This window comes from Urocitellus parryii, chromosome 1, assembly GCF_045843805.1.
Source record: "Urocitellus parryii isolate mUroPar1 chromosome 1, mUroPar1.hap1, whole genome shotgun sequence".
Taxonomy (NCBI): domain Eukaryota; kingdom Metazoa; phylum Chordata; class Mammalia; order Rodentia; family Sciuridae; genus Urocitellus; species Urocitellus parryii.
In genome coordinates, this window is record NC_135531.1 from 83,970,902 (window position 1) to 84,259,259 (window position 288,358).

The 288,358-nt window shown below is 35.3% G+C and overlaps 2 protein-coding genes across 5 annotated transcripts; both read right to left on the reverse strand.

Annotated features, from left to right (window-relative positions):
- Positions 1-57,089: 57,089 nt before the first annotated feature.
- LOC113187287 (uncharacterized) lies at positions 57,090-175,225 on the reverse strand. Its single transcript, XM_026395030.2, has 12 exons — positions 175,204-175,225; positions 171,501-173,840; positions 164,979-165,170; positions 152,175-152,342; positions 146,109-146,210; positions 135,682-135,792; positions 123,447-123,625; positions 71,165-71,322; positions 69,583-69,625; positions 67,522-67,708; positions 59,076-59,211; positions 57,090-57,189 (listed from the first exon to the last, which is right to left on the reverse strand). Exons 1-12 carry the CDS (start codon positions 175,223-175,225, stop codon positions 57,090-57,092), a joined length of 3,738 nt encoding a protein of 1,245 aa, XP_026250815.2.
- A 27,845-nt stretch (positions 175,226-203,070) lies between these two features.
- On the reverse strand, positions 203,071-217,424 carry Nudt12 (nudix hydrolase 12). 4 transcript variants are annotated; one of them, XM_026395040.2, is made up of 8 exons: positions 217,330-217,424; positions 216,693-216,786; positions 214,528-214,739; positions 213,288-213,877; positions 210,407-210,574; positions 208,507-208,620; positions 206,234-206,433; positions 203,071-205,122 (listed from the first exon to the last, which is right to left on the reverse strand). In XM_026395040.2, the coding sequence occupies exons 2-8, from the start codon at positions 216,762-216,764 to the stop codon at positions 205,012-205,014; spliced, it is 1,467 nt and encodes a 488-aa protein (XP_026250825.2). In that variant the 5' UTR covers positions 216,765-216,786; positions 217,330-217,424; the 3' UTR covers positions 203,071-205,011. The 4 variants fall into 4 exon arrangements, with proteins under 4 accessions (XP_026250825.2, XP_026250827.2, XP_026250826.2 ...); XM_026395042.2 differs by lacking the exon at positions 216,693-216,786 and having other exon boundaries at positions 214,528-214,735; XM_026395041.2 differs by lacking the exon at positions 216,693-216,786.
- Positions 217,425-288,358: the final 70,934 nt, after the last annotated feature.

Genomic DNA, 288,358 nt, shown 5'->3' on the forward strand with positions numbered 1-288,358 from the left:
AAAAATATTTGCTATTTTGAAACAGGGTCTCCTTAAGTTACTGAGGCTGTCCTCAAAACTACAGTCCTCCAACCTCAGCCACATGAGTAACTGGGATTACAGGTATGTACTACTGTACCTGGCTAAATGGTTCCTTTTTGTGAAATAATTTACTATAGTTTCACTAAGTAGCAGGTCAGTCATGCCTGAAGTTGGTTGTCCTCAGACTGGATGTGAATTGAAGCCAGTTGTTATCTAATTCATGCCTAAAGTTAACTGTATATTTTGGATCCCATGAGGTCTGACTGTCCACAACTGAGATAGTCCTTCTAGTCCCAGCCCATACGCTCATTGTCAAGCCAGGCCTGATAATTCTGACTTCCCAAGTAGATCCATATTGCTATGAATGTTTTCCAATGTCTTAAGCACGTTGGCAGAAATTATGATGGGAAGTGATGTCAGTAGAGGTAAGAAAGTAAACTGTCCAGCATCAGCCCTTGTCATGTGGAATCACACCTTTCAAGGGTGAATTGACTTCATGTTACAGGGTGCACACATTTCCTTGAGCTCACTTTTAAGGAACTGTACAGAATTTTCCATTCTTTGGATTCAATTTGGTTGTGCTAAACACCCCTTGTTCGGGGACAGTTGCTCAAGATTGAAATTCTCCTAGAAAGGAAAACATTGCCTTAAAACCTTTGTGTGTTCAGGTATGTTTTTGGTGGAGCCTGTAGGTCATGGGTATTCACAGCCCTTCAAGAAGTTCATAGTCTAGTAGGGGAAGCAGAGAAGTAATCAGCAGTTATAATGTCATGAGACAGTGTGGCAGCAGTGAGAAATCACAGGCTGCCTGTTTCAGCCACCACCCCCTCATGCTGGTATCCAGAAAGCAGTGCTGAGATTCCACAGCGCGGGATGGGAAGGTGGCAGTGTGAGATCCCTGAATTCTTGGTTCTCTTCAAAGCTGAGAAGTGAGAAGCAAATTGACAGTATATAGGAATGTGCCCAGGCAACTTTTTTCTTTCTCTGCTTTTCTAATTACCGTAGGAAAAAGCCAGAGTTTTCTATCATCATGGGGGGTGGGAGGTGGGGGTTGAGGGGTGGGGATAGGCTACTGGTGGTGTGACAGTGGCTGTGATCTAGCCAGGATGAGTCTCTATTCCAGGAAGACCTTTTCTTTAGCAAAGTTCAGTTTAGTAGCTGAGAGCTTTGGTACAGGAAATTATGTCTCTCCCTTGCTCAGAGCATCCAATGGGTCTCCAGTGTCAGTAGAATAAAGATCCTCAGCACAGGACATAAAGCCTTCCTTGTCCTGCCCTCTCCCTGGCTCCCTCCTGGTCAGTCGCTACTCCTGCCATGCACACATTTTATGTTCTAACCATAAAAGCTGCATGCACACAGCATTCTCCTTTCATGTTCCTTTATCTTTGCTATATTTTTTATTTTGCTTGAAATGCTCTTCTCTTTTTCTCCCTTTTCTTCTAGGCCTCACTTCCTAAGGAAGTCTTCTCAGCCATTGCAGACTAAGTTAGGTGCTCTTCCTCTAAAGATCCTGTCCACATCTCTAATCTTGCCCTTGCCGTAGTATTCTACATGTATACTTTTGCTGTGAGCTCCTCCAGGCTCTGCCTTATCTATATTTGTATCAACCATGGCGGAGCATAATGCCTGGGACCTAGTTGGTACTCCAAGAGTATTTTGCTGTGTAAATGAATCAAATGGTCCTTAACTGTCTCCTGAATGATTAATATGCTGCAGCATCTGTTTACTTTCCCACTAAAGTCTGGAAGCAATAGGTGCCTTCATTTAACCATTGAACCTAGAAATGTAGCAACCCGTAGCCTGCCAGGCTGAATGCACCTGAAAGCCTCAGGAAATCTTGTCACTGTGCATTTTATTATGTAGCTACAACTTGAGCTGAATAGGGAGATATGAATCCTAGCCAGCACTGAGCATCATGCCAGGAATAGAACAGTGGGGCCATTGCTGTCAGTGAAACAAAAGGTTACCATGGTGTCATCAGGGAGTGTTCTTGAACTGTGGCTGGACCATACACTCCATTTCACCCCAGATACCTCTCCATACCACTGATGGAGAAGCCTCTGGCTTTCTGAATCCGGGGAGGAATTTATCATACCCTGCTAAACCTGCCTCTGCAGAAAGCTGCTTGCCCTTGGAGTCTCTACACAGAAGTAAAGGTGATCCCAGTCCTTCCTGGCTGCTCAGTAAATGTCATATGATATACAGTGCCCCAACCAGGTGACACAAGGAGAGCTGCAAACCTCTCTGATGGTCTTTACCACAGCACTCCTTATGCACAGTGCATTCTAGTTGTCCAGCATCTTTAGTTATGACTCCATTTCCTTTCTCTAAACTTAGGCTATGCTGACCTTACATAGTAGTTCACTGAGTGGCAGGTCAAAAGTGTCAGCTAAGAGTATCATCTGAATAATAAACTTTCTTGTACGAGTATGGGATGTTAGGATTTTTGCTTTGGGGGACAATGAGAGACTGCAATAGAGGAAAGAGAAATGCAGTGTACTTCCAAGATGTTAGTGAGAAAGTCTGTCATTTCCTTTGAAGTGCAGAGTGATATTTTTTTTAACCTTCATACAAATGAGTTCTTGAATACTGTGTAATTTTAAGAAGCACAAAAAGAAAACCTTTGTTTTGATTATAAGCCCATGGGAATGAGGATGATCTCACAGTATGCAATAAAAAAGGTCATCTCTTGATCTTGGATGTTTCCAGCTAAGCACATTAAGGGTGTCATTGCTGGCAGTGGAAAGCCCAGGGCTCCAGCAGCCTCCACACTGTGATTTAGTGCAGGGAGTGACTGAGAGTATTTTTGTCAGAGGAACTGGTTCTCTGCTTAGCCTCAATATTTCATAAAAAGCTCATTGCAGCAAATTTTTCATTTGGCAGCATCTGCTGTGCTATCATCTTGATATCTTCACATTAAGTAACACTGACACTTCAAGGTCAAATGGAAGTCAAACTGACATGATGACTATTCAATTGTCAGCTACTGTTAGTCCTATACATTTTGAAAAAAAGATGTAATTTTTATTTTTTTGTGATGATGTAGGCAAAGCATTTCGTCAGCAGTGTTCATAGAGAAAAGGAAAAGCTATAGGAATCCTGGAGTCATAGGGCAAACTAAAAAGGTCAATTTGAAGATATGAGTGGTACGGTGGGGAAACCACTAGAATAGATCCCACATTCAATTCTGACACTGCTGATCTTGTAAAATCATTTAATTGTAGGACTCAGTTTCTCCAGTGTAAAATCAGGAGAACGAGGTACATAGTTGTCATAGTATTTACTGTTATTCATATGTTAAGTGATAACCTTTCTAGATGCCATTTGAAGGGATATCCCAAGTGTTGCAAGACAATAAAATATACTACAGAAAAAAGGATGGGTGTTTTGTTTTCCTCCTAAGCACTAAATAATAGAATAGGCAGTATTGCTTAAGTGAATGGATTGAATGGAATGAAGATCACAACGAGATTTATAAGGTTCGGAAAGGAGCCTGCCTTGTGCAGTCGAGATTAAGAAAAAACAAAACCTGTTTACAGGACTGTTTACATTTCCAGTGGAAACACTGGATGCTATAGCAATACAGGACCTTTACTGTTTGAGATATTATGAGATTACCTGTGTAACCTAGTGTGCAGAGGGCAGCATGTCATATGGCCTGTGCTTTTATCAATGGTCAACCTTAAAATGACTGAGAAACATCTACTTCTGAGCAGTTTTGAAATGCTTTCTCCTTGAGGATAATGTGTTTGATTCTGGAATTTTGCCCATAACTCAAAGCACACACCAGGGTCTTAGGGTAATTTGATCAGTGCTCTGTAAAGGAACACCAAAGCCACAGATTCTGTTACGGGCAAGACAGAAAATGCATTACAAGGGAGGACAACATGTTTCATGGGATGATGGCTTGTCCTGAAGGGGGCTTGGAAGAGGAAACTGACAGCAATTAGGAACAATGATTAATGCTAGACTAACTTCCAGGAACCCAGCTGGAACATGTTCCTCGGAGTGTATTGGTATTTTCAGGACTGCCTTTCATTTTGCCTCTGGAATCACTCAGAGTTTTGCTACAGGTCTTTTTAAATTTATTGTCTATTAGCTTGGTTTTGAGCACTAATACAAAAGGATATCTTCAGAAGTGCTTTTTCCCCTCACTTGATCATCTTCCACAGTATTTGCCCTTGCATTCTTTTTGTTGGCTTATTTTCTTTTGTCTTTGTTTGAGATGGGCTCTGGCTATGTTGCCCAGACTGTCTTGAATAATCCTCCTGCATCAGCCTCTTGAGTTCTGGAATTACAGGTGTGTGCCACCACATCCAGCTTCACAGTGTCATCCTTAGAGGTATATTTACTTTCTGGCATTACTGCTTGAGATGTGTACAGAAGTTTGCAGTCATAATCCGTCCTCCATAGCTGATCTCTTAGCTTCTTGGATTTGATCCTGGCAGCCATTGTGAAAATGATAGGCCCGTACCTGTGTGTTCATGGACCTTGCCTTCTGTGGCCTTGGGATAGGGAGGAATGGGAAATCTGGGGAAATTGGAAGCACGTTCTGGATCCTTTCTGTGAGTTCCTTTGTTAAAGGTTTTATTTGCATTGCTCATATTGGGCAACTTTCATGGGGAAAGGAGAAGTGGGGAACTCTTTCCTGATATCTATTGAGCTACATTTTATTACAGGCTTGTCTTTCAGTTCTCAGTTCAGTGAATTAGCAGACAGACTAACCAGGGCTTCTCTGAGTTCCAATTTCTCAGGCTAAACTGGGTTAGTGAGGTTGAGTGGGTAATGAGGGCCTGGGGGAGGGAATAGGCTATACTTCCTTTACCTTAGGTCTAAACTTTATTATTATTATTATTATTTTTGCTAAGGTTGTTTTTGCTGAGAAGTCAGGGGTCATTTTCTAGTTCATAGGTTAGCAAACTATGACTCATTAGCAAAATCTGTCTTTTTAAAAATATTTATTTGTTCTTTTTATATATACATGACAGTAGAATGTACCTGATATATTTTACATATAAGGAGTACAACTTTTTCTAATTAAGATCCCATTCTTGTGGTTAAACATGATGTGAAATTACACTGGTCATGAATTCATATAGGAACATAGGAAAGTTATGTCCAATTCATTCTACTATCTTTCTTATTCCCATCCCCCAAACTTTCCCTTCATTCCCCTTTAACTAATACAATGAACTTCTATACTTCCTCCTCCCCTTATTGTGTGTTAACATCCACATATAAGAGAGAACATTTGTTTTTTGCTTTGGGGGATTGGCTTATTTCACTTAGTCTGATCCTCTCCAGTTCCATTCGTTTACCAGTAAATGCCATAATTTCATTCTTCTTTAAGGCTGAGTAATATTCCACTGTGTATATATACCACGTTTTCTTTATCCATTCATCTGTTGAAAGACACCTAGGTTGGTTATGTAGCCTAGATGTTGTGAATTGAGCTGCTATAAACATTGATGTGGCTGTGTCACTGTAGTACACTGATTTTAAATCCTTTGAGTATGTGTGGAGGATTAGGATAAGGACAACTGGCTCAAATGGTGTTTCCATTTCCAATTTTTGAGGAATCTCCATACTGCTTTCCAGAGTGGTTGCACCAATTTGCAGTCCCACCAGCTATGTATGAGTGTACCTTTTTCCTCAAACCCTCACCAACATTTATTGTTACTTGTATTCTTGATAATTGCCATTTTGACTGGAGTGAGATGGAATCTCATTGTAGTTTTACTTTGCATTTCTCTAATTACTAGTGAAGTTGAACATTTTTCATGTATTTGTTGACCATTAGTATTGCTTCTATTTTTTATTTGTTCTAATTAATTATACATGATAGCAGAATGCATTTTGACTCATTGTACACAAATGGAGTACAACTTTTCATTTCTCTGGTTGTACATGATGCAGAGTCACACCATTCATGCTATCATACATACATAGGGTAATAATGCCATCTCATTCCACCATCTTCCCCCTCTTCTCCCCCCACTCCTCTCTGCCCAATGCAAAGTTCCTCCATTCTTCCCTTGCCCCCTCTCCCATTATGAATCAGCATTCACTTATCAGAGAAAACATTTGGCCTTTGGTTTTTTTTGGGATTGGCTTACACTTAGTGTGATATTCTCCAACTCCATCCATTTATCTGCAAATGTCATAATTTCATTCTTCTTTAAGGGTGAGTAATATTCCATTGTATACATATAATACAGTTTCTTTATCCATTCATCTATTGAAGGGCATCTAGGTTGGTTCCACAGTTTAGCTATTAAGAATTGAGCTGCTATAAACATTGATGTGGCTGTGTCCCTATAGTATGCTGATTTTAAGTCCTTTGGGTATAGACTGAGGAGTGAGATAGGTGGGTCAAATGGTAGCTCCATTCCAAGTTTTCTAAGGAATCTCCATTCTGCTTTCCAGAGTGATTGCACCAATTTGCAGTTCTACCAGCAATGTATGAGTGTGCCATTTCCCCCATGTCTTTGCTTATACTTTTGATAATTGCCATTCTGACTGATATGAGATGAAATCTTAGAGTAGTTTTGATTTTCATTTCTCTAATTGCTAATTGTTCAAGATGTTGAACATTTTTTTGATCGATTGTATTTCTTCTTCTATGAAGTGTCTGCCCATTTGTTGATTGGGTTATTTGTGTTTTTGGTGTTAGGTTTTTTGAGTTCTTTATATATCCTGGAGATTAGTGCTCTATCTTCTTAGTGCTCTATCTGCTGTGTGTGTGGTAAAGATTTTCTCCCATTCTGAAGGCTCTCTCTTCATATTATTGCTGAGAAGAAGCTTTTTTAGTTTGAATCCATCCCATTTATTGATTATTGATTTTATTTCTTGGCTTTTAAGAGTCTTGTTGAGGAAGTCAGGTGCTAAGCTGACACAATGAAGATTTGGGCCTAATTTTTCTTCTATTAGGGCTCAGGGTCTCTGGTCTAATTCCTAGGTCCTTGATCCACTTTGAGTTGAATTTTGTTCATGGTAAGAGACAGGGATTTAAGTATGGATTTCTAGTTTTCCCAGCACCATTTGTTGAAGAGGATATTACAAACAAATGGAAACCAAAAGAATGCAGGGGTATCAATATATCAGAAAAAAATAGACTCTAAGTAAGATAAGTAAATTTTAAAAAGAGTAAAAAAGTCATTGTATAATAATAATAATAAAGAAATCAAATCAATTAGGGAATTTAAAATTATAAATGTACATGCACCTATATTGGAGCACCTGAATATCTAAAGCAAATATTAATATATTTGAAAGAGAAGTAGACAGTAATACAGTAATAGGGGAAGACTGCTAGACTTCTGATCTATTTTCTGGTTCACTAATTCCACACTTGTGTCTAATCAGCTGTTAAATATATCATTGAGTTTTAAATTTTAATTATTACATGTTTTCCACAACTAGAAGTTCTATCTGGCTCTTTAAAAAAAATGCTCCTAGTAATGTTACTCATATTTTCACATCTCTTTTTTATTTCCTTAAAGACATCAAGCATGTTTAATTCTATGCTGCCAATTCTAACATATGAAGCAATCACACGTCTGATTCTATTGTTTTATCTTCACTGAATCAGAAGATCCCTCTTATGAATTTTGTATTGTTTCTAATAGTGATCTCGGCTTACTTGGGTGTTTTCTGTGGAAATTCCTTGAACATGTTTATTTGGTGTTCAGGGTATACAGCATATATACCACCAGAGAGTTGTTCTAAACCATGTTCTCCCTACAAGATTTACTAGAGACCCCTAAACACTGGAGAATATTGAAGACTTACCCAGAAAATTGTTAGAACTAGCCCTTTCATGTTAAATTGTTTATCCTTTCCTAGAATCCCTACTTGCTTTTGACTTGAACCTTACAGAGGAGAAGGTGAGTCTCATGTCCTCATTGGGACCCATAGATACGACAAAAGCAGAGAACCATTTCCTATATAGAAGTCTAGGGCTGTTTTTCAAATTTTCTTCACCACAATTTCCCTCCATTCAACATTTCTCAGAATTTCATGTAAAATATGCATCATATTAGTTTTTAAAATTATTTCTGATGATTATTCTTTCCCTTGCATGCAAATTTTCCTGCTCTTTTGAGGAAAATGACATCTGGCATGAATCCTTATATTCCAACTCATTCCAGAAATCTACTCCTGTAATAATCATTCCCATTTACTCACTAAAGACTCCTGAGTTTGCCTCACAGCTTTTTCTTCCACTCTAGATCTGACCTCATATTGTCTGACTTCAAAGTCTTCTCAGAATTTTTACTTCCTCATTTTCAAAATAACCACTGTGGTACAGCTTCCCACATACCTAGTTACAAGAAACTTTCCATTTTGGAAATCATACAACTAAATATTCCTCTTTTTTATTACAACTTCCTGCCCCTTTATGTCATTCACTGAGCCATTCTTGATATTAGTTCTTTCACCACATTGAGCCCTCTGTCCTATTTACCCTCTACTTACAATGTTTAAAACATTGCTTTTCTTTTTAATTCTCTCTTTATTTTATGTTTTATAATTCAAGACTTCAAATACCACATTACTTTTACCCTCAGTTGACTTGACTGTATTTATTAATCTTGCTTGGCAAAACCCTAGTCCTGGTTGAAACAAAAAGTTTGGTTTCTCTGCTTCCATACCTGGTCCAGTGAATGTTCCTGAAAAAACATATCATGATTTCCACTTTCGTAATGGTTGAATAGATTGTCTGGATACATTTTATATGATGAAAACCACTAAAAGTGCTGGATATAATATTGGATAGAATGCTAAAAATATTTCCTAAAACATTGAAGAATTGGGGCTGGCGTTGTAGCTCAGTGGGAGAGCACTTGCCTAGCACTAGGATTGATCCTCAGCACCACATAAAAAATAAAGGTATTATATCAAAAAACACATTGTATCATTTAAAAAAATTGAATGATTAAAATTATATTAGGGAATTACCAGACGGAAATTTACCAAAAAGTAGAAACCGTACAAAGTATCCTAAGAACTTAAGCCACTTGCCCCTAAAGGCATTTTCTAAGGTGGAAAAATTTATACTTTGATTTTGATGTGCTCATTGGGTAAAGGATGATAATTTAAGGGTCAGGGACAATTCAAATGGAAAATCTAACAAGAGACTGGCCCTTTCTCAAGCCATAAACCCAAATTGCTGTGCTGTCAAGGAAAAAGGTGAATCAGGAAAAAAATTACTGGAAAGATTGACTTGGAGTTAGACAGAAAAAGGGAAATAAGGGAATGAAAATTTTCTATGGCTATTAACTAAACTTTGGGTAGATTTGCAGATTAAGTTCACTTATTTGGAGGGGAACTAGGGAAACTGTTGTACATGAATTTACTTTTACTTTTTTTTCTAGACTGGCAGTGCTCTAGATTTCTAGGCAGAGAAATAAATTCAGATCCTTTTGGAGGGTGATAACTTTATTCTAGGGCTTAAGGAATCCTTGCTGATATACTTCAGGAAGAGTACAAAGAACACTGTAAAAAATAAAATCAAGTACAGAGGCAAAAGAAAATCATGAGGAGAAAACATTAGTAATAACAGATAGAAGAAATAGGTCTCTAAAGATTTCACATATTTAAAAAAATCATTGGATGGAAATTATAGCTAGTTATCCTTACCCAAAGAACACAGAAAACTAAAACTTGATCTAACAGACTTGAGAAATAGCCAAGTAAAACTCCAATACATGAAAAAAAAAACAATAACCCAAATTAAACTCAGTGTCTGGATATAATACCAACTTATCCATAGAAATAATGTTAAGGTAAATGGAAATACTGATGAGAAGAAAATATCCAGAATGAATCACAGAGAGACAAAAAGGAGAAAAGTACAAAAAGAAAGACTAAAAGTCATGAAAGAATAAGAAAGTTATAAGATGGGGGAAAGAGAAAGAACGAGGACAAAGGCAATATTTTAAAAAATGAGAATTTTCCAGAACTTTTGATACATTCTATTTAGTTTGGATATGAGGTGTCCCCAAAAGGCTCATGTGTGGAACAACACAAGAAGATTTAGAAGAGAAATGATTGGGTTATGAGAGTTGTAACCCTTTGGGGTATATATTTTGTATCTGGCAAGTGGAGTCTCTCTCTGCTCTCTGATCATCATGTGATCATATATAACTCCCCTCTTTTGGTGTACCCTTATCCTTAGATGGTATTTAAACTTGAGCATATATAAATACTATCTTGATACACACACACATATTCTTCTGCCATGATATTCTTCCTCCTCTTGAGCCCTAAGGAATGCAGTCAGCTCCCCGAGGACTGAGATCTCTGAAAATGTGAGCCCTCAAACAAACCTTTCCTCCTCTAAAATTGTTCTTCTCAGGTCTTTCAGTCATAGCAAGAAAAAAGGTGACTAAAACATATACCAATTTAAAGATTCAAAATCCAGTAAAATCATAAGTGGAATAAATATGAACTCCATTCTTGGATATTTTACAGCAAAGCTGCACAACACCACAGAAAAAAGAAAAAATTTAAAGCAGCCAGAGTAAGTTGTCAAAATACTTTCCAAGAGCAAGTTAAGCTGATTGCTATCTTCTTTTCCACCAACAATGAAAGCCAAAAGTCATTGGAATGTTATCTTCAAATTTTAAACAAAAATAATGGCCAAGTTAGATTTCAGTACCTAGAGAAAAAATCTTTTTAAAATATAATTTTCAGACAAGTGAAAATAGGGGATGCTTGCTACCAGAATACCATTATTAAAGGAAATTCAAAAAGAAGTGATCCCAAGTGGGAAGCCAAAAAGAAGGAAGGAATGGAGAGCAAAGAAAGTGATGAATATATGAGTTAAATAAAAATGAATACTCACCAGATAAAATAATAATAATAATAATAATAATAATAATAAGCAGTAGAGTTTAAAAAGTATTGAGATACATGATAATAACAATTTGTTGAATGAATAAATTCAGTGAATGCATCCTGTGGTCCTTTATTATCTGGTATAAAGTTAAGATATTAAAAAATCTTAGAAATATTTGTATGATCACAAATGTACATTTTGTATATATCACTATATGTATATTTCATAATGAACTAAAAAAAAATCCTTAGTGATTTTGTCCACCACAAATTTATTGACTTCAACTTAAATCAGTAGGACTTTCAATGCTTCCTAGCAATTCTACCTGGTTTCTCACATTTCCCATAGGAACTCATTAACATATTCTCCAAATCTCTCCAATCACCTACTTTTCCCCTGTGCCCAACCTCTACTCTCATGCTCAACACAGAACCTTATTTCCTAATTCAAGTGAATATAGCAGCCATATAATGAGAGTTTCCTCAACTTCCTGCCACAAAACTAAAATATTATCAACATCATAATCTATCTCCTTCTAATTTTCTGCTATAATAATGATGGAGTTGTGGCTTCTCCAAATTAAAACTAATCTTTCTATTTCTTCTAAGGGAATTTATTTGCTCTATTCTCTCCCATCCTCCTACCTATATGACTCCTCTCTTTTTGTGTACCCTTATCCTTAGATGGTATTTAAACTTGAGCATGTATAAATACTATCTTGATACTATCTTGATACACACACACACACACACACACACACACACACACACACAGTCTTGACCCCAAAGTTTCCTTCTAACAATATTAGTCCTATTTATTTTTCAGAGCCAAGTTTCTTGAAAGCATTTTCTCTATTCTCTGTATTACTTTCCTAACTTTGTATTTAATGTGCTAAACAGCAGTTTTCAAACATTTTGATCAGATCCTCTTTTAGACTATTGAAATTATTGGTAACCTAAAATAACTCATTTACATGGATATTTACAAGGTATTTCCTATTCTGAGGTGTTCAGCTTCTCTTTCCAGATATAATAATATTCAGTCCTACTTATTTTACCTAACAGGGAATATCACAAGATCAGAATGAGCCACATCCCCAGTCCTATCTTGTATTTTATTTAAAGACAGGGTCTTGCTGAGTTGCTTAGCACCTTGCTTTTGTTGAGGCTGGCTTAGATTATGTGATCCTCCTGCTGCAGCCTCCTGAGCCACTGGGATTACAGGTGTGTGCCACCACACCCAGCAGAATGTGTATGTTCTTAATCTTGATCACCATGGTACCCTACTCAGAACTTGATATTCTTTGTTATCGTTGTGTTTGTTACCTTAATGTTACCAAAACAAAATATCTGAGATAATTAACTTATAAAAAGAAAATATTTTTATTTTGCTCAGAGTTTTGAAGTGTTCAGTCCAATATTGGCAGAGTCATTGGGCCTCTGGTGAGTATGCTGGATAACAATGTGGGGAGCTCATGGAAGAGCCAACTGCCCACCTTATGGTCAGGAAGCAAAAGACAGAAAGAGGAAGAAGCCAGTCTCTCTCAATCCCCTTTGAAGGACCTCTCACAAGTCCCCTCTTCCTAAAGGTCCATGCCAACTCCCAAGAGCAACACCCTGGGGACCAAGCCTTTATGACATAGGACTTTGGGGGACATTCAAAATCCAAACTCTGTCATCATTAATTCTATATAAATTTTTCCTTATCTTCCTAGTTCTTATGGCAATGTGGAAGAATTAGCTACTATTTCAACAGAGTTTAAGTTTCTTTTTAAATGTACATTGTACATATTTAGCACAAATGAAAGAATAGTTTATGTAGAGGTAGAAAACCATTTTATCTCACAGAATACATGGTCAAGGCAAAACAACAACAACAAACAAACAACAACAACAACAACAGCAGCAGCAAAACAAAGATCCAAGTTCACACTCCAACTTATGTCTGAGGAAATTGCCCCTAGGTGTCCACAATGGACTTTCCACTTGAGATTCTAATATGCTAAACATGATTTCTGGTACCTCTCTGAAAAGTGACTGAGAAAAAGCTTTGTCGAATTAAAATAAAGCTGAAGTACAGTATCATTACTGTGACCAAGTGTAGTGGTTTTATTCCATCTCCAGGAAAAAGAAAAGATCTGTAAGGATATCCAGGAGTGAAGCTCCATTGCTAAGTTACGCATACAAACTAGAAGTTTGTAATGGTTTTGTTATAAGACCATGTGGCCCATCTTTTCACAGAATGAATATTTTTTTAAAATTTAATATTACAAAGCCCTTAAAAATTAACACACACACATACACACACACAATACAAAATAGTGACAAAGTTTAGTGACACTATTAATTAATTAATTAGTTAATTTTGATGCAATTAATGCTTGTACTATTACTAGATGGATTTTTTAGATCTTTATTTATTTTTATGTGGTGCTGAGGATTGAACCCAGTGCCTCACAAGTACCAGGGAAGTGCTCTGCCACTGAGCTACAGCCCCAGCTCCTCATGCTTTATATTTCAACTTTTACTAGTAGACTGCTGCTGGCCCTAAGAGTGTGTGTGTGTGTGTGTGTGTGTGTGTGTGTGTGTGTGTGGTCTTGGGCAGGGAGGATGGGCAAAGGGCAGGGATGCAGGCTGGTGGGGGCAGGTAGATGCAAAGCTGAGAAAAAGTGTATCTGAATGGTCCTTACAGATTTAATATCTAGGCCATTCTAAAGATAATTAGCCACATTGATTTTAGTTGTTATAAATGGGATGGTATAAAATGGGATAAAATGTAGCTTATGGTAGTGTCTTGGTAAATAAAAATTTGATGCTTAATGCCATCGGAGAAGTTGATTGCTTTAAAAAGTAACATTAAATGAAAAGGATGATTTCATTCTTCATAAGTACTCCTAATGCAAACTAACAAAAAATAAAACTTGCTTCCCATCTGAGTCTAATGTCAAATCTGAAATATGGTGAGACAGGCAGCCAGAACCCGCTTCCCTGCAAAGCCTTAAGCAGGCCCTTTGTGCGAGCCAGCTTTCATTGAGTGCATGGGTTGCCCTAGTGATGAATGTCCTGCTTTGTGTGGTCTCAGCATTTTTTTCTGGAGAGGCTGTATTAATGAGAAGGTGAACAGAGGGAGCTTCTTTTGAAACCGGGATAAGAGGAGGGCCACTCCTGAAAATGCAAGCATAATGGTGCCATTCCTTCTCACAGAGATCTGACAACCCTAGTCTGCATCTCTGTCTCTCTCTCTGTTTCTCATCTTTTATTACTAGGTGGCTTCAGAAGCCTGATTTGGCTAAGTACTGTTTTGGAATGGCCTATGGTCTCAATCCCCTGGAATCTTCTTTTAGAAGTACAGAGTAACCAATCAGCTCTCATTTTGTCACTCTGGCCTCATCTTCTTTCCTCTAAAAAGGGACTATTCTTGGTCTTTCAGGGAAGGACACACTCCTGCTCCTTTCTCCTACCTATTTTAAAATAACGCACTTTTTCAGATTTACCCACGCACTGAGAATTATGCTGCAGCCTGTTTGAACACCCTTTCTCCTTCAGGATCCATTATGCTGGGCAGGAGTGGGAGGAAACCATGTAATTGCTATATTTTAGGACTCGCTTGGGGCTAGCTTTGATTGAACACACACAGTAAACTCTTGATTATCCATGCTAATGGAAGGAGTAATAATTCAGACCATACACATTGTTTCCATCTGACTTTGAAATGTATTATGCGTTTTTTTTTTTTTGAAAGCAGTAGCAGGTGGTTTACTTAGAATGATAATAGTGAAATTACTTTTGTGCTGCCAGTGCCTTTGGTAAGCGAAATTGTGAGAACACAGTTTTCCTTCCCACTCCCACCCCACAACCTCTCCTGGCATAGACTCCTATTGCCTTCACCTTACCTGTTCCTTATTTCTCTGTTCTCTTATCAAAAGGAGCACTTAGGAAAATGGCAAGTGGGTAAGGTTTATTTAACAATAAACTAAAAGAGCATAATGTCACATACTTACACTTAAATAGGAGTCAAAACCCCAAAGCTAAGAACATAAAAACTGCTAATATTTATGTAATATTCAATGTTTGCATTAAAAGGTATTGTTTCTTGATAGTAAGTATTATAGTTATTATTATAGTTTTGATGGTTCATATTTTTGTTTTGTTTTCTGATGTATCCTCAGTGTCCAGAACAGTTTCAGTTAAATAATATGCACATTATAAACTTTCATAAACCCAATTATGAAAAATATAATTTTTTAAAATATTTATTTTTAGTTTTCAGTGGACACAACATCTTTATTTTTATTTTTTATGTAGTGCTGAGGATCGAACCCAGTGCCCTGCACATGCCAGGCGAGCTCGCTACAGCTTGAGCCACATCCCCAGCCCGAAAAATATAATTTTTAAAACATTTTCTCAAATACTTTTTTTTTTTTTAAAGAGAGAGTGAGAGAGGAGAGACAGAGAGAGAGAATTTTTTTTAATATTTATTTTTTAGTTCTCGGCGGACACAACATCTTTGTTTGTATGTGGTGCTGAGGATCGAACCCGGGCCGCACGCATGCCAGGCGAGCGCGCTACCGCTTGAGCCACATCCCCAGCCCTCAAATACTTTTTTGTATTACTGAAAATATAGAATATTGAAATCAGTTATATTATTTAAAAAAATAATTCTTGGTGTACCACCCCTTTTGTTTTATATGTAATTGACTAATTTACATATAAACCTTATAAAAGTATTCCTTATAATTGTTTATAAATTCTCATATGTAATAATGGAAGAAGTTTTTCATCAACCATCTTATTGAACTTATGCTATTTTTCACTTTGCTGATTTGTCAGACAAAGTTTCCATCATCTTTATGAAGGCAGCTTTTCTTTCGAGATAAGTGACAAAGTGGTATGCTGCTCACTGGCCATTTCTATCACTGGGCCTAATCTGTCACAGTGTGTTTGTGTGTGATAAACCACTTACTGCACAGAGTAATAGGAATCTCACTCCAGTTATGCTCACTCCAGACAATTTTTTCTTAATAAATCTTTCAGATTGTGCCATGTTAGTTGAGAAGAAACCAGAAAGAAAAGGTCAAAATGGAATGGTACCCTTTTTCCTTTGTGACCCTCTCAAAGCAACACAAGATGGCTATACTTATTAAGGTGGGTGGCTTTTGATGGAGGTAGAACTAAGCTTGTAGTTAGAAATTTCTAGTGTGTGTATATTGTGCTAGGAAAGCAAATGTTTGGCTTTGGAGCCGAACCTGTTTTAAATACTAGCTCTTTTACTTACCAGTTTTAAAAATGGATGAATTTACACAGCTTTTCATGACTTCACTTAAAAGGGTGAAAGGGTGATAAAAAAGTATCTTTTTTTTAAATTTTTAAGTTTGTTTTAACTAGTTATATATGACAGAATACATTTATGCACTCTGATGTGTCATATGTAGATGGGGTATAATTTCTAATTTTTTCTGATCATACATGTTGTAGATCACATTGGTCATGCAATCATATATATATATATATATATATATATATATATATATATATATACACATAAAGTAATAATGTCTGTTTCATCTGACTGTACTTTCTATCCCCAATCCCCTCCCATCCCCTCCCTTTACTCCCCTCTACCTAATCTAAGGTAACTCGATTCATAACAGCTAAACCATGGAGCCAACCTAGGTGTCCTTCAATAGACGAATGGGAAAAGAAAATGTGATGTATATATTCAATAGAATATTACTCAACTTTAAGAAGAATGAAATTATGCCATTTGCCGGTAAATGGATGGAGTTGGAAAGTATTATGCTAAGTGAAATAAGCCAATTCCCCAAAACCAAAGGCTGAATGTTATCTCTAATGTGCAGATGCTAATTCACAATAAGGTGGTGGAGGGGCACTAGGAAGAGTATCTTATTGGGGAAACCAAATCTTAAAAAGTTTGCACAGGTATTAACTCCCTGCCACACACATTTGTTATGGCTCTGATAAACACTACTTGAGTACCTACTATGAGCCAAGAATCATGTCAGGCAACTGTCATTTGCTCTGTAATTTAATTCCTACATTGACTCATTTTTCCCTGTGAGAAAACTGAGGCTGGTAGAAGTTAAATAACATGCCCAGTGCTATATAATCATTGAGTACAGTGAATTTGAATCTCTGTCTGTCTCTTTACATTGTATAATATGGCCTCTTTGGGGTTTCAGTGGTCAAACAAGTTGAATCTGTTCCACAGCTATGTCCCCTGAAATAAATCCTTCACCTGAAGATACTGGGGAGATAAAACAGAAAATCATTGATCAAAGTGGGGTTTTATTTAACTTTCTGAATATCTTTTCTCCTTAGTGTTCTTTGAAAGGTGCTTGGCTCCACCCTGGGTCTTGGTAGGGCTCAGATGAAGACATGAGTTTCAAAGAAGCTTTCCCTGAACACCCTATCTGGGGTTGTTATCGACATCCCATGGCCACCATCACGGCCTCTACCAAAACCTGACAATATATGTATATTTGTTTGCATCTTTGCCATTGCACTGTGAGGTCTCGAAGAGGAGACTGCTTTGTTTACTGCTGTATTGTCAGCACATGGCATGAGAAGGAGGGCTCAATAAATATGCAATTGATTTACAAATGAAGATGTACAACTGTTGTGAGAAGTCTTTAGTCTTGGGAGGCAAACACTGTGCTGGAGCAATCACATTGCCAGGCTTTGGTATGTAACAGATAGAGACGTGGGGGCAGGGGAGTAAAAGTTGCCTGAATTCTCTGCCCTAGGTCTGCTTCATGCCCTTTTGATGGCAGGAGGGAGCTGTCCTGATTCTTTTGCCAGGGAATGAGGGCTTGAGGTGCAGCCTGTGGCTAAATATGTCCCAGCTCAGCGTCTGCTTCATCCTCATTAGCTCCACTTCATAGCTGGCCAGAGGGAAAGATTAATTTAGTGACCAAGCTTAATAAATAGATGCTTCTGGTCTTACATTTCATGCATTGCTCTCAGAGGCTGAGAGCTCATTGAAGTGCCAGTTTCAAGATGTCAAGGGCAAGCAGCTGGGCTTGAGGGAAGCACAGAGATATTTCTGCTGAGCCTTTGTTCCCCAGCCCAGCTTGTAATCACCAAAACTGCAGAGGCGACAGGAAAAGCCTTCAACATCCATTTCCTGTGCAACCTAAAAACCACGTTTCTGAATCAGATTGCCTTTGTGAAACGTTGCCACATACATGGCTCTCCACACACATCAAGTCACACGGACCTAAGGTGTTAGAAAATTTTGATTTTGTAACCACATAGCATCTGACATAGAAATCTGTAATATCTTCCCTCTAAAGGCCTTGGTGAAAAGTTTCCATTTTGGAAGGAGTTTGGTTTCAGGCAGCCATTTCTAGAGAAAATCAAGTCTAAGATACTTGAGAGTAAACAACATCATATCCCACAGGGTCTGAGGTGACCTAAATAAGTTCTGGAGTGAGTTTATGATAGCAGCATAATCATTACAGTCTGTGTGTTTATGTGTGTGTGAGTGTGTATGCTTGCACATGTCTATGTGCAATTGTAATGTATAATTAATACAGAACTAAAATTATACTCCTGGGTGAAAAGAGACTGGCAGGTGGAAGAGGCTGGGACCACACTACTCTTGGTTTAATATCAGTATATGTGTGTGTATGGTGTGTGTGTGTGTGTGTGTATGTGTGTGTGTGTGTGCACGCGCACGCGCCATTTTGTTGTCAATGTCTCAGCCTTGAGGAATGAGCATTTTGCAGTTTACCTACCTTCCATTCCCTCAACCCCCCCAAAGAAATGTTTGTTTCATTTAATCTTGTCCTCAGGCCACTTAATTTCTTTGTTTTTTTCCAGATAATTAATTGCTCTCAAGTGGGGTGACTCATAAGACAGGCAGAAACAGGGCATAACAGCTCTTTTGGTGCAGTTCCTTTGCTTTCTGTTGGCAATGACTTTGCAAAGAGAGGTATGTGACCTGGAAGTTCTTTTCTTGTTCATAGTGCCCCTCATACCCCTGTGACCTTGAAAGGAGGTGTTCACTAGGCACATTTGTTGTCTGTGATTATGAATGAAGTTTGACTTACGGAACAAGTGTTTCTTGAAACAATTAGAAAGGTAGCTATGATTATTTTTATTTTCAAACCAGTACATGATTTTAGCCTGTGTATTATGCATTTGGCTAAATACACATTCTTGAAGAATATAGGTAAAAGATAATTTCACTTCTCTTTTTCCCTATGGATTGTTTGGAACTCACTGAGAAGCATGAACTAAAAAAACCCTCTGACAAGATGTGGCTCCTATTGCCAACTCAACTGTTGTCCTCTCTAGGCCTGTTCTTATTGAATGCTCTACCATTCTCTACCAAAGTTTGTAGTTACACAAATTCTGCTGATCTGTTTCACCTCTCCATCTTGTCCTTTTCCCTTTGAACAATGATCTTAGTTCTTATTAGATGTAATAACCTCTGGCTCTCGTTTTCAAAGAAAGCTTTCTAATCTATTCACCAAATATCTCCTATCAAGGTGTATTATATACTAGTCACACATCTGTGGATTCTCCTTTAATTCTAGTGTGGAGAGCGAGAAGGAAAGAAGGATAAAAAAGGAGAGGAGGTGTTTTAGTCAGTTTTTTTTTTTTTCTGCTATGACTAAAGGATCTGACCAGAACAACTATAGAGGAGAAAAAGTTTATTTGAGGGCTCACAGTTTCAGGGGTCTTAGTTCATAGAAGGTCAGCTCCATTTCTTGGGGCTTGAGATGAGGCTGAACATCACATCAGAGTGTGTGGCAGAGGGAAACAGCTCACATTATGGTGATCAAGAAGCAGAGAGAGATTCCACTTTCCAGATACAAATATATACACCAAAGCCATATCCTAATTCCCACTCTCTCCAGCCACACCCTACCACTTCAGTTACCATCCAGCTAATCCCTACTAGGGGATTAAATCACTGATTGGGTTAAGACTCTTACAACCCAATTATTTCTCCTCTGAACCTTCTTGCATTGTCTCATATGTGAGCTTTTGGGGTCACCTCACATCCAAACCACAAGAGGAGGGAAAAGTGGGAGGAGCAGGAAGATGAGGGAGAAAGAGACTTCTAGTTTGATCCTGTTAGCTCTTTTTTGTGTCAGTTTTAGCAAATAATTTTCAACTTCAAGTTCTCTTCTCCATGTTCTTTCTTTGTCACTGTGGTCTTGAGAAAGCTCCAAATATCTCAGGACTTTAGGTTCTTTGATTGGAAAAGGACATACAGAAGCCAAGTTGTTTAATCCTCACTAGGTCTTGGATTTGGCAGAGCACCTAACACAAATTGAAAACCTTCCATGTATTTTTACTTTTTATGTCTTTGCTGGAATAGAAAAAAAATATGTTTTTTAAAAAAATATTTTTTAGTTGTTGATGGACCTTTATTTTACTTATTTGTATATGGTGCTGAGAATCAAACCCAGTGCCTCACACATGCTAGGCAAGCACTTTTCCACTGAGCTACAACCCCAGCCCAGTGCATTCTGGGATTGATCAGAATGTACATTTTATTGACTAGAAAGTCTACTTGACCAAAATGGTTTGAAATCTCCACCAAATCTGTTACTACTGAATTGTTAACTTTGATGATAAAATCCTTTCCATCTTTTAGTTAAAATAACTGTCCTGAAGAGGTTCAAAGAGCTTCTTGGAGAATGTCATATAAGGATGGGAAATAAAGTACTAAAAATAAAACCCACTATATTGTTGGCTAAGTATAATCATATTTCTATGATTGTTATATTTATTTGTAGTTATTTGTATCTATGGTTGTGACTATCAAGCTTATTTATATTTATTATATTTGATTATTTAGAAAGTTCAGAGAATTAAATGATTCATGCAAGTAGACCTAGGGTATCTGCAGAGTCTAAGGATAGCCATCTAGTTGGAAAGAAGAGCCAGAGTTGGTTTTGAAGTTATGTTTGCACAGCAGGCCCACTATTTTTAACCCAGATTGCATGCTTATCAGGGATGACTTTGAGTTGATGAAAATATGGGGCTTGTTTTAAAGCTGCAAATGCACAGCACACCCAATATGACTACTTAACTGATGTTTATTGGGGGCTTTGAGTGTGTTGAAGGAGACAGTGGTGGGGCTGCATTTTTTTTTTTTTTGCCACTGCAGTGGATAAATTCTGTCCAAGATATATTTAGAGTTTTTGTTTTAGGTTGAATTTGTTTAAAATATAGTGCTAAGATTAGACATGTGAAGACTTCAAATGTTGCCAGTTTCACTCACGACTAATTCCTAGACTTGGAATGATTTTTTCCTTTTGCAGAAACAAGGTGTTTGAAAAAGTAGCTGAGAATTGCAAATGTGATATCAGAGTTGTGCACGTGCTGTGATTTCTTTCCTAAGACACAATATGTTTGCAGGATCTGTGATGTTTGCTCACTTTATGTTTGGGTACTTGAATGAACCATGGATTCTCTTAACTCTGTGTTAAAGAGACAGTAAGATTATAGTTTTTTTCCCCCCACATTTTATGAAAAGCTCTGTTGACATTTCAGAGGGGTAGTGATGTTTATCAGGGAATAAGGGTAGATATTGCATTTAGATGGAATTCCTATCCGATTTGATTTAGATCACTGTGTCCCAAAACAACTTCTCCTGTTAAACATAGTGCCTAAAACCATAATATATCTCACATCTTGGATAAAATCACTACAATTAAAATGCAGTCTGGGAAAAGTTGCAATGTCTACACTAACTGTATCCTCGGATTTATAAGGCTTGGCTGTATGTAACTAATCTGAGAACTAACTACATCTACATTTAACTTTGTAGATTAAGCAACTAAATTTTGGATGAGCAAGAATGATGGACAGCACAAACTTGTCATGTAATTCTTGAGTATATTCATTCAGTAATCCAAGTAGTTAATTGATTAGTACTCTGTAAAAGTGGAAGATATAAACACCAAGACTAGACTATAATCTATTTTTTATACTAAACATCAGTCATTGCAACTTTTCCCCATAATTTTATTAGGGCATTCTAATTATACTTATTAGTGGGATCCTTGTTTCATACTCATACATGATATAACAATATAGTTGGACCAATATCAAAATCCTTCCAATAAAGAAAAACCCAGCACACAATAGATTCTCAGTCAAGTTCTACTGGACATTTAAAGAACTAATATCAATTCATCTCAAATTATTCCATGAAAAAGAAAAGGATGGAACACTGCCAAATTCATTCTATGAAGCCAATATCATCCTGATGCAAAAAGCAGATAAAGTTACACCAAAAACAAAACAAAACAAAAAAAACATCAGGCCAATATCCTTGATTAACATATATGCAAAAATTCTCAGTAAAATATTGGCAAACTGCATCCAGAAACACATTATAAAGAGTACATTGTGATCAATTGGTTTCATCCCAGGTGTGCTGGATTGGTTTAACATTCAGAAATCAATATATGTAATTTACCATATAAATAGGGTTAAGGACAAGAATTATTATATATTTTTATTAATCATGACTACTCTTGATGTCTTATCAAGAATCTTAGTTTTTAGAATAAGAATCTTCCTGGGATTCATAGAGAAGGATATCACAATTTAGCATTTGTTAAAATCTGTTAACAGGTCTCTAAAGTAATATCATAATTAATTGTTTGCCCTTTTAGTCATGTAGTTAAAATTAGGAGAACTCATTCTGTCAAATCTGAGTTCTTATACACATGCTTCCTTATGATGAGCAATGAATATAGAAAGATCTGAGATATGACTGTAATCTCCTCACAGCCATAAAACAGGTATATTAAACTACACTTGGAGAGTATCCTTTAATTGTCCTGTGTTTCCTGCCCCAATCCCTGACAACTGAATTTTGAAGTATATGAAGTATATGAAGATTTTAAGCAGTTTCCCCAACCTATTATTCATTTCATTCCTGAAGTTTTTATCTTATTTTCAAAATTCTCTTAGATCTTAAAAATAAAATAACCATTTCTTCTTTTAGGGTTTGATGAGGCTTAATAAGTAACAGTGTTTCTTTCCATCTAAGTTAGAACCCATAGACTCTAGTGGGAAAAAGGGAGAGAGGGAAAGAGAATTGGGAGTCACACAGATGAAGATTCAGAATTAGATTAGTTACAAGACACAAGGTGGATGGGGACAATAGACTCACATGGCAGCCACGTGCTTTTGCTGACACTGAACTGGGGGGATTAAGAAATGCCAATGGGGTAAACCCAGGTCTCTCTTCAGCAGTGCTTACTGCAGATTGGCTCTGAAGGAAAGAGGTTCCAAGGAGTTTGGTTTGGGCCTGCTCAGATACTTGTCCCACACTTGACAGCCATCATCTACTCCATGAGGAGAACTGAGTGAGGGGTGGGGAGATACTAGGGTAAAACTCTAGGGAAGTTTCCTATGCTTTAACTGGAGTAAAAACATGATTCTAATAATGGAATTCTGTGAGTTAACAATTTTTGTTTGTAAGAAAAAGAAAACTGAATCGGATACTGGAGGCATTGGAGGGTGAACACTCGGGGATGTGCAGGAATCAGGCAACTATGAGACCACTGGCAGCAGAGGCATGTGAGCTTCTCTTTAGCTCTGGTGTGGTTGACGAAATGATTCAAACAGCACTGGGAAGTGATATAGAATATTAAGCATGGATTAATATTATTGTAACCCTCTTGTCTAGATTGATACTTTGCAATTCACTCAGTCATTTTCAAGAGTCCTATGTGTACTCCCATTTTACCCCGTATACAGCTTGCAGAATCACATCAGTTACACTTCATTGCTTTACATATTGATATACTCATGTCTGTTGTATTCTGCTGCCTTTCCTTCATAACCCGCTTGAATCAAAATGTGAAATATGATATATCAAGAACTATGTAATGTTTTGAACAACCAACAATAAAAAAAAAGAGTCCTATGTGTAGGTTAGATTTTATTACCTTCTCCAGCTTCTCCAGGAAGTGCTTGTACTGAGCTACATCCTGATGCTTTTTATTTTTGGATGGAGTCTCACTAAATTGCCCAGGCTGACCTTGAGTTTACCATTCTCCTGCCTCATTCTTCTGCATAGCTGGGATTATTTCTTGTTTTTGAGAAATGGCATGTGCCATTTACTTCTCATTTTTGACACTTCATTTAGCCTGCAGGGGTCTTCCATCTGCCCTGTCTGAGAGGAAGTTTGTTATTGTGATTCTTAAGTGTCAATTGGACTAGATTAAGGGATATCTAGAAAGCCAGTAGGGTATTATTTTGGGGTGTATCTATAAGGGTGTTTCTAGAGGTGACGTGACATGAGTTGGTAGAGTGAATGGGGAAGATCTGCCACCAATATGGGGAGGAAGATACCAAACAATTAGCTAGGATCCCAGACAGAACAAAAGAGTAAGGGAAAGTCTCTCTTTGTCTCTGTCCCTCTTTCTTGGAACTAGGATATCATTTTTCTCCTGACCTTGAATGTTGGAACTCTAGATTCTCAGAGTTGCACCAACAGTCTCTCCCAGGTTCTCAGATCTTCAGTTTCCCCACTGAGTTACACCACTGGCTTCCTTGGTTATGAGGCTTTCAGATTTGGATTGAGCCATGCTACCAACCTCTCCGGGCCTTCAGCTGGCAGAGATCTATTATGGCACTTCTTAGCCTCCATAATCTAATAATCCAATTCCCCTATTGACTCTCCTCTCATACATCTATTAATTCATTTCCCTACCTACCTACTTATCTATTTACCTACCTACCTATTATCTTACTGGTTCTATCTTAGAGAACACTGACTGATACAATTCCAAACCTTACCCAGACTATTGCCTTCCGTTTGTATTTTCAGTTTCCTTTTCGAGTGGCAAGAAAACACTGGCTTCTTCCTAGGTAATATTATTGGATATTTACGAAAGCACCTTATTGCCCAAAAAAAGGTGGTTCATGTGGGATTTTTGAGCAGAGTGAAGTTGTGGGAGTAGTTTAGAGGTTGATGCCTTGAATTGGTTCCTACGTCACTTAGAGAGAAAGAAGTGCTGGAAGTAGTGGAGAAAGGATGAAAAGTAATCAAGAAAGAAAGAAAAAATCATTTAGCAAGCATTTACAATAATCAAGAATTATGCTCAGTGCTTTCTTTTGATTATTTTGTTCAATAATGGACCATATGTGATACGATTTGTTCTCACATATGTTTTAGGTGGCTGTCAGGCATTAGATAATTTAGGTCCTTGGACTTAAATTTTGGACATTTTTGTCAAGTTGAGAGTCTCACATTAAATTCATTATGATACTTCTTGTGTCTGTGAAAGTAAAGCCTGAGACAAGGACTCAGATGCAGACAGTGTATTTGGGAGATGATCCCAGGAGACAGGCATGCAAGAGTGAGAAGAGTGGAAGCCAGCATAAAGTGTGGGATCAGGGCATTGTTGCAGGACACTTGGCTTGATTTTGCTTAGGCATGATGGGACATGTACATGTACGGTTCTTGAGAATCATCTGCCAGAAGGGCAGAAAGCTGGAGCATCTGTTCACTGGCTCTTACCCCTCATCAGCAAGGAGTTCCCTAAGGATCTAAACTTCCCTGAGCTTTCAGACCCTGTGCAAGCCTTGGATGAATGGGCTCCTGAAACAACAGAAAGATCCTGAACAGAAAGCAGAAAGACATCCAGATCATGTCTGATGTGGGATATGGTGGGAGGGTGTAGTTTAAATTTTCATATGTCATCCACTGCAGCTCTGCTAAAATCAGGGGTTAACTGAGATTCAGCATCCGAGATATCTGCTCGTGAAATAATGAGAAATATGTATGTTGGTCTCTTCCCCAAGTCCCTGGCACAGAGCTCCTAAAACCCTTCTAATTTCCTGAGCAAAAGTGGTGCTAAGAAAATCTTTTGTTTCAGTATTTAGTCTCTGTCCCAATTCCTGACATTCAGTCCTAAGACCATTGTAATGTCCTGGGCCATAGCAGTATTATTTGTTCTAATGAGATGACCCTAGGTGGGTTTCTGGAGGGGGGATGGTTACTAGAAGACCAGGCAAGCCATGGTCATAATCCTGGAGCTTTCATCCCCACCCTCAATCTCCAGAGAGGGGAGGACTGGAAATAAAATTAATAATTGATGGCACTTGTGTAATGAGGCCTCTGTAAAAATCCCTCAACTATGGGATTTGGAGAGCTTCCAGGTGGCAAAAATGTCCGTGAGCTGGAGAGTGAATTGCCTCCTCTTGGCAGGGACAGATACTTCTGTGCTTAGCACTCTTCTAGCCCTCAACCTGTATTTCTTCATTGGGCAGTACTTCTGCATTCTTTTAAAAATCTTTTGTTAATAAACTGATAAGCTAAGAACATTGTTTCCTTAAGTACTGTGATGCTACTCTAGCAAATTAATGCAACCCAGGAGGGTGTCCTGGGAATCCCCAATTTATACCCAGTTGGTTAGAAGTACGAATCACAGCCTGGGAGTTATGACTCACATCTGGAGTTCAGGCTGTCTTGTGGGACTGAGCTATTAACCTGTGGAATCTGATGCTATTACCTGGTAGAAAGTGTCAGAACTAGATTAAATTCTAGGATACCGAGCAGGTGCCCACTAGAGATTTTCTGAGTTAATGTGTTGGGAAATACTCCCACGTTTGGTGTCAGTGGTGTTGTGTAGAGTGGTCTGGGAGTAGAGGGATACTTATACTGCTATAATACTTTCTGTGGTTTATGCCTCACTCCATTATGCATTTGTCTATATTCACCTATTTCTTCAACCTTATGAGTTTATTTAGCACCCATTCTATACCAGACCATGAGCTAAGCCCTCAAGACACATGGGAAAGCACGATATGATCCTCAAATTTTAGGAGCTTGCATTTTTATTGAGTGAAGAATGTAGTTCATAAAAAATTAGAAGGATTAATAAAAGATTCTACCAATAAAACAAAAACAAAGATTAAAAAAGATGAAAACCAAAATACCCAGGGACACATAGTTTTGGAGAGCCAGATGAGATTATTCTTTAAAGAAGAAGTAAAAGCAAGGTGGATCAGAAATTGACTGGCTTTATGGTGCTCAGTAAAAGGTGAATTAGTTGGGATGCTGACAGTTTTAACTATTGAGTTTAGCCTTTAGTGATTTCTACCAAATGTTAGGATTTTTTTTTTGCTATAGTTTGAATATCTGGTTGAGAAATTATTGGTTAGTTAAGATTATATTTCCATTCTATGACTGTCTTTGCTCAATTGCCATTTTATTTTTTTGCTATAGACATGCCTTTGCCGAAAAAACAAAAATAACAAGAATGATGTGGATGTTGCTGACTGTTGAATTTTCAGGCAAGTTTGTAGTAAGCAAATGCCAAAAAGAAAACCCTTTGAGGAGGCGGGGACTAATTAGGGGCTGCAAACTGTCTGCTATTAACAGGATCCAAGGCATTTCTTGCTGTGTTGGTGGATTTTCTGGGTTTGCCTGGGTTGGGGTTTGAACAAGACACAGTTTTGGCTGCTGATGTCATGTTCCAGAATACCCAGGTGTACTCTCCCACCATGCGGTCTCAAATGGAGCCTGTTTAGCATCACTTGCTGCTGAGAGCAGTTAAATCTTGCATATGAAGTGTCACTTTCTGCCTACTGTGGGAAATTCTTCCCAAATGGTCCTTGGCTGGCATCTTGCCCCAGCTAAAATCGATGTAGTACAGTCCGTTGAATCTGGGCATGAGGCCAACATAGCAGTAACATAATTCTCATGTGGCAGAGAAAGATGGACATGAGGGAGCTGCATAACATTATCTCTGTAGTCACTTACAAGCTCTAAAATGGCAGAATTATACTAAAGAATGGACATTAGTGTTTGATCTTCCCTCTTGCCTTCATATGGAAAGAAGATTCCCTGAGCATTTATTGGGAAATTCATTCATTACTTATTTCATCTTTTAAAAATATTCAAAAAGTCCCCACAATGTGCTAGGCACTGCTGAGACTTGGGCATATGGTAGTGAACAAGATACAGAAGGTCCATATTCTAAAGGAGAGAATATTCTCATATACTCATGTACATATAGGAGAATACTACCAAATAAATAAAATGAAATAAACAAGTAGGGAATGGTCAAATGATACGTGCTATATAGAGAAACAGAGTGATGTGACAGGGAGTGCAGGGTAGATTTTCTGAAGCCTGGCAGTGTGGAAAGTTGCATCCTGTTAATGGGGCTGTTATAGTTAGAGCTTCCTCCCAGGGTTTCATAAACTGACTTCCAGACCACTCATGTATAATCAAATCAAGCCTTTATTGAAGCACACCGGTGACGGCTGACCAGAACATAAAGCTGTTCCCCTGATCAGCCCCAAACAATTGCAAGGGCGCTCCTTATAAGCCTGAAAACCGCAAAAGGGATGTCCAGGGGGTCTAGCCAATGCAAGCAAGCCAGGTTACAGAAGCAGGACAGTGCAGTCAAGCGGAGGGAAGCCTAACCAATCACAGTTAGCCCAGTCACCCAGTTACAGAAACAGAGCCCCGTTACCCTAGTTAGAGAAACAATACCCCATTAGGTAGTTCCATGTTCTTAAAGGTTTCTACAGCAAAATGAAAAGAACATCTTGCTCCAGTCATGACTCTTCTACTTGGCATGGTTGTTTTACAGGATGAAGTCATAAAACAAAATGGAGTCACATTTGCTCGTACTATCACAGGGCTATTAGAATAGCAGGCAGTGAAAGTCTAGATGATGATGGGTGATCTACATGATGACAATGGGGTGACTCTGTGTGTGTGACAGGTGGGAGAATCAGCTCTTCGGAGAACATGAATAATTACCTTTTTCTGCATTGTAATCAACAAGGTATGAAGTGCCAAGTGGATAAGCAAATCTACCTTAGGACTGAGAGTGCCTGAGTGGCACTGAGGTTTGTGGTTTGCAATGGGGAGGGGCAGTCCCAGTGGTTGGTGGGAGGTGGGGATGCACCTTTTTTCATAAGAGGTGCAGTGTTGTGTGGGCTGGGACACACAGTGCAAGTGCTAATTCTCACTGGAGCAAGGAGGTGACAGAACTGAGAGCTTCTCCAATTTTCAGGAGAATTAACTCCCTTCACACACTCTGTCATCACCCTCTCCCCAGGGGGTCTATTCTCATAATACTTGCAGCATCTATGACTTTATCCCTTAGGGAGGATGCATGAGACAAGAGATATATGATTTTTTTCCACTCTGTGTGTATACCTGTTATAAACTGTAGACAGATAAGCAAATTTCCAATCTCCTTCCATGACATGGCAGAAAGCAAAATGCACATACTGACAATATTTTTTAAATACTAATAATTTCTCATATTTTCCTTACTCCATATTTATGTTTAAATATCATCTCCTTAGAGGGGTCATTTATTACCATCTAGTCTAAAATATGCATTCCATCCCACTCATTTATTTTCTTTTCCTTTTGTTCACTTTAACTTTATTTGGGCTTACTTTTTCAATTTTATATGGATTTCTGGAGTTGGATGCTTAGCTCATTATTTAAATTTTTTTCTAAAACATGAATTTAAGACTGTGAATCCCTTTCAAGCATGACATAAGCATCACATTAGTTCTGACACATAATATTTTAAAATAGTGCTGTTCAATTCTTTATTTTCAATTTTCTATTATTATTTCACCTTTAAACTACAGATATTTAATGCTTGTGTTTTAAGATTTTCAAATGTATGGGACTTGGACATTTTGGTGCTAATATCTATTCTGCATTCTGGTCAGAGAATGAGGTCTGGGTTATGTCAGTTCTTTGCTGTGTTTTGATGTATGTCCTGTAATAATGCTAAATATTTTATATATTTAAAATATATAAAATAAAATACATAAAAATAAATGTGTTTGAATATAAAATACATATTATATATTACATTACTCTTACTGTGTTGTTCCAATTTTCTACATCCTCACCATTTTTTATTTATTTGATTTCTCTATTCCTAGGAGAGTCACATAAAATTTTCTCATTATTATAATGTATTTTTTATTTCTCTTGGAAATTTTTCCTCATTTTTTATATATGCTTCAAGCTATGTTATTAGGTGCTTACAGGCTTGCTATCATTAAATTCACAATGAATTCCTTTTATCATAATGAAATGCTTCTCCTTTTTTCCAATAATACTTTAAAAAACTTTGTTTAAAGCTCTTTTTTCCCCATGATACTAAAGATTTAACCTTGCTTTTAGGAAAACTTTTCTTAGAATAGATTTCTATATAATTTTCTACTTTGGGGGAAAATTAAGCATTTTTCTTGTTACCACATATAGGTTGATTTTTAACAAGTTATGTAAGAGTCTCAGTTTCAATGATTATTGATTGATTGATTGATTGATTTTTGCCGTGGTAGAGACTGAACCCTCGTGCATACTAGACAAGTGCTCTGCTACTGAGTCACATTCCCAACCTGATAATTTTGTTTTGATTACTGCCATACTTAGACTTTTCTGTCATCATAAATTGTGCTTTTTATTGATCTCACCTTTTCTTTTTTGACCTTTTCTTATTTCATACTTCTACTAAATTAGTGAAGTTTTCTTCATTCCATTTGGCTCAGTTTCCAATAAGGTATTCCGTAATATTTAAGGTGTTTCTTTCCCTTAAAATTTTAGCATGTATTCTTAAGAAAATATAAATCTCATTGAACTCTCTGAGAAATTCATTGCCCTCAGACAATAAAAGAGCTATTAAATACACTATGTTGATGACTATTCAGTGCTAATGGTGCTTGGTTTTGTCAGTTTTATTTTTGTGTAAATTGGCCCCTCCTAGAAGCAGAAGTTAAGTCATAATTTGTTTGATATGCAAGACATTTATTGAAAAAAGTGCAAGGTAAAGAGGGAGGAAAGAGGAGCTGATAGGAAGAGTCTCAGGCCATCGTGCTGGATGGATACTGGCGAAAGAAGAGATGGTTGGGTAGGAAGAACTCAAAACAGCAGCATAGCTCTGAGAAGATTTTGGTCAGGATGATGGGGAGTTCCTAACCAAAAGTTACCTAATAGAAGAGTTTTATGTTGGCAGGAATACTCTGACATCAGAGTAAATGAAGTGATAGGTCCAAGCTATCAGTTAATTATTCTTTCCTCAACAGATTCTCTTGTAGGAAAATCCCAGTAGCACACCTGATGGCCTCAACGGCCTTGGACAAGTGTTCTCAGATCTGTTTTCTATTTTGCTAGTTCTCTCTATAGTTCTGTTTGACCTGCTGTTTAACTTGACCTTTGAATTTTTACTTTTTAATTTAAGTATTCATATTCAGGAGTTACATTTATTTTTCAAATCTGTATAATATTCTTTTTTCATCATCTGAGCATTTTTATAGTTTCTGTACTCATTTCTCTTAAATCATATTAATTGTTCTTATTTTATAGTTTATTCTGTCTGCCCCTTACTATTCTGGATAGTTCCTTAATGTGTGTCATGTGTCACTTTGTGAGCTCTTCTGCTGGTGTGTTTTTCTGAAGCAATCCACCACAGACTGATTTTCCGGCAATAGTCTGGGCTCAGGTCAGGACATACCTTAATGATCTACTTGGTTATTCTTATACTATAAAAGTAGAATTTGAAACTCCTGTGTGGGACAATCTGGGGTATATGGGATATTTATTTTCCTATTTATGGTAGAACCAAAGTTTTGTTGTAGTTTTCATTGGAAAATGGCTTGAGCTTTTCCAATCTTTCTTCTACTGAGGATGCAGCTGCTTTAGAGTCCTAGGTTTATGTAAAGTCCCAGGACCAAGCTCTTTCTTTAATTTAATACAAGCTTAGCCATAATTTTTAAGTTATTTTTTAATAACTTAATGTGGCTTTTTTTGCATCTCTGTAGCATGAGAATTTCATGTTCATTTTTCTGTGTTCCACCCCAGACACTGTCTCTTCTACCTGCCATGTTTTCTTATTCATATTTATTACTCTGCCACAGGGTGAGTTTTTCAGAAGCAGATGCTGTGATGGAGTTTAAAGTCCAAGTCGAATTAGGAATTAACCTACGAAAGAAAGAAGGAAGAAGAACTGGGCAGAGGAAGAAGTCAAACTGTAATATAGGCCTGACAAAACCTCAGCCAACTCTTTGAAGAGCCCTGAAGCAAATAGTGCCTGTCAGTGTGTGGCCTTGGGCCAAAAATGCTGGGTCTCTATTCTCTTTCCCTTTCAGTGGCCAGAGGCCAACTTCTGTGGGAGGGGCTTGACCTTGAGAAAGGTGGTTCAAGTGGAGCTCTGCAGCTCACATGGATCTTGAGAGAGTGGACAGCTGGAGCTCTTTGCTGACCATACTCCCTGCATCTGGACTGCAAGTTCTTTCTTGAAGAGAAGGACTTGGAAAGTACCTCTGTATCTGCCACATATTTTAAAATTTATACAACTAACATTTTTTTTTCTTCTATTCATTCTTTTCTCCAAAGAATGTCCGCTCTGTGTACAAAGCTGAACCTATCTTGACAGAAATCAAAAGCCTATGTTTGTAAGAAAAGGGAAATTAGTGGGATTAGTGTTGTTGGCCTAGACTCTGATTGCCCTTGGAGAATAGGAGAGTTTGGATTGATTAGCTGATACAGTAGTTTTCTATTGCTGTCTTAATAAATTACCCCACACTTTCATAGATTAAAACAGCACATAAAATTGTTTTTTTAGAATTTCCTTTTGATTTTTAAAAATTTGTTATAATTAGTTACACATGACAGTACAATGACCTTGACATATCATACATTTGAATCACATGGGATACAGTATCTCATTTTTCTGAGTATACAGGTTGCAGAATCAAATTGGTCATGCATTCACATATATACACACACACTAATAATAATGTCTGTTTCATTCTACTATCCTTCCTATCTCCCCAACTTTTCCCCTCCCCTCCCATCACTTCTCTCTACCTAATCTAAGGTAGCACTATTCTTTCTTTTCTTTTTTTCTCACATCTTCATACGTGTACTTTGTATAACAATGAGGGTCTCCTTCCACCATCCATGCAATTCCCTTTCTCCCTCCCTTTCCCTCCCACCCCTCTTCCCTATTGTTATTTTATAATTCTGTGGCTCAGTCCGGCACCTCTGCTTTGGGTCTCATAAAGCCTGGAATCAGGTGGTCTCTGTGATGTTAGGCTTGGTTGGTCTCCTAGTTGGACAGTTTGGGGATAAATGTGCTCCTAAACTCATTTGGGTTGTTGGAAGAATTTGGTTCCTGTGATCATAGGTCTTGGGCCTGTTTCCTTGCTAGCTGTCCACTGTGTATTGATCAGTCCCCTCAGGCCCACCAATATTTCTTTTTGTCACCTTGCCTTCCATTTCCAAACCAGTAATGGTGAGTCAAGTGCTTTCCCTTCTCCTATATTTCTTCTGCTTTCAGGTAGGGAACATTCTTGGTTTTTATGGGCTCATGTGACTAGATTGGGCCTACCAAAATATTTTAGTATAATCTCTTTATTTTAATATCTGTAGCCTTATTTATGTATATAAAGTCTCTTTTGTTACATGGTAGAACATGTCACGGATATCTCGCATGGACATCTTTGGGAATTATTATGCTGCCTACCACTGCTGGGGAGCAGAAGCCTCAGGAAAAGTCTCTGACAAGATGAAGTGACTTTTTAAAATTAATTAATTAATTAATATGCCTATGTTTAATTTTTAACTTTTTTTTTCTTGCAGTATTGAAGATTGCACTCAGGGTGTTGTGCATGCTAGGCAAGCACTCTTCCACCAACCTACACCCTCAGTCCTTCAAGTGGCATTTTAAAATTTATATATGATAGCATAATCATTACAATTGTTATTACACATGTAGAGCACAATTTTTCATATCTCTGTATAAAAATATATTCATAACAATTCATGTTTTCATACATGTACTTTGCATAATAATGTCTATCACATTCCTCATAATTTCTAACCCCATACCTCCTCCCTTCCTTTCCCACCCCCTTCTGCTGTATCTAGGGTTTATCTCTTCCTTCCATGCTTCTGCTCCCTATCCCACTATGAACCAATCTCCTTATATCAGAGAAAACATTCGCCATTTGTGTTTTGGGATTGGCTAACTTCACTTAGCATTATCTTCTCTAACCCATCCATTTACCTGCAAACACCATGATTTCATTCTCTTTTAATGCTGAGTAATATGCCATTGTGTACATATGGCACATATAGAATATTTCATCCTTCAATGAGAGAATACACTTTCTTCTCAGCAGCACATAGATCCTTCTCTAAAATAGACCATATATTATGCCACAAAGCAACTCTTAGCAAATATAAAAAACTAGATATACTACCCTGCATTCTATCAGATCATAATGGTATGAAATTAAAAGTCAATGATAAAATAATAAATAAAAGCTACTCTAACACCTGGAGACTAAATAATATGCTACTGAATGAACAATGGGTTGCAGAAGACAACAAGGAGGAGATTAAAAAAAAATTAGAGGTGAATGAGAACACAAATACAACATATCGAAATCTCTGGGACACTATGAAAGCAGTTCTAAGAGGAATGTTCATTGCATGGAGTTCATTCCTTAAAAGAAGAAAAAGTTAACATCAAGTGGCATTTTATATGGCAGATTTCTCGGCAGTCAGAGAGATTGGGCTAAGATGCAGGAGTCCTCCTAATCTAACTGAAACTGAAACCATGAGTGTCTGGATGAGGGCAATGACAGTAAAAGTTAGAAGAACATGAGCTCTCCAGAGAAAGTACTGAGGAATAGCTGCCAAATTTGCTGGAGGGTATGTGGGGGATGGGTGAGGTTTTATGTTTAAAAGGTGTTCTTGCCAGATGTAAGGCTGTATTATTCAAACATCAAAAATTTACCTCAATTTACCCTTTTAGGCACAGAGGCAGGATTACATGGAGCAAGACCTACATAAAGACATCTGTTTTCGGGGCTGGGGTTGTGGCTCAGTGGTGGAGCACTTGCCTCGCATGTGTGAGCACTGGGTTTGATCCTCAGCACCACATAAAAATAAATAAATAAAATAAAGATATTGTGTCCCTCTACAATTAAAAAAAATATTTAAAAAAAGACATCTGTTTTCATTCTTGACACTAAAAACATTCATTCCCAAAACTGAGCATGAGCTATAAGATCTGATTAGTTACCCACACAGAGAGTAATAGAGTACAGATGATTTAAAATAAGATTCAAAGACCTAAATTATGTAAGTTTAACTAGAGAATACAACCTACAATTCTAGGCTACACACATATTCTATAGCATGTTTTACTTAGGCTGATATTTAAAAAAGTTTGTATTCTCTCAGTATGAGCCACTTAGTGGCTTGGGAATTTTCTCTGGAAGCAAATTAAAGGAAAGTAAGATTAAACAACAATTTTTGCAGGAGAATAGCATACATGCAAATAATTAAGAAATGCTATATGAGATGAGTCATCTGAGGGCTTAAGGTGAATCTGTCTGGTTATTATCTCAGTTGTCACCTGTTTTCACCAACAAATTCCTGGCTGAACTGGAGAAAACACACAGAACAAGTGATGTCCCAAAACAAAAAGGTCATATTTCTTTGTTTCCATTGCTAAATTCCCCCAGAGTATCTGGAGTGAGCTGGTTTTTAGCTGCTTGCTTGATCCTCAATTCTTCTTATAACACCTGAAGGCATTGACCTTTAGGTCATTCAAGTTCATGTTGTAGAAGGATAGAGAGAACTATTTTGAAGTGAGTATCAGATGGCAAAAGAGCAGGAAAACTTTGGGGGAAAGCAGACCAACTAGACTGTCTAACTATATAGAAATGGTACACTTTTCAATAGTTGGTGAGCTTGTTCTTCTATTCACTGTGCTACTTTTTTCCCCTTCCTCATCTGAAAATGTTAATTTTGATCCTTTTGATTGCTAAAGTCAGCATAACTTTCCATTGGGTTGTACAGGACAGATTTTACAGTACCTAAAGTGATACCATTACAGCAAACTTATTTGCATTTACGGACAAAATAGCTTGTTTTGTGGCTGAGAGCATAATGGTTTGGGCAAGTGGGAGGAAAGAGAAGAAACCAACTGGGTGTGACAGGTGAGAAGTCCTAGAAACAACAGCATAAAGAAGTATTGGTTAGCAAAAGCTGGGTAAATGCAGGGAGCTGAACCTGAGGCCCAGATGGTATGTGGAGACCACCCCCACCCAACCTTCTAATACACTTTTGTTGTCCTTGCTCTGACATGTGAGCCTTTCCTGGAAACTTTCATTAACATCCCCAGGTGGAATGGTGGGATCCATGAAGAGCATTTTAAAAACCAAAACAAATAGAAATCCAAGTGTATACTCTCTGAAAACAATTCCTGGAACAATCAGTGATAGATAGGGGTAAAGGATGAAAGGTAAGAACTTCATCAAAACATCTCCCCTTTTCTGTTACTTATTGAACATCAGTGGAGTAAAAGGCTTTAGAAGAATATAAGCCTTATTTGCATATTTTCTGGAAATGTGTCAAGAAGAGTAAGTATATCTCCATATGTTAAACTTCACTCAGAATAGGACATCTGAATGAAGGAAATCTTATTAAGGGAGCTGACATGCCTATTGACATTTATTTAATTATTTTAGAATAAAATACACATTGGCAAGAGCTTTTAGGAAAAAAATGTATCTGATTCCCATCCCAAAGCCAAGGAGTATTCTTGGATTGAACTTTCATAGTGCCTTAATTTAGCCAGCTGGAGAAATGCTTTTGCAAGTATAAAATTATTTAAGTCTAAGAGAAAGAAAGCTTTTCATTATGATTTTAAATCTGGAATTTACTGTAAAGTTGTCTATTAATTTGTTAAGGTAAATTCCATTTTTTAGTGATGGTGAAAATATTTATGAAGGCGTTTATTGTGTATTAGGGTAGTGAACTTTTCCCTATATACTTATCAAAGAGTTTTATTTCTTTAACAAGTAATGAGATATTTTTGACAAAAGTATAATTTACAGTGCCTCAGATCTATATAAGTCATCAGGAACATAATTTCGAAACTTAATATTGAATAAGAAAACAAGTAGGAGAAGGACATGTACAGTGTGTTATTTTTGGATACATATATAAGTATGAAAATTTTGGAAAAAATTATGTATATTATGATACTGTTTGCCTGGTATGGGGGAGTTGCCTGTGTGGGTTGAGAATAAAGAGAATTAAGAAATGAGGTTGGTGCATAAAAGAAAACTCTGGTCTTTCCTTTTCCCTTCCACTTCACTCTCCCTCCCTCCCTTCCTTCCTTAAAAAGTGCAACTAAAAATTGCTTGGGAATTTTTATTTAAAATTACATATTCCAGGGGAAAAGATCACTAGATGAACTACATGTATGCATATGTGCAAGAATGTACATTTCTCAATGTTCACTGTACTAAAATATTATTATGACAACTACTGATCAGTTTCTCTACCAGGTATCCCTTAGAAGAAAACAGGCAAAGAAAAGAATGAGAAAACAAATCTAATCCATATTTTAGTGATCAGAGAAAGAATAAGGATATGGAAACACTTGGAACAGAGAATTAAGGTGAGAGAAAATAAAACAGGACAAATGGTATAGAATACTGAATGGAGAGAATATAAGCAAAGAAAGTAATGTGGGCTGATTAAAAATATTCGTATGTACTCTTTTAAAGAAATTCAATTACATTATAAAGTGAGCCAAGCCAGTTGGTCAGTGTCTTGTAAAACAAGTTGAAACTTATGACTTTCAAAATTTCTAATTTTAACCAAAAAAATCATAAAAATCTATTAGGCTACATTGTGGAGAAAATGGATCTGTAACATTGGGTTGACCTGAAGCATGTATTATAAATTTGACTAAAACATTCTTATGTGTGTCTGTGTTTTCTGTTAAATCAATGGCCAAAGACGACACTAGCTCTAAGAGAGTGTGGGAACATGACCTGCCAACAGAGGCTTTGATCTATGAACATAGACATCAGCAGTACAGGACAGATCCTTTCTGGTTAAAAGGCAGCTTTTGTCTGGAAAGTTCCCCTCTAGCAATACATAGACCAAAGCAAAAATATTAATAGGACTGGCGAGGACATGAGACCCAGCCTCTGTAACTGATTGTGGGTTTATTGTCTCACACTGTTCTAAGTCTTACAAATGACACCATGTAAGTAAGGCCACATAAGCCATATAAGTGGAAAGGAACAAGTATATATTGGATCTTCTTGTATTCTTTGATTTTACATTTCTATGCTTTTCTTGTCTTTACCAGGTGTTTTAGTCAGCTTTGCATTCCTGTGACCAAAAGACCTAACAAGAACAACATAGAGGAGGAGAAAATTATCTGGGGATCATGGCTTCAGCGGTCTCAGTCCATGGATGGCCGATTCCATTGCTCTGGGATCAAAATGAGTCATAACATCATGGCAAAAGGGTGGAGAAGAAAAAAGCAGTTCAGGACATGACAATCAGAAAGGAGAGACAGAGAGAGAGAGAGAGAGAGAGAGAGAGAGAGAGAGAGAGAGAGAGAGAGAGAGAGAGAGCACAAGAGCAAGCACGCTCTGCTCACCAGGGACAAAATATACACCCCAAGGGCAAGCCTCCAGTGACCTGCTTCATTGTCCAGCCACACCCTACCTGCCTACTTACCACCCAATTAATCAATAGCAGTGGATTAATCCATTGATTAGGTTAAGGCTCTCAACCCAATCATTTCACCTTTGAACTTTCTTGCATTGTCTCACTACATATTCAATCCATAACACCATGGCTATTTCCAACTAATCTCAGTGTTTCACATGAAAATAGGTTAGTGTTTGTAAATTATCTTTGAGGCCTCTCTTTATCTACTTTCCTTTTTCCTTAACTGCCCATTTACTTACAGTGAATAATAAATTTATGTTGGATGCAGAATTGTGGACATTAGGAGTGAGGAAAAAATACACTCTAAAGAAAGGGAAGAAACTAACATGTTTTAGTGAGGAAAATATTTTGGGTGTTACAATGCCTCCTGTAGAAGGCATCAACTTCAAGTGCCTGCTGCCTGGTGACTTTGAGTTCCTCCTTTGCTGTAAAAGCAGAGCAGATATTCTGCTGAACAGAGCAGGAACAGAGCACCTCATGGAGAGTAGTGACCAATGTGAATAAATCATTGTTTCAGAATCTGACCTGAATTTTTCTTTCCAGCAGAAGGTTGTGTTCCTCTAACAGAAAGGTTTTAGAATACAAAAGTATATATGATTTCCTGAAAACAGAGGCTCGATATTATAGGCACTTCTAATAATAAATATGAATTCTTTGGCAAAAACAAGTATGAGGTTTTATTGATAAGTTGATTGTTGTACAGGAACTCTGGGCCATATTGACTTTAATAAAACATTAAGTGGTTTAATTAAATCATTAATTCCACCCTCAGTTCCATTTTTCAAAAGACACTCAATGTAAAAATAAAATGGTTTCTTTTTTTAGCTGGTTCTCTTTCTTCTATAATTCATTAAGATGAGTCTATAGATCAACTTATTGCTATTCTGCTATAAAGCACTTGCTGCCATTTCAGGAATATAGCACTTTATGCAGGATGCAAGGAGATATTGATCTTAAGGTTGACATCTTCCTTCACTTTTCATAAAAGGGATTTTTTAAAGAAAAAAATCTATAAAATGTGTATGAATGCTGAGGTTTATGTCACAACATTCTTATAATATTAGTAAAATAATTATTAGCTAGTTTCTCTGTTGTGTGGAGAAAACATGAAAGGTATATATGATATCTAAATATATATGATAGAAGTTACCATATATTAACTTTTTAAATTAATTTTTAAAAGTAATCCATGACAATTATAAAAATTAGAAGGCTTATTTAGGAAACTAATAATCTTCTTTCTCATCATCATATACCCTAGTCTCATTCTCCAGAGGGAACCACTCCTTCAAGTGTGCAACTTTCTGTATTTTAAAATAATATGCTGTTTTAACTTAGATTATTAAAAACAGATCCACTAAGCATTAAAGTTTTGGTACTTTATTTGAAGGGTAAAAGCCCAGGAAGGTGAAGGTGTGGAAAAAGAGAAGAGAGACAACCCATACCAAGAAGGCAGATGCTGAGCAACCACTTTAGCATGTGGACTTCTGCAGTGGGCTGTGACGCATCACCCCATGCCCAGCACTGCATGTATGGGGGAACCTAAGAACTAACATGTTTGGATTCCTTTTGTCTCCATTTGCTCTAGGTCAGGGTTCACACCAACTCTCCTATACTTCAGAATCAGGTCATCCAGCCCCCTGGTGGTCCCACAGGAGGGACCAGCACACTCTGTGGTATTGCACTATATTAAGGTCCAGGAATAAAGGGGTGATCTGGCAGATAGATTCAGATGTAGAATGTGTGGATCATACAGGCTCTGGATTTTATCTTAGGTCCAGCCAATTGGGAAGCTTGCCAAAAAATGGAAAGAGTGTGGTGGCCTTTCAATCTGAGGTGCAGACAGCAACTTCGGAAAGGAGAGAGTAGTGGTAATTGAGGGAATGTATGAGATAAAGACTGTTTTATATCTTGAATCAACTTAAGACATTACATAACTGAATTCTTGGTACTGACCAGTGAGTGTAGTCTTTCCTTGGTATCTGTTGGAGAGTGGTTCCAGGAATCCTGTAGGATGCTAAAAACCACGGATGTTCAAGTCCCTTCTGTAAAATGGCATAGTACTTGGATATAACTTATGCTCACCCTCCTGTATGCTTTAAATCATCTCTAGATTACTCAACAATACCTAATACAATACAAAGATATGTACATAGTAATATTTTATTAAGGAATAATGAAAAGAAAAAAGTCTGTACATGTTCAGTACCAACACAACAGATTTACCAAATATTTTCCATGCACAGTTGGTTTAGTCTGTGAATGTGGAACCTATGGATTTGAAAACAATGCACATTCTTACAGCTCCTTTCTTCTCATTTCTATTCCAATATAGTTATATAACAACTTTTGTTTAAAGTAAGAGGTAGTTTGCATTGTTATGACTCAGTGAATTATGTTATTGCTAAGCTAGGTGTTCAATATAATTAGAGTTTTCTATGCAATTTTCTTTTTTAAAAAAATATGTTTAGTGATAGATGGACACATACCTTTATTATATTTACTTATTTTAATGTGGTGCTGAGGATCAAACCAAGTGCCTCGCATGTGCCAAACAATTACTTTACCACTGAGCCACAACCCCAGCCCTTCCTACATTAGTTTCATTTTTCCAACTACTGTGTTTTTATTTGCATTGTTTTCTAAGTACCTGTTCTAATATTGTCCATTATGCCTGGCAATGATCTTTTTCTCTAAATCCTTGCACATATTAAATAGTCTATAAACTTTTTAAAAAATTTTTTTTTCTGGACTCTTGGATCCTCCTACTTTAATCTGGACTGATTGCTTTCCAGTTTAATGATGTGGAATCCTTATTTTCTGAATCTCATGTTTATTTGTTTTGGTCGAATCCCTTATTTTTCTGGTTGAGTACTTCCAACAGTGTTTCCAAAGAAAAATGTAGAAGACACTTCTAGTTCCCCTTCATAATTGGTTTTCTTTTCACCCTGAACAAATGGAGAGTGACATTTCATGGCCTCCTTGCAGTTGTATAGGGTCATTGATTAGTTTTGGCCACTGGGCTGTCTGTCATAAGCCAAACCAATTTCTTTTCTTGTGTAGGAAACCTTATATTGAGAAGATCAGAAATAATCCTGGATTGCTGAATTCCCACAGAAGAGACTTGCCCTGGAAAGTCTGCTGACTGACAACTGTTTTAATACCTGTTCCTTTGTATGCAACCTCACTATTCTCTCTGAAACTTTGAGTCCTCTGCTTATCTCTTGTATTTGAAAATTTTACCATGATGTATATTGGTGTGGGTCGTGTGTGTGTGTGTGTGTGTGTGTATGTGTGTGTTGGGCACTCTGGGGGTCTTTTGGAGAATTACATCATTCTTTACCTGTGGTCAAATTGAAATTGAATCTTTGATAATTTTTGTTTTTGTAATTCTTATAAATTAGATGTTATACAACCTGGAATTTTCTTCTCTTTTCCCCTATCCTAGGTTTCTTTTGTCTGGTCATCCTAGTTTGTGGAAGAAATTCCAACTTTATCTTTCACTTCTTCTCCTGAACTTAAAAAAATTCAATCCATTTTACTTTATGAGTTCTTTCTTGTTATCTGCTTATATTTTATAAATTCTAATTTTCTTTTATTTCTCTGAGAATATAATTGATATATTTTTCAATTTATTTGTTGTTCCCTTCATTATTTCCAGTTTTTCTGTTTTTTCTTTCTTTTTTGTTTAAAAAAATCTTTCATCTTGCAGGTTTCCCTAAATAGTCTGGTAATATCTGCTGTCCATTCATTTAGATACTAAGCATCAAGACCTAAATTAACAACCGTGTGCCTAGATGGTGCATGTTTACCTAGAAACAGTACACTAGATTTTTTGGTGAGAGAGTGTCTCCGAATATCAGTATCTCTAGATCTTTCCTTTGAAGTTATTCATTTTCCCCTCAGGAGAATCCCTAAATTTCCTTCCTCAGTCAGTGAGAGCAACCCTGATTGGTAGCCTTTTTGGCAAAAGACAGAAGAAGGAACTACCACCTTTGAACACAAAGACTTTCTCCAGTTTCTAAGATGTCCACGTCTGAGACTGTGGTTAACAGAGAACAAATGTCTGGATTTTTATCATACAATGAGATGATGGTTCCTCAGTTTCAAACAATGGGAGAAGGACGTACCCATGGAAGGGTGAACTGGAATGAGCTACTGCGGCCTAAGAAGGGCAGTGCAGTACAGGGTACAGTGAGTGGGAACCTAGATGGAGCAAGGGGAGCATCCATACAGAGTATGGCCCTGTATGAGATCTCAGTCTGGGAGGAGTGAAGAGAATGACCTCTAGGAGAACTTTGTGCCACAGAACATTGGGGCCTGGAAATTGAAGAGTATATTCTCACTGGGGTGAGGAGGATGGCTGCCTCATGTGGGGCTTTAGAATCCAAGCTGGGTGAGGAAGGCTTTCATGTGGTGATGGATGTTGAATTCATTTGCTAATGCTGCTGTAACCATTTACTACAAATTTGGTGGCTAAAAACAATGGATTTTTTTTTTCTCACAGATCTACAGATCAGAGGTCCAAATCCAGTTTTACTGGACTAAAACTCATGTATCAACAATGCACATGCCAGGAAGAAATGCATTCCTATGAGTCTTCCCTCTCCTAGAGGCTGCAGCCATTGCTTTGTTCATGACCTTTTCCTAACTCTGACCTCTGTTTTCCTTGTTGCATTTCCTCTGATTTCAATTCTCCTTCTTCTTTTCCTTTATAAGGACCTCATGATGGCATTGGGCCAATCTGAAGAGTCCAAGATAATCTTCCAATCTCAAAATCCTTAACACATCTATGAAGGCTCTCCCCACCTCCTTTTTCTAAATCAAGAATTAAAGTGTGTGTAACTTTACAGGAGCATTTTTAAGGCCTCTACAGATATATGAATGTGCTTCTGCACATCCACACATTCAATAGCTCAGCCTGCCAGAAGACCTGAGAGCAACTATACCACAATATCCATGAATATAACCAGTGACTGGATCTTAGCACCAGTTGTATTTTGGGTTTTTTAGGAGGCATGTTCTAAGAGAAACTTTTATTGGGCTGCCTTAGTTGGGCTGCCCCAGGCAGGGTGTGACTTAGTGAAGGTGACCGTTGACAGTACTCTTACTTTCAACTAAAAGGAATGAGGACTTCTTGGTGATATGGTTGATTCCAAGGCTGGGCAGGGAAAGCACAGCGAGTCCAGAACAGCCTTTGGTAAAGATGATCATGTGGACATGTCAAATGGATACAGAAGTCAGTCCCACTGACCAAATGTGAGACAATTTGAGCATCAAAATAAGTAATAATGATATGGGTTATATCATTCAATAAACTCAGAAACCATGGATTCATACTTATTTTAATACATAATAAATTGAAAATTTGATTAGTAAAGGGATATTTGCATAATTTAAAGGTAGCCTTCAACAACTTCTTATTAGTTACAGGGAGACAAAGCATGAAGTTTGGCTTTGTCATGTGATCAAGTGATCAAAATGAATATTAGTAGTAATGTTGTGAATAGAGATTTAGTGTTACCTGATAGGATGCAAAGAACAGAGTACCACATCTGGATTTTTTTTTTTTTGCACCCAGGATTGAACCCAGGGGTACTACATCCTAAGCACCACCACCCCTATCTCTTTTTTTGAGACAGGGCCTCACTAAAGTTGCAGATGCTGGCATTGAACTTGTTCCTCCTGTTTCAGCCTCCCCTATTGCTGGGATAACAGATATATGCCATCACACCTAACTTATAATTTTAATCTTAAAATGAGTAAACATGAAAATAAACAAAATTATAGGGATAATACAATGAAATAATTAACCAGTAATCAGTTATTGGGTCAACTGGTGAATGGGATCTGAGGATTCCTTAGTGGTAATTGATCAATGTTGATTTCTTGGTTTAATGGTTATACCGTGGTTGTGTAGAATGCCCTTGTTTATAGGAAGTACACTTTATTGTATTTGAGTGTGATGATGCATCATGATGCCAACTTATTCTTGAATTATTCTGAAACAATTTTTGGTGCAATACTTGGAACTTTTATGTAAATTTGATATCATTTTAAAAATTGAAGTTGCTACTCTTAACTTTTGCCAAGCACCCCATACAATTGCTTCCAGATTGATTATTAGTTCTCTCTGAGAGAGAGAGTGAGAGAGAGAGAGAGAGAGAGAGAGAGAGAGAGAAGGAAAGGGACAGGGTTGAAGTAAAGCACAAAATGAGGGAATACAAATTTATGGAACCACATTTCTTTGTCTCCTACCCATACTGAGAACTGACGCTCAAGGTTTATTAATTTCCCCTCAAACTCTACTTTTCTCATTTCAATTCCGTTCAACCCTAAAAAACTAAAACTATAGGCCACTGATTTGTTTTCTAACATTTTATTTCCAGTACCCATCCCAGTTCCTGGCACATACATGGTTCAATGGTCATTTAAAGAATTGATGGTGTCCTCTGGAAATAATTCAGGCAACAAAGCCTTAGAAAATAACTTAGTTCAACCTTCATTTAACATTTTCCACTACTATTAGAACAAAACATAAAAAGAGTCTTTGTTTGTTTTGCTTTCTATGTTGTTATTTTTTAATGAGATAATTCTATTTATGGCCCCTCCATCTGCACACATTTTCCTGAACAGTTCCAGTCAATTAGCTTCCAGGAATATTGCTATGTGACGAGTTCCTCTTTTCCAGTTTTTCTTACTTTTTCCTGCCACAGTTACCACCTCTCTAGGATTTATGGAAGAAACTGGTTTCCCAACTTCTCTTCAACATGTTGACTCCAGGTAAAAGAATTTTTCTTAGGTCTTCACGAAAATAAAACGTAATCAGTAAATGCATTCTATAGTCTTGTATAACTAATTAAAACAAATAAATTTTTTTAAAAAGTAACCAGTTTTACCTGTGACCAAAATTTTATATATCTGATATGCAAATCCCCTTCATTATCAACCCTTAATTCAAATCCTAATAACTGACATTAAAATTCTAATACTAACAAATAATGATTTCCAGGTGTCAATCATTGTGCTAAGCTATTTTATGTATTAGCTTACTACTCCTTACAACAAACTCATGAGATAGGTAGCATTTTTATGTAGATATAGCTGAAGAGACAGAGATAAAACTGAGCTTCTGACAGTGATTCCCAAGTCATGGAAAAATGGATTGCCACGTAGCTACTGCTCTTGCCTCCATCTGAGAGTTGGCTGTGCAAATGATGCTCTTTCCAGCTATCAGCTTAGAATCAGTCTCACAACATGAATGCTCCTATCCTGCTATGTTTCTACTTACTCAGTTCCAAATTCAAGCTTGTATTTATTTATCTGATTCATAGTACCAAAAATCATATCTGGACCCAAGTTGACATGGAGTTTGGGAAGTGTCCTTCTCAGCTTTCTATCTCTGTGATGATATAGGAAGGAATACAAAAAAGGGCACTGACATAGATGTAAAGTAAGCTAATTCTCAACCACAGAGGAACTTCACTGTTTCATGTGGTTTAAATGGAAGTATGCTTATGGCCTGTTTGTAGATACATCCTGGAGTAACCTCTCACTTTATTTTCAACATTTGAGTTCACACAATCTTCACAGTGATTATCATTATTACATCTATATGAATAAGACCTATTTCTACAAGTCTTTGAGCCTATTTCCTCCTCCCACCCCTCTAGCCCTAGTAGTTTCCAACCCAGATAGTGCATTTCATTGCCTTCTGGTCACTGATTTCCTGGTTTCTCAAACACAGAAAAGTGCAGCTTTCCAACCCTCAGCTTCTTAGTGATGCAAGGATTGTGTAGCTGTGCTCATCTCCAGCTAAGACTTCCTGGAGGAGAAAACTTGTCTCCGCTGTGGTTTATTTTTACTTAATACCATATAGAAATTATAGCTTAGCACAGTCCAATAGAAATATGTTGTAAGCCACATATATAATTTAAAATATAAATTAAAAAACTAAGAAGAAATGGGTATAATATTTAAGCCAACACTTCCAATATTTTATCACTTTAATATATAGCCAATATAAAAAATCATTAGTGAAATACTTTTTTGGGGTACCAAGTCTTCTAAATCTAGTGTCTATTTTCTCTTCACTCACATCACTAACTACATTTCATGTGCTCAATAGCTACATATGTCTAGAGGCTATGTTACTGGATTTGGTTCAGAATGTGTTGGTCATGTGTCTTGAGGTACTTATATCACCGCAATGCAGAAGTCTATGGAAAGAGAAGGAATTTTTTTGACTTCACTTCTGTCAGTGATATGAATAAGAAGCAAGAAGCTGGTGGTACCCCCTTCCCTTTTGCTCTGCCCTGAGCACTTTTAGCCATTTTTTAACCATTAATGAATGAAATATTTTAGTTAAGGATAACTTCATGACTGATAGTGATTAAGCCTGGAATACTTAGTACCAATACACTGCTACTAAAGTACTTTATGATTTCAAAGACACCCCTAGTTGGATTATATTTCAAAATGAAAAGTCATCATTTTCCATTACTCTTGTAATGGGGAATTGTTCAAACTTTCAGGTGCTTGGTGTATTGGGTCTGGATATGCACTTTCTTCCTTGCTAACATAGTCAGTCATTTGTGATCTTTTGCTCCTCTTTCAAGGAACAGAAGGTCAGTTTTTGCTGGAGACAGACATGTATTGTTTATCACATTCTCCATTTATGCCGCTGAACTCACAATATCTCCTGTCATTCATCTTAGCAAGTACAACATGCTTGTCATTTGGGGGCAGGAGAATTGATTCTACTCAATATTTGGGAAGTTTTCTTGTTCTCACATGGTGTCATCATAATGGAGTACTCTTAATGCAATTGCCAATGTCCTTTGGATTTTTTTAAAAAAATAACATTTGAATAGTTTATCATATGAAATAATACAGACATTCCCATTGTGTAACACTTGTGTAACACTAGTCATTATTCCTTTTGGAGATACATTTTGGATACATGGAGAACTCACCACACCATCTTATGGCTAGGCTCTCAGTCTGCCAATGCTCAACCTGTGATTCTGTATTGATGCATTAACTTCAGTTCTTTGGGAAAGACTAAAAGGGAACCTAATGCTTTTCTCTAGATTCCCATTGCTTTTCTGTTTTCTTTTTTTTCCATTTTTTAAATTTTTAATTTTAATTTTTTACATATGACAACAGGATGCATTACAATTCATATGACACATGTACAGCACAGTTTTTCATATCTCTGGTTGTACACAAAGTAGGGTCACATCCTTTGTGTCTTCATACATGCACTTAGGGTAACGAAGACTATCACATTCCACTGTCTTTCCTATCCCTATACCCCCTCCTTTTCCCTCCCTCCCTCCCTCCCCTTTTCCCCTTGGCCCTATCTAGAGTTCATTTAATTCTCTTACTCCCATCACTCGTAGCGTATTATGGATCAGCATCCCTAAATCATAGAAATTACTTGGCATTTGTTTTTTTGGGATTGGCTAACTTCACTTAGCATTATGTTCTCCAGATCCATCCATTTACCTGCAAATGCCATGATTTTATTCTTTTTTAATGCTGAATAGTATTCCATATGTATACATACATACATATACACACATATACATACACACTCCACATTTTCTTTATCCATTCATCTACTGAAGGGCATCTAGGTTGGTTCCACAGTTTAGCTATTGTGAATTGTGCTGCTATAAACATTGATGTGGCTGTGTCCCTGCAGTATGCTGATTTTAAGTCCTTTGCATATAGGCCAAGGAGAGGGATAGTTGGGTCAAATGGTGGTTCCATTCCAAGTTTTCCAAGAATTCCTCATACCACTTTCCATATTGACTGCACCAATTTGTAGTCCCACCAGCAATGTATGAGTGTGCTCCTCCCCCCACACACACATCATTGCTTGTATTCTTGATTATTGCCATTCTGACTGGTGTGAGATGAAATCTTAGAGTAGTTTTGATTTGCATTTCTCTAATTGCTAGAGACGTTGAACATTTTTTCATATATTTGTTGATTTTTTAGTGGAATCTATGCCATTGGTTTCTGTAAGTAAATCTATGCTACCCAGGTCACTATTGTTATGTTATATAAGATCTGGTGTCTCTAATTCAATTATTTTCAGACAACTTGATATTTCAATTTCTGGCAGACTTCAGTTTATTTGTCTTAAAAAATGAGAGGAAAAAGATCAATTATTTCACTTTTTCTAAAAAGGAAGATGGCAATGCCCAGTGAATTAGATTTGTTACCTTAAACCTTTTACTCCTGTTCTATCACATTCACACTTGTAAATAGCCAGGCAATTTCTTTCTGGGTTATGATGATGATCTTTTAGCAGGTTTCTTTTTAAGATAATTGCTCTTTATCATTGGGAAGGGTGTTTGCTTCTCTTTTTCATCATAGTTTTTCTTTAGAATCTCAACAAGTCATTTACCTTTACTCTTTACTCTGCTTTAGCACAGAGCAAGAATTTTATAACATAACAAAAGAATATATTCAATGTTCTTTGTGTATGACAAATTTGACATATAAATTTAGGACATATACTTTTAGTTATATTTGGCAGAGACTTTTCTTCTTCTAAAAAAAGTCTGATTTTTTTTTTTTTTAGAAAACTAATAGAGTTTTAAGGGTGTAAGTTGAGGCTTTGAAAGAGAACAAAAATTACAACTGCAAAGGCATTTGACTTATTAAAAGACACATTACTACTGATCATAATTAACTGAGGCAAACAGTTGTAGAGAAAAGAAAAAATGATTTAGCATACAACACTTTACTATTCCAAAATGACTTCACGATTGTATATTTCAATGGTAAGGGTGAAAGTAGCAGCAGGGAATCAGAACCCCTTAGCACCCATTAGTGATACTCCCACTGAGTGTGGACAGTGCCACTAGATACAGGGATCTGGTAGTGTCAAAAAAATCTTATGTCAATTTTTCATATTTTGTTTCTAAACTATTATTTATAATTAGTTAAAAATTATGGAGAAATGTGTATTGTTGCAAATTTCATCAGTGTTGCTATCGTAGGTAATCATTTCATCTAGAAATGATACACACTTAGCAAAATATTTAATACCCCAATGCTAGAAAAATGTCTACCTTTATGACTCTATCACAATGACTTCAATCATGCCTCTCTTCCTAGTTTTTCCTCAGCAATGGCATTAAGCCCCTGCTTCCTAGGTATCCATTATTGCCTCATCCCCATACTAGGATCAGTTATTTGTTAGTCTGACTTAATATCCCCAGGCCTCTGGTGCCCTGAATTTCCTGATCAGTGATCAGCAAACTCCTTTGCATATTCAAACTCTTTTCTGAATGTTCACCTGTTTTTCTTGCTACAATACAAATACAGATATTCCAAAAGAGGCTTCTTCTCATCTGCTCAGTCTCAGTTTAATAAACAATATTTTCTTGTACATCCTAACATCCTATCAGACTAATGTCATTATTCTCTCTCAAAATGAACTTCTTCCTGCACTCATCAACATATGTGTATATATATATATATATATATAATTTATTATATATATATAATTTATTTATTGTATTGCTCATTTACTGTTAAGACTTCCCAATTAGAAGGTAAGATCCTTAATGAAAATGGAAAACTTATTTACAAGGTTATTATTCCTTATTGCCTGACATACTGAAAATGAATGCATGAATGAATGAATCATCACAGAGGCTAAAGAGTTGTGTATATTTTTAAAATGAATTTTATTTTTAGACTAAATACATTGATGTTGTGGTAATAATTTTTTACCTGTTTAAACTCATTATTTATCAATTGAATGATGGGCTATTGTTGCTTTTACTGTTGTGCATGAGAAAAATAATCTTACATAGTTGTGTCAGAAGACTACATTTATTTCACTTGGTTTCTGAAGCAGTTAGACCTTAAAGCAGGGCATGATAGAGCAATGATCTTATTTGATATGACATGTTTGTTCATTCTCGGTAAAAGGTACAATATTTTACCTCTCTAGATATTCACTGATTAGCACCTAGATCTTTTTTAGTTGAACTGATGTACACAGAATTCTAAGCTACTAATGCATTTGGAAGCAGGTGCAAGCAGTTCAAAGTAAAAGCAAAATAATTATAAATGGAAAAAATGGATTTTGTCGGGGAAAGGAGGAGTTTCTAATTTTTATTGATACTTTGCTGAACTGGGGTAGGGAAATTTCCTCCTTTTTTCCTCCAAAAATTTCCTCCTTTCTTTTTCTTTTTTTCTTTCTTTATTTTTATGTGGTGCTAAGGATCGAATCCAGGGCCTCACATGTGCTAGGCAAGTGCTCTACCATTTAGTCACAATCCCAGCCCGAAGAAAGATTTTTTAAAGTTCACTAAACACATACACATACATTTCTTTCAAAAGATCAGGAAGATATGAGAATAAGAAAAATAAACCTGAAAACAAACCATTAATGTAATTGGGGGAAAACCTATACTTAACTAATTCATAAAAAATATAATAATGCTGAAAGAACTAGAGCTATATGTTAATGTATTGTGCAATTAGTATGAGATTTCATATGTAATAAATACTCCAGAGGAAGGTGATAGAAACAAGAATAAAAAGTCCATGTGGGTAGAACCAAACTATCAGATCACATTACCTTATGTTACTGCGAAGAGTAGAGTAATTCCAAGAACTAAGTTCTAATTTATTTTATAGCATAAAAACATACAGCCTGGATCATTTTAAAGTAAAGTCATAATTAAGATGAATATAATTGAACAGATTCACTGAGCAAAACATTTTATTTAATCTGCAAGTTGAGAAACTGATGAAGCATGAAAGACAAATGTGCATAACCAGTTGGAAAGTCTGAGAGGGTGATTTTAGCAAAATAAAGGATTTGGTGTGGTTCAACGGAATTTGCCCAAGAGGGTTCTCATTTCAAATTCACATTCACAATGTAACTGCTGCTTGCTTTGCTGACAAATCAACACAGTAGTGGAGTTCTGTACAAGGACACATTTTCAAATCAGTGTTATAAAAACAATGTCTACCTTCTCTTGTGTTATATCAATAATTTTAAGTATAGCTAACTATATCTTTTTCATAATTTCAAACTGCATTGTAGTTTATTATAAAGCACACTAATCTTTTGAAAGTATGGGATAATGGGTTGCTCAGGAGAAACAATAATTCCTCAAGAACTATTGCTTAAATAAACTAGCTTTGAAATTTATTTTTGGGTTGGGTCTACTTAGTACAAAAATAAAGGAGAGAAAATTAAATAAATGAGTATCAAATGACTTGTTGCAGGTGATAATAGTCAGTTTGTATCAGAACAGAACCAGTATCATAAGCCACAGCTTAACAATTGTGGTCTGTAGCTGCACTTGGTTTAATAAAGTCTTTCGTCTCTAACATAGAATTTTTAATCTTCTGCAAGCATTCCTTGAATGGAGACCGGCTAACTCATTAAATTATAGACATTTTGGTGGGAATTCTTTGGCTTCTATGTCTTCTCCACACCATTAAACTCATATAAGTAGGATGAAATACCAAGAGTTGGCTTCCTAAAGACTCCTTTTTTGGGAAATATACTATTTCCCTACTACTTCACTTCAAATAAACATAGAGTTTGGGCTACAGAGTTCCCAATCTATTTTCTTATGTGACCTCATCTCCTTGATCATGAGTATTTGGTTTCTTAATTTGTTGGAACTGGAATTGAAACAGATAAGTTATTCTCTCACAGGGAACTGCACCTGAGAACATAGAAACTTGAACTGAGAACATCTAAGCTATTCCTCCATATGGGTGAGGAATCAGAGAATGGCAGTTTGTGTGTCATTCCTATGGTGACACATTTCTCCCAGGACATTCACTGTTTACACCAGTTGTCCCAGTATATTTACCAGTAGTGTCTTCTCTCAAAATGTTCCAATTTAGAAACTAAATTACATGGTCACATTAATCACTCAATATTGTGATGGAAAATAATGAAGCTCAACTTGAACAGCAACTATATAGGTATCATTCTGGGTTCCATCATACAAGTCAAGAGACTCAATTTTCATAATTTGGAAAGAGGGACAGAACTTACCCGTGTAAGAGAGCAAGTGCCTTTGAACTATGAAGGCTCCCATCTTTTATATTCTACAAAGGGGGAACCACCTTTCTGAAATTGGGTCTCCTATACTGTTGCTGAATAGGTAGGTGCTTGCTATTAATGCTGGTATGCAGAGTAGTTGTCCCTAACACACAAGTTGTAAGTATGATTGCTACGAAGGATTTGCCATCCTGTATTCTGGTCATAGAAGCATGGAAGTTTACAGTCTTCGTGTGGATGCTGATAAGCAACTGGGACTGTCACTGGGGTTTAACATTCATGGTACATTCACTAATGTTCTATATCAACAAAAGTCAACTTTCAGGAAGAAAGAAGAATGAAACAGATGCATAAAGAACAGCAGAGCAGGGCTGAGATTGTGGCTCAGGGTTAGAGTACTCACCTAGTACATGCAAGGCCCTGGGTTTGATCCTCAGCACCACATAAAAATAAACAAATAAACTAAAGGTATTGTGTCCAACTACAACTAAAAAATAAATATTAAAAAAAGAACAGCAGAGCAGAAAAAAGGGTACACTGAGTTTCTTCTTATGTTCCACACTCTTTTTGAGCTGCCCTTGATGTATGTGACACCATTTCTTCATAATTACAATGGATTTATAGTCCAGTTCTCTCCAAAAGCTTTCTGTAATTTTCAGTTCTTAAAGTCCCAATATCACTGTGAATCTAAACTGAAAATAATATTAAATTTTATCTGTGATCAGATCAGTAAATGAAATTCATTTATTTATGCTTTTATTAGATGAATATTGAATGTTTAGTGTATTTTCAACATTGTGTGGGCTTCAGGGCATACAGTAAACCAGATAAACATATTCCTACCTCCTTGAAGATATCAAACTAATAATTATAGATGTGAGATATTCCCATTCTGCTTCAAAAGATTGATCAAATAACTTACTAGAGTATTCAAAGCCTTGTTTATGTATTCAGGGTATCCATCTGCTTTGGGTTAATAGTCTGTGAAGAGTCATTGAAATGAAAACTCTCTGCCCAAGAATGGATTCTATTCTAAACAGACAGACTTGAAAACATATGAAAAGATATGTGTTACCCCAAAATATCTATGTGTAAATATGGAAATATGCTTATGTATATATGATGTAAATTTTTGTGTTAACTTTAAAAAAATTGCTCTACCATTTCATTACTTTTTGCATCCTATGATAGACATGTCACTTGATGGGGTCTTATGTGGTTGCTGGGAAATATCACATGAAAAAACAATTCTACTATGTTAGCCAAACCTCTATGGAGAAAGGGTTTTTTGTTTTTTCCTGAAAATTTAGGGGCGTAAATATTGTTCCAAGTCTAAGAGAAACTTTAAAGGTGATTTGGAGGTACGGGATTCTTGAAAAAAAATTTCTCAAGCTTTGTAAGTAAGACAAGTAAGATTTCTTTTAGTATTCCCTTAAGGCAACAAGCCATTGTGGGTTTTTTTTTTGATATGCATTAATTTATTTTCACTGAATATAATTCTGCTGGGAAACCTAAGTGCAGAACAGTCCAGCAATTTCTCTTCAGGTGTGAACACTATTAACAGATGGGGCAGAACAGGCCTGACAGGGCACCTGTGAGAACATTTTGATTTTAGGTTAGGGGTTCTAGGGATATAATGGAAAATCTCCCAAGTTTATCAAAAGTTGGGGTAGTGAAGTTTCAACAGTTGTAGGCTAGTATTTAGAGTTTTAAAAAGGCAAAAATCTGAAGACTATGACCCAGGAAGACTGAAACTACACCTCTCTCTCTCATTTCCTCTTAAGATAGAACCTGATGGGTATGTCCATTGTCCTCTCCACCTGTCGTCAGTGAGGGGAAGGGACAAGAGGCATTTTTTTCTGTACTGTCTACAGAGATGTGGAGTCTGTATATAAGCTGACAAATCCTTGCTAGTGATGTTGATAATCATGTTGAGAGAGGGCTAGGGCAGCCCACTGTTCCAGCACTTTTCATACACTGCCCATTGAATTTTCATAAGCATGAGACATGTACTATAATTATCCTTATTTATGGATGAGTAAATTAAAGCAAAGAGAGTTCACACAGTCTGTCTAAGGTCATAGGCAGAAAGTGGCATCCCTAGAGTTTGAACTAGGGCCTGCTGGCTGCAGAAAGTATGATTCAAACAAAATTTTCCTGACTTTTCTTAATGGAAGTTAATTGGTAGCAGCCGGTAAGTGTGGCCCATAGCAGGTGCTCAATGAGCCTTTATTGACTGACTGACCATTGGATTTGTGGGCAGCTCTCCTTGATTTGCCAAAAGGTTAACCCCCAAATGTGCAGTCAGATGTTGCAGAAGGCTGGCTTTGCACTTTCCCCTCCCTATTACATCTATTGGAGATGGAAACCTGGTAAATTTGGGGGTATTCTTAATCTTAGAAAGAAAAAGAAAAGTTGGGTTTTTTTTCTCTTTCTGGGTCACATATCTCTTTTTCAGAATTACATAAGAGATAAAAATCTTTTCCAAAAAAAAATACCCGCCCACAAAAAGTTTTGCATAATATCCTGGATTGTTTAAATCTTTAAAACCTTCCAGGAATAACACCAGTAGTTTTGGGGATAGTGTCTCTAAAATTTGAATGTCCAAACAGTTAATTTTCAAGCCATTTATGTGAATGCTTGATTCAGAGAAAATTGCATTCACATTTTATTGAGGTATTTGCTTTTGTTTTCCTCCTCCAGGGGAAAGCTCTGTGCCAGTGTTACAGTTGGCTGTGGTCACTAGCTGGCTGCCTGGTAACAGCACAGTTTGTGCATTCCATGGCGAGGCTCCAGAAAGGCAGAAAGCACTGCTGGGGAGCGGATGTACGAGCCCCAGGTTTCTGACATGAACATTACTAATGCTGCTGCTGAAAGACCTCATTATTATCATGGCAGATACAGGGAGAACAAAGGGACCATTTTCAGCACAGAGAGCTATCTGTTGTTGCTAATTGAATATTTTTTTTAATTATGGTTTTAAGTTGGTCAGAGTATTCTAGCATGTATTTTTTGGCATGAGTTCATTAAGGAGTTTCTCTTAATACATGGACTGAGGAGCACATCCTCACACACTCACAAGCCTCCTTTATTTGAATTATGGTGAACAACAGATGAAAGTGTAGCCATTGTTTGAGGACTTTACATTATTTTTGGCCAAGAAGAAATAGAAAGTATAGGAAAAAAATGACATGAATTTGGATATCTTCTTTTTTTTGCATTTAAGATTCTCTGGAAAAGAATATAATTTAATTAACATGAAATCCTTCCATGAGATCAGAGAAATAGAAACATGATTTATTGCTGGAAATGATGTTTTTTATTTCTCAGCTGAAGACTAGAAATATCCAACAACTTTGGGTAGTGGGTGGTTTCTTTGTCTGTAAAACTATATTTCACTTTTCTGGGCACAATGAGGAGGAGGAGGGTGACTGAGTGAAAACACTGGATGGAGATACAAAGACCCTGATTCAGTTCCTGTTCTGCCATCAACATGTGTGATCTTCAATAGGCAATTACCTTCCTGAGTTTGAGGCTTCTGTTTAAAGGAGAGAAGTTGAGCTGTCAGGTCCTTGTAAGCTCTAAAACACTATTATTTTTTTTCCTTTAATTTTTCTTTTATTTATTTTAAATATTTTATTGGTGTATTATAATTATACATATTAGTGGAATTCATTATTACATAGTTGTACATGCACACAATATAATGATTTAGGAAATGTGATTATTTTGTTTATTTTCTTCCTTCCTTTCTTTTTTTTTTTTTCCCCCTTTGGTGACTTGAGTCAAAGCACTTGAACCTCACAGCTGAACTCCTTGAAAATCTGTGATCCTTGTTCCATTAGCAAGGTCATGGGGCTTCAAATACATCACAGCATCTTGGATACAGCAAAAGGATTGTTCCACTGAAAAATGAAGCCAATGCTTAGAATTTCTTTTGACTTCCTCTTACTTTCAGCATCAAGTGCAGAGCATTCTTAATATATTTTTCGTTTGCATTGTGACAGAAGTTCAGGGAGAAACACGCAGTGTCTTTCAATCTTCTCCCTGAAACTCAGTCTAATTCCTTATTGATTTTATTTTTATTTTTTATTTTTTTTTACTATCTTTTTCATCTGGGAAGCCTTAGGAGGCACTTGGGTCTGTTAATTGTAAAATGGCCCAAGAGAGACCTTGTTTAGCTGAAATATTTACCTTCATTTGAGCCAATTCACTTCCATGATTTTGATTTTCCCAAATATCGGCTTCCTTCTCCCTGGCTGAAATCACCCTAGGAAACTTAGAGTCAAAGAACAGAACATAAAATAAAATCAGAAAATAAAAGTTTGCTGTATTTATTCTTTCAAGAGATGAGGATAGGAGGTTCTATTATATTTTGATGCTGACATAAACCACATGAAGGGGAAATATGTAATAGAAGTGGTGTCCCTGAACTTCAGAGTAGGTATTGGTGCTTTGGTTCAAAGGCAAATTTGTAATCTCATCATAAATTTTCAGTATACTGGAGAAACATTCATCTGAAAAGCTGTATAGCAATTAACATTTTGTTTCTTCCTACAGAAAGTTGGTGATGACCCTGTGGATCCTTTCTCTTAAGAACTAGGTTTCCTTTCACATTCTAGTCTCCTCTAAGGGTCGATTCATGAAGTCTTGAATAGCCTGGTGCAAAGGAATCCATTTTTTGATAGACATTTGCAGAGCTGTAATCCAGCTGCAGAAAAAAACCAAAACAGTATTAGAACAGGTCACTAAACCAATTGTTGGACTCTGGAGATATGAAGTAGTAGAATATCTTTTAATTTATTTTCTAATTGTTTTTCTTGGTTGCTTAGCTTGAAATTAATAGGATAAACCACACTCCTTAGATTCTGAAGTCAGAAGGTAAAATACCACATGTGGACTATGCAGTGATAGTGATGAAGTTTGATAATATAAACAGTAGAATCCAAAGAAAGTATAATGTTTGTAAATATTCATTAATGGATATAAAGGTTTTTAAAGATTGTGATTAATATTTTATTGTTTCTATTTAATTTAAATTTTAGTTGATTAAATGTAATCAAATATTGCCAGATGGTCAAATGTTTTTAAATTGGGAGGCCACAACAAACACTCCAGTTAAGTCTCCTTTCATCTCCCTTTTTTTAAATTTTGTTGGATGATATTTTATAAACTTGTCCATATAACATTTACTCTAAGGGCAAGTGCTAGTTTTTAAAAAATACCACCAACAATGACCGAAACAAATGAACTAGAAATCTTTCCAGCAGAATGTCTCAGAAATACTAACAGGTTAATGTGCTCTGTGATTCTCTGAGAGGAGAATATGATTTGTGTCATTTCCTGAATTTACTTTAGGGATAAGTAGAGTATCTTGTGGATCCAGAGTCCTATGCACTTTGTAACCCTATGCTGTTATGCTTTGAAATATTTCTATAATGTCTCAATATTTTTCTGATAAAATCTCCTGTGAATTTAACAGTGAAGGCCAACCATTCAACCTCCTCTCATAGAGAAGCTGGTGGACTTCATCAGATGAGCCTACACTCTGTTTTAGTGACTCTCTTTCTCTGATATGCTAGGTGAAGCCATACCCAGGTATCTGTCTTTACCTGCTGTAGGGATGGTAACACATGCCCAGGAAGGAGATCCTGGTAAAATATCTAGTAGTTCTACCCTCACGATCCTCTAGCCCAGCCTTAGGAATGAGAGATACAGGCAAAGTTTACCACATTGAAGAAGGTGTAAGAGATCTCTATATCCCTTCCTCAAATGGACATTTGGTGGAAATCTCCCTTTTAGAATTTTATTTCTTTGGGTTCAAACAATGTGTCTAGTTCTTGCAAATGTCCTTGGAAATTTTTTGCCATGTCATTTGCCACACTAAGTTACTGGGAATTTCTTTCTTAGATTCTTGTTTTCCACACAGTTGTATAAAGGGTTTGGATGAGGTAGGGGATGGTCATGAAGCAGGTGAAAGTAGGGATAGAAAATGGAGGGTACTGGATATCTTGGAGATTGAAGTCGGGTCATGGAGACTGAAGGGAGGAGAATACTTTCAGTAACAGAGAGCATTTCCGCTGTCTCAAGGTTTTGTCTCTGTTAACTTGATTCTTTTTCAGAATCATTATGAACTAAGTGGTATTTTTTGCATGTCAACATGGATACTGAATGCATCACAAATTAGGTAAATTCTATCTCCTTCAGTGGCTTATAATAAAAGGAAACCACCAACCAAATGTAGGTGGATATATTAAATACGAGTGAAATAAAATCTGTGGATTAATAAATTATAAGAGTTACAGATGATGGTGTTTGTGGATATTTTATGTTGAAGCTTGAGGTAGCAACTGCCTGGGGAAGAATTGAAGATTACTACTTTTCCATTTGAAAAAAATAAAAGAAACCTTTTAGAATAGTTATCTAAGGAGGCATTGGAGAAAAAAAAACCTATTCTATGGAATATTAACTATGAAAACTACAATGAAAGAGAGGGATTTAACTGAAGATGTGGATTTGGAAAATAAGGACAAGGGTTTGCTAAGAAGGCCTTGTCAGGACTGATAAAGAAGAAGAAATATGAAGTCCTTGGCTTACCGCTGGTTTTCTGTTTTATTTTCTGCACAGAGATAGAAAGTCTTGAACTCTTCTGATGGAGGTTTGAGTTCAATTACTGATTGTTTGAAGCTATGGGTCTGTTCACTCACCCTATATCCTTGAAGATATAGGCCACCTACAGAGCATGAAAAAAAATTAATGCATGTGAGAATAGGGAAAGAGTAAAAAGGAGAAAAGATGTCTGAAAAGGTTTCAAGAACATTTTGTGTGTGAAGAACCCTCTAATCCAGCTGTCTCATTTCACAGGTGAAGAAACCAAGACTTCAAAAGAATATGTAATTTCAGGTCATACACTATTTAATGGTTAGTAGAAAAAAATTGAATTTACTTGTTTCCATTTGTGCCTTCTTCTTAGTACATGATGAGTATTTAGCTTTGGATAACTGTGCTTAAACTGGTTTCTTTATCTGAAGAGCATATTTTGAAATAAAATTTTCAGCATCAAAGATTTTCACCTGGAATATCACATTAGAGGCAAATTAAATAGTATTTGCTGAGGCAAATCATTAAAATATCCTTCCTGAAGAATAAAGATCTCCAGCAGTTTCTACAACCAACACAGACTCTCACTCTCTTTGCAAATATGCAAAGCATATTTAAAATATGAACCCATAGGGTGACATGAAAGAGCCAACTTGAATTAAAAATGAGAAAGTGATTTATTTTATTTTATTGTACTGGGGATTGAACCTAGAGGTGCTTTACCACTGACCCACATCCCCAGCCCTTTTTAAGTTTTATTTTGAGACAGGGTCTTACCAAGTTGCTTAGGGCCTCACTAAGCTACTGAGGCTGGCTTTGAACTCGTAATCCTCCTGCCTCAGCCTCATGAGTTGCTGGTTTTACAGGTCTGCTCCACCATGCCTGGCACGTGATTGATTTTAAAAGATAATTTCTGTCCTGTGATATTCTGAGTCCATGTAAGAGGTCAGACTGTACGTAACTTGGCCTGATTTTTGTTTTCGTTATTTAGAGGCAGGGAGGATCTCAGTCTAGGAGAAGGTTCTGAAAAATCAACACCCTTGTCTGTTTTTTGTGGTGTTTGATACTTTGAGTAGCTTGACTCATGCAGATATGCCAGGCAGTGTCAGCAACAGTGATGACGGGGTGTTTAAAGCTCTCTTGCTCCTGCCCACTCCCCTAACTCCTCCCAGGAGCCACTCTGGTGCACTACACTATCAAAGAAAATGCAAAAATATCATTTAGATTTTTGCCTCTCTACCTGATAACTGTTCTGGACAAATGTATTAATAAGAAGGCTAGGAAGGGAATATGTCAGACTTTTCCTTTTGGTTGTATTCACTTCCAATATGTACTGTCAGGAAGATGCAAATTTTCTTTTTAAACACAATGAATGGACATTGGTCTTTAAAAATTAGGGGATAGGGACTGAGGTTGTAGCTCAGTATTAAATTACAGCATGTGTGAGGCACTGGGTTCAATCCTCAGCGCCACATAAAAAATAAATAAAATAAAGGTATTGTGTCCAAAAAAAAAAAAAATTTAGGAAAAAACCTTGTTTATTTTATGAGAGGGTTAGATGCGATATTAAAATCCTTTTAATTTCATTTAAAGCATCCAATTTAGAATTAACTTCTGAGAAATTATTCATTTCAGAAATGGACAGAATTTTTTTTTTCCCTCAGTAGATCTCAGTAGTAGGGTATTTACTACCAAAACTATAGGGTGATATCTTTTTCTTTCTTTCTTTAAGAGAAAGATCTAAAACAGCTTTATTGAAATATAATTTGTATACCATAAAATCCACCCACTTAAAGTGTATGGCGTCTCTGTAATCTAATTTTAGAACATTGTCAACTTAAGTAGAAACTCCACACCCATTAGCAGTCACTTTTTTTTTTTTTTTTTTTTAGCAGTCACTTTTCATCTGATGTACCCTCCCAACCATAGGCAACCTTAACCTACTTTCTGTCTCTAGAGATTTGTCTTTTCTGAAGCATTTAATAAACATCAACGCTTCATTCCTTCTGGTTGCAAAATTATATTCCACTGTATGGATATACCACATTTTATTTTATCCATTCACTAGCTGATGGACATTTGATTTTTCTTCCATTTTTGACAATTATGAATAATGTTTTGAATATTCGTGTACAAGTTTTGGTCTAGGTCTGTTTTTATTTCTTTGAGTATATACTAGAAGTAGAATAGGCAATGCATTAAATCTTTCAGGACAGTAGAGTACCTAAAGACATATCAGGGTTATTTTACTGTCTAATTTCCCTGCTCCAAATAATAGCACACAGTATTTATAGGTTGCTTCATTGGTTTGTGGCTTCTTCCTGATTGTGAGACTTCTTCTTTTTTTTTTTTTTTCCACGTTTGAGAAGACATGAATATCCTTCACTGTCTCTACCCTTTCTGAGAATGAATAGAAGGTGTTGTCCAAAAAACTGTTTCCTACAAACAGGAAAGTTTTTTTGGACCCTTTTTCTAATCAGAAGTAGGTTATAAATTATTGGCAGAAAAGACATCCAATAATAACCCCATCAACTCACTTGAGGTGACTTCACTGGGCTGATGTCTCTTTGTTATGAGACAGGTAGCAATAATTATCAAGTCTGCACAATGTTGGTTGCAAGAACTGTGCAAGCATTGCGTGTCCTATTTGTTGCAATAGTGTAAATATATCTTTCTGAGAAGTACACACAGACCTTGATGTGATTTATTCATGACCAATAGCCAAGAGTCATGATTTGTTACTTTCAGCTTTTGCTGGAGAGAGATAAAAGGAAAAAAGTCATCAAGTGCATGGTGAATGACAAAGGCCTTCAGGCTCATGTGAAGGCACTTTACTGAGGGGCTTCCAGAATAATCACACAGTGGCTTTTTAATATTAGCAGGCACATGAGAGCCAGCAATATATGTTGTTAAAATACTAGCACTTTCCTTGACAGGAAGGAAAACCTTCAGGGAACCCATGAGGCTCTTTCTCATTACAAAATAGAGGTATATTTATCCAATTGAAAGTCAAATATGGGATTAGTGTTTAATATGGTTCTTACAGGAAACTAGGGCTGTGTTCTTCCACATCCTGTTCTTTCCCCTTATAGTAATTTTATCTTTTTCCTGACTTCCCTTTGTTACCCTCTGTGTCCTCACAACATCTCAGTTAACTGTTACAAGGAATGAGGCATGCTGATGATGCTATAGAAAGCTATAAAATAGGAAATACCACATGTAGTCTTTGAGATCTCTAATGAGGAACACAAAGCAACAGATTAAAACACTAAAATTAAATTTAAAATATACAAAACAGCAAAGCAACTACGATGGTACAATCATGGAACCAGGTTTCCATGAAGTGGTGACTACAGAAGCCAGGGTCACAAGAACAAAAAAATGAGTGGCAGGTTTACTACAAAAATATTCTAAAGGAAGTAACCATCTTTAAATACCCCGTTTTTAGGATTCTGAGCATGAAGTTGACCATCTGAACAAGAATACATGTAGAGACAAAAAGTTTTTTATATCAGCATTTTTCTAACTTTTTTGGTTGTAATAAATGAAATTATGAAACATTGTGATGTGCTGTGATATTTTCTACTCAATTAAATTCCATTCAGCTGTTATTTAAAATATTCATCACAGCCTACTACATTGATTGCATGACTCACTAATAGAACCCAGTCCTGCAGTTTGAGAAGCACAGTCATAAATGATAATCAAGACTTTCTTTAAGGTTATGACATTCATAGAGCAGAAGAACAAGCAAATGGACATGTGTGGGATGTGCAAGAGTCAAGCAGAACTTGTACAGTACAAATAAAGGAAGAATTATAGATCAGACCATTTTATAGACTATTTACTCAACATCACCTAGAAGAATTAAGAATGAGCATTAGAACTTGGCATAACCTTTATGAATGTAATAATGATTCATATTCTGCCAGGTGGGTGGAGTATACCTGTAATCCCAGAAACTTGGGAGGCTGAGGCAGTAGGACAGCCAAGGTTGGGGTCAACCTTAGTAACTTAGCAAGGCCCTAAGCAGTTTAATAAGACTCTTTCTCAAAACAAAAACATAATGATTCATATTTCATGCATATAAAATGATTATGCCACACTGAATACTTTGTCTCCAGTAATGTTCAAGGTATAGTATGAGTTCTGTCATTCTCAACAAATTCTGCTACTGTTCTCACAATTTCCATGGTTCTCACGGATTGGGTGGACCCTGGCTAACTTAGTGTGCTGACACACACCATTACTAACTTAGTGCTACTGTAAGAAGAATAATTTCTGCTAGGGGGCGCTACACATAGAATTGTGGCTGAGTTTGGGCACAGGATTCAGTTAGCACTTATTCCTATTTTGAGTCTGATCACTTAATTGCTGGGTGATTATCAACATATTAGTTAAAATTTCTAAGTTTCTCACCTATTGATGGGCAATAACTGGGGGTGTTTTGTAAAGATTAGATATAGATAAGGAACATTAAGTGCTTATCCTAGTCTTTGACACGTAGGAGGTTTTCAGTAGATGCTAACTTTCCTCCTTCAGTATAATTAAGCAGTATGTCCCAGCCCTCTGATAAAATGTCTCACCTGGGCAGTGAGGGTGGAGAGAGTGAATGTATTCTGAGGAATTTCCACAGGAGGTTTGGATATACCTCCATTCTGTCTTGAGTTGCATCATGTTAAATCATTGGCTGTGAGCTCGGGTGATGAGTCAAGATTGAACTGGACTCATAGAAAAAGGATGTAAATTTCACTTTAAAATTTAAATCTAGGGCTGGGGTTGTGACTCAGTGGTAGAGCACTAGCCTAGCGTGTGTGAAGCACTGAGTTTGATTTTTTAGCACTGCATATAAATAAATTAATTAATTAAGTAAAGGTCCATTGACAACTAAACAAAAATTTTTTTAAAAATTTAAATCTAGGGAAAGGTACTTCAGAGGAGCTCCTCTACAGCCTGAAGAAAGGTTAGCATCTGGTTAGCTGAAGGGGAAATCCAGTCTGGACCTAGTAGTAGTCAGAGTGTGAGGGGGAAGAGAGATGGTGAGGAAGTTCAGCTTCTGAAATAAGCTGCATGCTCAAGGAAATAGTATTTTGTATTCAGGGAAGAGTAGAATCATGTAAAAGCAAAAACCCACAGTCCTCTATTTCAGAACAGGACCTAGACATAGATTTTCTGTTGTGATTTCAATAAGGAAAATATTCTCTAAATATTTGAGATCATCTGGGCTAGAAATTGAGAATCTGTGGAGATAGAAATATTCAAGAAGTTAAGGAGGGATAGGATGGGTAGGTTAAAATTGTATTTCTATTCACCACAAAATAACATATTTTTAGAGAGTATTATGGTTAGATATGTGGTGTCTCCCAAAATCTCATGTGTGAGACAATGCGGGGTTTAGAGGTGAAACGATTGGGTTATGAGAGCCTTAACCCAATCAGTGTGTTAATCTCCTGATAGGGAATAATTTAGTGGTGACTATGGGCAAGTAAGGTGTGGCTGGGGGAGATAGATCATTGGGGGCATGGCTTTGGGGTATATATTTTATGAGCTGAACTTAGTCTATCTGCTTCCTGATGCTACATCCTGAGCTACTTTCCTTCACCATACCCTTCAACCATGATATTCTGCCTCACCTAAGGAATGAAATCAGTCATCTATAAACTGAAAACTCTGAAACTAAGAACACCAAATAAGCTTTTCCTTCTCTAATTGTTCTTGTCAGGTCACAGCAGCGAAAAGCTGACTAAAGTAGAGGCATTTTTTAAAAAGTGATAGAAATTAGATAGTTTTTTATAGCTGTAAAAAGTGTGATAGAGCAGAAAGACCACAGATATGATGACCTGAGTTGCTATATTGTATTTGAATTACATTTTTCTCCACTAATAAATGGGGAGATGATATACTACACATACCTCATAGGACTGACGACCAGTTGAGGTCATTTGAATATCCTTTCATTCATTAATTCATTCAATGTAGATAATAGTGATTTCTAGAGGATATAATTCCTTGGAAAAGATAAGATGGCCAGCAAGAGATAAAACACAGGGTAGAAGGTGATAAGTGTTACAAGATAAATAGTTTGAAAAAGAGAGGTTTGTTTATCTAGGGTAGTCTGGGATAGCTTCATGAAAGAGATAGAGAACATTTCCTTCCATGTTTGAAGGACAGCTTGTACTGGTAATCAGTAGTAGTAGTAGAAGATTTCAGGGAAAGGAACTAGCACAAGCAAAGGTATAGGATCTGAAAATTGTCCAGGAGGTGAGGTGTGCTATAAAAATTGACTGTAACCATATTTAGGTGGAGTGCACTATGCTTTAATACAAGGAGTGGAAGATAAAGCCAGATACAGGAGTTGTAGGACAAAGATAAGGCCCTAAAGTACTTAGCAGACAACTTTGTAAGATTCTGGAAAGACATGTGCAACGATAAGTGCTGAGAAGATATAAACTTTCCAATTTTTTCTACTTATTAATATTTTTTTGGGGGGGGGGTTATGAATAACTCAGGTCACCTAGGTTCAAATTTTCTGTCTTCACTTTTTACATGGGCCAGTTATTTCACCTCACCAAGTATGACTTTCCAGATCTATAGGTGAAATGATAATCTATCTCTTTTAGAAATGAAATAAAACAATAAGCAAAAACACTTAACAGAGTGACCTGTACAAGAAGAGTTGCATTAACTAAGAGGTACATGTTGTAAATGCTACTTTTGCTGTTATTATTTTCAGGTTGTTCCATAGTAGCAGTTTGCAACTTTCTAAACAGGACTTCCTATCCAAGTAGCATCTCTTCTGACCTTTGGGAATGGAAGAAGCCACCTAGTAGTTGTCATTATTATTTTTAAACCCTTGGAATCAGAAACAGTCTTGGCTCCAAATATTTGGAAGTACTTTATTAACATTTATTTCAGAGTTTGGAATAATCTGCACATTTCATCTTAAACATTTTCTTTCTATCTTGAAAAGAGTCTCTCAAAATTAGCTTATTTGATCTATCAATTGAAAGGGCTCAGATTTTTTATTTTTTGGGCATTAGAGGTTGAATCCAGGGGCCCTTAACTCCCCAGCCCTTTTAATTTTTTATTTTGAGATAGGGTCTCACCAAGTTGCTTATGGTCTCAGTAAGCTGCCGAGGCTGAATTTGTGATCCTTCTGCCTCAGCCTTCCTAGCTGCTGCAATTACAGGCATGTGTGACTGTACCCTGCTAGGTTCAGACTTCTGTAATGGTATTTGATGAGTCCAAATCAATGACAGCTTTGTAGATTTAACTCTCTTGTTTACCTTCATCCCCATCCTGGTATCAGCGACTTAAAGTCATGCATATTGGTTTGGGTAAGAACAGCCTGTTTTGTAAGTGATTAGAGATGCTGTCTACCTCTTCAAAGTTGTGTGATAATCTGGAACATGTTTTAAAAATGGAAGGGTGATTAAGTAGAGGAGAGTCATAGCATTGTTTATCTAGAGTAATACTAGCTTTTTACCTCATGTAGACTTCCAAAAAAGTCTAAGGGGTCACCAATGCCTCCTTCTCATTTGAGATGTCTACCTAGCTTAATTAAACATAAGCAGTAGTGCTAAAACTAGAAATTAAGTTAATGAGATTCCAGGATGTTTACTACTGCTAATTATTTATGAATTATTTGTATGTCAAAAAAATAGACCACAAATGATTCGTTGGGTCAAAAATCACAAGAAAGCTTGTTTATTTTATGGAAATCAGGTACACATATTATTTAATTAAGTGTGTTATTTGTACAATCATTATATATAATATATATCTTTTAAATAGTATAATTTAATAAATATGTATATCTAATATATATCAAATGGATATAATATATACAAGAGAACTCTTTGTAGAGAAAACTTCATGTGTAGAGCTAAAATCACCTGAATAACTACAACTCACTTGATTTTCAGAATAAATTTATAAAATAGACAGCTATTATTCCTATTTTATAAATGAGGAAACTAAGTTTTAGAGGGTTAAGTAACTTTTCCACAGAATATAGGATTTTAATATTCCTTTTGTTACTCATTTGCCCAAAGTAGGGATACTACAAGAAAAGGTTGGAGACACTGCCTAAGAAAACAATTGGCATTGACTACAAATGTCATTGATGACCTAAAACATGGAGGAGTTTATTTCTCAATTTTATAAGCAGTTAAAGTGAGGAGTTAAGGGTACAAGCTCTGAGGTTAGCCTGCCTGTATTCAGAAGATTTCAACTTACTTCATTATGTACTACTTGTCAAATTATGTAGACTGCAGTCAGGTTTCTAATCCGTAAAATAGGAACAGTAATAGTGTCTCTACTCTGGAGAATGCTGAATTAATTTAGGTAGAGAACATAACACAGAGCCTGGTAAAAGCTCAATGGATCTAAGATGTCAGTACTATTACTATACTGTTATTTCAAGTGAAAGATGACTTCTTACCTGAGGCCCGGGTGGAACGAATGCTATCATAGAAATACAAGCAGCCATCCTTCAGAATGCAATAGTGCTGGACCCACAAGTCTGTGCTTCTATCCAGCTGGTGCAGGAGGCCCAGACACTCTGGGTTTTTAATGGCCAAAGGTGGAAGACTGCTGTTGTGCAGAGTAACGTCTTCCCAGACATGGTTCTGAAAATGTAGCACAAAGGGATCATCTGAATGGTCATTCTGCTATTGACCTTTGGCAAAGCCATTGATTCCCAGAGACAGTGCCATCATGACCAAGTGTGTTTGATTTTAAGGAGACCACTGCCCCCAAATGATTCTATTATCAATACAATCTGAATAATTGAGCAACTAATCCAAAAACCTAAAACCCAAATTTACCCATTGACCATAGAGAACTCTTCTCCTTTTTCAAGTCCATAGACATCCCTTCTCTTTGATTTCTATTGTATTCTAAGAAAATCAAAAGATTATCAGGCAAAGAGCAGGAGGTTGTGAATAGAAAGGAAATGGAAGTAAGCACCCCAGCAAAGATTTTTTTTAAATGCCTCTGCCTGTAATTGCTGGACCTGTTCTATTTTACTCACCGCTGGGGTTGTCCTTGTACATCTGTTCCTGGTATGTCCACAGTGACTAAAAACAGCCCCTGGTCCATGCTTTTCTTTATCTGTAACCTCCATTTGTGCAAAGGAACAAGTTAAATGCCCCAGGCTAGCTCAAGCTTTAGGCTTTCATGGCCAGTGATGTAATAGACTGTTGATAAACTGGAATCCTCTACCCTGGAGGGCAGCCCTCAGTCCACAGGCATGAGACAGGCTCTTTCTGAGAACTCTGACTGAGGCTGGGGACACTGTGCTTTATCTCTTTATCAGAACCCTTGCTTATGCTTGCCAGTTTCTCTTCTTGTTTGAGTTTATTTTTGCCCTTTAGTTTTAACAAGGCAGTGCAAAAGATTTCAGGATGCAGAGCTTGCTGTATTCTTTTCTGTGAAGTGGCAGCCTGCTGGGAGTTTGGGTGTTCAGTTTTTCACTTTGCTGCAGACACTCTGAGTGCATTAGCAGAATAGATCCCTCTTAAAAATATCGAGGCTCATTAGGATGATGCATTGGAGAGATGGATGAGTGCATCGAGTGTTGTGTTCCAGGCAAAATGAAACACATGTCCTGCTGTTTGTCATATGATGATGTTTGTGATTGTTCTGAAAGGACAGTCAGGAGGCAAGGTATATTCATACTCAATCTGAATTTTCCCAAATGCACAAGAACCAAAATATAGAGAGAACATAATTGATGCTAAATGCCTTTTGCCTGCATGTCAATTTGTGAGGGAATAAGCATATTTAAAGAAAATCTATAACCTCATTAGAAATCATATCCATAGCATAAAAATGAAGCAATTGAGTATTAAAGCAATTTTTTCTTTCTCGACAAGGTTGTATATAGTACAAGCTCAGAAAGAGAACTATTGAATGCCTTAGGGGCTGAAGTGATGACTCACTTGCTGGTGTTATGAAGTTATCTATCACTTTATAGGTAAACTCTAAATTAAAAATGATATTGCTTCAAAATTGGGAATCTTGAGTGGAAATGAATATTGAAAGTTGGCCTGATATGTCTATAGAACAACAATATGAGAATAAAGCACTGTATATCCAAATATAATGATAAAAAGTTGCTCAGCCAACAGAACCATCATGAGATACCTCTGAGATCTTATCTTTTGGGGGTGTAAAGAAAACAGCAACGTTGGTTTATTATCATGGGGAACTACTGGACTGCTCTGTGTGAAACAGAAATTCCACCCCAGTTTGTGACTCCCTATTGAGTCTTACTGGGAAGGATGTCATACAAACCCCTGAAAATAAAAAGAACAGCAGGAATGCAAGCTTCCCCACAGGATCTGAGCAGAAAACCCTATTGACTTAACATCCTCTTTCTGAGCTTTTAGAACAGATCTAAGAAGTCCCTGGGTGGACTGCATGACATTTAACTTGTTCCTTTTCCCCTCTGAAAAGAAAAGCAAAATGAAGGCAGAGATAAATATCAAGGAAACTTTACCTGGTGAATAGGATGGGCCACTTTTTCCATTGCCTCAAGCCACCTGCAAGACAGTAAAATGAAAGGAGCTATCCTTGGGGACTGGATTAGTGTCATTTAGAGGGGCTTGTTTTGCCAAATCCACCGTTCAGACAGAACAGTCCTGGGGCAAGATGTATTTTATTGCACTAAGTTCTTGGGTGAAGGGCAACATATTCTTGCAAAATTAGGTTTACTATGTGACAAAATCCCACCTCCAATAGCTATATTAAAAAATAAATTATTTCTTCCCCTCCCTAACTGTTGTTTAATTAGTATCTGAGAGAAAAATTATTCATTCTTTATTTTTCCAAGGTATGAAATTTATTAACACCAGTAGACCTGATAACAATTGGTACATTAATGGTAAGGCACTGTCTATTAAAATATGGAAAGACTGGTAAATGCTCCATCCTGTGTCCTTTCCCCAAGTGTTCCTTGGACATAGTGGTCACCTTTAGTACAGCATTAGTGTCCATTCTTTTTTTTGAGGGGGTGGGTACTGGGGATTGAACTCAGGGGTACTCAACAACTGACCCACATCCCCAGCCCTATTTTGTATTTTATTTAGGGTCTCACTGAATTGCTTAGCACCTCGCCATTACTGAGGCTGGCTTTGAACTTGCAATCCTCCTATCTCAGCCTCCCAAGCCACTGGGCTTACAGGCGTGCACCACCATGCCCAGCTTAGTGTTCATTCTTGAAGGTTGAATTTTCTTAGTCTTCCCTCCTTAGCCAGACATGATTAGAAATCATATCCACTGCATAAAAATGAAACAATCCAGTATTAAAGCGATTTTTCCCCTCAACAGTTTGCATGTAGCACAAGCTCAGGAAGAGCTATCAAATGCCGTCAATAATAAACTCTGCTGATCCACTGCCTTTCTTGTATTTACTCCCTCTCCTTAATTCTATCCATCCCTCACTCCAGATAAGCAGCATTTTCACTGCAGTTTCCAGTTGATTTACTAGATTTCCCAGTGAACTCCATTTCCTCTGGAAGACAGGGTAAGTAATAATCATGGTGGCTGAATGGTCATAGCTTACAGGACACTTTCTTAAAAATTCATGCACACTTCTTCCTTTGGGTATTGTGTTCACAAAATGTCAACTGTGTTCATACTCCTCAAAACTATACAAATTAATTAATCAAGCTCATCTCAGTGTGGTGTATTAAGCTTCAATCCTTCTACATTATTTTTATACCTAAGACTATCAATCTAATTAGCTTCAAATACATCTATCTGGCAGTTTTGGGGGATACTAGGTGTGAATTCTAGCAGTATTGAGGTTTTTTTTTTTCAGAAAATACAGAAATCTAAAGCAATTGAATTAGCAAAACATAATTATTTTCTTTAGAAATTCTCTTAGCAAAAAACCTGAAGGCATAATGAAAAAAGTAATCTTCTCACACCTAAGGGAAAAAACAACCAACTTGTTGACTCATGCTATAAATTTGTCATTCCCTTTTCTACTTCAACTGCCAAGAATCTTTTAGGCTGTCATTGAAGAAGCATTTTTCCATTCAAAATGAAACTGGTAGGGTAAAAGATTAATGAATTACCTTTTCATTTCTTGGTTTGAAGTTGCACAGAGGCAAAGACTTCTATTTCCAGGTGGAGGGACACAGTTAAACACAAATGATTTTCCCAAGCTGCTATCTATACCAACTTCTGCACCTTCTAACTTTATTACCTCTAGAGGTGGCCACTTTCCTTCATCCTGTAATTGATAAGGAAGATGTTAAGTACTGATGCTGTAATTACATAGACAAGGGAGAAAATGAGAGAGAGAAAAGGAAGACTAAAATGATTGCTTTAAATTGATTTTTTTGGTTCTGTCATGAAAATAAAAACAAAAAGTTTTTGCAGGTGGCACATCTTTCTTAATATAGTTCATGGAATTCCAAATTTTCTACCTGTGATATTTTTCACATCATTTTTGAACAACCACTATTAACATGTGTTTCATTTATGACAACTTAGGAAAGTATCAATAATTATTAATGCCCATTTTTTTCTATCAGAAATAAAGAACAGCAAAAGAATTAACATCACAAAACATACATGGCTGGTAGTGACATAACATCTCAACCTAGTACCTATAGTTATTGTATATTTTATGCTTATTGTGTGTCAGGCCTCTTCTAAATTCTTTACATCTATTAATTGATTATCCTCACAAATGCAAATGAGGAAGTTATTCTTATCATACCCACAAGCTCAGTGAAACTGAAGAACATTTTTGGGTTTTTTTTTTTTGGACTGGGGATTGAACCCGGGGCTCTTTAACACTGAGCTACATCTCCAGCCCCTTTTATGTTTTTGAGACAGAATCTTGTTGTTTGGGGACTTTTAATTGCTAAGGCTAATCTTGAACTTGCGATCCTCCTGCCTCAGTCTCCTGAGTCACTAGGATTACATGCAAGAACATTTTTCTTTAAAGGACAGTCCTTTAACATACCATAATACTCATGTAAACTGAAAATTATTTTGTAGTATTTTCTTATTTGTACTTATTTTACAATTATTTCCCAAAACATCCTGTCCACTATACATATTTGTTCTAAAAATATCTACTGTAGATATAATTTACATACCATGAAGCCATTCATTCTACAAGTACAACTCAATGGTTTAAGTTAAATTTATATTTAGGAAATTAGAATCATAATTCAATTTTAGAACTTTCCCATTAACCCTAAAATTTCCTCTGAGACTATTTGTAAATTGCAACTATCTCCTTCCTATCAAAAACAACCAAAGACATATTTTCTATGTTTATATAGTTGCAACTTCTGGACATTTAATACAAGTGGAATTACAAAATATGTAATCTTTTGCGACTGATTGCTTTCACTTAGTGTAATGTTTTCAAGTTTCTTCTATGTTGTAGCACTTATCAATAAGTCATTTCCTTTTATTGCTGAATTATATTCTGTTGCATGGATATGCCACATTTCACTTATCCATGCCCAAATTGGTGACTTTTTTTTTCAGTTTTGTGCTATTTTGAATAACACTGCTATGAATATTTGCACATATATCTTGGATATATGCTTTCATTTCTCTTTCATAGGTAACCAAGAGTGAATTTTCTGGGTCATATGGTAAGTTTATTTTTAACTTTACAAGAAATGGCCAAATATGTTCCCAAGTGACTGTACCATTCTACATTTCCCCCACCACAGAATGAATTTCCCAGATTCTCTACACCCTCATAATAATCAGCAATGTTTGTATTTTTGATAGACACCCTACTATGTGTATGGTGGTATCTCATTTTCTAAAGGCAGATGATGTGGAACACCATGTAATATGCTTATTGACTATTGAAATGTCTTCTTTGGTGAAATGTCTCTTGTTTAGTCAGTGTTTTTCAAATATTTTATGAGAGAAATATTTTCTGAGAAATCAAGTAATAAATGAAACAGAGAACTTAATCCCTAGTATAATAGCTCTGTCTTCCTATATAACATCTATCAAATTTCTGATTTCTTGAGTCACTGGAATTTGGGGACTGCTGGCTCTGGAGTCAGCACTTGATGGTTATGATATTCAACATCCAGGTGTCAGAGTTATCTCCTGATACCATTAACTTCCCTGAAATAGCACAGAGTCTAAAATTTTTATCTGCTTTGTTATATATCAGAAAGTTGGCATATCTTATAATAATAATAGTGCATGGTCAATAATATATTAGGAACTAGAAGAATATATTTTCATTTGCTTTAATGAGGATAAAGACCATGTGCCTATACAAACAGGCTAATTTTTAATCTTTTTCTTAGGAACATCTTAAATGGCAAAAATTTATATAAATGAAGCTTGGAGGTTTTAGTCTATTGGTAAGAGATTGATATGTTCATTTGCTAAAAGCAAATGCTCACTGGGTCTGCTTTCTGTGGACGCATTTTACAGATAGGATGGTGCAGTATGTTGGTCTCTGTGTCAGTGCTGTTTAGTCACACTCTACTGCCAGTGCTCTCTCACATCCTTTGCTGTAGAATACATAAAAGTTCACTTATACAGTTCATGACACACAGCCAAGAATAGTACCTCAAGTCATGAGCAGAAACAGAGACTGTTTCCCCTCTGCTCAAGTTTCTTCTGTTTTAGAAAATGGATTACCGAGTGCGCTGTATTTAAAAACGAGGGCTACTCTCTCTTCCATGTTCTCCATCATGGCCCAGATTCCACTTTTACTAATCTCAGCTGCTGCCTCATTGCCCCTGTTTATGAGCCTGCTCTGGCCCTTGGAGCAGCTGCAGTAAAACCATGGTCACAGAGCCTGGCTCACAGGGGTTGGTGCTCCTGCAGCTGCACTGACTCATCCTACTTTTTTTTCTCTCAGTTTCAACATCCCAGGCAACTTTAAATTGCACTCTTGTGGAGGTGCAGAGGTTAAGAAAAGATTGTCCATTTAGCCTAATCCTAATGCTGCCTGGATGATGGTGCCACATTCTCCAATCAGATGTTTTCTAGAGAACATCTTCACTGCAATGCCCCTGAGGCTTTTAACTCATCCCGTAAGCAAAACTCTATCCCTCAGTTTGGCAATGAATATTAAACTGGTTCTGTTTGATCTCCTCCCCACAGCTCTGCCAAAAGTCCCTCTTCTGTCAGTGCTAGAACAATGAAGATTTCTTTAAGACTCTGGTTTCCCCACAATTTTACATTTTCCTGTCCAAGGCGCAGAAATTCTTTAACTCCAATTTTCTATTCCTGAGCCAAGTCATAGATGCAGCTGCTTCATGCGTGCAGGATTGATTAAAATGGCAGAGATGCTGGAGGGATTTATCAAGGAATTGTTTCGTGATGTCCAGAAGCTATAGACTGAGAATAAGGGAATTTGGGCTGTTCATGCCAGATGGCACTGGGTGATATTGACATTGTCTATCATGGAGAGAATACTTCTGCAGAAATAATCCCAAAGGTCAGGATGTTCAGAAAAAGGGAACAGTAAGCAATAATAATGACAAAAACTCAACCTAGAGTGAATCCAATTCTAAATTAAATTATTTCTTCAGAGAAAAATACAGACAAGGACATTTGTATCTTTCTGCAATCTGGCTCTGCTAAAATAAAATTACCTACACATATTTTCGAATCATTTGCTTTGGTCAAAATTTTGGTTTAAATATGCTAGAAATTATTTGTTGATGTCAGACCTCCTAGTCTAAGAGAAGAGAAAATGTGGGGACACTGTACTGATATGTTTCATTTTATCCAGAGACACAGCCATGAAAATCCACAAACTAAGGAGGTGGGAAAGGCATCTTTAGCTATGGGAGAGATCTAATTCTCAGTGGGGAAAACAGAGCCAAGATAAATTTAGAGGGAAGAAAAAGCAATGTCCTAAAGCAAAACATCACATGAAAGGGTACATGAAATACACAGCTAGGGAGCTCTATTTAAAGCTGGAAGGTTGAATCAAATTGAGGAATGTGTGTCCCTCCGAGCCTTATTAATGATGCTGAGAGCCCTTTATCTCTAGGTGGCAGTTTAAAGTCATCCCCTCCTTGTCAGTGACTGAAACCATCACTCCTAGATAGCTATGAGATGATGGCCTCTGTCCATGTCACAGCTGATGGGATCAGGAGAGCAGCAAAACTACATGGGAAAAGGGAAAGAGACATAAAAGGGTGATTTCACTTTTGCTATCTTTGTTCTGTGAATAAATAATTCTTGGCTCTCAGAGCACTGGAGACCCTCATTATACCACTCAAAATTATTTATGTATGCAAACATTTATGTATGTATGTATGTATATATGTATATATTTATTTATGCTTTCTTACCCCACCCCCTCCAGGTAGGCAGGATAGAAAAGGATGGAAAAGATTAGAAAGCTGAAGGTAAAATAAATAGGCAAATGAGACCCTTGTTCATGGACAATACTGGGTTTCCTGTCAAAGCTTTACAGATTTGACATTTCTCTTTTACTTTGATCAAAGAATTGAGATGAATACAATTCCAGGGCTCCCAAAGTTGCAGCAATTCTGCAACATCAGAAGACAAGTACTTACATTAGATATTTAATCCTTAAGTATGATTTCCTGTTTTTAGAAAAATGCCTGACTGCATATGTGACATCAGCAGAGGTAACTGGCTGCAAACTCAGAATTTTGTGCTTTCCTTTTCAGCTTTCCTGGAGTAGGGAATCATGTTTTAGGAGTGATAAATACATGCTGGCTGCACCATGTTGTTTCCTGGCACCAAGGAGACTCCAGGCTCCAGGAAACACTGGCAGCCCTTGCAACTGAATGAGTTCATCTGTACCAGACCAGTGATGATCCTGTGCCCAGACAGACAGGCTTCCGCTGGAAAAATAGCCAAGGAGAGGGGTGCCAGTGTACCGGAGTCTGGGCTGCCAGGGCTCTACAGCTTTGAAGAGACATTTCTGGCCTCAATCACATGGCTTATTTGTCACCATTTTTCTTGGCTCCTAAACCATCCCTTAGAGTATGACAATTACCACCCAATACTTTTTTCATAGCAGAAAGACTCTGAAGGGTGACACTGAGACATAGTTATGACCTTGTTGGCAGTCAGAGTTGCAAGATCAACTGAAAAAGGCCTTCATTCTGCATCTTAAATTCAATTAAATAGTTATCCTAATAGGTTGCCTGCTTAACTTCGTGTATGGTGTAGTTCCTCTTATCTTGGGAGGGTACATTCCAAGAACCCCAGTGGATGCCTGGAAGAAACACACACACACACACACACACACACACACACACACACTTTTTTTATATGCCCTTCAGCATTACCACATCTTACTAGAGTTAATTTGTTATTCCGTGTTTAGAATGCCAGTACCTCCTTTGCATCACTACTCTTATACTTCAGACCATTATTAACCAAAATAATAATTAACCCAAGTTCTGCAATACAATAATAGGGGATCTGATGATCAAGTTGGCTACTAAGTGATTAATAGGCGGTAGCATGGGCAGTGTTGATATGCTGGACAAAGGGATGATTCACATCCTGAGTAGGATGAAACTGGACCATGTGAGATTTCATCATGTTAATCAGAATGGCATGCAATTGTAAATTTATGAATTGTTTATTTCTGGAATTTTCCATTTGGTATTTTTGGAACACAACTGACCATGCGTAACTTAAATCTTGTAGAGTGAAACTGTGGATAAGTGAAGACAGTAGATTATTCATTTTTAGATGGATTCTAAAGCTAGAAAACACGGGGCATACCATTTACTAGATCATTTATGTGACGTTAGGCAAATTACTTAATCTTTCTGTACCTCAACTTTCTGATCTTTAAAATGGGATTGTTCAAAGGATTGAGTTAATATATGCATAAAGTGTTTAGAACATTGTGTGGCTCTTCAAAAGTGATATTAGCTTCCATTATTACAGAGAAATTTGATAAGAGTGATAATCTAAAGAAACAATTACCCAAGAAGCATTAATATGGATAACAGTGTAACTTTATTTAAAATAAGCTTCTCTCTCTCTATTTTTTCCCTCTAATAATCACAGACCTCATGAACAAGGGGAAAAGCTTAATCTCTGTGAATTTCAGTATCTTCATTTTAAAATGGGGCTGAGAACATCTTTCTTTGTATGTATGTAAAGCGTTTGTCATTCAATGAAGGTTGTTTTTTTCCCCCATTTTGGGTTCCCTTTCAGTTTGTGTATAAACAAAACATCACCAAAATATTCCTAGGAGTCAGACAAGCTGTGTTTAAAATAAAAGATCTTGCTTCAGCATCAGTGATGGTCATTTCTGGGAGGAAGGCTGGGCTGGGGCCAGGGTGGGGTGAGCATGTAGTGGGAGTTGGTTGAAGAGAGATGGCAGAGAGGGGAGGGAAGCTGGGTGCTTGACTTTTCTTTCCTGCATGAGAGTTGTAATGATCAGATAGATTGGTACCTGTAATGGGATTCCTGAAATTCCAGTGGCAGAGCCTGTTAAATGCTCAACTCCACCCCAACTCAGAATTTGGAGGATTCAGTACTTGTGTCCACAGGGACTGCCAAGCTCCCACCACCCACAAACAGAGGCATATTCTCCTACACTGAGCCAGACCCTTCCTGCTGTGTTTATAGTCCTCTGTGATCACATTCTCAGGGGTTGTTGTTGGGATCTTTGCTAAACCCTGCCTGACCATGTCTGCAATAGCAAACCAGGCTTTAGTGGATCTCTCTTCGTACTTCTTAACTCCACCCTACCTCCTTTCCACCGATACTGAGTGTGTCTGCTTTCTTTACCAGACATTGTGCCAGGCTCTTCAGTCCTCCCTGGCCTTAGACTGATCCGAGATAAGGCCTCTCTTTCTCTCACTCTTTTTTTTTTTTTTTTTTAAATCAGTGCTGGGGCTAGAACCCAGGGCCTTCCAGATGCTAGGTACGCACTGAACCACCGAGCTAACCCACAGCCCTAGGCCTCTCATTTTTGACAATTCTTCAGCTTTCTTTCCTGGTCAGGTTGTTGGATACCTGGATTTTTTTCTACCCAAATCTAACTTGTGCATTATTATTTGTCTCCCTACTCTAGCCCATTCTGCCCCTTATTATGGAAGAAGTGACCTGGTTCTCCTGAGAAGGAGTGTCTGGCTCTCAGTGGATTCAGGTGTTCATCTATACACAAGCTCAGTGTTTTTGCTCAAAAGAAAAGAAAAAAAAAGTGATTGTCTTTCCCTTTCTATTTTCAGAACCTTTTTTTTTTTTTTAACTTGGGATGGTAATCTGGAAGAAAATTCTGTTTTCCTTTGAAATATCCCCATCACCCTTCTATTTAGTTCCTACTTATGGTACTTTTACACAAGGCCTTGACATTTCATTCTATATCTCAATTTACCAGAGGCAATTGATAAATCCCCCAAATCCCTGAATATTGGGGCAGGGTTGAGCACTAAACAGTTTCTGCCACCGGAACCACAGGAATCCAGGAACAGGAGCCTACCAGTCAGACTGAGGGCCAAACTTCTTTCTCCATGGTCCTGACAGCCTGAGAATGCCCACCCAAGATCTGCTTCTATTGTACTGTTCATGATGCCGGTCACCAACGTATTGCCTCCCAGCTTCAAATTCAGTCCTTGTTGTCTGATTTGTGAAAATGGATTTGGGTCTTTTAGATAATTTTTTCCTTTACCAGCTGGCATGAAGTCAAACTGTCAGTACAGAGCACTAGAGAGACAGTGCAGGACGAATGGGGTCCTCTTCCTGTTTCCAGAAGATGGTTTAAATATTGCATTTCTTCTCAATCCCCAGCCCTCGTGTACTCCAGTGCTGAGTACTTTTAGGATGTGGTTTCTCCTGGGTTTTCTCTAACTCTCAATTTGGGCACCAATGATGTTTTGGGGAGCCCTGGACTGTGTGGTCGTATTCCCTGGCCCAGGTTTCTGCTCCACATATTCTCTCCTCTGCTTTACAGAGCTAGAAATTTAGGAAACTTTCCCCTAAATCCCAGGCTAAGATGTACTCAAAAGTATCCTGTCTTTAAAGAGAGAGGCTGCTGCCATTCCAGTTCCAACAGCACGCACAGTGGCCTTCAATAGCCTCTAATGTATCTGACTCTCCCTGAGCCCACCCATCATCACCCTTGGCTCACCTAAGCCCTGGATGTGTTTCTGTGGCTAACTCCATGCAGACACCATGCTCCAGCAGCATCCTGACACTCAGTATTCCTGACTCACTGTACACCTGCCTAGCAGCCTTGGCTCACCCGAACCCCAACAGGTTGTCCTTATTTTTCCAGAGGCTGTGGACTAGATCTGGCTGGGCAGCCCAGCAAATTTCTTCATCATCCAGTAAGCTATAACTGAACTTTTCTAACTGCCACATTATACCCGCTTCTAAATTGGTCCTTTCTTGAGTATTTTTTTTTTTTGCCTTAAGAAATATTTTAGAGTTCTCTTTTTACATTTATAACTATCCTCTTCATTGGTTAATTGCTCTTTATATTAAATTTCCTCTAAGATATTTTGTGTAGTAGCTAATTTTCTATGTGCACTTGACACCCAGTTCATGGGTCAAATGCCATTCTGGATGTTGCTTTGAAAACATTTTTAAGACATAGTTAACATTTAAAGCAGTAGACTTAGAGTAAAACAGATTAGTGTCCATAGTTTGCAAGGATTTTTTTTAATGCACTTTTTTTTTAATTTATTTTTTTTATTGTTGGTCGTTCAAAACATTACATAGTTCTTAATACATCATATTTCACAGTTTGATTCAAGTGGGTTATGAACTTTTACCCCGTATACAGATTGCTGTATCAGTTGAAATTCTTTAGAGAGAAAGATTGAGGTCCTCTGGAAGAAGAAATTATGACAGCAAATTGCCTCTAATATAAATTCTTCCATGAGTCTTCAGCCTGCCAACCTGGCAGAATTCAGCCTTGTTGACTTGTCCCATAATTGCATGAGCCAATCTCTTAAACTCTCTTTGACACTCTTTTGTCTTTCTCTCTTCTCTCAATCTCTCTCTCTCTCTCTCTCTCTCTCTCTCTCTGTCTCTCTCTCTCTGTCTCTGTCTCTCTCTCTCTCTCTCTCTCTCTCTCTCTCTCTCACACACACACACACACACACACACACACCCATCTTTGTTTTTGTGTTTTCTGAAGAACACTGACAAAATTATACTCTTGTTATTTCTCCTTCTTCTTCTTCCTCCTCCTCCTTCTTTTCCCCCTACTCCCCACTCCCAACCTTGTTCACATGTTTTCTTTCTTTGGTGGTACTGGAGTACTGAATCCTAGGCCTCAGGAGTATCAAACAAAACTGTACCACTAAGCTACAACTCAGCTCACTGTGTTGTTTCTATTTCCTGAATGAATCCAGACTGATACTAATGGACACATCAAAAATATCCAATGGAAGCGCTCCAATTGATTCCGATGCCCCTTGATAATTTGGTTCCATCATATCTATCAAATTTCATTAATCAGTGGCAGAGCACTTGCCTAGCATGTGTGAGGCACTGGGTTAGATCCTCAGCACCACATAAAAATAAATAGAAATATTGGGTCTATCTACAACTAAAACAAATATTTAAAAATTTTTCATTAATCATCATCTGTCCTAGATGACATCATACTCATTCCTTCTCTGCCTGTGCTCAAGTCCCCCTCATCATTTCATTCATGCTCCTATTTCTTCTCCTTCAAGGACATCCTAACTATTCTTCAAGGTCCAGCTCAAATTTCTCTTCCTTTGTGAAATATTCTTTGCTTCTTATAGGTATCACCAACCAATTTCTCTCTTCCCACACAATATGCTCATACCACAAAATTGAGTGCCTTGTGCATATTTTCTTTGCAACATTTCAAGGACTGAACAATTATTGTGCACCACACACTATGCTATGCACTTTATAAAGTTGACTTTTGAATGGGAAACACGATGAGGATGAGTAATGATGCTGATGATAATTGGTTTCCTGAGTGTCAATTACTTTCCAGATATTTCTAAGTTATCTTATTTAATTCTTAAGATTTTTATAGGATAAATTATTCCTCACATTTTTATATATGAAAAAACTGGGGCATAGCGTTTCTTGTCCATGTGCATGCAGTAAAACAGTCTTTCGGAAAGCAGCAATTCAACTCAGGGTGAGTCTGAGACTCCTTTCTGCAAGATCATGGGTATCATTCATAGAAATGTTTGTAAGGGAAAGCTTGCTGGAAGGGACCAATTAAGGAGTGAATTTAAAATTTTAAATCTTATTTTTAATTAAAGATCATAATAAAATATATACTACATAAAATTTACCTTTTTAAAGATTTTAAAGTGTAGTCATCACCATGGCTACAGAACTTCAGAACTTTCTTTATCTTCCCAAACTTAAACCCTATATTAATCAATGGTAACTCCCCACCCTCTGCAACCTGTCCCCAGTCCCTGGAAATCGCCATTCTACTTCGTGTCTCTATGAATTTGATTACTTAGGTACCTCACATAAGTGGAATTATACTGTATTTACACTTTTGTGGTTAGCTTACTATGCTCAGTATAATGTCTTCAAGGTCATCCATATTATAGAATTTGTTGGAACTTTCTTCCTTGTTAAGACTGAATAATATGCTACTCTATGTATATGCCATACTTTGTTACTCATCTAACCATGAACGGAAACTTAGGTTGCTTCCATCTTTTGACTATTATGGATAATGCTGCTATGAACATGGGTGTACAAACAACTACCCAAGTCCCGGGTTTCATTTTTATTGGGGCATGTACCCAGAAGTAGAATTTCTTGATCATATGGCAATCCTGTTGAATTTTTTGAAGAACTGCCATATTTTATTTCATAGGGATTGCACCATTTTACATTCCCACCAGCAATGTATAAGTGCCCATTTTTTCCTCATCCTTGCCAACACTTGTTATTTCTGTTTTTTTTTTTAAATAATAGCTATTCTAATGAGAATGGAGTGATATCTCACTGTGGTCTTAATTTGCTTTTCCCTAATGATTAGTGGCATTGTTCATCTTTTCATGTGCTTGTGGGCAATTTCCACATCTTTGGAGAAATTGCTACTCAACTCTTTTGCTGATTTTTTAATCATGTTGCTTTTTAATTAATAAAATTTTAATAGACAAATAAAACTCATATATATTGTCATGTACAACAAGATGCTTTAATATATATATTCATTGAGGAATGGCTAAATTTAAATAACAGATGTGTTACCTCACATACTTCTCACTTTTTGTGGAGAGAACACTGTAAAAATCTACTCTTAGTTATTTTTACAATTTAATCATCTCTTCTGGGAGATTCTTTATCCAATACTATATGTATAGGTCAGTGCACTCCCCTAACAGCTACTATATAATTAAAAGGTTTCTTCTTTCTCTGAGAAATCAAATGAGATTAGCAAACTGGGAATATGGTTTATTGTTCTTAAGTAAGATACCATAAGATCAGGGTATCCCCTTTTTAGAAGATAGACATAGGTATAAAAACAAGGGAAGAGAAAACAATATATGCTAAATTGTGAGAAATCTCTTTGTGCATATGAAAATTAAAGCTGTCTTCTGATTTAGTATTTCTAATGAATAACAGAATCGTTCCCACTGAACCTACCTCAGCCGAGAGAACTCATCCTGTGATTCACTGTGAAAACCTACAGAGGTAATAACAAAGAATTGGAACCCTCTCTGTCCTTGTACTAGTTCCTTCATCATGCCCACAGAATTAACTGGAATTTCTAGCAAACTCCTTTCTGTCTAATCTCAAGAATTATCTTCTCAATGATTCAGATATTAGACAAAAAGGAAACTTTTATCAGCATGGAGATAAGAATACCGTAGTTGATTTACGAACACTGTTTAGCTTTGTCTTAAGTGCAGATTAAAATGGTAGCAGAATAACTCTTTATTCCTGATTCTTCTTCATATCTTGAAATTTGTCTTAATATTCCTTTATGATTTTGGCTAGTTTATAAAACACTCTACTATGGGGGTCACATTATCTGCATTCTACAAATGAGAAGATGGAGGCAAGTGAAGTTAAATAATTTTTGACTAAGGAAATACAATAAACAGGTGGTAAAGCAGGATATGAACAGAGGTTTATCTAACCACAAAATTAGACTGTCTCCACAAAATGAGATTTATTTCATAAGGGACAAATGTGCAAAATGCCACAGTCTCATTAACCCTGGAGGTCAGGGATGTCATTATCTCCATCTTACAGTGGAGGATAAAGCCTTAGAGAAGCTTCTTGAATTAACCATGTCCACTAACGTAGTCCGAAGCTGGGTAGTATCTTTATGACTTAGAGCTGGTGTTCAGTCTCTTGTTAGCTGCTATTTCATCTGGTCTTATGGACTCATGTAGATACAAGCTCCATCAGATCAGGATTAGGTGTTTTTCCCCAGATAGTAGGTAAGACATCAGAGTCCCAAGGAAATGCTCTTTTAAACACACATTGATGCAGGTGGACAACTGTTAAGGGGTCCATAATCCTAATATCCAGCATGAAGATTTCTTATGGTACCTTGCTGTGTTTCTTAGCAACAGTTTCTTTTAACGGCTATAGAAGTAAGTCCCCTTAATTCTTTTTTTTCAAGCAGTTTCTCCCTCTCCCTGGAATTGGGTAAAGAGCACTTGTCTGGGGGCTTTGGCCTTCTTTCCGCCCTCAAGGCCCCACTAAGATAGAAAACGATTCTCTTGGGACATGCTGTTCTGAACAGATGGACTGAGCCAAAAGGAGGCCTGGCTTTAGACTATCATGAAGAAGTGGAAAAGGTATTCTAATCACTGACGATATCAGGGCTTTAGGATGTTCTGTAGCTTTATTATTATGTAGCACATTTTCACAGAAGCAGAATTGACTAGGTATTAATTTTCCCTTCAGTGGAAAAACACTTTTAACCTCAAAACTAAGTGACATTCTCTCATAAAACATTTTAACTCTATGAGCACTACTTTTATTCTGCTCTCACAAAATTAAAAAAAAAAAGATGAATCTTACTAGAGTGCTGTAGCTGAGAGACAATATTCCAAGGAATAGGAGACTGTGGTTTATTGAAAATATTATTGAAAATAAGATCAATAAGGAATGAATACCTTTAATTTTCTGCCTACTTTGTTCCAAGGATTCTACTAGATGCATTAGATGTTGATACATATAGTACCAACAATATCTTCTTATGATCTGTATCATCACCTTTTATGCCAAGCTGAATTATGCAAATTTGGATTAGCATTATGTGAACATCAGGCACAAAATCAGAAATAAGCTGAATACCCTCAAATTAAATTTAAAAATTGATGAGTATTTTGAAACACCCTTGTGGGCCAAGAAAACTTAGTACACTCTATTGGCACAGATATTGCTCCTTTATCTGGCAATGAAAATACCTGTCGTTCTTTGTCAAGATTAATTTTGAATTCCATTAGCACTTGGGAATGCATTCCTTGCCAAAACTGCAATTGTCTCAAATTGTAATTCCAGAAAGTATAGGGCAGTATATTCCTTTTACGTAGTGAATAATCAATAAATAATCATTTGGTTGATTTGGACAGGATCAGACAAGCTAAAAGGGAAGTGCAATCAGACAGAAGCTGTTTAGTCCTATGCTTTTGGAATGTGAGCCTGTCCACTCTTCTTTCATTCCTTCCTAGATCATGGCCAAGGTTTGGGATTCCAGCTGAGGCTACGTGATAATATGTGATGTCCAACTGAGTACCATTTAGACCCTTTAATTTTTTTAAAAAAAAATTTAAGTTCTAATTAGTTATACATGACAGTAGAATGCATTTTAGACACTTTGATTTTATCTTCTTAGTTTCACTCTTGAATTCTTTTCCCTCTCCCTCACCCTCCCTTTCTTTTTAACTTCCTTGCTTTCTTTTCTTTCCCTCCTTCCAAAAAATATCATGGGCACGATAGCTCTTTGCACATAATCTTGTATTTTCAAATAATAGTAAGTCACAGGAATTTGAAAAAAAAAGTCATCCCTCCATATCTATGAGGGATTGGCTTCAAGATAGATCCCTTGGGGATATCAAAATCTGAGGATGGTATACTCTATGCATTTAACCTATGCACATGCTTCCATATACTTTGCATAATGTCTACATTGCTTAAAATACCTAGTGCAACATAAATTCTGTGTAAATGGTTGTACTGTGATTTTTAGGTAGTAATAACAAGAAAAATGTCTGTAAATATTCAGTACAGACACCATCTTTTCCCAAATATTTTTGATCTGTAGTTGGTTGAATCTGAGGAGATGGAAGGCCAATTGAAATACAGAGTGCACCTGTCACTCAGTTTATCCCAATGGTAACATCTTCTATAACTATAGTAACAAATGAATTTTTGAAGTGTAGGAGCAGTTCACTGAGTTTAGGGCTCGGGAAAAATGTATAACAAGATGCAGTGATCTTTTCCTCTGGTCTAAAACTAGGGAAGGTATCATGAGTGTGCATCCAGTGTCTTTGTACAAAATCCCACTAGCAGAAGGATGTACACTGCATCTTAAATTTTTAAATAATTTTATCTTTCAATCTATATTTTGCAAGAAAATTAAGGTGAAGCATGTACTGTGAGCTTTGCACCTCTGTTCATGTGTGGTTTTACCTCTCCGCCTCCCTGGCATAGTCGTGGCCTTTTGCTCCCAACTCCTGAACAGTGACCAGTGCTGACCTCCTTCCCTGGCAAGATGCTGGTTATGGGTGCAAGAAGGTTAAGGTGAGGAAAAAACTCCATAGGAGCTTGCACTTGCCTATCAGACATCCTGCCCTGGGAATCACAGTGTTAGAAAACAAATTCAAAAGCAGCATGACAGTTCAAGGCAGGGATGGCAAGTGAAACAAAAGAAAAGTTTCGAGTCAGCATTTTTAAAAAGGGGCCCAAAATTTTCATTTTGCACAGGACTGCACATGTCATATTGCCAGTCTTACTTAATACTATTTTATAGCCCAGGCTTTTACAAGAAACTTAGGCATGAAGATGAATATTTATCAGGAAATAAGAAACTTTAATAGACACTTAGAAGAATACTTGTTCATGGAAGGAGAAAACGGTTTCCACTAATGCCAGAGAAATCTTCCAACAGCATATTCTCATTAGGTCATGGACTGCTCTAACTGCAGAGCCTTTGTTTACAGAACACAGACCACAGCCAGAGCTGGCTTTTGGGAACGCTACATAAATAATAGACCCTGATCCTAACTCCTGGATTTCAGATTTCACCAGTCCTTGATTCAAATCCATGCTTGCTTCCAAATAAATGAAGTTCATGCTTTCCCAGTTCAGCACTTTTACTTATGCAATTTTTACCCATTCTTTGAGCCTAAACTATCACTTCTCTCAAGAAGTTCCCAGACTGTGCCACCCCATCACCCCATAGCCTTCACTTTTCACTTGCCTGTGCCATCTAGTTCTAGGACTTAATGACTAGACTGTGTTGCCTGTCAGAGAGAAAGCATTTACTGGCTCTCAGATAATTTCCATGTCATCCCATTCCTGGTCTATCAATTCTATTTATCCATCTTAAAGTTTAATATATATATATATATATATATATATATATATATATATATATATATATTTTAAACAGGTGTAATGAGGATCTCTTCCCATGACAATAGAACCTTGTTAATTTTCTTCACTTCTGCGTCCTTGGTGACTTAAACTGTGCCTAATATATATTTGTTGATTAAAAGAAGAAATGCTTTCTCTCTTCCAAACCCTGGAGCATACGGTATTGTACTTGGTGTACATGTTTTCTTCTCCTTTTCTATGCTATTAACTTCTTGAGGGTGAGGAATGATACATTTTCATCCTCTACAATGCCTCAGAGAGACTTAGCCTTCTCTAAGTCTCCCTTGAATAAATAGATAAAAATAAATGGTGCTGAGGTAGAACATTTCTTTTCTCTTACAGAACAACTGGGCCCAGCATTAAGCCAGAGAGATCAAAACTAATTACTAGAACGCTGGGCACATGCCACTTAGCATTCACTGCGCCTGTACTGAGGTCGGCCTTGAAAAAGTGTGTAATCAACTAATGGCACACAGCGTTCTGAGTGATCTCTGTATTCATTGTGGTGCCATTCTCTTTAGGAAATTGGTTGTCTTTGTGGCATATGGGATAAAATGTTTCCCAAAATAGAGACAAGGAATGAGGTTCAGTTATTATGAGAGATCAGAGCACGAGGGCACCTCCTTCACGAACATTGGGCATTTGTGTTATTCTTTGAGCAAAGAACTTTGCTTCTCATAATGGATAAAAATGGAAATACTCACCTGTATGTCATTTTGGGCATCTAGGGCTTGTAGCAAGGATAAGGCAAGTCATTTATCTGGAGAGCGAGTGACAGGTTTGGCACAGAGATGAGACCATTCAATCAAAATGGCGTATGAAAAAAAAATCATCTGTTCTGCTTGTTCTGAGCAAGGAGAACATGAGACCCACTGACCATCTCAGCTGGGTTGAGATGAGGCATTGTAAGCCCTAAGATAGAATCTGGAGTCAATAAAGACCCCCCAGGCAAGAGAAAAGAGAGCAATTATGCACATGGTTTAAAGTTTTGGAGGCCATGTAGAGAAAGGGAACTGAAATGTTTTGAAACTCATTTGCACAATTCTCTCTTCCCTCACCTCAGAAAAGGGGTTCTCACTGGTAACCCCAAGCCCTTGTGGCTTCCCACAGGCACTGCTATTGCTCATGCTGAACATATAGATGGCTCCTGGTGGGAAGACTCTGATGAGACTCTAGCAGTTTCTTTCTTAGGGAAAGTTAGTGGATTCAGGAGGGGTTTTGGAGGTGGGCACATGAACTACACAGAAAAAAATATAACAACTATTGAAAACTGGAAGAAATAGGAATCATGCTGCAGGACTCAAGGCAGGTTTGCTGTGGTCAGATACCTCCTCAGAAAGCCCATATGGGCTAGAGCAATGATGGAGAAAGGTGTGTAATGCTGCGTGATGCATCAGAGTTGGGAGATGTGATTTTAAAAATTCTGCAGGCAAGGGCTGGGAAGGCTTATGTGTGGTCCTCTTTTTGGGAAAAAATGCCCACTGTGTGGCACAGGAAGCACTGCTGGTGCCACACAGTGGAAAATGGTACTCAGATTGGTCTGATAAATGGTACTGGGTAAGAAAGTTATTACTTTTTCTCTCTTTTTCACTATGAAGAGTATCATTCTTGATTCATGTAAAAAGGAAATTCTGTGTAGCCTGGAATTAGCCCCCAAACACATTTTTCTCCTCAAAGGCATCCACTGTTTTCGTGCTCACTGCCATCTTTGGCCTTATTTTTCTACTCTCCAGGGAAGTAGAGAGCAAAGTTTGCCTTTAGACTGGTCCAGTGTGGGCTGTTAGCTAGGTTTTTCCATTGGCAAGATGTTCCTGGCTGTTAAATAAATAATTTATTTGTCAAATCATTCACCTAGTAAAACAGCACTTGCTTTCTAAGACTGATGTCTCCAGTTTGCCAAATAGTACCCAGGGGTCTCAGCTCCTGCCAAACCAAAGAGCAGCTTAGGAGCTAAGGGAATCTGGCAAGTCCTATTAGCTCTACCTCCAAAATTCATTTCCAGCACGTGTCCTTACCTCAGATCTATGACACAGGCCTACTGTGTGTGCACTGCTATAACGGCATCTCTACTGGCCTCCTGCTTTCATCCTTTATCCCCCTTGAAGACTTTCTCCATGGCAGCCATAGGCATTGCATCACTTTCCTAGTGCCACTATAACACATCTGGACAAATAAACTGGCTTAAAATGGCAGTAATGCATTGTCTTATTGTTTTAAAATTCTGAAATTAGTTTCAATGAGGCTAAAATCAAAATTTTGTTAGGGGTCCAATCTTTCTGGAGGCTCAAGGTGAGAATCCACTTTCTTATCTTCTCCAGCTCTCGGGCCCCCATCACTCCAAACTCTGCTTCTGTTGTTACATCTTTCTCTGAGTCTGGTGTTTCTGCCTCCCTCTTATAAGCAGGCATTAGATGATATAGGGCTTATTTGGATAATACATAATAATATTCCCTTCTCAGCAGCCTTGATTTAATCACACCCACAGAATTTCAGAGTGATGGCCATTTTCTAAGGATCTCAAGTCCTGATGAAATCTAAATCAGAAAAACTCAGTAAAACATTTCTCCACCTTGATTGTGAGTTGGTACAATCATTATGGAAACATTATGGTGCTTCCTCAAAGTAGTAGAAATGGGACCACCATACTACTAAACTATACCACATCTTGATTTTTATCCAAAAGAATTAAAATGATCAGATCAGAGAGACACACACATACACATGTTTAGAGCAACATAAATAACAATAGCCAAACCATGGAACCAGCCTAGGTGTCCATCAGTGGATGAATGGATAAGGAAAATGTTGTATATATACACAATGGAGTTTTATTCAGTCATAAAGAATAATTATATCATTTTTCAGAAAAAAAATGGACGGAACTTGAGAGCATTATGTTAAACAATATAAGCCAAACTCAGAAAGTTGAGAGTCATACATTTTCTCTCATAAGTGGAAGCTAAAGAGGATAAAGGAAAAAAAAGGGAGGGAGGGAGGAATATCATGAAAATCAAAGAGATACCAGTAGAGTAGGGAAAAGGCACTGGGGGAGGAAGGAGAGTAGAGAAAGAGGGAATTATTGGAAAACGCTATTTATTGGGCAAATTCTATTGTTATATTGTATACATGTATGCATATGTAACAACATATCCCATCACTATTTAAAACTGTCATGCACCAATAAAAAATATGGTTTCCTCTTTATTCATAGTTTTATTTTACTATCCCTAACAACTAATTTTTCAATCTTTTCAAGAACATTACTCAGTTTTATTCCTAAGTTAGAAAAATTGTGGAGAACATTTTCAATACATTTTTTTGTCTAGGGTTTATTAGTACATGACTTTGATCTGAAATGACTGAAGTTAATCTATTTAGTATCTTCTTTCAAAGTGGTGCTGGGTACTGTGCACAGCAGAGGGCACACATTGAGTTGGAGTATTAAAACATGGATATTCATCCAGTCTGGGGTACTTGAGATAAAGAGGCTTACTAAACAGTCTCTTGCATAAAAGTAGAAGAGATACTCATCTCAGCAGATGGGAAGAAATACAAACAATAGGAAAAAAGGAAGGGAACAAGCTGCCCCAAACAGCCTAAAACACTTCAAAAACGAATCCCATGATCACTATGATGGAGGAAATGTTAGGTAAAGAATTTAAAAGTTTATAATTAAAGTGTTCAATTAACTAAAAGATGCAAGGAGTGAACTAAGAGAGAAAATACAGGAAGTAAAAGAACATTTTGATAAAGGCATAGAGATTCTGAAAGAGAACCAAACAAAAATACTGGAAATGAAATAGTCAATAAATCAAATTTAAAAATTCAGCTGAAAACATCACCAATGGATTAGACCACATAGAAGACAATTTTTCAGGTTTCAAAAACAAAGTATATAACCTTGAAAATAAAATTAACAATAAAGAAAAGATACCTAGAGATGATCACCAGAATATTTAAGAAATCTGGGGTAACATTAAAAGACCAAATATTTGGATGACTGTTGTGGAAGAAGGCACTGAGATAAAAACTAAAGGAATGCATGAAACTTTCAATGAAATAATATTAGAAACATTTCCAAATCTTAGGGATGAGATGGAAATCCAAATATAAGAGGTATTTAGAATCCCCAAAAAGATCCTTATCAAGAAATATTATAAGGGCTGGGGATGTGGCTCAAGTGGTAGCGCGCTGGCCTGGAATGCGTGCGGCCCGGGTTCGATCCTCAGCACCACATACAAACAAAGATGTTGTGTCTGCCGAAAACTGAAATAAATAAATAAATTTAAAAAAAAAAGAAATATTATAATTAAGATGTTTAGTATACAGAACAAGGATAGAGTTTTTAAAACTGCAAGAGAAAACGAGCAGGTCACATTTAAGTCAATTAGAGTTAAGTCTCAGCCTAGAATCTAAAAGCCAGGAGTGCTTGGAAGAATGTTTACCAAGCCCTGAAAAATAGCGGGTACTAATCAAGATTACTATATCCTACAAAGCTATCCTTCAGAACTAAATATGAAATAAAAACATTACACGATAAACTAAAAGAATTTATAATGACTAATCTATCACTACAAAACATATTCAATGAAATATTTCACATAGAAAAAAAATAAATATTAGAGCCAACATAAGGATGAATCAATCTCACTAGAAGAATAATTAAAGGAGAATCGAGTCTGAATTAATTAGAAATAATCAAATCCACAGGAAATAAAAATCATCTTTCTATAATAACTCTGAAAGTAAAAAATCAAAACTCTCAATCAAAAGATATACGATTGGTCAGGCGTGGTGGCTCACACCTGCAATCCCAGAGGTTTGGGAGGCAGAGGCAGGAGGATCATAGGTTCAAAGCCAGCCTCAGCAATTTAGCCAGTTACTAAGCAACTCAGTAAGACCCTGTCTCTAATAAAATACAAAATAGAGCTAGGGATGTGGCTCAGTGGTTGAGTGCCCCTGAGTTCAATCCCTGGTACCCGCCCCCCCCCACCAAAGAAACTAAACAAAAAACAAAAGATATAGATTGTCAGAGTACAGTAAGACAACAAGACCTGACCATAAGCTATTTACAAGAGACACACCTAACAGGCAAGGACATCACAGACTGAGGACAAAAAGATGGAAAAAGATAACATCTAAGTAGGAGTAGCTACTCTCATATCTGTCAATGTAGACTTCAAGCCAAAATTAATGAAAAGAGACAAAGAATATAACTTCATACTGATTAAGGGCACCATCCAACAACAGAATATGATGATTATAAATATTTATGCTGCAAAAGTCAGTACACTTATATACATAAAACAAACCCTATTCAAGCTCACACCTGTAATCCCAGTGGCTGAGGCAGGAGGTTGAGTTCAAAGCCAGCCTCAGTAAAAGTGAGGTGCTAAGCAACTCAGTGAGACCCTGTCTTAAAATAGAATACAAAATAGGGCTGGGGATGTAGCTCAGTGGTTGAGTGCCCCTGAGTTCAACATCTGGTGCCAAAAAAAAAAAAATCAAACAGACCCCAAGACAACAATACTGGGTGATTTGAACACACTTCTCTAATTAATAGATAGGTCATCCAGACATAAATTAAGTAAAAACAAATGTTAATCAAATGGACCTAACAGACATCTATAGAATATTTCATCCATCAACAAATGCATTTTTATTTCAGCTGCGCATGGAAACTTCTCTAAAATATGCCATATTTTGGGATGCAAAGTAAATCTTAGCAAATACAAAAAAATCAAAATAATTCCTTGACTTCTATCAAATCATATAGAAAGAAATTGGAAATCAATAGTAAAATAAAAACAGAACCATTTTAACAGATGGGGATTGAATAATATAATTTTGAACAAGAAATGGGTCATAGAAAATTAAAGGAATAAATTTTAAAATTCTAAGAAACAAGAGCAAAATCTCTGGGACAGTATAAAGGCAGTTCTAAGAGGAAAGTTGGTAGCATTGAATGCTTACATAAAATAAGACAAAACAGAAAGAGTATAATATAGTGATACAAGCACATCAACATTTACAACAGTACAATTCATAACACCCGAGTTATGAAACTAGCCCAGGTGCCTGCCAACAGACAGATGGATTAAAAAATGTGGTGTATGTACACAATGGAGTTTTATTCAGCCACAAAGAAGAATAAAATTGTGGCATTTGCTGGTAAATGAATGGAACTGGAGAATATAATGCTAATTGAAATAAGCCAGACCCAGAAAGTCAAAGGTTGACTATTTTCTCTCATATGTGAAAGCTAGAGCAAAATATGGAGAAAGTGGGGCTATTCCCTGAAAATAAAAGGGACATCAGTAAAGAAGGGATTATGGGGAAGGGGGAGGGACTGGAAAAGGGAGGAATTATAGAATTAAATTGACCAAATTATGTCATGTACACATATGAATATACAGGCTGGAATGTACTCAGTGGCAAAGCATTTATCTGCATGTGAGTGGCCCTGGGTTCAATCCCTGGTTCCAAAAAAGAAAGACAAAAAAATAAAATAATGCCTTTTCCATATATGCACATACCACCATAGTGAATTCCACCTTTATGTACATCTATAAAATACAAATTAAAATAATAAACAAATAGACAGTAGAGTAGAGGAAAGGAAGGAATCTTATACTAACCAACTTGTGGCTGCTGGTAATTGAGGTAGGACCATTTATAACTTAATCCTCAAATGACCTGTACTCAAACATTTGGGGTGCCTTTTACCAGAAGAACAGAGGCTTATTAGACAGTGCATTAAAAATCTGAATACAAATTTTCTGACATTCAATCCAATACTGTTATTGTTGTATGTACCTGCATGTTAGAGATAACACATCCAAGTGGAAAGACCTAGAATATTGGGCCAAGACATCAGTCCTAACCATGACACTTAGTATTTGCATGACCGTGAGTAAGCACTTGAGTCTTTGCAGACCTGAATTCCCATATTTCGTAAAATTGTTTTGCAGAGGAAATGAAATAAGATATGCTGGTTGTCTAGCACAATTCCTATTGGTAAAGTAAATACTTAACACACAGTAGATCTATTTTATTAACAGAAATTCTACTACTTAAGAGAGAGGCATTTTTGCCTCTTCTCTTTCCTGTAAATTAAAAGAGGCTTCAGTGAGTAAACTTGAAATAAATGTACTTGGTCAATAGTCTGCCCTATTTTCATCATTACTTCTTCCTGTCATAAATATGCTCAAGCTTGACCTTACTGAAATAGCTTTCCTCATCGGTAGTGAATATTTTGTAACTAAACCCAAAATTTACAGGAAAGAGGCAAAATTTATCAGTGCTGAAATGCTGTTCTTTGGGGTAACTGCTCATTTGGGACACTGGAAGCTGGGGAGTCTTCCAGGTGGGTGAGAAAAAAAAATCTCTTTCTGTTCTCATAAGGTGGTTGCCCTAGGGGAGTATTTCCAGAAAGCTATACTTTTCCTATTGTACCTCGAGGGCGAGGTACAATACATCTCTTCAAATAATTTCCTTCCTAAAGAACAGTTCATACCGCCATGTTTCAATGACAAATCTTTAAAAAATGCAAATATGAGTGTACCACACCTTTGTTTGAAGCCTCCAATGAGTTCTCATAATTTTCAGTATAAAGGTCAGACTTCTTTCACTGTTTTTTAAGTCTCTTCACCACTTCATTCCAGTGGAACTTGAAAGCTCACTTTCTTGGTAACTGTTCCCCGTCCCTTGTCCCTTTACTACTGCCTCAATACACATCACTTCATGGAGATAAAAGGTGCTGTTTGCATTTGTATTTTCTCACATTGGGAATTGACTTCAAGGACATGGACACCTTTATGTTCACAAGGGCACCAGAAATGAAATTTAGACAATTCTCTTACATATCCGAAGAGAGTTCTTAATATCTAGTTCTCATTCATCCAAGCTTTGGATGGACTGAATCTATAGGTAGCAAATATCTTTACAAGGAGTTAGGATCATGTACAGAATTTCAGGAAAATCAAAGACGTTTGTAAACTGTATTTAAAGTGTCGATTTGTTGGTCAATTCCTAAATGCCCAAAGGTATTTATCCCTGTGAAAATTCAGTCATTTTTTAACAAGAGGCAGAAATGATACCTCCGTTTTCCTGTGTAGAGACCATCCTAAGATACATAATATATATTTAATCATCTGTGTTCCTGGAAGAACATATTTTCTTATTTCTTTCTGAGAAAGTACTGTAAACTCAAAAGAGTGTGTTCTTGAACAAACATAAGAAAAAAAAGATTGTGTTGTCTAAAAGGCTACATTATGCTCCCCCCCCCACACACACACATGGGATTTATAAGAATGTCAACAGAATAATTATTCATGGTTAAAATTAATAATTTAAATGGAAAGTTTATAAGCATCTGAACAAAAGATAAATTGCCTAAAAAATACAACTGAGTTTTAGCCACAAAATGATATTATGTCAATCAATTTATTTAGAAATCAGAGACTAGAATTATTTTTAGGAAAGTCACACAGCATAGAGTTACAGGGGCACTCTGACTCTGGAACCTAGATGGGGTGAGATCCTCCTCAGCTGACTAGCAACTGAATGAGCTGGGGAAATGTACTTCCCTCTCTAAGCCTTGGCTTCCTCATTTGTAAATGGGAAAGCGGTTGTTGAAATAAAAACAAACAAAACAAAAACTTATTGTTTGGCAAAGTCTTATTTTGTTTATAATAAACTCGATAGATATTTGCTACTTTTTTTACTATTATACCCTCCTCCTTTTTAAAAACAAAACTTGACAATGAAAGAAAAATCTTTTGTGTTTCACTGTTTAATTCCATTAATTTATTTATTCAAGTTTTATAAGGGAAATTTGATCCTAATTTTCCTTCTTGCTAAAATTTATTTTTAAACCCCCCAATCAATACTCAGAAATCTTTCATGGTCATTGATGGTCATGTGCATATGGAAAAAAATAATTTGACTAGTGCAATACCCTTATCCCTAGCTGAGGCTGAGGAAGACAATGCTTTGCCTTCTTGTTTCAATTTTTATACTATAAATAATTATCCTTTCCTATTTAATGTCACATTTTTTGAGGTTTTTCTTTAGCATTTTTATATTTTGTTAAAGGTGGTGATTTCACTGATTAATATGCCCCAACTTAGTGCTGAAGTGCTATCTAATAGTTTGAAGTACAAGAAAGCTGTGTGGTTCCTTGTGAAGAAAATATCTATGTTAGGCAAGCTAGATTCAGGCCTAAGTTATAGTGTGATAATCTGTGAGTTCATTACCAATGAATCAACAATATATATATATATATATATATATATATATATATATATATATATATATTTCTTTTTTTAAAAAAAAATATTTATTTACTTATTTTTTTTAGTTTTCGGCAGACACAGCATCTTTGTATGTGGTGCTGAGGATTGAACCCGGGCCGCACAGGTGAGCGTGCTACCACTTGAGCCACATCCCCAGCCCTCAACAATATATTTAAATGAGATATCTTTAAACAGAAACACTCATAAAACAAGGTTATGTATCCATTGGTTGATGGAAATGTGAATAGAGGCTTATAGGAACTTAACCCTGAATTTCCCCTAGGATCAATTGTTCACTATTCTCTAATTCAGAGTTTACTATGACTTTACAGAACATAGCTCCTGAAAATAATGAGAATAAACTGTATTTCTGAAATCTGTCTTTATAAAAATGAATGTCATAGATGATATGTTAGTTTTTTCAGAAATAAACACATATCATAAGAATATATAACTTTGCACATATGAAAACATTGTTTACAATTTCTGGTAACTACCTACTTTGGGAAATTTTATATGGCTCAATCATTCTCATTTTATTTGCTTATGCTTTTATAATTCTTTGCTGGTCCCCTAATTTTGTTCTATCAACCTCATGAAAAATCAATTAAAACAAAATGTGAAAGGCTGGTGTTTTCATTATTTTATTCCTTGGATTTTTGTTTTAGACAAATAGTAATCCTTAATTAAATTTTTTTTGTGTGTTTAACCTCAAATCCTTAATTAATTTTTTTAGTGTGTAACCTCAAATTGATAGAGTTTTGAATAATTATCACAAAATTCTGATAATGGTGGTACCAACAGTTGTCAAAAGTATCTTTTCTAGTTGTAGGAAGAACAACATTTAGAACTTTCTCAGTGAACCAAGAAAAGATATGTGTAGGTCCTTTTAGTAAAAACTCAGGGCACACAAGGCAAAGGCCTGTGTGATCTATGAATCAGCATGAAATTCTTGCTCCAAAACTGTTTTGTAATATGGATTTCCCTTCCTCTCAGGCCCGTTGGTGCATTAGAAAAGATTTCTAGAGGAGTATTTTTCAGAATTTCTTTTTGTTTTAATAATGTTCCTTAATTTTTTAAAAAATTTTAAAATATCTACAATTATTTTTCAGCTCTTCAATTTTTTTTCAGTTTTGATTTGTTCTTGGTAAAAATCAATCAATTTGTGTACACATACACACTCTGTAAAAGTCTACTGTGTTTATATAGACAATTGAAATGTTAATGAGCAAATTTTGTCACTTAAACCACTGGCCTTTGACAATCAATTAGTTTTCAAAAAGGCCCATCTTACAAACTGATAAGACCTTGGTATCTGTTGTATGCATCTCGGAGACTGAAAAGGAAGAAGAAAATAATAAAACTTCTATTTTTAGACTTCTGCCTAAAATATAACAAGTTAAAATTTATAAATGTTTTGTATGTAGCTGTTTTGTATATAGCTGAATTTTGTATTTCAAAGTGTCACAAGTTAAGAACCTGTACTTGAGGGCTCTGCCTGCTGAAGGCAACTGAGTTCCAAAACATGGAGTATAGACTGTACACTCATGGCCATGTGTTTACATTGAGCATAGTGCACTGTTAAGTTAATGTGTCCTGGGTGAATTGAGGAATTATAATACTTTATATATTTTAAAATTTTCTTATAATAATTTCTATGATGTGAGGTCAGTGAGCATAAAATCTTTTGTACAATACAGAGGTATGCTGGTTGTCTTACAGGAAGATATATCAAATTTAAAGATGAATTGCTTCCTTTTTATTAATACAAAAATCTAATAACCAAACTTTGCCTGCCAAGTTTGCTGATTTTACGTGTGTGTGTGTGTGTGTGTGTGTGTGTGTGTGTGTGTGTGTGATGCCAAGTAGCTATCAATAGTGCACTACAGAGCAGATATTTGAAAAAAAAAAATGAGCTTGATTTGCCCCTTCAAGGTAAAGGTCACATTTTAATAATAAATGAGCAAGGAATGGCTCTAGAAAGAAACTCAAGTTATGAAGAAAGCATTTTGGGAATGTTTTTATCTAATGATTTAGCTGGCATAAATAGTGGACTCCAGCTATAAAAGAGGATATCTGCACACTTAAAGAGCCTGGATTTTCACATCTCCATATGAAACGTAAAATGCACCACTGCCCAGCTAGTTTGCATGGATGATTGACTGTTATCAGGGAAGATGGAAATTTACTATCCATATTTAAAGGAAAAAATTTTGCATAATTGGTGGATGAGATTGCAATATGAGAACCAGGAATCAGAAAGTGCAGCCAATAAAGTACTTCTTCCATTCAGATGGCTGGTATCTTTGAGAAGTATTTGTTTTAGTTATGACAGCTATTAAAATTACATAGGAAAATAAGCTAAATTCTGAAGTAGGACTTTGAATTCCTGAGTCAAAGCATGACTTTTTAAAATAATGCGGTGTATTTAATCAAGTGATCTCAATTACAATGTTTTTAAGATGAAAGAGAACACAGAAATTTTTTTTAGAACTTTAATAAGTAAAATAGTTTTAGTTCTTTTCTTTATTTGCCTTTTAAAATTTTTATTTTTGTGTAAATGTCAAAATATCTACATATATTATGAGGGCAATATGAATTAAATTAATAAATAAAATATTATTCAATATTATTGGATTAATAAAGTAGGGATATATGTTAAAATTTTTCTGAAGATTTATGCCATAAATAAGTTCAAGGATCACTGGACTGGACTATCCATTATAAGAGCAGAAAACGTAAAATGGGAGATGAGACATACTGTTCAATTCTTTTAAAATTTTTTTCTCAAGGGGGAATGTTTAGGAAAATATCTACCATTATTTCTTTTTAAAAAGAAAAGACAATTTAACACCAGAAAATCAGGAAAGCTATAATTGTAGAAAAAACGCATACACTATCAAATTGAAAATGATTTACTTATGAATAACAATACATTGAATACATTATTCATAATTTTCTCCCCCATGGACTACTCTGAATACTTCAATATTATTCTCTACCCACTATCTTCACTATCTTATTTTTCAGGAATTTGATATGCCACGTTCTTTTTACTCCCCCCCCCATTAGTTTCCTAATACCATATTAATTTTCTCTTTTTCTCTGACAGTTTTCCTCCTTCTTCCTTGACACAGGGTTTGGGTAGGGCTTCTCTGGTGCTATTATTACATAAATAATAACTTCACAGTTAACAGAGAGTAAGCATTTTTACATTTATTATTTCAGTTCTGTTTTCTGGATGTTTACAGTCCACTTCAATCCCTTGGCAATTTTGGTATCACATAAATACCCATGTGGTTTCTCTTTCTGGAGTCTGTATCCTACCCACAACTTTCGAATTATAAAAGTCATTTGAGTTTAAACCTAACTTTTGTGATATTAGACATTGTTCTGTCTGTGACTCTGATCTTAATGATCAAACTTCATCTTGTTCTTTTGATTATTGCCTAAAATGATAAGTTACAGACTTTCAAGAAGAATCCCTGAAGTCTCATGGATTTATTTGCTTCCAATAATGTAACAGAATATCCATAAAAAATTTTGTACAATATTTTAGCAAATTATTTGTTCGTTATCATTTGGTAGCTATATAAAATAAAGAAATAATGTCTAATAAAAACAAAACATTGAAATTTCCACTGTTTTATAGTATGCATAGTATTTTCTATCACTAATTTCATTTCTTACTCATAGGAAATGAAGTAAGTCAAAAGGAACTGTCATAAAATTATAGTGAAACTAAAATAATTTTAGTTTCATAATGTTAATATAGAGATTATTTGTGTGCTTTTATTTGCAGTGTGTGTCCCACACCTGTGGCCTTTGGTTTACGTAACAGAGGTTATCAGTTTGTGCATATGTGCCAAGATTCTCAGCACACGGATACTCAGTGAATCTAATCAAACACAGATCAGCACAAGTTTGTTGAACTCCCTGTCCCTGAAAATATCCTCTTTACATTCTTTAATCAACAATTTCCTTCCTCTCCACATCACTGGATGGTCAAACAGGCTTGTCCAGGTGCTCTGTACAGTGAAGCATTAGCTTCCAGCAGGAAATTCCTCTCACCTCCTGCTCCCTCTTATAAGGAAGTGAATCACAGGAGACTTGGCATTCACCTTTGAAACTGGTCAGCTTCTGGTATGCAACAACAATAAAAGGACTTAGATTCAGGAAGAGTGTAGCATATTATTTGTCATAGAAAGAACTTTCTAGAAAAAAAGCAAAATGCAGATTGAGATTGTGCTCAGTTACAGATATTATGGAATTCTGAACATGTTTCTAGAATACTCATAAACTAGAAAATGTTAAAAAAAAAAAAAAAGAAGAAGTGAAACCTTCCATGAGGTAACAAGTGAGGGGATAACTCTCCTTCTCTGGGCTGCAGGTGATGGGCAAATGTAAGACTGCCCTCAAAAAGTGTGAATGTTGCAGGGCTAGGGTTGTGGTTCAGTGATAAAGTGCTTGCTTCACACATGTGCGGCACTGGGTTTGATCCTCAGCACCACATAAAAATAAACAAACAGAATACAGATATTGTATCTGTATACAACTAAAAAAATTTTAAATATATATATATTTTTAAAAAGTGTGAATGTTGGGATATTTTCTCTCAAGAATATACACCTTGGAGATGGTTAGAGAATTTTGAGTCCCACAAACTCAAATGATGACCTGGAACTTTACAAGATTTCTACAAATTCCTGATCTTTGGCAGTCTGGAGATTTCAGACTAACATTTTTAAAATGTGTAAATCAAACTACATAGGATTACAAGACAGAGAAATTATATTAAAACATCATTATCAAACTATTAAAGAAAAATTTGTGATATATTAACATCTGCTTCAGAATAGCATATAAGCTGAACTAATTCATAAAGGAATCGAAAATGAAAGTGCTTACAATGGCACAGAGGATTTAAGACTGGCAAAAGGGGTGCAGGATAGCAGCAAGAGGTTCAGATTAACAGATGCTTAAACAAGATTTTCCTAAGGTTGATTTTCTTTAATTTTCAGTGCCACCACTCAAATTCAGTCTCTTATTTCTTGTTTAAATTAAAGGTTTCCTAATTTATCCTACATCCCAAGTTTCCAGCACCACCTCAAAGTCTTCCAAAAAGCTTCCATTCAGTTTCAGTTATGCTTCTAGGGTTCAAAACCATTTAGTGGTTCTTCATCAACACGGAAGTAGGGTGAAACTTTACAGTTTGAATTCAAGGTTCTTTAGTATTTGGCTTATCTTTATAGTCCAAGTCTCCATTAGTCTTTTCCATGTACAGTACTTTATGATGCAATCCAATTGGCCTACTTATGACTACCTGGTTGAGTCTCAACACAATCCTGTCTGGCCCTTCCTCAGGATGTTGCTTCCAGATGGAATTCTGTTTCCTACATTGCATGTCCAAGTCATACCCCCATTAGAAGTTTTGGATCAGTCAGCACCTATTATGAGTATAGGAATTTTGTCTTATTCAACTTAGTTTCTAATATAATGATCATCCATGTCCCTTACATATAAAAGATGGTCAGTAAGAGTACTTAAAATTAATGAACAAGAAGATTAAGCATGGTATATTGCAAAAGTCCCTAGATTATAAATTGATGAATTGGGGATGGGATTTAAGATATCACATTTCAGAATCATGCCCCAAAGAGTGGAAGAGCAGGGCACAGTGGCACATGCCTATAAACCCAGTGACTTGAGAGGCTAAGACAGGAGAATTGCAAAGTTGAGGCCAGGCTTGACAACTTAGGAAGAGCCTATATTAAAATAAAGAACAAAAAAGGGCTAAGGATATAATTCATTTTACATAGAGGTATACATTTATGTAAGAGTGGGAAAAGGAATCCCAACATTTGAAAAGAAAAAATAGGAAATCAATCAATAATGAATTTGAAGTCTTTTCTTATTTTATTTGGATTATCCTATTTTAATTTTATTTGGTTTTCTTTCTTTACCTCGTTGTTCCTGTTACCATCATCTCCTCACCTAATATAAAAGAGGAAAGGGTGGAGGTGATATTAGGAGAAAGAGGGTTGCATATTGGCCCCAGCCAATTTCACAATGGTGGAATGTCAACATTGGGTGGGAGGACTACAGAGTTTCTTTTACAGGCAAGCTATTTTTTAAAAGGTTACTTGTGTATAATTAGTTTTAACTCAGGCTTTTCCTTTCTTAAGTATTACCTGCCTTTAACCTACATGAGATTCTCGATCGAAATTCTCATGCTAACCAACTCTAGCTTCCTAGTTCCCATAGCACCCATTATAGAACAATGAAATCTCATGGCTGCTGATGATATCAGAGTTGATGAATTCTCTGTTCCCTATAAATTATTCAAAAGGAATTTCAACTTACCAGAAATGAATTTCCCTTTCAATGAAAAGGCAAGTTTTGGTCATTTTCACCTTAAAATAATCTAATGATACTCAAGACTTAATAAATGGATACAGAATATTTCTCAAGAAATTTGTCCTTTGAAGGCTAAGCTGGCCTAAATTCATATCTCTTTGCCAGATTCAAATGCAACTTGATATCTCTTAGATGAAAGAACTAGGGGAAGAATTAATATTAAACTGACCTTGAGCTCTCTCAATTTCTGATGAAAAGTTTCAAGTTGCAAATGTTCCTTCTGTGCTCTCAGAACACATTTTTCATAGCTAGAGCAGGCACTCCATTTGCAAGCTTTGTAAGATTGCCTGAGTAGAATTTTATGCAGCTAATTCAATGTTATAATTCCTTGCAATATAACAAACACATCTGACCACCACACAAAATGGCAGTGAGTACAAAGAGACTCAGGAACCATAGCCTAGTTTGCCTTGTCATTGTGTTTGGCCAAAGCAAACAGGAGATGGCAGACTGTGCCATTATGCAATATTTAGGACAAGGATGACTCAGTTTAAATGGAAACATTATCTTAGTTCTGAAGTAAAAGGGCAGATCTGCAAGCAAATACCCTTCATGTAAACAAGGATGATAAACTTATCCCAAAGGGAAAAATGCAAAGGACATTTGTACCTCATGAATAATTTATCTTAATTGTCTATTCTGGAGCTTGTTCCCCAAGAATTTCTCATGAAGAAAAAGGACAATAACTTTAATTGGCTAATTCTTTTGCTGATCTAGCAGATAAATGGGATAAGGCCATTTCATGAAAAAAAAAATGTACTACAGAGCCATAAAATGATTTCCATTCTAATAATATTTTGGTTAAACGTCTTTGAAGAAGTATGAACAGTGGTTTAATAGTCTTTGAGCAAAGGTTGTCAGTTTCAGAAACATATTTTCCAAAGGCCCTGCTACAGAGACTACTGCTGCGAATTATCAGACACTATGCCCTACTAGAAAAACCTACGTGAGAAAGAAGTTATGTGCTTTCTCTTCAATTTTTTGGAGATTAAAAAAAAGGAAATTTATAAGAAAATTTTAAAAATACCTGGTTATATCATGCCAGGCAAGTGGATAATCATGGTCTTTTGTTTGATTATTGGAGTTAGATTAGTGGAAAGATTCTAGTACGTAATTCTAGTACCTAATTAAGATGGAAGAGAGGTTTATTGTAATTTTTTTTATTGTAGTTAATTTTATTGTAGTTTTTTGGGCATAGTTTTCTAAATCAAATGCAAAAAATTCCAATGTAAATGAGGAACATACTGATTTTCTTCATTATTCCAAATCCATTTGCTATATCATCATTGTTTTCTGCTGCGGAGCTGAAATTGCATTCTCCCAACCCACTTTTCACTAACAGAACTCCTCCTCATTGTGTCCCCAAACCAGGATGAGGTGAGGGCTCTGTGCTTTTAACATTTAGGGAGAACACATTACAGCCCACAAAATCACAGCATGCATAAGAAAAATAATATTGTGGCCTTAAAGAATGTCTAATGCTCTTTCTTTATTCAAACCCAGGAAGAAAAGTGCCTCTTTAAATATATTATAGATAAGAAATCATGAACTACAAAAATAAATCTATGGGGTTTTTTTTTAAGGGAAAAATTAAATATCTCTTAACAACTCTTTAGTGTTTTGAAGGTTTTGGCATGCATTGATCTTTTCTCTCGAAGTGTTTAACCTCTTCCTATTTAGAAGAACTGAACCTGTGCAAGGAGAAAGAAGGACATACTATTTGAAGAGCTGAAGCTCTGTGAAAATACAAATTCTACAGAGCATCAGTTCAGATTTGGTAGATCTGATGTGATGCCTGGGGTATCTGACAAGTGCCTGGGTGGTTCTAATTTGCGGTTCTCAAGTCACATTTTGAGAAACACTCAGAGAGCTAGAGATAGGCAGTTATTTTTTTTAAAGCTTTTGAAAGAGCTGCTTTTAAGTACTGATCATTTATACTTGGAATTGTCAGTTTGCCCCATCAATGGGTCTTTCTGATTTTTTATGACGTCCTTCTCTCCTTTTACTGGTGTACCCTCTATGGGTGTCACAAGGCTGTACTCATTTACCCAATCCCACACTCTAGGGGAAGGATACATACTTGACAGGTTCCAGAAAGAGCCCTTCCTCCCCTCATTTAAACTTGATTTCTTTTAGTATCTTTATACCAGGTAGCAACACTTATGAAGCAATCTGATGAATTACCCAAAGTTATATAATGATTGAGAATAGTTTTGTGCTTCTGCCTCAGGTCCTTTATTTTAGCTGTTTCTGCTGACTATTCATTCTCCCACATCTTTTGTTGTTTGTTTAATACCTTACTCATTATCTTTACAGACAAGCTTCTTTGATATTCCTTGGAAATAGCCTCTGAATCTCATCTCACCTGTCAGCCACTCTCAAATCCAAATAATTTATCACAATGTAAGATCACTTCATATATGCTGTCTTTTTTCTATAGAAAAACATCATTCCATAAAACTGTTGGCCTTTTCTATCATTTTTACACTTCTATCCCTAGCATATAAGTAAGTTATCAGTAAATATTTGGTGTATAACTGAATAAATGTGAATTTCTCCCAGGAATAAATCTCTTAACAGTGGGCATGAAGACAAAGCCTTGCTTTTTAAAATTTACTGAGGATATGGAAAGTGGGATTTTTTTGTGCAGGGAAAAGTAGATGGTAGTAGAAGAAAGTTAGAAAAGCAAAGGGGTAGGTGAATTTCTGTTCTAAAATGTCCTCTTTTGGGGCAGGCTTTTCAATAGCAGTAGGTCCAAAAAGGTTATCATCCTGAGAAACATGGTCATCCTATGATATAAAATCTCCCTCTAATATCATAACACCCTCCTAAGACAGAAGTAGCTGCTTCTGGTATTACATGGGCTTCATAAGGGAAGTTACTCAAAGTTGGAGGCAGGTAACCAGTATCAAAACAGGTATTTCAGTGGACATTAACTACTTGAATGCTAGGCCTTTTGTTGTAAACTCTATATTTAGAGTTTATTTTCTTATTTTGGAAAGTAAGAAGGTAGGTATAAATGATTTCTCATGTATTTTCCAACATTAATAAGAATTTTGATTCAAACTACCCTCTACCAGGGGATATGAAAAACTAACTGTGAGTAAGTGACTCCACCTACTGGGTGACTCTTAAATTACAAATAAGGTTCCAATGAAGTATGAAAACTTGGAGACTTCCTATGGTCTCTATTATATTGAGTTCATATCTCTCTCTCTCTCTCTCTTTCACACACACACATACACACACCCCATTCTTTTTGAATGGTGAAGGCACTTTCCATGGGTATGTCTTTGTTTTATTCCTGTGGACTCAGAATTATGATTATGGTTGCAAATTTTACTTAATAGGTCTTCCATTTGTCTCTTACCTTTTGGTAGGAATGACAGGACAGTAAAACAGGTGGGATGGGATACTAGAGATAGCTGAGATCTACATTAGAACCAGATCCACTGTGGTAGGCAAAGCACCGTGGTGTGACAGGAGCTGGGTCAGGGTCTATAGTCTGTAGGGGCAGGGAGTTTGCAAGTAGTCACAAAGATGAGAAGGAAAGCAGTAGGATGCTTGACGTAGTATAAAGAAAGAGCATGATTTGATCCTTTTAACCAAGCATACTTGATTTTGAATCTGTATTCAGTTATTAGTTACATGATCACAAGCAATTTACCAAGAATGGAGAAAGGAGATGTACTCTAGTATAGTATTTGAAATTATGTAACAGCCCTTGTAGTGATTGGTTTGCGTGTAACTTAATTTAATTCACATAAAAGCCTTATCAAATAGATATAATTTCCTATGACATTCTGGTGACCTGTTGTTTTTCTCATTTTGCACACTCTTCTTGGATAATCCAGCATGATCATTATTTAAATAACCACCTGCATTGCTCAAGCAGACACCTGACTGCAGTGGGATAGAAAAAGAAAGAGAAAGAGTGTGAGAAATCTCTTTCAAAAAGTTTGCATTAGGAAAGGAGAAGAGAAACAAAAACTAGTTGAAAGAAATGTGTTTTTAAAGGAGTTTCCCCCTTCTCCCTTGAGATGGCAAAAACAAATGTGATTTTACATTGAAAAAAAAGCAAAATTTAAAAAATCTAGATAATCCAAACAAGACCAGTCACAGCAAGACAGGTTCACTTTCTGACCAAGAGGTTCTTGTCTCATGAACAACCACTTTGTAGCAGTTTTTCATTCTACTGATCACTTCATCCTCTCAAAACACATTCCTCTGAACCCTTTGGTTTTCCTCTTGGACCACTGGCTATCTCTGGATCTATTACCAAACTCTTCTCCCTGTGCCAGACTTCTGACAGAATTTGTCTTCTACCAAAGGGCTAGGTTATCAGCTCTCTTCTTTTATAATCTACATTCTTCCTAGGTGACTTCTTAGCATACAATATCATCTAAACATGCAAATGATTTACACCACCAGTCTCTTTCCACATCTCTACCAAGTGCTCCAACACAGTCTTTGCCTGGATATCTAATAGGCATAAAACCTTTTGGGTGATAAACATAACTTCAAAGTACTCTCACAAATCAACTATATTGTTTCCTTCCACTGTCCATTCAAACCTACCCTTTGGGCCTGGTTTTCTTATGACGCTTGGATCATTTCCAGGGTAGGTCCCAACAGCTACCAACTTTTCTAGTAAGCTTTAGTTAACTAAGAGTTGTTGCATAAAATCTTTATTCTAAAACTGTGGTCTGTAGAGTCAGAATGACCTTCAGAGCCCACACTATTTACTTTCTCTACCCTGCCTCCATTTAGTTATAGAACTTTATAATTCTGTAAAATGAATTGTTAGACTCTTGAAAATTTTGAAGGGAGTATACATCACTTTCCTTTGATAAAAGGAAATGCAGATTAAGAGGTCTACTTACAAAAGAAATTCAACATACGTAACTGAAATAATTAATCCTATTTCATGCTTCCAATTTTAATCTTTGTTGAAAGTGAAGTCTTCTCTCACTGTGTGTGCCATGCCATCCACTAGACTCCTCCAACACAGCAGAGTAAATATGCAATGACAATCAGAACTCTTGAAATAGAGACAAGTATTTACAGCACAGTACACTGCTTTTTTTCTTCTAGCATCTGTAAAGCCCAGTGTGTGAAGAGCCTCCCAGTTTCCCCCCCCCCAACACACACACCCACAATTGGGTTCTTGCATATAGATTCATAGAACAGAACAAAAACTGGCTTGTTTCTCTACATTATAGAGGGAATGCCTCCTTTTATTTTTAACTTGGTTGAACATTCAGTCTTCATTTTTATAAAGTTCAACCTGCTATTGGCACTAATGGCCTGATATAGCCAACTTTTAGGATAAATAGTAAATAGGTTGGCCAGTCATTCCTCTTCTTTTGTGTCTTCAACTTTTTTCTCTGTTTCTCTATACTCCACCCGCAGCATTCACATTTAAACTGGTAACTTACATTTTAAAAACTATGACAAAAAGAGCTTTTCCCTCATACCATCTTCCTTGTCAGTTGTCACTGAGAAGGTAATGGCAAACTAGTTGATCAAGCATCATCTCTACTGCTGAGAAAATGTAAGAGTTGAAATATGTTTCTGAATATTGCACAGAGCTAGGAAGAAAATGAATATTAATGAAGGTAAAACCCAGCAGAAGAACCCAACATCAGGGTCATACCCATTTGAAGAGGCTGAGAAGTGAACAGAGCATTCAACAGTTATAGAGCTGACCATCTGTTAAGGAGGTATTCCTGATAGGTCATGATCTGAGCTAGATCTCTGAAGAATAACGCTGGAAATTAGGTGAATGAGGCAAATGCCAACCCTCACAGGCACTGAAGGTTGTCTTACAACCACTCCAGCACTGTTAAGATTGAGATGACCTTGAATTATGAGTACTTTTATCTTTATAACAGAAACAAAATTGCAGAAATGGAAGATGATAGAACAGATCTATGGGGCATCCAGATAAAAGAATCATTAGACATGGACTGTAACAGACAATGTTAGTATGTTAAAAGAAATGAAAGACAAGCTTGAGAATTTCAACATAAACAGGAAACTATAAAAATAATCCAATAGAAAGTAGAAGTGAAAATGTAAGTACTGAAGTTCAGAACTTTATGGAATTAATTTGCTATTAAATTATACAATTACAAGTATGTCAGAAGAATATATACAAAATAAAGCATAGAGAGACAAGAGTTTTTTCTTAGCTTTCTGTTGAGAAAGTAGTTGAGGATCTTATTGTCACAATGAAAGTCAAAGAAAATGTAAAGACACATTCAAAGTTCTGAAAGGAAACAACCACCAAATCCATAATTCTATAGCCAATAAAAATTCTCAAAGTATTAAGGAGAGACAAAGATATTTGCTAATACTGAAAAATTCATCACCAAAAGACCACTCACTAAACAGTGTCCTGCTAGAAGAAGAAAAATAATCTCAGGCTAAACATTTGAAGATGCAGGAAGAGGAATATTAATAGGAGGGGTAAATATGTGGGTAAATATAAAAGAATACCAATAATATGTCATAGTAGTTATGGTATATGTAGAATTAAAATACAAAACACCATGAACATATTACTAGATAATATTTAAATTAAGTGCTGTGAATTCCATAAAATAGTACAAGTATTAATTTATGTTAAACTTTTATAAGTCAATGTATGAGGTAAACTTTTAGGTAACTTAAAATTATAATAAAAGAATTTTAATAACTATGATATATATGGAATATGATATATATGGAATATTAAATCACTGAAAGGAAGAAAAATGAGGAAAAGAAAATATGGAACAGAGGGGTAAATTGAAAGAAAAATAGTGATAGCAGACAAATTCAATGATATTAGTATTTGCATTCATTGTATATGAACTAGACACTCTTAAGTTATCTGCTTATGTAGTCTCTTTTGCAGTTAAGCTTTTCAGAAGACTAGTCTCTGAATGCTGTTTTCTTTTTTTTTCTTTTTTTTTTTTATTAATTGTTCCAAACATTACAGAGCTCTTGACAAATCATCTTTCATACATTTGACTCTATTGGGTTTTGAACTCCCATTTCTACCCCAAATACAGATAGCAGAATCACATCTGTTACATACTCACATTTATACATAATGGCATATTAGTGACTGTCTTAATCTGCTACCTTTCCTAACCCCTACTATCCCCCCTCCCCTCCCCTCCCACCTTCCCTCTCTGCCTCCTCTGCTGTTGTTCAATTCTCTCCCTTTTTTCCCCCCTCCCCCTTGCCCATCATAACCTCTTATACTTTTGTGTATCATTGAAGGTCTCCTACCATTTGCAAATCCTTTCCCTTCTCTCTCCCTTTCTCTCCCCCCATTCGTCTTTGTTTACAGTGAGTCTTTTCCTCATGCTCTTCCTTCCTGTTTTGTTCTTAGTTGCTCTCTTTATATCAAAGGAGACATTTGGCATTTGTTTTTTAGGGCTTGGCTAGCTTCACTTAGCATAATCTGCTCTAATGCCATCCATTTCCCTGCAAATTCTATGATTTTGTCGTTTCTTATTGCTGCATAATACTCCATTGTATATAAATGCCACATTTTTTTAATCCATTCATCTATTGAAGGGCATCTAGGTTGGTTCCACAGTCTGGCTATTGTGAATTGTGCCGCTATAATCATTGATGTGGCCATATCCCTATAGTGCGCTCTTTTAAGGTCCTCAGGGAATAGTCTGAGAAGGGCTATAGCTGGGTCAAATGGTGGATCCATTCCCAGCTTTCCCAGGAATCTCCATACTGCTTTCCAAATTGGCCTCACCATTTTGCAGTCCCACCAGCAGTGTACAAGTGTACCCTTTTCCCCACATCCTCGCCAACACTTATTGTTGTTTGACTTCATAATGGCTGCCATTCTTACTGGAGTGAGATGGTATCTTAGGGTGGTTTTGATTTGCATTTCTCTGATTGCTAATGATGGTGAGCATTTTTTCATGTACTTGTTGATTGATTGTATGTCCTCCTCTGAGAAATGTCTGTTCAGGTCCTTGGCCCATTTGTTGATTGGATTATTTGTTATCTTATTATTTAATTTTTTGAGTTCTCTGTACATTCTGGATATTATGGGCTCTATCTGATGTGTGGGGGGTAAAAATTTGTTCCCAGGATGTAGGCTCTCTATTTACCTCTTTTATTGTTTCTCTTGCTGAGAAAAAACTTTTTAGTTTAAGTAAGTCCCATTTGTTTATTCTTGTTGTTAACTCTTGGGCTATTGGAGTCCTATTAAGGAATTTGGAGCCCGACCCCACAATATGTAGATCGTAGCCAACTTTTTCTTCTATCAGAAGCAGTGTCTCTGGTTTGATATCTAGCTCCTTGATCCATTTTGAGTTAACTTTTGTGGCTGGTGAGAGAAAGGGATTCAATTTCATTTTGTTGCATATGGATTTCCAATTTTCCCAGCACTATTTGTTGAAGATGCTATCCTTCCTCCATTGCATGTTTTTAGCCCCTTTATCAAATATAAGATAGTTGTAACTTTGTGGATTAGTCTCTGTATCCTCTATTCTGTACCATTGGTCCACCCGCCTGTTTTGGTACCAGTACCATGCTGTTTTTGTTACTATTGCTTTGTAATACAGTTTGAACTCTGGAATCGCTATACCTCCAGATTCACACTTCCTGCTTAGAATTGCTTTTGCTATTCTGGGTCTTTTGTTTTTCCATATGAATTTCATGATTGCTTTATCTATTTCTTCAAGAAATGCCGTTGGGATTTTGATTGGCATTCTGAATGCTGTTTTCAAATTTCAACTCACATTAATGAATTGGCTCTGTTTAAACCCACTCGAGACTGCTTTTGCCAAAATTACCAATGACCTCTGTGATGCATAATTGAACAGATGCTCTCCAATAGTCATTGTTACATGGTCCCTCTTCGGCATGGGGAAACAGTAATCACCTTCTTTCCTGAGACTTCAGTTTTTCTCTTGGCTGTATGTCACATGCTTTCTTAGGTTTTGTTTATCCCTCTCTGGCTACCCCCTCAATCATTTTTCCTATTTTCTCCTTCTCTGCCTACCCTCTGCTTATGTTAAGGGCTCTCTCTCTCTCTCTCTCTCTCTCTCTCTCTCTCTCTCTCTTCCTTTACATTCTCTCCCTTAGCAATGGCATCAATTTCTGTGACTTTAAACACTACACACACTCACTACATGGCATACTATAATATCTCTATATATCTTTGTATATAATCTCTCTCTCTCTCTTTCTCTCTCTCTCTCTCTCTCTCTCTCTCTCTCTCTCTCTCACACACACACACACACACACATGCACGCACTTTTCAATTTTTCTTCCTAGCTCCAGTCTTGAATATTCAAATGCCTACGTAAAAAGGGCACCCACAATGTCAACCACAATACCACGCGATTCAAACTGAACTACTAACCTTTCTTCATTCTATACTTCTGTGATCTGCTCCTGTTCCAATAGTTCCAACCACTTAACTTTTGAAAAAACTTCAGAACCATCCTTATCTATCCTTTCTCTAAGTGGTAGAAGGGATATCCCTGTCACCACACATACACATTCATGTGTTGAAACCTCGTTCCTTAATGTAGAGGCATTTGGAGGTGTGATATTTGGAAATTAGGTCACTAGGGTGAAGCCTTCATGAATGGGATTAAGACCTTTACAAAATAGACTTCTAAGATTCGCTTGTCCCTTTCACCATGTGAGACATGTGAAAAGATGGTCTCCTATGAAGCAGGAAGGGGGTTCTCAAAAGCCAGTGAAGCTGTTGGTGCTTTGAATCCAGCCTTCTCAAGCTCCAGAACTGTGCAAAATAAATTTCCATTGCTTATAAGGTGCCCAGTTTATGGTATTTTGTTATAGCCGTCCTGAAAGACTAAGATACCAAATTTAATCCATTACCCAATCTTATTAATTCTGGTTCTTAAAGATATCTGGAAATCTGTCTAGTAAAATACTCTTACCTGGGTCAAGACTGTTGCCTCTTGCCTAGAAAGCACTGACTTTCTAAGTGGAATTTTCATTCCACGCTTATCACCCTCCAATTCATTCTCAACATTAAGTCAGAATGAGCTTTTGAAAATCGCCTTACCTAAAACACTTGATGGCTTTCTATTGTGGTTAGAAGAATATGAAAAAGTCCCTCTTACTGTCTCAGGGCCTGCGTGATTGGTTTCTTGCCTACCTTCTATGCCTAACTTTCTTTTTCTGCCCTTCACCTTCCACTCTGGCTTTAGCTACACTAGACTTTTTCTAATGTCCTCAAATATGACACACCTTTTTCTAGCCTGGAGACTGCACACATGTTTTTTCTCCTGGCTGGAGAAGGCTCATCCCAACTGGGTAATTATTATTCAGCCCTCGGGTATCATCTAAAATGTTATATCCTTGAAAAGGAACTCATTACATATCCCCCATCCTAATTTATCTAGACCATTCATTTTACTTTTGTTCCAATTGTCAATTTATTGCCTCTTAGCCTCTGTTCAAATTCAACTCTTTTTTTTTTTTTTTTTTTTTTTTTTTTTATTGGTCGTTCATAACATTACATAGTTCTTAATACATCATATTACACGGTTTGATTCAAGTGGATTATGAACTCCCGCTTTTACCCCGTATACAAATTGCTGTATCACATCAGTTACCCTTCCATTGATTGACATATTGCCTTTCTAGTGTCTGATGTATTCTGATGTCTGTCCTATTGTCTACTATCCCCCCTCCCCTCCCCTCCCCTCCCCTCCCCTTTTCTCTCTCTACCCCTTCTACTGTAAATCATGTCTTCCATTTGTATTCTCTTGACTTACCCCTCCTTACCTCTTATATGACATTTTGTATAACCCTGAGGATCGCCTTCCATTTCCATGCAATTTCCCTTCTCACTCCCTTTCCCTCCCACCTCTCATCCCTGTTTACTGTAAATATTCTTCTCAAGCTCTTCGTCCCTACCCTGTCCTTGTTTACACCCCTTATATCAAAGGAGTCATTTGGTATTTGTTTTTTAAAGATTGACTAGCTTCACTTAGCATAATCTGCTCTAATGCCATCCATTTCCCTCCAAATTCTATAATTTTGTCATTTTTTAATGCAGAGTAATACTCCATAGTGTATAAATGCCACATTTTTTTTATCCATTCATCTATTGAAGGGCATCTAGGCTGGTTCCACAGTCTTGCTATCGTGAATTGAGCTGCTATGAACATCGATGTAGCAGTGTCCCTGTAGCATGCTCTTGTTAGGGCTTTAGGGAATAGACCGAGAAGGGGAATAGCTGGGTCAAATGGTGGTTCCATTCCCAGCTTTCCGAGAAATCTCCATACTGCTTTCCAAATTGGCTGCACCAATTTGCAGTCCCACCAGCAATGAACAAGAGTGCCCTTTTCCCCGCATCCTCTCCAGCACTTATTGTTGTTTGACTTCCTAATGGCTGCCAGTCTTACTGGAGTGAGATGGTATCTTAGGGTAGTTTTGATTTGCATTTCTCTGACTGCTAGCGATGGTGAGCATTTTTTCATGTACTTGTTGATTGATTGTATGTCCTCCTCTGAGAAGTGTCTGTTCAGGTCCTTGGCCCATTTATTGATTGGGTTATTTGTTATCTTATTGTCTAATTTTTTGAGTTCTTTGTATATTCTGGTTATTAGGGCTCTATCTGAAGTGTGTGGAGTAAAGATTTGTTCCCAGGATGTAGGCTCCCTATTTATCTCTCTTATTGTTTCTTTTGCTGAGAAAAAACTTTTTAGTTTGAGTAAGTCCCATTTGTTGATTCTATTTGTTAACTCTAGTGCTATGGGTGTCCTATTGAGGAATTTGGAGCCCGATCCCACAGCGTGTAGATCATAACCAACTTTTTCTTCTATCAGATGCCGTGTCTCTGATTTAATATCAAGCTCCTTGATCCATTTTGAGTTAACTTTTGTGCACGGCGAGAGATAGGGATTCAGATTCATTTTGGTGCAAATGGATTTCCAGTTTTCCCAGCACCATTTGTTGAAGATGCTATCCTTCCTCCATTGCATGCTTTTAGCCCCTTTATCAAAAATAAGATAGTTGTAGTTTTGTGGATTGGTTACTGTGTCCTCTATTCTGTACCATTGGTCCACCCGCCTGTTTTGGTACCAGTACCATGCTGTTTTTGTTACTATTGCTCTGTAGTATAGCTTGAAGTCTGGTATCGCTATACCGCCTGATTCACACTTCCTGCTTAGTATTGTTTTTGCTATTCTGGGTCTTTTATTATTCCATATGAATTTCATGATTCTTTTATCTATTTCTACAAGATATGCTGTTGGGATTTTGATTGGCATTGCATTGAACTTATAGAGAACTTTTGGTAATATCGCCATTTTGATGATGTTAGTTCTGCCTATCCATGAGCAGGGTATGTTTTTCCATCTTCTAAGGTCTTCTTCTATGTCTTTCTTTAGGGTTCTGTAATTTTCATTGTATAAATCTTTCACCTCTTTTGTTAGGTTGATTCCCAAGTATTTTATTTTTTGGGGGGATATTGTGAATGGAGTAGTTGTCCTCATTTCCGTTTCAGAGGATTTGTCGCTCATATACAGGAACGCCTTTGATTTATGCGTGTTGATCTTATATCCTGCCACTTTGCTGAATTCATTTATTAGCTCTAATAGCTTCTTTGTAGACCCTTTTGGGTCTGCTAGGTATAGAATCATATCATCTGCAAATAGTGATAATTTAAGTTCTTCTTTTCCTATTTTTATGCCTTTAATTTCTTTTGACTGTCTAATTGCTCTGGCCAGTGTTTCGAGGACTATGTTGAACAGAAGTGGTGAGAGAGGGCATCCCTGTCTTGTACCAGATCTTAGAGGGAATGCCTTCAATTTTTCTCCATTCAGAATGATGCTGGCCTGTGGCTTATCATAGATTGCTTTTACAATGTTGAGGTATGATCCTGTTATCCCTAATTTTTCTAGCGTTTTGAACATAAAGGGATGCTGTACTTTGTCGAATGCTTTTTCTGCATCTATTGAGATGATCATATGGTTCTTATTTTTAAGTCTATTGATGTGGTGAATAACATTTATTGATTTCCGTATATTAAACCAGCCTTGCATCCCATGGATGAATCCTACTTGATCATGATGTATAATTTTTTTGATATGTATTTGAATCCGATTCGCCAGAATTTTATTGAGGATTTTTGCGTCAAGGTTCATTAGAGATATTGGTCTGTAGTTTTCCTTCTTTGATGTGTCTTTGTCTGGTTTCGGAATCAGGGTGATGTTGGCCTCGTAGAATGAATTTGGAAGTTCTCCCTCTTTTTCTATTTCCTGAAATAGCTTGAAAAGTATTGGTGTTAGTTCCTCTTTAAAGGTTTTGTAAAACTCTGCTGTATACCCATCCGGTCCTGGGCTTTTCTTAGTTGGTAATCTTTTGATGGTTTCTTCTATTTCCTCTATTGTTATTGGTCTGTTTAGGTTGTCTATATCCTCCTGGCTCAATCTGGGCAGATCATAGGACTCAAGGAATTTATCTATGCCTTCACTATCTTCTATTTTATTGGAGTATAAGGATTCAAAGTAATTTCTGATTATCTTCTGTATTTCTGAAGTGTCTGTTGTGATATTGCCTTTTTCATCCCGTATGCTAGTAATTTGGGTTCTCTCTCTTCTTCTCTTCGTTAGCATGGCTAAGGGTCTGTCAATTTTATTTATTTTTTCAAAGAACCAGCTTTTAGTTTTGTCAATTTTTTCAATCGTTTCTTTTGTTTCAATTTCATTAATTTCAGCTCTGATTTTAATTATTTCTTGCCTTCTACTTCTTTTGCTGTTGTTTTGCTCTTCTTTTTCTAGGATTTTGAGATGAAGTATGAGATCATTTATTTGTTGGTTTTTTCTTTTTTTGAGGAATGAACTCCAAGCAATGAATTTTCCTCTTAGAACTGCTTTCAATGTGTCCCATAGATTCCGATATGTTGTGTCTGTGTTTTCATTTAACTCTAGGAATTTTTTAATTTCCCCCTTGATGTCTTCTAAAACCCATTGATCACTCAGCAACCTATTGTTCATTCTCCAGGTGATGCTTGCTTTTTCCTTTCTTCTTTTATCATTGATTTTCAGTTTCATTCCATTATGATCAGATAAGATGCATGGTATTATCTCTACCCCTTTGTATTGTCTAAGAGTTGCCCTGTGACATAGTATATGGTCTATTTTTGAGAAGGTTCCATGTGCTGCTGAGAAAAAAGTGTAGCTACTTGATGTTGGGTGGTATAGTCTATATATGTCAATTAAGTCTAGGTTGTTAATTGTGTTATTGAGTTCTATAGTTTCCTTATTTAACTTTTGTTTGGAAGATCTGTCCAGTGGTGAGAGAGGTGTGTTGAAGTCTCCCATGATTATTGTATGTTGGTCTATTAGACTCTTGAACTTGAGAAGAGTTTGCTTGATGAATACAGCTGCACCATTATTTGGGGCATATATATTTATGATTGTTATGTCTTGTTGGTGTATGGTTCCCTTGAGCAGTATGAAGTGTCCTTCTATATCCCTTTTGATTAGCTTTGGCTTGAAATCTATTTTATTAGATATGAGTATGGACACTCCTGCTTGTTTCCGCGGTCCATATGAGTGATATGATTTTTCCCAACCTTTCACCTTCAGTCTATGTATATCTTTTCCTATCAAATGCGTCTCCTGTAGACAGCATATTGTTGGGTCTTGTTTTTTGATCCATTCTACTAGCCTGTGTCTCTTAATTGGTGAGTTTAAGCCATTAACATTTAGGGTTATTATTGAGATATGGTTTGTTCTTCTATCCATATTTGTTTATTGATGTTACTAAACCTGATTTGTTATCCTCTTTGACTACTTACCCCCCTTTACTGTCCTACCTCCCATTGTTGGTTTTCAATGTTGTTTTCCACTTCCTCTTCCTGTAATGTTTTGCCAAGGATTTTTTGAAGAGATGGTTTTCTAGCTGCGAATTCTTTTAACTTTTGTTTATCGTGGAAGGTTTTAATTTCATCTTCTAACCTGAAGCTTAATTTCGCCGGATACACGATTCTTGGTTGGAGCCCATTGTCTTTCAGTGTTTGAAATATGTTATTCCAGGATCTTCTAGCTTTCAGAGTCTGTGTTGAGAGATCAGCTGTTATCCTGATTGGTTTACCCCTAAATGTAATCTGCTTTCTTTCTCTTGCAGCTTTTAAAATTCTCTCCTTATTCTGTATGTTGGACATCTTCATTATAATGTGTCTAGGTGTGGATCTCTTATGATTTTGCACATTCGGCGTCCTGTAGGCTTCTAGGATTTGGGATTCTGTCTCAATCTTCAATTCTGGGAAGTTTTCTCGTATTATTTCACTGAATAGACTGTTTATTCCTTTGGAATGGAGCTCTGTGCCTTCCTGTATCCCAATGACTCTTAAATTTGGTCTTTTGATATTGTCCCATAATTCTTGGATGTTCTGCTCATGGTTTCTTAGCAGACTTGCTGAGCTGTCTATGTTCTTTTCCAGTTGAAATACTTTGTCTTCATTGTCTGATGTTCTCTCTTCTAAGTGATCTACTCTGCTGGTAGTATTCTCAATTGAGTTTTTAAGTTGGTTTATTGTTTCCTGCATTTCTAGAATTTCAATTTGTTTGTTTTTTATTACCTCTATCTCCCTGTGAAATTGATCTTTGACTTCCTGGATTTGTTTGTCAATGTGATCTTTCATTGTCTGATTTTGCTGTCTCATGTCTTCCTTGAGACTCCAGATCATCTGAAGCATATATATCCTGAACTCTTTATCTGATATTCCATCTGTTGCAGCTATTACCTCTTCTAAAGTTGAGTTGACCTGCATTGCTTGTGGACCTTTCTTTCCTTGTCTTTTCATACTGCCCGCGTTTCTTTCTGCTTGGTGCAACTGTTGTGTTTTGAAATTTACCCCCTATTTATTTATGTTGCTCTTGTATACTTGAAAAGTCTCCCTTGCAGGTGCGGGCGGCGGCTGTGCCCCTACTCCAATTGGGGTGACGTGTCTACCACGCTGGCGGCTCTCTGGGCCTGTTCCGGGAGTGGAAGGCGGCTCTGCTCTGTCCCTATTCCAATTGGGGTGTCGTGACTACAATGCTGGCAGATCGCTGGGCCTCTTCCGGGCGTGGGCGGTGGGCTTGGCTGGCGGGATTCCACCTAATGGCAGTCCCTAACCTCCCTGCTTGCTAATTAATGGCTTCTCTGAGGCGCCACGCCTTCTGTAGCTGCGGGGCAGGCCGCGCGAATCAGTCGGCCTGGATCTCCGGGGTCCTGCTGCTGGCTGTTTTGATGTTACAAGCTGTTGGAGAGTGGTGGTGTATTCTTCAGCTTTCCCGGATGGTGGCCACTGACTGCCTGGATGGAGTGTCCGCTGTTTTGATGTTGCACTCTGAAGGAGAGTGGCGGTGTATCCTTCAGCTTTCCCGGATGGTGGCCGCTGACTGGCTCGGCGGAGTGTCCGCTGTGGGGGATGGGACTGTACCGCTTCCTTCCCCTTCTGAGAACCCGTGCCCGGCCCAAGGGTCCGTGTGGGCTTGGCTGGTGGGATTCCACCTAATGGCCTTCCCTAACCTCCCTGCTTGCCAATTAATGGCTTCACTGAGGCGCCACGCCTTCTGTAGCCGCAGGGCAGGCCACGCGAATCAGTTGGCCTGGCTCTCCGGGCCCTGCTGCAGGCTGCTGGGATCCCTGGCACTCTATCACTTTGATTTTTTCTGCTTGCCCCTCCCCCAGCGCTGGCTAGCCAGGTTTCCTTTTGGCTGCTACTGGGAGGAGGGGTTGGAGGTCAGGTGTCTCTGGTTTCCCCCTAGCCTGTATGGAGGCTCAGCTTGATACTCCCTCTCCCGGCAAGCCTAGGAGAGATTTTATGCGAATTCCCGCTGTCTGGGGGGTGAGCTGAATGACACCGACCTGTTTTGATGTCGCACTCTGAAGGAGAGTGGCGGTGTATCCTTCAGCTTTCCCGGATGGTGGCCGCTGACTGGCTCGGCGGAGTGTCCGCTGTGGGGGATGGGACTGTACCGCTTCCTTCCCCTTCTGAGAACCCGTGCTCGGCCCAAGGGTCCGTGTGGGCTTGGCTGGTGGGATTCCACCTAATGGCCTTCCCTAACCTCCCTGCTTGCCAATTAATGGCTTCACTGAGGCGCCACGCCTTCTGTAGCCGCAGGGCAGGCCACGCGAATCAGTTGGCCTGGCTCTCCGGGCCCTGCTGCAGGCTGCTGGGATCCCTGGCACTCTATCACTTTGATTTTTTCTGCTTGCCCCTCCCCCAGCGCTGGCTAGCCAGGTTTCCTTTTGGCTGCTACTGGGAGGAGGGGTTGGAGGTCAGGTGTCTCTGGTTTCCCCCTGGCCTGTATGGAGGCTCAGCTTGATACTCCCTCTCCCTGCAAGCCTTGGAGAGATTTTATGCGAATTCCCGCTGTCTGGGGGGTGAGCTGAATGACACCGACCTGTTTTGATGTCGCACTCTGAAGGAGAGTGGCGGTGTATCCTTCAGCTTTCCCGGATGGTGGCCGCTGACTGGCTCGGCGGAGTGTCCGCTGTGGGGGATGGGACTGTACCGCTTCCTTCCCCTTCTGAGAACCCGTGCTCGGCCCAAGGGTCCGTGTGGGCTTGGCTGGTGGGATTCCACCTAATGGCCTTCCCTAACCTCCCTGCTTGCCAAATAATGGCTTCACTGAGGCGCCACGCCTTCTGTAGCCGCAGGGCAGGCCACGCGAATCAGTTGGCCTGGCTCTCCGGGCCCTGCTGCAGGCTGCTGGGATCCCTGGCACTCTATCTCAAATTCAACTCTTAAAATATGCTACCTAGTAAAGGACTGAATTCCTTGACATTTACAGTACATTTACATTTTCCTTTACATTTAGCATAGTGCTAAGATTTCTCAGTAGAGGGTGCTAGAGGAGCATTGCAGGGGGAAGGGATGATCTTGCTCTTTCAGCTGCGGCAGGGTGGGTACACAGTGTGAATGTATGAACAACCTGGGGTTCTTTGTCTCAGCCATGCACCCAGAACACGCTGTGCTCCTGAAACCTTGCAGCTCTAGTTTGGCCTGGTGATCACCTTCCCGCAACTGTCTCCATAAGGATTTCCTTTGCTGTAGGTCTCTAGCCCATCCTGATGTCCTGATCTCCTCTGCTCATTTCCCTCTTCCCCTAGGTTTCCTGCCCCCCGCCCCCACATAGCCCTTTCCAGACCACCACTTCTTGACAAAGTCTTTCTAAAAATGCACACCTCATGCTCTAGGCCTTCTGCCACCTGAGAACTCTCATTCTCATTGCATAACTATCTAGCAACAACCAGCTGAGATTTGCCTGTCTGATCTGTGCCTGAAAGGGTTGTTTTCTGTTTGTCCTGTGATTACAGACTTAACAATGGCCTGGCAAAGTGGTCAACTCTGCCATCCTGTGAATTAAACTGATTTTCTAATGGGATATGAATCCCAAATCTTAGAGAGGGATCCCCCTTCCAAGTTAGTCATTTCTTGGATATGCTGTCTTGGTGTCACATAGAATTTTCTTATATTTTATACTTATTCTTTTATTATAGTTTAAGAACTTTTTATATTGAACTTCCCTTGTTTAAAAGCATTCTATGAGGCTGTCTTTTGGTTCCATCCAGACTGCTGCAATTTTCTTCTCCCTATAATTTTACTTATAGGACTAATCACAATTGTGTGATTATTTGTTAGTAACAGTCTCTTCCACAGAACTATAAGCACAAACAGGGCAGGCTTCGTGTCTGTTTTGATACCTTCCCAGTGCTTCCATAATGCCTGGCTAATAAAAAGCACTCAATAAATATTTGCTGCATGAATGAATACTGTGAGGCCAGGTTCATTTTCTGCTAATTTATTCTGTTATGTTCTTCTTATGCTCCATTAACTCTTCTGAGTCATTGCTATCTATTCTAAAGATCAGACAATGTATTCTGGAATTTGGAGCACTACAAGGGATCTGATTTTGGCTCTTTATAACAAAATAAAGCTGTATTCCCATCTCCATATTGATACCTATTGTGGCAATGACAGTCACAGTTGCATTTGCTCATGATAACTTTTTCTTTTGTGTACAAACTATAAAATCCACAATTTTTTTCAAAAGAAAACTAGAGGCAATTAAAACATATTTTAACAGCAGCTATTATTATCACTAAAGTTCCAACTTTTTCACATAAGTTCTACCCCAGAACTTATAACCTCAAATCCCAACAGGGCCTGGTGGGTAATTCAAATGACTGGGCTCAGGGTAAGAAAATGAGGAGTTGTGGGGATTATGGCCAATTGCACATCACATGCTTCACCTGAATTCATTTAATTAAAAAATTTATGAAAACACTATGGAAGCCAAACACAACACCTGCAAGCAACACCAGTCCTATGACCACTGCCTGGCAAACCCAGACCTAAAATATTGGCTCCAGATGCCATCTGAATTTCAAAAACCAGGAATCTTCAAACAAGGAGTGCCTGACTTAAAGTTATTTTATGTATTTATTTTGCTGAAAATAACATTGAAATCTAGCTATTAATTAATATTATTAATAATATTAATACTATTTTATAAGAGGAAACCAAATTATCCATCAAAGGCAGTAAGTACATAATCTCAGGATACCAATCTCAAGAAAGAACAATTGGCAAGCTTAGATGAGCTGTTGTGAAACTCACCTAGGCTACAAATCAAAATCAACTTGAAAGCTTAGAAAAAAATGCACAAATTCAAAGACCACTCTTGAAGATTCAGGAAGAGAGGAGACAGTTTGTGTACTTTGAAAAATTCTGGGGCTTCTGAAATAACACCTAGACTGGAAACTTCTGGTCTGTTCCACTTTAGCACTCAGACAATAGAAATCAAGGATAGATCATCATTTCTCATCCTAACTAGAGAAAATTTTTATTTCCCTGCACTGGAGGGAGACAAAGTTTTTCAGAATAGTTTATAGGGCTCACATTTCCATGAAAGTATAGCACCCCATGTTCTGTGTCACAAATAGATGGCTTATATTGTATGTACATATATATGTGTATATACAATACATATATATGTATTGTATATACATATATACACATTAAAATCTAGCTATTATTTAATACTATTAATACTAATTAATACTATACACACACACACACATATATATATATATATATATATATATATATATATGTACAACTTAAAGTTAGGAAACTAGGGTAATGTAAATTAAAGGAAGAAAAAAATAAGATTGTGTAATGAATGAGGTAAAAGATCAAAACTCCTGCTTTGAACTCACAAATAATGTCAAAGTGAAGCCTGTAGGTGGTCCTTTAACAGATGGGAGAGTGTATGCACTTCTTAGGAAAAAGAGTCCATCTAGCTCCTGTCAACACCCAGACTATTTCAAGAGAAACTGGAAATTGAGATGTCCACGTGAAACCTCTGTTTTTACCATGTTTGCATCTGATTAAAAAGTATTAGACACTGGATTTCATGGGGCTGATAAAACACTTATGCTGACAAAATGTGAACTGCACATTAGAACCACCTGAAATGCTTTCCCCATATGTATGGGCCTGGGCTCCATCCCAGACCTGCCAAATGAGAAACATCTGGGAGGAGAACTAAGCTTGCATATTTTGAGAATATTCCCTAGATGATTCCAATTTTCACCTATAGGTAGACATCACCTAAGAGATTTTGGAAAATGAAAGAAGGTATTCCAGGCCACTTTCCTGGTGCTCTGCCTCAGGAGCATTAATGACATCCGAGTCTTATCACACAGGGAACAGTGCCTGAGCTCTTCAGTCCGGACCAGCTGTGCTTTGCCTTAGGTCCACCTTGATTTCTCTAAATATTCAGTTTGGTTCTTATTTTCTTGGCTTTGATAAGAAAGTTTTCACAGAGAAGATGAAAATAGGAGCAGACAAGATAGAAACTTATGCCAGCCTTGATTTATGCAGTAGCAGAGAAAATAAATTATAATTCTCCAGGCTTTTGAAGAAAGAAAAAGTTTCTAAAAAGTCACAGAAGAGAACACTGTTTCCAGAATCCTGCAACATGGCACCAAACAAGAGAATACTTGGGACACAGAATAGTTCATAGGACTGCTTTGCCTATTGCTTCTTGTTCTTCTCCCGGGGCCAGCCCTTACCCATACCCTCAGTTACCTTTTTATGTTTGTAATAGTGGAGACAGCCATCATGTTTCAGCACAAACCACCTCTTCCTCCAACCCTTCATGAAGCCAGAGTGAGTCCTCTTATGTAGATAGCCACGGCAGGTGGGCCGGGGGGTATTGGGACAGTGGCTGATGTCAGATCCCACCACCAAAGTCAAGATGTCTGGACCTAAAGGCATGAACATAAGATGGTTCAGTGGCTAGAAATCTTAAAATCAACTGGAAGGACACTACTGTTCAGGAGTAGATGAGGAAACAGTTATAGCTTTTAGAAATGGAATTAAATAGAATTTTAGCTTAGGAATGAAACGAATTCCTTAGCAATTAAAACCCTCATGTTTTTTAGGAAAATACAAATTGGTGAGGTAAAGTGACTTCCTCCAGGACTCACATCTTACAAGGGGTTGAGTCAGATACAGGACCCAGGTGTCCTGACTTCCAGGACACAGTTCTTTCATTCAACCATAATGACCTATTGGTTCTAATTGTGGACTCAGTTCTGTTCATTTTCATTTCGGGCCTATTTGACCCAAGTAAGCAAAAGGGAAGATTTAAGTCACTGCTTGAATAAGCAAAAGGGAAGATTTAAGACACTGTTTCCAATAATGTCTCTCATCAAAATCGATTACCAACCCTTGAACTTGGAAGTAGAAGAAGATCTAGGAGGGCTAAAGTGCTTCCCCCCCACCTACATATCTGACTTAAGCTAAGACTTTAACCCTGAGCTTCCAGATTCCTATCTTCTCTTTCTTAGAAAGCCTTTGGTGCTTGGATTTAATGGCATCTTCTTCCCCATAGGACTGGATGGTGTGTAGCTTGGGGAAATTGTCCCTGTCCCTGTTAATACGAGGTCATTGTGCTTTGATGCTGCCAATGTGGACATAGACTTTTATCACACACCTATCTTATGATGTCTCAAGACAACACTCTGAATGTCACTCAGACAGACAGCAACCCTGACATGCTTTGAAGACTGCAAATGGGGTATGACTTCATTTACAATTCCTCTGAGAGAGAGGCCACATCCCTGAAGGGGGACATTTGGCCTTGGCTGCACTGACTTCATCATGATGTCTGACATTGAGATTACCGATCTGTTTAGAGCTGTCTATGGAAATGGGGGTCAGTGAGGAGACTCCTCTTCTATAAATGACAAGCTCCAACCCAGGGGATCATTCCTGGCTGAGCCACATGGCCCTGAAAATAAAGATTTGTCCCAGAAAGGCTGACACAGTCTTAACTTTAGCAGCACGCAATGCACCTTGGTAATTAAATAACTCTCTGTGTGTCAAGATAATTCTTCATTGCCATGTAAATACATTTTAATTTATTGAACTGCCCTTAAGCTCCTGTCAAAAACACATCCAAAAAAATTAGAAGAAATGCTCCGGATTGACCAGCAACCCACAAATGTCTTTGTCTTTGGACTTCAGTCCCCAAAGAACTGCACTCCTGGACTAATATGCATAGTTGACACATCTGCCAATTTATTTATGTACTGTTGCAGTGGGTGCCCCTTGAGGTCATTTTCCTCTTGCTTACATAGTCTGCATATGGGTTTCTCTGATACTGATCAGGCCAAGCTTGTATTTCAGTCTGGCCATAAACAAAACTTGGTGCACCACAAAAAATTCTCTCTGGGGTAGGGATACAGATGGCCCTGCTGCAGCATAGTGTCATCATAGTAGAAGAAAGTTTTTCACAAGCAGGTTTCGGACATGAGCCGGATGCATCGGGAGTTTCTGAGTTCCAAACAGCTGTCGGGCAGTGGTGGTTTTTATACTATTCATCCAATTCTATCAGGGCCCAGAGAACTTGGATCTGACATTCACAGAGAAGCTTAATTTAAGATTTTAGACAATTGATGTTACCTTCAAAAAAAGTTATTAGTATAGTCATTGTAATATGTGTGTGTGTATGTGTGTGTGTGTGTGTATGTGTGTGTGTGTGTATGTTAAAAGAACTAAATTGTCAAGTAGGAATGTTTAAAGCCTCCTGGTTTTGTTATCATATATTTATTAACTTACTGGGAGCTTAAAATTAGAAAGTGTCTTTAGTTCAATGCTTTAAAAATCAAATAAGAATGCAAATCAGCCAGTGGTTTGCTAAACTGCATATCCTCACTCAGTTGGTCTGCATGAGGCTTGAGATTCTGAATTTGTAACAAGCTCTCAGGTAATGTTTGACTACAATTTGAGTTGCAAGTTCTCAGGTACCTCTCAGTTTCCAAGAGGCTCTGTTATTTAGCACAGTCTTTGCCACCAACTTCCCTTTCTTCCTTTCCTTGATTATGATTTACCATTCTCTGCCTGCTTCCATTTTCAGTCCCTATATTTCTCAGCAACAAAACTAGCTCCCTCCTTTGCTTCTTTTTCTATGTATCTCTCCAACCTGAAGAATTACTTTCCTTTTCTGGACATCTTGCTTGTTTTTTGGTGGTGGGTGGGATGAAGGATGAGGGAAAGTAAATATCTGCAGCCTGAGATTAAAGAGTCAAGAGAACTTCCAGTTTCATTAGATGAAAAAAAGCTTGAAAACTAAACCTTTAGCAAATTTAGCTCTTTGGTGAGATGTTCTTCAAAACAAAAGCTACCCAGCAAGCTCTTCTTCCCTAGCACTTTGGCCCATAGCTTTGAAAGTAAGGAGTTGTGTGAGGTTATTTACAGCTACAGGAAAGAGAAAAATAATTTCTTTTTCTAATTCACACTTTCTCCTTGGCTTACCGTCTTCTTATTATGCCACCAATCTTAAACTGTGTCAGAGTCACACCTCTGCTGTCAGACAAACTCTACCACCCTCGTCAGCACAGAGGAGAAATGTGCAAGACAAGTACTGTCTCTGAGGGCTTGCTGTGTGCTTCACAGCTGAGGGCCTGGCTTCCAGAGATACCTGTGTGCTTGATTTTAGTGAAGCCTGCACTTAGTGAAGCAAGGTAGCCCAGAAGAAGGTGAAGGATTCTGGACTGATTAAGCTTTACTGTGTTCCTTTACTCTTTTTTTTATTGTTGATTAAATCTTCTATTTGAGTCTGCAAATATATATTAAATCTTCTCTTTGAGTCTGCCCTATACAAGTATAGAAAAGCCAAAAACAGAAAGTAAGGGACACCTAACTAAAACAAATATTCACACAGAGACATTGTCATCACAATGTGACACTGAGCACTTTAAAAAAATTTGTTTTGGTCTTCCTGTCAGCAAAATCAAGGTATTTTAACAGGTGTGTGTGATCAGTACTATTAAATAGTAATCCTAATTATAAAATTAGACTTTCTAATCTTCTATAAATCCCCTTTGTCACGCTAGTCTGGGGAGGTACCACTGGTGTTGGAGTCTAAGAAAACACACTTGTAATCATAGGGCCATAGCATGTCTCTGAGATGCCGTGCTCTGATGCAGGGCTGTTTGTGAAAGAATCATTAGGGAGAGTTAACTCAAATTACAAATGTGCAGACCATGACCACAAATTTCTTACCAGTGACTAATATACAGCTAGATTTAGGATTCAACATGTGGCAAAAAGTGATTTGATGTTCACAAATATAGATCAATTCCATGGTCACGTATATTCTTCTTGTAGACCCACCCTCCCCAGTAATTCTGTTTTGTTCTGCCTTCTTTCACCATTACTGCCCATATATTTTAGAATGTAGATGGGGCTAAAGTTATTTTTTGGGTTCCCCTTTCTTGAGAAAGACTATCTGCCTATATCAGGAAGCATTCCTCTGTTGCTGTTGAACTCTGGTGTTCTTGATTCTCAGATCAGCTGATTGTCACACTCAGATTCTGGCACATGGTTCTCTGTAAGACCTCTTTTTGCTTTATTTCATTTTGTTTTGTTTTACTTTATTTTCTCATCAGGCATTCTGTCCCTTACAAAACACACTGACTGTGGTATTTGTGTAAATTGTTTTATTTTTAGAAACAATATTATGCTAAGATGTAGTTCTATATCTTTCTCTCTCACCCTGCTTTGTTTCTCCCCTCCTCTCTCTTTTATTTTCAACTCAAAACCATGTTTTACAAATCTATTCATGGTCCTGGCTACCGTTGTGAAGAGAGGTGTAGAAACGCAGAGTGTGAATCTCTTGTGGTTTACTTATCCTTTCATCTAGTGATGGCCACCCAAACTGCCTGTAATTCTTTTTCTACTACATAGAACACTGCAACAAATGCCCTTGCATGGGTCCCTTTGCAAGTTTTTTTTTGGGTTGTTCACACTAAAGTGCAACTGCTAGGACATAAGATTTATAGGTACTGCCCTAGTCACTGCAAGATTGCTCTCTGAAATGCCTGCATCTTCTAAGGAGTGCACGAGGAGGCTCATTTCCTTATCCTTTCTGTCTTGTATTTCTATTATTTCAATCCTTGTTGTTTTTTCAAATCTTTTGGATTTAAACTATCATCTTGTTGATAATTTGCATTTCTTTGATTAATGACAAAGTTATTCTCCTACCAATTTCTTTTATTGACAATGCTTTTAACTTTACAATAGGAGTCTTTAATATAGCTGAAGTCCACATTTGTAAAAGGTATAAAGGTTAAGCCATAATGCTTGAATCCAGCTAACTTCTCTATAAAGGTGAGATTTTTTAGAAATTTTGTCCTCTCCTCTTTGTTTTGTGGGGTTACCTTTTCCATATATAAAGTTTTGATTAATATTTGAGTATGTTTTTGAGCCTTCTGGTCCTTTTCTTTCCACTAGTCTTTATCTGTTCTGTGGAAGAACTCCACCTTTTATTTATTGTTATGGATTTGTAATATATCTTAATATCTGGTATGAAAAGTCCTTTGCTATGGCTTGCCTTATTTACAAATGACATAGTTATTTGCAGATATTTAGTCTTCTACATATTTGAGGATAAATGTGACAAGCTGCACACAATTTATTAAAAATTTATTGGAATATTATTGAATTTTTATATTCATTTTGGGTGAATTAAGATCTTTACAAATTTTTCCACCCCATTTCCAGGTATTTAAATTTTCTTTTATGTACCTTGAGGGAATCCTAAATATTTTTTTCCATGAAGTTCTTGTACATTTTTTTTGTTAGATTAATTCTTACCTACCCTATAATTTGGTTGATAATGTTAATCATATATTATTTTCTTTTTGTTTTTTACTGATATAAGCCAATACTACTGATTTTTATAAGGTGATCTTGGTTTGGTCAGTCTTTGTCTACTTAGTTCTAGATGCTGGACTGCTTTCAGTTATACGCATATAATCTGCCAAGGATAACTTTTTTTCTCTTTCCTGCCAGGACATTTCTCTTTACTTCTCTTGCATGTGTTATTGGATTCGTCAGGCCCTTTGATATTTTGATAAATAGGGTTGTTATTATCAGCATTGTCTTTTTTCAATATAAAAAGAAATGTGTTCAGAGTTTCTCTGTTATGTTTTGATCTTGTGTGTGTACTTTTTTGATGATTAGGATTTGGGTAGTGTTACTGTATGTAGTGTTACTTAAGTCCCCCAAAGGACCATATGCTGAAGGTTTGGTAGCCAAACTGTCATGCTATTGAGAGGTGGTAAAACTTTAGGAGGTGGGGCCTAGTGGAAAGAAATGAAGTTACTGGGGTTGTGCCCTTGAAAGGACACTGAGAATCTGTTCCCTTGTTTTGTCTCTATTGCTTTCTGATTGTCTCTTTTGCCTCCCCTCCTAGGCATTCTTGCCATGATAGACTGTGCCACCACAAGCCCAAAGCAGCAAGTCCAAGCAATCATGAATTGAAATCTTTGAAGCTATGAGCCAAAATAAACTTTTTATCTTTTTAAGTTTATTTTTTTTTTCAGGTATTTTGTCATAGTAACAGGGTTATAGTAACAGAAAGCTGACTAATATAGGCAGATAGTCTTTCTCAAGTTATGAAAGAAAACTGCTATTCCTACAGTTTAGTGGACTTAAAAAGTTATTATTTTATTAATTAATTTAACTTAATTACATTATAGATAGAGAATATAATCTATATGATGTCAAATGCCTAAAATTTATTGAGGCTTCATTCTTAGCTTAATATATTGTCAATTTTTGTGAATGTTCTTTTGTATTCAGAAAAAGAGTATGTATGCTCTGTAGGATATAGAATTTATTTTCTTTAAGCCTATGAATGAAGTTCAAATTTACTAATACTTTTTTTTATTTTAAATATCAATTCTTTTTACTGATATAAGAATTAATAATAAAAATTTATGTATTTATTTAGCCTGGTGTCTACCCTGTTAACAAATTTTTAAGTGTATAACACACTATTGTTGACTACAGGTAAAATGTTCTGGATATGTCTAGAAATTATTCAGTTGCAACACTTAAATTTTATACTCGTTAGATTAACAACTCCCTCATTTTACCTTCGTCTAGCTCCTGGAAACCTCCATTATATTCTTTGCGTCTATGATTTTGACTATTTGAAATACATCACATAATGTAATCATTCAGTGTTTTTTCCTGTGACTGGATTATTTCACTTTGCATACTATCCGCAAGTTTCATCCATGTTGACATATTTTGCAGAATTACCTTCTTTTTAAAATGCTGAATGGTATTTAATTATTTATGTACCACATTTTCTTTAATCCATCTACCAATGAATCTTTAGGTTGTTTCCACATCTTATCTTTTAGGAAGAGTGCTGCAATGCACATGGGAGTGCAGATCTTTGGGATCCTGATTTCATTCCCTTTGAAAAAACACCCACAACTGAGAGTCCTAGGTCATACAGTAATTCTCTTTGGTTTTTTGAAGTCTTTTCATACTATCTTCCATAATAGCTGCACATTCTATATTCCTGTTAACAGTATGCAAGGATTTCAATTTTTCTACCTCCTTTCCAACACATGTTGTCTACAGTTTTTATTTTATTTTATTTTTGTAGTAGCCGTCCTGACAGATATGAGGTGATATCTCAAGTGTGATTTTGATTTGCATTTCTGATCTTTTTTTTTTTTTTTGTATTCTTGATGGCTCTTTGCATGTCTTCTTTGGAGAAGTATCAAATCCTTAGCTCATTTTTAAATTGGATTACTATGTTTTTTTTTTCTTTTTCTTTTTAATTTTTTTATTTTTGCTTTTGAGCTTTAGAAATTCCTTATACATTTTGGATATTAACTATAATGAGAATGTTTTTAGTTTGATGTATCCTATTGATTTATTTTTGGTTTTGTTACCTGTATTTTTGTTTTTAATTTTTTATTTTTATTTTTTTAGAGAGAGAGAGAGACAGAGAGAGAGAGAGAGAGAGAGAGAGAGAGAGAGAGATTTTTAATATTTATTTATTTATTTTTAGTTTTCGGCAGACACATCATTTTTGTTTGTATGTGTTGCTGAGGATTGAACCCAGGCCGCACGCATGCCAGACGAGCGTGCTACCACTTGAGCCACATCCCCAGCCCCTGTATTTTTGTTTTTATATAAAAAAATCACTGCTAAAATCAATATCATGAAAAAAATTTCAATTTTTTTCTTTTAGGAGTTTTAGTTCTTAAATTTTTAATTCATTTTGCATTGATTTTTGTGTATGGTGTAATATAAAGATCCAATTACATTCATTTGCATGTGGATATTCAGTTTTTTCAACACCATACATTGAAGACACCATTTCCCCCCATTTTGCATTCTTGATATGCCATCAAAGATCAATTGACCATATATGCATGGCTTTATTTCTGGGCTGTCTGTTATATTCTTCTGAACTATTTGTCTATTTGTATGTCAGTACCATATTTTTTTAAGTACCTTTATTTATTTTTTTTTATGTGGTGCTGAGGATCAAACCCAGTGCCTCACACATGTGAGATAAGCACTCTACCACTGAGCCACAACCCCAGCCCAAGTACTATACTGTCATTTTGAAATATATTTTGAAATAAAAATGTGATGTCTCTGTCCTTATTCTTTTTATCAAGATTGATTTGTATATCTGTAGTCTTTTGTGTTTCCATATGAATTCTATAATTGGTTTTTCTACTTCTGTAAAAAAAACTGCTGCTGGGTTTTTGATAGTCATTGCACTGAATGTATAGATTACTTTGGGTAGTATGGATATTTATTATCTGTTCTTAATAGTTTTCCAATCCATGAACCCAAGATACCTTTCCATTGCTTGTATCTTCTTAATTTCTTTCATCAATGTTTTGTAGTTTTTGGTGTATAAATCTTTCACTTCCTTAGGTAAATTCTTGCTAAGTAATTGATTCTTTTCAGTGCTATTATAAATGATATTGTTTTCCTAATTTCCTTCTCAGATACCTTGGTGTTAGTGTATAGAATAATAGGTAATTTTTTTATATTGATTTTTTTATCTTGCAACTTGACAGAATTCAATTCTTTGTTGTTTTGGCATCTAAGTTATCTGTATATAAGATCATGTTGCCTGCAAACAAGGACAATTTAACTTCTTTATGATCTGGACGCATCAGACCTATTGATATTCCAAGATTGGCTAAATGAATGCCAGTTCTTTTGGCAGTCATGGAGATGTTGGGAAGCTCTTGCACATATAGATCAAATCTTTCCATCCCTAGGTTTAGCTAAGAGCTAGAATTTTTTCTCCTTGTTCTTTGCTGAGCAAGGAAAGATTATGGTGCTTACCAGCTGACACTTCCATGTCTGATCTTCAAGACTAAAAGCCAGTCCTCTGGAACTCCACTGGGAAAGTTGCAGTGTTTGATGTGCATACCAACCCTTCCCTTCTTCTTAGAGAAGGTAGCAACTAGGGGTTCTTTTCCTGATCATATGGTGGGTGCAGTAGTGGGTGTAAGAATTCAGGTGAGAGAATGTCACAAATCTTCCTTCTAGCTTTAGTGAGGTTGATTTATTGTTTCTGGGATAAGGCAACTTTTTACCTAATATCCAGATTTCTCAAAATGGGAATTTGTCTGTGAATAGTTGCTAAATTGGTATGTTTGTGCAAGAAAGGATAGTCTCGCACTTCTTACACTGTCATCCTGCTTACATTATCTATTATTGATGCTTACTTTATATTTGGATATTTTAATCACTTTTTGAGTTTAGTAAATTCTGAGTTAAATAAAATTGTTTTGTCCTGGCTGGAGGCTAATATGGACAATGGGAAACTTTGAGTTATTTCTTCACTTCTATTTCCCATGATTAGCATAAAACCATTCTGGATTTATATTTCTTCTTTGTACAGTTTCATGTGGGAATATTTTAAACAATTTTTTTCTAAAGCTATAAATGCCAACATATGTGTTTATTGTGCACTTACATTTAAGTAATAGTTTAGTTGACTATTGAGTCATACTGCTAATTTCCTGTAACACTATGAAAATATTACTCCATCATATTCTAGCATTCTGGTGTTGCTATTAAAAAGTTCAATGCCAATCAAATTTCAGTTCCTTTAGTGATAATATGATTTTTTTTATCTCCTGAAAGTTAAAATTTTTCTCTTTTTCTTTGATATCTTAAATTTCACATCAATATGCCATTTTGAGGGTTTTACCCCTATCTATTGAGTAATCTGTAAGCATTTTCTCAATTCTCTCTTTCATTAATTATGGAGAAGTCTTTTACTTTTCTTAAAAATATTTTTTGTTTCATGTATTTGAGTTTTTCCTTCAAGCACTCTTGATTGAAATACTATCACATTTTTTAATATTATCTGTATTTCTTAACTGTTCTTATGTATTTAATTTTTTTTCATTTTTTGAACTCTTCTGATACTTCCTTTAAGAGTGTTTACTCTAAATAGTTTGGATGACTTAAAAATCTTTCTACTATATTTCTCATTACTCAATTCACCTACTACACCAATAATTTCAACAACTGTCTTCTTTATATCTAGTACTGACAATTACTTCTTCTTTACATTTGCTTCTCTGCTTCATATATAATATTCTATGAATGTCCTCCTTCACCATTTTTTAATATTTATTGATCTTATTTTAAATGCTTGTTTTATCAGATGTGTTCATTTATTTTGCTTTGCTTGCTATAGATTTTTTTGTATGTTATCATTCTTTTATTGTAATTGTGTTTCTCAGATGTCTTATTATTTTTACTAGACATCTCCTATTGCTCTGGAATTGTTTTAAAAATCCAAGAAAATGTGTACAGGGAGATGGTTTAAATTCCAGGCCATAGTTGGTATCCCCCCTGGTGAGTAAATGGTGGTGGTAACAAGGTATTCCTCAGGGCCATAAGCTTCTCAGATTGGTGTCTTGTCCCAGCTACTGAATTTGTGTCATTTACTTCATTACCAGATGATTCTGAATCTCAGGGAATCTCCTTGTTCTTCTGCCATAGACTCCACTGTTTCTCAACTAAAATCTTTGCTATAATCAATTAATTTTAGGAATGTGCAGATTATGCCTGAGTGAGGTTTAATCAACTCCCCAAACCAGCTGGGCTCACCTCACTGACTGCCCCCAATAGATGCTGCCATTTTTATGGCTTTAAGTGGTGTTGGAATGGAGAATTTGTCACCCAGGGCCACACCTATTTCTTATAGGAGATGCTTAGCTCTCTTTTACTATTAGTTGTAATTTCCACCTCTCTCACACAAACATTGGTGTGAAATGATCTCCCCCTACCCCCAGTCTCTTTCTGTCTTTAATTGAGCATCTCAGATCTAGAATGTTGGATTTGAAGATTGGCAAAGACACAGGTCCACAGTCCTCATTGGAGAGCAGCAGTGTGCAAACAAGAAATGGTTTATTGTAGGTTATAACAGCAGATAAATCCATCTTACCAATAGCTCCCAGGGGCAGCACAGGCCAGGGTGGTGAATTTGGCCTTTCTCCCACTACCAACATCATCACCTTGTCAGAACCCAGAAACCCCTCCATTCAAGTTGTAGAGATATTTTCCGCTTTCCATTAACTGATATATTGAGGTGAAATGGTTCAGAACTATAAAGAATATTAAACTTCTTGGGGAAAAATAGAGATATTAAGAGTAAAAATATTAGCAATGGTTTATTTAACTAAAAAATATTATATAAAGCAATTATCTCTGAGAAAGAACCTAGGAACAACTAAGTCCAGAAGCAAGGGGTAAAATTCTCTTATGGTATGGGATACTATCAATTCATTATGAAAATCATGATAATATTACTTTGACTTCTCAACTGTTCTCCATAAACCATAAATGTTTTTGGAGGACTTACATGTCGTTGCTACATAAGCTTAACTGACAGTGTACTTGGATTCCTGGTAGACCCAGTACCAGTAGTACAGAACAGCAAAACACCAAGCCAAATTCTATCTCAAAAAAAGTTCAGAACACTCCTCAGGACACAGCACTTGTTAATGATTTTCTTGTGCTCGTCTGGAGAAGTCTCTCGCTGTTGCTAACCCCTAAACATGAGAAAGGCAAGTGACACCTACTGCTTGAGAAGTGTGTCTTCTCCCAAGGGCACACATTTTAAATATCTTATTGTCTGATAATATACTTCAGGGACACTGAAGTATTTATACATCATTTAGGGAACCAGGAATGGATACTATACCAAATAGTCCCATGGTAGAACACAACACTGTCCAGCTGTGTATTTTTAGGTCTGCAGGGAGATAAGGATTCCTAACATGGTCCAAAAAAAGTAAGTTGTTTTGCAGAAAGGATGACAATATTAACCTTTTCACAAAGTTCAATGTGAGGGGATGCAAGGGTATGTGGCATGCATTAGCACTGTTCTTGTGGTCTTTTTCATCTTTGTTAGAATTGTTTTAAATGGAAGCCTCAGGTGGCCCTTGCAGAATCTCCAGAAGCTTTAGACCAGAGATTGATTGATTGGTTGATTGACTGATTTCGTTTTCTTCTTTTGCTCTTTTTTTTTTTTACATTAAAAGCCTGAGGCTCTTAACTCTATATACTGATAAAAAGAAAAAACAAAAAGGAAGAAAGGAAGGGAATAAGGGATGTAAGTAGGAAAAAAAGAAATAATAAGTGGATCCTTGTAATGAGAATATCTTTTTTGTGTGTGTGTTTGTGTGCAAGGAATTTAAAGAAATATATTGGTAATAAAGAGTGTTCCTCTTACTGCCATTTTTCTGGTTTTATTTTTCGACTGACCATCAATACTAAAAGTACATCAGTTAGACATGTGCTTTAATTCTTATGAAAAATTATGTTGATGACAAAGTTTTAAAGAGGCAACTTGGGAGTGAAGTGCATTTGTCTCCTTTGTGCAGTTGTCCCCCTCCTCACATTTGAGCTGTGCATTGCAGCTCTCTGCTCCTCTGTAACTAACTGGCCCACCTACCTTTCCTTGCAAGGTGCACAGCTTCTGCATGCTCGACACTGGTGACCTCAGTACCATTGACAGACAGCACCACATCTCCGATCAGGAGCCCAGCTTCCTCAGCAGCACTGTCTGTAAGCAGACAGACAATGGTCTCATTGAAGGAAAGTTCCCACTTGAGGGTCCTGCTGTTTGTACTCTTTAAAAAAAAAAAAAGGCTTTCTCTAAAGGGCCTTTATTTCCAACTTTAGACAATTGCCTATGTCATTAATAAGAAGGAAAATGCTCTCCTTGCCGCCTGCCTTTCATTTCCTGGACTCCCACATTCAGCCAGTTGTCTGAGTGGCCTCTTTGCAATATAATAGCAAAGCTGCTCAGAAACGCAATCTATTCATCCACCAGAAGGTTGAACTGCTAGTTCTCATTCCTCCATTGCTGCTAGGTCTCTTTGTAACCCTGAGAAAATCACTTAACCTCAATATCTTCATCTATAAAAGGAGGATGGGGGCAGGGGCAGAGCTTCTCTGCAGGATTGTTGAGGGAACAAGTAATTGAAATACTTACAAAGTTGTGCAAAAACAGATCTTGGAGTGGTCAGGAAAAAAAAGAAAGAAATAGAGCTGCTTTTACTTTCATCGAATAGGCTCCTCCCTGAGCAATTACAGAAAGGAAACAAAAATAGTTCAAGCCTTAGAACTCAGGGTATGAAACATGGGGAGGACCTTTCTAGAAGGTATTTATTTTATCCCTTGGATTGTAGCATTTGCATTTACTGCAACATACCTAACATTTTCTAGGGATAAAAAAGATGTAATAAGCCATTTCAAGGTTAATTAATTTTTAATAAGTTCTTCCATATATTTGGCCAAAATTCTTGCATCTGTTTTTTCCTTTGTGCTTCATTTTACGTTTGTTTCCTCTTTCTTAGATCTCAGTTCTTGGTGCATATGTACTGTTCATGGACATGCAGAGTACTATGCAGCAACCTCAGAATTTTATTATGTAGAATGTTATACATCTCAAAAATTTAATCTTAAAGCATAGCTCTACTGGTGTGGTAACAAGAAAGGCTATTTCCGGTAATGGCCATGATCTGTCTAAATCTGTTCATAATAGTAGGGAAGGCCTTTTCTGCTTGATAATCAGTGGCTCACCAATACAGGAGGATAGGTAAAGCACAGTATTTGATATTTTGTTCATTTACATAATATCATGCTGGTACCTAATTAAAGTCTCAAGGTATGGGTGACCATTTGAATATATTCCTCCTTAGTCTAAAAGAACTCAAAGCACTTACTCATGGCAATGCTTTCTGAACTAAATTCCAAAATGACAACATAGGTCCAGAGACAATTCCTAATTAATTTTTGTATTCCTGATGGTACTAATTATAAAGACCTATATATTATAGTCTTCCAATCAATACATGTTGAATGAATGAGTGATGCCAAAATTGTATGTCATAATTCCTACCTGCAAGGAATTTTAAATTCCATTGCAAAAGAAAAGATATGCTTAATAATATATATATATATATATATATATATATATATATATATATATTTGTAATATAGTGAGTGACAAATATAAAAAAATAAAACAAAGGCAATAGATAATGTAAAACTTCGGAACAGGACATTTTCACTCCAATTTGGGATAGTTACAAAATGCTTTTCAGAAGAATTAGAATTTGGTCTGACTGATTAATAAATAGATTCTTTTTAGTGGGGAATCATAGGGAAGATAAAGTGGCAGAGTGCTAGGTGTTCACAAATACAGTTCCTCTTGTCTTTTGACTCATGCATTCCTTTGCTGTTGGGCATGCAATATATATATGAAATCTAGCTATTGGACTGTAAACCAAAGCAAAGGTGCCACTTCCAGACTTGGCCCGTGACATCATCCCAAGAGCCAACACTTCATATTCTTTTCCTACTGCCTGCCAGATGCCAATGACTTCAATGCCATTAGGGATGACAAACTCATAAGAAAAAGAAACTTAGGTATCACAAAACATTATTTGGTATAAAACTATTCTCCAACCAAAAACATCCACAATGGAGTAACAACCTTTGTGGAGTAACAACCACAAAGGACTAACAACCTTTTTTTTTTTCTTTTTTACCTTTTTAGTTTTTGGTCTTAAGTCATAAATATATTTTTGTTTCAAAGCTAACAAAATTTTAAACAATATGAGAAGCAAGAAATTAAAAGTATTCTGAACAAACTTATGGCAACAACTTTTTAAGACATGTCAAAAAGTAAGCAACTAAGATTAGCTGGAGAGAGGCTGTGGGGAGACAGAGGGGACAAGGCAGAAAAGATGACCAAAACATGAAGGGTCTTCTTGATGGTGAAGATCTAGAATTTATACTTGATCCTTCAACAATAGAGAACCATTAAAGATTGTGAGCAGAAAATAAATAGGCAGTTGTTTATAAGAGCTTAATTTTGGGTAGGGAGAGATTATGTTAAGCAGATCAGTATGAACATTATTACTAAAATATACAAACCTGAAATATGACTCCAGAAATGAGAATTGGAAATGAGGTATAAAAATCTGTCATGGGAGCTGAAACATTTTATTCATTCATTTGTGTACCTATCTATCTAATTTTAATGGACTGTAAACACATTATGGACAAGTAAAATTTCTAATTATTTTGATATTTACCCTGCTTAGTATAATCTCTGACGCCAGGCAGGAGATTTTTAAGTGTTGGTTGAATATGTGTGTTTTTAGATACACTAAGATAAACTTGGAGGATAAAATTGAAAATATTCATTTGAGTTATTGAAAAATATGTTTCAAACCTAGAAGATAAGATAGGCCTGAGAAATAAATTCATGTTTCTTAACCAATGGGACAAATGTAAGAAGATAAATCAGAGCTTTGAAGACAAAATTTTGAAGAATAATTAACTTTAGAGAGAGGAGAAAAGAGGGAGCAAAGAGAATATAAGAAAGAAATAGATATATCTTAGCATGGACTCAAGAGTAAAAAGTCAATGAAGACAGTGGAAAATTTTAGGGTTGAAAAGAATATCAACAATCCTATCATGGCGCCATAAGAGTAACCACAGTTGTTGGGTGTGGTTGCAGTCCTGTAATCCCAGTGGCCCAGGAGGCCTAGACAGGAGGATTGTGAGTTCAAACCAACCTCAGCAACTTAATCGAGGCCTTAAGCAACTTATCAAGACCCTGTATCAAAAGAAAAAAATAAAAAGGGGCTGGGGATGTGGCTCAGTGACTGAGCGACCCTAAATTCAATTCTTAGTACCAAAAAGAAAAGAGTAACCACAGCATTTTTAATCCTTTTATGTCCAAGAAGTAAAAAAAAAAGTAATAACAGAGGAAAGGTGATAATATCCGGAAATGGGAAAGTAAATGATAAAGAACTTTAAGGATTATGGAAGTAGAAGGAAAACATTTGAGTATTTGTGCCAATCAATAGGTTAAATGATTGATTAGATAAAGTTATAAACCACTAAAATAAATGTAGGGGTCCAGTAATAGGTTGTCATTACTAAGTAAAATTTGATTTTAAATAATTTTTTTTTACTTAAAGAGTTTACTAATATGAAAATAATCCTTTTTTTTTTTTAAAAAAAAAGCACACTTATTTCACATATAATCTACTTGATCCGTGTAAACTGAACAATTCAATTGTTTTTAGTATATTGATGGAGTGGTGTAACCCTCACCACAATCTAATTTTAGCACATTTTTTTTTCACTATGGAAAGAAACTAGTCAATAATGGTTACTTTCTATCCACTGCCCCCCCCCCCACACCAACCTCCCATCCTAAGGCAACCACTAATCTGCTTTCTACTTCTCTGGATTTGTCTACTGTGACTATGCCATTTCTTATAAAATGAATCATAAAACAAATGGTCTTTTTTTATTTTGGCTCTGTTCACTCAGCCTAATGTTTTTAAGATTCATCTGTGTTATAAACTGTCATATATTCCTTTAGCTGACAAATAATATTCATTGTTAGAATATGGCATATTTTTAATCCACTCTTCAATTGATGGGCATTTGCATTATTCACATTTAAAAACAGCTATGTAAATTTGGAGACGAATTTGAAATTTGTGAACATCTGTTTTCATTTTTTTGTGAATTTATACCATAAGTGGAACTGCCCTAAGAGGGAACTCCATATCTAACATTTTGAGGAACAGTCAAGACTGTTTACCAAAGTGACTACACAATTTCATATTCCCACCAGTATTGCATGCATGTTTTGGATTTCTCTACATTCTTGTCAATGTTTATTATCTAACTTTTTTTTTATTACAGCCCTCCTAGTGAGTGTGAAGTGGTATATCTGTGGTTTTGATTTGTGGTTCCCTTATGGCTACAGATGGTGAACACTGTTCACTTGCTAATTGGTTATTTATACATCTTCTTCAGAGAAATGTCTATTCAAATCCCCTGCTCATTTGAAAATTATGCTATCTTTGTATCATTAAGTTATGAGAGTGAAAATAATTCTTGTTTGTAGAGGAATTATTTATGGAGTGTAACTCTTCTGGGTAGTTTATATAATTGCTTTTAAGTTTAGTTATCAAGGGTACTGATTGTGTTCCAGTATCATGCAATACAACTTATAAGTTTTCCTTTATCTACTAATTATGGTGGGAGTTTGAGGCATTAGGACTTCTTGGGGGAGATATTTCAAGGTAGCCTTGTGATATATACCACACAGATGTTTCCACCACTTGAGGCTGATCTTGGGGGTGGGTGGAAGAATTCAGTCTATGTTCTGGTGGAAAACAAGACCATGATTTTCTAAATTTACATTTCCCTCTAATAGGATACTTGACTGCACAGTTCCGTGTTTATTATGGAGAAATGAATGCTGAGCTACTCCATATTTTCATGCATATTTACATATAATGCAGAATCTGAAAACCTTATAATTAAAAAAGGAGCTTGTAGATTTCATTTAAGAATTGTTCTATAACAGTAGCATTTTAAATGCTAGAGCTTCCAAAAAGATGGGCCTTGTTCAAAATGTCCTCTATAGTTTGCCTTTCCTTAAATTTATAGTTTTCTTTTCAAGTTTGCTTGGTATCAAAGTTGAAACATCTGTTTCTTTTGTTTATGCCAACAGATCTCACAAGCATTTAGGCTTTCATAGAAAATGTTCATGCAAATGCCAGCCGGGTGTAGGCAATTAGTTATGTAAGCTCCAAGCAAGCTCAGTCTCTCTATACTTATGGATAATCATTTCCATCCCACCTACAGGTCTCATCGCTTTATCTTTTTATCTTCAGTGTGTAATTAAGCCTCTCTACTGCATCCAGAACAATGTTTTGTGGTATGAATAAGATTCTCAGAAGGGCTGAAAATATGTGTAATTTTAAAGTCCCTCAACCCCTCATTTAGTAGATTTGACTAGACAATGGATTTCAGAGGGTGCTCTTCAGCATTGAGGAATACATTTTTAAAAAGAGAACTAGACTCAGCAGCTACATGAAACCCTGCCAGGGCAGCACTTTCTTATGATGAATAAAATCCTAGGTTAACTATGTATTGCACCGTTTCTGGTACAGTAAAGATATCTCGGCTTTTCCTATTACCAAAACCTTGGGGCCTCCTAAATAAAAAGCCATTTGCAATACAAACATTTTTATTTGTCTCACATTTGAACAGTTAAAAAGGTCTCAGAAATTAAATAAGTCATAAAATCTTATTAAACTACATTAACTTATTTTATCTAGAAGGGCAGGCACAACAGGTATGTAAAAATTTGGGATGTTTTGAAAAAATCTACTGAATTTATGAAGTCAGACCACTTTGGTTTGTAAGAGGTAATAATTTTTATATTCCTTTACAAATTCCTTTATTTCTGTTGAAGACTAAACTGGTGAAGTCAGAGAGAGAAAAAGGAAAAGAGAGGAGGGAAATGGGAAAGAGGAGAGGAAAGAGAAAACAAGACAAGGGGGAGCAAGGGGAGAAGGGAAAGACAAAGTGGAGTGGGAATGTGTGAAACATCATTTAATATATTTCTCATGAATAAACATTGATTTTTGTTACAGCCAGATTTCTATCAAAAATATAGTAAGAAATCTGAAGCCCTCCATGCTAAAATATTGCCTGTCTTTTTATCTGTGAAACAGAAATAACAAAGCACACAATTGTTTTGTGTTCTTGCTCATATAAAGGACACGAAGGAGCCAAGTCAAGTTGACCTCAACAGCATTTGCAATTTTGGTCTTTTGTCATCTGAGCCCTGCTGCCAAGCTCTTCTTCAGCTCTGTTTCCTCACTTGTTTGTATTTCACCTTTCCACCCCAAATCTCACTGACATGAGAAAGACTCTCTCCCTTCCCTAATCAGTAAAGAAATAATTGGCTAAATAGCATACACACACACACACACACACACACACACACACACACACGCACACATGCACACACGTACATAATTTGATTAATTGACTTAACTTTAATTGAAATACATTCACATTAGAATAAGAATATATCCCTGCATTTGTATTTTAACATCTAATTATGAAATAGAAGGCTTTTCCTCTGTATTAAAAAAAAATTTAGTTTAGTAACTTAGCCCTTTGTTTTCCTGTAAATATTTTAGAATCATAATTGAGAACTTCTTACCAAAAATAAATGAATAAATAAATCTGAAGACAAAAATAACTACTAGAATTTTGAATATGATTATACATACTGATAATTTGGGGAAGAACTGAAATCTTTAAATACTAAGATTTAAAACGGATGAATGCGTTTTTCCCTGCTGTTCATTTTGTCATCCTTTGATTTCTTTCTATAGCATTTCACTTTCAAAGTAGTGATTTTTACCTTTATTAGAATTATTCCTATCAGTTTCCTTTTTTTCCTCACCAAGGCTTACTCTCCTGCACCCATTGTGGCGGTCTTACGTTAACACTGCCCAAATCTACCTGTTGCAAGGACTGGAATCAAGAACCTTTGACTGCCATTCATTTGGACCCTGATCTCTCACATCGAGGCCATGCTTTTTCCAGGCTGATTCCATGCAGTGACTGAATTTGGAGGGGGTGCTAGAGTCAAGCAGTTGCTTGACAAAGCAGGATTCCTTTAATAGTCCCTGCTCTGGGGCTCCCTATTAGCCTGTCTCAGAATTTCTCAGAACTAGTTTGAGGCTCTTTCTGCCTAGTCCTGCTTTTCTTCTTCTCTCAGGTGCCAGACAGACCTGCACTGTGCTCTGAGGCTCTTCTGCCCACCTTTGCCAGGCACAGGGATTTCCTTTAACCTCTTGTACATTCATTTTCAGTCTATTATCAGAGGACAGGAACGGAGAAAAATGAACTTCCTTTGTTACGTTAAAAAGGTTTTTATCTGTTCCTAATTTACTAATATTTGGTAAGTCATGGCAAAGTGAGAACAAAGGGGATCAAGCACACAACAGAAAGGACTGGATTTTGATAGGTGAAGGAGGCAGAAAAAAGTATAAATTCCATTCCATTTGGAGGTGTAGATGTAGGATTTCTGATAAACAGAAAGTAGAGATAGGAAATTGTAGAGAATATAACCATGCTTGCAAAGCTGAGAAGGTTCAAACTGAGGGGAAGAAAAAAAATTAGAATGGATAAGAATTCTGATATATATACCTACAGATTATATATATATACATATATATATATATATATATATATATATACAAATTCTGACATTTTGATGATTATACTAGACTGACTTGTAGTTCTCAGATTATTACGTTAGTCTAGACTTTGAATGATGAAACAAAGAGGTGGCGTCTTTATTATCTAAGAGAGACAAAAAAAAATTAGAGATCATCTTGAAACTCACCTAGATTAATTGATTAGAGAGAGTGTTGAGAAAAAATTGTTTTATTTAATATACCAACTGAATGCTGTTCATTCCATAAACAATTAAATATCAGAGGTAATGTGTAGTTAGCTAAACCATTAGCTAAGAAGAGTTGATGTGGTATTTAATGTATTTAACATTTTCAGTAGTCAGGAATAAATTTGGCCTGAATCAAGACATGAAAATTTCAAAGGCAGTTCTTTTGATAAGTTGAATCAGATTTTTAGAGAAAGGGATGAGATGTCAAGTACTATTACATCAAGAAGAGGCAAAAATCCCTCTTTTGCATTAACTAAGTGATACTTGGTGTGTTTGTGCAGCTTGTTTGTGTCTCATTGTGTGCAGGGAGCCACTGTCTTAATATGGCTTGACGCTGGGAGGTTAGAGGGTTTCTTTAGACCTTACAACCTTACCTCCTTCTGTTTTCCATCATGTAGAAGCTTGTGGAAGGTAAAGGAGTATTTCTCTGCTTCAGGTCCAGAGTAGGCCCTGGCTTTCTAGTAAGTCAGTTATAACAATCTCATTCCCCTTTGCAGTTGGCCTATGTAAACCTGCTCACAGTGGGCCCCAGGGGTGATAGCAACATAAGGGTATTTGAAGCTGGAAAACTGTCCTCTGTCTCTTTTTGACCCTATGATTTGTGATGGAAAAAGGCTAGAACTGTGGAGATTGTTTTGTATTCAACAGGAAGCATGCAATACTAAGGAAGGGAATGAAAGAAGTCATGCCTTTGATGAAATTATTGAGCCACTGAAGCAAATCAAATCCCAGCACCAGCTCAGAGCCTTCAGTTTCTGTGAGCCCATCCTTCCCCTTTATTGTTTAAACCATGTACAGTCCAATGTTCTATAAGTTCCCAAAGAGTCCTGACTGAAATAAAACATAGTGAAATAAATCATAGTTCTGGAGGTAGAAATTCTGAGACCTGAATGCTGGTGTTGCCTTGGCCATAGCTATAAAGCCTTAGGCAGGCCATTTAGCATTTAACAACTTTGACCTTAATCTATTCATCTGTTAAATGGATGTGAAAACATCAATTTCAAAGTTGTGTTAAACATGCATTATCAGGAAGAGCATGTATGCTCTCAAATATACTGCTCAAAATAGGCACCCCTAGTGAATGTGAGTTCTTTTCCTCTGTGACATAACATGGCTTTTACACTTAAAGTGAAATTAACTGATCGATACTTTGATATTATAAATAAGTAAATGTCTCTCTTTTGTAACATCAATGAATCTAAAATAGGTGTTCAGGTTACTTAGTATTTAGATAATACTTATAGGAGACTAAACTCTACATTTCATAGAATGTGTGCTATTGACCACGTGGGATGCGTGATAACCTGCAAGAAATTTCCTCAGGATGAAGTTTAATTTTCTTAATGGGCCTGAAAGATCTTACATTCTACTCTACTCTCATACCCTGAGAGTTGGATAAAAATTCCATTAAGATAAAAAAAAATTGGTGGTGGTCTGAACACTGTTTCCTGCCCAGCTATGCCTGTGTGATGGGCTGGGAGGTAACAATTTACTCTGATGCACCTGTCACCCCTGTCACTTTGACCAGAGCTGAATAGTCATTCACGTCTTTACAACAGAAGAAAGGCAGTTTCCAACAGAACTACAGAGTCTACAACAGAGGAACTCTGACAGAGAGAAATGAAATGGGACTCTAGTGATAATGAGGTCAGAAATGCGATTAGGGTGTGTGGCCAAAGCAGGAAGGGTGGGTCTTCCTGAAGTATTGGTCTCCCCTCCTCCATACTGTTCCAGCCTTCTGGTATCCAGGGCTCTCACAGTTACTCAACACTGTTATTGGAGCACCCTTCTGTTGTCCTTTGGATGCTTCCCCAGATTGAGGATAAAATGGTAGGTGAAATGCAGTTTTTGACCTTGGGGTCAAAAACTCAGAGTTCAGATGGGGAGATAGATAAACAAACAATTGATAATAAAGGAATTCAGAAACTCTCTAGAGGCCCTGAGTTTCCCTCTGTGATAATCTCATGCTTCTCCCCTAATGCACCAGGCTGAGTATGGAAACATTTATTTTATGCTTCTACCAATGATATTGTTTGGGATCTGCTTTTTATTTTTTTTTTCAAATCATCCATCTCAGGTTATTATCAAATTACAAATCAGGAAGTAGAAAAATCTAACGTAACATTATTTACTAATTCTTAATATGCTAATTAAAAATTCTGGACACTTGGGAAGCCATAGAGAAAATAATTTAGGAGTACTAGAATTCCTCCCAGAAACTATAAAATACTGACAAGAGATGTATGGTCAATATTCTTCTTACCTCCAGAATTGAGTCCTATTTCTGTAGAAACAAGAAGGGCTCTTTGGTAGGAAGACTAAGTAATGCTCTCTGTCAATCAGAAAGGTACATTCCATCAGGAATACATGTCTTTTAAAATATGCAATCATGATATGAACAGTTCTCAATCATGAATTTTTGGTAAACTGAGATTTTCAAGTTGCTTTTACTATGTATGTGGACTTTACATGACTATGATATTGAAGGCTATTTTATGTATTTTTCTAGGGTTGAGATAGTTGTTCTGAAATGAATTAAAGCTTTTTATTACAAGACCACTTACTGGTATCCACTTCAGTTACCATGATTGGTTTGGAGAACTGAATTCGGAATCCCCAAGGATAATCTCCAGTTCCCTTGAATAGTCTCACCGTTCGCTCACGAACTACAAAGAAAGCAAAAGGGGCATTGCTTTGAGTTAATTTTTAGATATTATAAATTAACTATATTATTATTAAAGTAGCTAATATTTATCATTGTTTATTACATGCCAGACCTAATAAAAGTGTTCTAACCAATACTAAATAAGTAGTATCCACTTTAATTTATACAACAGCCTATTATTCTTATTTTGGGGGAAGAGGAAACTGAGGCATGGAGAGGTTAAACAATTTGCCTGAGTCATCCAGTGAGGAAAGGGTAGAGCAGTACAATGCTCAAGCCTTCCCTGTTAACCACTGTGCGACAGCTACCTGCAAAGCACCTGAGCCTTAAAGATCCAAGTCATCTATATCTGTAAATAAGATATTTAGTGTAAGGTTATATATGTAGATAAGAAAACAGAATCTTCACCCATAGATTTAAGTCTTAGGAGAATCCAAAAAAAAAGCTGAGCTTTTCAGAATAATATAGGAATAACTGGGTCTTTCTACGAGAAACTCCTAGCTTGTGCTTCATTGAAGGTGGAGAGTCCGAAGAACTTCACCAACAGCCCATGGCTTTTTACTCTAGTCCAGCAACTTCTTCATCTGCTTTTCCTTCTGTTTGTTCTTCTCTCTGCTGACTTCATACCCTCTTTTCTGTGTACATAGATATAGATGTGTGTATGTTTCTTCCTCAGCTTCTCCTTGTGATAAGTTTGGCTTATTCATAACTTCAGCCCATTCATGGGCCCTCTTAAGTTTTCTCCACCTTGAAACATTTTAACTTCCGTGTTCACTACCAAGAGCATTTTCCAACTTTGAATTCCAGTAGGAGGGAATCTCACAGGTAAAAATCCTTTCTGATCAGAATTCTTCTGTGTTGTTAATTTTCAAAGGCAAGGATCCAGCATGATTCCAAGCCAGAAAACATGCTGCCACAAGACCGTCTCTTCCTTTTGTGGAAGGAAAGTTTCCATAGAGGGAGATGTGAACATGGTAGGCATTTTAATCTTTTAATGATACAATTAATTCATTTCTTATTTAGGAAAAAAAATATATACCTGAATCATCTCAGAGTACACGAAATAAGATACCTGAAGGGCTTGCGTAATTGCAGATGATTCATTTTTAAATGCTAACAATGGTCTCCAATAAAGAAATATAACAAAAGACTTCAAAATAATGTGTATTCTGTTTTATTTATGGTCAAGTCCACCAGAGAGAAGTACTAAAATAATACTGAGAGCATTAATCTTCCTTGAACAATTAGATTTATATATATCAATTTTTTCTATGTCAATGAATAACTAAAAATAACTGAAAGTAAATAATAATAAAGTATGATAAATCTCTGAGCTACAAAAGTGAAGTATTAATAATAGGCCTATTCTGGGGTCCTGGAGAAAGCCAGATAATTCATTATGAAATAAGAAAGGTGATTTATTAATAAGGTCAGGGTAACCTAACACCTTAAAATTTAAACTAAAATTCAAGAGTCTCCTTTCATAAAAAAATAGGAAACATTAGAATTTAAGGATAATACAGTTTGCTGCCTTATGTCAATTTTTAAAAATGTTTTTGTCACTTTTCATTTCTCAGAGAGAAATGTGCAGAATAGTCTCTTTTTTAGGTCTGTATTCAAAGACTATTACAGAAAGTAAAAATGTAGCTGAAATATGGCCAGAACTAAGAGCATTCAAGAGGCCAAAAGAACTCTTGATAATTTAAAGTGATGGACAACAATTTATTTAGAGTGGGAAGGCCCTTAGTTCAGTCTCCCAATTGGTGTGGAATCTCTTTCTTACCATCTCTGGCAGGTAGAGTTAGGTGAGCATGTCCTTGACATTGGGAGAAATATTAGTATTATAAATTTATATTACTTGGCACAGTTTATAAGATGATTTGCCATTTAACTTATTCAATTTTCTCTCAGATATTATGAGGTAAATCAATATTTTTCAAATTAAGTTTCCTATGAGAAATAACAAATATAGTAAAAGGTTAAGCAATTTGTCCATACATGCTCAGATGTGACCACTTCCTTGGTTAGATAGATAACATAAGTATCTGATAAAAACAAGGAAACATGCATCTGTTCTTCCAGATTCATCACAGTTTGGTAGCAGAAGTCATTCATTAATAAGCATTTACTGAGCACCTACTATATTTCTGGTGTTTCCCTATGTATTAGAATGTAGTGGAGAGGACAGACAAGTGGTGATTTTCTCATGGAGTTTATGCCAGACATTGGCAGCCAAAAGAGGCAAACATTCAAAGACAGAAATGATAGAGTCTTTTCATGTGAATTCCTGAAGGAAGGTTAGTTTTCACAAAATGTCCGAAGAAAATGCATTTTTGTTGTTGTTGTTTTATTTTACTATAATCAGGAAAAGCCTACCAAGGTTGCTGAGAAGATAATAATGCATTCCAGCTCTAAAATTCTGTGCTCTGCTCTGTTGGATGCTTCTAGGGAAATCTCCATTACTTGTTAATACAATTCTCTTTGGTATGACTGTTTGGACTGCCACTTACTGGATCTTGGTATAATTTAAGAAACAGAACTGGGAAATTCAAGGACTTAGGAATTAATATTTCAGCAATCTGCAACAGGTTGGTAGCTAATCAAGTAAAAAAAAAAATCAGAAATCCTATTTCTGACCCCTGTAGAAATCATTTCTAATATCTCTACTTGTCAAGACTTCTTGCTTCCTCTGGGTTACTCTCTTGATACTATCTTGTGCTTTTGACAGATTGATTACCCAACAGATATTTGTTTAATGGAGTATTTTTACTGTGTTGATTCAAATCAAATTATGTTTGTTATTTTTCTTTCGTATGGCATGAGACTGTTAAGCTAGCTATTGCTTTCAAGGTTGTGTTTCTTTCTTTTCAGTTTTTCAATCAGGCAAATTGAATGTCAACAATGTGTATGAAAAAATAAACAATTCAATAAAATCTTGAAGTGGTGAACTGTAGAGCTCTCCTGTGGGAGAAGAGACAATCAAAATGTTTTGTAACATGTTCCCCTCCCATTCAGAAGACAATTTTCTCATATTTTAAAATGAATAGTCCTGGTTTCCCTTGTCACTGTCTAGTAGAAAATCTACAAGTCCTGCACAACTGCAGAAAAGCCACAAATGAATATTATTGTTGTTTCAGAGACTGTTTGGCACATCATCAATAATTTATCCCCCCAGATAATATCTCCTTAGAATCATATTGCTAGATGTAAAAATTCAAACAAAGGGCAAATATTTCCACAAATATAGCAAAACTGGTATACTAAACACACCCTAAAATTTTCACATAGTGATATGATCTTTGTCTATTTATTCAACTCAAAAGAATTCTTTCAGGAAATTCAGGATAGGGTTATTTATTTTTAAATTATAAATTTTATTTCATGAAATTCATTTTGGTAGATATAAATTAATATTGTAATATGCTTAAAATTTTATTGGTTAATGAGGATATTTTCAGTTCAAAAATTATCTATTTGCCCTCAACTCATTTTTCTTCTTAATTTCCATCTTCTTTTATTGGTCTCTCGGTACTACATAGTTATGAACATAGGTCTCTGACACATGTAACACTTGAAGTATTAGTAATAATAAGAAAAGATAACAAGGATATTCTTGAACTGAGGTTCAGTCCAATAAATTGTATCATGAGCTCACTTGCAAAATTTAAATATATTTTTGTACATACACAGAGACACATATATACATATGTATGCATATATACATGTGTACCAATATATTTGTATGCTCACACTAAAAAATCAGTCCCATTTGTTTTCTTTTACCAAAGCAAATGATACCAAATTAAGTAAAATGCTGTTCTTTGATAGATACAAACAATAGTAGAAATTACAATAATTGTACTTTTTATATGCATTATACATCAGGTTTTAGCTAAAATACTATGAGGGTAGGAGTTATATCTTCCTCCTCTTTATGTTCTTTGGTTTCTGCCACAAACAAATATTTAATAAATATTTGATAATTTACTGAATTTGTAATACAACATAAATTATGTATATTTTACATATAAATGTATGTGAATATGCATAAACATGTATGTGAATACATATATATTTATAGTTGTCATTGAACTATACTTGTCATAAAATTAAAAGAAATTAAAGGGGGAGATGGAAATAGCTAAAATAAATAGAAAGAGCCCATTATAATTTTCACATATATAACTTTATTTTATATTTTTATAATGCTAAGCAGAAGGATAATATTTTTTCCAAGATCACATAGGTGATAATTATTCAATAGTACTTATTGTATTGTACTTATAGTATTTTTAATTATTTATTTTACAAATGCACATTGGTTTCCCATGATGAAGCAGGTACTGTTCTGGGACCTTGGCCTATACCAATGAACAAACAAATAGAGGTCCTGACCTGAAGATCTGACCTTCAGTTAGTGTTCTTTCCCTATATTTAAATCAAATAAAAGATAAAGAAAATTCACTTTTTTTTTAAGGCTACTCTTAGATCCCCATCATCCACCTTTGGTTATTATTGTGTTTGTTCTGATTTATTTAATTTTTAATAATCTTATTTTATTCAGGTAAGAACACTTAACATTAGATTTCCCCTCTCAAATTTTTAGATGTGCAATCCGTTCATCTCACTTAACTGCAACTTTATGCCTCAACCCCTCTCTTGATTTTCACAAACTCCACTCTGAATACTTTTGGATTTAGAGTCTCATGTTTACTTTTCAGTGAGTGGCTAAGCATAAATTGTTCATGATTTGATATGAATGTAAGTAAATATTCTAAATATGCAAATGACAAACCTTGTATTCTCTTAGGCATGTATATGAGAACTCATTTAGATATACAACTTTTCCTCATTAAAACTCTCCATTGCTAAATTTCATAATATTTATAAGAAGAAAACCAAGAAAGGCTCTATTTTACTCTACAGGTAAGACAAATGACATTATACATAATATATACATATGTCCATGTATTACATCTTATCTGTATAATTGGAGGTAAGATGAAACTGAGCACATTATGATGCCTGTACTGAATGAAGTATGTGCCATTTTGTAGAATTTGTCATACTCTAAAACCTGTCATTTCTCTCTATGTATCTTTGACAACTCCTCCCAGGGCCTTGACCATAGTAGGCATGATGTTTATTAAATATGTTATTGTAAAATTAATTTAAAATATTCTTTTTTGCCTGGATCTTTGCTTTTGTCCAGTTGTTTATTCATCAAGGTTATTTGTAACAACAAAATAGAAACTCACAGAAGATCTGCACCCTGAATATTGAAAATTGTAATTCAGGTGTAAGTTGTTTTTTTTTTTTAAATCACAAGCTATTATTGCAATAGATAAATATATACAGTTATTAATTTTTAATTTACTAAAATTTATCTCAAAATATCATGGAACATTAATATTAATGAAGTCTTCAAAAATTAAAATGCTTACATTATCAATTAAAGGTATAATTATTAAATACTCATTATCAAATGTAAAAAGCAGGCTGTAAGATATGTTTCAAAATAAAAATAAATACATGATAGTAGTATCAGATGTGTATTTCATGTATTTTTAAGAACAGGGCCACAAGAATGTATAATAAAAAATGTAGAAACAATAAAACAGTTATCTAGAGGAGTTGGAATAAGAAGTGACAATTTATCACTTCTTTATACTTTTTAGTAGATATTTTTAAATTAATAAGTACTTTTTAAACAAGGATAAAAATAAACTCTTTATTCTGAGTATATTGATCTTTATTCCAACTGTAGAATTACTTTCCTGTTTGAATAAGCTTTTAAGACAGTTTTAGAAAACCCAATATTAAGAAATGTGTTGTGTATGATACATTCTTTTGTTCACCAAACTCTCCCCTCAGTTTTCCAGTTTGGTGACTGCAGAGATTTACCTGGAGTCTAGCTACAGGTTCTATAAGGCTCACCCATCTTGCTATGATTATAGATTCTTACCAGCTACTGGTCGTGGTTTTTTACTAAGACATCTAGGACTGTCTTCAGGATTCCCATCGTCGCCTCGGAAAACCCACGCTGCTGAATGAAAATTCTCTGTGTAGAAACCTTTTTCTTCAGTATCCACTCGAAAGCCAAAATCCAAAGAACGTCCGTCTTCTGAGGTGACTGAGGAACAGAAAAGATAACATCAATTATACTCTGGTGAGAAAGAAGGTCCAACACACTGAGGGTCAGGATGAGAAAGTGAATACACAGAAGAAAAGTCTGTATTAATAAAGAGTGTTATCCTTGAAAATAGGTAGCTAAATTTCCTGGACAGTTCTCTTGGGAAGAATTTATATAGACAAAAATACCATAAATCAAAACAAGTATTGCTTCAGGACTTGAGGCATGGGAGTCTGTGCCTTAGAGCTAGCACTATGAATTATTTTGTCAAGGAAAAGTATGGAAGAAGATTTATTATATAATGTATATTAATATTTAGAGGTGAAGATGAAAACCCTCAAGACTTGGAATTATCTTGGAGTCCCTTTGAATAATCTTGGAGTCTATTTGAAAGTCCTTTTCAAAGTACCAAGCATAAGGAAAAGGATTATTAAGTGTACATTTTTAAAAATCTCTACTGTCTCTGTGCTTGAAGAAGGCACTGCAAAATGTCAATTCTTAGCAAAGTCATTCTGTTCTTACATGAAGAGAAAAGCATAAAAGGGAGCATAGAAAGTTCCATCTCACTGTTTTTCACAGCAATTTAGGGCTCTCTCTCTCCTCTTTCTCTCTCCTGTGTAGGAGTGTCTTGGATAGTGTGGAGGGCTGCACCATTTACAGAAATGAGAGGGTGTTCTATATTGCCTCCCAAGTACTTTCTTTTTTCTGTGACTTAACACAACTTTATTTCCTTTTGTGGGGGTATTTGTTGTTGTTTGTTTTTTTTTTTGGTACTTTTTAAAAATTATTTTATGTAGATATATATAATATTGGCTTCATTTTGACATAATTTAATGGAGCATAATATAATTTGCTCCAATTTTAGTCTCCAGTACCTCCTTTTTCCTTCCTTCCTTCCTCCTTCTGTTCCCTTTTCTCTACTCTACTGATTTGTCCTATTTATATAGTTTTTAAAATTAGTGCATTATGGATATACATAGAGGTGAAATTCAGGGCTGGGGATGTGGCTCAAGCGGTAGCGCGCTCGCCTGGCATGCGTGCGGCCCGGGTTCGATCCTCAGCACCACATACCAACAAAGATGTTGTGTCCGCCGAGAACTAAAAAATAAATATTAAAATTCTCTCTCTCTCTCTCTCTCTCTCTCTCTCTCTCTCTCTCTCTCAAAAAAAGGTGAAATTCACTGTAGTATATTCATATATACTATATATATATAAATTTGATCAGATTCATTTCACCATTCTTTCCTTTTCCTGTCCCCTCATCCCTTCTGGCCAATCCCCTTCCTCTTTTTCTCTAATCCACTGATCTCTCTTTTATTTTCATGGAATACCCCAACCCTCAATTTTTTTTTTCTTATTTCAGTTTAACTTTTATATATGAGAGAAAACACTCTTCCCTTGACTCTCTGGGTCTGGCTTATTTCACTTAGCATCATGTCCTCTGGTTCCATCCATTTACTAGAAAATACAGTAATTTCATTCTTTATGACTGAGTAAAACTCCATTGTTGATTTATACTACAATTTCTTTCACCTATTGATGGGCATCTGGGCTGGTTACATATTGGCTATTGTGAATTGTGCTCCTATAAACACTGAAGTTTTTAGGCTGTATCACAGTACTATGATGGTTTTAGTTCTTTTAGAAAAATACCAAGAAATGGAATAGCTGGGTCATATGGGGGTTCCATTTTTTTTTAAGAATATCCAAGCTGCTTTCCAGAATGGTTGTACTAATTTACAGTCCTACAAATGTTGTACAAGTGTAACTTTTCCCCACATCTTCACCAACATTTATTGTTATTTGCTTTCTTGATAATTGCTATTCTGACTGGGGTGAGATGAAATCTCAATGCAATTTTGATTTGCATTTCCCTTATTGTTAGAGATGCTGAATGTTTTTGCATATTCCATTTAGGTAAAGTCAGACCTTAAGCTGTTTCAAGTGGGAAGACTCAAGAACTACCATTTCATAACCAAAATATGACTTCAAAAAAAGCGTAAGTCATTTACTTGTATTCAAGTACATGGACAGGATGGGGTAATCATTTTTGCAATCTGTTCTTTGTAATCATTTTTAAATTGTATTATTCAAAGTCATCAACTATATTCACAAAGATGTGCTGTCCCCAGCTCTATCTTTAAAGTCAGCTCTGCAGCAGCAGAAGTGGAGAGCCCATGACAGCATAGGATAATTTATCCCCCAGAGAGCTTGCAGTTAGCTCTGCTCCTGGCCATTCCTAGTAGAATGAACTCCATATATAAGGTTCAAACCAAGTTTAATACAAAACATGTCAGCTTCTGTGAAACTTGAGCCAGCTCTATAAAAATTGCATCGAAGGGTCCATGCCAGCAAAGGGCCCATCCAGCTGGGGAGGCCAACTGGTCTTTAGCTGTGGATCAGTTATATAAAGCCTCTGGGAAGGATGCGTTATCTGCTTCCAACTGGGTTTTCCCTGGAGTTTCATTCTTAATGGTTCCTGTTCTTGCCTCTACAATTATACCTCTGCTTTCTTAGTACCTGACTGATAAAAGAATGGATTAGTCATTGTCCTGACACATAGATAAATGCACTAAGATTTTATCTCACTTTAGTTAGAATGGCAATTATCAAGAATTTCAAGCAATAATAAATTTTGGTGAAGATGTGGGGGAAAAGGTACACTCAGACATTGCTGATTGGACTGAAAATTAGTGCAACCACTATGGAAAGCAGCTTGGGGATTCCTCAGAAAACTTGGAATGGATCCACCATTTGACCCAGTTATCCCACTCCTCAGTTTATATCCAAGGAACTTAGAATCAGCATACTACAGTGATGCAGCCACATCAATGTTTATAACAGCTTAATTCACAATAGCTAAACTATAGAACAAATCTGTGCCCTTCAACAGATGAAGGAATAAAGAAACTGTAGTATATATACACAATGGAATATTAATCAGCCATAAAAAGGAATGAAATTATGGTACTTTTGCTGGTAAATGGATGGAACTGGAGAGGATCATACTAAGCAAAATAAGCCATTCCCCCCCAAATACTTTGTTTTCTCTGATATGCAGATGCTAATTTCAAAATAAGGGAGTGGGTAGGGGAGATTAGAAGTAGTTTAGATGAAGAGGAGTGAAGAGAAGGGGGAAGGGGAATAGGAAAGATAGTATAATGAATTGGACATTGCTATCCAATGTGCATATATGATTATACAACCAATAATTCTACATCATGTACAAGCAGAAGAATGAGAAGTTATACTGTCATTTTGACATGTAAAATATGTCAAAATACATTCTACTATCATGCATACAACTAATTAGAACAAATAAAAATTGCAACTAGATTCCCAACTCATACATTTGATTAACTTGTGTAGTAATTGTCAAAGGTGGTGTACTGACAAAGTATGCAAGAACAGTTTTCTGCAGACAAACAAGAAAAAATTGTTAATATCTTTTAACCCCAAATATCTTTAATGCTTGTTACTGTATTTTTAATTTTGTATTCCAAATGAGACTGCACTAGTCATTTGATAGTTTGAGTAGTTTCAGATATATTCATTCATTCATTAAATTGAACTGGTTTAAAATAAATGTTCTTCTTTCATGAGCAAGGTATAGTTTTGTGTGCAATGGGGATAGATTGATGAGCAATTCAGGCTCATGAAGTTGTAAACAAGTTAGAAGAACAAGAAAGAGATTCTGACTGAGAGGTAAAATTAAAGAAAGAATATCATTAGACTGGACCTGGTGGAGTGAGTAGACTTTCTATGGGAAGAGAGGGTGGGAGAGAGGCAGATACACATGTATGGACAAATGGCCTGCAGTGGGAGAACAGGTGGAATTTAAGCATCTGTATTTTGAAACCCAAAATACAAAATCTTGAACTTTTTGAGTACCTATATAGCACCACAAGTGGGAATTCCATATCTGATGTTTTGTGAGACGTCACAGTCAAAACACAGGTGTACTAAAAATATCATGTAAAATTGCCTTCAGACTGTATTGTATATGAAACATAAATTAAATTTTTGTTCAGATCTCATCCCAAGATCTCATTATGCATATGAAAATATTAACAAAAAACCAAATTCTGAAATAATTCTGACCCCAGGCATTTCAGTGAGGGATCCTCAACTTGTAAGATAGGTCATGTTGGTTGAAAAATTAAATTATAGTGTATGGGATAATAAAGGCAGTGACATAAAGTTGTATACTTCACTTGATGTTTGTCAAAAGGCCGAGAAGCAATGTAACAATAAAGTCAGAATGTAAATGAAATGATAAATTTATGGGGCATATTGTTTATTGGAATAAAAATTGTAAAAATTTCAGAACAGAATACTGTAAATCAGGATATAGGATGCATTCTTCCACAGATACTATTTCATAACCCTTCAATACTTTTTTTGCTTTCAATTGTTGATTAAGTTTGAGTACAACGTTTGATGTTAAAAAGTAGAGAAAGCAAACCAAAAATTATAGTAATTTATTGACTTACATTTCTCAGCTTTAAGGTTAAATCAAAGCTTTTTGCTAAAATAATACTTGCTAAAGTTACAGAAGGATTTTAAAGTGTTAAAGCATCTCTTGTTTGATTTATTTCCTATCTGCTTGGCCTTAAAAATTCAGTAACATTTTAACATTTATGAATATAACTTACAGAGATTCCTGGGCCCATTGATTTATTATTTTTTCCCTCAGCCATAGCTGTCCACAATGGATATGCAATCATCTCCCTATCATGAAAAGGGCTGAGGGTGGGTCTTTAAATTATAGTGATCTTTGTTTTTATTGGTATGCATGAGTCTGTTAAAACAGCTCACTGTTTTACAAACAGATTTGATTATGTGGATGAACAGTTCTCTATCCATTCAGTTACCAAAACACAGCTAATCAACATACTCTTACATAAACTGAGACATAAAATTTGTGTTAAAATCTAATGAAGCAGCAAGCCACACACCTGCTGCAAACTTATAGCTGCTAGATTTCTCAACATCTGCCCCTTGAGTCAAATAGAAAGCAGTTCGAATATTCCTTTGGCACAAAAATTTTGCCACTAAAATTAGGTGTGCTTGATGAGCCTTTTAATAAATGAAATTCTAAAATACAATGAATTCTTGAATATGCTTGATATTACGGAAATTATATTTGAACGCTTGTCCTCAAAAATGTAAATACTTCATTTTTAATTTTAATTTTTTGACTTCAGAATAAAAAATATAAAATGTACAATCTGGTTCTAAGTGTCTTTAAGCATTCTTATACTTCTTTCATTGTATTGCATTATTTGAAGATAATAAAAAATGTAGAAGTGAGACCCTGTTTGGACTTTTCCAGAGAGAGACCAGGATTAGATTTGGAGAGTCCAATCAGATGCAGTGGATTATGTTTAAGAACATGGATTCTGGTCTAGCTGTCCAATTTGAAGCCCAGCTGCACCACTAATAATAGCTGAGTGATCTTAGATAAGTCACTTATCCTTTCTATGACTCAGAACCTTATTTACTAAAATCTGGATGAAAATATGGTACTTAACTCATAATGCTACTGGGAGAAACATTAAGGTAAGACATAACAAACAGCTTACAATAGCTCTGTAAGCACATTTTAATTGTTAGTTTTTAGCATTAAGACTTGGAGTTCTTTTTCTTTTTTCCCTTCCTCCTATCCCTCCCTTGATTTCTTCCTCCATTCCTTCCTTCCTTTTTCCCTTTTTTCTCAATGGCAATTAATATTTGGAAAATATACTTCCATAATAATTTTAATAGCTGAGTTAAATAAAGTAGCACTATCAAGTGTCCTCACATGATTAGATCCAAATTCTTGCCACATCTGTTCATGATATTGGAGCCATTTGAGATTACAAAATTCAGAGCTCCATTTTGCAGGCCCTTCCCTCTTCCATTTATTGCCTTCCAGTTATTTACCTAGTGTGCCTTAGTCAGCATTCCCCACAGCCTAGATGGATTGATCAACTGTGTCCATACACATAAATATGTCATTCCTAATGTCTTTTCCAGCTATTATATAGGAAGTCAGAGATGAGTGAGATTAACAGAGTGAAAAACACCAGCTGTAATGATGCTCGATAAAGCTGTCAGGTTTTAAGTCATGGATTAGTAGCATATCCTGACTCTATAAACAAGATAAAATTTAAACCACACATTAAACAATGCTAGCCCTAGCAGCTCTTGGTAAATTGCAGTCTCTACTGAAAAGTTTCCAAAGAAATAACAACATGCTTTCAGTGTGTCAGTGGCTTGGATAAACTGAAAAATAGAAATGGCAGACCGATCAATTCTCTTGAGTCTAATGTGAAACAAACTGTCAATATTAAGTTTCCATTCAAAACAGAATTCATCCAAAAGAAAACACAAGCATTGTTTTAATAAATGATTATTCTAGTTTGGCACAAAATTTAAATGTGTATAAATTATACAGCTGATTGCTGTGTTATTTCAAGTGGAGTGCTGGTAAATGTTTTAAGTGTTCCAAAAGGAAAACAACTCCTAATTTGCAGTGTTTGCCAGTTTCCATTGTATAAATACTCCCACCATGACCAATTTCAAGCTACCAACCTGCTGTCGCTGAACTGCAGTGTTAGAAAAATGTGCCCAGTGGCTTTTGGGAGCCACTGAGAGCTGGCTCCAGTACACCTGATTATTCTTTTTCTCAAGAAATGCATAGGAGACTTGAATGTCTAAGAGCACTAGTGTTGAAAGATTTGTCCATAAAACAATGGCTAAACTAGTCTAGTACTGAGTCCAGATAGCTGAAGGACACACTGGACTCAAAAGTACTGCACCTATTCTTTATAATACATGAAGATCATCCATAGTTAATCAAATTAATCAAATTTTCCATTTGATTGAATTTCTTAGTTTTGTTAGATAGAAGTAAGTTCTAGTGTGCTATCACACAGAAGGATGACTATAGTTTTAGCAATAAATTGTATATATTTTAAAAATCTAGAAGAAAGGATTTTAATGTTTTGGCTATAAATAAATGACAAATGTTTAAGAAAGTAGATATGTTTAACCTGATTAAAACATTACACAGTATATACATGTATCAAAACATCACACAAATATGTACAATTTTTTATGTGTTTATGTATCCTTCCTTAAAATAAACTTAGTTAAAAAATTGTTCCAGGTAATAGTGGAAGGTACATGTAATAAATTCAAATTATTAATATAGAAATAAAATTATCATATTAATTTTGTATGATTATTTACATTAATAACTATTTACATTAATGATCAATGTAAAATTTTGTTTCTGTTTTTCATATTTATAACCACATTGTTCATCCCTCAGTTTCCTTACACTTAGTTCTTCAGATGGGTAGATGCTGATTAATGTTGGTCAAGTGCAGAACACCTCAATAATTTTGGTTATACAGGTTTCAATTAAAACTGCAGTTGAATATTTCTTCAATATAAAAGAGAGAAATTTTAAGGTCTAAAGAAAAACAGAAACCAGTGAATATAGGAATTACAAGGGAAGCCATGCTGTGAATGTGACCCCTCATATTGCTTAGGTGCCCTCGAAATAGAAATACATAAAGGAAACTTCAAATTGTTTACATAGTGTAAACCCTCTCCATGTTTCTCCTTTGATGTCTTGGGAAATCCTATATTCCTTACTTTTAATTTTGTGTGATATAGTCTTGCAGGACCTAGAAACATAGGATCAATGTCAATTAATATAGCAGTTGCATACATAATACAAGATTTGTATTCGTACATGAAGAGACATAATATGTTCAAAGATAGAAAGTCTATCAGACACAAAACCAAAAAATAAAAAATAAAAATGGCAGTTCAAGATCATTGCTCTCTAGAGATTATCATCCTAAGTGAAATAAGCCAATCCCAAAGAACCAAAGTCTGAATGTTTTCTCTGATATGTGAATGGTAATTCACAATAAGGGGCGGGGGGGTCTAGGAAAAAATAGATGTACTTTGGATTAGATTGAGGAGAGTGAAGGAGGGGAAGGGATATGGGGGTAAGAATGATGGTAGAATGAATTGCACATTATTACTCTATGTGCATATATGATTACACAACTGGTGTAACTCTACATCATGTACAAGCAGAAGAATGAGAAGTTATGCTCTTTTGTTGTATGATGTATCAAAATGCATTCTACTGTCATGTATAACTAATTACAACATTTGAAAAAAAAAGATTTTCATTGCTCTCTGGAAAATCCAGTTTGGGGCATCAGTCTTAATAAAATGTCATGTATTTATTTAGAGAAGATTAGAGTACACTGAGAACAAAACTTCTATCTCATTATTTGGACACTGAAAACATAAACCTCCCACTATCATATGTCTTCCTTTCTTAATTAGTGTGACCTTATTCCACAGGCTAAGCACAATTTTGCTCTTCCAAGAGACTGGTGACAGGCAAACACTTTATTACAGGAACTTAAAAAAAAAGTCATCAACTTTTCAGGGAAAAGGACCAACAAATAGTTTATTCTCTCAGATTCTTTGAAATCTTTAAAAGCCTTGCCTTACCATTTCCACTACTCTTAAACTGTTAATTCATGACCCTGACTCAATTCTAATGAACCTCTCATATTGAAACACCCACATTAAATCAAGTTTTTAATTCTTATTGAAATCCAACTTTGCCTATTTCACTCTGAGGCATTATCAAAGCTCTGTTGAGTGGATGACCCTTTTCTCTGTAGGCAGTAAGTGACTTATTGGTAGATGTTTTGGTGATACTTGAAGGCATGGCATTCAACAGCAACAGAGAAGAGTACTGGTGCATCATAGGGTCATGGCATGAAAAAGATGGTACACTCGAATGAATACCTGAGGTGAATTTAATAAAAACACTATTCAAAAGTGTGGACAGGATTTAAGGAAATCAAATGTCATAGTCTTGAGAATAAGAAGAGTTTGTCTAAGACAAAAATGATAGGGGAAGGAGCAGGTAGCTTTACCACAACACAGAGCCATTGAAGACAGTGTGAAGAGGGTCACTCTATGGGAGTGTGGCTTTAGAGTCAGCCAGCCTTTGGCATCTCACAGGGAGAGATCAGGAGCAATTTTTCCAAGACCTCACCCTCTTCACTCCCTCTAGGCCCCTGCTGATCTCCCTCATTAGAACTCAACAGAAAGTCAGACAGGCCTTTGATATAGGTCAAAGAGATGAGACTACTGGGCCAGAGAAAAAGGTAAGAAGGGCAGAAAAGAAATCCAGAGGGGTAAATAGAAGCAATTCTCAGAGATGATTTTTAGACAGTGGAACAAGGATAGATCACAGTGTCCTATTTTGATAGAAATGCTAGAAAAACATATGTGTGGGTAAGTCCTAATTCCTGCAGAGTCTTTTATGAATACTATAATAAGTTTGATTACACATATTTAGAAGCAAGAGTGGCAACTGAATTTTTATGCATAATAAAGGAAAGAGGTATTTCAAAATCCAGCAAGATATCAAACAGGAGATAAATGTTTTGGAGATAGAGGTTGTGTATACATGTGTGTGTGTGTGTGTGTGTGTGTGTGTGTGTGTTTTATAAGATCTATAGATGAGTTTAAAAATAAGAAGGAAATTCTCATTATGCCACAAATTGGCAATACCTGAAATCCATAATCAGAATGTGCATTTGAGGAAATAATTGATAGAACAATTAGATTAAAACTTTATATAAAATAATATTCTCAAAGGTATAAGAATTAGAACAATAAAAACTTCAGAACAGCATAGAGATTTTTTTAAATTAGAAATAAAATTGCTCAGATTTTTAAAGTTAAAAAAATAGGCTAAAGAGCAGGGAGGACTTAGGTGAGGAGTGAATTACTAAATTGAATGATAGAGCTAAGGAATTCTCTCAGTACAGAAAAAAAAAAGAAAAAAGAAAGAAAGAAAGAAAAAGATGAGGAGATGTACAAAGGAAAAATTAAGGCACATGGAGAATAATTGCAAAAGTTAATGACCAGCGGAAGGGAGTGCAAGTAGGACATATAAAAGAGGAGAAAACAAAGTGAATATTTGAAAAAAATCTCTGGGAATTTACAAGGCTTAAAGAAATATATGAAAAAAAAAGAATGAATTATGAACATGTGAGATCCCATGGAATGCCAAGCAGGAGACAGATATTTAAACTACACACACTGGGTGCATAGAAAAATTTTAGAAAACCAAGAGTAAAGAGAAACCCTTAAAAGATACTAAAAACAAAAAAAATGTGTATTAATGACAAAAGTTGTAAGAATCAGATTGGACTTAGACTTCTCATTAGCACCATAGTTAGAGGACAACAATGAGCCAGTTTCTTCCATAATTTGAACCTAGAATTCTACATCAAACTATGCCAAGCTATCCCTTATAATTAAGATGGAAGTGAATACATTTTCAGATATATAAGGATCCAGCTCATTTCCCACAGAATTTCCCTGAAAATGTTATTAGAAGAATTATTATAACAAGAAATATAAAGTAAATTTTGTTTGAAGTAATTAATACAATAAGCAATGATGAGGAAAAGTTAATGAAATATCTAATTTATTATTAAAATATTTTTAAAAATCTGTACCAAATTCTAGAATATAAATACAACAGTTGATAAGGGGCTGGTAGGCTGGTAGTAGAAAGACATGAATATTAGAACAAATGTGAAGCAGTATGGTTATTTTATTGGAAGTCTAACAAAAAAGGTATATTCTCCAGGAATGTATTTAATGGTATATGGATAATAAATGACACTAAAAGAACCTTACATTGCAGTAAATTTGAAAATAAAAATTTAGGATTTCAGATCCTGGGGAGTTCTTGCTGCCAAATAAGAAGGAACTAGGAAAAAAACAGACATTGATCAAGGGAAAAGAACATAAAGTCTCAGGGCAAAATAGAACATTCAACTTACATTCCTCATTGCTCACATGTGCTGATAATGATAGAGCACAATGTTTGGTTATTTAAAATAATTGTAATTGTTCCCCCTACATTTTCAGCTCTAGCCTGTGCCAACACTTCAACTTCATCTTGATAAGTTCTCCCACTACCTTCATGAACTATACTGGTGTCATCACATCAGCCTGTCTGTAAGTCAGGACCTAGGACACTCACTACTGCTTTTTCTTGAAGTCATTCTCTGTATCACAATGCTGTTCTGTCTTTTTTATCCCTTCCTCTTCCCTACCTCTTCCCTCCCTCCTTCCATCCCTTCCTTCCTACCTCTTTCTTGTGTAACTAAATGAACTAATCCCTCTCTATTTTTTTCAATGTGGATTTTCACTTGAGTTGAGTTTTCTCAATGATGTTCTATCTTCCATTGTCATTTACTATTGATTCAGGGACTGAAGTATCCACTGATTTTAAAAACGGACTGTCAATAGCAAGAGAAACAGTATCTCACTAAAATGCACATCCATTTAAAGATATTTCTCATTTCAGAAATGTTAACAGAAGAAAATGTGTTACTTATTTTTTTATTTGTTCTAGTTAGTTATACATGACGGTAGACTGCACTTTGATACATCATACATAAATGGAGTATAATTTCTAATTCTTCTGGTTGTACATGATGTAGAATCCCACTGGTCATGTACATAGGGTAATAATGTTTGATTCATTCTACTATCTTTTCTGTCCCCATATCCCTTCCCCTCCTTTCACTCACCTCTATCTAATTTTAAGTAATACTATTATTCCCTAAAGCAGTGCTGCCTGCCATTGTGAATCAGCATCAGCACTTAAGAGAAAACATCTGGCCTTTGTTTTTTTTTTAGGGTTGGCTTATTTTGCTTAGCATGATATTCTCCAGCTCCATCTATTTACCAGCAAAGGCCATAATTTCATTCTTCTTTAAGGCTGAGTAATATTCCATTTTGAGTGTGTGTGTGTGTGTGCTTATCTCACATTTTCTTATCCATTCATGTGTTGAAGGGCAACTAGTTTGGTTCCATAGTTTAGTTATTGTGAGTTGAGCTGCTATAAACATTGATGTGGCTGTGTCATTGTAATGTGCTGATTTTAAGTCCTTTGGGTATAAACCAAGCAATGGGGTAGCTGATGGTGGTTCTATTCCAAGTTTTCTGAGGAAATCTCCATACTGCTTTCCATAATGGTTGCATCAATTTGCATTCCCACCAGCAATGTATAAGTATACATTTCCCCCACATCCTCACCAAAATTTATTGATGCTTGTATTCTGACTGGAGTGAGATCAAGTCTTAGAGTAGTTTTGATTTGCATTACCACATGCACCTCAGATAGAACATTAAACTTGTTACTTATAATCAAATGTGTTTATCTTATCCTTTTGCAGTATACATACTTTTTAAACCAATACAAATTCCTTGAAGTAGGACACACATTTAATTTCATAAAAACCCCTATAAATGGCTTTTTTTTTCCTACAAAGAGAAAATGTACCTTAGCAGGCAGTTGTACTTTCTAAAGAAGATAATTTACAAAGGAAGGATTTCTTAATGGATAACAGAGAGTTGATTATTCCACAAATGCCATTCATATTAAAACTTATAATCACCATGTTGCCATGTTCAAACAGTAGTTTATGTTTGCAGATAAAAGCAACTGGATGGGGGAGTCTGGTTAAGATTCAGTAAACTGCTGCCTTTGCTGAGGACAAGGAGCTGACTACTCACTGGATCCTTCCGTGATGTTGCTGGTGAATGAGCTCCCTCCTGTTGAATTGCATCTTCTGCCTTCTCTGAATTGCTGCCTCCTCCTGGCCCACTGGTCTATTGCTTCTTCCTGGGAACCATCACTGGCTCTTCCACCTCTTAAAGCTGACTCCTGGGAAAACTTTCCCAGGCTACTGATTTCCAAATTCTGATCTAGATTAAACCACATAGAGTATGAAAGTTAGACAATATTTCAAGATAAAATGTGAAACACAATCACAGTAGATCAGAACTAAAACATTTAATTTCTTTATGATTCATTTACTAAACTTGTATAACATAGAGAGAGGGAGAGAGAGAGGGAAAAATGCATACTACGCAGCTTAAAAAAAAAATAGACTTACATTGGAAAAGGGCAGATCACCAAACTTTGCTTTAGGTAGATTCAATTCAAGAGAGTATCAACAATTCTATACTAATTACCATGGAGGGGCAAAGTACAATTTGTAAAATGTATATGCTAAATTCTCAATAAGAAGATATTATTACCTGAATTAGTTAAATTATAAGCCAGGACAATGAGTTAACTGCTGAACTCTAGTACTTATGGTTTGAATTCTATTAATCATGTTACTTTTCCTGCTGTGTATGTTAGTTCAAAATGATGAAAAGAAAAATTCATAAATATGTGAAGGCATTGTTAACTTTACATTTGTATAAATAACAACTTGAGATACTTTATACAGTTACAAACTATTGATATTTGTCATCACAAACAAAGATACTGTGTACTATAAGAAGGATAAAAATTCAAATAAATGACCACAATACAGTCAACTTTAAAATGAAAACTGAAAAGGCACAATAAAAAGAAAACCAAATAGGAGAACACATAATACCTAGAAAGATATTTTATATATTAGAACTTATTAAAACTTCACGTGATTTTACAACATAGATTTTAAAAGAGGCCAACTCTGGACCTTTATCTTTACTTTGTTCCTAGCAGCAAATGAGTGTTACAATTTGGTCTCTGTAAAAATGAAATTTATTAATATAAAAATTTGTTCTAAGAACTATTTAAATGATAAAAAAAAATTGTTCTAAGAACTATTTAAATGATAAATGGGATAGACATTAAATAAATAGCATTCTTTATTTATATATATGATTGTTAAGGATTTGTTTTTATTACAATTTCAATTCATTTGTCAGGGCTAAACAGGGCTAAACAGATGGGAATGGGAAAGGATCATTATTGAATTTACCTAGTTTTCCATAACTTTGTTGTTGACTCTTATCTCTTTCTTGGGAAAAGAAAGAATGACAGCAAAATTGCCTTTATTCTGTAATTTTTAGTTCTTTCTTCATTTTAATTTTTGTTGTACTGGTTATTAGGACCTTAACAATGAACAGGAAAACTTTCACCTTCTGGAATATTACAGTACTGGATCTTTTAAAAATGTTACAAAATGACCACCAGGTATTTTTTCCCAAAGTTTCTTCAAGTTATGCCATTTGTTAAGATTAAGAGCTCATGGGCTGGGGATGTGGCTCAAGCGGTAGCGCGCCTGCCTGGCATGTGTGCGGCCCGGGTTCGATCCTCAGCACCACATACAAACAAAGATGTTGTGTCCGCCAAGAACTGAAAAATAAATATTAAAAAAAAAATTCTCTCTTCTCTCTCTCCTCTCTCACTCTCTCTTAAAAAAAAAAAAAAAGATTAAGAGCTCATGATGACAATGAAGGTGTCCATGAAAGGGAGTATTTTCTAATATCAAATATTGCTGGGGAAAAAGAAGTCCTATGAGCCTAGGGAATGGTGTGTGATATAGATCTTTGCTTGTGATGACAGATATCAATAAAATACCTTATGCATTGCATATAAGGGAAATCTCCCTCTAGGACTTTCTTATACACTAAAATTAGGAGAAAGTATATGCCCTATAGTATGTTTTGAAATGTAAGTTGAGAATTTCTGAACAACTTACAAAGTATAAGCATCACTGCTGTTGTCCAGCTTGGGAATTTTAAATCTGTTTTGTACAGAACATAGATGTGATATGGTTCAACCACCCTCTACAGCTCAAAACACTTCTACAAAATTTCTACCAAGTAGTCATTCAGTCTAAGCTTAAATACTTCCTAGACTCAAACTTATTATGTGTGAGTCAGCCTAATCCTTGTATACTAAAACTTGTTAGAAAGGTTTTGCAATTTGCATTGAGTCTATACCTCAATAATTTTCATTCACTTGTGTGTCTATTCCTGATTCCATGAATACACTGTAGATATTTTTGAGCCTTGGAATCAGGCAATTTTCTGGGGCTGGAATGCAGGGACTTAAGTCTCTTGAGGGGCTCTGTTAAAATATGCACTGTCACTTTGTGTTTTTAAAAAAAACACAAAAGTTCTATTAAGTGCTATCGTTGAAGATATATGTCTCTTCAAAATTCCTACGTTGGAACCTAAGAACAAATGTGGTAGTATTAAGAGATAATGAACTCTGGGGCTTTGACCTCATGAATGGTATTGATATCCTTTGAAAGAACTAAAGGGGACTAGTTAGGCTTTTTATACCCTCTGCCTTGGGCCATGGGAGGAAAGCAACAGGGTTTCATCTTGGTAGCAGCAAGAATATTCACCAGATGCCAAATGCTGACACTGTAATCTTGAATTTGTCAGCCTCCAGAACCATAAGAAATAAATTATGTAATCACTGACATTTTGCTATAGCAGCATGAATGGACTAAATCCCAAGTATGATTGTAAGGGTGGAAGCTACTACCTTAAAAGCCAGAGGAAGGCACAGGAAGTGTGTGAGAAGACCAAGAAAAAGATGCAGATCTGGGAGGAGCCCTGCTGGAGGAAACCACAAGCACTGCAGCTGGACCAGGCACCTGTGTTTGTTCATGGACCAAGAAATGTTGAAATATGCACATGTATGGAAAGATCCCAGTTTCACCCTGACAATCTGTTGAATATTATCCCAACATTTATAGGCTTCTGCAAGGAAAAGAGTAATTTTCATTTCATCTTTTTATTCTTTTTTTATTGTAAATCTTTTTTTAAAATTTTTATTTATTTATTTTTATTTATATATGACAGCGTGGTGCAGAGCTTGAGATCCCAAACTTTTTTGATCTGTAGTCTTTTACACCTTTTTGCTTCAGTATGGGCTCTTGGAATTGCTCCTTTAAAAAAATATTTTTAGTTGTAGATGGACAGAATACCTTTATTTTATGTGGTACTGAGGATCAAACCCAGTGCCTCACCTCTGTGAAGCAAGTACTCCACCACTGAGCCACAACCCAGCCCCTGCAACTGTTCCTTTTAAGAGGTACAGGGCAATAAAATATCTTATTCATTGCATATAAGTTTTGTGTCATGTTACATATAAATGCCCATTTAGTTATGAATATGTCTTATGCCATATAAAATGTCACCTAATACTTCTAATTATCTGTCATTTTCTCATGGTTGCTTAGTTTTGGTTTCCTCATTAAAAATTTTTTATGATATAGAATTTCTAGTTCTTTGGTTTAGATCTTATATTTCAGTTCATTTAAAAATGAAAAAAAAATCAATCCTTGAGCAAGTATTTTTTTTAATGCCACAAACACACAATCAGAGGAAGAACGCAGTATTAAGATATAATAGATTCAGAAGGAAATCCTTTCCTTAACATTATGCTGGCTCTGTTGCCTCCTGCCACACCCCACACCTATCTCCTCTCATTTATCAAGTTCAGAGGTGGCATACTGTTTAACTTGCACTGTGTCTTCCAAATTTTATAGTATGGAGATTCACATGTGAAAAAATCCACATCTCCAGGTATCTTGAAAAGTCAGAAGGTCTGGATGTACTAGACTGCACTGTCATTTCCTTAGATCACTGTTTTGCCAACATTCCTCACTTTCTCACACACAGCCTGTTTTACTCATTTACGTTGCCTGTCTGACTCCTGTAGATAGTCTAGTTTGTAACTTGCGTTCTAGTTAATTCCCAAATACAATACACGTTGGAAGACACAACATAAATATTACAGTCAGCACTCATGTCAGGGATTCTTAACCTGAGTTACAACATGGATAGATTCTGAAGAGTTAGAAAGCCTGTTTGAAAAGGTAGATGTAAGTTTGTGCCTATATCAAATTTATGATTTATGGTACAATAGCCCAAAGGTGTCCAGATTCTTCAAAGCAATTCGCAGCCTGATAAGTTTATTCAGTCCTGACCTGAGGTAACAGTAGTATACTTATAATTTTGTTCAATAAGATGAAAAGATACTCATAACTCTAGGAGAATCAAATACATGCAAACATTTATAGATTTATATATTTAAACAGCTTTTCCGCAAATATTTTAATTGCTGAATTTTTATCCTGCTGAGAGTATGTGTTTGTGTGTGGGTATATGTGTTTGCACATACACACAAGCGTAGGTATGTGAACAGGGAATTGCATAAAGAAACCTGATACAACTTCTCTGCATTTGTTCTACAAAATATTCATTGAGTTTGTACACTACAGGACAGGCATTGTCTAATGCTGTGGCTATACCAATAATTAAAAGAGAAAAAATCCATGCCTTCATGAAGTTGACATTCTCATTGAAGAAAATAGAACATAAACAAAATAAACCAGTAAAATATACAGCATATTAGAAGGTGAAAGTGCTATGTATGAAAGTAAAACATGGAAGAGGGATAGAGTTTGCCTGGGCTGGAACAAATCAAACTGAAATTTTAAACTCAATGGTCTGAGAAGGGCTTACTGAAATTGTGCTATGTGAGCAGAGAGACTGAACCTGTGGACATGTGGAGAAAGACTGGTCTAGGTAGTACATGCAAAGAGCCTGAGGTGGGATATTGGTTGGAAGGTTCTAGAAACTCAGGTAGGTCAATGTGGCTGAAACAGAATTACTAAGGGGAAGAGAAGTTAAAGATCAAGGGAGAGAGCTGTAGGAACAACCTTTTGATGAACTATAGTTACACAGGGAACCAATGGCTGGAATTGTTTACCAAATGGGACAATTTCTAAGTTTTTTGAAGGGTTATCTCAGTTTTGGGTAGATTCTGGCTTGGACTACTGATTGTTTTAAGGAAATGTGTCTTGTTAGGAGAGAAAGCACAAGGATGAGCATGCCTCTGGATGAAAGAGTTGTTCAGAGATATTCATCCAGGTAAACACACAAGTACTCTTATTACATGCTTCTTTTTCAGTTCTCAATAACTAGGCACTGAAGCAAATGTTGGAATTGATGTCATTGATCCTGATATCTGGAGTTATACTGGCATTGGGAAACAGTAGCTGTGATAGATAATCTTTGCTTGAGGTTATTCATATCATGCAGGTGACTCAGAGGTTTTGCATTGTTTTAAATCATTTATTTGTTTACAAAACAAATTTCACATTTTATGCTAACATTTATGCAATTATGCTTTTTTATGTTTCTATTCTTAATAAAAATTTTAAAATTTTGATTAATCATTAACTCACAAATTTAGAAAAACAACAAAGAAAAGATAGCTTCTCCAGTAAGTGTTAACATTCCAAATCTTATTTTTGAGCATCTGCAGAGTGTAATTGGTCAGTTAGCTTCCTTATTTACTTACTTTTTTTTTATTGGTGCTGAGGATTGAACTCAGGATCTTCTGTGTACCAGACAAGCACTCTGCCTCTGAACTATATCCTTAACCCCTGTTATCTGCAGCTTGGAAGGCAATTTTTACCCATTCAAGATGTATTTTAATTTACAATATGGAATAATGATAATAATAAATATAAAATAATTAGGACTCATTGAAAAAAACAAGGGTCTTTTATAAGGTGACAAAAGGAATATTGTGATGATCCAAGATTGAAAACAGACAGAGAGTATTATGTAATTAGAAAAGAGCTTCCATCTTAGCCCTTCTTGAGGACTGGAGAGCTTCTGGGTTCTATCAATGGTTTGAGCAGGGCCAGCCAAATGCACAAGGGAGACCAGAGGTCTCCTGGAAGTCAAAGGCCTCCTGGATGTCTCAGTTTGTATTAGCCCTGATTGTTTCTGGTTTTTGTCCTTTGCTTTAATTGCTATTCCACACTTCCTCCTGAGACATCTATAATTCTGTTTGTAATGCCACAGCAAGGTTTTAAAACAGTGCTTATTATAAACATATTCTTCCCATTCTTTTAAACATGCTTAGCTTGCAAGAAGAAACAATATGGTGGATTATTTAAGAGTGGCAAGAGGCTAACATTTCCTACAAATTGATCTGGCAATACATCAACTTCTTAAAGAGAAATTGATTTTTTTTAACTTTATATTAAACTCTAGCATTGGTGATTTTTCTATGCACTATTTATGGGTGGAGTGGATTATAATGTAAAAAAGCAAGCTGATATATGATTGTTCATGTACATATAACTCTATAATACTCTATCTTGGACAAAAAAAGAAAAAAATCCCAAGCAATTAAAAAAAAAAAACCTTACCCTTAAGACTTTCCAAGATTCAATAAAAATAATGAAAGTTAAAGATTCTGTATAGCCACTGTACCTTTCAACGCCTTTTGCTTCTGGGGAGACAGCAATATGTCTATTTGATGATAGTAGTTTTCCTTTGAGTCATTTTTGTCCTTACCTCCTTCAGAATCTTGTCTTGTTAATGCAATTCTTTGGCACTCCCCTGGCTCCTGTTGAAAACTGGTTAATTCAAGGCTCTCTTTGTCTTGATTACCACATTGGTCTGCATCACTGTTTAATGTTTTCTGTATAAGAAACAGCTTATCCGTCACACACACTTTGTAGCTGGACTCAGCAGTGTTTGGTGGAAAGTCCATTTTAAAACAGTTTTCATCATGATTCTCACTGGGTAGGTCTTCAAAATCTCGGTGGCATGCATTCATTATCACTGGTATTAGTTGGCGTTTTTCTTTTTCAATATTCTCCAAAAAGCTGGGTGACTCTTTGGGGGTTCTCATTCCCAAGGGACAATTAGAATCAACTGTGTGTTCTTTATCATTTTGAGTAATTAATCTTTGCTCGAACTTATCAGTTATGAAGCTCATGACTGACACTTTTGTTCTGCTAGGGGCTACTGTCTCTGGATGATTTTTCTGGGCTTCTGTTTGATCCCATTCAACAGTGGTGTGGCCAATATTGTGAAGTGAATCCTCAACAGCTAGGCTGCTGCAGGATGCAGGGACGAGGATTGGACTCTGTGTACTCTTTGTTTCCAACAGTTGCTGTGTGTTTGCACAAGAGTCACCATGTATAATGGCTTTTTTAATGTCTGTTTCAGTCATATCACCATGCTCTTTCTCATGGTCTATCACAAATTCAGCACAGTGGTTAAAGGAAAATGTATGCCCAAGGGATTCTTTGGGTTCTAAATGTCTGGTGGCCAAGTGAGAAGGACTGAATGAGGTAGAAGACTTCAGAGCATTTTGACTGGAGGAGAAAGATTTAGAATTTGAGTTCTCACAGCTTTCTGTGGATGAAGTTTTGTTTCCTTTGCAATAGATACTAGTGGCCTTTTCTCCCAAAAGCTGAATGCTTAGAGAAGACAGAGAACAAAAGTCAGAGTCTGAGACATCTTGAATGGGAATGATGTTGGTAACGGTACTTAGCAAATGATTTGTTCCATCTGTGCTTTGCTGTGTATGTGACTCTGGTGTGATATTTTCTGGGACAGCGGAGTTGTTTTTTCTCTCTTTATCCACATCCTTAGGATCCTCAAAAGGTGTTTTACTTAAGTGTGTATTATTTAAACGTGTGGTCTCTGGAGTATCATGTGAAGTAGGAAGAATGTTTTTCTGAAGAGCATCAGCTCCAGAGAAATGTTTCTTCTTGGGGTTGTTCTGACTAATTTTAAAAGCCTTCTGCTGAAAGATGGCAGATTCTCCCTCAGAATCATCTGAGACTGAAGATAGTGTATCAGACTTATTTTTTTCTCTTTTGGGAGTTGAGGTTAAAGAAACCAGAACTGTGTCAGAATTCTCCTTCTGAATGGTGCACTCAACAGACGGAGAGGCCCCTGAACTCTGGTGCTTTTTTTCAAGCTGCTGCTTTTCAGGGTACTTAATATCAGATTGCAAAGGAGACCTGAAACTTTCTTTAGTGGTGGGATTGGAGGGAATGGTTCTGTATTTGGTTATTTTTCCCCTTCTTTTAGGATGAGTTATGTTAATTATTACATTCTGTTTCTTACTTATGTATTTAACCTTAATTTCTTTTCCTACAATGCTTACTTTCAATGAGGGGCTCTCAGTTCTGGCAAGTTTCCCCTGTTTAGATGACACCTCAGGTTTTATTTTTTCTGCCAGTGTATTATTGTGTTTAGGAAAGCATCTCCTAAATGTGTAACATCTCCTAATAAACCTGGCAGAGAACGGCTGGTGACATGTTGGACATACCTTTTTTGTTGGGAACTGTGCTCCTGTTTTACAGAAAATGCTTTTCTTGATTTCTACTTGCACATTGAAAGCCCCACATTTCACTTCTGTAATAAATTTTCCGTTTTCTGCTTCACAGTTTTTTACTGTGCTTGGGAAATCCTGTAGTGTAATTTTTCCTGATAATGATTCTTCACCATCTTTAAACATGACCACCACCGGTAATGCTTTCTTTAGCTGGTGAGAGATGGCCAAAGAAGGATCATCATTTTCTTCCCCCCTACCTATTTTGCTGTCAGATGGAGGTTGTTTCTTTTCTTCAGGGAGAAAAGAGAGATTTTGCTTTCGGTTCACAGAAGCAGATGTATGCTCGTCTCTGTTTTCCTTAGATTTCCTTAATACACCAGTCTGATGAAACGCAGCTTTTGAGGTATCTCCTTTGACTTCCTTTTCAAGTTCTTCTGTATTTTTTTGGCATGCTTGACCAGAAGACTGAGATGTACCTAAAAGAAGAAGAAGAAAAAAAAGAAAAAAAACATTTAAACAAGATGAAACATAATGCATATCTTTTTATATCCTTTATATTCTTTTGTGGTGTAATTAATATTTTTCATCCATTTCTAGTATATCAATTTATTTTCCACAAAAGTTCACTTCTAGTAAGTATTTATTTTTAATTCTCAGAATAAATAATATCACCTGTTAGTTTTAGGAGATAATAATTTAATTAAGCTTTACTCAAAAACAACTTCCCAAAGTGGGTGAAGTGAAAATTTCAAAAGAAATGTATGCAAGTAATTTTTAAATGCAACTTCTTAATAAAGAGCAAGTTGCCATTATCAGGTATTTGAACATGGCATTATGTTACAGGCTATATTGAACTCCATATAAGTTGAGATAGTGCCACTAATGAAGATGTGAGTGATGAGGATCAAAAAGAGCCAAGTATGGTTTCCAGGCAACCTTTCAAACATGTCTGACAGAATCCTTTGTCCCATGCCTTTTATGGGATATTATTTTGAACTCCAATTCCCAGGACATCAACAGGTGAAGCAGGATAGATGTACTTCCTCTGCAATTGAGTTCCAATCAACAGCGGACATGTGAGAAGGGATCCTGGTATTACTACATCTTCTCATTTCCCAGGACAGAATAAGATTCTGGTTTTATTATACTGTGCAAGTCCTCCTAATTTCTAAGAGTTGGATCAAATAAAAAAAAAAAACACCTCTTTTCAGGTGGGGACCAAAAATATGTAGAAACCAGCTTTGACTTCAGGATTGTCAGCCTGCAACTTGTGCTTCTCTGCTTTTTAAAGTTGAAATTGTGAGAAATTTGTGAAGCTGAAATCAAGGTACCTTATGTAAAACACAGCGGGGAAAAACAAAAAGATCTCACATTCTATTTTAAACATCTCAAGGAGGTTATTTATTAAGGAAAAGAAAGAAGAATGGGCAACAAGTAAATAATGATGCCATAGAAATTGATAAACTAGGTGACCAAAAGGTGGTTCTTAATAATCTGATGAAGTTTAAAAATTAGAAACGATCATTTATAAATTTTATTTAAATGTTATCAAATTAAGCATAATTTTATATATAGTTAAATATTTTGTATAAATACTTATGTAAGTATGCATACAGAGAGTAAATAAATAAATTCTCTTCAGCAGGAGAAGAAAAAAATCAAGTATAATAGAATTATTTGGAGAGTATAATCATTCCCATTTGTCTGTTTTCTAGTCTGACAGAAGGGCTTCTCTCTAGGTAAGTACCGAAACAATTTCTAGTGGGTCTGGTTATAATCTAAAAGTTGTAATGTGGAAGTCATGGGAGAAAAGACACAGAGACAATTTCTCTAAAGTACATTTATGACAGAGCATGGCCATGATAACGGTTTATAAGCTGAAGGACTGCCTTCCAGAACTGGAGATTATAGTTCATTCTTAAAATAACACCTTTATGCCAAGAACAGTTCAATATATATATATATATATATATATATATATATATATAGCCCCTTCCAATTGTATAGCCCCCTTCAATTGACTATTCTTAATATATGCAAGCAAGAAGATAGAACTGAAAAAACAATATAAAGATGCACTGATGACAAACTCTAAGGTTGGTGGTCTTAATATTCTATGTCTCAATAAGTAAATATTTTTATTTAATTTTTATTATCACAACACCTAACATTAATAATTAATGCAGAATTGTATATATGATAATAATAGACCAAACTTTAAAATCATCCTATAATATTTATAAGTACTTTTCTTCCTATTTTATATTATAGACATCCCTGTGGTAAAGAACAAAGTGCATAAGGTGGTAGTTAAACTTTTACATACTTACAAAAGCATCAAATGGAACTTACATACTGTGGTATTCAATGCTTTCTTTTTTTTATAGCCTCTTCTTCTTTTCCTTCTCATTTTGGAGAGCTGTGGATCTTCAGTTATCACTGCCCTTTGAAAACATACAATTTGAAATTATTTTTCATTCTAAATTTAGATTTAATAAATTTACTGGCCAACTCAACTCATTTGTAACTTGTTACCATAGTATTTTTCTCTTTCCTAGAGTATTCTCCTTTGAATACACTTAATTTTCATAATTATATTTTCCTTACTGTTTTGTTCTATCCCAGCTATCTAGTGTATTATCATATGCCAAGTGAATATTTTACACACACACACACACACACACACACACACACACACACAAGCACACACAGAGCACACAAATTGGTAGACATTTAGAATTCAAATTATAAAATTATATGAAAATAATAATCATATTTTAAAAATAATCATATTTTTATGTTCCATTTTTTCCTTATACTAATAGAAGCATCTAAGTTTTTGTGAAGTTAATCTAAATTCAATATCATCAAATTTTTAGCCTTCCCAAGTTAAGTGCGGTAGAAAGATGGTTTGCCTTCATTGACATATCATTACACATAGTAAATTTAAATATAAAATTGAATGCACACATTGACAGAGTTGGCAATTCTTGTAGAAGACTCAATTAATTCTTTACATTAATTGTGAAACAAAAATTTATATTCCCTGTTCATGATGTCTTAAGTAATAGAAAATGTTGGAGGAGGTATTTGGGGGAAGGCAGTCTCCTAACTTGGTAAGTAGGCATCTGCCTGTGCTTAGAACTCTGCCTGATTCTAATTGCATTAATTACTACTTTAAAATATTAAAGTACTTGCAAAGATGCAAGAGGAATGGCTTCCCATGGAAGCAGTTTATTTTATGCCTTTGTACACCTCCGCTGAGCATCTTGGCTTGTTTTATGAGTAATTTAAATGAAATGGGGCTGATTTATGGCCAGTTTTAATAAAAATTTACTTAAATCCTTAACTCATTTCTCTACTCAACCCCCACCCCATGCCATAGGATACTATGATACATCTAGGATACATAGATATATTGATTTCAAATCCTTCATACTCCAGACTTTAAAAGATTCACAACTTGCTGACAATTCTTTTTCCTTAGGTCACGTTTCTCATATAGAGCAGTTGATACTCTTTTGGCATCTTCCAATTGTCCTTTCTTCTCTCTCCTTCAAGAGGCACAAGAAAGTCCCTTAGGCTGACAAGACAGCAAATAATCCTTTCTTCTTAGAAGGTTAATGTGGGGGTTGGATTTGGAAGCAGATTACAAACACATAATTTAATCTTTTTCTTTTTATTCCTTGGGCTTTTGAATTTAAAACATTCTTTGAAAACACTTGACTAATATAAACTATTTCTCTGTGAGTCCATATTGTGGACAGAAAAGGTGACCTGCTATACTGGGTTCAGTGTAGGGCATCTGGACTTTGATCAGAAGACCTGAGTATCTTACTCAGCAGATGCTATAATCTCTGTAAGGTTGTTTTCTTCACTTCTAAGGTAGAAATGATAACAAATTCTACCTTACAGAGTTGTCTTAAAGAAACACAACTGAAATATGATGCCTGTTCTTTTCATTTCTTCTTCTCCTCTTCCTCCTTCATCTTCTGTGTTGAAGATTGGTTCCTGTTATTCTTAACCTCCTATCAGCAACAGGCAAATTACATAATTACTTCCATTGAGCATTGCCTGGCTTTGGGAGACAGGTCATCTCATCAGAGTTATAGGCGAGTACTCAGATAATGCTAACCAAAATATAAATTCTTTTTGAGCTGGACTTTCTAGAAGTTTCCAAGGACATCTCATCCAAAGCTCTCATTTTACAGGTGAGAAACAGACCCAGACCGTCCTTGCTTCCTGCATCTCACTAACAATCCTATACCTCACTAACAAACCAGAACTAGAATGCCGGTTGTTGAGAATTAGACATAGGCAAGCTCTCTGAGTAGACACACATGGTGTAGATGGCTTGGTATTGCTTCTGATCATACCAAGCAAATGTTATAGTAAGTTTTAATTTTAGTTCGGAGAGAGCACAACTTTGTTCCACAAAATTGAATGTACTCAGAATCTAGCAGAGTACCTGACACCTAGTAATTATGCATGAATATTTAAATGCATTAAATTGACAGTGCCAATCTGTACCTAATTATGTTTTTAATAAAGTGCCCTCTTGTGTTTCTAAATATATTCATTCCTTTCAATAAAATTCCATATACTTACTGTATTTTCAATTTACTGATAGTCAATTTATAGTTAATTTGTTTATAGCTGTTTTTTACAACCAAATTGTTCATATTTTCCACTACAAATTATCTCTCTTGCCTCTACTTTTGTAAGGGGCACCAAAATCAGCTGATGGCATTATCATTGGCATTAGTCTCATAATCAGCCTGTGGGGTACTATCAATTCTACTTTAACTGAATGGCCTCAAATATTTCTTCCTACTAAATGTGGCATGGCTGAAACCACATTTTCTAAAGTGACCCTAAGTAAATGATGGGTGGGAGAAGGTGTTTCTTATCATCCCTGTCTCCTGTTTTCTGTGTGTTTTTTTGTCCCATGTGACCCTCTTCTTTCAAGACAGGTGATCATTTTATGTTCTTGTCAGTTTCTCTCCCTTCTTTCAGAAAGGCATAATAAAATTAGAGAGAGAATGGTTAGAAAACAAACATAGTAGGGGCACTGAATTATGTTTTAGAACAGGAAAGAATTTAATATTTTATTTTTCAAAAAATTTCAAAGTAGTGATCATTGGAAAAATTAGAATATTCTCGGACTTCCTCAAACATGGTTTGGAATTTTTAATTTTACATGCAGACATCATAATCATTTCAGAGATTTCCTAGAACAGTTTCATAATATGAACATATTTCCTATCTCCTAAACAAATATTTACCATCTTATTTCTTCTCCAGATTCTGATGTCTCCTCCTCTTCCTATACTCTGGATGAGGAGCTTGACACGTGGGACATGGGAAATAGAAATTGACTGAAACTCTTTTTGCTTTCCAATACCCAAACTACCAATTTCTTTGAACTTGTATCAGATTTTATCAAATTCCTTTTATTTTGAGTGCACCTGGACCATTTTTCCTACAATTATTTTCTCTTCTCCTATAGTAACAATTTCCTTCTTTCATGGTTATCACTCCATGTACTGTCACATATCTCTGTTCACTTTGACAGCAGCACATCTTGAAGAATTCATCTATATTTTCTGACTCCTCTTTTCTTTCCTCACATCTTTTCTGAAGCCCACTACAAGCAGGTCAATATTCCCATACATTCCACCAGGATGTATCAGGTGGTTATCACTGACACCCAGATTATCACTGACACCCAGGTTATTACTGACACCCAGATTGCTAAAGCGAAGAGTCACTTATCTGCTATCATCTCAGAATTTGACTCACTGTTCCTCTTGCATGTGTTCCTTCCTCAATTCCTCAGAGCCACACTCCCCTGGTCATCATCCTGCTCTATTAACAGTCCCTTCTTAGATGCTGTTGCTGGATCTTCCCTTGCTCAGTCTCTAATCTTTGACATCTTCAGGTTTCTTTTGCTTCTTCATCAACTCTCGTTAGAAAATTTATGTCCATTGCTTTAAAATCTTCTATATGGAAAATTTTATGTATGTATAAAATCTTCTGTTCTAAAATTCATAATTTCATAAGCTCAGAAGTCCTGGCTTAAATACTCAACTGCCAAATAGACATATCTTCTTGGATGTCTAATTGGAATCTCAAACTTACCATGTACCCAACAGAGTTCTTTATGTCCTCTGCTTTCTCCAATTCTTTTCTCCTCTGAATCTTTCCAGTCTCAGCAGCATCACCATTTATTCAGCTCAAATCAGATACGAACATGTCATCCGTGACCCTTTAACATTCCTCATTCAAGCCATCAGGATTTGTCCAGGATTTGTACATCATTTGTACAACATCTTATCCCAAATGTATCCATTTATTTCTTTTTCCACTGTTACTACCCAAATCGAACCCACCATATTTATGTTTTTAAAATCTCAACTAATGTACCAATTTTCTAATTAGTTTTCTTATTTCCAAAAAGTTCAAGTTACAAAATATTTGGAGAATATGTATATTTATACTTATTTATATGGTTAATATTCATATCCTTTGATTATTTACATAGCATCCAGATTGATTTTTTTAATGAAAATTAAATCATACCATATCTCTCTGCTGAAAACTCTCGAAGGGCTTCTTATTTCACTTTGAAAAAGTTCTAAGCACTTAACTTTTTCTTCATAGAAGCATAAAATTTAATTTTATCCACAAACAAAGAATATCACCATTAGAGTTTGGTTATACATTACAGAGTCCATTCCATTACAGATTTTCCTGACTTTATATGTTTCATAAATATTTATTTGTTCTGTGCAAAATTGGCAATAAAGTTCAGGAAAGTCACCATGATTGCTATTTTTTTTATCAGCTGAATCCTATTATATCTGTTGCCTTTATATTGGATTTTATAGATTTTTTTCCAACTGGGCTTTGACTCATTACTATAATCATAGAAGAATGAAAAAAATCTGAACAGAAAAAACTTACAATATTTTTCTACTGCAGAATTATATGGTGGTACTGTTACTCTGAGAAAGCTGTTGAATTGTGAAGATTTTTTTTGAAAGGTATTGTTAGAAAATTTTACTGATGTCACTTTTCTGACAAATTACTTAGAAATTTCTCTATTGTATTGCTAAGCTGGAACATTTTCCTTGAAACATTGAAAGATAATGCTCTATTACCAATACAAAGAAGTTCACGAAAGAATAGATAATGATCACTATTAAAATGCTAGAAGGAGACTAAATATGAAATAAATTCAGACGGTTAAATGCTCAGCTTCCAGGGTAGCACATCATCACTCTTTGTAGTGTCTTCCATCATCTTGAGTTTTCTATAGTCTCTTTTTTAGTGTTTTTCATATGACTTCATTGTCTTGATTTTAAGACAAAGCTTATGTACTCTGTACTAAATTTTTAAGAAAATTCATACATGTGAAACAAATTCCAAAACGTTCACATTCAAAAATGTTGAAGAATATGCATATTTATAATCATTTATGTGGATAAAATATTTGAATTAATTGGATTAAACTTTTTAAGCATAAACATTCAATAAAACCAAATTTTCTTTCCTTCAAGCATGCAATGAGTAAGTTATTAAGGCACCTGAGGAATATTTCTGTCCATATGCTAAAGAGATTTTTGGTCATTACTAGAGCATAAATCTGTTAAAGTCTTGAGTTCAGAGGACTAGGTATAACAGAATTTCAATACTAAAATAATTGTTGGAGTGCTAGCACCTTATTTGGCCAACAATGAATCAAACATAACTTAATGGATGAGTCTAATCATTGAAGAGACAAGGACATACAAATTAAATGAGAATCTTTGAGAAAATGAAATGCAGATAATAGAGAATTGTGTGATGTGTGATTTATAATGTTATTAGTAATAATAATGTTTATAACTTGAAAAAAACTTACCAAACCAAAGAAAAATGAGGGCATTATTTAATGAAGTTTGATACATTAGGTAACACCAGGCCGAAAAGGATGAACTAAAAACGAAAATCCCTTACAGTTACAAAGTGTCTATTTTGCATTTGACTGAAGATTCATATGAGATCATCTACCCTACTCCCTCACTTCTCTTCAAGGAAAACTGGTAGGCAAAGCAAATTGTCCAAACATTATGCTGAGATGTTGCTTAATTTCTCTTTCCACCATGGCCAGACTCTGCATTGGAAGAATTTTCTCACTTAGGATTTTTAAAAGATTTTCATTGCTGACATGCTTCAGAATCTTTCCCTTACTCTCACTTTATTATAGAATAATTCTGGTGAAAGGAGTTCAATTATAATTGGGAAAATTTGTAGTATGCTTAATAGCCTTAGAATTTGGCAGGCTATGTTCTGGGCTAGACTTGAGGTAAAAATGTAAATACAGGTTAGTGGTAGAGTGCTTGCCTAGCATATGTTGAAGCACTGGGCTTGATTCTCAGCACCACATATAAATAAATGAATAAAATAAAATTTAAAAATGTAAATATAAAGCAAATTTCAAGTAGTTTACAGTTTAGCACAGATTCTCAAATAGAGTGTGCTTGAGAAACTTTGAGCAACAAGCTAAAAATATAGATTTTGAACCTCAGCTTAGAGATTCAGGATCTAGATATATGTATTTTTAATACGCATCTATTCTTCCACACCATTACACACACACACACACACACACACACACACACACACGCACACACTCACCAAGTGATTTTGATTCAGAAACTCCACTGAAGCAGACACAATTGAATAGATAGAGTGGAACTTTATTCAGATAATCTCTGAAAGCCTAAAATTTCAGGCTAGGGAGACCTGAGGAAACTTGCTATGAATTCAGTGTCACTTGATTCTACCTCAATTCCCTTCTCTCTCAATTGTTGCACAGTAAGTCTTGAATTTAAAAAAAATATATTCTTTTGGTTTAAGAACAGATTGTCTTTTTTATATGAACAAGCTTCTAGAAAGACAACTCAGCAAAAGATTACTTTTTATTTTTTCACAGCCAAATCAATGAAAAGGAGTTCGACCTAAACTGTTCTAACTCACTCACATGGTAGCTCCCCAATATTTATTTATCTTGAGCTAACCATATATTGTGATAAACATTGAAAAAGTCAAATTAGCAAGCCAGGAATGCTGGAACAAGAAGAAAAATAATGTTGTCTTTTGGATTGCTAGTCTCTTCCTGTGTAGACGCTCAGCTTCCCAGAGTCAAAGATTTCCTACACTTTGGGTTTGACATTGCTTTAAGAGCTGAAATGGTTGACAAGTGCAAGGGGGATTACAGTAAAATATTTGGAAGTAGGGTAGCTGGCAGGGTACTTGATCAGGTATCTAAAGCTTGATCTTCCTATTTATGATCTATCTGTCCATTCTTTAGGGCTCCATCATTTGTACAGCATGTTCTTTTGAAGCACCTCTCATAGGTGACTAGAGTTATTCCTGATGTGTGGAAGGAACATAGTAGTTAATAACTACTTGTTGGACTAATTACTGAACATGACTTGCTCCATTGGTTTTCAACTTTATTTATTTGTGTACTACCTTCATGATCCTTATTACATCCAGCATTACATCCAGCATTACACCTGTGCTGTTATTGCTCAATAATTTTTTGATTCATTATATATTCTACTTTAGATACACATTAAGTCATAATATACATGGGATCATGGATTACATCCAATAAGCATGAAAACAAAAACAAATAATTAAAAGTAAATATCTCCATGTTATAATAACTAAAACAATTTTTCATACTAGCCTTAAATGTCTCTTGATTTGGAAGATGTGGTCATATTCCATGTGCTATTATCATGACATTATTAGACTAGAAATCTCTGAAGAATTGTATTTCACTTTGCTTCATTTCCTCTCTGGCTTTGGAATGAGTATTACAGTACAAGTTTAATCTCACATGCAAAATGATGTATGAATTAAATATCACTGTACAGAGGAGGAAGCACTCTCTTCAGTTACAATTAGAACTCTAGCTACTATAAGGTGTGTGTTTGTTATTGTTGCTGTTGTTGTTTTTAATTGTTATATCTTAGAAATATGTAATTATGATTTTCCTTACTCTGACCTTGACCAGCAATGGGAACTTCCAGAATCTGACTTAATTAACCCATTTCCAAATTTCACTTAGTCCCATGTTTACATTTTATATCACTCCTTTTTGACTAATTGTATTGCCTACAATAAGAGAGCTTCATTTCAACACATATTTCAAATAAGAAAAATTTACTACATAGTGATACTTCCATTAGCATGAACAAAGAAACAATGACGTACATTTATGTACTTGAACATAACATTAGATAACTTGTAAAAGTAAAAGAACAGGCACAAAAGGCTAATTGAATATATCTCAGGGACTACTTTTTTCTTCTCAAGACTTTTCCTACCTATTAATTAAATGGAGAATTCCTTTGAGTTTTCTAAAGAGGAATCGCCCCCCAACTCTCTCTCTCTCTTTTCACTTATTGAAGTGGAGACACACTACTTCAATAACCATGGTGCAGAAGAGCTATGCTTATCTGAAGATTTAATGATTACTGAATTTTCAGCTCTTACTGGGTTTAAATGACATCCTCTTAATTTTGAAATATTCAGTCTTAAACCTCAGTTTGAAGGAGTATTTGAATATATAACAACTCTATCTTTACACAGAAACATCTGTGTGTAATTCCTACAAAACATAAAATCACTGTAACTCAGTGGGTTGTGTCTTTCCCCAGAGATGGATCTCATCAATTCTGCTGATACCAGAGAGTTTTGGATTGCTCAAAGCAGATCCCCTATAACATACTCATTCTTTTCAGCCAAGAATCAAGGAAAACCCATTTAATAATCACATTGCTAAAGAGTAAGAAAGAGTAAAAAAAGTCTCAAATAAATGGTAAAAAAAAACAACAACCAAGCATTTGACATGTTAATGTAAACCAGATATGAGGGTTCCAAAGAGATGTCAATCAAAAGCTTGAAAGGATAAACCTTCAATGATTTTAGAATCACTATTTTAGAATATTTTTTAGATTCACTTTATTTACTAAATATGTTTCTGTAGCTTAATCCAAACTACTGCATGATTCTGAAAGTAATAAAAAGGCATGTGTTTAAAAATGTTATATACTTGATATTTTCTGCTGGCCTTCCTTGTGCTACTGATTGTGCTATATTTTTTCCCATGGTCATAAAAAAGTTTGCAATCTGGCCAATGATGAAGGAATGAGAAACTATGCTTAAAATTAATTTGCCAGCTTAATTTAATCACCTTATGAATAGATTTATATTGAGCATATAATCAGTGCTAACAATATATTCCATCTCAAATTCGCTGAGGTCTAGGCAGTCTCAAGGGGTCAGAATAATAGGCTAGTACATTTTGTGTAGTATAGGTACATCTTTACAACTTAGATAATAAGTAATTGAGAACTAGTACATGAAAGAGGCATCATATTTAATGAAAGAGTTGAGCATCTGATACATCACAGTTAATTTCTTGATACATCATTTTAAAGACTTATTTGAAGATGTTGTTATTGGATAGTTTTGTCCCTGGAGAGAAGACATCAACACTATCTTATAAGCATCCTAATTGTAATTTTATCGCAGTGTTACTACAAAAAATTCTTTGAAAAGTCAATCAACTTTACATAACTTTTTTTAAAGCTAGCAACTGAAGGTATATCTCAAAAAACAGAGATTTTAAAAAAAAATTCTAAATAAAGAATTTGAGGATACTCATTTCATATTATAGTTTGACTCTAGGATAAACAAACTGATGTTTAAACTCTGAGAGGTTAAAGGAGAGTAAAAATGAATATTCATATTCTGAATGAGGAAGATGAGAATAGCTGACTGAATCTTTAATGGCAAAAGAAATCTTCCATCATAAATGTATATTGCCCTAAAAATTTTGGGGCACATTCAATCAACCAACATCAAGATTGTATAGGCTATTTTGCATAGTTTGTTTTTGGATTATTTACATAAAAGATAATATTCAGAATATTTTGCCCGTGAAATTGACCTAAATCATAAAGTAACTGCATTTGTTATAGACAAAAATTTCTTAGTTTAGATCACAATGTTTGGGTAATTAACATGATTCAAAAAGTTAAATATAAACACTTATTTAAGTAAAAGTGTAAAATTAATGTAGAAAAATTCAACTAACAAAAGTAGATAAAGAAATCACTTTGGCAATTAGTACTTTAATACTTAAATGAAAACAAAGCAAAATATAGGAATTCAAAAAAGGTCTTCTGTTTAGAAATGAAAGTGAATCTTCCTACATTCAAGATGAATTTCAATTATGCTTAAAGACTGGCTTGTCAATTGCATTTTCCTTGCTTTCCAATGTACAATTTATTTGAAATAACCAAATTAGAATATGGGTAATGGCTGTTCAACTGTGCACATGATGTCTTTCTTTAAAGAAGAAGTCTAAACATATTGAATATTTAGAATTTTGAGGATGTCTTCATGTTCTCTATTTGTAAACAAAAAGTTACAAATAGCTGCTATATAGTTTGTAGTTGGAAAGAAATTGTTGTTAATTGTGTTCATATATAACATTCAAATAATTTTCCCTTTGCCATTATTCTTTGCCAAGCAGTCAATTTACAGCAGCTAAGACTAAAATAGAGAATGCTTCACTCAAAAAGAAAAATATATATAAAATCAGCTCACCTGGTGAAGCCTTCATAAATCATTCATCTCTGAAGGAAGCATGGATAAAATGCTAATATGCATTTTGAAAGGCAAGAAAATGAAGTAGAGATGAGTACTGTGTCTTGCTCTACTCTGGATTTAACTGGGTCCTCTAAGTCCAAAATCTGATTAGCACTTTTAATCTCATGCAGTGTCAGGAATAGTCTACCATCCTTTAATCAGTCTATTATTATCTTTCTTAATCACCCCAATAGATTATTTTTAACGTACTTTTAGTGAACAATGATGCACACTGTGCTTTTATAGCTTAGGAATTTTGATAGGAATATTCATGAAATACAGGCATGATGTTCTTTTGTGGTACAGATGAAAGGGAAGAAATCCAAATAATAATGAAAACTTAACTGATCTAATTTGGCTGTTTATGTGGGTTGGGCTAACTATTAAGTAAATTCATATATCTTTGTGTGATAGGGCCAAAAGTAGTGTGGTATACATTATGATGGATGTTATAGATTTTGGTTCAAACGACTTAAATTTCAGTACCATCTCCACATCATATATTTATCTTAGGAAAGCCATTTTACTCTTAGATTCAAAATGCTGATTTGTAAAACTTGGATGAATATTACAGGACCTGATATAGAATTTTTGAATTCCCATGAATTTTGTAAATGACAATATAGTTCAGAATCTTTAAATAATTAAAATGTTGTTTCTATTTAAACTACTCGCCTATGATATTGGTTATAATTCTCCAGATTGTCTTTAGTGAATTTTATTAATGAACCATAAAAATTTAGAAGTTTTTTTCTACAGTTCCTTGAAAGAACATAAATTATGCTGTATAAATAAGGTACTGGAAGACACAGAAGTATTATGAGTTGAAATGGAGAGGTAAGTTGTTATGCCAAGGAGAAGTGACATTTTCTTTGTTAAAGGGGAGGGTTCTTTTTGAAGTTTAAAGTAAGGTAAAGATTAGATAAAATTGATCTTTAGCATGATATCCTTAGCTGCACTGTGAAAAATGGATTGGGATTAAAACCAGATATAAGGAGGCACATTCTGGAAGCTGATGTAAAAACCAGGTGAGTGAGCAAAAATAGGATAGTGGCAGTGAAAGGTGTGAAGGAAGGAGGAAGCAAGCTATGGGGAGTATGAAGTAGGAGAGGGAGATGCTAAGATTTAAGAAGCATTCATTCTCAAGAAAAATCATACGATTTAGAGATTGCTTGGCTGTAGGGTGAAATAAGGTGAGGGATATATAGATAACAATGTCCAAATTTCTGTGTCCGGCAAGACTTTGACATAGGGATATGAAAGCTGAAACATGCTCAGAAGAAAAGATAATGATAAGACATGTGGTATTTGGGAAGCTGGAGACATCCAAGTAGCTATTTCTAATGGGCAGTTGGAAACAAAAAAAAAAAAAAAAATGAGAACCAAGTAAGTAATGAAGGTCCTAAAGAAATATATAAAGTAACAAAAGTAGAATACCCAAAATGATGAAAATTTAAGGGAATAAAAGAGGAGATAGAGACTGGAAGTACTTTTGTCTATGCAGTGTTATTATGGAACATCTTTAAAATAAATGAAAAGATAAAAGGATTTGGAGTGAAATATCTCCTTCAAGCTTTGGTTTTCCTATTTATTAACAATTTGCCTTTGAGAAATGGGCCTCTTCTTTGCCAATTGTAGATTGGAATGATGATATTAGTAAACATTTGTAGTGTTATTTAAGGATAAAATTAAATAATTACCAATTTTGTTTATATAAAGTCCTGTGTAAATATTATTATTATGAGAATAAACTAATCAAAGAGTTGTTTCCTTAAGAGCTTGTTTTAAATAGGGATCCTTAAGTAAATGTTAGAAATGGATTGCAAAGATCATGCAAAAAATAACTTCTACAAAGTCTAGAAGTCTGATTTTGAAATAATATACAACTTATTAGAACTAATGACACATATACTGAACAAGGAGAATATTCATACTCTTTTCCCTGTGTAAAATAAAACTCAGGGTTTTATGTGACAAATTTATCATATTAGAATAAAATGTGTCTTTTTTTCACAAGGATGTATGAAATGACTGAAAACTGAAGAAAAAGATTGACATAGCAAACCTAGGAATTTGTACAAAGTAAATTTGACATAGCAAACCTAGGAATTTGTACAAAGTAAATTGAGGGTGTATTTTGGAAATAATAATTAGATACCTTTTGCAGCCATGAAAACTTTGAGGTACACCTAGACATGTACATATTTTCTCCTAGTATCCAAAAACACACAGATTTCCAACTGGCTTCCTATTTATGGATACACTCCAACTGAAGCCCTAACCTTGATGCAGAGGGTATAGTGGTCAGGACCAAAAAAGTCCCTGTGTTTTCAGTTTGCATGCATCATTGGAGTATTCTTTCTTCAGATTTGCAAATGAACTGGCACTAGAGTATTCATACTTGTTCCAAAAGTACAAGTAAACCTAGCATAAAAGCAAAATAATTCTGCTGTAAAGCTTTTGGATAAATGGCATTTAAAATCACTTTACCCCCACTGATAGAAATGGTTTCAGCTCACCAACACCTAAGAGCAGTAATAAATATTTATAAGGTTCTCTACTGAGGCATTCAGAACATTGTACTGCTCCAATAAACTGCAATTTCAGGCTAGTGCAAAAATAAACTTCAGACCACATCAGTTGTCCACTCACTCTGACTGAATGGGTAAGAGTATCATTTTCAGTTTCTACTCATGGGTGTAACTTCCTCATTACTAAAAATGTACCCACTTCACTAGTTAAGTATTTAGATGAAAGTCTTTAAACCTTCATGGCTGAGACAATGAATGAGTTGGTCTGGTAGAGTTCCCTTGAGCCCAGGAATGGAAAGCTAAGACATTTTTTCATTCTTTGTGCTGCTGTTTGTCTATTTCTTATCAGACTTCCCTAGTTAGAAAGAAAGAAAAAAAGTCTCCATTAGCATGAAGTCTTTTTGCTTGTTTTAAGTTTAAAATTCATGTTAAAATTTCATAGCTGTACCCACTATTCTGAAGAGTATTATTATAATGGAAATTTTTAAAGGAAAAGATTCCCATCACTTGGTGTAATGGCTATGTCTCTGCTTAGCAATAAAAAGAGAAATGTAGTATTCTGGAAGGAATAATAAAAAAATTAAAAGTGTTTCTTTTACCAATGAGTACAATTATATATGGATATCCTTTAGTGAAAATAAAATGAGGAATTTGCTTATTAGCTCAATTAACACATTCGAATGCCTATTTTATAGCTGAAAACCATGTTTCCAAACAAGTAAAAAATTCAGGTTGCTGACTACACATTTTCCCCCAAACTATTTTTATTATTTGAATGACTCTCCTTTGAATTATTTCTACTTTGAGCAAATAAAGTGAGTTATTTGAAAATGTGTCATATATAACAATCTGCACTTTCTATTTTAGAAGCTGTTTGGAATTTTATGCTGAGTGTCCTGGGAAGGAAAAGAACAAGGTGCAGTGTAAAAAAAGAAAAATCATTTTCAGTATTTATTTTTATAAGCAATTCCTCTTCAGTTAACGGCTAATCAATGAGACTTTTTTTTTTGAAGGTGCAGGTGTTTGGCAACTTTACTACCCCTGTCTCCTCAAATTACAGCCTGTTTCTATCTGCCCCTGTGGTGTCAGAACTCCCAACAATTTGATCTCTTTCCTTTCACCCTCTTTTACCTGCAGAGAATGCAAATTCCCTTGCCCTCCTTTACCAACTCCTTTTCAAGTTTCCCAACTTCTATTGGTTTGCCTCAAGACCTAGATCTTCACATTTGAAGATAAAAGCATGTAAGTTTGCACATTAGATTTACTTTGTCCTACACATTTTTCTACTAGAGAAAAGTGCCCCCTTTGAGCTCGGTAAACACATAGGTTTCACTCAGTACCCACTACTTGTCTCACATACAGATATATTCAGAACCTAAAAACTGGTTCTCAGTTCTAATAAAATTTGCACTGTGGAAATTTTATTCTAAATAATATTTAATGGGTTTGTTTTATAAAACATTTTTACCTGATATTTTGTTATACTCACATTAGCAATAAAGTTATACAACCAGCTGTCTACTATTATTTTTTATGTGGGGTTTAATCCAGTTTATTTGGCTTATTAATAGTCTTGTTTGCTCCTTCTTGTTCATGGTCCCTCCCTCCGTTTGCCATTCTTTTCTGTCTTTACCCAAATTTCTAACTGGGTCTTTGACAAGCTAACTCATTTTCCAAAATAAATTAAATATGTGGACTTTTAATTCTTCATGAGGAGTAATATCAGACAAGTAATGAAAATATTCATTATATTACATATATAACTTACAAACTGAAAAGTAAAAATTATCGACCATATATATATATATATATATATATATATATATATATATAGAGAGAGAGAGAGAGAGAGAGAGAGCTCTACATGTGTGTGTATGAATTGACTCCAAACTACAAAATACAAGATTAAAATAATTTTTTTTGCTTTTTATATTATAAATATTAACATTAATTATACAAATGGTTTTCACTGTGACATTTCCACACATGTATATATCATGTTTTAATCATATCCACTCTCCCTAAAACCCTCTTTTCCCATTTATCTCTCCTTCCTCCCCCTTTTTCTCTTTCCCTTTCCTAAAGGTTCTTCTTCTATACTCAGTTTGAATACCCCTCCTCCAAATTTTTACCTATGAGAGAAAACATAAAAACTTATTTTTCTGTATCTGGCTAATGTAGCTAACATGATGATCTCCAGTTACACTGACTTTCCTGAAAAGACTATATTTCATTCTTCTTTATGGCTAAATGTTGATATACCATGTATTTTTTTTTTGTGTGTGTGTGTATGTGTGCATGTGTGTAACACATTTTATTTGATAGGCACATATGCTAATTCCACAACTTGACTACTGTGAACTCTATAAGGATTGATTAGCAGATATCTATTTGTATGCTGACTTTGTTTCTGTTGGTTATATACCCTGGAGTAGTATAGATAAATCATATGAAGTTCTATTTTAATTTTTTTTAAGAAACACCATATTATTATAGTGGCTGTACTAATTTTAATTTCAATCAATAGTGTATAAGGGTTTCTTTTTCTCTACATCCTCACTAACATTTTGTTGTTGTTGTTGTTGTTATTTTGATAATAGCCATTCTGCCTGCTCTAAGATGAAATCTAAGGTATTTTTGGTTTGCATTTCTCTGACGACTAGAGATGTTGAATTTTTTTTCATACCAATTTATTGCCATTTGTATTTCCTCTTTTTTGAGAAGTGTCTTTTGGATCATTTGCCCCTTTTTGATTGGACTACTTATTCTTTGATGTTACGTTTTTCAAGTTCTTTATACATAGTAATTCCAGGTCATATTGAATAGATAGTGAAGATTTTTTTTCTGTTCTGTAAGTTGTGTCTTCATTCTGGTGATCACTTCCTTTTCTATGCAGGAGCTTTTTAATTTGTAATCCCATTTAAAATATAATCCCATTTGTCAATTGTTGCTTTTATTTCCTGAGCTATTGGAGTTCTATTCAGTCCTATTCTTATACTGTGCCAATATCTTGAAGTGTTTCCCTCTAGTCATTTCAAAATTTCAGGTTCTATCTCAAGGTCTTTGATACATTTTGAGTTGATTTTTGTACAGGATGAGAGAGAGAGGTCTAATTTTATCTTCTATAGGTGGATGTCCAGTTTTCCCAGAATCATTGAAGAGGCTCTTTTTTTCAACATACATTTCTGATACCCTTTAGCAAGAATCAAATGGTTATATACATATAAGTTCATTTCTGGATTCTCTATTGATTCCATTGGTATGCAGACATGTTTTTATGCCAATACCATATTTTTGTTGTTGTTACTATGGCTATATAGTACAGTCTGCAGTCAAGTATTGTGATGCCTCCAGCATTGTTCTTTTTGCTCAGAATTAGTTTGACTATCTGGGGTTTTTTGTCTTTCTAAATAAATTTTAGGATTCTTTTTTATCTACTTCTGTAAAAAGTGACTTTGGTAGTTTGATGGGGATTACATTGAGTGTGTATATGCTTTGGGTAGTATGAGCATTTGAACAATGCTAACTCTCCCAATTTCATGAACATGGGAAGTCTTTACATCTTCTAATTTCTTCTATTTCTTTTTTTTTTTTTGCCATTGTACAATTTTCATTGAAGAGGTTTTCTATCTCCTTGATAATGTTCATTCATAGACATATAATTTTTTTTGAAAGGGATTGTTTCCTGATTTCCTTATCAATGAGTTCATTATTGGTGAACAGAAAAGCTACTGATTTTTGTTGCTGTCATATATTTCATATATGTCAATATGATTTATTTTGTCTCATGTTATTTTGATTAATTTATTCATTAGTTTTTATGAGTCTTTTGGTAGTCTTTAGGGCCTTTTATATTTATAATCATATCATCTGCAAATGGGGATAATTTGACTTATTTTCTATTTTTATACTTTTTCTTTACCTTGCCTGATTTCTCTGGATAAAATTTCTCACACTGTATACAGTGAAAATGGTAAGAGTGGGCACCCATGTGATTTTAGAGGTCATGCTTTCAGTTTTTATCCACTCATTGTGAATTTGGCTATAGGTTTGTCACATACAGTTTTTATTATCTTGAGATATGACCCTCTATCCAGTCTCCTCAGGACTTTTATCATAAAGAGATGTGAAACTTTATGAAAGGCTTTTTCTGCATTTATTGAAAAAATCATGTTGTTTTTGTTTTTGATTCTATTTATATGGTGTGCACATTCTATTTATTGGTTTGCACATATCGAACTATTCTTGCATCCCTAGAATGAAACAAACTTGCCCGTGGTACAAAAACATTGTAATGTGTTAGTTAATTTGATTGCATTTTGGGGGGGGTGGGTACCAGGGATTGAACTCAGGGCCACCCTACCACTGAGCCATATCCCCAGCCCTATTTTGTATTTTATTTAGAGACAGGGTCTCACTGACTTGCTTAGTGCCTTGCTTTTGCTGACATTGGCTTTGAACTCTCAATTCTCCTGTCTCAGCCTCCCGAGTGGCTGGGATTACAGGCCTGCACCACCACACCCAGCTGATTTGCATTTACTTTTAAGGATGTTTATATCTATGTTCACAAATGATATTGGTCTATAGTATTTGTTGTTGTTGTTGCTGTGTTTTTATAGACATGTAATACCAGCTTTATGGAATGAGTTTGGAGGTCTTTCTTTTTCATGGACTATTTGGTGCAGCATTGCTATAAGTTCATTAAAAAGTTTGGTATAATTCAACTGTGAATCCATGTAGTCCAAGGCTTTTCTTTGTTTGGATACATTTTTATTACTCTTTCAATTGCAGTGCTTGTATTGATTTTCTACTAATTTTCTCTTAGTTCAATTTTGGAAGGTCATATGTGTCTAGAAATTTGTCCATTTCGTCTAGATTTTCCATTATTTTGAAATATAATTTTTCAAAATAGTTTCTAATAATCATCAGAATTTCAGTGATATCTGTTCTAACATACCTCCTTTTTTTTTTTTTTTTTTTTTTTCTGGTGCTGGGGATTGAACCCAGGGCCTTGTGAATGGAATGCTCTTTACCAACTGAGCCATATCCCTAGCCCCTCCTGCCTCATACCTCCTTTTTTGACTGTAATTTTACCAATTAGGTATTTTCCTTTTTTTTTTTTTTTTGGTTAGTTTGACTAAGAGTTTGCCAATCTTGTTTATCTATTCAAAGAACCAACTCAATTAATTCTTCATGTTATTGATCCCTTGTATTTCTTTTTCTTTTTAGTCTCTATTTCATTTATTTCAGCACTGATATTTATTACTTCTTTTCTGTTACTGCATTTGGGTTTTCTTTGTTTTTGCCTTTTTAGAATCTTGAGATGCATCATGTGGTTATTTATTTGAAATTTCTCTCATTCTTTTTTAAAGTAGGCATTTATTGCTATACTCTTCCTGCTTAGTATGGTTTTTGTTTTTGTTTTTTGTTTTGCTTTTCTGCATGGTGACTTGAGAACACCTATCATGAAAACTGTGATAATCATATGAGATTTTATTTTTTATACTTTTATTAGTGCATCATAATTATACACAATTCCCTGGTTTATTCTGACAAAATCACAAATGCATGAAATTTTATTTTCTCCATTTTAATCCTGAGTGCCTCCTCTGTCCTTTCCTCCCATCCCCCTTCTTCTGTTCTACTGGACTTCCTTTTATTTATTTATGTGTTGATTTTAATTGGTGCTTTATAGATATACATAGGCTTAACACCAAACACACACACACACACACACACACACACACACACAAAACAAACAAAAAACCCCAACCTAATTAATAAATGGCCTAAGGAGCTGAACAGGTACTTCCCAGAAGAAGATATACAATCGATCAACAAATATATGAAAAAATGTTCAACATCTCTAGTAATTAGAGAAATGCAAATCAAAACTACTTTAAGATTTTATCTCACGATAATCAGAATGGCAGTTATCAAGAATACAAACAACAATAAGTGTTGGTGAGGATGTTGGGGGCAAAGGCACACTCATACATTGCTGGTGGGACTGCAAATTGATGCAACCAATTTAGAAAGCAGTATAGAGATTCCTTAGAATACTTGGAATGGAACCTTTTGACCCAGCTATCCCACTCCTCAGTATACCCAAAGAACTTAAAACTGCATTCACATCAATATTTATAGAAGCTCAATTCACAATAGCTAAACTGTGGAACCAACCTAGATGCCCTTCAGTAGATGAATGGATGAAGAAACAGTGGCATATATACACAATGAAATATTACTCAACATTAAAGGAGAGTGAAATTATGGGATTTGCAGGTAAACTGATGGAGTTGGAAAATATCATGCTAAACAAAGTAAGCCAATCCCCAAAAAACCAAAGGCCAAATGTTCTCTCTGATACGTGGATGTTGATCCATAATGGGGGGGGAGGCATGGGAAATATGGAGGAATTTTGGGCAAAGGAGAAATAGGGGAGGGGAAGGGGCATTGAGGGCAGGAAAGATTATGGAATGAGATGGACATCATTACCCTCGGTACACATATGACTGCACATATGATGCGATGCTACATTGTGTACAACCATAGAAATGTAAAGTTGTGCTGCAGTTATGTAAGATGAATCAAAACGCATTCTGCTGTCATATATATCTAATTAAAATAAATAAATAAAATTTTTTAAAAGATGAAATTCACAGTGATATTGTTGTGGTTTGGACATGAGGTATCCTCCACAATCTCATGTTGAGAAAATGCAAGAGAATTCCAAACCACAACAATATCTCTGTGAATTTCATTGTAAGAGTTGAAACCTAGTCAGTGCATTAGTTCACTGATATAAAATAACCTGGTGGTAATTGTTAGTGGACAGTAGGATGTAGCTAGAAGAGGTGGGTCATTAGGGGTGTGCCTTTGAGGTTTATATTTTGTCCCTGGTGAGCAGAGCTCTCTCTGCTTCCTGATTGCTAGGTTTTGTGCTTTCCTCTTCCATACTTTTCTTCCATGAGGTTCTGCCTGACCTTGGATTCAGAACAATGGAGTTGGTCTTCTAAGGGCTAAGACCTCTGAAATTGAGTGTCAAATAAAATTTTCCTCAGCTAAAATTGTTCTTGTCTGGTCTTTTGACCATAGTGTCAATAAAGTTGACTAAAAGAGGTGTATTTATACATGCACATAGCGTAATTTTGCCAAATTAATTTTACATTTCCTCAAATTTCCTATCTTTCCTTCTTCCCTCCTCAATCTCTTTCTATTCCACTGATCTTTCCTCTATCTGTGTGATATTAGCTTTCCCTTTCCCCTTATTTTGCTCTAACTTCCACATATGAGAAAAAACATTTGACCCTAAAATTTCTGAGTTTGACTTGCTTCACTTAGCATGATATTCTTCAGTTTCATTTACTTACCAGCAAATATCATAATTTCATTCTTATTTATGGCTGAGTAATATTCCATTAAGTGCATATATAACATTTTTAATCCATTCATCTATTGAAGGGCACAAGAGCTGGTTCTACAACTTGGCTATTGTGAATTGTGCTGCTATAAGCATTGATGTGGGTATATCACTATAGATAGTTTGCTGAGTTTAGAATCTTTTGATTCTATACCAAGGAGTGTGATAGCTAGATCATATGGTGCTTTCATTTCTACTTTTTAAAGGAATCTTTGTACTGCTTTCCAGAGTGACTGTACTAATTTGCAGATTCACAGGCAATGTATGAGTGTACCTTTTCTTCCATATCCTTACCAGTATCTGTTATTATTTATATTCTTGATGATTACCATTTTCACCTTAATGAGATAAAATCTCAATGCAGTTTTTATTTGCATTTGCTTAATTGCTAAAGATGTTGAACACTTTCATATATTTGTTGACCACTTGTATTTCTTCTTTTGAGAAATGTCTGTTTAGTTAGTTTGTCCATTTACTAATATATGTGTGTGTGTGTTTGTGTGTGTGTTTGTGTGTGTGTGTGTGTGTGTGTGTGTGTATGTTAAGCTTTTTGAATTCTTTATATATTTTGGATATTAATCCCTGTCAAAAGAGCAGCTGGCAAAGATTTTCTCCCTTTTTATAAGTTCTCTCTTCATTCTCTGATCATTTTCCTTGCTGTGAAGAAGATTTTAAACTTAATTCCATCTTGCTTGTTGATTCTTCACTTTATTTCTTAAAATTTAGGGGTCCTGTTAAGGAATTTGGGGCCTGCACCAATATGTTGGAGTGTTAGCTTCCTGTTTTCTTCTATTAGTCACAGAGTTTCTGGTTTGATTCTTACCATTGATCAACTTTGATATGACTTTTGTACATGGTGAAAGAGAGTGATCTAGCTTCACTCTTCTACTTCTGGATATTTGGTTTTCCAACCACAGTAAAAACACCATCTTTCCTCCAACATATATTTTTGATCCTTTTGTTAAATATTAACTAACTGTAACTATGTGGGTTTGTCTCTGTGTCTTCTATTATGTTGTATTGATCTGCTTTGATGACAATACCATGCTATTTATTTTAGAGACAGGGTCTCACCAAGTTGTTCTGTGCTCGCTTTTGCTGAGCTGGCTATGAATTTAGGATCCTCCTGCCTCAGCCTCCAAACTACTGGGATTATAGATGTGAGCCACTGCACCTGGCTTGTGAGGGTAATTTTAAAAACTATGGATTTCTTAATCTGGTGGAAGAAATTTCTAGGCAGCATAGCATTCAGGCATTGGCATGAATATTGCTGGTGGCTTTTAGCCAAATTTATTGTGATAATCAGGAGTAGAAAGCAGAGCAGAAAGATTTGTGAAGCATGGATGTGAAAGGCCAGAGTAAAAGTAGGGTAAGGAAGTTGCAGTTGTTAAGACATTACCACTACTAAAGAAATGCTAAAGACTTTGCACAGAGACAATAAGAACGATGATGGCTCCAGGGCATCTCAGGCACTGGCAGGACTTCACCTATCTCAGGCTCAAGGGTATAAAAGTCAAGGTTCTTTTAAGAAGAGGATGCTGGGGAACCCTGTTTGCATAGGGAAACAGGAGGCTGTTTCACCAAGTGCAGCTGCCCAGGTGTTCAGAGGCTGCTACAGCCATGTTTCCAGGAGGCTTGGCTACTCCTTGAAATGGTAGCAGACTTCAGCATCAACCACATGGTGCTAGTTCTGCAAGAATGCAGGATGCTGGAGTTAGGAGATAACAGAGACTTCCATCAAGATTTCAAAGGAAGCCTGGGGGCCAGGCAAAATATAGCAGGCAGCCCCGGAGAGGATGATGCACAAAGATATGAGAAGCCAAAGTAGCAGTGGAGACCCCTGAGAATAAGAGATGATAATAATGTTGAACTTCTTCCAAGAAAAGCTGCAGGAATCAAGCAGAAACAGCCAAGAGAGAGGACATGAGGACTACAATCAGCAAGGCAATAGGATAGAGCTATAGAAGTCCTTTGAGAGAACTTCATAATGCCCCAGATGCTGAATATGGAGCTACAGAACTTTGCCCAGCTGGATTTTGGTCTTGCTTTTGCCCCATCCCTTTTTCCATTTTTGTGTTTCCAATTTTGTGAATGGAAATGTTTACTCAGTACCATTATATGTTGGATAATTGTAAATTGCTTTTAATTTTACAGGAGCTCACAAATACAAGATTGATTTGAGCTTCAGAGAAGACTTTGGATTTGAACTTTGAGCAGTCTTGGAACTGTTAAAACTATAACTCTTGGAAATAGCCAAAATGCATTTTGCATTGTGAGATGGTTGTGAGCTTTTGGGGACCAGGGGTGTAATGATATGGTTTGAATGTGAGGTGTCCCCCAAAAGCTCATATATGAGACAATGCAAGAAGGTTGAGAGGAGAAATAATTGGGTTGTGAGTCTTAACCCAATCAGTGAATTAATACCCTGATAAGGATTAACTGAGTAATAAACTGAAGTGGTAGCATGTGGCTAAGGAGGTGGAAATTGAGACTAAGACCTCTGGAACTGAGAGCCCCCAAACAAAATTTTTCTCCCCTAAAATTGTTCTTTTCAGATCTTTTAGTCACAGCAATGAAAAAATTAACTAAACCAATTGGAATATTGAAAAACTACAGATTTATGATTGTGAGCTTCTATCCTGCTACTTTGCTGAATTCTAGATTCAAATCATAATATGAATATAGTTACTTCTGCTTGATTTTGGATTCTACTTGTTTGAAACATTTTCTATCCTTTCACTTTCTGCCTGCATGTGTCTTTGCCAGTGGGGGTATTTTCTTGCAGGCAGCAAATTTTGGGGTTGTTTTTAATCCAATCAGCCATTTTACATTTTTTTTTTAAATTGGAGAACTGAGATAATTTACATTCTGGTTTATAATTGAAGGGTATGTACTAATTCCTGTCATTCTGCTACTTTTCTGATGGCTGTTTCAAATAAGCTCTGTTTATTTCTTTCTCTCTTATTCATCTTAAAAGAGTTGATGGTTTACTGAATTAACAATATTTGGTTCTTTTATCTCATTTCTTCATCTACTCGTCTAGTGAGATTTATTCTTTCACATGCTGACATAATTGTGTTTGTCTTGCTTCCTTCTCTGTGTGTAGTATTCCTTTAAGTATCTTTTATAATACTGGTTTAGTGGTCATGAATTATTATGTTTATCTTGAAAGGTCTTTATTTCTGAACAACAATTTTGCATGATATGGTAATTTAGGTTGGCAGATATTTTCCTCTAAGGCTTGAAAAAATCATTCCATGCCCTCTGGCCTTTAGAATTTCTGCTGAGAAACTTGTTATATTGATAGATTTGCTTTTGTAAGTGACTTGGTACTTCGGTCTTGCAACTTTCAATATTTCTTTGTTCTGTACTTTTGATAATTTACAACATGATATGGAGAGATTCCTTTCTAGTTATGTCTAATTGATGTTCTAAAGACCTCCTGTATCTGGATGCCCATATCTTTCCCAAGATTTGGACATTTTTCTGCCATCTTTTCACTGACTAGGTTTTCTGTACCATTCACCTGTACCTCTGCTTTTTGTATACATGATTCACATATTTGGTCTCTTAATCATATCCCAAAATAGGTCTTGCATGTTTTTTGACTCTTACTCATTCTGTATGACTAATTCATTAACCTTGTCTTTAAGCCCCAATATTCTTTCTTCCACTATGTACTCTCTATTGGTGAGATTCTAAACTTGTTTTTTTTTTAAATTTGACTTGTTCAGCTTTTCATTTCTAATATTTGTTTAGTTCTTTTTCAGCATCTGTATCTCTATATCAAATTTTTCTTTCATATCTTGCATGGTCTTTCTTAATTCAGTTATTTGTATCCTCTTTGAATTGATCGTTTTGGCATCATACTTTTGAGTTCCTTGTCTGACATGTCATCCACTTCAATATCTTTGGAATCAATTGAAAGAAATTTTTGAACTTTTAGAGAGATATCATATGTCTTGATTTTTCAGGTTTCTTATATTTCTTTGTTAAGATTTGTGCATCTGTTGAGATATATATCTCTTCTACTTTTATGTGAGAGCTTTCTTAGGGAATGTCTTCTCTTGATAATGTGCCCTGGGCTACCAATTTGTTGTGTAGTGTTGAATTTAATTCCAAATGGCCTTTGTGGAACAGAATCCCTGGCCTTCTTGGCTATAATAATTAGGTGTTTTTTTTTTGGGGGGGGTGTATCAGAGATTGAACTCAGGGGCACTCAACCACTGAGCCACATCTCCAGCCCTATTTTCTATTTTATTTAGAGACAGGGTTTCACTGATTTGCTTAGTGCCTAGCTTTTGCTGAGATTGGCTTTGACCTCCCCATCCTCCTGCCTTAGCCTCTGGAGCTGCTGGGATTACAGGCATTCGACAGCATGTCCAAGCAATAGTTAAGTTTTAACAGTTCGTACTTTGTCAAAGCCTAAGGAATCTTTCCTCTGAAGGTATTGATATTATGTAGTTTAGGTAGTTGTGTTGTAAACAGAAGAGTAAATAGGGTGGTTACTCCTCCAGACTTGTCGACAACATGTAGTCTGCAAGGGTACTGGAATGATCTGTTGAAGAATCTTGTAGGTGCAGTATCTAAAACAGTTACATTATTTCTCTCTCCTGTTGCTATGGGAGCATGTGCCTAGGAGTGGGAATTTGGGCACCCCCTAGATGTGTCTACTTGAGGTCAGGTCATTGGTTGGGGGACTTTGTCTTGTATATTCTTAAAGTAATCTACTAAGGTTTGATTGGGACTAGATCATGGCTGAACTGAAGTAAGTGCAATTTCTCTCAATAGTGCTGAGGGTGTAGTTCTACAGTAGAATGCCCAACGCCAATCTGCTTGAGGTGTAGGCTCAAGATCACCCTCCACTCAGGGAAGAAAACAAACAACAATAAATCAAATCAGATATAGGAAATACAGTAACAATCAATTTAAAAACTATAAGAACTATATTAACAATAGCTGTAGAAAAGAAAGGAGTAAAAATATAATAGAATAAATTAAAAAGTTAAAAATAAAAAATAAAATTACTTTATAAAAGGGGAAAATGATAAAATAGAAAAACATACTATTAAAGTATAATATAAAAAGTAAAACTAAGGAAAAATAATGAAAAATAACACAATAATATAATAGATGATAGAATCAATGGAGTAAATAGAAAAAGAATGAAAGGTAAAAGAAGTGTTGAAAATTTCTCCTGAGATGTTTGGTTTGGAGACACTTCTTTCCAAGCAGGCATACACTAGTTCCAGAAGCCCTTTGATCTGCATGCTCAGGGGTGGGTTAATCTCTAGCCACAGCAAGCCTTTCTCTCTTGCCTAACTTTGGCATTATGTGGTCATGCCAGGCTCATGCCAGACAGATCAATATTAAGGATAACAGATTTTAGTCTGGACACTGGAACACAATCAATATCTGATCTACATCAAGACCTTGTTAGGTATGTTAGCTGTGCTGGGCAGGCCTATTTTCAACTCTGTGGACTTGAGTCTATGCACTTGGGAGCATGGTCAACATCCAAGCGGAAGAAAGCCTTTCTGTTTAATTTTTGGCATTATAAGTGTGGCATAGTGAAGCCAGAATTAGGCAGATAGGCAAGGGTCAGATCCAGAGAATGGAAGGATTGAAATGTTAATTCCTTCTGAGCCCTTCCTCCACCCTTATCAAGAACCTGCCCCTGGTCCAACCTGTTGCTAAGGTAACCTGTCCCAGGAATTGCCCCTCCCTATAGGGAATTGTAAGTTGTTAGTTAATGTGTCCTGGGCTGCTCTAACCAGCCCTTTCCCTGTCCATCTGCTTCTCACCTTTTGTCCATCCCACAGAGCATCTCCTGGGCCTGGTCACCTACTCAGGAAGGAGAGAGATAAGAGGAAGAGACATGAAAACAAAGAAAGGATAGGACATATAAAAAGGCAAAACACCATCACTTATTGGGATACTATGACCCCCTTCTCCTTCCTGGGAGAAGTCTGTTACCCCTTTTCAAATAAACCGTTTTATATGTGTGCCTTGGCGAGCTTTTCTAATATTATACTTCAATATGTGAGGAAGCAGAACTCGTCACCGGTAACCCATATTATCAATAGGACAGGCATATATTCAGCCTCACAGACTTGAGCATGTGCAAGGGAGGCATGGCAAATATCCAAGCCATATTATACATTCATGATGCCTCAGTGCATATGTGGTGGGACAGTCAAAAACTGAGTTCTGCCCAAGAAGGGAGGCACACAAGCCAGAACATTTTGCTACCCTCATCCTAATGCTCTAACTTAGGTCCTTGCTACACCACCTGAGACTGGTCTTGCTCCAGTGGTGAGTATACACAAAAACTCCAAATTGTAATGTTTCCAAGTTTTCTGCTCCCCAGAACAGCCTGGTTCCTAACAATAGGAACCCTCTCAAGGTGACTTCTGGTTATAGCAATGAGAATTTGCTATGTATTAACTTTCTCCTCCTGAGCGAGCTAGCAAGTTATGCGACAGACATGCTCAGACCAAATCCCCAAATTTAGAGCTTGCATAAACCATGGATTTCGCCTGCAATTAAGAAGACTGTAGCTAGTACTGGGTCTAAATGCACTTCCACCTATCCTATGCTTGTGATGCTGACTTGCACTGTACTATTCTGTTTCCTTTCTAATTCTTCACACTGTTTAGATTTCCCATCACTCCTCTATTGGTCCTTAGACGTTTCCCTCCATTTCTCTCCTTGGTTCTTATCCCTCAGAGTCACACAAAGGGAATTTTTATTCCTCTATGTTCTTTTTTTCTCCACTGCCCTATTTTTTTTTTTTTTACCTTTTCAGTGCTGAGGAGCTTGGGATAAAACCCAGGACCTCACACATGATAGGCAAATGCTTTACCATAGTGCTATATCCCTGGCCTTCATATTAAAATTTTACATCTTCCAAATATGAAAAAGTTTTAATAAGAATTTTGTACCTTTGCTTGTCAACACATCAATACTAAATGGGATAAAATCTGAAATTTGGATTTTTTCCATGTGGCAAAACATATTAAAATTACACATCACTCAAAACAGAAAATAAATATTTTAATGTACTGTTACATTCATTTCCATTAGAATATATTTATGGAACTTACACAGATACCATTTTTAATTGGCTATTCTTTCTATTTACATGTAGTTATTTACCTCTCAGAGGTTAGCAATTTAGGAATAATTATTAAAATAATAATTTACTTACATATTGGTTTTCCCCAAGTGCAGGATTAAATATCAGATACTTAATTTATAATCACATTTGTCAACACTTTATATTTTACCTTCTTATACTACATTAGGAGGAAATCCTTGGTTTTACAATGTAATGTCAGAATGTGCAAGTATTAAAAGTTCATTAGAGTAAAATTGAACCTCAAGTCATTATATGTCATAATAACCAAGGCACATCATTTTACATAGTTTTGTAACTGCAACATTATTATAAACATAAATGTCCTATGTAGGTCTTAATTTGGCTTATGATATCAATTAGCTAAAAAATTATTCATTAGCAAAATAAAGCTTTGAGAAAGTTATCTTATTTAAGTTAAATATATTTTAGTACTGTATGTAAAGTTTTAATATTTGGTAAGGAAAATTTATTCTTATCATCCCTTCTTTTAATTTATTCTACATACATTTTTGGTAATAGCTTCTATTTCCTATTATAGGGAGAATCTTGCCCTGGGTTATACAGTACAGTGGGTTATAATTATTTATGTAACTTTTATCAATTAATTAAACTTAACTTTCATGATATCTTTTTATTTATCTATAAAATAAGGGCAATGAAATACATATATTACCCCTAAGATCTCTTCCAGTTCTAAAATATAATAGTAAAGAGCCAAATTATATAAATTTGTACATTTATAAAAATGTACCTCTTAAAATGATTTCAAAATAGCCTTGTAAAATATGAATTTCTATGTTGCAAAACTGTCAACCACAATTTACTTTCTTACTCAGTTCTAAAATATACTTACTTTATCAAGTCTCCTTAGAATATGTTGAAATAATGTCAAAACCAAGATGTTGTATTTGAGCATTATAAACATTGTTGGTAATGATTATATAATTTTTTGGTTAACACAGATACAGCCCTCATTATGAAGTGAAATAAAGTCAGTGTTTTTAACTGAATATGTAACTATACCTGGAATTTATTAAATATCTTACCTTTGAGGACAATTCTTTTTAAATATGTTTAATTTCAGTGAAAAAGCAGAGAATCTTGATTAAGAACAACTTTAGGTATAAATAATATATAAACAGGTGTATTTTAACTTTAGGTTTAAGGAAGGGTCCTAGACAATGGTATGTTCTCTTGTTAGCTCTCCTTCCATTAAGTATGGTATCCTAAGATCACCTGTAGAGTTATTTATCAAAAAATTCTTAACACTGGTCAAATTAGACTAGGAGCAACACTATAATAGCACCACTGCTAGAACAAGAGAACCAGAAGGAAAGAATAAGTGGAACTGCAATGAGAAAATGAGGGAAAATCAGATACTGGTAACTTAAAGGGCCTTTACAATAATAAAAAGACTGAAAATCAATGCAGGCTCAAAATTCACTAAAATTATTTTGTTTCAGTTTTCAAATAAGGAATTTTAATGAGCAATCTAATGCTTATAAGAGGCACTATAATTCAGGCTTACTCACATTTCTATATAACATAATTTTTCTTATTAGAAATACGGTTTTGTGAGAAAAAAATTGTGAAGCAAACTACCCGAAAATTCAAAGGTTGACCCAAATGTAACACAATCCTGAGGCAATGTTGTAATTTATAAAAATATGATTTCTGTGGTTAACTATGGAAAGAACATTTTGAAATATTTTGAAAGCCCAATATGGCATTTCATGTTATTACATTCTAAAAAGCATTGAGTATTTCTAATCTCACATAGGGAGTAAGTGGCATTAGAAATTAAATAACACTCAAACAAAGACTATTTCTTTGATTTAGAGATTGGGATTCATTCCAATCCAGTGTTTGATTAGTTGATGTGCAATAGCTCGGCTTGGTGGCACAAAGAATGCCTGTTGCTTCCCTTTGGTCAGAACATCCACAACCTAAAATAAAGCATAATAAAATGCATTAGGATTTCAACACTGTAGCAGTTAAATACTATTTCCATGTTTATATAATGCAACCAAAATGTGATGAGTTTTATAGTGACAAAAAATAGTAGAATGTGACACCTATTCTCAACATGCAAAATTTAGTATTCATGTTTAGAATAGATGTCACATTCTACTATATTAAAATTTAGTATAGCATTTTTAATTGCTTCACTGAATAGTTTTTCAATTTATAATGTTCCAGAAAGGCACAGTTCCTTATGAAAATGAAGTTATGAAAAAACAACTTGTGCTTCATACTTAATTTCAAAATAAAGTCAACCTTTGGGAAATGTTTCCCTTCCCTTTTCTAAAGTTTCAAAACAATAAGCCATTCTCTACCTTTTGGGGTTAAGTATAAAATAAAATTAATTTTATGTGGACAAAGTTAGAAAGCATTTCAGGTCTACTATTGCAGAATGCCCATTTGCTTGTTTCTTTTTTTTTTTTATTATTGCAAGTACACTACTGCTGAGCCACAACCCAGTCCTCCATTTGTTTCTTATACAAATGCTTTGTTATATGCAAAACACAGAAAAGTAACATATTTCATTATAGTATTTAGAGATGTTTTAAAAAGATTTTGGAAGTGTATATTTGTTATACATAGTTATATCCTTTTTGTCCTTCAGTATATTTCAAAATAAATAGTTTTCAAACGCTTTAAGCATTTTTACTGATATTTTTTGAGGCCTACTTATTTTATGCTATGAACTAAAATATAAAATATCTGAGAATATATTCTTGTTTCTTATCTCTGAGCTAAAGTTTATGTACATTAAGTCCAGTGAAAGGTGTTATCATTAATTAGAAGGAATCATATCTGAAATTTGAAATAACATGGAATCATCATTACTAGAAAAATCACACAGAGTAAGTTAAAATAGGATACATTAATGAAAACATACACTTCCTATATGCAATTATCAATTAGATTGTAATCCATGAATAACAAGAAAGTGTGGATTCATTCAGCTTGTTGAAAATATGCTTCTTTGCTGCATGCCCAACCAATATTGTCAGGGAACAATCAATAGGAGAAGGAAATTAAATTGAACTTTACCTGTTCTCTAGTGAACCAGCGGGCATCCTCTATTTCATTCTTGTCAACTTTAATTTCTGTAGACACTGCCACAGCTAAACAACCAATCATTAAGGAAGACGGCATTGGCCATGGTTGACAAGAGACATACTGAACATGGCCAACTTTGACTCCACTTTCCTCTTCTACTTCTCTCCGAACAGCATCTTCTATTGTCTCCCCTAATCAAATGGAGCAAAAGAACAAGTTGCTGATGAACATGCTCTGGACATTTTGTGCTCCAAATGGTGCAAACATTTGAAATGCACTTTGAGGAAAAACCCAATTGAAAGATTGCTAATACTACACTGGAAGTGCAAAATTAAAAAAAAAACAAAAAAAAACTCCATTATTTTTAAAAGTATACGCCCACGTATAGATTATCAAACTGTCAACAAAGTTGTATATTTGTTGTCAGTTACATTTTACAAATAATAATTATAAAGTCTAAACCTATACATCACCTACTGTTAGCTAAGCATTATGCAAACATATTATCTCATTTATAGATTATCACCAAATAGTTCCAAATTATCTTTTATGACTTTTACAAATAGTTCTTTCTTTATTAAAATCTTAAAACTTTAAAAAAAGTTGTCAAACAATTACTGCAGAGAACTTTTTTCATCTCATTATACAAAAGATAAAATTCAATATTTTGTTGACTTGGCTATCATAAAATAAAATGATGCCTATAAATGTCCTTTATATTTCTGGAATTTATTGAAATTGAGACGTATAACAGAAAAAAATGCTTTTATTTATTTATTTAAAATTTATCTGTAAATTTAGAAGTTTTTTGTTATATATAGTAATATTTAGCTTTCTATTTCAATACATTAATAAATCTACACAAAAATTACAAACATATTTATCAAAAGAAAATACAGTTTTGGAGTAATACAAGATATCTGTAATATCATAATCATCAGAATTTAACAAATAATACATATTTAAAGATTACTAAAATCAATAAGGAAAAAGGATAAGCAACCAAAAAAATAGGCTATAAAAATCTAAAATGAAAAAAATGGATGTATATGCATATTTGAAAAATAAAAGCTGCATTAGCAGAGAAACAGAAATGCAAACAATGGCATACTATTTCATACCCTTGAAAATGAAAATCCTAACTTGGTGAAGATGTGGAATAATGGAACATTTCATCTGCTAATGGTGGGAGTATAAATTGGCAGCAACCCTTGGAGAGTAACTTGACAAAGTCTAGAAAAGGTTAAGATGCTCATGTATAGCTAGCAATTCTGCTCCATGTATATATTCTATGTAACTCTTACAGGTATGCATTAGAAGTATAAAAAAATTCATTGTAGTCTTGTTCATAATAGTAAGAACCTTGAAATTCACAGCAGAAAGGATGAGTAAATGGTAGCATATTCATATGAATATATATATAGAATGCTACCCAGCAGTTAAAAATTGACCTAGTACTAGTGGAAGCATAGTAATTAGGAGCAAAGACTCAGAAGTCAAACTGCTTTGGTTTGAATACTTTTCCTATCACTTACTAGTGATCTGCCTTATTGCTCTCATCTGTAAAATTGCTAGTATAGTACCTACTTTATAAAGATCATATGATTTAATAAACATAAAGCCTCCAGAACAGAGTCTGGTATTACATACTATTATAGTTTGATTTACCATTATTCCTTAGCAGTGTAGATTAATATAAAAAGTTGTGAATAGACATTGATTAATTAATTTATTAATTTATTTCCAAAAATCCTTACTGAGCTCCTGAGATATAGAAAAGATTAAAATAAAGTTCCTATTCTTATGGAATTGACATTTTAGTAAGAGCAGAAAATAAATAAGTAAATATACACATATATTAGGTAATGTAAAGTGCTGTAGGGAAAAATCAAGCAGGATGTTATGGGATTATGAATGTAGGGTATGGGGCCTTACTAATACATTAGGGGAAATCACGTAAGGCTTCTCTGCAAAGGTGACAGTTAAGTATAGTACCGAAGGGAGGTGTAAACCATCTAGATAACTTGGCCAAGATCTATATAAAATAGAAAATACAGCATTTTTAATAAACAAAATTATAATATTAGCAAAAATATGAAATTTATTTCATTTAAATTATATCATTAAAGTGATTAAAATATTTTAAAATATTCCAGTTTATAACATGATAATTTATTAGAGATTATATCTCAAATGCCATCTAAAATTTTATTTGGAAATTAAAAATTAAATGAAATTATAAAAATTATTCAGAAGAGGCTTACCAGGTTCAATAAATCCGGCAAGACAAGTAAACATGCCTGGGGGAAATCTTTTCTGCCTGCCTAGAAGACATTTGGTCCCATCTGGATGAATAACTTGCATGATTACTACTGGATCTGTTAAAAAAAATAAAAAATATCAGATACATGAAGGACAGGAAAAAATAATTTAGATTCATTGTGTAAAGTTACTGTTTGGCAGGATAACATATCTCTTGTAGAAACAAGACTCATCATAATTATAAGACTGGTTTTTTCTGCTTTGATGTGGCTGATCAGAGTTTCTTAGAGAAATTTTATAGAATACTGTTGGTATGCTAAAGGAAGATCATTTTTGTCCTCCTTCCCCCAATCTTAGTAACATCTATTTTGTACTTAGGGTAGTCTAGGAATATTATTATTATTATTATTACTATATATTTTGTAGTTGTAGTTGGACATTTATTTATTTATTTTTATGCAGTGCTGAGGAACCCAGTGCCTTGCACATGCTAGACAAGCACTCTACTGCTGAGCCACAACCCCAGCCCCAGGAATATTATTTTTTAATGAGAAAGAGTAGGTAATACATAGATAGGCATGGGGAAAAATTCAAATCTTACAAATTAATACAGTAAATTTCCCTCTACTTTGCATCCTAATCCTTTACAAATGTTTTTTTTTTTTTTTTAAAGAGAGAGTGAGAGAGGAGAGAGAGAGAGAGAGAGAGAGAGAGAGAGAATTTTTAATATTTATTTTTTAGTTCTCGGCGGACACATCTTTGTTGGTATGTGGTGCTGAGGATCGAACCCGGGCCGCACGCATACGAGGCGAGCGCGCTACCACTTGAGCCACATCCCCAGCCCCTTTACAGATGTTTTTGAAAGCTAATGTGGCTGTATGATTGGGTTTAAATTATTTTTTAAAAAAGTAAATAATAGTTCCTCTCTCTAGAAGTCATTGATCTTTACTAGATGATGATTGAGAACAAGGAATTAAATTTAAAAGGCTCTTGAGCAACAAAAACAGATGTCACTAAGCCATACATTTTACTCCCTGGAGACTTCCTCAAGTGTTGCTGAGTCTATCTATTTTTCTAGGTTTTCTTTTTTGTGGGGCTGACCAGAGATTAAATTCGGGGGTACTTGGCCACTGAGCCACATCTTCAGCCTTATTTTGTACTTTATTTAGAGACAGGGTCTCAGTCAATTGCTTAGTGCCTGAGGTTGCTAAGGATGGCTTTGAACTGGCAATCCTCCTATCTCAGCCTCTTTAGCTGCTGGGATTATAGGCATACACCACTGTGCCTGGCACTATTTACTTGGTTCTTGTGGTTTTAAAGGACTAGGTTATCAGATTTCCAAACCTACAGACACAAAATAGTAATTAGAAGGAAAGAAGGTACAATGGACACTAGAATGAGATGCTAACTCCTGGCTGTACTGCTTTGGTAAGGCCTCAAACAGGCACTGAATTTTTTTTTTTTTTTCTCCATAAAGGAGTCAGACTGGCTGACTTTTGAAATTATGAATTTCACATCAAATTCAAAATGATTAACAAAATTAAATGATTAATTATATATCATGTCTTAATACTGAAAATTATGAAAGTGCTTAACCACTGAGCCACATACCCGGCCTTTTTTATATTTTTATATAGGGATTGGGTCTTGTTGCTCAGGGCCTCATTAAATTGCTGAGGCTGGCTCTGAACTTGCAATCCTCCTGTATCAGCCTCCTGAGCCACTAGGACTACAAGTGCATGCTGAAGCGCCTGGCTAATATTTATATCCTTAATGGTTAAATCAAGCATATTTTAATAAACAGGTAAATCTTTTAGCACCTCAAAGAACTTGTTTTTCAAGAATGTCTAATTCTCCATGACTCCAGGTGGTTGAAATTTCACTATAAAACAAAAGGCTTACCAACTCTTGGATATGATGTATTATGAACGCCTTGAAGACTAGGACAGTCTTCTTTTAAACATACTCTCTTGTAGCCACCTTCTTCAATTTTAGTTGCACTTCCACAAGTTGGGCAGAACTTGTATCGACTGTGCCAGGCAAGGACAGACCTTGCTTGAGCTACAACCCCTTTCAAAAAGAAGCACCAAAAAAATGTAAACAATAAAAAATTGTAAACACACACACACACACACAACATTTGTTTTTCCACATTATTTTATATGTATTATAGTTGAACATGATGGTGGGATTTGTTGTTACATATCTGTATATGCACACAATATAACAATATATTTATTTGGCCAATATTATTCTAGGTATAATGTCTTAAGCTATAATAAGCATAATTTTCTGAATATCCATGTGATATTCAGAAACAGTTTTAGTATTTTTTATTATGTTAGTATTTTTTCTGTTAATAGTTGTTTGGTATTTGTTTTTATGTTATGTTAGTACATTTTTTGTTAATAGTTTTTGTTTCTATGATGTATATTTTCTTTTGAAGTAAAAGATTTAACTTTCCAGATAACAAAAGAAAATTGCATTTAACTTTCAACCACAGCAACAAAACTACAAAGAAAGTTCCTAATGTCAGCTTGAATTATAAAGGAGATATCAGTAGAAACTTATCTCTACTCTCCTTCTTGGTGACTAAGTTAATGCTGGTCCATGACATGGTAGAACACATCCTATTTTCAACTGGAGACTCCTTATAGTATAAAACACATTATATTCACAACATTTGTGGTTAATGACGTTTATAGTATGTACATTTTGGCTGTAACCTTTACACTGGCACATCAGAAAGAATTAACATGGCCTGACTCAAATTATTACAATTGAGGCAATAAAACTAGAAACTACATTTCAAATGACTGATAAATTTTCTTTTTAAATTACCCTTAGTTTTTGGAAAAGGGAACACAAAGAAGTAACTGTGTTATACAGCAAGTTAGTAAGGTCCTGAGTTTCCTTACTTGTAAAATAATTTTAAAAAAAAGAAATTAGGTCATTTATAATTTTGAACTTAAAATTATACATATAGAAAAAAAAATTATACATATAGCTTCAAATAAGAGTTTTTTTTCCCCCCTCTCTTTTTTAAAGTCAACTTTTTCTTCAGTTTTAGATAAAGAATAAAACATACCACACCAGCCTTTAAGGAAGTATCCAAGGTCTACCATATCATGTAAGGGAATGTGAATATTAATAATTGATCCCTTTCTAACCTTTTATTAAATCTTTAGTATATCATAATTTGATTTCTGTTCCTTCCACCCAACTGATATTCCTCTGGTCAAACTCAACAATAGCTTCATAATATCAAAATCGAAGACATTTTAAAACAAATTGTCTTCATTTTACTCAAATTCTCATCAGGATTCAACATATTTGAGCTCACCCTTCTTGAAATATTCTTTCTTGGTTTCTAGGAGCATATTCTCTTGGTTTCTTCCTACCTTATAGCCACTATATCTCCTTTGATGACTCTTCTGCTTAAACCTGACCTCTAAATTTAGGGGGATTTAGGTATAATTCTGAAGCTTTTTTTCTTCCTTGATCTCAATCAGTAATCTCAGTAATTTCTTTGGACTTAAATATCATCTCTGTGTTGACAACTATCAAATTCGCCTCTCCAGTACAGCCCCCTTCTGAGTTTCAGATTCCAATATCCTTCTCTAAAATTTAACATACACAAAAGTACACTCTTGATTTATTTCCTCCAAGTCTGTCCTACCTTCCTTGCTCTACCTATCACCCATTATTATTAATCCATTTTGCTGTTGTGCATAACTAATTAGAATTTTAAAAAAGGAAAAAAAAACAGTGACATTACTATATATCAAATTACTCCAGTCTCCTAGTAGTCATTCATGTTCTTTTTCTTATTATATACTCCATACTCAATCCATCAGCAAGTAGTACTGATCTTATTTCCAAAATATGTATCTTAAATGTACCTTCTTTTCTACACCTCTACTGTTAGCTCTTCCTTCCTTGGTTCCTTGCTCTTCCTTTCTTTTTTCAGTACTGAGGGGTACTGTATCACTGAACTATTTATCCCCAATCCTTTTTTTTTTGACACAGGGTCTATTATGAGTTGTACAGAATTGTCTTCAAACTGTGATCTTCTGGTCTCAGCCTCCTAAGCCGCTACTATTAGCACTTTAATTTGTGCCTGAGTCAAGGGCACTTATAATAGTCTCAATCTACAGATAAAGCTATCAGTCCTACCTTCAGAATATCTCAAACACTCCCTTTCTCTCCATCTCTACTGCCACCATCTAATCTAAGCCATTGGTCAAATGTGTTTGTTATATTGCAAGCAATCTGTTATCTGGGCAATACTTAACACAGGACTCCTAACTTCTACAGTTTAGCTATATATCTATAATTCATGCTCTACAAACACACTAATATGAGGTTTTTCTTTTAAAAAAATAAAACACACAAAATGTCAGGTTAGAACATTTAAATGGCAATTAGAATAAAATACTACTTCTTATCATGTCATAAAAAATCCCCAGCGACAGAAAATAATACAAAAGAAAACAGTTGAGATCTGTGCCATCATGTTCAGTGTATAGCAGGGGCTGAAGAATTAAACACTAAAGAATGAGAAGCAACCATCAGGCATTAAGGTTAATTCTGAGGAAATATAACCAAGTGGTCTAGAGGGAAAACTTTGGAAGTTTCTAATGAAGATAGCTTAGTTTCATGCTTAGTAGAAAAAATGTGCCTCCTGGAAATTGCAGATACAATTTAACTCCATCTGGTAATAACCTGGTTTTTCTAAAAACCAGATTATTACCAATGCAAGCAAGCAGTATTCATTTCTTACCAGCTTCTTTTTCTTTCAACTGTAGGAGAGCTGGCATTGGAGGATGAAGAAAATAACAATTTTCATGTCTTTGCTTAAATTCTTCAGCAGCAATAGGGTCTATACCTAGTGCAAACCAGGCAATCAATCCATCTTCCTCTTCTTTTGGGACTTCTCCATCATAACTGCGTAGCTTTTTTTTCATTTCAAGTTCTACTCCAAGGAAAATCAAGGTGATCTTCTCAGGCTGAGTCAAGTAATCCTTTATATCTGTATGGTTCAGCTGACAAAGTCTTACTTCTGGCTGTTGAAAACTTTCTTTATTGCCACCTAGAGTAACCAAGGGACTTAAATCTGAGAAAAGGATATAAACTGTGGCAGGATGGCTTTCTTTAGCTAGCAGCCAGTCAGAATTATTTCTTTTTTCACTTTTCCGGTCCAGTAGTGTTCTGCTAAAATAATTTTCACATTCTTCTGCTTCATTGGTTAGAAACCAAGGCTTTTTCCCACCTTTAGCATTAGCTAATAAGTTGGCTATATGTTTATAACCCCAAAATATAGCAATATCTAGTGCAGTTTGTCTTGATTTATTGACAGTTGATCTGTCACACCTACAGATGAAAAAAAAATTGGAGAGGAAAAATAAAATAGAAAGTAAACATTTTTCTGGTAATTATTTCAATAAAATATTTCCAAATACACATTATAGCCTCTCTTTAATGATTTTATAGATTATTTCTTTCTTTTGGTACGCAGTTTTTTTATTAGTAATGTTAAAAAAATCACTTAATAATTATAAGTAATGAAATAGTAAAGATAGTGGACATTTACAATTTCTGGATAATTACTTATAAAAAAGCATTAGTTTTATGTTCAATAAGGATAACAATATTCTAAAGTCATTGGTAGTCATAATGAGATTTGCATTTTTATTTGTGAGAAAAAGATTATGCATAAATTTGCTTTACTATTAAGAAGGAAGGAATTTTATTTCAATAATAAAAGTTACAGCTGGGGATGTTTTCTCAGAGGACGAAGGCTTACTTGGCACATAAGAAGTGTGGTTTAATTCCCAGAACCAGGAAAAAAAAGAGGTTAACAGTTTTTAGTTAGAAATTATGCTCTATTCTTGAATAACAAACTGGTCAATGTATTATTTACTAGCCCAGTAACATAAGTTCAGCTACAAGAAAAGGAAATATGTAACATAGAAATTTTAAATCACAAGTCCTTTCAGGTAGTAGAAACTAAAAATGTTTACCCTTTCTCAAGCAGAAACTGAACAACATCTGGGTGACCATTCCTTGCAGCATACATTAAAGCAGTCCAGCCATTTTCAGAAGTTTCATTGAGTAGAGATGGAGAATGACTGAGTATTCCTGTTAACTTGGCAATATCTCCTTCAGCAGCTGAACTGAGAAATTCGGAAATTATTTCCTGTTTTGGACTTCTTTTTATAGAAGACATTTCTTCCTTAAAAATAAGGAAAATAGGGGGAAAATATCATTTGCAATTGGTTTTTGTAGTGATGTAGGAACATTATCTGAGTGCTAATGTTAGAATAATGTAATAGTTTTCAAAGCAATATATTCTTCAAAAGGTAATCAGTAGTCAACTGTCCTTACAGTACACAATTCAAAATTGTTATCAGTGAGAACTGTAATTCAATCCATATGTCCTCAGGAAGGTATATAAAATAATGTACGAAGAGTTTTAGTAATACAAGAGACTTGGGAGAGGGGGCCAGTAACCTCACAAACAAGAGAAGGTATCTGAGGCAGATCAGAGATTTCATTACAGTGAAGGGACAAGAAAGACAGAATAAAAGCAGACAAAAATAAAAAGAGGTTTTTAGCAGATGACAAATAGTAGTGTCTGATTCTATGGTATCAGATATAGGTCTTTGCCCTCAAAGAAATTATGATCCTATAATTGTTCAAAAGCTTTCTACATTTCACATATAAGCAATTTACTGCTTTACCTTACATGATTAATTTTGCAATCCATTTGATAATGACTTTGTTTATGCTATGAAGTAGGCTAGATTAAGGTATTTTGTATTTGAATAGATAATTTATATAAATCATTACTATTATTTTGTTGTTAATTTTTCCCAGTATTAAGGGCTAAACCCAGGGGCACTTTACCACTAGGCTACATCTGCTGCCTTTTTTATTTTTTGAGATAGGGTCTAAGTTGCTGAGGCTGGCCTTGAACTTCTGATCACCTTGTCTCAGCCTCCCAAGTAGCTAGGACTACAGGAGTGCACCAATGTGCTTAGCATCTGATAACTATTCTTGAAACTACCATCTATGTCTAATTGCACTTCAGTATTATCTTTGTCACAAATTAGATGACCACAAATTTTTGAGTCTATTATTGGACACAAGTTCTGTTAGTCACTCTGGTATTCTTGAATCCCTGAATCTTTTCAAATCATCAACTTTGCTTTTTCTTTCTGATGTTTCAATGGAGGGCAAAAAAAAGAGGATTTGCCCCATACTTCTTAATAAATGCTATCTAATCATGAATTACATGTGGCGGGACACATACCAAGATATTTTCTGTGTAAAATGGTTCATGTTTCAATTGTCTATCAAATTCTCAAAGCATTTTTTAAGACATATTTTTTTCTATGAAATGCTATTAAAAGATTTGGAACTATCTGAAGCAATCAGGCACTTAGGAAAAAGAGAATAAAAGGTTATATATAACACATAACTTTTGAAAGCTGTTGTCTCTTAGATTCTCAGACATCAGTCTACCTGATCAATTCTGTAGTGCAGTATGAAAAAGTTTAGGAAAAAAATGAGCTAAAGGTGAACTTTCTTATTTTATAACTGTATAAATCAGTTAAAACTGCTCACAGGAATGAAACAAACTAATATTTAAAGTCTATTTACAAATTAATGATATCAGAAAGCAATTTTTTTATTTCTTTTGTTTTACCCTAGATTTACCCTCCGATACTTGATACTTTCAATTGAAGTTTCCAAATGTGTTTAAAAGTATTATGAATAACAAAAGCTATAACTTTTCAACATTTTATTTTTGAGCACTGCTGAACAGACTCCTGTGTGGTCTCTATTCCAAATAGCCTTAAATTTATTTTCCATAATTTTTTTTTTCAGTTTCTTCAGCGAGGATTGGTTTTATTTCACTGTCCCCTGTTCTAAGGTCATGGTCATTCCCTCATCCTCCTCACAGGCCACCAAGGGATTGCAAAATTGACCTCCAAAAATATAGTGTCATTCACTATCACTAATGCAATGTTTATGCATACAGTATTCTCTGGAAAGAGAAAGTGAAAAAAATATACCCTGCTCCCCTTAGCTTTTTCAACAGAAAAGTCATCTCGAAATAGTACCATTTCTCATTCCGGAGAAGCACAGAAAATCTGACATCCAGCTCTACTGCTTGATTTACCTTTTCATTTCTTATTGACACGTCCTGTAGAAGGTAAGGATTTAAAGGCAGGATAAAGTGCTGCCCTTGCATTCCAAGAAGAGCATGAACTATTCTGGGAGGTCATTTAAAAGAATCTTAGATTTAAATGGACTTAGATTTTAATGAAACAAACATCCACGTTTACTAATGTGTAACCCGGGTCCCAAGGTCATATGGCTCCAGTGGGACAGAGCAAGACCTCATAGATGGCTCTATTACTGAAGTCCCCAACCATTATTTAACGAATTCCATTCCCTGGGCAGTCAAGACAGTCAATTAACCAATTAGGCAAAACCCCAGCACGGCCTCTCCAAACGGAGATGGTTTATTTTCTTGCCACTACTGTGAGATTCCGTCTTAAATGTGAAATCACATCCAAAGTAGCGTTACTTTTACCCCATCTCAAAACTTGGGCTGGAAGATCCACCAGCCACTGGGCCGTCTGCACCCCCCGCCTGGTTCCGGGCCCCGCAGCAGCCCGGGCCGGGGCTCTCGCGCAGGCGCCCGCCAACCCAGCGCAAGGTGCGCCACACGACCGAGCTGGGGACCCGGGGAACTGGTCACCGCCTCCAGAGGGGATCCTGGGGTCGACTAACTCGCCGCTGCTGCTACTAACCCACGGGTGACCTGAGTAGTGGCAATCAGGATACAGTAGAAGGACTAGGAAAATCCAGCTCTCACTTTCCCCAGCGCCGGAGGCAACCTTCCCTACTTCCGGCGGAGGTCCGGTGTGCTCGCGCGGCTTGGCGGGAGTTGTAGTTTAAAGGTCACTGCCGTGAGTTCCGCATCGGGGGCGGGGCTCCGGATTGGAGGCGTGAGCGAACCGGGCTGACGACTCCGCAGGTTGTGGGTCCTCTCTTATTGAGGTGTGGATCGCCCAGAACGGGCTACCTGAGAACTGTAGGTCTGTAGAAACGGTTTTGTTTTCCAGTATTTCCCAGCCAGCTCCCCAACATTCCCTCAGCCAGTACAGATCAATGCATTTGAGTTTTTCAAAGCATTTTGCGTGTTATCTAAACCTGGAATACTGGCCGAACCAAGTTACTTAGGTCTTGGCTGCTGTAAAATCTCAGTTCACCTCACGTGGAAAATGGTACGGTGTTCTAATGTCTACCGCATTCAGTAGCCCTCTAAAACGTATGTATCAAACTCCCACAGTACCTGCCTCCTTGGCTTGTAAGGTTTAACTAGAATATTGCATGTAAAGCTTTTCGGAAAGTAACAAGTATAGAACCGGCACCCACATTACAGTTATTGTTGCTGTTATTTATGTATTTCATTTTCTGTGCTTTCATTGCTGCCGAACTACGAAATTTTTGTTAGTTTGAGATTACAAGCTTAGGTACTCCCAAACCAGAGGTTGTTCTTTGGCAATCAGCCACATCCATAAGGGTCTTTTAAGATCGTCATTGCTTCCTATCCGGATTTTACGCTGTGGAAGCTCCTTCCCCAAGGAAAGCCGCATATACCCGCTGATAACGTTGTTTTCCTAACTGTTCTGTCCTTTCTCTGAGTAGTAATCTTTAATGATTTCAGTGATCAGATAGGAGATCAGAAATACTACTTAGTTATCTCACTGGAATACCCAATTTTGTATTCAATGTGTTAGATAAATTACATAATGAACCCTCATGAATTAATACTCTAGCATCAACAATTATTAATATACAGTTCTTGCAGCCCTTTGGATTCTTTTGAAACAAATTCCAGACACTTTATTATTTCATTGATAAATACTTAAGGATAAACTTCTTGGGATTATTAATATATATCTAAAGAATAAGCACTTTAGAATATAATTATAGTATCATAAGTATAACTTAAATTTTTAACAATTCTATCATATGAACGATATTCAATATAACATTTACAATTATGTCATAAACTTTGTTTCCTGTTGTTTTATTCAAATCAGGACCTAAAGTAGGTCTCCACATTAAATGTTATGTTTTTAAGATGTAGAATCCTTTCATTCCTATCCCCCAGCTTATTTGTTGAATTAACAATGAATTATAGTATTTTCCATTTTCTGAATTTTTTAGGTTGTATTCATATAGTGTACTTTCTCCCTGTATTTCTTATAAGCCAGTAAATTTACAGAAGTCTTTAGATTTTGTCTTATTTCTTATAGCCTTACATTAATAGGTGTGCAATGTATGGTTGTGATTTTTTTTTTGTTCTGCTGTAATTTATCATTGGTTTCATATGTTGTCAGCCTGATAAAGTTTATGATAAACATCCAAAATTTTCTATCAGTTTTTGAGCCAATGGTTTTAATAGCCATTGATGACTATTTCTATAGGTGTTGCAAAAATGGTGATGTTCTAACTAATTTGATCATTCACTCTACACTTAGGAGACAAAAATAGTTTATAATAAACAACTTTTTTCTCATTAAGTATATGTATAGTTGGGAGGTAGGATAAGTAAGTGATTTTCTCTTTTGTTTTCTGAATAGTTCCCTAATATCCTTCAAGTTTAGAAGTTTATTTATGAACTCATGGTTCTTAATATTCTATGTATTTAGGTCATTGAAGATATTGTTGTTTAAAACATTCTTATAACATTTATTATTTTGATATGCAGATTATTTAACCAATGGGAACTTCCTCAAGTGGACCCAGAGTTCTTTCAACCAAACTCCTAGAGAGTTTGATAATTTACTTCCTTTCTACAATGACAAAATGCATAAACTCATCTTGTAGATATTCTGTTCCAGGCCTAGTGTTATCCATTCCTCTATGATTTTTGGTTCCTTTGGGTGAAAAATGGTATTTGGATACCATCCTGTGTATTGGGGTGCTTATTGCTGATGGATTATTGTGGACTTCTCTGCATGTAACCCTTGCCTAAGCAAATTGAACAGATACAGATCCTTTCCAATAGGCGTTTACATTCTAAGGGCAGTAATGGTGCCAACACAGGTATTAATGAAATACTGTATTACTTTATTACTTTGACATTTAGAAACTTAAAAGTTGAAATTCTTTAGCTTGAGATACTATCCTTAAATGGATCCAACACATATTTTAAGGCATATTTTTAAAAGAATTTCATATAAACAGTCTCTGATATGGTCAAAATGACCTGTACATTGACTTGGAACATCTCATGCTTTCCTGGATTGCTCCTTACACTTATGCTACTTTTCCTAACTTAGGTGCTTTCCTTTATTCAAATCCTACTGACTTCTCAAAGCCCAGCTCAAGTACTTTTTCTGTTAGATTATCTAGATCATTTCTGTTCATTGTGTTATCAGTTTCCCATCAATATTTCATTGCTCTTACCATCTTAATAAATGATGCCCATTTTTCCAACTGCTATATCTGTAATTTTTCTTTCTTTTTTTGACTTGAGGGCTTTTCCTTGTCACCAGATCACACTTTTCTTCTGCTCAGCTGATCAACAAAATCAGATAATTAATATTGCTTGAGAGAAATCCCCAACTAATTACTGACATGATGTGAATTGGTATATAAATAACTCAGTCTTTTTTTACCTTCTCTCTTAAAGGAACATATTCTACACTGTTTTTTGATTTCCCTGGTGTGATTAGATTCTCTTCATCTATAGTAGATTAATAACCAACTCTCTTTTGGCTGTATCCCATTGCCTGTTTCCCTACCATTCCTTCCCTTCCTTACTCCTCTACCTTTGTTTCCTCCTATATGACCAATTATGTGTAAATCCTTGTCTCAGGATCTGCTTCTGAGGGACATAAACTAAGATAAGGATTTTTTCCCTCTTTTCAATTCATAACCACCATTATGCAGTAGTTAGCCTCCCTTGCATGTCTTGGGAGAATCATTAACCATCATTAAGTAAATAAGTCCCTATTATCAGTCATTCTGGAACACATTATATTCTGTTGCCTTTATAAGAACAGTGTATTTGCAAATCAATGCATGAAATTTGGATTGATTGCCCTTGAAACGAATAATTTGTAGTTCAAACTTGAAAGCAACTTTTTCTTTTTTTTTCCTCTGCCCATAGAATCACTTCACAAAATGGCTTGTCCTTCACTATTACTGCCCTCTAAAGACCACATGGACTTCTGGAAAGTTACTTGGAACCTTTTTTGAGTGTACTGCAAATGAATGTTGATATAACATATAGATTATTTTTTAAGACAGATACATGTCAACTGTATCCTACAAATTTAGTGAAAATATGTCTGGTCATTTTTCTGCCAATCAGATGGAAATCTGATTTTATGAGCAATATATAAATAAATAAAAATTTATGTATGTAATTTTATTTGATATTAAACTTATGGATCTGGAGATGTGCCTTATTCTTTCCATACTTACTAATGCTTCTAGTAATTTTGCCTTTTTCTTTTGACAGGCTATAATTTATTTCAATATGGAGGAGCCTGATTTTTAAAAACCTTATATAATAATAGTTTATTTCCTTCCACATATAAGGCACCTGATAAAAGTTGGTGGAGGATAATGATGCCATATCTGGGAACTGTGCTTAAAATCTATACCATTTAGAGTTGAATTCAATAAAAGTGAGGGTATCTTGAACTCTACGTATATATATAGTCTTTGATATGAGATAGTTTCAAATGTAACTAGATAGAGGAGTTTCTAGGTTACATAAAATATATACACATTTTTCATTCTCAATACACCAAATTGTTTCTAGTCTTAGGATTTTTGTTCCACCTATTTCCTCCTTTTGAAATATTCTTCCCCAAGATGGATGTGATAATATACTCCTATAATCCCAGAAACGTGGGATGATGAGGAATGAGGATCTCAAGTTTCAAGCCAGCCTAGGCAACCTAGTTAGGCAGGCTCAAAAATAAAGGCTGGGGATGTAGCTCAGAAGTAGAGTGCCCTAGGTTCAATCTTCAATAATGGAAAACAACGAGAGCAGCAACAACAACAATGGCAGCATAGAAATATGCTTCCTCCAAATTTTCTAATTATAGGCTTCTTCTTGCCATTCAGATGACAGCTCATCAGTTATCTCTTTAGGGAGTTTCCTGATCACAGTAGCTCTTCTATTGATATATTCTTATTTTTGGCATTCTTGTTTCTTGTATTTATTGGTTTTGATCTTTATTTATTGTGTTTTTCTATTAGAATGCAAACTGATCCGTAATAAGATTCTCATTTTTCTTATTTATTGCTGTTTCTCAAAGACCTCGATTTTTTAATTTTGCATATCACAAACATATGGTGAATATTTGCTAATTTTGAACAAATAGTTGTTTTCATATTAAGTCAAATATATTTTTTGACATTGCTACCATATCTTGAATAACATTAAGCAGGAAGTCATCTAACTTCCTGTGGCTAAGTTTATGGAATTTAGGTAGGCAAGTAAATTTGGTTGCTCTCCTCAAGGAACTTCTTCTCTAATGAATTAAAATAGGTGATAAACAATACTTGTATTATAGTAAAGATGAAATGGAGAGCTCATTGGGAGCATAATGGATAAAGTGCTTATCCATGTCTTTTTCTTTTTCTTGACTCTTCTGGGAAGAGGATATTGTTCATGTTCCTTGCAGCTGGACATGGCCCTGTGACTGTTTCTAGCCAAAATACTATGAACAGAAATGACTGTGTTTTGGCTAATGCACTTCAGGATAGTATATAGCCCTCCAGATAGCTCTTACCCCATTATGGTGATCTGGAAGCACATGTTAAGATAAAAGCACAGGAGATAGGACTGGCATTCACCCTTGGGAGCACACTGACATGGAAAGCTGCCAGATCTTCAGTGGACTTTGTATGAGCAAAAATTAACCTTTGTGCTGTAAACCATTGAGATTTTAGGGTCAAGTTTCTGACTCAGTTTATTCTGAATGATACAGAAAACAATGAGAAGAGGACCTTTGAACTGAGTTTTGAAGGACCAGGAACAATGATAGGACAAAATCTGCTTGTCAGAGGCTCTTCCTTTCTTGGCTTGAACCAGGTCCCTTAAAATAGGGACAAACTTAGAGATGGTAGGTTAATATTTCAGATGCTAAGGAAGATAGTGCCGTAGTCTACTAAGTTTCAGAAATTGTCTGTTTTAAGGCCTGTTGTATTTACTGTTTTTCAAATACATCTCCCCTAACTGAAAATGATAGTATGTAATAGCAGTTGGCAGAAATGACCAAAATAAAACATTTTGCCTTTTGTGATATGTACATTTGGAAATGCCTTTAATCTTTAAATGCACTCATTTATGATTTTTATGGGTACAAAGCCAGTTTTGTTGACTTTAATGATGATTTCATCTAATGATTTTCAAAAACAATTTCTAAAGTTTTTTTATTCTTGGAAGTACTTGGAAATGACTATTTTTCATGCAATCATCAATTTGCTTTATGTATTTAGCTCCTAAATAGTAGTTTATTCTTATTTACAAATCATTCCTTCCTTTTTTCTGTATAAGTGTTTTATGAAACAACAATCATGGAGAGGGAGTCCATCTGACCATAGACAGAATTAACAATGCTTGAAAGAGCAGCATTCTTTTTGTATACTCAAGTTAATTGATGCAGTAATTTAATCATTGAGATGCTGTTCACATTTCATGCTTAAGTCACTTAAACTTGATATTTTTTCTTTTTTAGAATGTCTAGGTTGATGAGCATTTAAATGGATTTGTAGCATTTAAAAATGTCCTCAAAACTGATTGCAGCATGACATCTATCAGATTCTGTATTCAGTTTTAGTTTAGTTATTTTGAAGCTTTCAGATGAAAAAAAATCCAAATTTAATATTCTGCAACAGGTTTTTCCATCACCATGCCAAAGCCCAGAGGAGTGCGATATATTTTTTGAGTTTTAGTCTTCTATTTTTTCCTTAGGTTATTTTTGACCCTAGATACTTTTTCCTTTAAATTTGACGGAGCTGTGATCATGGCTCTGACCTCTAGCCTTGAAAGAAGACGAGTTATGCCTCTCAGGAGCGATGCCTCAGGCACTTTGCAAGTTGGCTGGCAGGGATTATTTCCCAGGCTGTGAAGCAATGACCTTCTACAGAGAGTGAATGTCTGCAGTGCACGTAAATTCCTTCAGCCATGATTGAGAGCTTTAGGTTTGTTACCTGCTCTATGAATCAGAGTCCATTCTTTCTCTATGGAGAACGGGTAATTTAATGCTATATTTAAAGCCACATGTTATGTGCTCACATGTCAGTTAATTTACTGTTGGAGGTGAATATATTCTGTTTTTGAGCCTGATTTAAGGTTAGTTCAGAAGTAAATCTGAAAACTTGGAATAAAAAACTAGCATGACTTAACTGTGATTAGAGGGCACCTTACCTGTTATTTCTAAACAAAGTGCCCTGTCAGTATTCTTTTAGTATTCTTTTAGCCGTCCCAACTTGTCTAGTTTTAGTATCCCAGAGAGGATTTCTCTTGCCTCCTCAGCTATCATTACAACAATAATATGTTGCTGATTGCTATGATATTTTTGGAATACATTAAAAAGAGGAATGAAATTTAGAATGATTAATAAATACTTTTGAATCCGTAGGATGGCATTCTGGTTTTATTCTCTGAACAGAACTGTCAGTCTGAATTCAGTGAATTTCTAGAGTTTTGAAAGAATTATAAGAATATTTTTCTTTTTTTCTGAGAATATAGTTATTCCAGAAAAAGCACTTATACATTTTTAAGATCAAAAAGGATATATTTTTAAGATAAAAAATATTTTCCGTATTATGTGGTGACTTCTTGTGTGTTAAGAGTGCCTTATATATTTTAAGTTCTTGTGAAAAATCCTATAGCTAGTTTCAGCATGAATCTGACAGAATTGTGGGAAAGCTAGAGGGACTTAAATGAGGCTATGTGTTACTGAAGGCCATAAGAAATCCATGCAAAGCCAGGAAAAGGATCTATTACCTGTTAGGAAATGCTACTAGGTGTATCTCATATAGTATTCCATTTTGTCCTAGTTAAAAAATTATCTGCTGTGGGTAAAAAATATTTTCAATTTAAATCACAGGGATCTTTTCTGGCAACAGGACTACCAATGTAATACTTTTTTAATAGGACCGGGCACTTTGATCTGAAATAAAATTTGAAAAATCATTCATTCCTTCCTTTATGCATTCCAAAATGGATAAGGGATTCTTAAAGTGTTGGTGAATAGTACTTGAATGAACAACTTAATCAATTCTATTATCAAATATTTTTTCCTTTTCTAGGGTTTTAATCTTATGGAGATTAGTTCTTCAAAACGATTGTAATTTGTTAAATCCAGCTATTGAAATTTCGGTGGCTAAAGCATAACTTAGTACTAAAGTTATATCTCACCATTCTGTTTTTCGGGGGGCGGAGTACTGGGGATTGAACTCAGGGGCACCCTACCACTCAGCCACATCCCCAGACCTATTTTGTATTTTATTTATAGACAGGGTCTCACTGAGTTGCTTAGCGCCTTGGCTTTTGCCGAGGCTGGCTTTGAACTCGTGATCCTACTGCCTCAGCCTCCCAAGCCACTGGGATTATATATATGCACCACTGCACCAAGCTCACCATTCGTTTTTGCTCAGTTTTATTGTTCTCTTAGCAAAGGAAATTTGATATATTTGAATGTGGTTAAAAATATCTGGTCTGTGGAATCTGGCAAAACATAGGAGGAAAGCAGAAACAGTACCATTTTTTTTTCATTCGGTATTATGATGGCATGGGATGATTGGATATTGGTTGTAACATTTTATCGTTTTATCAGCCAGTAGCCTTCACTCTCATCTTTGCTTTTCCCTCCCTTCTACTGTCCCATCTTCCGTGATCAATATTTTAATTTCACCTGTACAAAAAAATATCTAGAGTGATATAGCCAGGATAGTAATTACTTTTCTCTTTTAAAGTCAGCATCAGAATATAATCTAATCATTGAGTTTTAATGATCTCAAATAGGATAATAGTATGTTATAACTTGATTTGTAAGCCTGCTTTTGGAAGGGTATATAAATTATCTTTGTAGAATTGTACACGGTCAAAATGTAATGAATGATGTAAATCAACCTGATTTATAGTTTATAATCTTTTTCCTCATGAGCAGTCTCTGCCTTGTCCTTGGCTTTCCCAGTTGGCAACAATCATTCTTTAAGATCTTTTCACTGGGATTATGATAGAGATTTCATAACTGTTTTTACTCGTCTCAGGTCTCATCTTTTAATTTACCTTCTAGAATATAGCCAGATTGATCTTTTAAAATCAGATTGTTCTTCATTTTTCCAAAATCCCCTATTACCATGCATCACCTTCAGGAGAATATAAAATATAGTGATGCTTCCTTTTAATTGTAATTAAAATTTTCTGAGAACATATATACAGTATGTTTATTTAGAAAGTACACATGTATATAAGTCTTAAAATACTAAATATTAAGTATATTCCATAGTAAGTACAAAAACAGAATTTTAAAAAGAACTTCTAATGTTTTCTTCCTCTACTCATGTATTTGTCTTGCGTACCTTTGGGTATGGGCACCCAACTTTGGAGAACTCTTATCACTTGCCCTTTTTCTTCCTAAACTAGAGCCACAGCTACATAATTACAATTATGTCAACTCCTTGTATTCTCTTAGAAATATCTACCTCACTCCATTCACTCACTCACACAACCTCTTATTGTGTATTTCCCACTTGATTTTCAAGACTAAGTTCATGTGTTACCATCTCAGGAAAACTGAATTGTATCTCTTTGTCTCCTTGCAAAACATCCTAAATTAGCCTTTCTCATGTTTTGAAATATATATAGTTATTTTTTTTCTATCACCCGAAAGATTAGGAGCTCCTCTGGGGAACAATTATCTTCTTCATCTTTATATGCAAGAGGCTGTTGTTCCATATGTGTTAATACCCTCAACAGAAGGTAAATGAATTCATGAGTGTATCAGGTGAAAGGGAAGGAAGTAGGGAGGAAGAGAGGGAGAGAAGGGAGGAATTAATATTTGAGCTGATGACTGGTAGAAGGAGGATTTTAATCCATATTTTCATGGCTCTTTGATGTGAATGATAAGTAAAAATTCAAATAAGGTGATTTTGCATTATTTTTAGGTGAGAAGCTGTTTTTATTATATATCAGAATCAAATGTAAACATCTATTAAGAATCACCCCCCCTGCCTTTTTCCAGGTTTTAAATACTTACCTTTTCGTATTGAAAGCTTTGTTTTTTTCTTTAATTTTTTTTTTCTGTGTTATGTAATGCCATAGGAGTAGCATAAGTACATAAAATATTGAAAGAAAGCACCAAAAAAAGTACATAAAATATTGAAGTGCTTAAAGTTCCTTTTGAAATGAGTGTGAAGATAGAGTGAATCATAGGAAGCAGGTTATGGATAAGGATAATGTATTTTGATGATATTCAAATTCATTCAGCAAAGACTAAATAAGTCAGAGCAGATTTGCTGGTTCATCAGTTGTGCTGCTTCTGCATTCTTATTAGTAAACTGTAACACATTTTACAAAGACTCAATCTTTTTCCACAGGGCACAACTGTAGGTTAAGCCTAAAATGTAACTTTCATTATAGATCATTCATTGAAAGTGAAGTGAAGCTATTATTATATCTCTCTGAAGAGGTATACTGGCCACTCTCCTTTAGAATAGTGCATTATACTGGATTAGTTATTTAATACTTTAGCTATTACTGAGACTTGGAAATGTGTATAAATGTCCCATGGGGCTTATTGATATTGTTAGAAAAACACTATATATATTCTGAAAAAAAAAATTGGAATCTTCACCCAGTCTCTTAAAAGTTAAAATGTAAACATTTTCCATTTGTTGTTTTTAAGTAAAGTTTTTTTTTGAGAATTTACAGAAAATAATATTTAATCATTTGGTTCACTGTAGTAATCATTATTCTGTGACATTGATATAACCAAATTTCCATTTGGTTGATAACCTGATTTTGAGCAAATTGAGATGTAAAAATAGAGGGCTTTTTCTTTTTTATTTATTTGGATTTCCTCATTGATAAATTAGAATAAAATGCATAATATCTACTTTTCCATAATGGGCTAATCACTAAATCATAGTTAATTTTAGGCAAATTCATTCTTCTAAGGGGTCAATAGTCTCCTTGGAAATGACTGACCCTTTTCTCCTGCAAATAATGACTATTTGTCACCTTTCTGTGATAGTGGGGCTTGAACTATTTTATTTCCTTAAATTTAAAAGGTCCAAGGTATTTGAATACTTCAGAGTTATTTAAATTAAACTGTATCTTGTCATTCTTTTTTGCTTTATTTATTTATTAAAAATTTATATGTGACAGCATAATACATTACAATTCTTATTACACATATAGAGCCCAATTTTTCATATCCCTGGTTGTATTCAAAGTATATTCACACCAATTCCTGTCTTTATACATGTACTTTTTGGATAATCTTGTCATTCTTTTTAGAAGGTTTCAAATATGATTCAAATTTGGAAAAATATTTTTCCAGCTAGTAAATAATTTCTTAAATCATGAGTTGAAATTTCCCTATTTAAATGGAATTGTCTTCTTTTGTTAATGTAATAACTTGCAATAAATTGACAAATCTCAATTTATGATGTGTTTATTTCAGTATCTTCCCAGAGTTGTTATATATTTACATGGGTTATCCCATGAAACATTTTTAAATTGTCATCTTTATATATTTGTCTTTTTTGTTGTTGTTCTTTGTGGTAGTAATGGGGATCAAACCCAGAGCCTTGTGTATACTAAACATTGCTCTACCACTGATCTAGATGTCCAGAACCTATATATTTTTTCTTAAAAGGTGTAATATAACATGCTAAATGTATATTCTAGATGCATTCCTGTGATATACTGTGCTGAATCAATTATAGCAATTCTATATGCTATATCTATTTATGGTATTATAGTTACCATACATTTATTTGTTGCTGATTTAACCTTTCCAACTGTATGTTTTCATTACCAAGGAGAAATATGGCTCACAGACTAAAATTTCCAAGCACCATTAATGAAATAAAAATGAATTCTTCAAAGTTGAAATGACAATGAAAAAAAAAGGTATTGTAGTAATGGATCTAGATTAATAACATTGATGTTGATTGATGAATTCACATGTTTTTATAAATATGAAACTTCAGTAATTCATGTGAATGGGATTATTCAGGACTACTTTATATGTATTAATGAAGTAGCCTCTTCAAAAATGGTGCTGGGAAAACTGGAAATCCATATGCAACAAAATGAAATTAAATCCCTATCTTTCACCTCGAACAAAACTCAACTCAAAATGGATCAAGGATTTAGGAATACAATCAGAGACCTTGTGTCTAATAGAAGAAAAAGTAGGCCCTAATCTCCATCATGTGGGATTAGGCCCCAACTTCCTTAATAAGACTCCTGTGGCACAAGAATTAAAATCAAGAATCAATAAATGGAATTGACTCAAACTAAAAAATTTCTTCTCAGCAAAAGAAACAATCTGTGAGGTGAATACAGAGCCTACACCTTGGGAGCAAAACTTTACTCCTTAAACATCTGATAGAGCACTAATAACTAGGGTATATAAAGAACTCAAAAAGTTAAACACCAAAAAAAAAAAAAAACCCAATAACCCAATCAATAAAAATATTCTTGTTAGAACTGTATTTCATTTCTTTCTCCTGTTCTTTTTGCTTTAATTGTATAGCTACAATAATATTTGGTTGAAGTAAAGTTTTAATGATCCTTGGATTCAAAGGCTGTCTCTGCTAATTTTAAGCTGTGACTTTGGGCAAATTACTTAACCTGTGCCTCAGTTTTCTTATCTGAATAATGGAGTAATTAATAGCAATTTTCTCATAAAATTTTTATAATGGTTCAGTGACTAAATACATGCGCAAAGCATAGAGTAATAGTAACATAGTAATTTTAACATTTGAGTTATTTCATTCTCTTTGTTGTTATGGAAATAAGTGCTTTTGTTCTTGAAATGGAGAGTGTTTATCTACTGACTACTTGGAATAATAAAGTGAATTGCTGCTGGGGAGTGAAATTGGCCAAATTATGTTATGTGCATGTGTGAATATGTCACAATGTATCCCATTATTATGTAAATTATACTGTACCAACTAAAAATTAATAAAAATACAAAGTGAATTGCATGAGTAAATTCTCTCATTATTGTAGTTTATTGTTGTAGTTGTGCCCTTAGAAGAAAAGTTATGATAGTCTTCAAATAATTTGGTTTTTCAATAGTTTAAACTTCATAATAAAGGTTATAAAACTGTATGCAACCATCACTACTTTCATTGTGACCATTTGGCACATTTTAGGTTAGTAGTTACAGCAATAGATTTTAGCAGTGGATTTAGACCTTCAGTATGTATGCTCTGTCAACTCCAAGGATCTAAGGTTAATATATATGAAAGTAATTTTAATTCCAACATTTTTAAGAGATTACAATAAACATTGTGCTGTATGGCTCCTAACTACTCTTTGCAATAGGCATAGATTATTATCCTATTTTTTCTGATGAAGACTCATGGCTTAGAAGAGGTAAAATGACTTCCCCGAGATCGCATATCTAATCATGGTGACAATGTATGAAATTGGGCTTATGTTTTATATTTGTTTGATAGTTATTTTTAATTATGAAAAATATCTATTACATGTGACAGATTGCTTTAGGAAAAAGGTACTTGCAAAGTAGAATTAATATGCTGAGTATCTAAAAATTTAAAGCCATTGCTATTATAACATGACCAAGAAAGAAGGTCTAATGTTAAAATTGCTTTTTTTAGTTTAAGTGTCTGAAAGATTTGTAATCTTTGGCTTTAGGTTGTTTTCATAATATGAAAGGAAAATATAAAATATCCAAGAACTTTTTCTTAGTTGTTTTGAAAAATATAATATTCACAGTTTTTAGTAAAGTAGAAATGCCCAAATTAGAATATCTTTGAAAAAATAAGTCTTTTGATAAATGTGTTGGCATTTCTTAATATAGGCTTATTAACAATAAGTAAATGAAATTCATAATGCAGTATTTACTTTCTTGCCAATTAGCATTTTTATAGTGAGAATCTGAGACATATACCAGTTTTTGTCCAGTTGTATTGAGATACTAATTTACCCCCAAATTTCAGTGATAACAATATAGTCTTATTAATTGTGCATGTTATATTTCTATTGAGGGTTGACATATAACCTTTACATTGTTGTTCTTTCTTGTGTGGGCACAGAGAAAGGAAGGCCACAGTGGAACTGCCAGTGGTGTAAAAGTTCCTGCTTTATAATGCTAGAGGTCATTTAGACTTATTCATGATTTTTCAAAGTAAGTGGGTGGGAATGATGTTGCTCTCTTAAGAAGAATTGCTAGGGGGCTGGGGTTGTGGCTCAGTGGTAGAGCACTTGCCTAGCATGTGTGAGGCACTAGGTTTGATTCTTAAACCACATTAAAAAAATAAACAAAGACATACATTTAAAAAAAGTATTGCTAGGAAGGTAATATATAAGGAAGACAAATAATTTGAATTAATAGTGTAATCACTTGTAGGTGATATTGAAAGTCCTAGGTATAGAATCAGCTCAAGTTAAATATTAGGGTTTTCTGTGGGGGGTGCTATCTCTTGAGCAATATCTTAATTTTTTTAAAAAAAATTTTATCTCATGAGCAATATCCATTTTTTTAGTTTTTTAATATTTGAATAGGATTCTAATTTTTTGTTGTTATATTAAAATTTCCTCTGCATTTCTTGTGTCAAGAAATTTCAAGGCTTTTGGCTTTAAGAAATAGAATCCCACATCAAACTGGTGTTAATGCAGTGGGAGAGAGGGTTGTGTGGAATACAGAAATGTTTCGGAGCCCATGGGTAGAAGTACTGCTGAGCTTATGTGGGGCTGAAAAGCTATCAGGAATCTATCCCCTGGTCCCCTGCTTCTTCTTTCCTGTTTTCTGTGTGTGTTTCCTTCTTTACATGTGAGTGTTTTTCTCTATATTTTCATACATTTAGTACTTAGTGGAAGCCCCCTAGATCCTGAGTTTACCTGTCACTACTTCAAAAAAACATCAGAGACTGAACTATGCTTTCTGAATCTTAGTTCTGAATTCTCAGAAGAGAGAAGAACCAGCTGGTAGGTTATAACAAGCTAGGGTCATGGAATTTAAATTTGTATGGATAGGAGAGATGGAAGGAGGACTTTATAGGAAGAGATAGACAATAGATAGACAATGCAAAAGTTGTCTGTTTATGCCAAGGTTAGATTTCTTATCAAAACAAGGAGCTTTAAAATGAATTTTCTTTATTTTTAATAACATCTTCATGAATGTTTAAATGAAATTGTCAGGTATTTATGTATTTATTTTTTACTCTTTGATGAGAGAATTGAAGAACACTGATAACACTGAAGGCAACTAATGGGTCATTTTTGATGTGGTTAAATTTTATAAAAGAGATTTGGGTCTATCCAATTTTTTGCATATGCTTTATTCCTGTCTTACCCCATAGCAATGTTAGGTCAATGCTCCAGATACACTAAAAGCCATCTGCCATAAAATCTATGTTGATGCTTGTTTTCTAGACTAATTTGCCCATGCTATTCCATTTATTTTTATTTCTTTTTCTATATGCTGGAAAATGGTTAGAGTCAACAGCAGGTGGCAGTGCAAGCAAAGGTTGTGCATTTGGTATCAGCTTGGAAAGGAATATTTTTCAAACCTACATGAGTAGGTTAAATAAAGGAGTCATTAAATGAAGACCTACATTTATCTTCTATTAATTTAATTTCAAGATTTATTTTAGGAATTAGATGAAATCACAAATGTATTTAAAAATATCAATTTGGAGACTGAATTTTGTTTTGATTGTGGAATCAAATAACTTTGTTTTACCCGTGTTTGTTACTTATTTTACAACCAGGAAAAAAAAATCTAAGCACCTTAAATTAAAAAGATTAGGTAGTTTGAATCCTGTTATAATTTTCAGTAAAAATTTCACAGAAACATCATTTATTTCTGTAGATGTAAAGTTAGTTATTTTGAAATTTTCTGGCAAACTTTAAGAAAGCTATTTAAAATAAAACCACTCTGATTAAATAGGGTAACAAATTTTTGAAAGTTTAAATTGCTGCTCAATTACTGCTCAATAAATATTGAAGTAATTTAAATAGCCATTTTTAGCTATAATTTCATGGACCATATTTTTTAAAAAAATTATCTTATTTTAAAGGAAAGAAAACTGGACTAAAAAAGGATTTTTTTGTTTTAATTGAGGTATTATATTTGATTTTTCACAAATTTTGTGTTATTTTACTAGAAATAATGAAGACTTTTGAGGATATAAAGAACTGTTGAATATTGCTTGGATTTTAATAATGCTATATGTTATTTGAATAACTTACATATGGCTTATTTAAATTTTCATGTTTAAATGTCCATATATCACCTAGATATTAGGTAAGAGCAGGTTAGTTGGTTTCTGCTACTAATCTAATTATTTAAACTATTAAGAACTCAAAATAAATAAAATTAGAACAGAATCCAGAGGTTATCTTCGCTCAGATGATGAAGAAAATTAAAATGACAACAGTTCACTGAAGGAGAGATTTAAGATATGGAAGGATCTTGCTATATTCCGACTGGATTCTGAGACTAGCTTAGGAATGACTGAAGTTGCAAATTATTATTTTATTTACTCACATTCTCAGGGCTCTTTAATTCAGTAGGTTCTTTATTTTATTATAATGAAAATTATCGACAAATTCTCTGTCTTTTCCAAAGTAAAAAAAGAAAAAAGATAAGCATATCTAAATTATGTTAAGATAAAATAGCAAATCATCAGGAGATTTAAGTATGACTAAAGGACTCTTAGGCATAATTACATATTCCCCAAAGGGGCAGCTTTATTCATGAAAACCAAACAAGACAGAACCAAATCTTAAATTTTCCTTCAAGGATTACATTAGAATTAGGAAATGAGATGGAAACAGTCTATTCATTGTGGGATAAATCATTTTGAAATAGAAATACATTGCCTGTTCTTAATAAGATATCAATAGTTTATTGAAAGTATTAATTAAAACCACAATGTTTAGTGTACTTTTGAAATATAATCATGATTAAATTCTTAATCATTACTCCATTAAAACCCATTATTTACATATAATAGTGTTTATTAAGGTTAGACAAATCACTGTTTCTTGAAAAGTCTCAGGTCAAGTGTACAACCAAGTGAGAGTTCCATTGAAATAGAATTATATCAGGTTTTTCTGTGGTAATCTATGTCTTAAATTACAGAACAACTCATTCCCAATCAATATAATAAATTGATTTGTAAATGTTTCAGGCAGGACTGCTTTCTTTGGATTTTGTCTATTTAATGTGCAGTACAGTTAAAGCATCTTTTTTTTCTGCATAATTAAGTCTGTGTTCTTGGCCTTTCATTGAGTTTAAACTGGGTTTAAAAGGCGGAAATGTATGTTAGGGCAATATTATGCACATCCATTATCTTAGTCTTATAAATATTGAAGCTTTCTTTTTCCTCTTTGGTGAGAAGTAGATGAGAAAATAAAGCTGAATGCCCTGAATTTGAGTGTCCTCTTTTGAGGACTCTGTTTTAGTTGTTGAAAAAAATGAACTAAATGCCTTCAAGTGTTTAAATTGCTTGAATACGTGAGAACATCCATTATTTTTATAGCTATGATTATATTTAAATTATAGTATATGATAAAGAATAAAACAGAATAAGATAGTGATTTGAATTTTTAGAAATCTGACTAATTTTATATTAATTAGTTAATATATAAGTGGAAAGAGCTATCATGAATAAGAAATGCAACTAACATTGAGTACATAAAATATTGCCTTCTATTTATCAGACACTGGGTTAGTTTCTTTCTTTCTTTCTTTTTTTTTTCATTTGCTTCATAACAGTCCTACAGGATGTTTTCCTTATCTAAATATAAGGAAATTGGAAAGTTAAGTTATTAAACCTAGGATTAAGACACAGGTCTCCATATGGTATTTCAGTTCACAAAAACATATTGCTTCACCACCTACTAGTTTTCAGATATTAGGGATATGGAAATGAATCAACTCAGTTCATATCTTCAACAAATTCATATGATAATCTATTAGAAAAGACAGTTATTCAAGTGAATAGTTTACATTCCCATGTAATAAGTCCTAATAATAATAATAAGTACAGGGAAACAGGAGAAAATTATTGTTTATAAAGGGAGCTAAATTTGTAATCACTGAGATGTGAAAAAAAGTACAGTACTGAAGAAATAAAAAGTAGTCTTGTAGGACTGATTTTGAAGGGTCTGGAATTTTATCGCAAGTAGGTTAGGACTCCTGGGTTACTCGCTTTCCATCAGTTCTCATTATTTATTTTCTAAATGGTTGTTGATAATGATGGATTTAATAACTTTATATTTTGAGTGTACATTATAGGATTCAAAAACCTCAAGTTATTGAAGATTAATACTTTTATAAGTTTTCTTCATGAAGTATTTACGTGTAAGACTTTGTAAGATATATTTGACAAGATAGTGTTTAATAGTAGTTATTTGCAAATCCCACAAACAAAGCATATTCCATTTAAAAAATATATATACACATATTAAAACTATAGATTTTAATTATTGTGAAAGAATGCATGCAATATGAGCTACTGGCAGTGGTCATTTGACAACTTTATAACAGATTTTTCAGTGTTTATGAAAATAAACAGGGAATTTTATGTAATATACATGGTTGCATTGTAAGATAGGTAACTTTAGGATTTTACAGTGTTTGGAGGATAATTGAAGTTAATAAATATTTGTGGAGCTGATAGTCTTCTGTCTTTAATTTTTTATTTGCTGTCATCATAATGACACAGTGAACTATATTTAGGCAATCTTAAGAATAGGTATCTTGCTTGGGTTGGTAATCTTTGTGCTATTTTATCTGCTGTTTGGGATAATTACATTTTCAGGTGGGCAACCTAAAATTTTATTCCTAATTTTATTCATTTATTTATTTATTCATTCATTACAGTACTTGGGATTTAACCCAGGGCTTCATTCATAATAGGTAAGCTATATTTCTAGTCCTTTTTATTTTAATTTGAGACAGGGTCTTGAACTTGTGGTCCTTCTATCTTAGCCTTCAAAATATCTGGCATTACAGCTATGTGTCATTGCATTTGGCTCCAAATTTTTATTTTGAAAATTCATTTGCAATTTGAGAATTGATAGACAGTTCAAATACTCAGAGCATCATCCTAAATAATATCTTATTTCAGCATATTCTATCTCCTGAAATGTTCTTCAGCCATTTGGGATTTCTTGTGGTGTTGGTTAGTGCTCTGTGTGTTTTTAATGAATAGTTGTATTTTGAAACCAAAAGTATTCATTTATAGATAAATGTCTAGATTCTGAAGTACTTTACTGTACATACCCTTTACATATAGGTATATAGAAGGCTCCAGTTGCACTTTTCTTGAAGTTAAAAGTAACTTAAAATGTAAAGCATCAGCCTGGAAAGGAAAAATTGGTGGAAATTCAGTAGTTCTTCTCAAAAAGTCTTTAAACCTTAGTTCCTCTGACATCTCTTTAGCTTTATCACTTTCTTCTCTTCATCACAAAGCAGGGGTCCCTTTTGTCAGCATCATTGACTCAGAAGTCTTGCCATTAAAAACTTTTCACATTTTTTTTATGTTTTCTGGACATGAAACTTCAATGGGTTTTTAAAGAAATAAGCATTTTTTTCTTGTTATTATGGGTGCCGAATAAAATATAAAAGGTAACCAGTGACCATTATATATTTTTAAAGAGTTCTGAGTTAAGGGAGTTTAATGTTTTTGAGACAACATATAAATCAGTGAAACTGCAAAGTGTGTGTGTGTTTAATCTTGATATTGATTTTTTTAATGTAATAAAGCATCATTTCTGCTGTTCATTTTGGATATTGTACTAGATTAGAACTCATTTCTGTGCCTTGTGTAAACAGGCCCAGATTCTGAGCAGATTTCATCATACTAGTATCAGGAAATAAGAACGGTGATACCTAATCATGGCTTTACTGTTGAATTGTTTTGTGCCTGGGAGGCAGAATCTTAAATTCTTATTAGCTTGTTAATATGTCAGACATAATTGGAAATTAGGGAGTGCTTCCTAATTATTATCCTAGTAACTTCAACTCTATATACTTCTATTTTCTCAACAGTGTGAAGAGGTGTGAGCTTCAATTAATATTTGGGATTATGAAATCACAGATTTAAAGGTATAAAGTGTGTAAATGTCATTATTCTAATAAAAATTCAAATTTACAAGATGAAACCTTTGAATAGCCTTGTATAAATTTCTCCCACTAAAGAAAATCCTAAAATGACCATTAGAGGGTGCAAAGGCATTGCAGAAATGAACAGACTATTCCTAGAATAAGAAATAACTGAGAGAAGTGCATTTTTGGACCACAAAATGCTTAATATTTCAGAAAGCATTCAAATCTTCCAGAGCATTTCTCTGAACATGGGATGAGTATATGCTCATCTGAGTATAATCCTGCTTTTCTTACTTGATTTCTTCTGAATGAACAAGTTGTCACTATGTTGCTTTTTGAAAAGCTTAAATAGGATCAAAGCAGTAAAACAGTGTTAAAAAGGGGGGATGCCTTTGCATCTGCTGCTATCAAAACAACTGGATTTTTTTTTAAAGACAGTTTACGATTTTAGAGAAATTTAGATTCTAAGCCTTGGTCTTTTTCTTTAAAATGGACACTTGGGGAGAAGCAATTGATTCCTAGAACAAGAGGCTTTGGGAAAAATCTGAGAAAGACAAAAATGCTGTGAATGTCTTATAACTAAATAAAATGCAAAATTTACATTAATTTTGAAATTTAGTCTTAAAATTGTTTTGTTTTAGGTAAGGTAGCTTTGTGAAACGTTCTGTAGGCTGACTATAATGGATTATTTGAACCTTAGCAATTTTTCAGAAATAAACCTAACCTATGCAAAACAACTAATCTAAAATTAACTGTAACTATTGATGGTTTAATTGACAAAAGGAAAGTGCAAATTGCCTCTAATAAAACCTGTTTTTAAAATACATTTTCATTGTATAGTTTCATTTGGACAATTAGGTGAGATGAATTTTTTTTCAAAATAGTATTTTTTGTCTTATAAATTTTGAAAATATTGAGATCTACATATCCTATTGGTTATAAGTGAGGAAATATAAATAAATAATTGTTGGACATTTTGTTTTTAGACTGTATCTGAAAGAACTGCTTAGAAATAAGCTTTTTGGTGATTTTTATTTTTTGGTAAGCTGTCATATATAGAGATGCTTCACAGCTCACAGCATTCCTTAATTTTTCACTTACAAGATTCTTGACTCACAGGAAACCCCTAAAATTATCACCATTTCTTCTTTTTGGTGACCATTGTCCATAAGAGCTGAGTTAAGGGATGATTTGGTAATACGGTTCTTTACGTTGGCATGTATATGGGAAACAAAGTTGTGGGACTTGCTCATTTAGGTGGATATCTAGATTTAGCCCTAGAATTCTGATGCTAGTGATACCTCCATTTATACCTCTGCAAATTTTTATTACAGGCTAATTGTTATAAAAAATTCTTGGGATGGAAAAATGTACTACAAATTTATGTATGGATGTCAGAGATTATCAGTGAGGTTTGGAGCTAATCTTGCTCATGTTCTTACCTTCCAGTTTCTACTTGAGATGGTGAAAGTTGATTGACTTAGAGGAAAAAAAAATAATGTTCCTGCTAACCTCTCAGAAATATATTTTGGTAATGATTAGGAAGCTATACTAAGATTCATATTGATTTCCAGCATTAATAAAATAGGATGGCATCAATCTCAGCAGCATAAAGTAGATAATAGGATTATAGATAATATATTAATATATTACTAAAATATAATATATGTCATATATAATATATATTAATCCAGAATTTGTACCTGAAGGGGAGAGAGAGGCTTGAGTATTTTATGAAGTATAATAACTAGTCATCTAAAAAAGGCCATAAGAAACATTTTAAATCTAGTTCACTTATTCTGTGTACAGTTTCTAAGTGCCACACATTGATCAACCTGTTGATATTTCAAGATCAATCAGTTTTTAATAGAGATTTAAGGAGTTGAACTTAGCTTTTCCTTATATTCTATGACTACTCAGAAGACACCATATATATGTTAATACTTTTAATAAACATTCCATTCATCCTGAAATAGTTTCTGGACACTACAGACTCAGAGTAACAATTATTAAAGGTAGCTGGGTTTTCTAATTTAGTGTTGACATGGGGCTTCCAAGGCTCATTATGCTACATTAGTATTTGCCATAGTAGTAGTCAGTTAATTAATTTTGTACCTCAACTGCACAGAGTTTGTACGGTTTTGACATCTAATCTTAAGGTGACAGGAAGTTAATTTTTTTTAAAGATGGCACACTGAATTGGTGTTTAAAAGAAGTTGATTTATGAGAATACATATTTTGTTATTGAGGCAGTAGGGGCAGCCAAAGGTTACTTCATTTATTTAAGTTATTTTTTAAACTTATTCTCAGGATTCCATGCCATCCTTCAAACTCAAATTGATAACTTATCTTCTTTAAAGATATCAAAGGAAGGAAAAATCTGTAAGTTACTTTGGCGACTCATCTTAGTATAGAACAACCCTCATTCATTTACACAAGAAAGAATAAAGAATATTCTAGTTTGACATAAAAATAATACTTTATGATGAGTCACTCTGAGAAAGAGGGGGTAAATACACATTTCTTCTACTCCTTTATGGAGGAGAAGTGACCTCTCATGGCCTTAACTTCCCCCATGTGTTCTCCTTGAAATAATGCTGATCCTACAAATGTTAAGTGAAAGGAGACAAGGAACAGCTGTCAGGCAATGTATATAATTTGGGAAAATGAGAGGTTGAGGAAAATTGAATATTCTCTTCTCCCCCCCCCCCGCCACCCTTTTTAAAAATAAAAGTTCATTGCTTTTCCTCTGGTTACATATATTTCTCCCAGCTCATTTCATCCCAAATTCTTGTCAGTGAATTCAATATTTAGTTTTGAAAGGTCATGGCACAGGTAACACTCTGACAGGAGACAAGAGGGGAGTAAGAGGAGGAGGAGGAGAAGGGAAAGGAGGGAGATGAGGAAGTGAAGGAGAAAGAGAAGGAAGAGGAAAAAAAAAAGAGAAAGAGAAGTAGGAGCTAACTTAAAGTGAATGTTGGGCAGGCTTAAAGTCTGGCAGTTTGTTTCAACCCCAAAACAGAAGTTAATGATGCCTCAGAGGTACAGTGAATGGTTGGAAAGTGAGGGGAATATATTTAGTATGAAAAGAATTAAAAATAGATTGGCCCTCTGTATAACACTAAGGCACTGCTCTGAGAGCCATGATTTTAAAACATATAACATAAATCTCAGCTGTAGAAAATACAGCCATTAGAGTTGTTGCTTTTGAAACAACTAAGGTTTTTAAGTGATAAATTACCATTTTAAAGACATTTAAATTCTAAATTTTTATCTGTAAAGATAGATGGGGGTGAGGGCGGGGAATTGATTCCTAAAACAAGAGGTTGAGGTAACCCTGGTTCCTGGCTACACAAACCATCATATGGAAATCTGAAGAAAACAAGATATAAAATGCAACCAAGGCAGGAAATATATTTGAATAAGATGATAATTTTGGACTAATCTCTCTGGAGATGGTCTATTCAAGAATTTTGTGGATATGATGCTATTTTAATGAAACCAGCATGAGAAATGCATCATATTACCATATAGTCACGCTGTGATAATGTTTCCATTGGATATTACGTCAGTGTTCTGTGTTCTGCTGATTCCAGATGAAATTTAAGGTGTTGATGGCAGACTGTAAAGTCCACAGTTATTTGGATCTTGGTTACTTTATTTTCCTAATGTGATGCATTGTAAATTTAGACTTCTGGGGCATTCTTGCTGCTAGTTTTCATATTATATTGAGGAGAACTGAGGAGTAAAGCTTGTTTTAGATGTATGCATCCTAGCTTAGGAAATGCTGGCTAGCTTTTTGGTTGGGAGAAAGAGACAGCCTCTAAGCATGTAAGCAGTATCTATTGATAGATGGTTTCTTTTGAAAATGAGAATTTTATTTTAATATTTAGAATATTTAAATTATTTAAAATAACGTGTTGCTTTTAAGTTTCAAATATTGTTTTGCATATATAACTGTGAACTTTAAGTTGTATGGAGTTTAATTTATGTTATAATGCAATTCTGGTATAGGACTGGGGGTGGGTGAAAGTGAAAATGATTCAAGAAAGTAAAAATATTGCTTTCTTTGTGAAATATAATATTGAACTTTCTTTGTGAAATAAAATATTGAACTTTCTAGCTATTTGAACAATTTCCTTTCTACCATCAACCCACTCTGGTGGTTTCAGAAAGTGTCCATTTTTTAAAATATACTTAGGAATTTTGCCTATTTTCCATTACACAGATAAAAATTTAGAAACCATTTATAGATATTTTCTACTTCCTCCTTACCCATATCCAAATAATCAGCAAATTCTCATAACAACTGCAAATGTGTTTTGATTCTGTTATTTTTATTCATATCTACCCTAGTCCAACCCACCATCTTCTCTTGCCTTAATGATTATAGGTCTCCTTAGTAAAATCCTACTTCTACTCTAACTGAACTCCAATTCATTTATTCATAGTGACCATCATTGTTTTCAATTAATGAGCTTATTTTTGGAGTAGTTTTAGAGTAATTTTTCTATAAGTTTCAGATTTATAGAAAAATTGGGTAGAAATCCAAGGTTCTTCTCACCTCCATGACACCCCATGTTTTCTTCTATTACTAATCCTTTGCATTAGTGTGCTGTATTTATTATAATTAGTGAGCTAATACTGATACTAAAATCCATAATTGACATCAGGGTTTACTTTGTGTTGAACACCCTGTGATTTTCAGCAGTTTATAATGATACCATACCATAGTATCATACAAAATGGTTTTATTGCCATAAGAATTGCCTGTGTTCTGCCTATTCATTACTTGCTATCTCTCCCGTTGCAACCATTTTTTTAACATGGTAATTTTAACTTTCTAAATAATTTCATACATCTTGAATTGTCTAGCATGTAGACGTTTCATTGTTTTTTTTTTCATTTAGCAATATGAGTTTACGTTTTTTTTTAATGTCTTTTGTGTGATTTGTATTGCTTAATAATACTCCATTTTGTATGGTGGTACCAAAATAAACATATGTTTATTTTGGTACCTCCATACAAATTTAATGCAATACCTTGATTGATTCCAAGGTTTGGCAATTATGAATAAAGATGCTATAGACATGTTGGTGCAGGTTTCTGAGTGAACATGTATTTTCAACTTCTGTGGGCTAACTACTAAAACGTGCTATTACTGTTCTCAGGTAAAAGTATGTTTAGCTTTATAAGAAAATACTGAACTGTCTTAAAAGTGACTGTACTGTTTTGCATTCTCACTAGCCACAAATGAGAGTTCCTGTTGTTTCACATCCAGACCAGCACCTGGTGGTGTCAGTGTTTTGGATTTAACAGTTCTAGTAGATGTGTAGTAGTATATTCCCTTGTTCTTTCAAAGTGCTATTCTCATATGATGATTAACATGATGTTTATTTGCTATCTGTATATCTTCTTTGGTGAAATATTCTTTCACATATTTTGCCCATTTTAAAATTGGGCTGTTTTCTTTCCTTTTAGTATTCTTTGGATACTGGTCTTTTTTTTTTTAACAAATATGCATTTTGGAAATGTTTTCTACCAATATGTGGCTTATCTTGCCATTCTCTTAACAATATCATTTGTAAAGTAGAAGTTATCAATTTTCATGAAGTCCAACTTCTCAGCTTTTATTTCATGGATCAGGCTTTTTGTTTTGTTTCCAAGAAGGCATTACCCAATCCAAGTTCACTGAGATTTTCTCATATATTATCTTATAGGAGTTGAATTCAGGGGCATTTATTTAGTCCTTTTTGTGTGTGTGTCTGTATTTTTCATTTAAGTCTTTGATCTATTTAGAATTAATTTTTGTGAGAGGTTTTAAGTCTCTGTATAGATTCCTTTTTTCTGTATATACATGTCCAACGTTTCCACACCATTTGTAGAAAACAGTATATTTTCTCCTTCAAATTGCCTTTGATCCCTTATAAAAATCAATTGAGTGTATTTGTGTAAATTAATTTCTGGGCCCTTTAATCAGTTCTAATTGTCTATTTGTTTATTTTTTCATCAATGTCATAGTTTTCTTGATTACTATAATTTTATAGTAAGTCTTAAAGTCAGGCAGTGTCAATTCTTCAAATTTATTCTTTAATGTTGTGTTGAGTATTCTGGCTCTTTCCCCTTTTCATATAAATTTTAGAATAAGTTTGTAAATATATACAAAATAACTTGCTAACATTTTGATTGAAATTGCATTGAATCTATATATCAAGTTGCAGTCCTCTTGCAGTACCTATTAGGTAATGGTTGATTCACGAGGTAGTCAGCCCCTATCTTGAGGCTATCTAGGAGCCTACCAAGAAGTTATCTCACTAGGACAAAAGATGCTCCTGTCACTCTGGAAATTCTAAGGGTTTTAGGAGTTGTGTCAGATACTGCTAAATAGGAAATTATAAAGGTCTTAAGAACTCTGTGTCAGTAACTGGGGTCAAAGACCAAATATCAGAACAAAAAGTTTCTCCTAGGGCCCCGGTGTTCGGGAAATTACTAGAAACACCATGTCATGAACGGTGACCAGAGACCAAATTTATTTTTCTTCTTTTGTCACAATATTACAACTATTCATCTAAATCACAACACTATCCTTTTGCAGACGCTGCCTTATCAATTGTAGTTTCTTTTAGTACTTTTACTCTCCTGTATGCTCCACTCCTTTCCTCCCCTACTTACTGTACCTTTTATCTTTAGGATCTACTATGATATCTTGTTGATAGCATTTCCACCCCCCCCTCACACATGATGGCTGTTTTAATCAGCTTTTTACTGCTATGACCAAAAACCTGAACAAGAACAATTTTAGAGGAGGAAACATTTATTTGGTGCCCATAGTTTCAGAAGTCTCGGTTTTATAGATGACTGACTCCATTGCTCTGAGCCTGAGGTGAGGCAGAACAATATGATGGAAGGGTGTGGAGGAGGAAAGAAGCTCAGGACATGGAAATCCTGGCAATCAGAAAAGAGGAAGGAGAGAGAGAGAGGGAAGGAGAGAAAGGGAGGGAAGGAGAGAAAGGGAGGAAGGGAGGGAAGGAGAGAAAGGGAGGGAGGGAGGGAAGGAGAGAAAGGGAAGGAGGGAGGGAAGGAGAGGAGGGGGAAGAGGGGCGGGAAAGAGAGAGAGGACAGGTGCACTGCTTATCAGGTACAAAATATAAACCCAAAGCTATAATCCAGTGACCTTTCTCTCCAGCCACACTACCTGCCTTTGGTTACCACCCAGTTAATTCCTGTCAGTGGATTAATCTACTGATAGGGTTAAAACTGTCATCATTTACTCATTTCTCCTCTGAATGTTTTTACGTTGTCTCACACATGAGCTTTTGGGAGATACCTCATATCTAAACCATAACATCCTGCCTCTGGTCCCCAAAAGCTCATGCCCATCTCACAATGTAAAATATATTTAGTCCTTTGTGTGTGTGGGGGGGGGTACTAGGGATTGAATTCAGGGGCATTTATTTAGTCCTTTTTTTTTTTTTTAAGAATCCCATAGTCTTAATATTTTTAACATTGTCCAAAAATCCAAATCTGAAGTTTCCTCTGAGACTGAAAATAAACTCTCAGCATGAGCCCTTGTAAAAATCAAAAGCAAGTTACATGTATCCCATATATAATGGCACAGAGTGAACATTTCCATTCCACAAGGGAGAAATAGAGGAATAGAAAGAAGAGATGGGACCAAAGCAAGGCCAAAATCTAGCTAGGCAAACAAGTTCTATAGCTCTTTGTATAGCATCTGGGGCACAAGGAATTGTGATATGCTCTCCAAAGGGCTTGTATAGCTCTGTCCCTATGGCCTTGCTGATTGTAATCCACATGACCTCTCTCTTGGCTTATTTCTGCTTGATTCCTGCAGCTTTCCTGGCATAAGTTCAACATTACTAGCATCTCTTAATCTCAGGGGTCTCCACTGCAGCTTTGGCTTCTCATATCTTTATGCATTATCTTCTCAGGGGCTGCCTGCTGTATTTTGCCTGGCCCCCAGGCTTCCTTTGAAATCTTGGTGGAAGCCTCTGTTATCTCCCAACTCCAGTGTCCTGCATTCCTGCAGAACCAGTACCATGTGATTGATGCCAAAGTCTGCCACCATTTCAAGGAGTAGCCAAGCCTCCTGAAGCAGCCTCTGAATGCCTGGGCAACTGCACTTGGTCAAACAACTTCCTAGGTCCCCCTGTGCAACGAGGGTTCCCTAATGGTCTCTTCTCAAAGGAACTTTTACTTTTGTACCCTGAGCCTAAGGTGGGTGTGGGCTTGCCAACTTCTGAGATGTCCTTTGGCCTTTTATCCTATAATCTCTGGGTGAAATATTAAGTACTTTTTTATGGATATAATCTCTTTAAGAACCACACCTTCTTTAGTCATTTTTACTTATACTGTTCTTGTTGAATTTTGAACTGTGGGTTTTAAAAAAATCTTTCTTTGGTCTTTACTCCTAATTATCATAGTAAACTTGGCTAAAATTCACCAGCAGTATCCATGTCATTGCCTGAATGCCATGCCTTGAAATTTTCTCCATCAGATTAATCAATCCATCACCTTTAAATTCAGCCTCACAAAAAGTGTCAGGACATAGGAAAAAATGTAGACAGTTTCTTTGCCAGACTAACGTGAACAGATTCTAGTACAATAGAGTTCTGAGACCTGATTAGCCCAATCTATACTGTCTACAGTCTTATCGGCATTCTGGTTTTCTGAGCTCCCATCACAATGACCCATTAACCTTCATTTATAAAATTCTAAAAACTTTTCCAGCTTGCATCTCTGAACTTTTCATAATTCCTCCCCCAACAAACGAACTCCCAAAGTAACTAACCATATAGTCAGGTTAGTTGCAGCAGTGATTCCACTTCTCAGTACTAGTTTCTATTTTGCTAAGTTTTCACCACTATGACCAAAAGATTCGACAAGAACAATGTAGAGGAGGAGAAGAAGTTTATTTGAGGCTCAAGGTTTCAGAGGTCTCAGTGCATAGATGGCTGACTTTATAGCTCTGGGACCAAGGTGAGGCAGAACATCATGGTGGAAGGGTGTGAGGAGGAAAACAGCTCTGGATATGGCAATCAGAAAGCACAGAAAGCCGCACTCACCAGGGATAAATACCCCAAAGCCACACCCCCAGGGGGTATGTCCTCCAGCCACAACCTATCAACTTTCAGTTATCACTCAGCTAATCTTTATCAGTGGATTAATTCACTGCTTGGGTTATAATTATTATCATTTCACCTCTGAACCTTCTTGCATTGTCTCACATATAAGCTTTTGGGGGACACCTCATATCTAAATCATAACAATGGCATACATAGAAACTGATACTATTTATATAACATCCTTATCTTGCATTCACTGTATTCCTAGTTGGGAAGACAGTCTAGCACATAGCAATTTTACCTCAATACTTGGTGAGACAATGCTATTGAAAGAATAATGTTATACAACCAATAAAAAAAAAGAAGATGGAAAAAAAATGAAAGAATAATGTTATTGTTTTTGGAAATCATCCTGCTTAGTGTTTATTCTCATGATTCTAATAATTCTCATACCACTTATTTTCTCTGTGAATTTTAGGTTACTCATGACCATACACAGCAGCCTCTGGTTTCTGACACCTCAGTCTGAGCTCATACTCCCTTCTATTGCCAATCTGGGAACAAAATTATAATATTTTAATAGTGTTTTATACTTTATCTACTTACATTTTAAGAAATTGAAATGTAAAGAGCAGAGGTACTGTGACTTGTTCATCTATGTATTCATACCACATGGTATAAAGTTGATGCTCAATAAATTTTGAATCAATATTTCTTCTTTCACTTATGACTTCCTTTTACTCACTCTCTAACTTCAACCACTCATTATGTGTATGACATATGAGTTCTTACCTTTCATGCCAGTTTGATGCATTTAAGTATATATTTAGACAATACATTTATATTATAAAAAACATGAGGGGCTGAGGCTGTGGCTTCATGGTAGAGTGCTTGCCTAGCACATGTGAGGTGCAGGGGTGGATCCTCAGCATCACATAAAAATAAATAGATAAAATTTAGGTATTATGTCCATCTACAACTAAAAAAAATTAAAAACAACAACATGAAAATGAACTTATTTATTATAAACACCTACAGCATTGTAATTTCCTGTTTTAATTTTTGTTTACTTTAAGAATTTGAAGACAGCTAAGGACCCAGACACCACCTTATCAATGTCCACCTTACCATATAGTTTCACATATAATTTTACTGGCTTCATGTATACTGTTTCTTTGTTTTTGTTTTTAAATGAGGGATTTAACACAGGGATCCTTTATCACTGAGCTAAATATATAGCTCTTTTTATTTTTTGTTTTGAGACATGGTCTGCCCAAATTGCCTAGGACCCTGTTAAGTTGCTGAGGCTCACCTCAAATGTGCTTCTCCTGCCTCACCTCCCAAGTCACTTGGATTGCAGGCATACACCCCACACCTGGCTTCATGCACACCCTGAACATGCTAAGAACCCCAGTTCTAAAGAAGGAATAATTTATATACAGTTCTTGTACTACATGGAATTCAGGAACGAACCACATCTCCAGCACTTAGATTTCTTTAAACATCGACTGCAATTTACATGTGAAAACTAAAATCTTATACTCTCCTTTCTGAGGAAAGCAAGAATAGTAGAAAGTTGTTTTATTTTTGTAAAGAAATTGAATTCTCTTTGAGAATAAATTTGATGAATGTATCTTTTTCCCTGGTGTCAGGACTTTTCTACCAGAGGTTGGGATTTTTGAGATTGCTCAAACAGTCAAAGGTCTTAAAAAGTAGTTCTTATTTGTGTCAGCAAAAACCATTTTAATCTGGGCTGTTTCTCATTTGCACTTTTTCTCTTTCACTTTCATTTTTCCAATTCCTTTAAACTATTCAGTTTTTAAAAATACTTTTTCCTTCTCCAAATATAAGATTATTTTCTAAAAATAATGATACTACTAAGATACTTGATTTAATGGGAATAATAGGATGGCAAATAATAAAACCGTTTATATGATTTAAAATTAATTTCCATTGCTTGCCCCTCTCCCAGCCATGACCCCAGCAGATATCTCAGCAACTTCATGAATGCTCCACAGCCTTACCTTGCCTCCTACAACCATGATCCATTCTGAAATCTGAAAAAAAGTCCTCAGGGATTCATGAATTCCTAGATTTCATAATACCTTCCAGTACTGTGTCTTTCTGATGCATTCATCCACTTCCCTCCAATGGACTTGAAGGAAGCCCAGAGAACTCTTGGTTATTGCTGGTAAGACAATTTAATTCACTTCATCTCTACAACTATTTAATGGATCATTCCTTAAAGACTCCTACATTTGAGCAGGGTCCAGTGGTGCACACCTGTGTTCCCAGCAGCTCAGGAGGCTGAGGCAGGAGGATCACAAGTTCAAGGTTAGCCTCAGCAACTTGAAGGGAGCCCCAAGCAACTCAGACCCTGTCTCTAAATAAAGTACAAAAAATTGCTGGTGGTGTGGTTCCCTGGTTAAGTGCCCCTTGGTTCAATTCCCAGTACCAAAAAGAAAAACAACAACAAAATATTCTACATTTGAAACTGCTAGCTGTCCCCCAAGCCCCCATAGCCTCTCTTTTTTATATGGTGGTGTTGGGGATTGGCCTCCAGGGCCTTGCACATGCTAATCAAGTAGTCTACCATTGAGCTACTTCCCCGGATCCTTATCCTCCTTAAAAAGTATCAGGACAATACCATTATGCTTTATGCCCTTGTTTACATAAATCACTTTCAAAAGTCCAGGAATCTCAGATCATAAATTATTATCTGGTTCATGACACCAAAGCCTTGAATATCCCCCAATATGACCATATCAATAATTTTCATTCTATACTCCAAATTCTTTCACTATGATCTTAAAATTTGTCATCAAAATTTAAACTCCTTGGTATCTTCAATTGTCTTCTGATCATTCCCTTCATTCTTTTTAACTAAAACCTGACCATTCTTAAGGATACTGATTATATTTTAGTTTGTTCCACTAATGCCTATTTTATGTGTTCTCCTTCTATTTTATTGTTTCTTCCAGATCACTGACCCCTCACCCCCTCCCCAAATAAGAGCCTCTGAAATGCATTCCTTCTTATTAATCAGGCAACTTCCCCTTCATTCTTTGGGAATTTGATCATCTAAATTGCCATCTTCATGCTTAAAAAGACTTCAATATTCATGTGGATAACCACCTCCCAGACCACAGTGCTCTCACTTTTCCTCATTATACTTTAACCCATGGTGCATCCTAGACTTTGTATTACCAATATTTGTACTACCTTCAAAATTCTATTTAACCAAATGCTGGTTTTGTGTTGTTTGTAACAAACTCAGTGGCTTAAACAGTTATTGTAAATTATAGTCCTGTGGATAAGATATCAAAAAATGTGTATTTCAGGCTAAAATCAAAGTCTAAGCAGAGCAACTTTTCTCCCAACTCTAAAGGCCAACTCTTTTCTTAGCTTCCTCTTCTTCAAAGCCAGCTGCACAGCTCTCCAACTTTGACTCTCTGTTTGTTTCCATCATCACATTTTCTTTCTTTTTCTGATTTGCATGTCTTCTTCTTAAAAGGATCCCTTGTGATCATATTGGATCTACAGATAATCTGGAAAAATCTTTGCATATCAAGGCTCTTTAATCACATCTACAACGTCCCCTTTGTTGTGTATGTAAAATAACATTCATAGATTCTGGGGACTAGGGTATGGATATCTTAGGTAGGTGATTAATTTTTCTATCAGTGAGCTATTTTATATTTCCAGGGAACTTACTAATTCCCTGTCTCACACAATTATTTCATTACATTTGGACAGAGTCAATTTTTTATACCAATTATTCATTGTCTATTATTGTCTTAATGGACTCACTTTTCTCTTTATTCTATTTGTGTTCTGTAGTTCTTTACAACAATTCTCCCTTGCAGATACTCCCATCTCCTTTTGTACTTCTGCCCCTGTAATACTCGGCAGGCTGTGTCCCTGATAAAATCCAATCAACTCTCTGCCTACTTTCTGTGTACCAATATCTGAACAGCAGAATGTGGCTGCGAGAAAACAAACTGGTTTCTTTAATAGCATACCTTATGTGTGAGGGATTAAAAAAATTTTTTTTAGATGTTGATGAACTTTTATGTTATTCATTTATTTATATGTGGTGTTGAGAATTGAACCCAGTACCTCACACACGCTAGGCAAGTGCTCTACCACTAAGCAACAACCCCAGGCTCAGTGTATGTGTGTGAGGGATTGTACTAACATACTTCCCTGTCTCTGTTCTCTCATTCACTGTGCTAGAGGAGCAGCTGGTACTTTATTTACTTGGGAGATTAGGGGTTAGGGAAACTGGGAGCATCTCCCCTTTCCTCCTTGGGATCCAGCTGCCTTCAAGAAGTACGAGCTCCCTCTACTTTGTGCTGTTTCTGTAAGAGTGGTCTGATTCTTTGAGAAGTTTGCATTTTTCTAGAACTGAGAATAAATGGGTGGGTGGGTCTAATTTTGGACTTCAATATTATGTACTTCACATCATGTAAAACCACGAGAATGGGATCCTAATTAGAATAAGTTATACTCCATGTATGTATCATGTCAAAATGCACTCTACTGTCAAGTTTATCTAAAAAAGAACAAATAAAAAATTAGAAAAGAAAATCAGGCAGTTCACTTACTGACAAATATTAGACATATTTTACTAAATCAGAATTATCAAGGATAAAGGTGATATCTGATTTCCTATTTACCTTTTTCTCATTTTTCCTCAATTAAAATAAAACTTGAGTGTAATACTTATTTAGTTTTCACCAAACAGCATTCTATACCCTCTTTTACTCTCTACAGCTTTGTCTTACTGTAATTTCCCTCACAATACTTATTAACACTTGACCTAATGTATTTATTTGTGTTCTGTCTGTTTTTGCTAAATATAAAGTCCACGAGTGTTGGGAGTTTGTTGTGGCTTTCTTCCCAGAACTTGGAACAATTCTTGGCTCAGAGCAGGTACTCAATGTATATTTGTCAGATGATTGTTGATGTAAATAATGTGAGAACAATTGCAGTGTCATCTAAGGGTTCAATTTAGACTCTTGTACTTTTATTTTGATTTATTACAGACATATCAACTCTAAATTACCTAGGGTAAAGTTAATTTATTTGAAGAGGAAACATGGTAAAAAGCAATAATAGATACTTAATGTATTAAAAGTTAAAGTAACTACAAATCATCAAAAATTCTGCATACTAGCTGGGCACAGTGGTGCATGCCTATAATCCCAGAAGTTTGGGAGCCTGAAGCAGGAGGATTGCAGGTTCAAAGCCAGCCTCAGCAAGTTAGTGAGTATGTGAGCAACCTAGTGAGACCCTATCTCAAAATAAAAAATAAAAAAAAATTAGTGAAAAGGGATGGGGTTGTGGCTAAGTGGTTCAGCAACCTGGGGTTCAATCTCTGGTACAAAGAAAAACCAACCAACGAACCAAACAAAAAATCTGCATACTAAAGTCTATTTTCCACTAAAGTTTGTAATAACTGACATATCACAAATCATGTCTACTTGCCTGGGAAACATTTTTCACCTTGTCACCAGAACTATAGAAAAGTAGTTTGAATGTTAGAATTCAAGCAAAAAACCATACAGTTAATATTTTTTAAAATTTTTCAAATGAGAAAAAATATAAAACTGCCATTATGGTATAGTATAAGGAACAAACTAATTTTTGTTTAAAAAGAATTCTCCACTCTTTCTGAGTAGAGTTGGATTGAAAAATTACATATATAAATGTTCTCTTTTGAAAGCCATGATAAATTTGGCTGTATTTTAGCTATGTTAGAGAAGTGCTGCTTAATAGGGCAAAAATTTGTTCCAAATTTTGGAATGAAAAATATATGAGACCTCTGTCTTTTTTTTTTTTTCCTGAGCATGTACCCAGGATTTTCTTTCAGGAATTTTCCCTCTCCCAATTGTGGTCCCTGTGACTTCCAAGGGCCTGGTTGCTCTCCTAGCTCCAGAGAGGATTATGAAGTTCAGACTTGAGAGATCATTTTGTAATCATGTCTTGGCCATGGTTACTAGTGCAGTGATGAGCATCCTCCTCCTGATTAAGCTATCCTAATCAATGTTAGTTTCAGGATATTTTTTAAGTTCTTAGGAACAAAGTGTACATTTGATCTGCTTTGTAGAGTTTAAGACTGTGGCTGCCAGTGGCCAACTTGGTGGAGAAAGGCCAACTCGTGGAATATCAATTCTCTAAAAGTAATTTTCTGGTATTAAATTTCCCAAATGAAAATTATCCATGTGACAAATCTATCAGTTTACAAAGATGTTATTTAACACTTTACAAAGATTACCAGAGACAGACCCACAGAAATATAGTTATCTTGTAATAGACAAAGCTATACATACATTGGAGAAAAGATAGCCTCTTCACCAAATGGTGCCGGGAAAACTGGAAATCCGCATGTAATGACATGAAATTGTCTCCCACCCTGCACAAAACTGACCTCAAAGTGGATCAAGGACCTAGGTGTTAGACCAGAGACCCTGAACCTACTAGAAGAAAAAGTGGGCCCAAATCTCCAACGTATCAGCTTAAGAACCAAATTCCTCAACAAGACTCCAAAAGTGCAAGAAGTAAAATCAAGAATCAATAAATGGGATGGCATCAAACTGAAAAGCTTTTTCACAACAAAGGAAACAATCAAGAAAATGAAGAGTAAGCCCACAAAATGGAAGAAAATCTTTGCCACCTGCACCTTAGATACAGCATTAATCTCCAGGATATATAAAGAATTCAAAAACTTATCACCAAAAAAACCCCAAAACAAATAATACAATCAATAAATGGGCAAAGGAACTGAACAGACATTTCACAGAAGAAGAAAAACGAATGGTCAACAAATATGTGAAAAAATGTTCAACATCACTGGTAATTAGAGAGATGCAAATTAGAACTACACTGAGATTCCATCTCATTCCAGTCAGAATGGCAGTTTTCAAGAATACAAGTAACAATAAATGTTGGAGAGGATGTGGGGCTAAAAAGTACACTCATATATTGCTGGTGGGACTGTAAATTGGTGCAGTTTGGAGATTCTTCAGAAAACTTGGAATCGAACCACCATTTGAGCCATTTATCTCACTCCTTAACATATACCCAAAGGACTTAAAATCAGTATACTATAATTATGGGGCCACATCAATGTTCATACTAGCTCAATTCACAGTTGTTAAACTATGGAACCAACCTGGGAGCCCTTTAATAGGTGAATGGATAAAGAAAATGTGGTATGTATACACAATGGAATATACTCAGCCATACTGAAGAATGAAATTAAGGCATTTCCTGGTAAATGGATGGAACTGGAGGCTATCATGTTAGGTGAAATAAGCTAATCCCCCAAAACAAATGGCTGAATGTTCTCTCTATGAGGATGCTGACTCAAAATAGGTGACAGGGAGAGAGGAGTGTAAATTCACCTGATGGTGGAGATGTGGAGGAATGAGGGGAATGGAGGTGGGGTGGAAATGGGAATGACAGTAGAATGAATTGGACATAACTTTCATATGTGAATACACAACCAGTGTAACTCCACATTATGTACAACCACAGGATGGAAAGTTATACTCCATCTATGTATGATATATCAAAATACATTCTACTGTCATGTGTAACTAAAAAGAATAAGTAAAAAATATGTAAAAAATAGATTTTGAAGACTCCTGACTTTTATATTTGTATCTAGGAATGTTTTTTAAAATGTTGTAACTGGGGCTGGGGATGTGGCTCAAGCGGTAGTGTGCTCTCCTGGCATGCGTGTGGCCAGGGTTCGATCCTCAGCACCACATACAAAACAAAGATGTTGTGTCCACCGAAAACTAAAAAATAAATATTAAAATTCTCTCTCTCTTAAAAAAATTATTAAAATGTTGTAACTGATGAATTCTAAGGTTAATAGCTTTTTTCTTAAATATATATATATATATTTAATATTTAAAAAACAAAATTTCATCATCAATAACCAATAGTGATTCATATGAGATTTTTTTCAATTTCTGTTTACTTCACATGTCTTCTATACTTTTGCATTGCCAAGATTCCTCTGCCAATACTCCATGTGACACTGAAAACTTAGTTTATTTTTGAAACTTGGTAGCAAAATTTAATAATTAGTGTGATTTTTCTTCTTTCTAGTTAATTTTATAATTGGACACATCATTTTTAGAACTTTTAGCCAAATTTTTGTTCTTTAGTTCTTATATTTTTGTTTTATATATGTCAAATGTGATATACAATTCATGTAGTACATTAAAGTCATAATAATAATTGCTTCTGGTCATCCTAATTTCTCACATGCTACTTTGAATAGTTTTACATTTTTAAGTCAAATCTCATGGTGGATTAATTCTAAGTTAATATATCTAATTATTTATTGTGAGCAATCATAGTAAGTTATCATTTCCTTAAAATGAGTTTTTATGTTATATTCTCTCTACTTCTAGGCATTTAAATTTTTTTCTTTTGACAATTACTCAAATGGCACATCAGGCTATTTTATTTCTACCAATCACTTACCAAAAATTCTGAAACAAAATTGTCATTAGACAAGTTCATTTTCATGGAATTGACTGTAGAAAAAAATAAATTTTAGTGAAATGTTCTAAAATTCTCTTTCAACCAGAGGAGAGTCTATAAATGAATTTAATGTAAAGCTGGAAGATAGAGTTAGATTCCTGGCTACCTCATTTGAACACCTGAATCCTGCTACACTTAAAGAAAAAGGCTGCAATTGGGGTTCCCAGGAATGCAAAAATGTGAGCTGGAGATTGGCATGCAAGGAATATATTTGGTAATATTCTTGAGGTCAACACCTGTGGAAGTTGGGCTGGGCAGAAGGGGAAGTTGAGCTGTGATTCAGTCTCAACCAGGACCATGGACAATCCCACTCTGATGTTTAGAATCCTTGAGTTTTTTATCTTACTTAACACTTTTTCTAGCATAAAAGCAACAGGAAAATTGAATTATAATCAGAAAGTCACATAAGAAGCATGGAATGAGAACAGGAAGAGATAGACACTTTTTTTCAAACCTTTAGAATCTTGCACAGTGGAATGCTTCTTTCTAGAGACCATTTATGCTGCCAAGGTATGAGGTCTTTTCCCCATGGAATGTGCCAGATAGAATCACAGTGCCAGTTCTCCTGCTAAAACCCTAATTTTCTAGTTCCACTATTCAATATAACCTAAAAAAAATTTTCAGTTGTAAGTGGACACAATGACTTTATTTTTATTTACTTAATTTTATTTGGTGCTGAGGATTGAATCCAGTGCCTCACATGTGCCAGGCAAGGGCTCTACCACTGAGCTACAATACCAGCCCTCACCATAACTTTTTTTCACAAACAAAATTTAATTTAGCTTGTTTTATAGTTCTGGAAAGTTCTCATCAAGACTTACATGAATTATAGATTCCACGTATTTCTTCTTGCTTTTTTTTTAAACATTTATTTTTTAGTTGTAGTTGAACAAAATAAACTTTATTCATTTTTACGTGGTGCTGAGGATTGAACCCAGAGCCTCACATGTGCTAGGCGAGTGCTCTACCACTGAGCCACAACCCCAGCCCTTCTTGCTTTTAACTATTACAGCTAAACTTATATTGGCTCAAAAAAGATAAATGAATGCACAAATATTTTCGTTAAACACAAATTAGACTATTTGTGGAGAGTCTTTGAATGAAGCTTACACTTATATTCCACATAAGTTGAGCCTGTTTTCACTTAACTTTGAAACCCAAGACTACGTGGAATATCAAGCAAATTCTGTCTCTGAATGACTTGAAGTATATAGGCCTCATTATCAGTTTCAGAGGTAGATGCACAGAAATCTTACATAGGGCACCTTAGAGCAAATTTTAAAAAGCTTTCTTTGCACCTTTCTCCCTCTATCTAAACTTTCTCACATACTTAAGTATATTCATCTGCAGACACCAGTATAAGTACTGAGGAAACTGAAGTAAATAAAACAATTATTTGAACATTTGGAATTTACTAGACTAGTCAGAAGGAAGAGATAGTAAATAAGGAAAAATACCATTTTAAATTGTGACAAGTGCTATGTAGAAAATACAACAGGACAATGAATAGAGAGTGGAAAAAGGGAGCCTATTCAGATAATGTGATTAGAACAGGCCTTGATTGGGGGACATGACGCTTGAGCTGAAAATTGTACAATGAGAGAGTTGCCTATGTTAAAGCCACAGGGAAAATTCTAGTACAGGAAATAAAGAACATGAGGGTAGAGGAGGCAGAACCCAAATTATATATGGCCTTATAGACAAAGTAAGTCATTTTGGTTTTTATTCTGATTGCAGTAGGACTTCATTTGACACTTTTAAGTCTCCAATTGATGCTTTTTATTAGGGGAATACTATAATTGGATTTATGATTTTTAAATGATCACTGTAGTTTTGGGAGGTACTTAAGGTTTCCAGGGAGGAAGAGAGGTGACAGACAGGTTGGCTATTGTAATCTAGGAGACATGTGATGACTGGGTTTTGTGGATTGTCAAAGAAGATGGTGAGAAGTGGTAGAATTAAGATATACTTTGAAGATACAAACACAAGACTGTTTAATGATTGAGATAATGGTAGGGGAAGTGGTAAGGAGGAAAAGAGAGGAATCAAGGATGATAACTTTTCTGTTTCTTTTGTTCTTCAAGCAGTGTCTTTATAAAATGGTATTCCTTCTTACCTCGTCCACATCTTCCCATGTCATGTTAGTAGTGAACCCCCTTTTAGGTACTGTCTTCAGAGACACTCTCTGGAAAGTAAAGTTCATCCTTTTCTCTGGCTGCCTTCATTTAAAGAAGTAGGCTCACAAGAATTCTGGGGATTGCATCTTTCTATGTTCATAACATCGTTCTATACATACCTATCCTTGTTCTTGCTGTTACCTGTGCTTTAAATCATTTAATCTGTCTTTCTTTCTTCCTCTAATCCACTTCAACCTATAAGAAGACATTTTTATGGTTCAAATATTAATTCTTTAATTTTCTCCACTGACATTAATGGAATTAATCACTGTGATTATACATCTTTTAGTGCCTATCTCTAAATTTTATTAGAGCACCTTAAACATCATATCTTCATTGTTTAATTTTATTTTCTTCCACTAGAATGTGAGTAGTTCCAAGGCAAATAAAAATGTTCTAGCACAGAACCTGATACATTGTAGATTCTGATAAGATACTTGTTTAGAACATTAAAGGCACTGTATTAATCCCTGTTTTATTTCAATTTATTTTTATTGGTAATCATTCCCTTAAATAATCAAAACTATTATTGAATAGTTTTAAGTACAATTTCTTATTAAAACAGTTATTTTGTGTGTTCATTTAAACAGATATTTAATTTTTGCATTGTACATTTCTAAGTCTATAATTTCTTTGCTCTCCTAGAACTAACAGATGGCTCAGAAAGTTGAACTTTATGTGTTTACTGCATAAAAACAGATGAATTTTAATTGAACTCTGCCCTTTTCCCCTGAACCTACTAATATCAATTTTTAAAAGCTTCAGCTGTGTGCTGCTTATGGAAACTTGTCAACAGTTTATTGCAATATTGCTACATGAATTCTTCTTATGGGTGGAAGGTTGAGGAAAAGCTAGTTTTTTTTTTTTTTATTTTCGGGGTAGGGGGTGGAAGAAGCTTCTTGCTTCTACAAAAGCAACTGTAGAGATGCTGATGGTGAGAGTAATGTCATATGTGTAGGATGAACTGAGATTTTTAGATACATATCTATCTCCTTATGAAGACTTTAATTTCTAATAATCAATGAAAGATGTGGATCTCTTTTAATTTTGGAAGATATAGCTTGTTTTAAGCAGAAGGCACAGAGGAGAGAAATAATTTGATGATTCAAATTAAATAAGGAAAGACACTAGTGTTTGTCATATTTTGGTAAAAAGGAACAAAGGGATTTATAAATGCACCTTTTACATTTTCTCAGGGTGATGATTGTGCTAAGGTGAACTGGGAGAAAGCACTAATGATAGAATATGTTTTAAAACGTGTAAATTGTCAGCTAGGCCAAATAGGAATTGTTTTATGCTAATCAATGAATGGATTTCAAATAATTATATTTTTCACCAAGAATAGAATTGAGAATTTTTTTATCAGCACTAGCATCTAAAGAAATGTGTAAGTTGGAGTAAATCTGTGATAATATTTGAGTCTCAAGTAGCTTCCTGTTAAATACAATGAGAAATAAGTTGATATTAGCTTGTCTTAAACAAATTTCTCTTACCAAAACTTCTACTCCAGCCTGGTTTCTCTGCTTCTTTTTTTTGCAGCAAAAGTCCTTAAAAGTTATCTGCACTTCTAGTCTCCAGTTCCTCTCTTCGTATCTCTCTCATATTCACTGTTCTCAAACTATTGAGACTCCATATCCCACCAAACTTGCTCTTATCAAGGTCAACAAAGACCCTTCCTTAGGCACCAAATCCAACTCTCAGTCCCCATCATACTTGACCTTTTATCAGCATTTTACACAGTCCAGTTTCTATTTCCTGAAAACTTTTTTTTTCATTATCTCCCAGGATACCACACTGTCCTGAATTTCTTTCTGCAATTCTTGTGTCTTTTCTCTCTTCACTTTTTTTAAATTTGTCCTTATTTATCTTGACCTGTTAATGTTGCTTTGAACCATAACTCAGACCTTGGACCTCTTCTCTCTGTTTATTACCTTCCTGGTCTCATCTGTCTCATGACTTAAGTATCATCCAATGGTAACAACTGCAAATTTATATCTTTGGTACAGATCTTTGCCATGATTCCAGATGATTATTTGAGAACAGATGTCTAATAGATATTTCAAAATTACCATATCTAGGGATGGATTCATATTCTTGTCTTCCCCCACATATTTGTTTCACTCACAGTCTCTCTCATATTGATTAATGGCAAATCTAACTTTCAGTATCTCAGGCCAAAAATCTTGGGATCATCTGTGACAGCTTTCATTCTCACACAGTTTATATTTAACCCTTCAGGAAACACATGAACTCTACTTTCAAAATGTGCCCAGAATTTTGCTACTTCTCAAAATCTCCTCTGCTACTTACCAGGGTCCAACCTACTACTATTGGGATTGTTGGAATAGTTTCCCAACTGGTCTCACAGGCTCCATACCTGACCTCTCTAGTGTATTTTCAAAGAACAGTCTGAATGATCTTGTTTAAAATGTAACCCAGATCATATCCCTTTTCAACTCAAAATTCAAGAGACTCTTATTCTCTTCAGAATCAAAGAAAAGTTTTTACAATGACTTATACAACTCTACAGGGCACCTTTGCTTCTCAGATGTTCCCTGCAATACTGTGCTCTAACCACACTTGCCTCCTCACTTTTCCTTGAACCTGCCAGGTGCTATCCTACATCATGGCTTTTGAACTGGATGTTTTCTCCTGAAATGCTCTTCCCTGAGATACATATATGGTTCCACTTACATTTCCCTTCCATCCTTTCCTCACTTGTCACCTCTTCATTGAGGCCTAATTAGAACATATTGCTATTCCTTTTCCTCCACTTGAAATGTCTCTTATTCTTGTTCAATTTATTTCCCACAGCACTTTCTGCTTTCTAGTAGTTTACTATGTGGCAGATACAGTGGTTTGTACTCACTGAGTATATTGCTAGGCTGCCCCTCTAGGCCTCTTGCATTTTAGTGTGGCACTAACTCATTCTTGCTGATAGAATTTGCAAGGAAGTTTTGTGTATTGCCTATAGGGTAAAATAATTAAAAGAAAGTGTTTCTTCTCCACATTTTCCCTCTTGTTCTTTATTTCTTGGCTGAATGCAGATGATGAATAGGAGCCACTATAGAAGGAAGGACCTGACTTTTGGAATCACTGTGTAGAAGTATGTCCATAGAAATCCAACTGGCATATAAGGTGAAGAGGAAAGCAGTCCTTATTGTATCCCAGAAGTATGATGTTCAGCTGTATTCTGATTATTTATTCAGTGCCCATGCTGCTTGGCACCCAGAAAAATTAGTGTACTCACTTGAGAAAGTGTGTTAGGTAATAGCCATAAATGGAAAGGAATATCAGCAAATAGGACAATATGGATATAATAGGCACAGTAAACAATTTTGAGAATTTACTTAAAATGAATTCAATAAAAATAATGTGTATTTACTATTCCTGAGAACCAACAATAATTTAGGCTAGTTTATGTAGAAGTTTATATTAACTCACAAATTTGAGGAAATTTAAACTGAATGATTAAATTTCTTCAATATTATGGATGCTTATAAGGAAGCACTTTACTTAAACATTTATTCTTGACAACATAATTTTAAACAAAACTGTAATTAATATGTGCTTTGTTTTCCTAGTTGTGGAAGATTTCACAGCCATAACATGTATGCTACCATGATCTACAGACTTAAAATCATCAGAACTGAGGCTCAGATGGGAGCAGAATGAGTCAGGTAGAATGTGGCAGACTGTACCATTTTGAACAGGTGAAGTAGGGGACCATAGGTGAGACAGAAATCTTATATAATTCCATGGATAGGATAGGAAAAAAGGGTTTTTGGTAAGAAATTAAGACCTTACTTTAGATATCTGAGCCAAAGGCAGGGAGCCAATTATTAAATTTGGGGTTCAAGAAACTAAGTATGTTTCAAGAAAAGAGGAAAGAATCCAGATGCAACTGAAGTTTTGAGTAATGATGGAGAGAAGCAGGGGGCAGGGCGGGGGAGAGGAGCACATGCAAGTGAGCAGATATTATCAACAATTACTATCTAGTAAGTATCCCCAAAATGCTTTGTTAATAAAATATGGGTATAATAGGGAATACATTTTAACTTATGGTTTTAAATAATAGTTAATTAAAACAGTCTTAGGTTATTTAATGTATTAAAAATGTTTGATTGTAACTTTCTAAAAGTCTAAACATGCATTTTATTTTCAAAATTTTGCTCTTAAGTTTATGCAAATAAGTTTTAAAAAATGAACTGTAGCCCGACATGGTGGCACATGCCTCTAATCCCAGCAGCTCTGGAGGATGAGGCAGAGGATCACAAGTTCAAAGCCCACCTCAGCAATGGGGAGGCACTAAGCAACTCAGTGAGATGTTGTCTCTAAATAAAATACAAAATAGGACTGGGATGTGGCTCAGTGATTGAGTTCCTCTGAGTTAAATCCCCAGGACCAAAAAGAAAAAAAAAATGAACTCTCTATATAAAGGCATCTTTGGATACAAAATGAACACATTATTTGTGATGAAGTCACTTAATAGTAATGAAATAGTAAAACAAAACAAAACAAAACAAAAAAACCCACAGGGATAGCCTTATTTCAAGCAATAAAAGTTCATTATTCCTTTGTTCCTGGAACCTTAATGCTTAATTATAAAGTAAAGTGATCATGAGTGTTGAAGTATTTTCAAAGTTTAAAGATATGTATTATTCTTTAAAATGCAGAACATGAGTGTTTTAATATGTTTCACATGTTCTTAATTCCTAGGACAGAAATTTATGTTTTTTTAATATTTAAAAATATATTTTTAAGATGGGGTATTGCTGTGTTTCTCAGGCTGGTTTCAAACTCCTGGGCTCAAGTGATCCTCCTGCTTCAATCTTCTGAATAGACTATAGGGATGCTAGGGTTTGTTTTTAAATTGAACAGTTAGGGAAAATCAGCATTAGATACCTTCTCATTTTGTGCTGAAATAGGCATTGGTTTCAAGAAGGATCTATTGTGTGTGGAGTTCAATGCTTAGTTGTCTGGCCCTTTATTAAGCAGAAAGGGTGGTGGTCAAATTATACTCACTTTTGCTCTGTTGGATCTAATTTGGTTCTGGTGCTACTCTTGAACCTCATCCTGCCTATTGAAGATTCTGTGACTGGTGTTAATGGCTCACTATCAAGTTTCTTCATATTGTCTCCATAATGCCTACCCTCAGGCAGGATGTGAGAGTTTTGATGAATCCCTCAGAGACTGTGTGCTTTTTAGAGTGAGTCAAAACAAGTATCCTAAGGAAATAACACTCTAGCGACCACCCTAGTTGGTGCCATGTGGGTCACAGTGTATGCAGTGTGTAAAAGCATAGTGTGGGTTTTTGTTGTTGTTGTTGTTCTGAGGATTGAATCCAGAGGTGCTTTACCACTAAGCCACATCCCCAGCCCTTTTATATTTTTTATTTTGAGACAGGGTCTTGCTAAAACTGCTTAGGGCCTCACTAAGTTTCTGAGGGTGGCCTTGAACTTGTGATCCTCCTGTCTCTGCCTATCAAGTCATTGGGATTATAGGGATGTACCACTGTGCCCAGCAGGATAGTGTTTTAAGATTTTTCTTTTTTTAATATTTCTTTCTACAATATATTTTATAAAAACATAGTCATGCCCATTTGTGTGTATATTATCTATGGCTACTTTCACACTACAGTGGAAAAATCGAGTCATTGTAATAGAGACAGTCCCCTGCAAATCATGAAATATTTACTGTATTGTCCTTTGCAAAAAATGTTTGCTGATCGATGTAGTGGTGTTGTCTCTGTATCTACTTTAGTCTATCTTACATCAGGTTGATATTTAGAAAATATTTCCTGTGTCCTAAGACTATTAAAACTCATGCAAAATTTCTTAAGAGTTGTGGATTAAGCTAATTCTTGAATAGACCCTTGAAATTTGATATCATTTTAAAAAACTCAAAACATATTGTGATTTCTAGGCATACATGTTTTATTTCCTAGAAGGAATCAAACTATTAAAAATAGTTTTCTTAAGTACATGAATTCAATAATGGTTTATTTTAAATGTATATTTTGGAAGTGTCAGGTTTTCTTTAGCTTTATTTAATGCATGTCTCTCTTTTTTTTTCCCCAAGAAGCACTTATTACTTTTTTTTCCCCTGACCCCAGTTTCACTGATTCACCCTCCCTTGTAGCAGTTTAAAAAGTGCCAAGGAAAAATGCTTGTCCCTGTCTTGAATCTGTCAGGCTATTAACTAGTTCCTTCCCAGGTGTCTGCTGTAGATGAAGCAAGTTTTCAACACATGCATTTCATGTTCTATTTGGCTAGGTTTTCATTATCATTTTTAGTTAGAAGAGGGTCCTGACCAATAATAGGTAATAACTTTGCCTTTGTTTTCTAAATATTTTTCTGAATTGCCATATATATTAATAATTTCATATTTATTTGGCATAGGAAAGAAGCCCCCAGAATAATTTATGACCTAAATGCAGCTTGTAATCGCAAAATTACTCCTGGTGCTTAGAAATTAATTCAGAAATCACTGTCTGGTGTGTAATCATTTACCATTGTTTTTGAACATGTTGTGGAACCTGAGAGTATTAATTAAGAATTATGGCATAAGGCCAAATACAAGCTGGTAAAGTTCCATGTTTCAGGAAATAAAACAGTTATCAAATTATTTTGAGTATAATAAATGTATTAATACTTTAAGATCCAGTTACAAGTCATGTTATATAGCACTTGATAGCTTGAGTCATACCAACACCACATATTTTGCAATTGGGAATGTCTAATGGAGAATATGTCTACTTTTATGAATTTTTTAAAATTAAGAAAAATATTTACCAAGTTAGAAGTATTTGAATGGATTTAAAATTGAAGTGAGCTTTAAAGAGGAGGATATTTAAAATCTGATAAAAAGGTGAATTTTAAAGGATGGACTGATTTGAAAAAGAATAAACAACTGAACACTGATCATACTGAAGAAGCGAAGATTCGTAGCCTATTTAAAAATATGTTGTCTCAGATACAGTGTTCCCTAAGGATGAGCTAAAAAAATTCCCTCTAAGCTGCAATATTCAAATCCTTTCTAGAAGTGGTGATACTATGTAATGACCACTAACATCTTTTAGAACTTTCCAGTTTTTGATGTATTTTCTCATAATGAAGCTTATTTGATTTTCACAAAATCTTTATATGGTAAGTATCTTAATTTCCTGAAGTCTTTTATGAATAAATGCTTCTATCAGTGGTGCTTTATCAGGGGTATAAATCCTGGTCAGCTGGGATTCCAAGTCAGGAAGTATATATGGGACTAGGCTTCTCCCCCATTTTTAGTTTTCCAAGGAGGTTTAACACACACCATCAGGATCTGTTTTTATGAATATTTTATATGCTTCTTTGCATATATTTGTGTGTAAGTCTGATTTCCCCAGTTGAACAGCACTTATTAAATAGATTATATTGTTTTTCAAAACAAAACATAGCTATAACATAGTGGTCCTTTAGTTTTTATACAGGGAAACAAAATCAATTAAAAATTAAAATTTGACATTAAACAACTCCCATTTGTCTAGGATTTGACTCAATTTAGTTAGTTTAGCAATTCTTTAAAAAGTACTATGTGGAAAGTGTTGTGTTAGGTATCCAAGCTGAGTGAATTATGGTACTTATCCTCAAAGAGTTTTTGATATGGGAGATGATATTCAACAAAGTAGAATAGCATTACAAAAAAGTCTTTCTCAGGTTAAATGATAACTATTATGGTTAATATACTAGACTAAAAAAGGCCAAAGAATTATAAAGAGGCATGAAATTTTCCTCTTCTCTAAAATGTTAGAAAACAGAAGACTTCATCGTTTACGGGAGAGAACTAGACACACACAAAATAGGAAAATAAATAGCATCCATGGAAAATGCAGATTGCAAATGGAAAGAAAACCCCACACAACTTTAAGTACACAATTGGATGTGTTGGGTAGGGATAGATACCTAGAAAGATAAATTAAGAGAAAAGGGAACAAAATTGGGGACTAATTCTGATGTCAGACTTGTATGACTTTGCCCAGTGTTCTCAGGAAATGTTTTCAGACAGTAGCTTTACTTTTATTCAAAAGGCTTATAAAAGGTAGCAACTCAAAAAAAGCTACAGAAATATTGGGGGATGTTATGGGTTATGATTGTTTTGATAACTAATAAATGAAAACATATTTGTGAATAATCACATATAGAGGATTGAAACTTGACAAGTATCTCTCATTCTCCCAACTAAACAGAAGAACTAAGAAACCTATGAAACCACTGGAAGAAAACATAGGTGAACTCTTTAAGGCATTAATTTATTCAGTGGGAGAACTGTGCTCTTGTAGCCATGAAGTGCCAGCTGGCCATGCCCCTCTCTATTCTAGTGTTTTTGCAGCTGGAAAGTAGTAATATTCTTAATAAATAAACAGAATAATTATGATCTTTCACTCTATCAAGAGAGTCTAGGCCTTAGTTCTGAGCAGAGAGAATTTTTCTTAAGTATGATGAAATTTAGATTCTTCTTTTCCATATGTAAACTTTGATAAATCCTATATATTCTTTTTATCCTCAGGATATTTTGGAATATTTCAGATCATTGAGATAATTTATAGTTAACTGAAGGTTATTTTTAGAAGCCTTGAAGATTAAATGCCTTTCTTATTATTTATCATCCAACTGACTATTTGACTGGAGCAAGGTACTCTATTAGTAGGTGGGGAAAATGAAACCATTGCCTGTTTGACAGACAGATTCCTGTATGGGGACTTGCAGGTCAAAATGAACTTCATCCCTAACATCACTTCTGATTGATTCATAAGTGGTTGGACTTTTCATTCATGTTACAGTGGAGTAACTCCTCTGGTGAGGGAATTGGAAGATGGAGTTTTAAAACTTTGTGCTCTAATTTAACACTATTTTTGACTTTCAAAATTTCATTTTTCTACTAAAGAGCATGTTTTACTTTAATTAAAAACTTTCAGTCCCAGTAGGCTTAACTTGCATTGATTTGGGAATCCATATCCTCAGTGCATGGTTTTAAATTGTGTCTATTACTGCAGCTTGAACTCTCAGTGACTAGATGTAGTGACCAGGAAAGCTAGCCAAAGTGGCCGACTATAAAACTTAAATAGCATATCACTGTCAGATAGCAGGAACACGTTAAAAAAGAATTTCCTTATCAGATCCTATGAGCTAAGAAATCAATGTTTTTTTAATGAGGAAGAATTTGGAAAAAGAAATGAAGTCACAGAGAGCAACCTGGATTTTATTATGTTAAATGAATGTCCTGTTATAGAAAAGAAATATTTCAATCTTGTGGAAGAGGTAAATGAGAAACGATGTTTCACTGTCAAGATGTGTCTTGCACATTTGATGGAAAATTACTGAAGAGAAGCAGTCACATTTCAGTGTCTCAAACCTGTTAGGAAGTGAGAGCAGTGTCTCTCCATGGGATTGTTATTGTGGAAAAAAAAAAAAAAAACAGGCTAGCTTATAACACTGGGGTGCTTGATTTCAAGTCCAAGTTTATATTGGGTCTTCAACAAGGTGTGGAACTGTAATAGGATGTGGTGGTTTGATATAAGATGGTTTATAAATCTGATCCTTAAAAGCCCATGACTTTTTGCTGAGGATTCTTTGCTCTGATTTTTCTTAGGTAAGAAATATATGGAGATCATTGTTAGATACTTCAAGTTGTTAAACAAACAGGAAAAAATTATTACTGTAAGGGCACACTTCCTGAGCATCCTTGCTAAGATTTATTTTTGGCAAATTTAAATTAGTGAAGAAAAAAAGATCATAAGATCATAGATATGTTGATACCCATGATAACTTTAGGATGGTATAAACCATCTTTAATTATCTTAGAATACAGCTGTTCCACTCATTGTTTTCAGAAATGAGATTGGAGTAAGACTAATTATAATAAGTCTTAAGGCTCCTGGGATTTTCTTTTCTTTGGGTAAGATTTCTGGAAAATCCCAATTTATCTGATTTAATGTCTATGAGAAAGTAATTTCCAGCCTACAACTAGTTCTTGTACAGATATTTTTGTTGCTTTATAAAATGTTCAGTGTTTCCCAGTCTGTAATTACTATTTTGCTGACATATGAATAAAGATTTACAGTGATCACAATATATACCCTCGGCATGCTTACTTTGGTCTACCCCATTTCTTATTCTCTTGAATAAATTCTAACACAAATATTTAACTCATTATATTCCATTTAATTTTTGATGTGAAATTTAAAGATACATTTATTTTAATGTAGTAAATTATTTTCTTTTCTCTTTAAATTGAGATTTTATTATATTTAAATGTGATTTCAGTCACAGTTGACACAAAAGTTTAGCTGACACTATTTGGATATTTCTTATTTTTTTAATTTTAGAGTCAATGGTATGCAAGTATTTTCATGACCCTAGAAACATCATAGATTCTAGCATCTGTGTTTGTAATACCTAATGTAAAAAAAAAAAAATAGCCCTGAGTGGGTAAAGCTAAACTACTGCTATTCTATACAAACTTGTAAAACTGCCATTGCAATGCTAGTTTTATGGTTCTTATAACAAAGTTGGTAAGTATTTGCTTCCACTTTTGTAAGAAGTATTTTGAAATGCTTAGGCAATTGACACAAAAATGCTGTCACCTTTGGAATGTATAACTGAAAGAATTGGTGTTAAACTCCTAGGGAAAATTGCTAATTAATATGAAACTAGGATTACTTGTTTTTCAATCTAACAGATAATTGATTATCACTTAATCATACACAGGGTGTGCACACACATGTGTATGTGTGCACCACCTTTTAAAACTGATCATATTTTATGCCCTTTTTTATATACAAGAGGCTCCCCTGCTCCCACCTTACCATACTATAGACACTGAGGATTTAAAAAAAATAAAAGATTGAACCTTGTGGATCTAAGATGAGGCAGGTGATATAAAATGGATTAAAGTTAAAATGAAGATAAATTCCTGAAAGCAAACAAAGGCATGAGAAAATGCAAAAAGCTTTCAAGGTTAAATAGAGTGATAATCTCAAAAGCCAAATGAATTTAAAGTTCTTTTCAGTGTTATCACAACCTTTCACAAGTAAAACCTTAAAGAGATACCTGGGTAAATATGATGAGCTGCCTCAGTAGTTCACCTGAAAAATACTGTATTTATAATCTAATTGCTTCTTTCTTGCAACTTTTCCTCTCTCTCTTAAAAAAAATCCATTTTGAGACCATTTTAATGAATTATTGATATTTGGGTCATTTCAATACAATGAAAATTTTATTTTCCATTTAATTCATTGGCTCTACCAAATGTAGTTACTTTTTATTAATTAGTGAAAGGACATTAAAATTCTTTAAAAATACTGTGCCTTGGTAAAGAGTTCTGTGTCAATATGGTTGAGTTTTATGTTTAATGTCTACATATAACTGCTAGTTTTACTGTGAGATTATCTGAAGATTTTTATCTTCTTCCTGTTAATTTTTTCTTCCTACTCATGGCTTGGTCAATCAGACTTGCCAGCCAACAGTTGACCATTATATGTCTTATTTTTGTATCCTACTTGATTTGGTGAGTTATCAGGGCAATGCCCAAATGTGTGCTATATATAAAATAATGGTGAGACTTTTAAAGCCCGTAAAATGGGTGAAAATCTACTTGATCTCATGTAATGTTTAAGAAATATCTGGTATATTTCTGGTTATGTGGAAAAGTACAAGCACATGCTACAACAAACCCTGCCCTCTGACTATTATTTTGTGTTGACACTGAGTCTTCCTAGTTTTCAAAAATAGTAAATAGTATTTTTTAAAAAATAAGATAATTGAGAAGGGGATACAATAAAGATAGTACAAAACAATTTGGCTGCTAATGCTTCTTTATAAAGAAACATTTCTCCAGTTTCAAAGAGAAAGTATGAATAGGGCTAGTGTGTTGTTTGATTATTTTCTAGTAGAAAATAAGTTTATAGTTTAATACAGTGGATAAGAAAAATCTCATAACCAAAGTTTAACTTCTTGGAGACTATAATGAGTAATTTAGTTATTCTCAATCTGAAAACATGAACCTTATTTCCAAATGGAATATAGAGTTATTAACATGGAGAGTGAAAGAAAATAATTCATGTTAAAATGAGGGTTAAAGTTCAGAACAGAAGAAATCAAGGAAGACGGACCTTTTTAGCTATCTCATTATTTTTGAAAAATGACAAAACTTTTGAAAGTAAAGCATTATTATTCAAAATAAATCTAAAGGAGATATGAATATAGGCCTACCCTCATGCTGCTATTGTTATTATTGTTATTTTGGAAATAAGAACTAGGCCAGAAATTTACCAGGTTATGAAGACTAGTTGGGTTTCCAGCCAACCAGACTAGAGTTGTGTTGCGAAAAACCAAATATAGTGTTAGCACTGGTGGGGTGGGGAAGGGAAGAGCTCAGATAAGATTGTAGATGATAGCCTGGGGTTGTGGCTCAGTGGTAGATAGCTTGCCTAGCATGTGTGAGACACTGGGTTCCATTCTCAGCACCACATATAAATAAATGAATAAAATAAAGGTTCATCAACATCTAAAAAAATTTTAAGAAAAGATTTTAGATGACAACAGTGATACTAAACTTATTCTGGATTAATTAGAAGTGCAAAGGCTTGGATTCTGGAAGTTCTAGATACAGTGTTTTTCAGTGTGTTCTTGGCTTCCTGGAGTACTTGAGATGGTATTTAAAGGTACCTGGGCACAGTACTGGATAACACTGAACCATATGGAAAGAGGAGTACATAATTTACAACTGCATTTTTTTTAAAAAAAATATGGTAAGGAGGAAAAAAATCTCAGAGTGATACTAATATATCCTTAGCAACTTTCTAATACTTGCTAATCTCCCTATTTAATAATTGGAGAGCAGAATTGGTAAGTAACTGCATCTAGCTAGATGTTTGTGAGACTTTTTATGACGTGGTATTTGTATTGATTTTTCATCTACCATATTGATAGTATTCTCTTTGAGTCAATTATTGTTGTTTTATTGTTTTATTTACTCTTTATCTTTTAATTTTAAAAATTTTTAATTTTTTAAATTTGTTCTGATAACATTTTTTATAACAGATCTATTTAAGGAAAAAGAGTTACTCCATTTAAATTAAGAAATTAAAATATTAAGAGTTTTAGGTCTTGTTGAGATATGACATAAGTTTAGGTCAAGTTTAGTCTTGTGGAGATAAGACACAAGCCATGATAAATGGGAGTTGAGGCAACATTGATCTAGAAAAATGCTTAAAACCTCTTCTATTTATGAAAGGTTCTGGGGGGAGTGTGGCCAAGTAGCATGTGCCCAAATCTCCCTAGTGTACTTCCATCTTCTTAGTGATAAGAACGAAAGACCCTGAAAAAAGATGCAAGATTGCTCTTGCCCTACACTAGGGAAAACAATCAAAATGTTTAAAGTGGTAGCTTCGATAGACAGTGGAGATGTGAATCTAAATGAGTCACTTTTGAAATAAAAGAGAAACATAATACTGTCTTAGCTGCTAGATACTCATACTTCATGTTTTTACAAATTAACACGAAATAGTAAGATTTATAGTAAAGAAAGTAGAGAAAACAATGGTTTTTCCATTATCTTTTTCATGTGTGAAGTTTACTACACAGGGTGGGCATTTGAAAACAAATGACATTTGATTAAATTTAGTTGTTAAATACTAGACTTTGCTTAGTAATCATAGACATTTTTCCTTATTTTCAACAAACCATACCTAAACATATGAAAATATTCTTTTGAGGTGAGAGTGATTCTTGAATAGTCTTAGATGTATTTGGCAGGAATTTGTTTCCTTACTGTGACTCTTGTTTGCACTTTTCTTTACTAGGATAGGGTCATCCAAGAAATTGGTACTCAGCAAGTTATATGACTTTTCAGTAAGGAGATAACTCATAAATTTGGAGTTTGCTAAAGTGGACAGTGAATGTAAATTGATTATTTTATGGAGACATTGAAGCCTCTGATAACTTTCTGTAAAGATGATTTGATATAAATAAAAAGCTTTGGCAGAGCTGATTTATTTGCCTCCATTGTTCTTCCCCTCTGCACCATAGGCATTAAAAAATTACTTGAGTGCTAACTAAATCTAGAAATGGCTGTGTTGAGGGTGATATGGAAAAATAACTGAGCTGAATAAAAAGCGTATAAGTATTTCAAAATAAAGTGTTTCTGTATCTCCTGGGCTTTGGTGATAAGAGATTTGTCTGAAGCAAATCTCAACAGGTTATAAAGTAGAACTGGTTATTTTCAATGTCCTGGCTCACCTCCAACCTGAAATTGCTTTCTCTTCTGTTCACTTTACTTTTGTCTTTTTTTTTTTTTTAACACTTCACCCATTTTGTTGTGTATTACAGTTAGTGGTGTAAACATCTATCTTTTTTGATAGGGCTTGAGGTCTGTATAGTAGATATCTGATTTCAACTCCAAAAAAAGTTGGGTTACAGATAGTAGCCTTTCAATCAATGCTTTTTGAACTGAATCTTGAAAAATGCCTAGTCTTTCTCAAGAAATGAGCGGACTGTTTTGAACCTAGGATGCTATTCCAGTTTTGTTACTTGCTATCTGAGTTTCCTTGGAAAAAAATTATTCTAAGTTTCTAAATCTTAATTTCTTCAGGTAGAAAATAGGGTAACAATAGTACCTGTTCATCAGAAGTATTGAATGAAATCATTTATGTAAAGACATACAACAATGCTTTCAGCCACATGAGAAGTCACCTGGAACTTGAATCAAGTAAAGCATTGATAAATTTAATTTTATAAATTTAATTTTGGTAGTGGTATCTTCATACTGTTATTGTGGAATACTTAGCAGGGTTATAGATTACCACAACAAGAAGAAAACCACTAAAATCCAGGACTGAATTTTTTTTCTTCTTTTGATACTAGGAATTGAACTCAGGAATGCTTAAACACTGAGTCATATTCCCAGCTCTTTTTATTTATTTATTTATTTATTTTGAGACATGATCTCATTGAGTTGCTTAGGGCCTTGCTAAATTGCTGAGGCTGGCTTTGAACTCAAAATCTGCGTGCCTCAGTCTCTGAGGATTATAGGCCTGCACCACTGCACCCAGATCCATCTTATTTCTATGGGTATTTATCTAACCTTCACCTCACCAAGAAGCATTCCTATGTTCCAGTTTCTTCATTTATAAATAAGGTTGTTTGGACTTGATATCTCTCAAACTTCTTCCTGTTTAACAGTTTTATGACTATTATTGGTATTGGTCAATGAAAGGGTGTTTTTAAACTAAAAGTTAATGTATTAATCTTCAGGAATAAATTACATATCTATGATAGATTATACTTGGTTAATAGTTAAACATTATCAAGGACTTATTGAAGCCACTGTAATTAAATAGTGTTTTAACTTACACAAATTTTAAATAAGAAAGTAAAAGTAAGGTACATAATCATTTTATACAATCTGATTTTTTTTTTGTCTGCTTAGCAAAACATGAAACTGAGTAGATGATTTAATCAGGCAAGGTTATTAAACTAGATATTAGTACAACTGAACAAAATGCCACACAAATTTAATATATGTGTCATCTTCCTGGAGAATATTTAGCTAACACTTTGGTGACTTTGAATCTTTAATGCCTTTATTTGAATGACTGATGAATACATGAGATATTATTCTGGAATTCTCTACTTGATCCAGGTTCCAGGAAAAACTGACACTTAAATCTTTATGACTAGAATGTGGAACTGACCCATTCCACGGGGTTGTTCTTAAAACCCTGGATTAGAACAGATTATGATGGATCTTTCTTGGCTCTGAATCACATCACAAGACATGAATGATTAAATCTTTTTATTCCAAATACCATGCAAGTATAACTCTTTTCTTTCCCTCTGTCAAATTTTGACAGGTTAACATTTAGTGCTGTTTCCCATTCCTTGCTCCAATTCATTCTTCAACCCATTGCAATCTGATTTCTTCCTTCCTACTCATTTAAACTGTTTTGGCAAGAGTTAACAACCTCAAAATTGTTAAACTCTGGTGGGCACAGTGGCACATGCCTGCAATTCCAGCTGCTCAGGAGTCTGAGGAGGGAGGATTGCAAGTTTGAAGCCAGCCCCACCAATTTAGAAAGGTCCAGTTTCAAAATAAAATATATTTTTTTTCATTCCACTGCTTTAGACAATATGGCTACATTAGCTTTTGTTAAACTTTTATAAAATAAATAGACATCCTTTGCCCTGTGCCTTTTTTTCCTTCTATTTCTCACTCATTTGAGGTATTTCACTATCTTTAGACTTTAACTTCATCCTTTCTTACATTCTTAAATATAGAAAATCCTGTGAACTATATTTCTTATTATCACTCTAAACTACCTTTGTTTTTTCCTTAATTAATGATGTAGCTTCCTATATTTGTGACAAAACCATTCTCTGTTTTTCCTTTTGCCACATAGTAGATTATATAGACAAAAGTCAGAGTAAGTTTATTAGAACAAAAATCACATTATTTTTCAAATCTGAATTTTTAATGGCTTTCAATATTATTCAGTGTAAAAACTGAAAATATACCATGATCATTTAGGCCTTTCTTAATCTGGTTCCTATTATTTCTCTGACATCACTTCCTTTTTCCTTTTTTTTAAAAATATATTTCTTTTAGTTTCAGATGGACACAATACCTTTATTTTGTTTGTTTATCTTTATGTGGTGCTGAGAATTGAACCCAGTGCCTCACACATGCAAGGCAAGCGCTCTATAGCTGTGCCATAACCCCAGCACCTCCATAGTCCTTCTTGATTGATGTTTTTTTTTTTTTTTTTTTTTTTTTACATTTCCCCTTTGTTGTTCCACAACTATCCCAGTTGTACTCTTACCTTGGCTCTTTGCATTTGCTTTTTCTTGGAAAACTCTTTCCTAAGATATTTATATGACTCACCTTTTCACTTGCTTACTTAAGTTCTATGCTCAAAATCACTTTAAAAGTACAAGACTTCCTGACCACTTTATTTTATTTAAAAGCTCTCCCTCCCCCTTACTTTGCTTGATTTTTCTTCATTGTATTATACTGTTGACAGCTGTTGAATACTTAGTCTGATTTTTCTCTTCCTGCTTCCTGAAAAACATTTCTACTTAATCATCCCACAGACCCCTTGAATTCACACGTCCAAAACTGAAATTCATTTTATGTGTTGGTAGTACATGACTACTTATAACCTGAACAAAACCTGTGGCTTTATGCTTCTATGCAATTACTTATGTTATTTTTGCACCTGTAACACTCTACTTCACCCGCTAATTTCTACTCATGCTGCAAGATCAGATTTCATTTCTTCGTGTAGTCTTTAATAAATGTAATTTCCACCCTCAGAGTCATTAATTGTTTCTCTTCTGTTTCCATAAAACCTTGAGCTTATCTTTAAACACTGTATGTACTGAATTATAATAATATGATTTCTTTAATTATCTCTCTCCTTTAGTAAACTGTAAGCTTCTTAAGGATAGAGATTGTGTTGTACATATCTTTCTATTCTCAGCGCTATAGTATTGCCAGCATAGAAAGCACTCTAGGAATGTTCAGTGGTTGATGTTTCCATAGGTAATAATTACAGAGTTGGACTAGAAATCTACTTCTGACTCCATATATTTCCTTTATAACTTTGTGATTCTTCAGCAAGAAGAGTCCAAAGGCACGTACGTATCCAGGTGTTGGTTTTATTCCTGACTATCAGTCAATTTTTTAAAAAATTCAGTTTCCTGATATTGAAAATGAGAACAATAATATTTGTTCTACCTAGCTCCCAGGGTTGTTTTGGGACTCAAAGGAAAACTACAAAGTGCTATGTAGAGGTACTGTTTTTAAGATAATCATGAAAACAGGAAGTCATCTTATTGGTATATATTAAATCAACTTCATTTAAAACCATATTATTTGATGTTTGGTGTCTTAAAATGACAAATATATTTAATTTATCCAAATTGATGCTGTTTTGTTATTGTTACTTCCAGAATGACTAATATGCTTGATAAATTGCTTATAACTAAATTAGAGCTTGTCTCTAAGACAGAATCCTCAGGGTTCACACTCAGAAGCCAATTATAGATGAGCACATGTTCTTGTATTTCTGCTGGTGGCTTATTCTTCCTGAATGGATTCCCAGCAGGAAGCATGTTATATTGATTTCCTATCTCTAGCAGGTTGTTGTATAGTTAGCTTGGAAGATATACATGGTTGTAGGAATTAGTAGTATTTGTTGGAGGAAGCAGAATACCTTTATAATAAGTTCTCTTTGCAAAATCTTTATAAGGAAAAAAAATATTGTGAAAGCCCTGACTAGTGATTTAAGTGCATGTTTCATATAGTCCTCTGGTGGATCATTGGGTGGGATAGAAAGTAGAGCCACTCTTGCTTCCACCATTGATTCCTAGACCCCGATGAATTCTTAAGGGAAGGTCATAGAGTTCTCTGATTTAATGGATGCATATACTGCATCCTGAAGTAAGGCACGCCCTTTCCTCATAGAATATTTCTTCTGATGCTGCAATTCTATCTTCAACAGGATGTCTATTGTATGAAACCTTGTGCTTTTTATATATACCCCTTTCCCTTTTAAGTTGGTACATTATCTACATGATTCCTTGTTTGGAATGCTATGCTTATGAATTGAATGATCTGTAACTCCACAAATAATGGGCTTGGCTGAAGGAGAGGCAGTGGGAAGGAAAGGCTCACTGCAGCTCTGTAAAGGAAGGAATCTTTATTTGGAATATGTATATTTTCCTGTAAGTGCTTCCAGGGAAGAAGAGGCCTATTAAAGTCAACTGCTCAATGGGGACTGGTTGATTTCCTTGAAGACTGGTTTCATATTAAGGAGTCAACACTTGTTTTGTTGCTGACAGATTAGATACTTTAAAGCAGTTAATATTGGTCTTGATAAGTGGATTCCTGAACTGTGGGATCAAAATGTAGCCTCCATTTCTGCAACTATGGTCACTCTTTTCATGTGCAGATTTTGTTACTTTTAGGATGACCAATGGTGAAGGCTAGTTAAAATAAGTTGAGTTACTTTATCTGCTTGGTTATTTTGTGACTATTTCATGGTGAATACTTTCAGTGATTGCTATTAAATGATGTTAAAATTTTCATGTGGGAATTCCTACTTTTATCAAATTAGAATATCGTTGAATTTTCTTGAAAAGCAAATATAAGCTAGATGAACTTGATAAAAACAACCCTTTCAATACTCTTGACCTCGAGAAACAAGTGCAATAATACTAGAAATATTTGTGCTTGAAAAATTGACGAAATTTGGATAAGAAGTCTCAAGGTTTTTTTTTTTTATAACACAGGTAGGTGATAGAGTTAATATAATTCTGGGTACAACTACATATAAATGTCATTGTCTATTCTATATGAATATCAAAATGCTTCTCATCTTCTATATACCTTATAGGTAAAAGTGCATTTACCATTTCTACTACTGTATACTCTTTATCTTACATCCTATTAATTTGCTTTACCAACAAAACTGCAACAGGGTATAGCCACTAAGATTGGGGCTACTACTTGGTGCAGTTTGTGGTAGTATTTAGTCTTTCCTCAAGAATCCGGTTGGGAAGGTCTGAGATTTGATTTTTATTGTTGTTCATTACCTTGGTTTGGTTAGGTGAATTTTCAGAGAAGTTTTCTGGGTCTTAACCATTATGATAACTCTTACTTCAGAGGCCAGGGACCAGTGGGGATTATATCCACTGGTGAGTATATCAATCCCTTCACTCAACTTTTAAACATCTCTGGAGCTCCATCATTCTATTAAGTTCTAAAGTTGCTTTTCAACTCTGTCCAGTCTTCCTACTGCAGGAGATAAGGGCCTCTTTGTAAACTACCACAGCAAATTTCTGGTTTAACTTTAGTCTTTAGCTGTTAGTTACTCCCCTAAATTTTTTCATAGCATCACTATTTGTTAGTAACTATCAGTGAACTTCACTGTTTTTGTAAGCATTTGCATCTCTAATCTCCCTCTTCCTAACTTTAAAATGTCTGAATTCTTGCACTGCAGGGACATTTCCCCAGGTCATTACCCACAAAATCTTCAAAAATTAAGCTTCATCTTGTGCCAGCAACTGTCTGTGCTACATTCTACTCAGGTTGTGGCATTCCTTGACAGCAAGGAGGAAGTGAGTTAACCTCCAAATCTTTCTTTCTGCCAGTTTTCTTAAACTACTGCTCTTATCGGGCTGGGGTTGTAGCTCAGTGTAGAGCACTTGTCTCACACATGTGAGGCACTGAGTTCGATTCTCAGCACCATATACAAATAAATGAATAAAATAAAGGTGTATCAACACTAAAATACATACATACATACATACATACATACATACTTACATACTGCTGCTCTTACCAATTCTGTAAGTTCAAGTTCTCCAAGGGGCACACATCAAGATGGTATTATATTTGCAAAAGATTTATTGAGGAAAATTCCAATGAAGGATATAAGGGAGAAAGTGTGAGGGACAGGGGGAAACCTTGGACCATAATGCAATTGTGACAATGTGAAAATGAGTGTAGTAAGGAGGGTTGGATAAGAAAAGCTGCAGACTAGAATGGAGTTCTGGTTGATGAAAAATCTTAGAGCAAAAGTGCCTATTAGAGGTGTCCTGTCAGGATCTTAGTACCCCCTCATTGGTTGGGGTTAGTCCTTATGGGAATAGGATGAGCTTGAGGGTAGCATAGTCTTGGCCTGCTGGGATGGATAGGAAGTGTGGCAGCTAGAAGCTGTAGGTCAATTATGCTCCTTGCAGCAAGTTCTCAAGAGGTGAAATCGATGTGGCACACTTCCATGGTCACCAGAGTTATCCCAAGAGGCTAGGAAGAGAAAGAAGTAAAAAGAAAATTTATATGTGATTGAGTTGTTTTATTTGATATTATAATAGTAAATTTCTTTTGTAATATATAAATCAACCAAAACCATTTAAAAGAATTAAAAACAGCTGTTGCATGAATAGAAGTATATTTTTCTGTCTCTTCCTTCCAGATTTAAACTATATAAAATAAAGTTTAAAAATGAGTAAGTCCACAATTACTCTGAAGTACAAGAAGGGAGACTATAAGAGGGATGGAAATATGTGAAATTTCTGATATTCTTATATTAATAGGAAAACATAGGTCAAAAAACACTTAAGAGTGGAGAGAGGTAAAATTGGTTCTGGAGAGGGCTCCATGCCTGCAGAATGCAGATATGGAGCTGGAAGTTCTCTGGGGCTGCCCCATAGGTCACTGATATTTGATGTTGAGTGCACTGTCAAGAGTTCCTTAGTTCGTTTCTTTGGATGTGATACTTGTCTTTTACACAGGGCAACACTAGTCATCTAGGCACTGCGTGCACTTCCTGTCCATGTTTACACTCTGCCCACATTCTTGTACCTGCTTTCTAGCTGAGGGCAAATGCTTCTATTCATAGCTGCCCACAAATACTGTAGTGGTGTGGCATGGGTAGTAAATGCAGTTCTGATGACTGATATCACCCTGAGTGGAGAGAAAGCACCCACATTTGAAAGGTGAATTCTTGACATCACAGTCAGAAGCAAGCAGCACGTCCCTCCACTGTCCTCCCCCAATCAGTAGAAGCAGATAATGGTTTAAAAGAGTCATAGACACGTGAATAATGAGATGTGTAAAAGAAATACTGAAGGCAAGCAAGTAATCAAGTATTTCCAAATATTTTCACATAATCAAATCCATGAAAATTCATGGGTAACATAAGAAGAAAGAGAATTAAAGAATGAGTTAGACTTTTAAAAGTATAACTGGTGTACATAAAGAGATTAGAGGTAAGTTAATTCAGCAGTGAAATAACAAAAGATTATTAAAAGTAATCAGAGGTCATCAAAATAAAAGGCACAACAATAAGGGTAGATAATAGAATAATAGTAGATTAAGATTTACTTAGTCTAGACAAAGGATTTCACCTAGAATTCAGCACAAAGGAAAAAAAGGTGAAAAGTAGAAAAGAAAAATTGATGTAGGTTTAAATTATTATATCCATCTAGAGATTCTATAGGTAGAGAACATCGTGTGATAGTACCTGCTGTTCTATATAGTCTCAAACACTGCTGCTTATTTATTTATTTGCAAATCCAATAGATTAAAAGTTGTGAAAGTTTTTAAAAATGCATATTTAATTTATATGATGAATTAATGAGGTGGAGCATCATTTCCTGTGTGGAGTATATACATATGTTTGTGTGTGTGTATACATATATATATATATTTTTTTTTTCCTCTGTTACCTATTAGTGACTTTTGACTTTTTTATTTTTGTGTTTTTTATACACTGATATACATCTTCTTTGTATGTGAGAACTAATCCTTTGCCAGTCATATAAAATGTGAACATATATTTTAGTTTGTCATTTAAAAAAGTAAGTTTTGATATATGTTAACTTTCTGTCACCATAACAAATTCTTGAGATAATCGACTTATAAAGTGAAAGGGTTTATTTTGCCTAGCAATTTTGGAGATTTCAATATAGGATCAATTGGCTCCATTGCTTTTGGGCCTGTGGTGAGGCAATATTTTGTGATGAGAGCAAGTAGCAGAGCAAAACTGACCGCCATATGGTCAGGGAGCCAAAGAGAGGGAAGAAGAGGAAGGGTTGGATCCCCCAATCCCCTTCAGGAGTGTGCATCTAGTGACCTAATGGCCTTCTAGTAGAGCTCTACCTCTTAAAGGTTCTGTCACTTCCCTAAAGTGAGTTTTTGGGAGACATTTAAGAGCAAACTATAGAATGACATATTCCAGAAGACTTGTTTTTCTCATTTATTCTAATATGTTGATATTTTATTAAATGTTTCCTTAGTCATATATGACTTTCTGAAGAACTGATATTATCTTTTGCCTAACTCCCCAGCCTAAGATACATTTTCAAAACTCCTAAGAACCTTTTTAAAAACTCCTTTATATTTTTCTTTTTAAACTTTATATCTTAAATTAATTTGAAAATTTACAGTTTACTACTATTGTATTAGATATTCATTATTTTCCTATATTAGAAGATGTGCGTTGTGTATTTGTATTTATGAGTATAAAAATGTGTTCTCTTTTTGGTTTCATTGATCTATTTGCTTATTTCTCTCCTCTAGTTACAAGAACTTTAGGTTCACAACTGTTCATGATATTATGCTTGTTTTACAAATTAATTTCTGTGATTCTGTATTTATGCTCTCTAGAATCACTTGAATCTTTGTCAAGTTTCTACATGAAGTATACATTTTGTTTTAAAATACATACATTAAAACCACAGATAAACAGTTATATAGTTTAATGAGTTAATATAATGTGTTTATTGTTATAGCTACTACCTGAGTAAGGAAACATGTTTTTTTTTTTCCTGCCATCTTAGAATCTATCCATGTGCTCTACTCCATCCTAATGGTACCAATATTAACCACTATCTTGATCTTTTTTACTGATCACTTTCTTAAATTTTATTATAGTTTTATTACCTATACATGCATTCCTATATTATGTTATTAGACTTTTTTGCCTCTTGGTTATGCCTTCTACATCTTTTAATATATAAATCCTCTTTTCATTTTTTTTCTTTGAAATTCATTGGTTGAGAAACACATATCAATTAACCTACAGATTTCCCTTCTGGATTGTGGTAATTTTATACTGTACTGCTGTAGTGTTCAAAACATTCCTTTGCCCTCTCATTTCCTGAAGAATAGCAGCTAGATCCAAGGCCTTGATGCGACTAAGTTTGCTCCCTTTGGTAAATCTGTTGTTGATGATAGTGGTTTTTCCTCAAGATGCATATAATCTCTGGTGTCTCTCTCCTTGTGTATTTCACTGTCTCGAAATCTTTCATTCTCTTTCATGTTATCAACCATTGGTGCTTAATGCCTTGACTAATTAATTCATTAGGGGTTGCAAAATAGTCAAGATTTTATATTCATTTTTCAGCTAGAAAAAATTTCCTGAGGAAATGCTTCTCTTCATCTACTATGTAGTGACCCAATGGAACACAGTAGTATATAAGAAAAGCTGTGTAGATGCTTAATTATTTGCCTTAATTTTCCAATTTCCAAGATGCTGGTTCCAATCATCTTCTGGAAACTCACTTGTCTTTTTGTCCTTATTATTAAAAACTAATTTGTGTGTTTTCATCAATTGGTGTTATTACCTCATTGAAGCTCAAAATGATCTATTTTGGGCCAGTAAAATTTTTTCTTTTTTTAAAAAATTTTTTTATTAGTTGCTCATGAAAATACAATGATCTTGACATGTCATACATTTGAATCAAATGGGGTATGAATTCTCATTTTTCCAAGTGTACAGGTTGCAGAAAAATTTTTTTCTATCAGATCCCGAGAACTTCTGTACTTTCTAGTAAGTTTCTGATTGTTTACCTTCTATCTGATTTGTCAAGATGCTCTAGGCTTATCTTATATATTCTAAGTTCTAGAATCTATCTTTGTCCAAAAAATCAAATTCTAGTTAGTTTTAGTGGAAAATTTGACTTCAAGAATAAAATCTAGTTAGGGATTCTGCTTTATCTTTAAGATGGTGATTGTTTCTAGGCATTTATTAAGATTAAATAAGTAAACACACCTGCGAAACACCCCCACAGAAATATATATGTGTATATATATATATATATATATATATATATGTATTTATATGGATATCTAAAAATAATGTACTTCATATGCCTATTTGATATTTTGAATTCAATGTCACTACTACAGGGATTTTTTTTCGAGGGTGGTGGAGTACTGGGGATTGAACTAAGGGGCACTGATCACTGGGCCACATCCCCAGCCTTATTTTTTGTATTTATTTAGAGACAGGGTCACAGTGAGTTGCTTAACAACTGGCTTTACTTTTGCTGAGACTGGCTTTGAACTTTTCTCCGCCTCCCAAGCCACTGGAATTACAGGCATGCGCCACAATATCTGGCAGGGATTTTTTAAAAATCTTACTAAAAAGCACAGAAGATAAGAGAATTATTTCATATTTTTATTTTCTTTATCCTGTGTTTTACATACCACTTTCTAAGAAAAATAATACTAATACACTACTATTAGTATGATTATAAAACATAGTTATATAAGTGATTTTGAACTCATACTATCCTATTCCTTGTTCATATTTTAGTAATTGAATATACCTACAATATATAGGTATATAAATATTATGAACAATATTCTTTTCCCTTAAACTCTCCTAGCTCTAAATGTAATTATAAATATAGTGCTCACCATCAATGCTTATATTGATATGTCTCTAGCTATTTTGGTTGCTAAAATTCTCAGAATGTGCTCATGAGAACATTCTTGAGTTATTCAATATTTAATTAATGTTTGACTTATACTTTTTTATATTTGAAAGTCAATTTTGCTGGATATAAAATCCTTGACATATGTATTGTGTCAATGAAATTCTTGAATATGTTATTAGGTATATTATGTATGTTATTATTTTCTCTTATGTCATAAACATTATTGTCCAAGTCTGATGATAGCCTAATTTTCTTTTCCTTTTAAAATGATTGATTTTTTTTTAAAAGAGAGAGAGAGAATTTTTTAATATTTATTTTTTAGTTTTCTGTGGACACAACATCTTTATTTTATTTTTATGTGGTGTTGAGGATCGAACCCAGCACCCTGCACATGTCAGGCGAGTGCAGTTACCGCTTGAGCCATATCCACAGCCACAAATGATTGATATTTTTAGAATTACCCAAAGGATTTTTTTTCTTTAAAGTTCAGTAATTCTGTTATAGTAAGACATTAATGGTAGTAGTCCAAGTCTAAATTTTCAGGTACATATGTGCTTTTTTACTATATAGTTTCCAAATTTACTTCAAGAAAGTCTTGAAAAAATTCTTCTTACCAAAGCAAAATTAATCAGACAAGCAAACAAAAGCAAAGAGAAGAAAAGAAAAAGATTCTTGAAGAAAAGTTTTGGGGTTTTAGTTTTTAGTATTTGTTCTATCCCATTGCTTTGGTTTTTTATTTCAGGGATTTTTGTGATCAAAATCTTGATGTCTTTCCAAGATGATGTCTTCAATATTTTCTCTCTTCACTGTAACTTCCTTCTAATCACTTTCTTTTTATTTTTGAAAATTTTAAACTACATACAAATAAAGTAAAATTCATCTGCTTTTGTGTATAGTCCTGTGGATTTTAAGCAATTCATAAAACCTTATAATCATCACTACAATTAAGAACATTACATTGTTTCCAGTTTGAGGTAACTATAAATAAACCAGACATAATAATTTGTGAATGGGTTTTTATGTAATATAAATTTTTATTTCTCTTGGGTAAATGTATAGAAGTAGGATTTCTAGTTGACATGGTGAGTGTGTTGTGACAGGTATTCTGCCACTAGAAAGAATTAGGTTAATGTGAAAAAAGAAAAAGAAATTAGTATTCAAGGAAATGACCTAATATTGTTAGTAAGTTCTTGGTCTCAATTATTTCTAATATCCAGGAGTTTGTCTCTAGTTGGTTGTCCAATTGTTGCTTGAATTTCATGAAATAAACTAACATCCTTTAGATAATTATTTTTTTGTTCCTTTAGGCAATTCTAAATAAATATCCATCTCCTGCAACCAAAGTAAGACCTCTGATAACTTTTCATAGGCCCCTTAGAAGGAGCTAGCCACTGTGCTAAAACTCTTACATGCATTTTATAATTTGCATGGATTATCCAGCCTATTGGTGGCAATGAAAATTGAACTCATTGTTATGAAAAAGAATGAGGAGAAAAAGTGAAAACTAAATAACTTATATGGAAATGACATGTTTATTAAAGATTTATAAATATGCTGTCAAGATTTTCAATGTATTTCTTGTTTTTGAGAAATACACTTTTCACTACAAATGACTTTATTGTTTAGTATACACATTTCAATGTTGGTAAATAAGATACAAGTGCACTTTGCACAAAAGAACAGGCTACATTGCTATGAATTCATACATACATATGTAGATTACTTCTTTTATGTATATGTTAATAAATGAAATATTCATGAACTGAGGCCTTAAAATGAAAGACTTAACACTATGATGACTAAAGCACTTTTCTATTTCCATTAGTTTTAACAATATTTAGTTTGAAATTCCCTTGGGGACAGATGTTTAAAATATAAATGATATAAAAGACCCCCTAAATATGACCATGACCTTTATTGAATAATTTAAGATACTTTGATATCTTTTCCATTTGGGGATGAATACTCTCTTTTCTTAAATAAGTACAGTTGATGCATGCTTCTGGATATGGGAAGAGGGAAAATATAATGAGTGGGTTAAAGGGCCCAGGGAAGGCTTCACCGAGAAGGTGGCATTGGATCTGGTTATTATAAATTATTGGTGTCAGGAGACCATTGGCACTAATGAGAATAAATTTATTAAATTAAATTATGTATGCAATGTACTACACGGGGGTTGAGACAATAGATTCTCATTCAAAAAGTTATTAAATTTCTTCTTTGAAGTAGTTTGAACATCCCATTGAAATCATCAAATCTAAGGGGCTATATTATTATTATTTTTTAAAAATCATGCCTTCTTTAATCCTTCCTCCTGCCATCATGATAGAAAGCAACTTCTAAAGAAATTTTTTCCCTACAAAATTTATGATTGAATATTGCATTGTATTTAGCTAAGATTCTATACTGTATCTTTACTTGTATTTGACTGACGTAAGTTCCAGCAAGAGAGCTGTTTTAAAATTTTAATGACCTCTTGGAAAAAATAATAGGTCATTAAAAGCGAACATTATTTACTCACCAGAGATCAAAGAATCAATGTGGTCACTCAGTAAAATATGCCGTAAGGCTTAAAAAATGACTTTTAAATGGCTTTTTAGAGTGATAAAACAATCTCAAAGCTATAAGAGTATACTTTAAAGCAGGAAAAAATTATCATGGCATTTAGAAGCAGTAGAAAAAAATAAAATATAGCATATTTGTAATTGATTACAACAGGTCCTCTGACATTTCTGTGTACTAAGGGGCTTGCTCATGAAGCCAATGCTAAATAGAGAAGTGCTGCTGATTATTTATGAAATATAGAAGAAATAATGATTCATCCTTGGCATAAATTCTGAATTAATCTCTTCAGGACTTGTTTTGTATGTAGCATTAGCAGCCTGATTTGACCCACATGGATAAGAGACCATTGTAGAAACTTATGATTACAACTTTTCTAAATGATGATGAGGTCTTGATTTAACAATATACTCTCTCACCCCAAAGATTGTCTTAATAAACAAGAAATTGCACACATTTTCTAATAGCATTTGTGTTTACTTTAGTAAATGTGTTATTATATATGTGGTACCCATGTTAGGTATCACTTGAATGATTTTGATCCACTATTTGAATTGCATTTGGTAATGCTAAAGACTGCATAATTTGAAGTGATTGTCAGTGTGCCACCATTGATTGATGTCTTCAGTCTTCAAAAACAATAGTGAGATATGGGGTGGTCCAAGACTCTGGGCAGGTGAACTTCATCCATTTTTCTTAGCATATGATATAATGTCCAATTTCTATGTATGTCATTTCAACAAAATGTTGGGAAACAGCATTTGTTGAGCAGCAATTATATGGAGGATATTGGCTTATGAGCTAAAAGTCATTTAAAAACAAACAACCAAATGCCAAATGTTTTCTTTGATATAAGGAGGCTGATTCATAGTGGGATAGGGAAAGGGAGCATGGGAGGGGAATAGAGGAACTCTAGATAGGGCAGAGGGGTTGGAGGGGAAGGGTGGGGGCATGGGGTTATAAATGATGGTGGAATGTGATGATCATTATTATCCAAAGTACATGCATAAAGACATGAATTGGTGTGAATATACTTTGTATATAACCAGAGATATGAAAAATTGTGCTCTCTCTATATAGTAAGAATTGTAATGCATTCTGCTGTCATATATACATAAAAATAAAAAAAAATCTGTTTGAGAATAAAAATAAAAAACAAGATTTGTTCTGTAATAAATACATTGATAGAAGATATGCAATGGATAAAAAAACAGTAACGAATAAAAAGTAGTCCCAAACTCAAAGACTTTTAATTTGTGCTTTATTTTTTGGTTTGTTTGTTATATTTTTTTTTTCTTTTTTTTGTGGTACTGGGGATTGAACTCAGGACCTCACACATGCTAGGCAAGTGCTCTACCACTGAGCGATACCCCCAACCCTTAATTTATATTTGAATGAATTTATCATGTATTCCAAGCCCCCTTGTCCTCTGTGCTGGAGATCAGTCTTGCAAGATCAAGGTAAGTCTTCTAGGCTAAAGTCTGTATCTTCTATATAAATCCAGTCAATTTCAGCCTTCTCTCCTGCTCCCCCTGGACTATCTAGGCTCTTGATATTTCTTTACCTCCCTGACACTCAATGAGGGGGCATAGTCTATGGCTCCTATCTGCTTGAATGAATTTCCATCTGTCCTCTCTGTGTCAGCAGAGTATAGTGATTGTTCTGGGAAGCTCATGCAGTACAATACCTCCCCTAACTCATCATCCACTTACCCTTCAGGTATGCCATATCTTAATTTTCACCTACCCTTTGTGTCTCACTGTTCAGGAGAGTCTTTTTGGATCCTCAACATGTCCTACAGCATTCCAGGAAAGATGATGGAGTGGTCATGAATCTCAAGACACTTTTTGCCTAGACTTTCCAGTTGTAATTTATACCTAAAAACAGTGGCTCCTTTTAGCAAGCATCATACTGCTAGTCAGGGTCGTTTTAGAAATCCAGATATGGAATGGAAATTTTCTGTCTTCATATTCTCAATATTTGTGGTTGTTCTGGACTCCACTTCTCTGGGTATCAAAGCTTCAGTGGAAGAAAGATGGATTCAGGGACAACAGTTGCAAGCAGCTTCTTTTCTCAATCCTCTCTAAGCTATTTCTTCCACCTCATATAAGCCTATCCAAAGTTCTGGACAACCGAGCTTATGTAAGCATACTTCTTCCTTTCACCCTCTGTGGTTTATAAACTAATCTGATATTTTTTTCAAAATGTTTCAGTAGAAAACTTCTGTGAGAAATACATTTTCATATTAACCTCAGAAATCACACTCTAAGCATTCTAACTAATAGCAGTGCACTCATTTCATTTCATTAGAAAAAAAATAATGCTGATCTAGAGCCAGTAAATTGATTTCCTGACCTGCTTGTGGCCTTGACCAACATTTTGATAAAGCAGAGCTATATACCTTTATTCTGAGTATCTCTCTACACCTAAGAAGCAACACTAGGTTTTTAGAAACCTTGTAGACATTTTCTCCTTCTGAGTAGATTGGGCTTAAAAATAGAAGGAGCACTGACCATTAGAACTAAAGATGTATGCCATGTAGTTAAAGAATCCATTCAAAAATCCATTTGTGGCTTGGGGATGTAGCTCAGTGATAGAGTGCTTGTCTAGCATGCATAAGGCTCTGGGTTCAATCCCCAGTACTGCCAAATAATTTTTGAGTAGTTTTTTGTTGTTATTCTATATCCCACTCTCCACCTTTGATAATGAATATTTTTAGGTACATGAGTACAGAGTAGTAAGAAAAATGAAAGAAAAAATCTGCCAAATTTATGTGCTACACATAAATCAGACTCAGCAGCACAGAATATTAAAATGCCACAAAACCTGAGAGGTATTAATTCTCCCAACTGTCCACAGTGAACACTAATCTTCACAGGGTTTATCTGACTTGTCCGAAGCCAATGCCAGAGTTTGTTAGAGCCCAAACTTAAACCCTTGGCTCTTGGCTATCATCTAACCGGGTAATACTGTCCAATCTCTTCTTTCAGAAAATTGGCCAATACAAGTACATAGAGTGTACTAAAATGGGTGGTGTTGATTCCACATGATATGCTTAATGATACGTTTCCCCCCTGACCTTGATGGGTCTGAGATTGAAGTATTCATTATGGTAGACACAGTTTCCCTAATTTTCTATTTTCTTTCTCTCTATTTTTTTCTTCTTTTCACTGCCGGGGTCCGGCTGCAGCAGAATAACCGGGGGGTGACGAATAACTTGTGCACGTTGATACAGCAGGAATGGGAGCCGTTTATTGTAGGACAACAGAGCTATTTATACATTTTGCACAGCTTATCTTATTAGCATAAACTAGATACATCAATCAACCAATAAGGAATCTCCACACTTAATGGCTCGCTTTTGTTACTTCTCAAACCACTCCCTCTGACATTTTGCCAGGCACCATCCAGACTTGTTTACGAACTCTAACATTTGTCTGGCAAAATACCAGGTGTTATTTTTGACTTATTTACAGACCTTAACATTTCACCATACTTTGGGTGGAGCATGCTGCCTCTACTTCTGTGGAATCACTATTAGGCCTTGGTCTTAAGGAGTCTTAATGACTTGTGCTATAAAACAAACTTTTGAAGATTAAACTGATTGTTACTTAACTATTTGGCCAATTTACTCAGTAATATAGTGTCATTCTCTATTTTTCTCTTCTTAGGGAAGACATATTTTATACACTGACATGAAGGTATCTGGATAGTTCTGATGATCTACTTCAGGTATGGGCAAAGAGAGGTTCATTTGAAAAAAGTATTTATCTTAAGAAAAAGTGCTTAACTATTTTAGAAAGTGATTTATCAATGT

Excerpts from the sequence above, each read along its gene's own strand:
- LOC113187287 (XM_026395030.2), bottom strand. The coding sequence starts at position 175,225 with ATGGCCATGCTCTGTCATAAAT. Across the intron at positions 165,171-171,500 it reads GAAGCAAAAGGCGTTGAAAG|ATCAGAATTTGGAAATCAGT; the intron begins GTACAGTGGCTA and ends GGTTTAATCTAG. Across the intron at positions 71,323-123,446 it reads ACTATTACAAACATAAAAAG|GATGAAGGAAAGTGGCCACC; the intron begins GTAACTGAGGGT and ends TATCAATTACAG.
- Nudt12 (XM_026395040.2), bottom strand. The coding sequence starts at position 216,764 with ATGCAAGGGCAGCACTTTATCCTGCCTTTAAATCCTTACCTTCTACAG. Across the intron at positions 208,621-210,406 it reads TACATCATATCCAAGAGTTG|ATCCAGTAGTAATCATGCAA; the intron begins GTAAGCCTTTTG and ends TTTTTTTAACAG. Across the intron at positions 205,123-206,233 it reads GCTGGTTCACTAGAGAACAG|GTTGTGGATGTTCTGACCAA; the intron begins GTAAAGTTCAAT and ends GCTTTATTTTAG.